Raw genomic sequence first — 243,793 nt, 5'->3', positions numbered from 1 at the left:
ATCTAAAGTCCAAACATATTATGCCTCATTTTAATTCAATGGTTAGTGTAATAGTGTTGTCTTATTGAAGTTCTATCCTTCAGTGTGTACTGTACTGATAAGTGTATGAGTATGATCTCAGGTATTAGTATGAAGACATGTCTGATGAAGGGAAATAAGACGTCTGTTTCTCAAAGAATTTATTGGACTAATGTGACAATCATTCATCCAGCTGTTACAATTTCTGGCTGTGATCTAACACAGTGATTTCCTATAATCATCAGCTCCATCTAGTGGTCATAATCGGGTATTTTTCCTGAAATACCTCAATTAGTGCAATACTGCATTATGGTCACTAGATGGAGCCAAGGAAATCAGAGTATGAAATAAAATACGGACAATATTCATCACAGCTGGGTGAATGCCGCTCATAACCGTTCAACTATTATTTTTAAACAGGCCTCTAAGTGTTTGTGAAATCTTCCACCACAAAATGTACTCAGCCAATGAGAAGGAATGACTCCATTTTTATTTTTCTACTGCTATCAATGGCCAACACTTCATCCATATCTTTGGTAATCTCTGATCTCCTTAGGAACTGTTTCTTACATGATGAAGATCAGCCATGGAGTATATCTGAGGTGTATATCAGGGTGTGCTTCTTCCCCACATGAGAGCTGTGATGTCCAGCAACATTCATATACAAGACATTTCCCGCACTCAAGGCACAAATACACCTCAAGGGTTGTGTGGGATCCCTGATGTACAGGAAGACAGGACTTCAGTGAGGAACATTTCCCTCACTCAGGACAGGAATACGGCTTCTCCCCCGTGTGAGATGTCTGATGTCTGGAAAGATGGGACTTCCGTGAGAAACATTTCCCGCACTCAGGACAGGAATACGGCTTCTCTCCTGTGTGAGATGTCTGATGTCTGTCAAGATGGGACTTCCGTAAGAAACATTTCCCGCACTCAGGACAGGAATGCGGCTTCTCCCCTGTGTGAGATCTCTGATGTGTGTTAAGATTGAACTTCTGTGTAAAACATTTCCCGCACTCAGCACAGGAATACGGCTTCTCCCCCGTGTGAGATCTCTGATGTGAGTAAAGATGGGACTTCAGTGAAAAACATTTCCCACACTCAAGACAGGAATATGGCTTCTCCCCCGTGTGAGATCTCTGATGTGAGTAAAGATTGGACTTCTGTGTAAAACATTTCCCGCACTCAGGACAGGAATACGGCATCTCCCCTGTGTGAGATCTCTGATGTGTGTAAAGACTGGACTTCACTGAAAAACATTTCCCGCACTCAGGACAGGAATACGGCTTTTCTCCCGTGTGAGATCTCCGATGTGTGGAAAGATGGGACTTCACTGAAAAACATTTCCCACACTCAGGACAGGAATGCGGCTTCTCCCCAGTGTGAGATCTTTTATGCACATCAAGATTGGATTTAAAAGGGAAACTTTTCCCACACTCAGCACAGAAATACGAATTCTCTCCTGTGTGAGATTTCTGATGTGTATGAAGATAGGACTTCATTGTAAAACATTTCCCGCACTCAGGACAGGAATACGGTTTTTCTTCTGTGTGAGATATTTTATGCACATTAAGTTCGGATTTAGAATGGAAACACTTCCCGCACTCAGCACAGGAATATGGCTTCTCCCCTGTGTGAGATTTCCAATGTCTGTAAAGACTGGACTTACATGAAAAACATTTCCCGCACTCAGTACAGGAATACGGCTTCTCCCCTGTGTGAGATCTTTTATGCGCATTAAGATTGGATTTAAAACGGAAACACTTCCCGCACTCAGGACAGGGAAACCTCTTCTCTGTTGGAAGGACGGCACCGTCCCTCACAGTCTGAGGTTCCTCAGGATAAGAGGAATACGATGGTCCGACACCGTCCCGCACAGTCTGAGGATCCTCAGGATAAGAGGAATACGATGGTCCGGCACCGTCCCTCACAGTCTGAGGTTCCTCAGGATAAGAGGAATACGATGGTCCGGCACCGTCCCTCACAGTCTGAGGTTCCTCAGGATAAGAGGAAAACGATGGTCCGGCACCGTCCCGCACAGTCTGAGGTTCCTCAGGATAAGAGGAATACGATGGTCCGGCACCGTCCCGCACAGTCTGAGGTTCCTCAGGATAAGAGGAATACGATGGTTCGGCACCGTCCCGCACAGTCTGAGGTTCCTCAGGATAAGAGGAATACGATGGTCCGGCACCGTCTCGCACAGTCTGAGGTTCCTCAGGATAAGAGGAATACGATGGTCCATCTACACTGTGTGGTGCCGGATGGACATTTGAGGTAGTCGGGTTTTCTCCTGGACTATACTGTGTTATGTCCTCATCTTCTACTTTACAGTCTGGAGACAAAGTGAGACAATCCTCTGAGGTTTTCCTCATCTCCCGTCCATCTACTAAAATAGAAATAAAAAGATTATTACTAGACATGAGCTGATTGGTTCCCCTAAACCAGGACTCCACCCACATCAGGCAGCTTTGTCTCTGAGGATCTTACAATTCCCCCATCCAGGTAACTAGTAAATGAGTCCTCTGATCTCCTACCAGATCATTTCTTTATTAATGGACCTTAGTCAGAGAGTGAGGAAACAACGAGAACTGTCTTTTATAGGAGTGACAGTGATTTTTTTTTTTTCCGTATGAAAATAGGTTTATTTTGCATAAAACCAGTAAAAAAGTACTCACATTGTCTCTGTACATATACACTTGGGAGGTGTGGACTATGAAGGAAGTTCCATCATTTATCTAACATCATCATCTAACACAAAACTTATATTTTTCCCTATACCTATGGCGACTCATTTTGCCCTTTTATTAGGGGAATCCCCATAGTACCAGGTTGGGATGGCCTGTGAGTACAATCTTATATTTGAATCAAGGGATAGATGTGTTTCCTGAGGAGTGACAGTGATGAGGGGATTATAGGACGAGTGTCCCCTCCCCCTCTATCACTCATTGCCATCTTCCCAACACAAGAAGTCCTGCACTTCCTTATTTAGTCCATGATTTAGTCATGAATAACAGCAGGGCTGAGCCCCACCAGAGGTCAGAGAGTGAGGATGGGGGGGAGAACAACCAAGATGAAGACTGGACTGACCCTGAAGACCCCCATCGTTGGGTTATTGACTCCTCCCTCATTATCACTTTCTGTTTAAGGTTCCAAAGTTTGAGGATGTTATCACATTATTATCACCATGTAAAAGTCTGTGCTCCAATCACATCATCAGATATAAAATGAGTGTAACAAAAGAGAATACATATTATGGCCTGGATTCAGGTAACATTTACGCTGACGTACCTTGAGATATGCCGCGTAAGTGCACAGATGCGCCGTCGTATCTATGCGCCTGATTCTTAATGCAAGATACGCCTGAAATGTGGCTTCATCCGACCGACGCAAGTCTCCTACGCCATTGTATCTTTGGCGCATATTTACACTGGCCGCGTTGAATATGTAAATGACCAAGATACGTCGATTCACGGACGTACTTGCGTAAGGCGTACGTCCGGCGTAAAGTTACGCCTCATAAAGCAGGTGTAAGTCATGTTAGGGTATGGACCAGGAAACAGCCGTTGGATTTTACGTTGTTTACGTAGTAGTACGTGAATGGGGCTGGGCGTAGGTTACGTTCACGTCGTAGGCATTGAGCCGTCGTATCTTAGGGAGTATATTTGACGTGATTCTGAGCATGCTCGCGCATGCGCCGTTCGTTCGGCCCATCATTTGCATGGGGTCACGCTTCATTTAAATGGATCACGCCCACCTTCCACCTACTTTGAATTAGGCGGGCTTACGCCGACAAATTTACGTTACGCCGGCGCAACGTTGGGAGCGAGTGCTTTGTGAATACTGTTCTTGCCTCTCTGTGTTACGTCGGCGTAGCGCATATGAGATGCGCTACGCCGGCAGAAAGATGCGCCGCTCTACGAGAATCCGGCCCTATGTGTATATATAGCAGTGGGTAGAGGGGAGAGAGCAGAAGTCAGGACTATGTAATGTACAACATATTGTATAAGATACAACAGATAGGACTATATAGTATCAGAATGATGTAATGTACAACATAGACTAGAGTATATAGTGCAGGGGTCAGGAGTATGTAATGTACAACATAGAGTATATAGTGCAGGGGTCAGGACTCATAATATTGGTATTCAGTAATCAGTGGAAGATTAAATGTTTACATGAGACAAGTTGCAGAGATCCCACACCGCTGCCTCCCATCTCCTGAGACTGCACTCAGTGACTTGGGTCTGAGACTATACAGACATATCCCTCCACCCGACACAGCCAGCAGACAACAGAGCAAGTAATCCTGGGAGAATTGTTCTGTCAGAGATCTTGCTAGACCTGGGCATGAGGTAGAAGACCCAAAACACATACCCCAGGTGCCTAGATCTAGTAACATCTATGGTGAAAATGAACATTTTGCTCCCAGCTGAACCCCAGAATCTCCATAAATCCAGTCTAGAGACATAAATTGTGTCTGCAGCACAGAGAAGGAAGATTATCCGAGAGAAATACAGGAATACAGGACGGGGAACACAGCTCAGGAAAGTGACCAGGGGATTACAGGCTGATATCACCCAGTCCCCATCCTAGTCTGCACCAATCAGTGAGCAGTATGGGTGGAGGAATGGATTTAGTGTTAATGACCCACCTGTGTTGATCTCTGTAGGAGTGTCCTCCTCTATAAATGTCCCCGTTATTCCATCCTCCTCCATAGACTGCTGATCATCCCTCACATACGTCTCTTCTTCTTCTGATTTCACCTCAAATTCTATATCGATTGGATCTCCACTCTAAACCAAGAGAATGAGAGAGAATATCATCTGTAAGATATAAACTTCATTGTTGTGACATCACATAGAAAATCCACACATTGTCTCTATAAGTGTGTTTTATAATCTCCGTCCCACCAACCTTGTAACAGTGGGGGATGGTGTGACCTTCCTGTGTGGAATCCCGGGAATACAGAGGACGGGGACATCTCTCTGGTGGGTTCCTGGTATTAGACGATTCCATCATTATGTCTTTATAGAGATCCTTGTGTCCATCATAAAGCTCCTTCATCATTCCATACTCCTCATCCTCCAATTGAAACTCTTCTTTCACATCAATATTATCATCCCCGAGGTTTCCACTCTGAATATATAATAAAACATTCATTGTAACAAACATGCTGTGTATAAATCAGAACTACCAATAATTGTCACTCATCTACCTGATGATGGTGGGGGATGGTGTGACCTTCCTGTGTGGAATCCCGGGAATACAGAGGACGGGGACATCTCTCTGGTGGGTTCTCATACACACAATGATACAGTCACCATCCAGACACACCCCTTGTCTGTTACTGGATAATGTCCCAGAATTCCCGGCACCGCTCACCTTTCCTGTCAGCAGCTCCATCATCTTCTTGGTGACTTCTAGAATCTTCTCCATGTTGTGTCTCTCAGGTTTTAGGGAGTCACATGGAGGCACTGTGATGGTCATATGATCACCTGACTTCACAAGAGGAAATCTCTGTATTGAGGAACCAATAGGAATATCATGTTAGAATCCCAGAATCCTCCTCACCTCTCCGGTCAGGTCTGTGTTTTATTAATAGAGATAAGAGTGATGTCATGTGACCTCCCAGAATCCTCCTCACCTCTCCGGTCAGGTCTGTGTATTATTAATAGAGATAAGAGTGATGTCATGTGACCTCCCAGAATCCTCCTCACCTCTCTGGTCAGGTCTGTATTATTAATAGAGATAAGAGTGATGTCATGTGACCTCCCAGAATCCTCCTCACCTCTCCGATCAGGTCTGTGTTTTATTAATAGAGATAAGAGTGATGTCATGTGACTTCCCAGAATCTCCTCACCTCTCCGGTCATGTCTGTGTTTTATTAATAGAGATAAGAGTGATGTCATGTGACCTCCCAGAATCCTCCTCACCTCTCTGGTCAGGTCTGTATTATTAATAGAGATAAGAGTGATGTCATGTGACCTCCCAGAATCCTCCTCACCTCTCCGATCAGGTCTGTGTTTTATTAATAGAGATAAGAGTGATGTCATGTGACCTCCCAGAATCCTCCTCACCTCTCCGGTCAGCAGGTAGATGATCTCCAGGGTGAGGTTTAGTATCTTCTTAGTCATGTGACTCCGGTCCTCCTCCATCCTCATTGATGAGGTCATATGCAGGTTTCTCTGTAGACGGATAGCGGAGAATACACTGTTTAGCTTCTGACCAGCTGATTTGTAAGAGCCAATAATATCCTTATAAAAGGAAAACTCAGTTCCCCAGAGAACTTTTCCCTTCCAGAATGTTCCGGCACTGAGGCGTCTGTGAATCCCGGGCTGTTCTGTAACACGACATACAGCTGGAAGGAATCCTCCAAGTCTGTCATGTAGGATTTATTGATCTTATTGTCACCATGAAATCACATCGCAATCATTTAGAGAATTTCATACAATTCACTTTCTATAGAGAATGGGACACTTTTCTACAGATCTATACATCAGTAAAAGGGGGAGGGGGAGAGAAGAGGGACAGAGAGGGGAGAAGAGGGACACAGGGGGGACAGGGAGAGAAGAGGGACACGAGGGGGAGGGGGAGAGAAGAGGGACAGAGGGGGAGAGAAGAGGGACAGAGAGGGGAGAAGAGGGACGGGGGGAGGGGTGAGAAGAGGGACAGAGGGTGGACAGGGAGAGAAGAGGGACAGAGGGTGGACAGGGAGAGAAGAGGGACAGAGGGTGGACAGGGAGAGAAGAGGGACAGAGGGTGGACAGGGAGAGAAGAGGGACAGAGGGTGGACAGGGAGAGAAGAGGGACAGAGGTTGGACAGGGAGAGAAGAGGGACAGAGGTTGGACAGGGAGAGAAGAGGGACAGAGGTTGGACAGGGAGAGAAGAGGGACAGAGGGGGGACAGGGAGAGAAGAGGGACAGAGGGGGGACAGGGAGAGAAGAGGGACAGAGGTTGGACAGGGAGAGAAGAGGGACAGAGGTTGGACAGGGAGAGAAGAGGGACAGAGGTTGGACAGGGAGAGAAGAGGGACAGAGGTTGGACAGGGAGAGAAGAGGGACAGAGGGGGTACAGGGAGAGAAGAGGGACAGAGGGGGGGACAGGGAGAGAAGAGGGACAGAGGGGGGGACAGGGAGAGAAGAGGGACAGAGGGTGGACAGGGAGAGAAGAGGGACAGAGGGTGGACAGGGAGAGAAGAGGGACAGAGGGTGGACAGGGAGAGAAGAGGGACAGAGGTTGGACAGGGAGAGAAGAGGGACAGAGGTTGGACAGGGAGAGAAGAGGGACAGAGGTTGGACAGGGAGAGAAGAGGGACAGAGGGGGGAGAGAAGAGGGACAGAGGTTGGACAGGGAGAGAAGAGGGACAGAGGTTGGACAGGGAGAGAAGAGGGACAGAGGTTGGACAGGGAGAGAAGAGGGACAGAGGTTGGACAGGGAGAGAAGAGGGACAGAGGTTGGACAGGGAGAGAAGAGGGACAGAGGTTGGACAGGGAGAGAAGAGGGACAGAGGTTGGACAGGGAGAGAAGAGGGACAGAGGGTGGACAGGGAGAGAAGAGGGACAGAGGGTGGACAGGGAGAGAAGAGGGACAGAGGGGGTACAGGGAGAGAAGAGGGACAGAGGGGGGGACAGGGAGAGAAGAGGGACAGAGGGTGGACAGGGAGAGAAGAGGGACAGAGGGTGGACAGGGAGAGAAGAGGGACAGAGGGTGGACAGGGAGAGAAGAGGGACAGAGGTTGGACAGGGAGAGAAGAGGGACAGAGGTTGGACAGGGAGAGAAGAGGGACAGAGGTTGGACAGGGAGAGAAGAGGGACAGAGGTTGGACAGGGAGAGAAGAGGGACAGAGGGGGGACAGGGAGAGAAGAGGGACAGAGGGGGGACAGGGAGAGAAGAGGGACAGAGGTTGGACAGGGAGAGAAGAGGGACAGAGGGGGGACAGGGAGAGAAGAGGGACAGAGGTTGGACAGGGAGAGAAGAGGGACAGAGGTTGGACAGGGAGAGAAGAGGGACAGAGGTTGGACAGGGAGAGAAGAGGGACAGAGGTTGGACAGGGAGAGAAGAGGGACAGAGGTTGGACAGGGAGAGAAGAGTGACAGAGGGTGGACAGGGAGAGAAGAAGGACAGAGGGGGGACAGGGAGAGAAGAGGGACAGAGGGGAGACAAGGAGAGAAGAGGGACAGAGGGGGGACAGGGAGTTACCAAGGAAAAGAACAATTAGCATCAGATTTAGTCTCTTTATTTTTTAATCTGACTAAGACGTTGGAGAAAAATTCTGCCTTGCATTGGCATATCCAATCAATGGAAAGATATATTTGTAAACATATCAACCCGATCGGGTTGAGGATTCAAATCTTTCCAATATTGGATAACATTAGCAAGGAGCTTAAAATTAGCTGGGAAAACCAATTAAATGAATGTTCCAAAAATGTATTGCAACTATTACAGAGTGGGCCAGATTCAGGAAGCTGTTGCGCGGCGCAATAGCTGTTTTGCTCCCACGTAGCGAATGCCCCAGATTCAGGAACATCGCTACGCGGACTGCAGCCTAGGATATGACAAACATAAGCCTCCTTATGCCTTCATATCTCAGGCTGCATTCTTGCGTTGGCCACTAGGGGGCGCGGCCATTGTGATCGGCGTATAGTATGCAAATTGCATACTACCACCGATTCACAAAAGTTGCGCGGGCCCTGCGCACGCAAGGTACGGAGTTTCCGTACGGCGACTTTAGCGCAAGGTTGCTCCTGCTATAGCAGGGGCAACCAATGCTAAAGTATAGCCGCCCTTCCCGCTCGTGAAATTTAAATTTCACGTCGTTTACGTAAGTGATTCGTGAATGGCGCTGGACGCCATTCACGTTCACTTAGAAGCAAATGACGTCCTTGCGACGTCATTTGCCGCAATGCACGTCGGGAAAGTTTCCCGACGGAGCATGCGCTGTTCGCTCGGCGCGGGAGCGCGCCTAATTTAAATGATTCCCGCCCCCGGCGGGATCATTTACATTAGGCAGCCTTACGCCCGGCTATTTAGCATATCGCCCGCGCAATTTACGGAGCTACTGCTCCGTGAATCGCGGGCATTTCAAAATATTTGCGTGGGCGCAGAGCAAAACTCGTTGCCCTTTGCCCACGCAAATATTGCACGGATCTACCTGAATCTGGCCCAATGAATATAAACAACAACTTAAAGTTCTAGACAAAGAGATTGAATCATTATATGCCCGTCTCACACCCTTAAAAACCTTGGATGAATATGCTGGAAAAGAGAAAAAATTGAAAGAACATCTAGAGAACTTCAACAGACAAATCCTTATTAAAAAGGAGAAAAAATACTGGAGGGACAAAAATGCTTTTTGTGAGGGCAGGGCCTATAAATGAAATCAGGGCAATAAAAATTCAAAAATAATAACACTAGAAAAACAAACAATCAAGTCAAAGATGTAAGAACTAATGATTATCTGTCTGATACATCATCTAATTCCTCTTTATCGGTCTCTTCCAATACAGGTCGAATTTCTGCAAAAAGAAAAGGCCCCTTTTCCAAGTAGGGCACAGAAGGGGAGGTTCAACAAATAAGTAAAAGATCGATTACTGATTCTCAGGTACCCTTCTCGCAGGGTGATAAAGGTGGAGGTTCCACAAGAAGGGTGTCCAATGGGAGCATTAGAGGCTCCCCATCCAACAGAGGTAAACTTTTTCCTCGCAAAAAGACTGGAGCTATTCCAAAGATTCCACATACTCCTTTGGATGATTTTTTGGAAAGAAGGGGGTGCCCTTGGTATCCCCGTTTCCTCAGAATCAGATAACAACAGAACCTCCGGCCAAGATAGTACAGGAGGAGGATGGAATAACATCATAAATCTGTCCTCACATATCCTAACACCAGTAGAACATGAGGTTCTTTCTTTTGGCCTCTCCTTCTGCCCCAATACCAGTATTGATTCTTTCAAAGCGATTAAAGATATAAACCTATTCGCTCGAAGACTTTTTTTTTATAAAAGTCTTTACGTCAAACATACCAACCAGGAAATTGAGTTGGCTCCTAACCTAAAAACAGCAGATTTCAAAGCCCTAAGAGACCTAAACCTCCTCCTATAGGAAAATGCCTCCTTAGATGGAGCATGGGAGGAGGAGGTTTTGGGAGAGACCGATGTTGAGGAAGGTGAGGTAGGTGCAGTTAAAATAAAAGATTTCAAACGGAAATCAAATAAATTTCCTGCACTAAATCAAAATCCTGCAATCTCACTTTTTGTCAAACAAATATCTAGAGAACTAGAAGTTTTAAAAACTAATAATAATCGCTGCAATTTGAATGCGGAACAGCAACACGAATTGAAAACCCTAAAAAACAACTCCGAGGTAACAATAAAGGCACCGGACAAAGGCGGCAATGTTGTTCTGATGAACAACATTGACTACGAGAAAATGTGCCTCAAAATTCTTAACAAACAATGCCATCGAAAAATCTCTTCGGAAACTGTCGATAGATTCAACAGTGAATTCTACCAGCTTGTGGATGATTTTTATGGTAATGGCATTATCATCAAAGATGTATGGGATTTCATTCGAACCCAACATCCACGGCAACCGACGATGTATGCATTGCCCAAGGTGCATAAAAACCTCCAGGACCCACCGGGAAGGCCTATTATATCGGGCAATGGATCCATCTCGGAAGGGGTGAGTCAAGTGATTGACCAATATCTCAGACCCCATGTCCTGGACCTACCGTCCTACACAAGGGACACGATCTATCTCCAAATGTTGGAGGACTTGACAATCCCCTATGATGCGATCCTAGTAACTATTGACGTGGAGTCATTATACAACGGTATTCCACACATTCTGGGATTGGAGGCCATTGATCGTGTATTAAAACAACAACGACCCACCACTGATTGGAAGTTCAATGGGTTTATTTTGACCATGCTGGATTTCATCCTTCAGCATAACACCTTCCTCTTCCAGAGCTCCCACTACCTCCAGGTACAGGGTGTGGCTATGGGGATGTGCTGTGCACCCTCATATGCTAACCTGTACCTGGGGGAGTGGGAGCGGGAGTTCTTGTTGGGGGAAAATGCGTCTATGTGCGCTGCCAACATCCTCATGTGGCAGCGTTACATAGACGACATTTTCATCGTATGGGATGGCCTAGAAAGCGATCTAATTGAGATGTTACGGTTAATGAATATCAATAGCTTTCATCTATTTTTCACCATGTCATTTAATGACAAAGAGGTCAGCTTCCTGGATATCTGCATTATAAAGGACTCTGATGGTAAAATCAAACAGACAGATATCTCACCGCTCCAGGTGAGCCCCGTGAGCAATCAAGGGTTGTTGAACCACCAAGGTGCTGGCAATGCTAATGATAGCAAATAAATGGACGAGAACTGGACAGCCGCACTCCAAAATCACTTAAAAAAGTTGTCTTTTTATTTTTCAACTGCACAAACAGTCACTGCAAACCAACAAGATACAGTATGGCCGACGCGTTTCGCACTTACAGTCAGTGCTTAGTCATGGCTCATCATTCATCATATCATTCATTTGAGCCATGACTAAGCACTGACTGTAAGTGCGAAACGCGTCGGCCATACTGTATCTTGTTGGTTTGCAGTGACTGTTTGTGCAGTTGAAAAATAAAAAGACAACTTTTTTAAGTGATTTTGGAGTGCGGCTGTCCAGTTCTCGTCCATTTATTTGCTGATGGTAAAATCAGTACTACTTTGTTTAGCAAAGAGATGGCTGGCAACACTCTGCTTCATGCAGAGAGATTCCATCCTGAAGCTTTAAAAAAGTCTATCCCATACAGTAAATTCCTTAGTTTAAGAAGGAATTGCTCAACCGATGCAGATTTCCAGAAAGAAAGTGACTCTTTGACAATACGCCTCCTTGCAAGAGGGTATAGAAAGACCAGCCTCAAAAAGGCTTTCAATAGGGTAAAGATCACCAATAGACGAACTCTGATCTTTAAGTCAAAAACGAAGAAGAAGAAAAGTGAGGGACAAGATACTAGGATCATCATAGGCTATTCAAATGAACATCTCAAAATAAGAAAAGTAATTTAAAAATTTTGGCCCATTCTAACGGATGACCCCATCCTCAGAAATTTGATCGCGGACGAAACCCCAAATCACTTTTAAAAAACCGGGTTCCATTGGTACCATGCTAGTTTAAAGTGAGTACAAGGGCAATTGTAGGAAAGACCCTTGTACAACATATGGTACCTACCCCTGTGGGTCTTGAGCCCAATGTACCGTGATAGGTAGGAGAACCACACTGACACTGCCCAATGGGGAGACTTTCTCCCTGAGACATTTTGCTAATTGCAAAACTCGGGGAGTGGTATATCTCATGCAGTGTCAGTGTGGTTTGTTCTATGTAGGAAAAACCAAACAGGAACTCCATAGGCGGGTTGATAAGCATATACACTCTGGCCCATATTCACAGAGAGCAGGTGCACATTACGCCGCTGTAGCGCAAATCAATGTACGCTACGCCGACGCAGTGCAGAGAGGCAAACCCATGCAAATGAGGCGTGACCCCCTGCAAATGATGGTTTGAGAGCCAGACAAGTACGTTTAATGAACTGCGCATGCGTCGTGGACGCATTCCCGTGCGCATGCTCACAACCACGTCGGAACAACTGCCTAAGATACGCCGGATCACTGTGTACACAATGAACGCAACCTACGCCCATCCAGACACACGTCCAACGTAAAATACGCCGGCTTGTGTTCCCTGCTGCTGGGTTACACTACTTTATGGGGCTTAACTTTACGCCGCACCTCTCGTAGCCTGCGTCAGGCACGCGCAGGTTCGTGAATCGCCGTATTTTCCTCATTTGCATATTTGAATAACTAATCAATGGCAGTGCCACCATGCGTCCAGCGTAAATGTGCGCCCACCCTACGCCGGCGTAGGCAAGTTACGTCGGCGGGATGAAGCCTGTTTTTAGGCGTATCTTACTTTGTGGGTCCGGCGCACAGATACGACGGCGCACATTTGCACTTACCTCGGCGTAACTTGATATACGTCGGCTTAAGTGCTTTGTGAATCCGGGCCTAAATGCGTATCTGCAATTTATATCTCCCTCTTGGTAGACACGTAGCCAGATGCCATGGTTACCACATGCCGGTAGTTAATTTTACTGTATTTGATCGAGTTCACATTCCACTCAGAGGGGGCGACTGGAACAAGGTCCTGCTCCAGCATGAAATGCGCTGGATCAGGTACCTGAGGGCCACAACATCTCCTGGCCTAAACGAGACTGAGAGCTACAGACCCTTTTTGGAGGGTTTTAGCTCTGGGAAAACGGATTGATCGGTTATTCTCCTTTTCCCCTTTTTTTTCTCTCCTCTCCCCCTCCTTGGTGGATTTAGAGACTTCAGATTTCCTGGACTTATCCTCTGATTTGTCCACTCACCCCCCCCCCCCCCCCTATCAAATGGACATCTTTTTGGCCGACCATTTATGTTTTTTTGCCATTCTGATGTTCCATTTTTTTAACAACATCGCCTCCCTTGATTTGTACCCCATGAACAGAGTCAAATAAGGGGAATCCTTTTTAGATTTAATTACAAATTTGGGAGACACATAGATAGGGTTTTTTGTTTTTCCGACTTTTTGTATATCATTATATACTGCATATTTGTTGAAATGTAATATTTTTCTGTTTAAATGCAGACTCTAGCAAGTGAATACTATGAGAGTATATATTATTGTTAGAGCAACTCATGAATATGGTTTGCTCTTTATGTTATTTATCAATCTGTGCCGACAGGTTTTTGGGTGCTGTGCCACTCATATGATGAATCAGCTATGGAAGATGCTTCCCCTGTATGCGCTATCTCCTTCATCTCTCTTCCCATCCGGGGAGACTCCTGAGGCTTATTGCCCAGTTGTCTCCAAACCCATTGGGATGTAATTTACATCCTTAGGGTAACACCCTGGCAGCGGTGGCTTTTTCTTTCCCTTTTTTATTTCCAATTGTCCCGTCATTGCCATCAGGGGTCATTATGAGGATTAGGGTTGTCCCGATACTTTTTTTTCAAGTACTCGCCGATACCGAATACCGATAATTTTTTTTAATCTCATGTGACAGCGGCACACGTGTCAGTAGTTTTTTTTTTTTATCATTAACAATTTGTTTTTAATTTTTTACATTTTTTATTTATAATGCGTTCTTTTTTTTAAGGGGGGGGGGGGGTGGTGGTGGACTGTGTCAGTGTGTTTTTCTTTTATTATTTTCTACAATCATTTTTTTTATTTTTATTTTTTTTCAGCCCTGTTGGGGGGCTTTGGTGAGATATCAGGGGTTTTAACACCTCTGACATCTCCCCTTTGAGACAGAGACTAGGGACACATGTTCCCCAGTCCCTTTCTCAGCAACATCAGCTGCACTGAAAATGAATGGAGTGAAGACAGCCGCTTCTCTTCATTCATAAACTGAAACATTGTAATCACAGTTTACAATGTTTCAGTTATGTGAATAGACAGAGTCAGTGATCATTCGGAGCAGCAAGGAGCCACATTTACCGCCTCCTACCCCGCTCTCCATCCTGACAGTTCCAGGGGGTGGAGGAGGAGCACGGAGGGAGAGAGAAACACGGGGGGGACACAGAGGGATACACAGAGGGAGAGAAACACGGGGGGGACATGGAGGGAGAGAGAAACACGGGGGGGGACAAGGAGGAATACACAGAGGAAGAGAGAATCACGGGGGGGGGACACGGAGGGAGAGAGAAACACAGCGGGGGACATGGAGGGATACACGGAGGGAGAGAGAAACACGGCGGGGGACACACGGAGGGAGAGAGAAACACGGCAGGAGGAGGACACGGAGGAGGACACGGGACAGTCAGCGGTGATCGTGTGTGGGGGAGTTGCAAACACCGATCACCGCTGATTTTAAAGCAGCTGACAGCTGGGGGGGGGGGAGAGAGAGAAGCGGAGAAATTACTTTTAAATCTATACAGCGGTGATCGGTGTTTGTAACTTCCCCATGCACTGATCACCGCTGACAGTACAGATACGGTGAAGCATCGGGAGCATTTGCCCAAGTACAAGTACTCGGGCAAATGCTTGGTATCGGTCCCGATACCGATACTAGTATCGGGACCCAAATTAGAATATTATTTGTGTTTCAGAGAGGTGTGTGCTCTCCGTTTTTTACCCCTCTCTGAATGGTTCCTCCGTTTCCTAGCCCAATGTGATTTTACCATCCATCGCATTGTCGCTCCTCATGCCCCCCCTCTAATAAGCCTTCTGCTAAACCTACTGATTACCCTGGCAATCTCCCCCGGCTCACCACCGGGGGAGTTTTGCCAGGCCTGTAGTGTTGCTGAAGCCCTTCGGCAAGATGGCCGCGGTGGAACTTCCGGTTCCGGGGACGACGTCCGCAGCTTAACATTGCTGAAGCCCTTCAGCAAGATGGCCGCGGCAGAGTTTCCGGGGGTTTCACCTTGGCGGCCAGCCATCCAATGGTGGCGTTGCATCCAAGTCGCGTCTGGATGACGCGGCGCGTTGCCGATTTCAGTGTGTTGTGCATTGCATTGCGCACACACCGGTACCTCGCTGCACCCCATTACAGTGAGGAGTAGGAGGGGTCCACCATCCGGAACGAGGACAGGTGAGTATAAAAGGAACGCCAAGGAGGACGTTTGGCGTCATTCCTTCTCCATTCCTTGGAGACAGAGGAGGCATCCCTTGGTGCTATAGTGGATGCACCTGTGGCCAAATGGGTTCTTTTTGACTACAAACTTGAAAGTCTCAGACATATGGGAGCTTTCCCCTTATTTTTCTTATGGCGAGTTTAAATCTTTAAAACTTATCCAGTTTATCCATACATATATATTATTTTCTCTGGTCTGGTTTATTTATCCATTACTGGGGGCCTCTTTCTTCTTTTTATCTCTCCCGATATAGTGATATGGTGAGGATTCTTTAACGCCATTCATTGAATCTATTGATTCCGTCCCTCTATGGGTTATAGCAGGGATCCTCAAACTACAGCCCTCCAGCTGTTGTGGAACTACACATCCCATGAGGCATTGTAAAACTCTGACATTCACAGACATGACTAGGCATGATGGGAATTGTAGTTCCTGAACAACTGGAGGGCCGTAGTTTGAAGACCCATGCGTTATAGAGATGAGGGGCCAGATTCACATAGGTTAGCGGATCTTTAGATCCGCGTAACCTATCTGATTTAAGATCCGCCGCCGCAAGTTTTTGAGGCAAGTGGTTAATTCACAAAACACTTACCTCAAAACTTAAATAACGTAAATAAACCGAAACGCCACCTAGCGGCCGGCCTGGAATTGCAGCCTAAGATCCGACGGTGTAAGTCACTTACACCTGTCGGATCTTAGGCATATCTATGCGCAACTGATTCTCTGAATCAGTCGCATAGATACGACCGACGGAATTCAGAGATACGACAGTGTATCAGGAGATACGCCGTCGTATCTCTTTGTGAATCTGGCCCGAGGAGTTCATTTTGAGCGCTTTATATAAAGGGGAAGCACCTGCATCTTGTGACATCGGGAGACACATACCCTTATTTCTTGGCACAGGTTTTAAAGGAGAAGTGAGTTTCACTGTTCACATTGTCCATTGAATGTGGGATGGTGATTTTTTTTCTCTGTTGTATATATGTTTAATATTTATCCATATTTTGATCTGTTTTAGATGTCATACTGTTAAATACCTTGATGAAGAATTTTTTCATTCGAAACGCGTCGGTAATCCACCCCAATTTGCCATCAATCTTCTGGTGATGGTATTCTATGACGGACAGTATCTATATCACATTGTTTCATTCAATTCCACTGTATATTTATTATTTTGTATTATTATTTTGTAATAAATTTGTATATTTTTTGTAAATTTCGGAGTTTACTATTTGTTGCCTCTAAAATCCCAAATCTTCTTTGAGGTTTTTTCAATCGTTGAGGGACAGAGGGTGGACAGGGAGAGAAGAGGGACAGAGGGGGGACAGGGAGAGAAGAGGGACAGAGGGTGGACAGGGAGAGAAGAGGGACAGAGGGTGGACAGGGAGAGAAGAGGGACAGAGGGGTGGACAGGGAGAGAAGAGGGACAGAGGGGGGACAGGGAGAGAAGAGGGACAGAGGGTGGACACGGAGAGAAGAGGGACAGAGGGTGGACAGGGAGAGAAGAGGGACAGAGGGTGGACAGGGAGAGAAGAGGGACAGAGGGGGGACAGGGAGATAAGATGGACAGAGGGGGGACAGGGGGAGAAGAGGGACAGAGGGTGGACAGGGAGAGAAGAGGGACAGAGGTTGGACAGGGAGAGAAGAGGGACAGAGGGGGCACAGGGATTAGAAGAGGGACAGAGGGTGGACAAGGAGAGAAGAGGGACAGAGGGTGGACAGGGAGAGAAGAGTGACAGAGGGTGGACAGGGAGAGAAGAGGGACAGAGGGTGGACAGGGAGAGAAGAGGGACAGAGGGGGGACAGGGAGAGAAGAGGGACAGAGGGGGGACAGGGAGAGAAGAGAGACAGAGGGAAGACAGGGAGAGAAGAGAGACAGAGGGAAGACAGGGAGAGAAGAGGGACAGAGGGGGGACAGGGAGAGAAGATGGACAGAGGGGGGACAGGGAGAGAAGATGGACAGAGGGGGGACAGGGAGAGAAGAGGGACAGAGGGGGGACAGGGAGAGAAGAGGGACAGAGGGGGGACAGGGAGAGAAGATGGACAGAGGGGGGACAGGGAGAGAAGATGGACAGAGGGGGGACAGGGAGAGAAGATGGACAGAGGGGGGACAGGGAGAGAAGATGGACAGAGGGGGGACAGGGAGAGAAGAGGGACAGAGGGTGGACAGGGAGAGAAGAGGGACAGAGGGTGGACAGGGAGAGAAGAGGGACAGAGGGGGCACAGGGATTAGAAGAGGGACAGAGGGTGGACAAGGAAGAGAAGAGGGACAGAGGGGGGACAGGAAGAGAAGAGGGACAGTGGGGGGACAGGGAGAGAAGATGGACAGAGGGGGAGGAAGGGGGAGGGGGAGAGAAGAGGGACAGGGGGGGGAGCGAAGAGGGACAGAGGGGGGGAGAGAAGAGGGACAGAGGGGGGGAGAGAAGAGGGACAGAGGGGGGGAGAGAAGAGGGACAGAGGGGGGGAGAGAAGAGGGACAGAGGGGGGGGAGGGGGAGAGAAGAGGGACAGAGGGGGGGGAGGGGGAGAGAAGAGGGACAGAGGGGTGACAGGGGGAGAGAAGATGGACAGAGGGGAAGAGAAGAGGGACAGAGGGTGGACAGGGAGAGAAGAGGGACAGAGGGGGAGGAAGGGGGAGAGAAGAGGGACAGAGGGGGGGGGAGGGGAAGAGAAGAGGGACAGAGGGGGGGGAAGGGGAAGAGAAGAGGGACAGAGGGGGGAGGGGGAAGAGGAAGAGAAGAGGGACAGAGGGGGAGGGGGAAGAGAAGAGGGACAGAGGGGGGAGGGGGAAGAGAAGAGGGACAGAGGGGGGGAGAGAAGAGGGACAGAGGGTGGACAGGGAGTGAAGAGGGACAGAGGGGGGACAGGGAGAGAAGAGGGACAGAGAGGGGACAGTGAAAGAAGAGGGGGAGGGGGAGGGGGAGAGAAGAGGGACAGGGGGGGAGGGGGAGAGAAGAGGGACAGAGGGGGGGAAGGGGGAGAGAAGAGGGACAGGCAGAGAAGATGGACAGAGGGGGGGGAAGGGGGAGAGAAGATGGACAGAGGGGGGGGAAGGGGGAGAGAAGATGGACAGAGGGGGGGGGAAGGGGGAGAGGAGGGACAGAGGGGGGGGGAAGGGGGAGAGAAGAGGGACAGAGGGGGGACAGGGAGAGAAGAGGGACAGAGGGGGGACAGGGAGAGAAGAGGGACAGAGGGGGGACAGGGAGAGAAGAGGGACAGAGGTGGGGAAGGGGGAGAGAAGAGGGACAGAGGGGGGGGGAAGGGGGAGAGAAGAGGGACAGAGGGGGAGAGAAGAGGGACAGAGGGGGGGGAAGGGGAGAGAAGAGGGACAGAGGGGGGGGGGGGAAGGGGGAGAGAAGAGGGACAGAGGGGGGGGGAAGGGGGAGAGAAGAGGGACAGAGGGGGAGAGAAGAGGGACAGAGGGGGGGAAGGGGAGAGAAGAGGGACAGAGGGGGGGGAAGGGGAGAGAAGAGGGACAGAGGGGGGAGAGAAGGGGGACAGAGGGGGGAAGGGGGAGAGAAGAGGGACAGAGGGGGGACAGGGAGAGAGAAGAGGGACAGAGGGGGGGGGAAGGGGGAGAAGAGGGACAGAGGGGGGGGAGGGGAGAAGAGGGACAGAGGGGGGGAGAGAGAAGAGGGACAGAGGGGGAGGGGGAAGGGGGAGAAAAGAGGGACAGAGGGGGGGGGAAGGGGGAGAAAAGAGGGACAGAGGGGGGAAGGGGGAGAGAAGAGGGACAGAGGGGGGAAGGGGGAGAGAAAAGGGACAGAGGGGGGGGGAAGGGGGAGAGAAGAGGGACAGAGGGGGGGGGAAGGGGAGAGAAGAGGGACAGAGGGACGGAGGGGGGAGAGAAGAGGGACAGAGGGGGGAGAGAAGGGGGACAGAAGGGGGAGAGAAGAGGGACAGAGGGGGGGGAGAGAAGGGGGACAGAGGGGGGAGGGGGAGAGAAGAGGGACAGAGGGGGGGAGAGAAGAGGGACAGAGGGGGGGGAGAGAAGAGGGACAGAGGGGGGGGGAGAGAAGAGGGACAGAGGGGGGGGGAGAGAAGAGGGACAGAGGGGGGGGGGGGGAAGAGGGACAGAGGGGGGGGGGAAAGAGGGACAGAGGGGGGCAGAAAAGACGGACAGAGGGGGGACAGGGAGAGAAGAGGGACAGTGGGGGGGACAGGGAGAGAAGATGGACAGAGGGGGAGGAAGGGGGAGGGGGAGAGAAGAGGGACAGGGGGGGAGGGGGAGCGAAGAGGGACAGAGGGGGGGAGCGAAGAGGGACAGAGGGGGGGAGCGAAGAGGGACAGAGGGGGGGAGAAAAGAGGGACAGAGGGGGGGAGAGAAGAGGGACAGAGGGGGGGAGAGAAGAGGGACAGAGGGGGGGAGAGAAGAGGGACAGAGGGGGGGAGAGAAGAGGGACAGAGGGGGGGAGAAAAGAGGGACAGAGGGGGGGAGAAAAGAGGGACAGAGGGGGGGAGAGAAGAGGGACAGAGGGGGGGAGAGAAGAGGGACAGAGGGGGGAGAGAAGAGGGACAGAGGGGGGGAGGGGGAGAGAAGAGGGACAGAGGGGGGGGAGGGGGAGAGAAGAGGGACAGAGGGGGGGAAGGGGGAGAGAAGAGGGACAGAGGGGTGACAGGGGGAGAGAAGATGGACAGAGGGGAAGAGAAGAGGGACAGAGGGTGGACAGGGAGAGAAGAGGGACAGAGGGGGAGGAAGGGGGAGAGAAGAGGGACAGGGGGGGGGGGAGGGGAAGAGAAGAGGGACAGAGGGGGGGGAAGGGGAAGAGAAGAGGGACAGAGGGGGAGGGGGAAGAGGAAGAGAAGAGGGACAGAGGGGGGAGGGGGAAGAGAAGAGGGACAGAGGGGGGGAGAGAAGAGGGACAGAGGGTGGACAGGGAGAGAACAGGGACAGAGGGGGAGGAAGGGGGACAGAGGGTGGACAGGGAGAGAAGAGGGACAGAGAGGGGACAGGGAGAGAAGAGGGGGAGGGGGAGAGAAGAGGGACAGGGGGGAGGGGGAGAGAAGAGGGACAGAGGGGGGGAGAGAAGAGGGACAGAGGGGGGAAGGGGGAGAGAAGAGGGACAGGCAGAGAAGATGGACAGAGGGGGGGGAAGGGGGAGAGAAGATGGACAGAGGGGGGGGGAAGGGGGAGAGAAGAGGGACAGAGGGGGAGAGAAGAGGGACAGAGGGGGGAGGGGGAGAGAAGAGGGACAGAGGGGGGGGAAGGGGGAGAGAAGAGGGACAGAGGGGGGGGAAGGGGGAGAGAAGAGGGACAGAGGGGGGGAGGGGGAGAGAAGAGGGACAGAGGGTGGACAGGGAGAGAAGAGGGACAGAGGGTGGACAGGGAGAGAAGAGGGACAGAGGGTGGACAGGGAGAGAAGAGGGACAGAGGGTGGACAGGGAGAGAAGATGGACAGAGGGTGGACAGGGAGAGAAGATGGACAGAGGGGGGACAGGGAGAGAAGATGGACAGAGGGGGGACAGGGAGAGAAGAGGGACAGAGGGTGGACAGGGAGAGAAGAGGGACAGAGGGTGGACAGGAGAGAAGAGGGACAGAGGGGGGACAGGGAGAGAAGATGGACAGAGGGGGGACAGGGAGAGAAGATGGACAGAGGGTGGGGACAGGGAGAGAAGAGGGACAGAGGTTGGACAGGGAGAGAAGAGGGACAGAGGTTGGACAGGGAGAGAAGAGGGACAGAGGTTGGACAGGGAGAGAAGAGGGACAGAGGTTGGACAGGGAGAGAAGAGGGACAGAGGGGGGACAGGGAGAGAAGATGGACAGAGGGGGGACAGGGAGAGAAGAGGGACAGAGGGTGGACAGGGAGAGAAGAGGGACAGAGGGGGGACAGGGAGAGAAGATGGACAGAGGGGGGACAGGGAGAGAAGATGGACAGAGGGGGGACAGGGAGAGAAGAGGGACAGAGGGTGAACAGGAGAGAAGAGGGACAGAGGGTGGACAGGGAGAGAAGAGGGACAGAGGGGGCACAGGGATTAGAAGAGGGACAGAGGGTGGACAAGGAAGAGAAGAGGGACAGAGGGGGGACAGGAAGAGAAGAGGGACAGTGGGGGGACAGGGAGAGAAGATGGACAGAGGGGGAGGAAGGGGGAGGGGGAGAGAAGAGGGACAGGGGGGGAGGGGGAGCGAAGAGGGACAGAGGGGAGGAGCGAAGAGGGACAGAGGGGGGGAGAGAAGAGGGACAGAGGGGGGGAGAGAAGAGGGACAGAGGGGGGAGGGGAGAGAAGAGGGACAGAGGGGGGGAGGGGGAGAGAAGAGGGACAGAGGGGGGGAGGGGGAGAGAAGAGGGACAGAGGGTGGACAGGGAGAGAAGAGGGACAGAGGGGGAGGAAGGGGGAGAGAAGAGGGACAGAGGGGGGGGAGGGGAAGAGAAGAGGGACAGAGGGGGGGGAGGGGAAGAGAAGAGGGACAGAGGGGGGGGAAGGGGAAGAGAAGAGGGACAGAGGGGGGAGGGGGAAGAGGAAGAGAAGAGGGACAGAGGGGGGAGGGGGAAGAGAAGAGGGACAGAGGGGGGAGAGAAGAGGGACAGAGGGTGGACAGGGAGTGAAGAGGGACAGAGGGGGGACAGGGAGAGAAGAGGGATAGAGAGGGGACAGGGAGAGAAGAGGGGGAGGGGGAGAGAAGAGGGACAGGGGGGGAGAGAAGAGGGACAGAGGGGGGGAAGGGGGAGAGAAGAGGGACAGGCAGAGAAGATGGACAGAGGGGGGGGAAGGGGGAGAGAAGATGGACAGAGGGGGGGGAAGGGGGAGAGAAGATGGACAGAGGGGGGGGGGGAAGGGGGAGAGGAGGGACAGAGGGGGGGGGGAGGGGGAGAGAAGAGGGACAGAGGGGGGACAGGGAGAGAAGAGGGACAGAGGGGGGACAGGGAGAGAAGAGGGACAGAGGGGGGGAAGGGGGAGAGAAGAGGGACAGAGGGGGGGGGAAGGGGGAGAGAAGAGGGACAGAGGGGGGGGAAGGGGGAGAGAAGAGGGACAGAGGGGGAGAGAAGAGGGACAGAGGGGGGGAAGGGGAGAGAAGAGGGACAGAGGGGGGGGGGAAGGGGGAGAGAAGAGGGACAGAGGGGGGGGAAGGGGGAGAGAAGAGGGACAGAGGGGGAGAGAAGAGGGACAGAGGGGGGAAGGGGAGAGAAGAGGGACAGAGGGGGGGGGGGAGAGAAGAGGGACAGAGGGGGGAGAGAAGGGGGACAGAGGGGGGAAGGGGGAGAGAAGAGGGACAGAGGGGGGACAGGGAGAGAGAAGAGGGACAGAGGGGGGGGGAGGGGGAGAAAGAGGGACAGAGGGGGGGGGAGAGAGAAGAGGGACAGAGGGGGGGGGGGAGAGAGAAGAGGGACAGAGGGGGGGGGGAGAGAGAAGAGGGACAGAGGGGGAGGGGGAAGGGGGAGAAAAGAGGGACAGAGGGGGGGGAAGGGGGAGAAAAGAGGGACAGAGGGGGGGAAGGGGGAGAGAAGAGGGACAGAGGGGGGAAGGGGGAGAGAAAAGGGACAGAGGGGGGGGGAAGGGGGAGAGAAGAGGGACAGAGGGGGGGAAGGGGAGAGAAGAGGGACAGAGGGACGGAGGGGGGAGAGAAGAGGGACAGAGGGGGGAGAGAAGGGGGACAGAGGGGGGAGAGAAGGGGGACAGAGGGGGGAGAGAAGGGGGACAGAGGGGGGAGGGGGAGAGAAGAGGGACAGAGGGGGGAGGGGGAGAGAAGAGGAACAGAGGGGGGGGAGAGAAGAGGGACAGAGGGGGGGGAGAGAAGAGGGACAGAGGGGGGGAGAGAAGAGGGACAGAGGGGGGGAGAGAAGAGGGACAGAGGGGGGGGAGAGAAGAGGGACAGAGGGGGGGGAGAGAAGAGGGACAGAGGGGGGGGAGAGAAGAGGGACAGAGGGGGGGGGAGAGAAGAGGGACAGAGGGGGGGGGGGGAAGAGGGACAGAGGGGGGGGGGAAAGAGGGACAGAGGGGGGCAGAAAAGACGGACAGAGGGGGGGACAGGGAGAGAAGAGGGACAGTGGGGGGACAGGGAGAGAAGATGGACAGAGGGGGAGGAAGGGGGAGGGGGAGAGAAGAGGGACAGGGGGGGGAGGGGGAGCGAAGAGGGACAGAGGGGGGGAGCGAAGAGGGACAGAGGGGGGGGAGAAAAGAGGGACAGAGGGGGGGAGAAAAGAGGGACAGAGGGGGGGAGAAAAGAGGGACAGAGGGGGGGAGAAAAGAGGGACAGAGGGGGGGAGAGAAGAGGGACAGAGGGGGGAGAGAAGAGGGACAGAGGGGGAGAGAAGAGGGACAGAGGGGGGGGAGGGGGAGAGAAGAGGGACAGAGGGGGGGAAGGGGGAGAGAAGAGGGACAGAGGGGTGACAGGGGGAGAGAAGATGGACAGAGGGGAAGAGAAGAGGGACAGAGGGTGGACAGGGAGAGAAGAGGGACAGAGGGGGAGGAAGGGGGAGAGAAGAGGGACAGAGGGGGGGGGGAGGGGAACAGAAGAGGGACAGCGGGGGGGGAGGGGAAGAGAAGAGGGACAGAGGGGGGGGGAAGGGGAAGAGAAGAGGGACAGAGGGGGGAGGGGGAAGAGGAAGAGAAGAGGGACAGAGGGGGGAGGGGGAAGAGAAGAGGGACAGAGGGGGGGAGAGAAGAGGGACAGAGGGTGGACATGGAGAGAACAGGGACAGAGGGGGAGGAAGGGGGAGAGAAGAGGGACAGAGGGTGGACAGGGAGTGAAGAGGGACAGAGGGGGGACAGGGAGAGAAGAGGGACAGAGGGGGGACAGGGAGAGAAGAGGGACAGAGAGGGGACAGGGAGAGAAGAGGGGGAGGGGGAGGGGGAGGGGGAGAGAAGAGGGACAGGGGGGAGGGGGAGAGAAGAGGGACAGAGGGGGGGAGAGAAGAGGGACAGAGGGGGGGAAGGGGGAGAGAAGAGGGACAGGCAGAGAAGATGGACAGAGGGGGGGGGAAGGGGGAGAGAAGATGGACAGAGGGGGGGGAAGGGGGAGAGAAGAGGGACAGAGGGGGAGAGAAGAGGGACAGAGGGGGGAAGGGGAGAGAAGAGGGACAGAGGGGGGGAGGGGGAGAGAAGAGGGACAGAGGGGGGGGGAAGGGGGAGAGAAGAGGGACAGAGGGGGGGGAGGGGGAGAGAAGAGGGACAGAGGGGGGGGAAGGGGGAGAGAAGAGGGACAGAGGGGGGACAGGGAGAGAAGAGGGACAGAGGGGGGGGAAGGGGGAGAGAAGAGGGACAGAGGGGGAGAGAAGAGGGACAGAGGGGGGGAAGGGGAGAGAAGAGGGACAGAGGGGGGAAGGGGGAGAGAAGAGGGACAGAGGGGGGACAGGGAGAGAGAAGAGGGACAGAGGGGGGGGAGAGAAGAGGGACAGAGGGGGGAAGGGGGAGAGAAGAGGGACAGAGGGGGGACAGGGAGAGAGAAGAGGGACAGAGGGGGGGGGAAGGGGGAGAAGAGGGACAGAGGGGGGGGGAGAGAGAAGAGGGACAGAGGGGGGAGGGGGAAGGGGGAGAAAAGAGGGACAGAGGGGGGGAGGGGGAGAGAAGAGGGACAGAGGGGGGAAGGGGGAGAGAAGAGGGACAGAGGGGGGGGAAGGGGGAGAGAAGAGGGACAGAGGGACGGAGGGGGGAGAGAAGAGGGACAGAGGGGGGAGGGGGAGAGAAGAGGGACAGAGGGGGGAGAGAAGGGGGACAGAGGGGGGAGGGGGAGAGAAGAGGGACAGAGGGGGGAGGGGGAGAGAAGAGGGACAGAGGGGGGAGGGGGAGAGAAGAGGGACAGAGGGGGGAGGGGGAGAGAAGAGGGACAGAGGGGGGGGGAGAGAAGGGGGACAGAGGGGGGAGGGGGAGAGAAGAGGGACAGAGGGGGGGAGAGAAGAGGGACAGAGGGGGGGGGAGAGAAGAGGGACAGAGGGGGGGGGGAGAAGAGGGACAGAGGGGGGGGAGAGAAGAGGGACAGAGGGGGGGGGGAGAGAAGAGGGGGGGAGAAAAGAGGGACAGAGGGGGGAGAAAAGAGGGACAGAGGGGGGGGGGGAAGAGGGACAGAGGGGGGCAGAAAAGACGGACAGAGGGGGGGCAGAAAAGAGGGACAGAGGAGGGGGGAAAGAAGAGGGGCAGAGGAGGGGGGAAAGAAGAGGGACAGAGGAGGGGGGAAAGAAGAGGGACAGAGGGGGGGAGAGAAGAGGGACAGAGGGGGGGGAGAGAAGAGGGACAGAGGGGGGGGGGAGAGAAGAGGGACAGAGGGGGGGAGAAAAGAGGGACAGAGGGGGGGGGGAAGAGGGACAGAGGGGGGCAGAAAAGACGGACAGAGGGGGGGCAGAAAAGAGGGACAGAGGAGGGGGGAAAGAAGAGGGACAGAGGAGGGGGGAAAGAAGAGGGACAGAGGAGGGGGGAAAGAAGAGGGATAGAGATTGTAGGGAGAGAGAAGAGGGACAGAGGGGTTTCTTTACAGATGAGGGACAGTTGGGGGTTGCTTCACACTTTCATTCCTCTAATGCCACTTCTCTGCTGGAGGTAGAAAAGGACAGAACTCATGTTCCCCTTTCTTATGCACCTTGTACATAATTCACTCCTGAACCCTGCACTCTGTGCGTGATGCCTTCCTAAACCCTGTACATAATGCACTCTAGAACCCTGCACCCTGTACATAATAAACTCTGGAAACCCTGCACCCTGTACATAATGCATTTGGGAAACCCTGCACCCTGTACATAATGCACTCGGGAAACCCTGTACATAATGCACTGTGGAACCCTGCACCCTGTACATAATGCACTGTGGAACCCTGCACCCTGTACATAATGCACTCGGGAAACCCTGTACATAATGCACTCTGGGACCCTGTACATAATGCACTCTGGGACCTTGCACCCTGTACATAATGCACTCTGGGACCCTGTACATAATGCAGTTGGGAAACCCTGCACCCTGTACATAATGCACTCTGGGATCCGGCACCCTGTACATAATGCACTCGGGAAACCCTGCACCCTGTACATAATGCACTCTGGAAACACTGCACCCTGTATTTAATGCACTCTGGAAACCCTGCGCCCTGTGCATAATGCACTCTGGAACCCTGCACCCTGTACATAATGCACTCGGGAAACCCTGCACCCTGTACATAATGCACTCAGGAAACCCTGCGCCCTGTAAAAAATGCACTCCAACACTGCACCTCCCCCCATTATTGGCTGCTGTGAGTCTGCTGTCCAGGAGATAACGCTGTGTAGGACATTATGGGTGACCATCAAAGTATTCAACCACAAATTCAACTAAAATAAAAACTCTGAAATTCAGTAGAATCCAAATCCCATTCCATGTTACCAGAGACTGCTAAGGTGAGAAGTAGAGATGAGCCGTTATCTCCATCTAAATGAACAGATATGGCCATATTTGGTCAATGATGTCACCGCCATCTCTGGCACCTCCTATATATAACTGATGACAGGTCCACAACCATTGAGCAGGGCTAGAAGAAGAGGCCCTTGTCCTCATCAACATGGGGTCAAGGCGCTTTGCCAGGGGAGTCCTCCTGGAGAGGTACCCCCCCCCCCCCACACCGGATGTTAAGGGCATGTGACCTGGTGTGGTTCAGGATGTGAGGGGAGCACACGTTGGTCCTTCCCTTTATCACATGTCAGGATATATACTCAGATTAAGGGTCTGGTATGTTTTTTTCATGATGTACCCCCTTAAAATCCATACTTGTCTCAATGGATCTGGTATGTATTTGGGGGGACACAAATGGCCCGGATTCAGAAAGGAGATACGTCGGCGTATCTCCAGATACGCCGTCGTAACTCTGAATGCGAGTCGTTGCATCTCGGCGCCTGATTCATAGAATCGGATATGCCTCAAAGTTGCCTAGATACGAGCGGCGTAAGTCTCCTACGCCGTCGTATCTTAGGGTGCAATTTTTACGCTGACCGTTAGGGGCGCTTCCCAAGACTTCCGCATTGAATATGCAAATTAGGTAGATACGCCGATTCAGAAACGTACTTACGTCCGCCCGGGGGAATTTTTTTACGTTGTTTACGCAAGGCTTTTTCCGGCGTAAAGTTACCCCTGCTCTATGAGGCGTAGCCAATGTTAAGTATGGACGTCGGGCCAGCGTCGAATTTTGCGCCGTTTACGTCGTTTGCGTAAGTCGTTCGCGAATAGGGCTGTGCATAAGTTACGTTCCCGTCGAAAGCATTGACTATTGCGGCGTAATTTGGAGCACGCGCACTGGGATATGTTCACGGACGGCGCATGCGCCGTTCGTTAGAAACTTAATTTACGTGGGGTCACACATATTTTACATAAAACACGCCCACATCTTCAACATTTGAATTAGGCGGGCTTACGCCGGCCCTTATACGCTACGCCGCAACTTCGGGCGCATAATCTTTCTGAATACCATACGCGCCTCACAAAGTTACGGCGGCGTAGCATATAGGAGATACGTTTTTTCTTTGTGTCAGCGCTTTCTATACATCACAGGAAGGATTAGGACCCCCCAGAATAAAGACACCTCCCAGGATTAGGACCCCCCAGGATAAGGACATCATCTAGCCTAAGAGCATCCCCAAGGATTAGGACACTCCCCAGGACTAGGACACTCCCCAGGATTAGTGCATCCCCAAGAATTAGGACACCCCCCAGGACTAGGACACTCCCCAGGATTAGTGCATCCCCCAGGAATGATAGTTAAAGGAATTGGATAGTTTTAACGTTTCACTTTAAGGCTTTAAAAATCACTTCTCCCAGCCAAACAGAATTTTCTACAACTTTATTTGCATTAGTACATGTTCCCCCAGGACAGCCCCCCCCCCCACCACACACACACTAGCTATGTTATTGTTTGACACCCCCCTTGCCTATTAGCCCAGACAATAAACATTTGTAATTTGACAGATTTGGCTCCCATTGATTTTAATAGGATTTGGATTCAGAATTTCATAGAAGTAAAGTGAACACTCCAACCGAACCCAGGAATTTTCATCTCATCTCCAGTAAGAAGGTGACACATCTACACAATGAGGAGAATGTTCTGTCCTCATAGGTGGGGAAATGTCCTACCCCTGAGGTTTGGGATTGGACGGGAGGACGTACACCTGGAGTGACGTATACAGGCGCTTGAAACGCCGCTCGTTTTTAAAAGTTTCTTTGCTGTAATCTGTCAGATCGCATGTAAGCGCAGTTTTTTCCTTCTATTAAATATTTCCGGTGCTTACTACTTCACGATTGGAGTCCCCTCCTTTGTCTTTGTGTTTCCCCTGCTTTCCTCTTGGACATACCTATTATCTGGATATACTGAGGACCTGGCCATGGATATCTAAGGAGGATTGGTGGAGCCTGTATACGGAGGATCGGGAGTGACACCTATAGTGGAGGCATTTTATTATCTACGCGGAGGTAAGAGTCCCGGGAGCCCAGGGAGGGATTATTACATTCGTCTGGCAACACTCATATTGGATTGCTTTGAGATCACATCAGTTACATTTCTCTGGCAGCTTATATGAACATTAGCACTTGATTATCACCATTAGCTTAGTTTTTCAACCTATTTTTGACATTTATCACGGTTATTTACCTTATCGCGGTGACCCTTATTGCATTGTAATTTATTTTTACTTTGAAGTTTGGACATTTATATTTATTTATATTCTGCACTTGATTTATTGAGCGTTTATTTGCTCTCTTCCACGTCTTCACAGATTGGTATTTTATTTATTTATTTTCCACCGTGTCTGCGTGTTAGGGTGCGCAGAACCCCACTTTATTGCATCTATATATTTTGTGTACTGTAAACACTTTAGGTTTTGCAGCACCTATTGCTTTATATTTTGTTTAGGGTTTTACATCGAGGATCTATATTAGCGCAAAAGCACTGTCACTTTATTTACCCCTGAGGTTGTTAAATACAAAAGCTTGTGATACTAAAGCTTTGATTAAAAAAATAAAATAACAAACATATCATACTTACCTCCACCGTGCAGCTCGTTTTGCACAGAGTGGCCCCGATCCTTCTCTTCTGGGGGCTCTCGCGGCTCCTTCCCGCATTAGATAACTTCCTAGGAGAAGCGCTCTCCTGAGGGGGTTACCTTGCAGGTGCGCTCCCGAGTCATACACTCGATGTCCATAGACGCTGAATGTATGACTCTGCCCCGACCCCGATGCCCACATCATTGGATTTGATTGACAGCAGCTGGAGCCAATTGCTGCACTGATATCAATCTATCCAATCAAAGCCGGTACTTTGTGGAGAGGATGGCAGGGAAGCGCCCAACGAAATTCAGGGCTCAGGTAAGTAAAATGGGGGGCTAGGGGGCCGGGCACTGCAAGGTGTTTTTTCTTCACCTTCATGCATAGGATGTATTAAGGTGGAAAAACACCAAGGTTCACAACCCATTTAATCTAGGTTTCCACACTATATATGTGTGTGTATCACCATCTGCTGGAGATAAAAGACGTCACATCACTATGGAGGAAGAGGACGGACATGACGGGGTTACTGGGTGTAAATAGAAAATAAGATCTTATTACCTCCTCTGCTGTCTCTTCCAGCAATGTCTCCTCTCTATTTCCTCCCGACTCACCTCTCACCTGAAACTTCCTGTCTGACTCTGTACCTGACCTCACTTCCTGTCTTCCATAGAGACTTCCTGTCTGGGTAGAGGTGAGATCACCACCATGTGGAGCTTAGAGGAACTGCAGCCCAGAGAAATATCTCGTAGTGTGAAAAGGGCCTTGTGCTGTGTGTGTATGTACTGTATATCCGTATAGATGGGTCATCTCCACTCCCACCATCCTTTCAGCTGCCAATCAACTTTATTTCTTTTGACTCATGATACATTCACACGTTTTTGGGTGTATATGCTTCCATGTGTTTATATATATATTCTTTACTTGGTAACTTTGGCGCTGTCTTTGTTTTGTTTTCCACTCCCACCAAGGGGGATAGAAATATATTACTGCTCGGGGGAGGGGAGGGGAGACATTTTGGCCCCTTTGATTTGGCAGTAAAATTGATGTGAGATTTAGTCATGTAGAACATCTGTTATATGGATACAAAGAACCCCAGCCGAGAGTAAAGGGTGGAAATGGCTCCTGATCCCCAGATTTGGGCAATTATGTCCCCAATATAAATAGAAAAAAACCTGCGCTATGTGTAACAACTCAAATACCTCCAGAAATAACTTCTACCGGACTGCTGCTGTAACAAAGGTAAGTCTTCCCTTTATCACCTAGAAGAGCATTATGTGTCACAGCGCTGTCCTATTGTGTGTGCCGCCCATCAATTATCACACATACACTAAAATATGTGGAGACATTCATATATAAAGTGCTAGGGGCTCCAATAATATTCTCTGCAGATCTACTGCCTCCACTTTACACCTACTTCTTTATTCTTATAATATTTGCTGCTAAATTAAATAAAGTAAAAATCTGTACAAATTCATGTGATCATACAATATTTTTTGCTCAATATAATGTTCTCTGCAAGTCCACTGCTTCCACTTTGCATCTATTTCAACAAGCTTATTTTGCTAAAAATATCCACCAATCAGTGAAAAGTTGATAAGGTGTGAAAGTTCTCTGTGCTCCAAACTGTGCCAGCTGTAGTGTAGCCACGCCTTCTTCCTCCTCTTACACACGTGATGGTGAGGGCGCCCCCTTAGTAGTGCTTCCCCACTCACCAGAGCAATATGACTCCCAGCTTTACATCCACCAGAGTCACCAACATCCTTCACACTCTCCTCACCTCCGATGGATCCTCCTCGCTCACTCCTGCAAGTCTGCTGCGCTTTCTGTCAGTCTCCCTCCTAGACTCGGCTTCCTCCTCCGACCGCTGTTCCAGCAGGAGCTCCGCCTCTTCATACACACTCAGGAGCTCCGCCTCTTCATACACACTCATAGCTCCGCCTCTTCATACACACTCAGGAGCTCTGCCTCTTCATACACACTCAGGAGCTCTGCCTCTTCATACACACTCAGGAGCTCCGCCTCTTCATATACACTCAGGAGCTCCGCCTCTTCATACACACTCAGGAGCTCCGCCTCTTCATATACACTCAGGAGCTCCGCCTCTTCATACACACACAGGAGCTCCGCCTCTTCATACACACTCAGAGCTCCGCCTCTTCTTACACACTAAGGGCTCCGTCTCTTCATACACACTCAGGAGCTCCACCTCTTCATACACACTCAGGGCTCCGCCTCTTCTTACACACTAAGGGCCCGCCTCTTCATACACACTCAGCAGCTCCGCCTCTTCATACACACTCAAGTGCTCCACCTCTTCATATACACTCAGAACTCTGCCTCTTCATACACACTCAGGAGCTCCGCCTCTTCATACACACTCAGGAGCTCCGCCTCTTCTTACACACTAAGGGCCCGCCTCTTCATACACACTCAGAGCTCCGCCTCTTCTTACACACTAAGGGCCCGCCTCTTCTTACACACTCAGGAGCTCTGCCTCTTCATACACACTCAGGAGCTCCGCCTCTTCTTACACACTAAGGGCCCGCCTCTTCATACACACTCAGGAGCTCCGCCTCTTCATACACACTCAAGTGCTCCACCTCTTCATATACACTCAGAACTCCGCCTCTTCATACACACTCAGAGCTCCGCCTCTTCATACACACTCAGGGCTCCACCTCTTCATACACACTCAGGAGCTCCGCCTCTTCATACACACTCAGGGCTCCGCCTCTTCATACACACTCAGGGCTCCGCCTCTTCATACACACTCAGGGCTTCGCCTCTTCATACACACTCTGGAGCTCCACCTCTTCATACACACTCACAGCTCCGCCTCTTCATACACACTCAGGAGCTCCGCCTCTTTATACACACTCAGGAGCTCCGCCTTTTCATACACACTCAGGAGCTCCGCCTCTTCATACACACTCAGGAGCTCCGCCTCTTCATACACACTCAGGGCTCCACCTCTTTATACACACTCAGGAGCTCCGCCTCTTCATACACACTCAGAGCTCCGCCTCTTCATACACACTCAGGAGCTCCGCCTCTTCATACACACTCAGAGCTCCGCCTCTTCATACACACTCAGGAGCTCCGCCTCTTCATACACACTCATAGCTCCGCCTCTTCATACACACTCAGGGAGGAGAGAAAGGGGAACCCCACTTAATGTAACACTTTTTATTAGAAGGAAATACTAAAATCTGCACTCACTGAGGTGGGAAGCTGCCACATTTAGCATTGATAGTCATACTGCAACTGAAGGTTCATCTTGGCTGAATACCCAATCAGTGCAGCCGTTATCTCCCCCCAAACAGGGCAAATTCACTCCAAACCCAAACAAAACCAAACAAGTGATCTGTTTATTGGTCCCTTATTGGTGACCGATGGGAGAAGGATCCCCTCATATCAGTGATCAGTGAAAGAAGGACATTTTACATTATCATGAAATTGTTGTTATTGAAAGACAGAAATTGATCAATTCACAGTGAACCCCTAAAAACCTTTGGAGGATCCCTGGCTGATAAAGGCCGGACTAGGCAGTAATATATTTCTATCCCCCTTGGTGGGAGTGGAGATGACCCATCTATAAGGATATACAGTACATACACACACACCACAAGGCCGTGGTCACACTACGAGACGTTTCTCTGGGCTGCAATTCCTCTGATCTCCACAAGATGGTGATCTCACTTTTACCCAGGAAGTCTCTATGGAAAACAGACAGGAAGTGATGTCAGGTAGAGAGGGAAAGTTCAGGGTGAGAGGTGAGTCGGGAGGAAGTAGTGAGAAGACATTGCTGGAATCAGTAGCAGAGGAGGTAATAAGATCTTATCTTCTATTTACACCCAGTAACCCCGTCATGTCCGTCCTCTTCCTCCATAGTCACTGTGACGTCTTTTTTCTCCAGCAGATGATGATACACACATATATAGTGTGGAGACCTAGATTAACCCCTTCAGGGTCAGAACATTTCCCCACTTACAGGGCCGGAACATTCTCCATTTTGGAGATGTGTCACCTTTCCCACCAATCACCTTCTCACCTCATCAGTCTATATCAGGGGTCTCCAAACTTTCTAAACAAAGGGCCAGTTTAGACTTTAGAGGGGCCAGTGGGAGTAGAAAATGTCCAGTGGAAGTGAACAATGTCCCATCATTGGTGTCAGTGGGAGGAATTGTGCCCCATTGTTCGTATCAATAAAATGAATAATGCCCCATTGTTTATATCAATAGAAGGAATGGTGCCCTATTGTTGGTGTCAGTGGGATGAATTATTCCCCATTGTTAGTGTCAGTGGATGGAATAGCGCCGCAAGGGCCAGATAAAGGTAGGCAAAGGACCTCATGCAGCCCCCGGGCCACAGTTTGGAGACCGCTGGTCTATACTAAACAGATTATACCACTTGTATTAGTGGGGGAGTGTCAGTGTATATCATTGGAAGAAATCACATCCAGGTACATGTGAATGGACAAGTTGGTGACAAGATACACAGCGGGTCCAACCAAAAAGTTCAGTGAGACCTATCTAGTAATAGAAGATCCATCCATTGTGGTGAGTGTCATCCATGTGGGGTCACCTGGAAGTGGTCACGTGTTTATCTGTTACTAATGGCACAGCACCTGTTCACTTACCTCTTGTTTTTCAAGCAACTAATATTTGAAGGGGACTTTTTAATACATTGGACATTAGTTGTGTTTTCTGTTATTATTCTTTTTTTTGTTTTTGTTTATAACTGTTTAATAATCTCGATTTTAATTTATACACATTAACTGGAGATCATATGACCATCACATTGCCTCCACCTCCCTCCCTGATAGAATAGAGAAATACAAAGAAGATTCTAGAAGTCACCAGAGAGATGATGGAGGAGAGGTGAGCGGTGCCGGGAATTCTGGGACATTATCCAGTAACAGACAAGGGATGTGTCTGGATGGTGACTGTATCATTGTGTGTGTCAGGTTCCTATAAGGTGTCAGGATGTCACTGTCTATTTCTCCATGGAGGAGTATTTAGAAGGACACAAGGATCTCTACAAGGACGTCATGATGGACAATCAGCCGCTCCTCACATCACCGGGTAAGAGGAGACTTTATTGTAAAGGAGAGAGCAGTACGGAGGCTCCACCTAGATCCCCCATCATCTGATAAACACATATAGCTAGATTCAGTAAGAGTGATACGCCGACCTAACTTAGAATCTGCGCCGACCTAAGTTTAAGTGTATTCTCAAACAGAGATACGCTTAAACATATCTAAGATACGACGGCTTGCGCCGTCCTATCTTAGGTTGCAATATTGAGGCTGGCCGCTAGGTGGCGCTTCCATTGCGGTCGGCGTAGAATATGTAAATCAGTAGATACGCCTATTCACGAACGTACGCCCGGCCGCCGCAGTACATTTACGCCGTTTACGTAACGCATTACAGGCCTAAAGTTATTCCATCAAATAGATGGAATAGTAATGTTAAGTATGGCCGGCGTTCCCGCGTCGAAATTCGAAATTTTTACATCGTTTGCGTAAGTCGTCCGTGAATAAGGATTTACGTTGTTTACGTCCACGTCGAAATCAATAGGCCCGTGCGCCGCAATGCACACTGGGAAATGTAGGCGCATGCGCAGTTGAAAAAACCGTCAATCATGTCGGGTCAAGCCTCATTAGCATAAAACACGCCCCCTTAGACAAATTTGAATTAGGCGCCCTTACGCCCGCCCGCTTTAGGCTACGCCACCGTAACTTAGCAGGCAAGTACATTGTGAATCATGTACTTGCCTCGCTAACTTACGGCGGCGTAGCTTAAATGCCTTAAGCTACGCCGCCTTAAAGTTGCGGCAATGTATGTGAATCTAGCTAATAGAAACAATGTATTCACTCAGTGTGTGTTTCCTACAGATGGATCCAGTAATGGGAACCCACCAGAGAGATGTCCCCGTCCTCTGTATTCCCGGGATTCCACACAGGAAGGTCACACCATCCCCCACCATCATCAGGTAGATGAGGAACAATCACTGATAGTATCATTAGGATCTGTACATTATCTGCATTGTTACCATTGATGTCATTTTTATTCTATATTCAGAGTGGAAACCTGAGAGATTCTAAGGTTGAGGTTAAAGAAGAGATAAAAGAGGAGGATGGGGTGATGGAGGAGTCAGAGTCTCTAAAAGAACACAAAGATTTGTACCAGGACACCATGGTGGAGTCATCCAGCTACAGAAACCCACCAGAGAGATGTCCCCGTCCTGTGTATTCCCGGGATTCCACACAGGAAGGTCACACCATCCCTCACTGTTACAAGGTTGGTGGAATGGATCATCTTTAATATGGACTCCTAGAGATGATGTGTGGATTTTTTATGATGTCACAATAATAAATCCTATTGTTTACGGATGATATTCTCTCTCATTCTCTTGGTTTAGAGTGGAGATCCAATCGATAGAGAATTTGAGGTGAAATCAGAAGAAGAAGAGACGTATGTGAGGGATGATCAGCAGTCTATGGAGGAGGATGGAATAACGGGGACATTTATAGAGGAGGACACTCCTACAGAGATCAGCACAGGTGGGTCATTAACACTAAATCCATTCCTCCACCCATACTGCTCACTGATTGGTCCAGAGTAGGGTGGGGACTGGGTGATATCAGCCTGTAATCCCCTGGTCACTCTCCTGAGCTGTGTTCCCCGTCCTGTATTTCTCTCGGATAATCTTCCTTCTCTGTGCTGCAGACACAATTTATGTCTCTAGACTGGATTTATGGAGATTCTGGGGTTCAGCTGGCAGCAAAAGGTTCATTTTCACCATAGATGTTACTACACCTAGGCACCTGGGTTATGTGCTTTGGGTCTTCTTCCCCATACCCGGGTCTAGCATGATCTCTGACAGAACAATTCTCCCAGGATTACTTGTTCTGTTGTCTGCTGTCTGTGCCGGATGGAGGGATATGTCTGTGTAGTCTCAGACCCAAGTCACTTAGCTGGATTCACGTAGGGTGGCGTATGTTTCAGCCGGCGTAGCGTATCGTATCGTATTTACGATACGCCGCCGTAAGTTAGAGAGGCAAGTGCTGTATTCACAAAGCACTTGCGTCCTAAGTTATGGCAGCGTAGCGTAAATGTGCCGGCCTAAGCGCACCTAATTCAAATGAGGAACAGGGGGGCGTGTTTTATGTTAATGAATCGTGACCCGACGTGATTGACGTTTTTAACGAATGGCGCATGCGCCGTCCATGGACATATCCCAGTGTGCATTGCTCCAAAGTACGCCGCAAGGACTTATTGGTTTCGACGTGAACGTAAATTACGTCTAGCCCCATTCACGGACGACTTACACAAACGACGTAAAATTTTCAAAATTCGACGCGGGAACGACGTCCATACTTAACATTGACTAGGCCAGCTTTTTGTTGGACTAACTTTACGCCTAAAAACGCATTACGTAAACGGCGTATCTTTACTGCGACGGGCAAGCGTACGTTCGTGAATAGGCGTATCTCGCTGATTTACGCATTCTTAGCTGGATTCAGAAAGCTTTACGCCGGCATATCAGTAGATACGCCGACGTAACTCTGAATCTACGCCGGCTAAGATACAAGCGGTGTAAGTCTCCTACGCCGTCGTATCTTAGGGTGCAATATTTACGCTGGCCGCTAGGTAGCACTTCCGTTGAGTTCGGCGTAGAATATGCAAATGACTAGATACGCCGATTCAGAAACGTACGTGCGCCCGGCGCATTTTTTTTACGTCGTTTACGTACGGCTTTTTCCGGCATAAAGTTAGTCGAACAAATCGTTGGACTAGTCAATGTTAAGTATGGCCGTCGTTCCCGCGTCGAAATTTGAAATTTTTACGTCGTTTGCGTAAGTCATCCGTGAATGGGGCTGGACGTAATTTACGTTCACGTCGAAACCAATACGTCCTTGCGGCGTACTTTGGAGCAATGCACACTGGGATATGTACACGGACGGCGCATGCGCCGTTCGTAAAAAACGTCAATCACGTCGGGTCACCAATCATTTACAAAAAACACGCCCCCCTCATCCTCATTTGAGTGAGAGACTTGTAAAGCGCAACACATGCGAACTGAATCGCCTCTGGGCGCTGTATCCATTTCATGGGTAAGGAACCCCTTGACCTCAGAAGAGATGGGTTTTAATCTTTCTCCTGAAGGCCAAGTGGTCCGACTCCAGTCGGATGGTGGTTGGTAGTGCATTCCACTGGCGGGGTCATTTGAATTAGGCGCGCTTACACCGGCCCCATATACGCTACGCCGCCGTAACTTAGGAGGCAAGTACTTTGTGAATACAGCACTTGCCTCTCTGACGGACGACGGCGTAGCGTAAATACGATACGATACGCTACGCCGCCTCAAAGATGCGCCCGGCTACCTGAATCTAGCTATTAAGGCGTAAATCGGCATTCACGCCCCTAGCGGCCGGCGGAACTAGACAGCTAAGATACGACGGCGCAGGCCGTCGTATCTTAGCTACATTTAAGTGTATCTCAATTTGAGAATACACTTAAATGTACGACGGCGCAGATTCCGAGTTACGACGGCGTATCTACTGATACGCCGGCTTAACTCTTTCTGAATCTAGCTAAGAGTGCAATCTCAGGAGATGGGAGGCAGCGGTGTGGGATCTCTGCAACTTGTCTCATGTAAACATTTAATCTTCCACTGATTACTGAACACCAATATTATGAGTCCTGACCCTTACACTGTATCATTTATATTGTACATTACATACTCCTGACCCAGGGCTTGACAAATTTGTTTTGAATCTGGGACCCAGCTAAAAAAATTAGGAGCCAGTTTGTGTGCAGCGATATGTAACGCAAGCAAAATTTCCCCAACGTGTGCGTTTACGTTTGTACGTGCGTATTTGTGCATGTCTCCCCTGTGGTCCACTGAATGTGATGCAGATCGCACTGTATTACATGCAGCCTGAACTGGGAATAGGAAGTGACGTCATACACATTGCTTCCGGTTCAGGAACTAGATCTACCCTGCAGGACTCGCTATGCCGGTCCCAGGCCTGTGAAGCCCGGGAGGAGACATAGTGCGGGGGTGGGAGGGGGCTTTACACAATGCAGCGGAAGGCATGTGGATCATCCCCAATAAAACACAGGCCTGAAGCAGAAAGGCAGCACCACAGCCTGTCTGTCACCTGACCACCATATGCATGTAAAGCCGAACAAAGAAAAAAAAATCCGCTCAGGTCGGAGCCACTGTACTAACAATACAATAATACAGCAAACTCCCCCGCTGAACTATTGTGTTTGGACAGGGGACCGGTCCCCCCACCAGAACACACCAGTCAGCGCTGATCAGGAGTCGGTCAGCTGCTGGTTTTCCATTTTTGTCGGCTTCTGATGGACCAGCTGCCATATGCACAGGCTTAATGTCGGTGGGTTATCATTGAACCGTCCAAGGTCATCTGGCATTCGGTCCGTGTGTATGGGGCTTGATGGTGTGATAGGCAGCGGCTCACTAGGGAAGGACAGCGCAGCAAAGTGGAGGTGATAGGAGATCCAGTGGACCTGATCGGACAGCCCGTGTGAAAGGGGCCTTCGGCTGTGTGACGGATGTGGCATGGCAGGGAGACAGTGCAAACTGAAAATTAATTTTAATGGATATTTTTTTTATTGAAAACAGTTTCCATCTTTGTGGGGGAGGGGGTGTAAGTGGTACTGAAGCCATTCCAATCAGCTACCCCACACTCCCCGTCCACTCACCATCATGGAAAGGGCGCCCGCAACACCTCTTGTCAGGAACTGAGAGCAGGCAGGGGAAGCCCTCAGGGACGTCGGTGACTGCATGTCACAGCCCAAGCCACCAGAAGAGGGTGCTAGTTCCCCTGCCAGTGTAAAGAATGTAAGGAAATTCCCTCGGGCAACAGAGCGAGCGGTGCATCTTGCCCCAGCAGGCCGCATGACATCTTAGCCCACGCTCCCGTGCAGGGGGGGCGTCATGGGGACTAGACACCTGCCCCAGTCTAGCCCAGGCACCAGGCTGCTAATTCTAGGTGCCATTGCGACCTAGGGGTTTGTCGAGCCCTTTCCTAACCCCTGTACTATATACTCTATGGTGTACCTTACATACTCCTGACCCCTGCACTATATACTTATGGTGTACCTTACATATTTCTGACCCCTACACTGTATACTCTATATGGTGTACCTTACATATTTCTGACCCCTACACAGTATAATCTATGTTGTATATTACATACTTCTGACCCCTGCACTATATATACTTTGAGCAGGGCTCAAAATTTCAAGTCCTGAGCTACTAGCCAGGCCTTAAGAGTTACTCGCCACCAGTTGCCCCACCCAACCCCTACCCTGCCCTGCCCCTAATTCCGCCCCTAAACACGCCCTCATAAATTATCTCATGAAATTTCACTGTTAAATGATTTATGTAGAATTAATTTAGAAAAATAAATATCAAACAACAACTTGATCAGTGCCCATCAATGCAGCCTATCAGTGCAGCTTATCAGTGGCCATCAATGCAGCCTCACCAGTGGCCATCAATGCAGCCTCACCAGTGGCCATCAATGCAGCCTCACCAGTGGCCATCAATGCAGCCTCACCAGTGCCCAGCAAGGCAGCCCTATCAGGTGCCCAGCAAGGCAGCCCTATCAGTGCCCAGCAATGCAGCCCTATCAGTGCCCAGCAAGGCAGCTCTATCAGTGCCCAGCAAGGCAGCCCTATCAGGTGCCCAGCAATGCAGTCTTATCAGTGCCCAGCAATGCAGCCCTTTCAGTGCCCAGCAATGCAGCCCTTTCAGTGCCCAGCAATGCAGTCCTATCAGTGCCCAGCAATGCAGTCCTATCAGTGCCCAGCAATGCAGCCCTATCAGTGCCCAGCAATGCAGCCACAATGCATTGGATTTTGAGGCATTGGTATGATAGATTTGGGGGGGGGGGGGAATTGGAGGCATAAGTATGATTCAGACCTATGCCTCAAATTAACCCCCCCTTTCTTCCCAATTCAACACCTCCATGTGTTGCTTTCAATCACAGTACACCGACATACTGTAGTTACCGCCAGGGGGTCAGACGTCACCTAAACACTGAGGGCGGAACCGAGAGGGTTTAAGCCAGCCCACTTAGGACTTCCTTGATGACATGCACCGCCTCACTCCTTAGATGTGCAGCTCCTTCTGAAATGCCCCTCTCTGCAAGCCTGTGCGAGGGGCGGGAACGAACGGCAGGGGGGAGTGGAAAGGGGCGGTCCAGGCGGCCGACAGCTCCTTCTGAAATGCTCCTATCTGCAAGCCTGTGCGAAGGGGGGAGACGAGTGGCAGGGGGGGGTGGAGAGGGGCGGTCCAGGGCGGCTGACTGCTCCTACTGAAATGCTCCCATCTGCGAGCCTGTGTGAGGGGCGGGGACGAGCGTCGGGGGGGGGTGGGGCGGTCCAGGGCGGCTGACTGCTCCTACTGAAATGCTTCTATCTGCGAGCATGTGCGAGGGGCCGGGACGAGCGGCAGGGGGGGGTGGAGAGGGGCGGTCCAGGGTGGCTGACAGCTCCTCCTAAAATGCTCCTATCTGCAAGCCTGTGCAAGGGGCGGGGACGAGCGGCAGGGGGGTGGAGAGGGGCGGTTCAGGACAGCCGACAGCTCCTCCTGAAATGGCCCTCACTAGTCTGCGAGCCTGTGCGCGATGGGGGAGGCACTGGCTATACATTTTCGGGAAAGCACAGCCTTGACCATACTCGCACTACTCACAATTTCACTCGCCAAATGCGAGCAGGCGAGATGAAATTTTGAGGGCTGCTCTATGGTGTACATTACATCATTCTGATACTATATAGTCCTATCTGTTGTATCTTATACAATATGTTGTAGATTACATAGTCCTGACTTCTGCTTTCTCCCCTCTACCCACTGCTATATATACACATAATATGTATTCTCTATTGTTACACCCATTTTCTACCAGCTGGACATTTTATATCTGATGATGTGATTGGAGCACAGACTTTTACATGGTGATAATAATGTGATAACATCCTCAAACTTTGGAACCTTAAACAGAAAGTGATAATGAGGGAGGAGTCAATAACCCAATGATGGAGGTCTTCAGGAACAGTCCAGTCTTCATCTTGGTTGTTCTCCCCCATCCTCACTCTCTGACCTCTGGTGGGGCTCAGCCCCGCTGTTATTCATGACTGAATCATGGACTAAATAGGGAAGTGCAGGACTTCTTGTGTTGGAAAGATGACAATGAGTGATAGGGGGAGGGGACACTCATCCTATAATTGTAAAATGGGGGTATTCCTGCGCTATTATGGGTAAATAGAGTTGCTCAAGGGTGCCGCAAACACCGTAAGGGTCAAACACTACCCACAAAAGAATAAAAAAAAATCAAATAGTGGTGTTGCGCTCCCTCATGAAATAAAGTATAAACCTAGATATATGAATGCAGAGAGAATAAATTATATAAAATTATATAAATAAATATATAAAGTGCTGCTGTGCTGCAAACAAGTGACTACAGGTGCAATGATATAAAGTGCAATGATAATAAATATTCAAAAATTGATAATAATTAGAATAAAAAACAATGGCCCAGATTCAAGAAGCAATTGCGCCCGTGTAACCATAGGTTACATGGCGCAATTGCTGACTTGCTCCGGTGTAACGAGTGCTCCTGATTCAGGAACCTCGTTACACCGGCTGCAGCCTAAAATCTGCGCGGCATAAGGCTCTTATGCCTCGCAGATTTTAGGCTGCATTCTTGCGGGGGCCGCTAGGGGGTGCTCCCATTGTGTATCAGCGTGTAGTATGCAAATTGCATACTACCACTGATTCACAAGCTTGCGCGGGCCCCGCGCAAGCCAGGTACGGAGTTTCTGTACGGCTATTTTAGCGCAAGGCTGCCCCTTCTAATAGTAGGGGCAGCCAATGCTAAAGTATAGCCGGCCTTCCCGCGCCGTGAAATTTGAATTTCACGGCGTTTGCGTAAGTGAAACGTGAGTTGCGCTGGACGCCATTCACGTTCACTTTAGAAGCAAATGACGTCCTTGCGACGTCATTTGCCGCAATGCACGTCGGGAAAGTTTCCCGACCGAGCATGCGCTGTATGCTCGGCGCGGGAGCGCGCCTAATTTAAATGATTCCCGCCCCCGGCGGGATCATTTAAATTACGCGCCCTTACGCCGGGCATTTTTGAGGAGCGCCCACACAAATTACGTGGCTACTGCTTCGTGAATGAAGCGTAGCGCAAATAATTTGCGGGGGCGCAGGGCAAAAACGGGACGCTGCGCCTCTGTAAGAAGTGCGCAGCGGTACCTGAATCTGGCCCAATGCGTGTAAAGTTAGAAACAAATGGAAATGAAGTCCATTGTGAGTGTAGCAAAAAGTGCTAAAGTGCTGGCCAATCTCAGAAGGGGAAAATCAATTCCTCTGGATCCAGGGTGCAGAGTGTAGTGTTGCTGGTGCTCTGTAACAGTGACTTCTGTGAGAGGTGGCTCTTCGGTGTAAGTAACACCCGTGGGTGTACTACCTTCTTACCTTACTGCTGTAAGGAAAGCAGCATTGAAAGATATGGTGGAATGCTAGGTCATTCAAAGTGGGGGAGGGGATTCCTTCCTTGTACAGCGTTTCCAGTAATGTGTGGATGCGGGGGCCACTCGGGGGCTCGAGTATGGATGGAGAAATAAGAGAATAAAGAGCCTCTTGGTGTAGTAAGTTTGGCGTTTTAAAATTCACAATTTATTTAGATAAAAAAGGTACTCACATTTCAAATGATGTAAAGTGCATTGCATAAAAACGAGCAGCGAGCTCGGGACATTGTTGCGTCACTTCCGGTGTCCGTATGCCTGCGTTCTACGCATTACATCACTCTCACGTGACTTCAACGGCGATCACCACTATTTGATTTTTTTGTGACTCATCCTATAATCCCCTCATCACTGTCACTCCTATAAAAGTCAGTTCTCGTTGTTTCCTCACTCTCTGACTAAGGTCCATGAATAAAGAAATGATCTGGTAGGAGGTCAGAGGACCCATTTACTAGTTACCTTGAGGGGGGAATTGTAAGATCCTCAGAGACAAAGATGCCTGATGTGGGCGGAGTCCTGGTTTAGGGGAACCAATCGGCTCATGTCTAGTAATCATCTTTGTATTTCTATTTTAGTAGATGGACGGGAGATGAGGAAAACCTCAGAGGATTGTCTCACTTTGTCTCCAGACTGTAAAGTAGAAGATGAGGACATCACACAGTATAGTCCAGGAGAAAACCTGACTACCTCAAATGTCCATCCGGCATCACACAGTGTAGATGGACCATCGTATTCCTCTTATCCTGAGGAACCTCAGACTGTGCGAGACGGTGCCGGACCATCGTATTCCTCTTATCCTGAGGAACCTCAGACTGTGCGGGACGGTGCCGGACCATCGTATTCCTCTTATCCTGAGGAGCCTCAGACTGTGAGGGACGGTGCCGGACCATCGTATTCCTCTTATCCTGAGGAACCTCAGACTGTGAGGGACGGTGCCGTCCTTCCAACAGAGAAGAGGTTTTCCTGTACTGAGTGCGGGAAGTGTTTCCATTCTAAATACCATCTTAATGTGCATAAAAGATCTCACACAGGGGAGAAGCCCTTTTCCTGTCCTGAGTGTGGGAAATGTTTTTCACAGACATCCAATCTTTACAAACATCAGAGATCTCACACGGGAGAGAAGTATTCCTGTCCTGAGTGCGGGAAATGTTTTTCACAGAAGTCCAGTCTATACACACATCAGAAATCTCACACGGGGCAGCAACCGTATTGCTGTCCTGAGTGCGGAAAATCTTTTTCACAGATGTCCCATCTTTACAAACATCAGAGATCTCACACAGGGGAGAAGCCGTATGTCTGTCCAGAGTGCGGAAAATGTTTTTCACAGAAGTCTAGTCTTTACACACATCAGAGATCTCACACAGGGCAGCAGCCGTATTGCTGTCCAGAGTGCGGGAAATCTTTTTCACAGAAGTCCCATCTTTATGCACATGAGAGATCTCACACGGGGGAGAAGCCGTATGCCTGTCCTGAGTGTGGGAAAAGTTTTTCACAGAAGCATCATCTTACCACCCATCAGAGATTGCACACGGGGGAAAAGCCGCACTCTTGCCCTGAGTGTGGAAAATGTTTTTCACAACAGTCCCAACTTTCCACACATCAGCGATCTCACACTGGGGAGAAGCCGTATTCCTGTCCTGAGTGTGGGAAATGTTTTTCAGACAAGTCCATTCTTTGCACACATCAGAGATCTCATACGGGAGAGAAGATGTATTCCTGTCCTGAGTGTGGGAAAGGTTTTTCACAGAAGTCCCATCTTTACAGACATCAGAGATTTCACACGGGGGAGAAGCCGTATTCCTGTCCTGAGTGCGGGAAATGTTTTTCACAAAAGTCAAATCTTTACACACATCAGAGATCTCACAGGGTGAGAAGCCGTGTTCCTGTCCTGAGTGAGTGAAATGTTTTTCAGACCGATCCAGTCTTTACAAACATCAGAGATCTCACACGGGACAGAAGCAATATTCCTGTGTTGAGTGTGGGAAATGTTTTTCAGATAAGTCCAGTCTTTACACACATCAGAGATCTCATACGGGGAAGAAGCCGTATTTCTGTGCTGAGTGTAAGTAATGATTTTCAGATAAGTCTTATCTTTACACACATCAGAGATCTCACACGGGGGAGAAGCCGTATTCCTGTCCTGAGTGAGGGAATAGTTCCTCACTGAAGTCCTGACTTCCTGTACATCAGGGATCCCACAAAACCCTTGAGGTGTATTAGTGAGTGCGGGAAATGTCTTGTATATGAATGTTGCTGGACATCACAGCTCTCATGTGGGGAAGAAGCACACCCTGATATACACCTCAGATATACTCCATGGCTGATCTTTATCATGTAAGAAACAGTTCATAAGGAGATCAGAGATCACCAAAGACATGGATGAAGTGTTGTACCGTGTTGGCCATTGATAGCAGTAGAAAAATAAAAATGGAGTCATTCCCTCTCATTGGCTACATTTTGTGGTGTAAGATTTCACAAACATTTAGAAGTCTGATTTTTATATAAATAGTTGAATGAATGTGAGCGGCATTCACCCAGCTGTGAAGAATATTGGATGTATTTTATTTCATACACTGATTTCCTTGGCTCCATCTAGTGGCCATAATGCAGTATTGTCATATGATATTACACAAAAAATATCTCATTATGGCCACTAGATGGAGCTGATAATCATAGGATATCACTGTGTTGCATTATGAGCAGAATGTGTAATGATTGGATGAATGATTGTCATATTTTCTAATGAATTAGACCCCTTGGTTTCCTCTGTCAGACATGGTTTCATAATCATACACTTCTGAGTTCAGTACACACTGAAGGATATTAGTTAATCAAAGCAACAATATTAACCAATTGCTGACCCACCACAGTAAAAATACAATGGACATACACAGGTATGGGATGTCCTTTTATGTCATGGTTTTGTTCCAGGTCCGCACGCATGCACACCCAGCAACCCCAACTGTCATTGGCTGCAGGAGAAGTTTGTCAGCAGATCCCGGCCAATGATTTTTCCTGGGACCCTGCTGATCATCTGCAGCCAATGACAACAACTGCTCCTGTGTTTTATTTTTGTAAACACAGGAGGCTATCTTGCACTCTCTTCTCTTCCCGAGTCCTTTTCGGTTCAGCAAAAACACCACACTGTGAGTATAATCAGCACGCTGTGCACCCACACACCTTAGATTGGCACATTTAACCCCTTCATTGCCCTTATTAATCCTTTGATCACGCCTTTCACCCAACTAGTGCCATTAGTACAGTGTCAGTATACAGTATTTTTCACTAATCACTGTATATTAACGTCACTTGTTACATCAGATAGAGCATGGGTCAGCTAGCATTAGATTGTCCTCACACTATCACACTCACACTATAGGATCCTGATCACAACCATTACTAGTATAGTGTCTGTATGGATCAATATATTTATCATAACTATATTAGTCTCCCCCCTTAGTATAGTGTCCCTAAAAATGCAGCATTAGCGGGATCAGCCCCGACACCTGCCAGCACCAGTGTTTAGCCCTCCCCCAACAAGTGCAGTGTCAGTAGATCACCGGCACCTCTGATACATTGCACACATAACCTCAGTGTTAGTAGAATTAGGCCTGATCTCTTCTAGCACTAGCAGGTAAGTTTTATTTGTAGCGGTTCAAGCAGACGCCGACAACCAGGAGCTCTTTTTCCTGTGAGTCGCATTAGGTACCTGTAAATTTAGGCCGGGATTCATGAACGACTTACGCCAACGTATCTTCTTATACCCAGCGTAAGTCCATGGATGCGCGGTCGTATCTATGCGCCATATTCTTGAAACCAGATACGCCTGAATTCTGGCTCCATCCGACCGACGTAAGTCTACGCCGTCGTATCTTGGGCGCATATTTACGCTGGCCGCAAGAGGCGCTTCCATTGTTTTACGCGTCGAATATGTAAATGAGCAAGATACGCCGATTCACGAACGTACTTACGCCCGTCGCTGTAATATACGCCATTTACATAAGGCGTACGTCCGGCGTAAGTTTACCCCTCATAAAGCAGGGGTAAGTCATGTTAAGGTATGGGCGCGGGAACAGCGTCGTATTTTACGTCGTTTACGTAAGTCGTACGTGAATGGGGCTGGGCGTAGGTTACGTTCACGTCGTACGCATTGAGCCGTCGTATCTTAGGGAGTATATGTGACGTGATTCTGAGCATGCGCCGTTCGTACATCCATTCATTTACATGGGGTCATGAATCATTTTAATACAACACGCCCACTACCTGCCTACTTTGAATTAGGCGGGCTTACGCCCGCCCATTTACGCTACGCCGCCATAACTTAGGGAGCAAGTGCTTTATGAATACTGGCCTTGCCTCTCTATGTTATGTCGGCATAGCGCATATGAGATGCGCTACGCCCGCTCAAAGATACGCCGAGCTACGTGAATCCCGGCCTATGTGCCCAAAATTTCCCAACAAAGGTAGTCTAGTGAAGAGGCCTACATGATTCTGAGTATGACAGCTGAGAGGGAAGGAGGAGTCCTCACTGACAGAATCAGGTTCCGAATGCGAACCTGTGGAGAGCAGCGGCACCCTGACAGGGTGCTCAGTGGATGGAGGAGAGGTCTCTGCTAAGGTCACGCATACGCGACCCTGGGTAGCTGATGTGCTAGGAACACTTGATTTGTCTTATATGCAGCAGGATGGCAGTACTAGTGCCGCACTACCTTTTGGTGAGCTGGCAGGCATCAGCAGTCTAGTACATCCATCTAGTACTTTTACATACCAGGACAGAAGTATTTCATGGTGACCTGGCGAGTCCCACAAATGCAGTCCAAGCTGGTGAGGTGGCTAGCACTAGTAGCAACCTGCAACCACCCAGAATTTAAATGCAGGCCCATAGAGTTCATAGTGTCCTTCCAGATATGATTGCAAGTCTTGATTGGCAGCTCACAGATTGTGCAGCACCCATACTTCCCCCATTTACTGGCCAACCCGGAATTCAGGTGGAAACAGCAAATATAACAACTCCCCTAAAAATATTTGTAGGTGTTTTTCACAAAACATCTGTATCGATCGATTGTGAGCCAAAGCAATTTATACAAACACAATAGTACATTGCAACCAACCCAAATTCAACTCTTGCCAGAAAATTTGCATGGCAACCTATCAAGGTTTTTAAATGTAAAGATCCTGGGCCTAACTCTGAATATGGGCGTTACAAAAAAGATTGAATAGCGGTCCACTGACATGATTCATCATATGCCTCTGATGTCTGTTTTATTGGCCAGGCATTGACATGAGACGAAAATGCATTTTAGTGATAATACCCTCTGTTTTCCTCAGGGTGACCCTGAATATGATCAGTTTTACAAAATGTGGTCCCTCATAAACTACTTCTCTCAAAAAATCACAGATGTGTATACGCCCCAACAAAACATCTGCGTAGATGAGTCCCTGATTACATTTTCTAGCCACCTTGCAAACAAACAGTATCTCCCCAGCAAGCGTGCCAGATCTGTGGTCAAAATGTATAAGCTCCATGATAGGGCCACAGGCTATACATGTAATTTTAGAAGTTACGAGGGAAATGGTAGTCATGTGGAACCCCCCGGATTCCCAGACTACATGGGGAGCAGTGACAAGATAGTGTGGGACTTGGTGTCACCCTTTTTCCCTACGGGGTACCTTTTGTACTTGGACATGTAAATTAATACCATGTTTTAGACTCTTATTCAACTGTGGAATTGGTTGCTGTGATTTTATGCGACCCAATCACCGGGGGTTCATACAAATGCTTGTAAACACCAAACTTTGACAGGGGGAGAAATCCAGCTTGCAGACTGGTGAATTACTCACAGTGAAGTAAAAGGAATAATGGGATGTTTTTGTCCTATCTTCCATTCATCTAGACACGATAGTCCAAATTTGTATGGCACCAAGACCATGAACCCAGCCTGTCTTGAAGCCCCCAATTCTGATACCCAAGAATTTTGCAATGAATTATCGGACCATTTTGTGAACAAAATTGAAAGGATCTGTGTAAGCATTCTGCAAAACAGTATCCCCCTCAGCAGTCCCCAGCCCAATCACCACAGGAATCAGGCCCAAGTAACAATGTTTACTCTAAAACCCGTCTCCCTGGATGCCACTAAAAATATTATCTGCACTCTGTGAAATAGCACAGCGCCTAACGATATTATCCCCACCAAACTGCTGAAGGAATGTGACGATATTTTGGCACCACCCATCAAGCAGCTGATTAACCAGTCATTCAGGGAAGGCATAGTGCCCTCCCTGTTGAAACAAGGGATAATCAAACCCATCTTAAAGAAACCCACCCTTGACCCCAAAGACCCTGAACATCGTCGTCCCATAACAGGCCTGAACGTTTTCTCCAAGGTAATGGAGAAAGTGGTGGTACAACAGCTGCAACAGCATTTAGACACCCATAACTTGCTTGATCCTTATCAATCGGGTTTCCGTCCAGGGTACGGGACGGAAACAGCATTGCTCAAAATATGGGATGATGCTCTTGAGGCCGCAGACAAAGGAGAACCTTGTCTTCTAGTACTGTTGGACCTTAGCGCAGCTTTTGATATGGTTGACCACAAACTATTGCTAATTCGGCTAGCTGAAGTAGCCAAGATCGCGGAATGTGACTTACCCTGGTTCTCCTCCTTTTTGGAAAACCGATCACAAGTAGTGAAACTGGGACCATTCACTTCTGAAAAACGCACGGTGTCATGCGGAGTCCCTCAAGGATCCCCTCTGTTGCCGGTGCTGTTTAATATCTATCTTCGCCCTCTTTTTGAAATTAACAGCAGCCAAAAGCTGCTCTACCATTCCTATGCGGATGACACACAATTGTATTTTCGTATCTGCAACAAAAAGGATCACCATCTCAATCTAGAGAAATGTCTCTCTTTGATAGAGAACTGGATGACAAAGAGTTATCTTAAACTCAACGGCTCAAAAAAAAAACTTCTCCTGTTTCACGCCAATCGGAAGAATCAACTGGCAACAACCTGGACACCTCCGCCCATTCTGGGAAAAATCATCACCCCTAGCACCAAAGTCAAAAGTCTCGGGGTCTTCTTTGACACCCACATGACAAAGGATGCACAAATAGGGTCAGTAGTCAGCGGATCACACCATCTGCTACGCTTATTACGCAGACTAATCCCATGTATTCCTAAAGAAGACATAGCAGTCGTGGTGGGAACAATTGTTAACTCCAGGCTGGACTATGCAAATGCCCTCTATCTCGGACTCCCAAAGTACCAAATCACGCGCCTGCAGGTCGTTCAGAACATGGCCGCGCGTCTGGTGACTGGAAAAAAACCATGGGAATCAATCTCCCCTTCACTGAGAAGCCTTCACTGGCTACCAGTGAAAGACAGAATCACTTTCAAAGCACTCTGTCTGACGCATAAATGTATTTGGGGAAATGCCCCCCAATATCTATGCGAAAAAATAAAAGCCTACAACCCCAATCGCGCTCTGCGATCCTCCAACCAAAATTTACTCCAAATCCCCAAAACCAGATACAAGTCCAAAGGAGAAAGAAGATTTGCTGTCCAAGGCCCTCGACTTTGGAACACTTTGCCAACCTCCATTCAGTTGGAGGAGAACCACTTGGCCTTTAGGAGAAAGATCAAAACCCACCTCTTCTGAGCTCAAGGGAGAAGTGCTCATACAAGCGCCCAGAGGCGATTCAGTTCGCATGTGTAGCGCTATATACATTTTTCACTCACTCACCTGGTGTTGTTGAAAAGCCCCTCTGTGTCCATGACTACAACCTTAACATGGGATGGGTGGACTTCAATGACCAGATGGTGGGGCCATACTTAATTTCCTGTAAGACCAGATGCTGATACCAGAAAGTGTCAGTATATTTATTCCTATTGGCAGAGTTCAATGCTTATGTACAATACAAAGCGTCAGGAAAAAGTGGATCCTTCCTAAAATTTCAGGAAGCGATCATCACGACCCTTTTTTATCCATAAGGTGCTGATGCCCAAACTCCCAAAAATATATTGGCCGGGATTCACATACATCGGGGCATATTTATGCCGCCGTAGCGTATCTTTTTTACACTACGCCGGCGCAGCACGGAGAGGCATGCACTGTATTCAGAAAGCCATTACTCACCAAGATGCGCCAGCGTAACGTATTTTCAAAGGCTTAGGCCAGTATAAGTGGGCGTGACCCCATTCAAATGATGGTCCGAGCGTGTCGCAGTGGTTTACGTCGGGCGTATCTTAAACGGCGCATGCGCCGTGACGTGGACGTATGGCCCGCACCCCTCTGCGCATGCTCACAACTACGCCCGACGTAACCCCTAAGATACGCCGGCCCACCGCCTACGCCCAGTGCATAAATACGCCCAGACATGCGCCCGTCGAGCGCAAAAGTACACCAGCAGCTTTTGGTGTAGGTACTTTTGATTTCTGAGCCATGTCTGCTCCAGTGACTGGGAAGGAGAGGAGGAAAAATTATTTTACACCGGAGGAGAAGGCAATCGTGATCAATTCCATCTCCAGGTACGACGTGTACCTCCATGGGGCACAGAGTGGCATGACCAGCAAGGTCAGGAAGGGGGAGATCCTTCAGGAGATCACCATGCAGGTCAATGCCCTTGGCCATGAGCTTAGGACCTCAAGGGACATTGACAAAAAGATCAACGACCTGCGTCGTCTAGTCCAAAACAAGCTGGCCACGATGAGGAGGCACGCCAGGGGCACGGGAGGTGGACCAGCCAGTAAGATCAGGCTCACTCCTGATGAGGAGGTGATTGCCCGGTGTCTGCAGAGGGAGCAGATGGAGGGCCTGCAGGGCTATGACTCCGTTGATCAGGCCTTGAGGACAGGTAAGTGTGTTTTTTCTCCTATCCGGTGTGTAGCATGTGAGGGGGTGGAAGGGAACATGTGACAAGTGTGTGGGTCCACCAACATGTGAATGCTTTGTGTCATCCACAGATGTGCTGGAGGGAGCTGGGTCGTCGTCCGCTGCTGGGCGACCCACGCTATCCCAGGAGGAGTGTTCCCACACCTCTCCTCTAGAGGAAGTTGAGGAGGAGCACGGTGCTCTTGAGGAAGGTGTATATCTCGTGGAGAACATCATCCCTGGACCCTCCCAAACCTCCTCCCCCATCAGGGAAAGCCCCTCATCCTGCTCCCCCATCAGGGAAAGCCCCTCAAGGGCCTCCCCATCAGGGCAAGCTCCCCAGGGTCCACCCCCATCAGGGCAAGCTCCTCAAGGGCCTCCCCGTACAGCCGGCCCTAAGCCTCTCCTGCCCCCAGGAAGGCTACGCGCAAGACCAGGGGTGTTCCTGATGCCTTCGAGGAAAATCTTGCGAGGGACCAGGCCCGGCAGACCCGCCATATGGGTGCTATAGCGGGTGACCTGTGTGGCAGAGATTCTGGCCTCCTCGGCCCAGACCCAGGCTGCCTGCACATTGGCTGTCCAGCAGGCTGATCAGAGTACCTCCATCTCCGACAGCCTGCAGGATGCACTGCTATAGTGACCTGCCTTGGGGAGCTGCAGGCCACAACATCAGGCCTTGTGGCAGAGGTCAGGAGCCATGCAGTGGCTGTACGGGCCAACACTGCTGCCATCGAGGCGGAGGGGAGGCAGACGAGGCGCCACAAGCGGCACACCGCCACCTGTCAGCTGCAGATGCAGGTGCAGACTAATGCGGTCCTCACCCGCATTGCCCTGGCATTGGAGGGCAGGCAGCCAGCCAGGGAGAGACCATGGGATGATCCTCCTCCAGATGCCCCACCCCCCCACCTGAAGCTCCCCCCAGGCAACTGAGGAGCAGGAGCCGTGGCGCCATGCCTGGCCCACGACAGGGAAAATGAGTGCCTTTTTTTTTTGCTCAGGTTATGAGCTTTTTTATTTGTTATTTTTGCTCGGGTTATGAGCTGTTTTATTTTGTAGTGAATGCACACAGTGAGGAGTTCAGGCTACAGTGTGACTGGTGTGTGAATGTGGGGGTGACATACCTGCCAGCAAGGCGTGTCACCCTGGGTCGTCGGGGAGAGGTTATCCCCACGACCGTATGAATGGACAGCGACACCATTGGGGCCTTGGCATGGCGTTACTGCTCCCAAGTCCTGTATGGTGGACTTGGGCTAATCCAATGTGAAGTGGATGTGGTGTGTGTGAGCACAGGACCCCAGATGGCAAGCCCCCCTTTTTTTAATTTTTTAGGAAAAGATGATGTTACACCGAGTAAATAGATACCTAACTTGTCACGCTTTAATATTGCGCACACTCATGGAATGGCGCCAAACTTCGGGACTTAAAAATCTCCATAGGCGACGCTTGAATTTTTTTTTACAGGTTACCAGTTCAGAGTTACAGAGGAGGTCTAGTGCTAAAATTATTGCTCTCGCTCTAACGCACGCGTCAATACCTCACATGTGTGGTTTGAACGGTGTTTACATATGTGGGCGGGACTTACATGCGTGTTCGCTTCTGAGTGCAAGCTATTAGGGACAGGGGCGTTTTAATTTTTTTGGGTTCATTATTTTTTTTTTTTACATAATATTTTTATTTTTGTCCCTTTTTTTTGGATCACTTTTATTCCTATTACAAGGAATGTAAACATCCCTTGTAATAGGACTAGTGTGTGACAGGTCCTCTTTATGGAGGGAGGCGGGGTCAATAAGACCCCACAATCTGTCCTCCAGGCTGGAAAGCATGAGATGGGAAAAAAAAACACTGATCTCATCCTTTCAGCCGCGATCATGTTCGTTCAGCACAGTGGTGTAGTGGATAGTACTTTCACCTAGCAGCAAAAAGGGTCGCTGGTTCGAATCCCGTCCGTGACACCATCTGCATGGAGTTTGCATGTTCTCCCTGTGCCTGCGTGGGTTTCCTCCCACAATATAAAAACATCCTGTAAATCGGATCCTGTCTAAATAAGCCCTAATATGCAGTAGTATATTTAGGTTTTGTGCTGCCCTAGGCCTGACTAAACTTCTGCACCTCCTAATAGAAAAAGAACCCACACTTCCTGTCAAGGCCACACCCTGTTTTTTAGGACACACCCAGAAATTTTCAGGGGACACACACACTAGTTCTGGGGGGGAGGGGGGGCACTGGATTCCCTTAATTTGCATAGTTTTTCTCTCACTTCCTGTTTGGCTATGGGGCAGGAAGTGAAGGCAAATCTCCCCAATTGGACAGGGATGGTACAAAATAAACTGACAGGGCCTATAACCCTCCCTCCCTCCAAAATGAAAGAAAAAAAGTGTTGATTATAGTTCTACTTTAAGCACAAATTTCGGATAATTTTATTGAGAGGACTAAGAAAATATAACCATGCCAATAGGCCAGGATACAGCGTTGCTAATATGTATGAATGTGTGTTAGGGCCACCCACAAACACCACCCAATGTTAAATAATAAAATTTGCAGATACAGTAAGTATTATCTGCTCATTTTTTGGGGATGTCTGCACCCCTGATAGGGTGAAGACACCTCACAAATGTTGTAACTTTCTACTTCAAATTCATTCACTTCCTGTCACATAGCCAAACAGGAAGTGAGGGTAAAACCTTACTAATATCTTTTCTTGGGGACACAGAGATCAATCTAAATAGTTTCCCATTATGTAAATTGCACTCTAGCATTTTGCTGTGTACATCCCAAATTATTAGGGATCTTGGACTTTGGAGTCCATTTACTAAAGGCAAATCCACTTTGCACTACAAGTGGACAAGCAAGGAAGGAGAAAAAAAAAACTTTGCTTCTACAGGATTGGATGTTAAAACCATCAGTGCTTCCTCTCTGATTTTCAGCAACTACGCTTCCACTGCAGAGTGGCTTTTCCTTTACTAAACCCCAAACTAAATAATCATTTGAGGTGTACACAGCAGAGCAATTTGCTTAATGGGGACACTAGTTAGATTGACCTGTGTCCCCAAGAAAAGACATTGGTAGGGTTTTAACCTCACTTCCTGTTCAGCTGTGTGACAGGAAGTGAAGCCAATTTTAAGATAAGGGACACAAAGCCCAACCTAAAAAACACAAGCAGGGGTTCTAACACTCACTTGGCTTCCCTCAAACACCCACAATTAGAATAGGATTGCCTTGCGCTAGATTTAAGCACAGTGCTGTAAATCAGCACTTCAAGCCTGTCCACCAACCCCCCCCCCCCACCCCAACAGGCCATGTTTGCAGGTTTTCCTTCATCTTGCACATGTGCTTTAAAAGACAGTCTGGACAGCAATTCTTGATAAGATAAATCCACAAAACATGTCCTGTCGGGGGTACTTGACTGAGGCTGAGGCCCACTGCATGAAAATAGAAATAATACTTACCGCGCTGTATTTTTCCTTTCCTGGTGAATAAACATGACAGCAAACTTTTCATGCATACACACCAGGAAAAGAGCTTCCAGACAAAAATCACAACTGAATGTTGTAACCAATCAGCCCTAATTCAGCTGCAGCTGTCAAAATCTGTAGCATGAAAAACAAACTTCAAAATTTGAAAGTAATTTTATTGGTCAACAAAACAAGGAAAGAAAAAAAAAAAAATAAACAAAAATAAATAAATATAAAAAAAAAATAAACAGGTTAATTTGAGACAGTAAACAGCATATGGTTTATTGGAAATAACACAATAGAGCCACAGACACAGGTTTGAAATATTAGTCACAACATCTTGAGAAATTTTTTGCAAAATAATGCAGTACAAATATATCAAAGTGAGTGAACAGCGTAAAAAAAAAACATACATTGACAAAAATAAAACCTTGATCAAAAACATATCTTTTTGCAAAGACATTCTTGCCAGCCCCCACACACACACAACCTGCCCTCTTTCAGGGCAGCTGACAAATGCTCTACACGCTTTATATAACATAGGCTTGTGTGTGTTAATGACACAATTGTAAACACATGGACAAAGTTCAGTCTCTACATTGGGTGCGATTGTAAGTGGGTACACCTGTTTACTATCTCCTTAAATTACTAAGCCAAAAAACACGTTCTATGAGACACAAAAAGCAACATCAAAAATTCTAAGTCCCTGGGCATGCTCAGTTCACCAGAAATGCAGAGGCAGAAGCATGAACAAAGCTGCAATCGCGGCTGAAAGCATGAGAGCTGTGTTTATTTTTTTCCCCGATCGCATGCTTTCCAGCCTGAAGGACAGATGTGAGGTCTTATTGAATTATTACATAAAAAAATAATTAAAACGCCCCTGTCCCTAGTAGCTTGCATTCAGAAGAGAACACGCATGCGAGTCCCGCCCACATACAGTACAGACCAAAAGTTTGGACACACCTTCTCATTCAAAGAGTTTTCTTTATTTTCATGACTATGAAAATTGTAGATTCACACTGAAGGCATCAAAACTATGAATTAACACATGTGGAATTATACAGAACAAAAAAGTGTGAAACAACTGAAAATATATTATATAAGGGCAGCACAGTGGTGCAGTGAGTAGCACTTTCGCCTGGCAGCAAAAGGGTCGCTGGTTCGAATCCCGACCGCGACACCATCTGCCTGGAGTTTGCATGTTCTCCCTGTGCATGCGTGGGTTTCCTCCGGGTACTCCGGTTTCCTCCCACACTCCAAAGACATGCTGATAGGTAAATTGGATCTTGTCCAAATTGGCCCAGCATATATATGTATATCTGTGTGTATGACTGTGTGTCCCAAGCGTGTCACGATCCTACGGGGTAAAATGACCGCACCAGCCAAGCAGACTCTGGCTGGAAAAAGCGCCCAGAGGCGATTCAGTTCGCATGAGTTGCGCTATACAAGTCATTCATTCATTCATTCAATGAGGTGTGTCCAAACTTTTGGTCTGTACTGTATGTAAACGCAGTTCAAACCACACATTTGAGGTATTGACGCGTGCGTTAGAGCGAAAGCAATACTTTTAGCACTAGACCTCCTCTGTAACTCTAACCTGGTAACCTGTAAAAAAAAACAAGCGTCACCTATGGAGATTTCAAAGTCCAGAAGTTTGGTGCCATTCCATGAGTGTGTGCAATATTAAAGCGTGACAAGTTAGGTATCTATTTACTCGGTGTAACATCATTGTGATGCATTTGCCTATATGTCTCAGTTTAATGCTCCCTGCTAACTTAATGCTGTGGGTTAGAGGTAACAGGTGTTCATGTGTGATTCATCTCTCTCTGTGAACACTGTTCATATGTTAAATAAGGCTAGCTTTTGAAAGGCCTTTAATTGTGTGATAACGCTGTTTAACCTCTTTCCCACCGGGCTAATTTTTCAGATTCGGTGTTTACGACACTAAAACAGTTTTTTTTGCTATATAATTACTTAAAACCCCCAAACATTATATATATTTTTTTTCTAACACCTTAGAGAATAAAATGGCAGTCACTGCAAAACTTTTTGTCACACCGTATTTGCGCAGCGGTCTTACAAGCGCACTTTTTTTGGATAAAAATCACTTTTTTGAATTAAAAAATAAGACAACAATAAATTTTGCCCAATTTTTTATATATTGTGAAAGATAATGTTACGCCGAGTAAAATGATACCCAACATGTCACGCTTAAAAATTGCGCCCGCTCGTGGCATGGCATCAAACTTTTACCCTTAAAAATCTCGATAGGCGACGTTTAAAAAATTCTACAGGTTGCATTTTTTGAGTTGCAGAGTAGGTCTAGGGCTAGAATTATTGCTCTCGCTCTAACGATCGCGGCGATACCTCACTTGTGTGGTTTGAATACCGTTTTCATATGCGGGCGCTACTCGCGTATGCGTTCGCTTCTGCGCGTGAGCTCGTCGGGATGGGGCGCTTTAAAAAATTTTTTTTGGGTTTTCTTATTAATTTTATTTTATTTTTATAATTTTTTACACTGAAATTAAAAAAAAAATAAAATTGATCACTTTTATTCCTATTACAAGGAATGTAAACATCCCTTGTAATAGAAAAAAGCATGACAGGTCCTCTTAAATATGAGATCTGGGGTCAAAAAGACCTCAGATCTCATATTTAGACTTAAATGCAAAAAAAAAAAAAATGTCATTTTTTAAAATGACAAAAAAAAAATGTTTCTTTAAGAGGCTGGGCGGGACTGACGTTTTGACGTCACTTCCGCCCAGCAGAGCTATGAGGACGGGTGAAGGAGATTTCTCCTTCAGTCCCGTCCCCGCTCAGCTGCCGGACACATCCGATCCCCTCCGCCGCTACCGACGGCTCCGGTAAGCGGCGGAGGGCGCGGGAGAGCGGCGGGAGGGGGGGGCCCCTCTCCCGCCACCGATAACGGCGATCTCGCGGCGAATCCGCCGCGGAGACCGCCATTATCGTGTACACCACCGCCCCCTGAAAAGATGAATATCTCGGTTCTGGCAGCAGCTGCTGCCGTTACCGAGATATTCAACTTTAAAAACAGGACGTCTTTTTGACATGGGGCGGTGGTCAAGTGGTTAAAAACCTTTTGATACTCAGAGGTGTTAATAGGTGTCAAGCTGCATGCAGGGACGAAATGTCTGCCTAGGAAACTTAGTGTGTGAAGGTGGTTTGTTGTTTAAGGAATATGCAGTGATTAGACATGATAATTGTCGGTCGGTGCCGACCTGTCTAGAATGTTTTAGTAATTAGCCTTAGTGTGTGATTAGGGGGGGGTGGAGATTTCATTGTTGCTTGAATGTCTTGGACTGTATAAAAAGCTGAGAAGAAAACCATTAAACTGTGTTGTTCCAGCAGTAAGCTTGTCTCATGTGTGGCTTTCTGGGCGATCCCAGGGATATTCCTCCTCGTGGAATATTGGGGTGATTTTCGTTATGGGAAGAAGGGAATCTTTGACGGGGATATCATTCTACTACCGTCACAATTGGTTGGCAGCAGCGGGATTTTCCCTTCTACTCTCCTTTACACCCGGATTCCAAGCAGACACTGGAAGAACTACTGGAAGTTTGTGGAAGGATTGCTAGCAACAAAACCAAGCGGGTCATCATAGCAGAATCAATGGAGCTAGACCAGGAGGACGGGATTGCAGCAACGCCAGCAGTACAAGAGATGGAGACACCAGTGATTCAGGAGGAGGAATCGCCAGCCAACAAGCTAATGAGAGAGAAGCTAGCATGGTTCGGTCCGAACCCAACGGCAGATGTGGTGCTGAGAGTGATGGAGCTACAGGAGGCTAAAGAAATAAGGGACGCAGAACTACAGTTAAAACTGGCAGCAGTCCGACAAGCAGCCGCACATTCTCCAAACAGTGAGTACAGCACAGCAGACACAAGGAAGATTCCGTTTAGCGCTTTTAAAGCTTTTGATGAAAAGGACTGTGAAATTGATAACTACCTGGCAGATTTTGAGAGACAATGTAACCTGCACCGAATAGCTAGAAGAGAGTGGGTTGCAATATTGTCAGGCAAACTGTCAGGCAAAGCTTCTGATGCTTTCCGGACCGTGCCAGATCAGGATATCCATAGCTACGCCCGGGTTAAAGAAGTGCTCCTGGCTCGTTATGCAGTAACCCCAGAGTCCCACCGACAGAAGTTCAGGGAACTCACGCAAAACCATGGAAGACTCTTAAGTGGAATGGGCATGCCAGTTATCCCTGTCGGCCTCTAACTGGGTTAACAGCAGCCAGGCCACCACCGCAGAGGACATTTTGCAACTAATGCTCCTGGAGCAATTTTACAATCACATCCAGACGGATGTCAAAGATTGGGTGAGAGATCGCAGGCCCATGACTCTACCAGAGGCCGCGAAGTTGGCGGATGAATATGCAGATACTCGCAAGACAAACCAGGTCACACCACGGGTACAACCTCCACGACCAACGGTGCCCTCACACCCACCAGCCGCTAGATACCAACCTCCTAACAGACCGGTGACATCTAGCCCTCGCTATCCACACCAGGAGGACAACGAACAACGCTGCTTCCGGTGCAAACAGCTGGGTCACTTCAAGCAGAATTGCCCCATGAACGACAACACCAGGTCAAATTGGTCTCAACCTGGGTACCGCCCACCAGCAGCATCCCATTGTGTAGACTCGGCTTGGGATCTCCAGGAGCTGGGTCCGGAAGAACCATTGGACACCATTTACGAAGTCCTCACGGTACAATCTGGTATTACGGACAACAGGGAACACCATTGTCAGCCGGTCATGGGCGACAGCCATGAGCCGGAGGGGCCCTGGAGGGAGCTGGGCAGAAAGAGGCACCGCCGGCCACCCTCCAAGGAGAAGAGGTCCTGGAAGCCGTATAACAAGATGACCTGGGAGGAGAAGAAGCGACTGGAGGAGAGGGAGTCGCAGCGGGCGTCCCAGATGCGGGCCGAGATGTTCGCCAAGGGCCCACCGGTGGCCCCTTACACCACCACCCAGTTCCTGATGATGAAGGACCACGTGGAGAGCCTGCAGGACATGAGCAAGCAGGATCTGATCCGTGAGTACATAGAGCTGGAGGAGTGCATAAGCCGCATGGAGGAGGAGAACAACCACCTGAGGTCACAGCAGGCTGACCCCCCCAGGCTCCATGAGCTGGAGATGGAGCTGGAGAAGCTCAAAGAGGAGAACTGGCGGCTGCGGAGGGAGCAGAGGGTGGCTGACCCTATGGGGCACTGATCCCCCCCCCCCAAACTCTGAGCACCGGTGCTACAGCATTTCAACAAATATAACTTTTTCTTTTTATGAATCTCCTGTGATTGTCACCTAGACGGTGGCGCACAGACCCATTCGCCGTCTTCACACTGACTTCTGGTGACTCTGCAGATCACACACAGACTTGGGGACTGACCGGCGTGTGATCTGACGACCCGGGAGCAGTTGCCAAGGGAGGTCAGTTACGCCAAACGGAGTTAACCTCGGACTAAAAGCTCTGAACCCGTCAACCCTACTGGACCAGGAAAGGTCCAACCGGGTTTGCCGGAGCAGGGAGAAAACGGGGGGCCATTGTGATGCATTTGCCTATATGTCTCAGTTTAATGCTCCCTGCTAACTTAATGCTGTGGGTTAGAGGTAACAGGTGTTTCATGTGTGATTCATCTCTCTCTGTGAACACTGTTCATATGTTAAATAAGGCTAGCTTTTGAAAGGCCTTTAATTGTGTGATAACGCTGTTTAAAAACCTTTTGATACTCAGAGGTGTTAATAGGTGTCAAGCTGCATGCAGGGACGAAATGTCTGCCTAGGAAACTTAGTGTGTGAAGGTGGTTTGTTGTTTAAGGAATATGCAGTGATTAGACATGATAATTGTCGGTCGGTGCCAACCTGTCTAGAATGTTTTAGTAATTAGCCTTAGTGTGTGATTAGGGGGGGTGGAGATTTCATTGTTGCTTGAATGTCTTGGACTGTATAAAAAGCTGAGAAGAAAACCATTAAATTGTGTTGTTCCAGCAGTAAGCTTGTCTCATGTGTGGCTTTCTGGGCGATCCCAGGGATATTCCTCCTCGTGGAATATTGGGGTGATTTTCGTTATGGGAAGAAGGGAATCTTTGACGGGGATATCATTCTACTACCGTCACAATCATCTTTCACATTATCACCAAAAATTGGGCTAACTTTATTGTTTTGTTATTTTTTAACCACTTGCTGGTCAATGACCAGGCCACTTTTTGCGATTCGGCACTGCGTCGCTTTAACTGACAATTGCGCGGTCATGCGACTAGGCTCCCAAACAAAATTGACGTCCTTTTTTTCCCACAAATAGAGCTTTCTTTTGGTGGTATTTGATCACCTTTTTATTTTTTGCGCTACAAACAAAAATAGAGCGACAATTTAAACAAAAAAAGAATATTTTTTACTTTTTGCTATAATAAATATCCCCAAAAATCAATAAAAAATAAAAATTTGCCTCAGTTTAGGCCGATACGTATTCTTCTACATATTTTTGGTTAAAAAAAAAATCGCAAAATGCGCAAAAGTTATAGTGTCTACAAAATAGGGCTTAGTTTTATGGCATTTCTCTTAAATGTTTTTTTTACTAGTAATGGCGGTGATCAGCGATTTCTATCCGTACTGCGACATTATGGCGAACACATTTTTGGGACCATTGGCATTTTTATAGAGTGCTCTAAAAATGCATTGATTACTATAAAAATGACATTGGCAGGGAAGGGGTTAACACTAGGGGCGAGGAAGGGGTTAATTATGTTCCCTGTGTTTGTTCTAACTGAAGGGGGGTGAAACTGACTAGGGGAAATGACAGATCGCTAGGACGATCAGGCATTTGTGCCCCTGATAGGACCGGGAGCTGTGTGTTTACACACACAATTCCCGATTCTCGCTCTGGGACCAGGGCAAGCGGGGACGCTGATGAAGGGGAGCTCCACACCAAATTTTTTTAAAAAAGGGCGTGGGTTCCCATGCAGTAGCACATCAGGCCCTTCGGCTTGGTCTGGATCATAAGGGGTTAACCTACGCTGAAAAAAACAGCGTGGGGTTCCCCCAAAATCCAGACCAAACCCTTACCCAAGCACACAGTCTGGCCGGACAGGAATGGGGGTGGGGACGAGCGAGCGCCCCCCCTCCTGAGCCGTACCAGACCACATGCCCTCAACATGGGGGAGTGTGTGCTTTGGGGCAGGGGGGCACTCTTGTCCCCATGTCGATAGGGACAAGGGCCTCTTCCCGACAACCCTTGCCATTGGTTGTCGGGGTATGCGTGCGGGGGCTTATCAGAATCTGGGAGCCCCCTTCAATAAGGGAACAGAGAAGAAAGCGGAAAGAAGCCCTAGGCTCCGCGAAGGAGACAGGCAGAAGAGGGAACAGAGAAGAAAGCGAAAGAAGCCCTGGCCCCCGGCAGAAAACGGCAAAGCCCGGATGCCCCCCCGAATCAAAAAGAGCTTAAAGGGGTGGGGGGCCCCAGCGGAAGGCAGCGGAGAAGCCCGGATGAGTGGCGCCCCCTCCCGCAGAAAACTACAAAGCCTGGGGCCCCGGCGGAACAGAGAAGACCGGGCCTACACCCCCCCTTGTAAAAGAGCTTAAAGAAGAAAGGGGGGGCCTCGGCAGAAGACTAATAAATTATTTTAAAAATCTGTGTGGTGTTTTCTTTAACTTTACATTTTCCCCCAGGTGAATGGGTAGGGGTACAATGTACCCCATACTCATTCACATGGGGGGGCAGTGCCCCCCTGCCCCAAAGCACACAGTCCCCCATGTTGAGGGCATGCGGTCTGGTATGGCTCAGGAGGGGGGGCTGCTCACTCGTCCCCACCCCCATTCCTGTCCGGCCAGACTGCGTGCTTGGATAAGGGTTTGGTCTGGATCTTGGGGGAACCCCACGCTGTTTTTTCAGCATAGGTTAACCCCTTATAATCCAGACCAAGCCGAAGAGCCTGATGTGCCACTGCAGGGCAACCCACGCTGGTTTTTTGTTTGAAATTTGGCGCAGAGTTCCCCTTCATGGTCAGCGTGAGCTGAAAACAGTTCGGCCTTTCACGTGCGCCATCTCAACCCGCGCAAATACAGCTACGCCGCTTGGAATTTACCAAGATTTTCCTGGCATAGTGAGACGGCGTACGTGGAAGCACGTATTTGCCGCGCACGCATGCACAGTATGCAAATAAACCTCCCTGAGTATTTAGGCGTACTTGCCGCATGTTGCGATGTTTTCAGAAAAATCACTTTCACTTTCAATTCGGCCCGGGAAACTTAAACAAACACGTCACAACACTTCCCCACTTCACCTCAACTCCCTCCCCTAATAAACCCCCTGCCCAAACCCCTTCTATTTACATTTCTAAATGCCGTACGCCAGCTCTATAGAGGCGCACCATGCGCCCTCTCCTGGGCGCACTAGGCATTATAGTAAATAAAGAAATACACTGCTCTGTCGGCGTATTTCTTTAGTAAATGTCAAAATGGCTGTTACTCCTGCCTTTGCTCCATGATTCATGGCGCAAAGGCTTGGTAAATCAGCCCCAATGTCCCAGAAAAACATAGAATGTTGTTGAACGATCTAAGGAGGTGGGGGACTGATGTGGCGTATATTCAGGGGACACATTTTAGGGCAGGACATTTACCATTCCTCCAGAATAGATTCTTTATCACGCAATGAATCAGGAAGCAAAATCTAAAGGGGTATCGATTCTGATCTCCAACCGAGTAGCTTGGACACTGCTAGACAAACGCTTGGACCCTAAGGGTAGGTTTCTCTTTTTGAAGGGAAGATTCGGAGGGGTCAAAGTAACTCTGGCCACTCTGAATGCCAGGGCTTGACAAATCCCGTTTGCCATGGCGACTAGAAATAGCGTCCTGGCAAGTGGGGTCTTGGCTTGGAAGGTGGGAAAAAAAATAAAAAAATGTTGTTACATAGGACCGGCGATCCGAGGACTAGGCCGAAGCCGTGACCTCGCCTAAAACATCCTGCTGCGGCTTCGGCCTAGTCGGCAGAGCGCCTTTTCCCCAGGATCACGGCGCGACTAGGCCCCCACCTCCCCGCGGCGCGATCGCGCTGGGCCCATGACGGCCGGTAATTAAGGCCGCGGCTTTGCGGCCTTGTGAAGTCCCCAGCTCTTCCTTCTGTGAGCTGGCGCCATCTGGTGGTGGCCGTTGGCATTACAAGTTAAGCATTACAAGTTAAACAGCAATTCTAATGTCATTTTTCACTATTTTCACTGCCATCTTTTTCCCTCTAATTAGAACCCCCAAACATTATATATATTTTTTATCCTAACACCCTAGAGAATAAAATGGCGATCGTTGCAATACTTTCTGTCACGCCGTATTTGCGCAGCGGTCTTACAAGTGCACTTTTTTGGGAAAAAATTACACTTTTTTAAATGAAAAAATAAGACAACAGTCAAGTTATCCCAATTTTTTTTATATTGTGAAAGATAATGTTACGCCGAGTAAATTCATACCCAACATGTCACGCTTCAAAATTGCGTCCGCTCGTGGAATGCCGACAAACTTTTACCCTTTAAAATCTCCATAGGCGACATTTAAAAAAATCTACAGGTTGCATGTTTTGAGTTACAGAGGAGGTCTAGGGCTAGAATTATTGCTCTCGCTCTACCAATTGCGGCGATACCTCACGTGTGGTTTGAACACCGTTTACATATGCGGGCGCTACTCATGTATGTGTTCGCTTCTGCGCACAAGCTCGTCGGAACGGGGTGCGTTTTCTGGCTACTAACTTTTTTAGCTGGCTCTTAGATTCCAAGCAAATTTGTCAAACCCTGCTATATGCACCAAATACTCACCAAGGCGTATTTATTAAAAAAAACTCACAGAATTGGTTGACTTTGCGGAGGGCAAGCTAATTTTGGGGGGAGACTTTAATGTCACTCTGGACCCCGGAGTGGATGTGTCCTCAGGGACAACATCAATTCCAGGGAACATTAGGAAAGGTATACTACGGAAATTACAAGAGGTGCAGTTAGTGAATGTCTGGAGGATATTACATCCAGAGGAAAGAGATTACACCTTCTTTTCCAACCCACATCAGGTATATTCCCGCATAGATTTTCTCCTGCTCCTTCATTATTTGATTACCTCAGTCTCGGAAGCAGAAATTGGAAATATAACGTGGTCAGATCATGCTCCAGTCAGTGTGTGTGTCTCTCCCTCTCCAGTGCGGTTTTCTCCCAGGACAGATGTTGGCGTCTAAATGAGAGTCTCCTGCAAAATCCTGAAATCAGGGAAGATGTCGCTAAAGAAATCGCAGCATACTTCCAAGTTAATGATACGCCTGGGAGTGACCCGGGGATGATGTGGGAGGCACACAAGACTGTGATCAGGGGGATCGTGATCAAGCATGGATCTATCTTGAAAAAGAAACGCGACAAACAGGTTGGGGAACTACTGGAAGGTATCCAGAAGCTGGAAATACAGCATAAGAAAATACAACGACCCAGTAGTGGTAGGGAGCTAGGACAGCTAAGGAGACAGCTTACAGAGATCATGCGCTTTAAAGCAAAAGCAACAATACAAAGAGGTAAGAAAGCCAATTATGAAGTAGGAGATAAGTGTAGTAAGTTGCTGGCAGGAACACTCAGGGAAAAGAGCAGCTCAACATATATACCACAAATTAAAGGGAAGGATGGTCATCTAGTGCGAAAACCAAGAGAGATAGCCCAGACATTTGGGGAATATTATTCCTCTCTATACAATCTTGCGATAGATGGGGAAACTCAGCTAGGGGTGAAGGAATATCTGTCCGCTTCAGGACTATCTAGACTGCCATCTCCAGCCCGGAATAGCTTAGACACCTATCTCCATTGAGGAGGTAGATGCAACCCTAAAAAATATTAAATCAGGGAAGGCCCCAGGTCCTGATGGATTCACTATAAGGTATTACAGGGAATTTGCTACACTGTTAAATGGTCATATAGCAAGACTCTTTGATGCACTTGGGAGCACGGCTGTGCTGCCCCCGGATGCACTTCTTGCACACATCACAGTGATACCAAAAGAGGGAAAGGACCCGGGAGACTGTGGCAGTTATAGGCCAATCTCATTGTTAAACGTAGACTCAAAACTCTTTTAGAAAATAATGGCGACTCGGCTCCAACCCTGGCTGGCGCAGTTAGTGAACCTGGACCAGGTAGGGTTTATTCCAGGGAGAGAAGCCAGAGATAACGGAAAATTGTTATTCTTACCTTCGGTAATTTTCCTTTCCTGGCCTGTCCTCACTTCAGCACATCATGGGTTAATCCCTCCTTCGGTCCACCAGTACCACCTTCTTTTAGCTAATAAGTAGGGGGCCCCTCCTCCCCAGTCCCTGTTCCACTAATTTGGCGGACGACAGACTATAGGGAGGGAAAGGCTGTGCTGACGTGAGGACAGGCCAGGAAAGGAAAATTACCGAAGGTAAGAATAACAATTTTCCGTTTTCCTGGCCAGTCCTCCCGTCAGCACATCATGGGATTTAATTTAGCACCCTAGGGCGGGAAAATGTATATAAGACTCGGACGACAACTATAAATGCTGCTTAAGTAAATATATTTATTTATTTATTTCATTTTGCCTGAAAAGGTGCCGATACCACGGCATTTCCGAAACTAGGCGCCTTAGATGACGTCACGTCCAAACTGTAATGCCTAGCGAAGGTCTTGCAGGAACTCCAACTAGCCGTCCTGCATATTTCTTTAACTGGAATTTTGGCAAATGCTGCCCAAGAGGCTGCCACCCCTCTAGTAGAATGAGCTCTAGTTGCCTGCGGAGGCGTCAGCCCTTGTTTCTCGTACGTGAGCTTTATTACTTTGGTGATCCAGGTTGAGATTATTCTTGTTGAAGCCGTTTGTCCTTTTTTAGGCCTGGATGGTAAGATGAAAAGGGAATCTGTTTTGCGCACTTGTTGAGACCGGTGCAGGTAAATTGAGAAAAGGTTGACCAAGTCCAGAGGTCTGAGGTCCAGTTCTTCTTCCTGCCTAGGAGGTAATGTAAAGCTAGGTAGCGCTGCCTCCCAATTAAGGTGACATTTTGAAACTACCTTGGGTGTTGCTATTGGTGAAGGCCTCAGAATTACTTTGTCTGGAAAAATGATGCAGTACGGTTCCTTACTGGACAGAGCCGCTAGCTCAGAAACCCTCCTTGCCGATGTTACGGCGGCAAGAAAAACCAGCTTAAGTGTTAGAAACCAGAATGGACAAGATTCTGCCGGTACAAAAGGATGTAGAAGCAGCGCTTTTAGCACTGTGCCTAAGTCCCAGGCCGGGAATAGAACCTTTCTTGGAGGATTTATTTTCATGGTTGCCTTTAAGAATTGTTTTACTAGTGGTTCGTCTGCCCATCTATATCCTGTAAAACACGACAAGGCTGATATTTGTACTTTCAATGTACTATAAGCCAAGCCTTTGTTTAGAGCAGATTGCAAAAAGTCCAGTACTTGTGCCACATTCGGATCCGCTGAGGATACATTTTGTTGCAGCGCAAAGGTTGTAAACTTTGCCCAAACCCTGTTGTAGGTGACGTTGGTCGAGGCCTTCCTAGACTTTAACAGTGTTGAAATTACTTCCTTTGAAATGCCTTGTGCTTGGAGTCTGGTTGATTCAGCAGCCAGGCGGTCAGATGCAACCTGTTCGGGTTGGGGTGTACCCATTGGCGCTGCCATAGGAGGTCCCTCCTTAGCGGTAGACGTATTGGGGGAGCCGACACCATGTGTAGGAGTAGAGGGAACCATGGCCTCTGCGGTCAAAAGGGAAGAATTATTATTGTATGGACCTTCTCCTTCGCAATCTTTAACAACGTCCTCATTACTAGCGGCACCGGCGGAAAAATGTAAACTAGGGGAAAATCCCATGAAATGGAGAAGGCATCCTATCCTGGGCCAAGGCTTTGTTGCAACGGAACCTGGACACAAATTGAGGTGTCTTTGCATTGACTCGAGTCGCCATCAGATCCACTGAGGGTGTCCCCCACTCGGAAAAGATTGGTTCTAGGAACTTCTCGTTCAAGGCCCATTCGTTCTTGTCGGGAAGTCCCGACTCAGATGATCTGCGATGGAATTCTGGCTGCCCGGAATATAAGCCGCTGTTAGGGCTTCCAGATGTGTTTCGGCCCAAGCAAATATTTTGGTTGCCACCTGCAGAAGTGGCAAGCTCTTGGTTCCACCCTGTCTGGCTACATATGCCACTGCTGTCTTGTTGTCTAACATTAGTTTGACTCGAGCTCCCTGTATCAGCTTCTGATCCGAAAGCCCGCAGGGCCATGTATGCTGCTTGCAGCTCTAAAAGGTTGGAGTGTCGGGATTCTGTTTTGCTCCAAAGTCCTTGCACCTGCCTGCCAAGGCAGTGAGCACCCCAGCCCCGGAGACTGGCATGCGAAGTTATCAGAACCCAGTCCCCGGGGCTGAGGGGCATGCCCCGCGACAGGTTCTCTGATGACTTCCACCATGCTAAGTTCTGTCGAATCCGGCTTGGTATGAGGATCCTCTGGTGAAGAGAGGTACCGTTCCATTGGTTCAAGAAGGTTGCCTGGAAGGCGCTCTTGTGTGGAACCTTGCCCAAGGAATGGTTGGGCTTGCTGCAGTAAACATCCCGAGTAGGGTCATACAATCTCTCGCCGTTAGCAATGATGATCTCATCACGCTGCCAACGCAGGCTACCAACTCTGCCTTCTTTCGTTCGGGTAGAAGGACCAGGCCTCTGTTTGTATTGAAAATCAGTCCCAGATATTCCATCTGTTGTGAGGGAATTAAGTGGCTCTTTTGCTTTTTTTTTTTTTTTTTCATTTTTTTTTTTTTACCCTTTTTAAAGGAGATTATCTGTGGACTTTTCAGCTGCAAATGACTGATCTTGATTTCTGCTGCAAACGATTAGCCTTTGACTCTTTATCACCAGCTGATGTTTGCTTGCACTCAGACTGCTCATCTAGCTAGATATTCCATGTAAGTTGATCCCTTGATTACACTTAATAATCTAGTTACCTATGTTCTTAACTTTATGAAGTATATTAAATCTATTCAAACACTTTTTCCTTCTTAGATGAATCGAGGCTCCTCAGTGCCCATGTTTCTGTCTTATTTAATTCTCCTGTATTTACCTTGATTTTATTACGCTTCAAGGTATGGTTGTTTTACATATATTAACCCTATTGACTCTATTATGGATTGGTTTAATTATTTGTAACAGATCATATTTTAATAACACATCTTCTAACATAGATTCTTTTTCCTCTGTATTTTTAAGTTCTGTCAGTTGAACTTGGATTTCAATATCCACCCTGAGGGGGTTTTCCTTGACTGGCTGTGCATGAAGCTAGGGTAGGTTTTATATCTCCTACCTATGGAATTTTGCTGCCAGCCCCCTCTCATGGGCTGAACAGCATGGGCTGTTACTTGGCTGTGGATATATACGCATTTGTTCCTATGAACTTTGGTTTCTTTTGCCCCGCCAGAGATCCCAGCCAAACTTCTGTTTGTATTTTATATGCATGACATGTACTGTTGAATATATATAATCAAAGTTCTTTAAGAGTTTATATTGTATGCATATGTTAAAATTGTTTTTTCATCTCTTTAGAGCAATCTAGAGAGACGATCTTGTCCTAATTCCCCTGAAGAAGCCAAGAGGCGAAACTAGTAGGGTCGACCTGATCGAAAAAAATATTTTTAGACCTTGCTCCCACAAAATAACTTATGCACTATTTGTATTTTGAATTATTATATTCTGTAAAAATTGAATAAACCTTTTTGATATATTTTTATATATATATACATACTTTGTCTGGTTTCCTTCTTCGCACCGCAATAATCCCCTCAACCCTTCCAAACAATTCCCCTCCTTTGAATCTATTTTGGGATGAGGTGCTATATCTTCTTTAGGACTCTCGATCACATACCCCCCAATCTGGCTCTTTTGCTTGTTGATGATCCAGCCAAATCTTGATAGGATTTCTAGAACCATCTCGCGTTGATACGTCAGTTCTTCGCTGGAACGTGCTACTACCAGGATGTCGTCTAGGTAGTGCATTAGACCCGATTTTCCCCCTGTAGCTCGACTAATAGCTTCTTCTAGGGTCTTTCTGAACAGCACCTTGCCGTTAAACGGAATATTGCAGAGACTCAATTTTGAGGTGCTGTCTGCTCCCCAATGCCGCAACCAAAGAGCCCTCTTTGCCGTCACTGCAAAAGCCATGATTTTTGCAAGCAACTTTGTCAGGTCCATAGAGGCTTCTGCTATGAAATTGGCGGCAAGATCGAATTCCTCCATTGTCTGTATGAGTGCTTCTGACCCTGTATCCGCTTTAAGGGCTGCCTGGGTTCTCGTGGTCCAGACCTTGAGTGCCCTGGAGACTGAGGTTAGGGCAATAGCCGGACGGCACGCTGCACCTGCGGCTGAGTACACCTTTTTTAGGTCTGTGTCTGCACGTCTGTCCATTGGGTCTCTGAAGGTTGTGGAATCCTGCAATGGCAGCGCGACCTGTCTGGCCAGGCGCTGTAAGGCCGCATCTATGCCCAACGGTGAGTCCCAAAGGTCTGCCTCTGGAGTTTTAAAAGGGTACAATCTTGAGAAACGATTTTGTACGTTTGCCCTCTTTTCCCATTCTTCCTCGAACCATTCTCGGATTTCTGGCAAGAGGGGGAAAGTAACCCCTTGTCTTTTACGGCTAGGAAAAAATCTTTAAATTTTTTCAGGTGGCTGAACATCTTGATCCCAGTCAATGGCCTCTCTTATGGCTGCGACAAATGATTCAATATATTGAAAATCAAATAAATATTCTGAGGGCTCTTCAGAGTCCGATGAGCCTAGTGATAGTGCCTCCTGGGCAGGTGATTCGTCGCGCCCAGGCTGATTGGCGCTACTAACTTTGGGTCTTGATCTAGGTGTTTTGGTAGCTGAGGCTGACTGAATACCCTCTGCCACTGCCTCTTGAATATAGTCTCTAATTCTTCTTGCTTCTGCTTCTCTGTCTGTAGCCATGTCTTTAATGCAGCCGGCGCAAAGAAGCTCGCCAGGTTCGGATGGAGCCGAACATGCCCAACAAAGACCGTCGTCTGGGCGGGGCCTTGACCCACTTGGCTCTGCTACAGTCGCAGAGTGACTGGGTTTGCGTGCTGGGCTGGAATGGGACTTATGCGTTGCCCGAGAGCCAGACGCCTGCGGAGATTTTGAGCGGTGGCGGGACTTTTTTCTCCGTTCATGTCTTATCTTAGGGCTTCTGCTCCTAAAAAGACAACCAAGAAAAACTACCTTTAGCTCTTGGTATGCACTCTTTTATACTGTGGCCCCCGTTGACCCCTCCTACCTGTCCGGTGACCTTGGTGCATTCTGGGGCTGTGGTGAGCTCATGCTGTGTAAGAAGCAGGATACGCACATCAGATGGTGAGGCAATCAATTGTAGAGTCCAATTTAATATCATCTATTTATTATAAATATATATTATAAATATCTCCCTTTCTCCCTTTTTTTTATTTTTATATATATATATTTTTTTTTTTTTTATCATATATATACACGCATATACACACATATATACACACACACACCTATATACATATATATCTATTTATTTTAACACCACTGCACCTTTAAATAGACATTCATTCTAGTCTTTACCTTTAAATGCACAAAAAAGAGATCAGGGTGGCAGCAGATAATTAGGAAGAGTTGCTGAAAGTCCTGTCAGAGCAGTGAAAAAAAAACCACCATATTTGAAAACAGCCCAGCGCTGACAGTGCTGACACAATCTCTCTCAACTCCTCATTCCCTTGCTGGAGGCTTACCTCACGCTTCCTCTCCAAGAGCAGTGGCAGTCCGCACTGAGCTTGCTGCCATTGAGAGCCTATATAGTCGCTCCGGGGCCCGCCCACGGCGCGCCTCCGGCACCGCCCCCTGTGACGTCATCGCCACCTGACAGAAGGTGGAGGAAGGAGGGGCGGCGCGCTCCTACGGAGCTCAGATTCGAGCAAGGAAAGGAGCCACAACATGTCCAGCAGACGGACAGAGACACACCACAGCCCAGTGAAACAGTAAGCTATTATAAGCTATAAAGCCCGCGGCTCATGCACCTGAGCGTCCAGTGTCATAAAGGGGCATACCTTTATTACTTCTGGACCTTCCAACCCGAGGAGAGGCTCAACCTGGGTGGGATTGGTTCGGCAGGTGGGTAAAAATTCTCTTCATTTTGTAGTTTCTGGAAGTCTTCTGGTGGTCTGGTCGTCCGACCAAAAAAAAGGAACAAGGACTGGGGAGGAGGGGCCCCCTACTTATTAGCTAAAAGAAGGGGGTACTGGTGGACCGAAGGAGGGATTAACCCATGATGTGCTGACGGGAGGACTGGCCAGGAAAACACAATTAAGATCATTAACTTGATTCACTATGCTGAGACGAAAGAAATTCCATTTGTGTGTTCCTGAATACCGATGCCGAAAAGGCTTTTGATATGGTAAGTTGGCGGTTCCTGGAGGGGGTGCTGAGACAGGTGGGGCTGGGGGAACACATGATCAGGTGGATGAGTGTTTACATGACCCCACGTGCCTCAGTAAGAGTGAACGGAGTATTATCATGCCCATTCAAGATATCAAACAGTACAAGACAGGGATGCCCTCTCTCGCCCTTGTTGTTTGCTCTCTCACTGGAGCCCCTTAAATGTAATCCGTCAAAATCTGGACATTCAGGGAATACGGATGGGAGAGCAAACACACATGGTGGCAGCATGACCTGCTCTTCTCCCTGACTAACCCACATATCTCACTCCCCAATCTGGTAAGTGAAATTGATTCATACGGAAGGATATCTAACCTAAAAATTAACAGTACTAAATCCGAGGCAATGGAGGTGGCAGTACCCGTTACTATGGGGGATACCATACGACGGAACTTCAGATTTAAATGGGTGAAAGCCCTGAAATATCTGGGCACACAGATTCCATCAAATTTAAAGAATATTTTTGGGCTTAATTTTCCATCTCTGTATGAATCAATACGAAAATTACTAGACAAGTGGCAACATGGATTGCATTCATGGTTTGGCCGGAGTAGTGTAGTGAAGATGAGCATTCTGCAAAAAATACTATAACTCTTCCAGACACTGCCAATTACTATCCCAGCATCCTTTTTCCGCCAGGTAGGTAGTTTGTTTATGAAATTTATATGGGCGGGGAAACGGCCTAGAATAAAGAGAGATCTGCTGAGAATGCCGAAGGGAGTAGGAGGGATAGCAGTACCGAGCAACACACCTGACAAGGTTGGTGGACTGGTGTAGACACAGGGAGATGAAACGCTGGGTGGATATGGAACAACAGGTGAGCCCAATACCACTATCTAGAGCACTGTGGTGCTATGCAGCACTACCTATCCATCTTAAGAAACACCCTACAATAGGACCCACGTTACAAATTTCAGCAAGGATATGTGGGAATCAGAAATTCTCATCAAGTCACTCACCATTGTTACCCATATTAGGAAACCCTAATTTTATTCCAGGTCTGGAAAGGGGAAAATTCGATAAACTTAGAGAAAAGGGCCTCCATCAGGTGTCACACTTTATGCAGTCGGGATCCTGGCCATCCATGGGCGACCTGACAAAGGTAGGGGCTATTTTTGAGCTCCCATTTTGGCAGGCAACCCAGGTAAGCCACTTTGTGAGATCGCTGGGGCCGGTTGGGGAATTGCAAAGGCATATGACAGTGTTTGAATTATACTGTAGTGAGGAGGAACCACTATTGCGAGTGTTATCCAAGATGTACGGCATGTTGAATACACCCCCGGAAGATTACGTGATGTCAGGAATTAGCAAATGGGAAGAAGCGTTGAGGAGGAATTTTACTTCAATCCAAGGCAAACAGATTATCCTGCTGACATTTAACTCCTCGATCTGTACAAAAACCCAAGAAGCTAGTTACAAAATTCTCACACAATGGTATTACACTCCAGTAAGGCTCAATAAAATTGCAAAAGAAAACTTGGATAGGTGTTGGAGATGTGGGAGAGAGCTGGGAACACTCCTGCACATATTTTGGTCCTGTGAAAAAATGAGACACTATTGGGAGGAGGTGTGGAGAGCAGAGCTTTTTTTCTCAGAAAATAGGTGCAGGAACTCAACCACGACCCGTTCAGATTTCACAAACAGTAGAAGGGTCTTAAAGGGGCATTAAATACCAGAATTGCATTACATACAGAGTGCAGAGTTCAGAGGGTTACAAAGCTGTCACTTGTAAACACAGAAACCAGACTTCTGTGTTTACAAGTGATTGTGGTGAGCAGGCACCAAAGGGTCTGAGCCAAAGGTGGTGGAACTGAGTTCCCCCTGAAAAAAAGCCCTGGTGGAGAGTATCCCAAAAATTTACAGTATACCAGATACCAAATGACCCTGCCTTTTTCCTGCTTCATTGTTCTCAGATCCCGGCTCGGAAATACAGGGAATCAGTGGTGTGCCATTTGATCAATGCGGCAAAGGCAGGAGTCACCCTACGATGGAGGGACTCTAGACCTCCCTCCATAGCAGGATGGCTTAATAGGACTCAGGAGATTGAGGCAATGGAGGACCTGGTCTTATCGGCACAAAACAGGAGGAAACAATACAACGAAACTTGGTCAGGGGGGAAAGTATTTATTAACTCAGAGGAAGGAAAGAGAATGTTGGAAGATAGATAAGAGGGGAAGGGAAAGTCTTGCCGAAAATATGTATCTGTATATAAGGGAATATATAAGATCGTAAGTCCTACATCTCGAGGGGTAGGGAAGGTTTTTTTTTTTTTTAGGGGGGGGGGTTTGCTTTGGGGAGAAGATGATAAAGAAAGAAGGAGAGAGGGATATAGAAAACACAGATTTGGGGTCCAATTATGCTGCTTTGATGAGTAGAATAAGGAAGGGCAGAAGTAGATGTCTAGTTGGATGTGTTAAATCTGTGTATCTGTTGAACGTTGAATTCTATGGAATATGTATTCTGTTTTGTATGTTTCTCTTTTTTGATAAAGTAAAAATATAAGATATGGAAAATACATGTACATTCCTTCTGTGTGAATGAGGGAAAAATGGAGTTTATTTGCTGGTCGAATAATTTCCATTGATTTAAACTAGAAAATACTACATTTGCCACTAGCTGAAGATAATTGCTATTAAACTTAGCGCCATCTAAAGCCCAAACATAGGTTTTGTCATTTTAATTCAATGGTTAGTCTAATAGTGTTTTCTTATTGAAGTTCTATCCTTCAGTGTGTACTGTACTGATAAGTGTATGAGTATAATCTCAGGTATTAGTATGAAGACATGTCTGATGAAGGGAAATAAGACGTCTGTTTTTCAAAGAATTTATTGGACTAATGTGACAATCATTCATCCAGCTGTTACAATTTCTGGCTGTGATCTAACACAGTGATTTCCTATGATCATCAGCTCCATCTAGTGGCCATAATCAGGTATTTTTCCTGAAATACCTCAATTAGTGCAATACTGCATTATGGTCACTAGATGGAGTCAAGGAAATCAGAGTATGAAATAAAATACATCCAATATTCATCACAGCTGGGTGAATGCCGGTCATAACCGTTCAATTTTTTTTTTTATTTTTTAAACAGACCTCTAAGTGTCTGTGAAATCTTCCACCACAAAATGTACTCAGCCAATGAGAGGTAATGACTCCATTTTTATTTTTCTACTGCTATCAATGGCCAACACGGTACAACACTTCATCCATGTCTTTTGTGATCTCTGATCTCCTTATGAACTGTTTCTTACATGATGAAGATCAGCCATGGAGTATATCTGAGGTGTATATCAGGGTGTGCTTCTTCTCCACATGAGACCTGTGATGTCCAGCAACATTCATATACAAGACATTTCCCGCACTCAAGACACTAATACACCTCGAGGGTTGTGTGGGATCCCTGATGTACAGGAAGACAGGACTTCAGTGAGGAACATTTCCCTCACTCAGGACAGGAATATGGCTTCTCCCCTGTGTGAGATCTCTGATGTTTGTAAAGACTGGACTTTGCTGAAAAATATTTCCCGCACTCAGAACAGGAATATAGCTTCTCTCCTGTGTGAGATCTCTGATGTGTGTCACAATTGGACTTCGCTGAAAAACATTTCCTGCACTCAGGACAGGAATATGGCTTTTCCCCCGTGTGAGATCTCTGATGTTTGACAAGGTCTGATTTTTGTGTAAAACATTTCCTGCACTCAGGACAGGAATACGGCTTCTCCCCTGTGTGAGATCTCTGATGTTTGGAAAGACTGGACTTCACTGAAAAACATTTCCCACACTCAGGACAGGAATACGGCTTCTGCCCCGTGTGAGATCTCTGATGTGTGTTATGACTGGACTTATCTGAAAAACATTTCCCACACTCAGGACAGGAATAAGGCTTTTCTCCTGTGTGAGATCTCTGATGTGTGGAAAGACTGTACTTTGCTGAAAAACATTTCCCGCACTCAGGACAGGAATACGGCTTTTCCCCTGTGTGAGATCTCTGATGTGTGGAAAGACTGTACTTCGCTGAAAAACAATTCCCGCACTCAGGACAGGAATATGGCTTCTCCCCCGTGTGAGATCTCTGATGTGTGGAAAGACTGAACTTCGCTGAAAAACATTTCCCGCACTCAGGACAGGAATACGGCTTCTCTCCCGTGTGAGATCTCTGATGTGAGGAAAGACTGGACTTATCTGAAAAACATTTCCCACACTCAGGACAGGAATACGGCTTCTCCCCCGTGTGAGATCTCTGATGTCTGGAAAGATAGGACTTCTTTGAAAAACATTTACCGCACTCAGGACAGGAATACGGCTTCTCCCCCGTGTGAGATCTCTGATGTGTGTAAAGACTGGACTTCACTGAAAAACATTTTCCGCACTCAGGATAGGAATACAGCTTCTCTCCTGTATGAGATCTTTTATGCTCATTCAGCCTGGATTTAGAACGGAAACCCTTCCCGCACTCAGTACAGGAAAGCCTCTTCGCTGTTGGAAGGATGGCACCATCCTGCACAGTCTGAGGTTCCACAGGATAAGAGGAATACGATTGTCCGGCACCGTCCCTCACAGTCTGAGGTTCCTCAGGATAAGAGGAATACAATGGTCCGGCACCGCCCCTCACAGTCTGAGGTTCCTCAGGATAAGAGGAATACGATGGTCCATCTACACTGTGTGGTGCCGGATGGACATTTGAGGTAGTCGGGTTTTCTCCTGGACTATACTGTGTGATGTCCTCATCTTCTACTTTACAGTCTGGAGACAAAGTGAGACAATCCTCTGAGGTTTTCCTCATCTCCCGTCCATCTACTAAAATAGGAATACAAAGATTATTACTAGACATAAGCAGATTGGTTCCCCTAAACCAGGACTCCGCCCACATCAGGCAGCTTTGTCTCTGAGGATCTTACAATTCCCCCCTCAAGGTAACTAGTAAATGGGTCCTCTGTAGGGCGGCAACTAATGATTATTTTCAGAATTAATTAGTTGGCCAATTATTGTTTTGATTAATTGGATAAAAACCTAAAAAAAAGGTTTGGTGTATAATTGAATTATTATTCTTGAATATCTATATAGAGCAGTAAATATAAATATCCAGATATATAGTTGGATATTTAATCCACTCTGAGAATAACAGACAGATATATGTATTATTAGAGGGTGAATCTGCTACATATCACAATCAGAGATCAATAGGGGTGCAACGGATCAAAAATTCACGGTTCGGATCGTTCCTCGGATCACAGTCATGGATCGGATCATTTATCACTTTTTTTGTAGCTTGTCGTTTTCCTTTTTTATTTTTGTATAATTTTCTTATTTTTAATATTATTTTTTATTCTTTACTTTTATTAAATTAATAAAATAAGTAATTTAATATTTTTTTCTTATTTTTTTACACTTAACTTTATTGCGATCACACAGGAGAAAACAATTCCCTGTGTGATAGCAATTGGAAGTGACAGGTTCTCTTTATTGACCCTGTCACCTCCAAAAACAGGAGTTCATTGGTGGCAGGGACAGGAGCCAGACTCGGCAGCCGGGGGGGAGGAGGGGGGGACAGAGTCCCGAAGACAGAGCCAGCCGAGGGATGTATGGGGGGGGGAGAGGGGAGGACGGATGGCTGCACACATGTTCTGCTAGAAAGCAAAGCAACTCACCGCCCGTTTGTTAAAACTGTCTCCATGCTGCTCGCACACAGCCCCGCCTCCTCCTAACCCCACGCTGTGATAAACTTAACACATCCCAGCATTAGACCCGCATTCTGTCTATCACAGCGTGGTTGAGAGCAGGCGGGGCTGTGTGCGAGCAGAGCGGAGACAATTTCAATGTGTGTTTTACCTGCAATCCCGCGGCATGCTGTGGATCACGTACGTGCAGATCCGAAGTCATTGATCCGTACGGATCAATGACGATCCATTGCACCATTAGAGTTCAACATTAATAAAATATAAAAAAGAGGTAAAACGCTATTTTGCAGATTATCAGACAGGAGTGTAATATAATATGATGGATGACAGACTCCCTTGTCATAGACAGGTAGGTGGGTAAAAGCTCCCTGCACCTGATGCACAAGCTCCCTAGCACCAAAGTCAAAAGTCTCTGAGTCACTTTTGTCTCTGACATGACAAGGGGTGCACAAATAAGCTCAGTAGTCAGCGGATCCCATCATCTTCTGCGTCTGCTACATAGACTCATTCCCTTTATCCCAAAGAAGACATAGCTGTCATGGTGGGAACAATAATCAACTCCAGACTCGACTATGCAAACGCCCTTTACCTCGAATTACCAAAGTACCAAATTGCTCGTCTACAAGTTGTCCAAAAAACGGCGGCACGACTTGTAACAGGTAAAAAACCCTGGGAATCAATTTCCCCCTCCCTTAGATCCCTTCACTGGTTGTCCGTGAAAGACAGAATTACATTTAAAGCACTCTGCCTGACGCACAAATGTGTACAAGGAAGTGCCCCCAATGTCTATGTGAAAAATTAAAATGTCACAACCCCAATCGCATTCTTTGTTCTACTAACCAAAACCTACTCCAGATACCCAAGGCCAAAAACAAGTCCAAAGGAGAACGAAGATTTTCAGTCCAAGGACCCAGACTATGGAACGCTTTACCAACCAGCATTCGAACGGAAGTGAATCACCAGGCCTTCAGGGGAAAACTCAAAACCCATTTATTCTGGCAAGGCAAAATACAGTAGGAAATGGATACCAAGCGCCCTGAGGCGATTTAGTTTGCATGTGTTGCGCTATACAAGTTTCTCACTCACTGATGTCACTTATGCTGGCCGTACACAAACTCATTTTTCTTTCACAAAAAAAGATTCATCCAATTTTCTAACCATTAGTGGGTCAAATCGGCGTTCATTTTCCACCACAGTGACGGGAAAATTGGAAGGAGCAGAACAGAAAACTTTTCTCCATAGAACAAATTCTCACATGGTGGGTGTGGTTTTTACTCAGAAGTTACATTCATTTTATAATTGAATGGTAAAAGAAAGTGGAATTTTCTATCTACACTCGTCCATTCATCGAATGTACAAATCATTTTCATACAAATATTTGTGTGAATATTCTCATCCAATAATAGATCCGTGTATGACCAGCATAGGACATTTATAGCAGCAGCATGATTTTATTTCATCATCTCTTATGATGGAGATAAAAAATATTCCTTTATAGTACAAAAACATCAGATAATCACTACTATAAGGGATTCATTTATACTGTGAGATAGTGAAAGTAATATATCTTATATCATATATATAATAATAAATATACCCAGAAGTAGGATATATGGGGATTTTACCTGGGAGTCACACATGAAGATATATGGAGGTTAGAGGGGGGAGGGGGGACTTTTATATTAAAGTAATACTGAAAGCTGAGACTTTTGTCATGGACATAATAATTTTATATATAATGCACAATACTAGTAAACTTTTACTTTATGTAATAGTAATGCCTTCTATTCCCTCCAGTCTATCAGCCTCCACCTTCTCTGGGTTCAGATGCTGATCTTCCCTGTGCAGAGACCTTAAAGTCATTGTAAATGTTGGATTCCTTGTCATACTTACCTGCTCTGTGTAATGGTTTTGAACATCTCTGATTTAACTCTTCTGGACCCCTCCTCCCCCAGCACTTCTGGCTCCTCTTGCCTTCAGAGTTCCCCTATAGGAAGCCACAAAGTATAGTATAGAGTTCCCCTATAGGAAGGTACAATGTATAGTATAGAGTTCTCCTATAGGAAGCCACAAAGTATAGTATAGAGTTCCCCTATAGGAAGGTACAAAGTATAGTATAGAGTTCCCCTATAGGAAGGTACAAAGTATAGTATAGAGTTCCCCTATAGGAAGGTAAAGGTCTGCCTTTAGAATCACTTGCTTCCAGCTCTTGCCCAGGACTACATGTCCCATGAGACATTGCTCCTCACACATTCAAGTTCTCAGACATTTCCTGACATGTATGGATGGTGTACTGAGCTGTATTTTCTGATATGTAGAGAAATAATGCATTCTGTATGCAAGCTAATTAATCGACTGACCAACTAATCGATTTATGAAAATATTTGACAACTTTTTTTCATAATTGATTATAATCGATTTCAGCCCTACATCTCTGAATTTCTTTTTTTTTTTTCCAAAAGTTTTTATTTATGCTTTTCCAGTAACTGTTACAGTACATTCAATCACATAGCAAGGATAAGTGCGGACGCAGCCGCCATAAAGTGTGCATGACAGAAATAGGTAACCGAGACAAACGTCAGCATTACATGAACTATTAAACCGTAGTCAACAGTAAACAACAGTAAATGCTGGCGTAGCCCTCCGATCAGGCTTCAGAATTGGGTGCTGTCTACGCCCTTTCAACGTCCTGCATTAGCTGAGAAATGCAGTACCAGAGTAAATAAAACTCATAACCCTGGCTAGGTGTCTGTCAGCACTGCTAGCAAACTACAAACAGAGAAAGACCCTCATATTCCCACATTCCTAAGGCTGGTACCTTCAAAGCCGAACAGCGGCTCAAGGGAATGGAGACTAACATCAAGTGGACACTGGTCCTGATATCCGGCTTCATGGGGTTAGGGAGGGGGAGAATTTGGGACAAGAGAGGGTGACCCGCCACAGCTCAGTGAGGGTGCAGGAGATTGGGATTAATGGTCAGCACCGTCAGGGCCTGATACTTTTGTAGTCAGTCGAAGTGAAGTGAATCCAACAGGCCCAAGTCTCTGAGAACTTCGCAGGGGTATCGTTTGCCTGATGGATTAGTTCCTCCATTTCCATTGTCTTTTGGAGACCCTGAAACCAATCTGCTACAGACGGAGGGTGTGGGGATAGCCAGTTGAGAGGTATACACATCCGGGCCACATTCACCATATGCATGGCTCGGGACCGGTAGTATCCCCTCGGGGGCGACTGGGCGTGGTGAAGGAGGAATTGAGCGGGCGCATATTCCAGATTTTCGGTAGTTATTTGGGCTATGTATTTGTGGACTGTCGTCCAGTAGCTTTGGATTTTGGGACAGGTCCACCATATGTGGAGAAAGGAGCCCATCTCCAGATGACCTCTCCAGCATATTTTCGGAAGTGCGGGGTTAATGCGATGCAATTTAAGGGGGGGTTTTGTACCATCTGAACAGGAGCTTGTATGCATTCTCTTGTGTCTGGACGTTCACCGAACCTTTGTGAGCAAGCCTGTAAATGTTCTCCCATTCCGACTCCGTGAGATCGAGCCCTAGGTCTCGTTCCCACTGTTGGTTGGCCCAGTGAATTTTGGACGAGTGTGTACAGAACAGGAGGCTGTATATGATCGAGATAAGGTGTCTCTGTGGTTCCCTACTATCGCAAAGCTTTTCAAATGGGGAGGTGGGCCTGGACCAGTTTGAGCCGGGGGCTGATCTAGCAAAGAAGTGGCGGATTTGAACGTAGGTCCAGAATGGAAATACGTCCCTGTCAATTTTGGTAGCAAGCTCAGTCTGTAGCATGAGTCTCCCGGAGATAAAGAATTGGCCCGCCCGTACAGTCGGGTGGGGCCAATCCTCAGCCAAAAAGGCAGGGTGCATTCCTGGGGCGAAGCCTGGGTTCAGTCTGAGGGGCGTCATAGGGCCGCACAAATCGGAAATTTTATGTTTGATACAAGCCTCCCGAAAGGCAGTCAGGGAGGAGTGTATTAAGGGATGGTCCTTGCATTCTTTCGGAATGTTGCGATGAGCAATCCATGGGAGGTGGGAAAGCGGGAGGGGAGAGAACTCTTGTTCGAACCCCACCCACTTCTTTTGTTCCCCGTGAGCTGTCCAGTCTACTATTCTAGTCAGGCCACATGCCAAGTTGTAGTAGTGTAAGTCGGGTAATCCCAGACCCCCCTTATGTTTAGGAGCCGTAAGCCGAGCATAGCTCAGACGTGGGCGTGTATCATGCCATATAAAATTTGTGCACGCTTTCTTGTAGGAAGAAAGGAATGCCGGGGGGAGTTTGATGGGGATCATCTGCATGGTGTATAGAATCCGTGGGAGAACATTCATCTTGACCACAGCGATTCTGCCTAGCCAGGACAATAGTTTCTGGGACCACCGTTTCAGATCAGTCAGTATGGTTTGGAGCAAAGGGGCATAGTTCAGTGAGTAAATGTCCGCCAGGGATACCGGAAGTTGGATCCCCAAATAAGTGATGGCACGGCTATTCCAATGAAATGGGAAATTCATTCGGCATAAGTTACATGTAGTCGTGGGCAGTGAAACATTCAGGGCCGATGATTTAGAAAAGTTAATTTGAAAATTGGACAAGATTTTGAAGTCTTCAAAGTTTTTCATCAAGTTAGGGATAGTCGTGAGAGGATCTGTCAAAAAAAGAAGAACGTCATCCGCGAACGCCGCAATTTTGTATGTATGATTCTTTATGTCAATTCCCTTGATCGCCGGGTTATGTCTAATTTGTCTCAAGAAAGGCTCTAGGGTCAGGATAAAAATCAAAGGGGAAAGGGGACACCCCTGACGAGTCCCATTTGCTATGGAGAAGGCATCTGACAGGCAGCCATTCACATGGACTCTCGCAGTAGGGCCCGCGTAAAGCGCGGATATGCAATTCAACAAGGACAGTGGGAGGCCTATGGCCTTCAGGGTTGCCTGCATAAAGTCCCATGCCACCCTGTCAAATGCCTTCTCCGCGTCGAGTTATAGGAAAAACCCTGGGGATTTATTGGAGATGGGCCTGTAGTTGGTCACTACCGAGGGGTCTTTGTCAGGTTTAGGCAGCACTACAATGTGGGCCGCCAGAAGGTCTCTGGGAGGCGCGGTGCCCTTGGCGAAAGAATTGAAAGCTGCGATAAAAAATGGTGTGAGGATTTTAGTATATGTTTTGTAATACCCTGCCGTTAGGCCATCAGGACCCAGGCTTTTGCCAGCCTTCATTTGTTTCAGGGCCAGCCCAACCTCCTCACTATTGAGTGGCCTGTCAAGCTCACTTTTGGCAGCTTCTGACAGCTTGGTGGGGCCTAATTTGCGTAAGAAATCTTCTATCAGACCCCGTCTCGTGGCTTGCGCAGTCGGTGAAGTAGGGGTTGGTAAATTGTAAAGGTTATTGTATTATGTAACAAAGTGCCTGGCAATGTCAGGGGAGGAGAGCATTTTACGGCCCTGTTCGTCAATCAGTGAGTGAACGGTCGTCGTGGCTTTCTTAGATTGCAAGGCTCTTGCAAGCAGTTTGCTCGCCTTGTTGCCATACTGGTAAAATGTTTTCTTGGCTAAAATGAAGTTACGCCTAATCTTCTTGCCTATAACCTCTAGAAGATCAGCCCTTGCTTGACACAAATCCTGCAGCGTTGTGATAGCCAGCGTGCGCTTGTGGGCACTTTCCATTCCTCTAATCCTCTCTGAGAGATCAGCAATTTGTCTTTGCTTTTCTTTGTTGCGTTTAGCGGCAGCTGCGATCAAAATGCTCCGGACCACACACTTGTGGGCTTCCCAATTAATAACGGGAGCCGTATCTTCAGATCTGTTTTCCCGAAAAAAAATTCTAAACTTGATTCTACTTCTTTAGCAAGAATCGGGTCTGTGAGTAATGAGGGGTCTAGTCTCCATACCCGTGAACGAGGACGAGATTCAGGGAGCGACAGCGTGGCCGACACGGGGCTATGGTCCGACAAAAACATGGGATCGATAGAGGCGTATTTTAACAAGGGCAAATCTTCCTGGGTAACGAACAGGTAGTCAAGGTGGGAGTATCGGTCGTGAGGTGAAGAATAGAAGGTGTAGTCCCTACCTGTAGGATTCAAGGTGCACCACGTGTCATGTAAGAGGAGGTTCTGAAGGAGCTTCTTAATTCTTCTCAAGGCTACGTATGGTAGGGAGGAGGTGCCCGTGGTACATCTCTGAATTTCTTACCAGATCATTTCTTTATTCATGGACCTTAGTCAGAGAGTGTGGAAACAACGAGAACTGTCTTTTATAGGAGTGACAGTGATGAGGGGATTATAGGACGAGTGTCCCCACCCCCTCTATCACTCATTGTCATCTTTCCAACACAAGAAGTCCTGCACTTCCTTATTTAGTCCATGATTTAGTCATGAATAACAGCAGGGATGAGCCCCACCAGAGGTCAGAGAGTGAGGAATGGGGGAGAACAACCAAGATAAAGACTGGACTGATCTTGAAGACCACCATCATTGGGTTATTGACTCCTCCCTCACTATTATCAACATGTAAAAGTCTGTGTTTCAATCAGATTATCAGATATAAAATGTCCAGACTCATCCCCTTCATCCCGGAAGAGGATACATTGGTAGTAGTCGGTACAATCATCAACTCTAGACTCGACTACACAAACTCCCTCCACTTAGGACTACCAAAATACCAGATCTTGCGCCTACAAGTTGTTCAGAGCACAGGAGCCAGGTTGGTAACAGGAAAGAAACCCTGGGAATCCATCACCCCATCCCTGAGGGCCCTTCACTGGCTAACAGTAAAGGATCAGGTCACATTCAATACCCTCTGCCTCACCCACAAATGCACACAAGGAAAGGCTCCTCAATACTTATGCGAGAAAATAAAACACTACTCCCCTCATCGCACTCTCCGATCATCTAACCAAAACCTCCTCTATATCCCCAAGTCCAATTACAAATCAAAGGGAGAACGAAGATTTGCAGCCTAAGGACCACGGCTATGGAACGCTCTACCAACGGACATCCGCATGAAAGAAAACCATCGGGCCTTCAGGAAAAACTTAAGACCCACCTATTCTGAAGGATAAGGAAGCCAACGGATGGAATAAGCCCCTTGAGGCGATCTAGTTCGCATGTGTAGTGCTATACAAGTTATTCACTCACTCACTCACTCACTCACTCCAACTGGTAGAAAATGGGAGCAAAAGAGAATTCAGATTATGTGTATATATAGCAGTGGGTGGAGGAGAGAGCGCAGAAGTCAGGAGTATGTAATGTACAATATAAATTATACAGGGTAATGGTCAGGACTCGTAATATTGGTATTCAGTAATCAGTGGAAGCTTAAATGTTTACATGAGACAAGTTGCAGAGATCCCACACCGCTGCCTCCCATCTCCTGAGACTGCACTCAGTGACTTGGGTCTAATGCCACGTACACACAATCATTTTTCCAGCATGAAAAAAAATGTTTTCAGCATGTCCAAAAAACAACGTTTTTCGAACTTCATAATTAAAAATTACGTTGCCCACACACCATCGTTTTAAAAAAATGATGAACAAAGCGCGGTGACGTACAACACGTACAACGGCACTCTAAAGGGGAAGTTCTATTCGCCTTTGGGCTGCTTTAGCTGATTCCTTGTTAGTAAAAGACGATTTGTGCTTTTCCGTCTGTGACAGCGTGATGAATGTGCTTACTCCATTATGAACAGTAGTTTTACCAGAACGAGCGCTCCCGTCTCATAACTTGCTTCTGAGCATGCGCGGGTTTAAAATGTCGTTTTAGCCCACACACGATAATTTTTTACAACCTGAAAATGACATTGTTTAAAACGACGTTAAAAAATGCAGCATGTTCGAATTTTTTATTGTCGTTTTTCAGAACCTGAAAAATGATGTGTAGCCCACACACTATCATTTTAAATTACATTTTTCAAAAACAAAATTTTTTTAATGCTGAAAAATTATCGTGTGTACGCATCATGAGACTATACAGACATATCCCTCCACCCGGCACAGCCAGCAGACAACAGTACAGGTAACCCTGGGAGAATTGTTCTGTCAGAGATCTTACCGTACTCGGTATGAGGCAGAAAACCAAAGTATATACCCCAGGTACTTGGGTCTAGTAAACGCCTATGGTGAAAATGAACATTTTGCTGCCAGCTGAACCCCAGAATCTCCATAAATCCAGTCTAGAGACATAAATTGTGTCTGCAGCACAGAGAAGGAAGATTATCCGAGAGAAATACAGGAATACAGGACGGGGAACACAGCTCAGGAAAGTGACCAGGGGATTACAGGCTGATATCACCCAGTCCCCGCCCTACTCTGGACCAATCAGTGAGCAGTATGGGTGGAGAAATGTATTTAGTGTTAATGACCCACCTGTGCTGATCTCTGTAGGAGTGTCCTCCTCTATAAATGTCCCCGTTATTCCATCCTCCTCCATAGACTGCTGATCATCCCTCACATACGTCTCTTCTTCTTCTGATTTCACCTCAAATTCTATATCGATTGGATCTCCACTCTAAACCAAGAAAACGAAAGTGATTATCATCCGTAAACAATAGGAATTATTATTGTGACATCACATAAATTCACACATCTCTAGGAGTCCATGTTCTAGATGCTCCGTCCCACCAACCTTGTAACAGTGGGGGATGGTGTGACCTTCCTGTGTGGAATCCTTAGAATACAGAGGACATCTCTCTGGTGGGTTCCTGGTATTAGGTGGCTCCATCATATCCTTGTGTCCTTCTGATAACTCCTCCATCACTCCATACTCCTCATCCTCCTCTTTATACTCTTCTTTAATAACAATATTATCATCCCCGAGATTTCCACTCTGATGGTGGTGGGGGATGGTGTGACCTTCCTGTGTGTAATCCCGGGAATACAGAGGACGGGGACATCTCTCTGGTGGGTTTCTGTAGCTGGATGACTCCACCATGGTGTCCTGGTACAGATCTTTGTGTTCTTTTAGAGACTCTGACTCCTCCATCACCCCATCCTCCTCTTTTATCTCTTCTTTAACCTCAACTTTAGGATCTCTCAGGTTTCCACTCTGAATATAGAATAACAATGATATCAATGGTAACAATGCAGATAATGTACAGATCCTAATCATACTATCAGTGATTGTTCCTCATCTACCTGATGATGGTGGGGGATGGTGTGACCTTCCTGTGTGGAATCCCGGGAATACAGAGGACGGGGACATCTCTCTGGTGGGTTCCCATTACTGGATCCATCTGTAGGAAACACACACACTGACTGAATACATTGTTTCTATGTGTTTATCAGATGATGGGGGATCTAGGTGGAGCCTCCGTACTGCTCTCTCCTTTACAATAAAGTCTCCTCTTACCCGGTGATGTGAGGGGCGGCTGATTCTCCATCATGACGTCCTTGTAGAGATCCTTGTGTCCTTCTAAATACTCCCACTCCTCCATGGAGAAATAGACAGTGACATCCTGACACCTTATAGGAACCTGACACACACAATGATACAGTCACCATCCAGACACATCCCTTGTCTGTTACTGGATAATGTCCCAGAATTCCCGGCACCGCTCACCTCTCCTCCATCATCTCTCTGGTGAAATGTGTATATAGACTGCGCTGCCAAAAATGAAATCAAGATTATTAAACAATTTGTCACATGTAAAAATGTTAAAAAGAAATTAATGACACCAGAAAATATAACGAATGTCCTATGTATCAAAAAGTCCCCTTCAAATATCAGTTGAACAGGTTCTGGTGCCATTAGTAACAGATAAACACGTGACCACTTCCAGGGGACCCCACATGGATGACACTCACCACAATGGATGGATCTTCTATTACTAGATAGGTCTCACTGCACTTTTTGGTTGGACCCGCTGTGTATCTTGTCACCAACTTGTCCATTCATATCTACCTGGATGTGATTTCTTCCAATGCCTTACACTGCCACTCCCCCCACTAATAAAAGTGGTATAATCTGTTTAGTATAGACCAACGGTATCCAAACTGTGGCCCGGGGGCTGCATGTGGCCCTTTGCTTCCCTTTATCTGGCCCTTGGGGCACTATTCCATCCACTGACACTAACAATGGGGAATTATTCATACCACTGACACCAATGATAGGGCACCATACCTTCTATTGAAATCAACAATGGGGCACTATTCATTTTATTGATATGAATAATAGGGACACAGTTCCTCCTACTGACACCAACGATGAGGCATTGTTTACTTCCACTGGCCACTCTAAAGTCTAAACTGGCCCTTTGTTTAGAAAGTTTGGGGACCCCTGATATAGACTGATGAGGTGAGAAGGTGATTGGTGGGAAAGGTGACACATCTCCAAAATGGAGTGTTTTCCGGCCCTGTAAGTGGAGAAATGTTCTGACCCTGAAGGGGTTAATCTAGGTTTCCACACTATATATGTGTGTACCATCATCTGCTGGAGATAAAAGACATCACAGGGACTATGGAGGAAGAGGACGGACATGACGGGGTTACTGGGTGTAAATAGAAAATAAGATCTTATTACCTCCTCTGCTGCCACTTCCAGCAACCTCTCCTCTCTACTTCCTCCCGACTCACCTCTCACCCGAAACTTCCTGTCTGTCTTCGTAGCGATCTCCTGTCTGGGTAGAAGTGAGATCACCACCTTGTGGCTCTCAGAGGAATTGCAGTCCTGAGAAATATATTGAAGTGATCTTGTGCTGTGTGTATGTACTGTATATCCTTATAGATGGGTCATCTCCACTCCCACCAAGGGGGATAGAAATATATTACTGACTAGTCCGGCCTTTATCATCCAGGGATCCTCCAAAGAATTCTAGGGGTTCCCTCAGAATTGATAAATTTCTGTCTTTCAGTAACAACAATTTCATGATAATGTAAAAATGTCCTTCTTTCACTGATCACTGATATGAGGGGATCCTTCTCCCATCGGTCACCAATAAGGGACCAATAAACAGATCACTTGTTTGGTTTTGTTTTGTTTGGGTTTGGACTGAATTTGCCCTGTTTGGAGTGAGATAACGGCTGCACTGAATGGGTATTCAGCCAAGATGAACCTTCAGTTGCATGACTATGGTATCCCATATTTTACCCTTTACTGCTAAGACCCCACCATTTCTACTCCCACTTAACTTTTAATAAATAATGAGACCACCACTGTAAACTTGGAGTAAAAACTGGCCGTAGCAGCCTCCTTTATTTTAAATAACTTAAAATATTAAATAATAAATAACATATAAACCACATATTCCTGAGAAAAACAGTTCTATCCATCGTAGTGCTGGACTTTGCAGCGCCACTAAACACTATCTTGTAACCATTTTAACTTTATAACATTTTGGCACTGCGGTACCTAACCTCTGGTCATAGGCCTCAAGCCGACAAGCTGGCTCAGAGACGACCACTAGGGATGAGCTTGGTGTTCGACCCGAACGTATGTTCGACTCGAACATTGTCTGTTCGTACGTTCGACGAATTTCGAACAAATTGGGTCGTTCGCACCAAATTCGAGTGACGCGCATCGGCCCATAATTCACTGTGGCATTGCGCGCTGATGATTGGTCAAGCATGCACCATGACCCTGCATGCTTGGCCAATCACAGTGCGCAAAAAACGAAGGGTGGCTTTGGCCAATTATGGCTCAGGGGGTTTAGTACACGCCCCACACTATAGAAGGCCGCGTGTATTGTTTTCCGGCTTTGTTAAAGAGAAGTCAGTCAGACAGTTAGAGAGAGAGAGAGATAGAGAGAGACACAGTGTCTTTTCTACCAGATAGATAGATATATAGAGCAGGCAGGCTAGTCATTTAAGTTAAATTTACAGTGTGTAGAGGATATACATACATCCTAGCGTTGTACATATATTTATACACTGTATAGCTTAGCTAGATCAGCTATTCCTATTGTTAGGCAGTAGATTGTGCTAGCTGCAGTGCTCTAACGTGTTGTATTGCCTGCATAGTGTTTAGTTTACACCTAAACATAGTACTCAGTGTTAGTGGACGTGTGCTATTTAATTGCACATACATGCAGTTGCTGTTACTACACGTGTGCTATATAATTGCACATAAACGCATTAGCTGTTACTGCATGTGTGCTATTTATTTGCACATAAACGCAGTCGCTTTTACTGCACATGGGCTATTTAATTGCACATAAACGCAGTCGCTCTTACTGCACGTGGGCTATTTAATTGCACATAAACGCAGTCGCTCTTACTGCACGTGTGCTGTTTTTTTGCCCATAAACGCAGTCGCTCTTACTGCATGTTTGCTGTGTTTTTGCCCATAAACGCAGTCGCTATTACTGCACGTTTGCTATTTTTTTGCCCATAAATGCATTAGCTGCTACTGCACATGGGCTATTTAATTGCAAATAAACGCAGTTGCTGTTACTGCACGTGGTCTATTTAATTGCACATCAACGCAGTCGTTCTTACTGCACGTGTGCTGTTTTTTTGCCCATAAACGCGGTCGCTCTTACTGCACGTGGGCTATTTAATTGCACATAAACGCAGTCGCTCTTACTGCACTGTGCTGTTTTTTTGCCCATAAACGCAGTCGCTCTTACTGCACGTTTGCTGTGTTTTTGCCTATAAACGCAGTCACTCTTACTGCACGTTTGCTGTGTTTTTGACCATAAACGCAGTCGCTCTTACTGCATGTTTGCTGTTTTTTTGCCCATAAACGCATTAGCTGCTACTGCATGTGGGCTATTTAATTGAAAATAAACGCAGTTGCTGTTACTGCACGTGGGCTATTTAATTGCACATAAACGCAGTCGTTCTTACTGCACGTGTGCTGTTTTTTGCCCATAAACGCAGTCACTCTTACTGCACGTTTGCTGTGTTTTTTCCCATAAACGCAGTGGCTCTTACTGCACGTTTGCTGTGTTTTTGCCCATAAACACAGTTGCTCTTACTGCACGTTTGCTTTTTTTTGCCCATAAATGCAGTCGCTCTTACTGCACGTTTGCTGTGTTTTTGCTCATAAACGCATTAGCTGGTACTGCACGTGGGCTATTTAATTGCAAATAAACGCAGTCGCTGTTAGTGCACGTGTGCTATTTAATTGCACATAAACGCATTAGCTGTTACTGCACGTGTGCTATTTATTTGCACATAAACGCAGTTGCTGTTACTGCACGTGGGCTATTTAATTGCACATAAACGCAGTCGCTCTTACTGCACGTGTGCTGTTTTTTTTGCCCATAAACGCATTCGCTCTTACTGCACGTTTGCTGTTTTTTTGCCCATAAACACAGTCGCTCTTACTGTACGTTTGCTGTGTTTTTGCCCATAAACGCATTAGCTGTTACTGCACGTGGGCCATTTAATTGCACATAAACGCAGTCGCTCTTACTGCACATGTGCTGTTTTTTGCCCATAAACACAGTCGCTCTTACTGCACGTTTCCTGTGTTTTTGCCCATAAACGCAGTCGCTCTTACTGCACATTTGCTGTTTTTTTGCCCAGAAACGCAGTCGCTCTTACTGCATGTGTGCTGTTTTTTTTGCCCATAAACGCATGCGCTCTTACTGCACGTTTGCTGTTTTTTTGCCCATAAACGCAGACGCTCTTACTGCACGTTTGCTGTGTTTTTGCCCATAAACGCATTAGCTGTTACTGCACGTGGGCTATTTAATTGCACATAAACGCAGTCGCTCTTACTGCACGTGTGCTGTTTTTTGCCCATAAACACAGTCGCTCTTACTGCACGTTTTCTGTGTTTTTGCCCATAATAGCAGTCGCTCTTACTGCACGTTTGCTGTTTTTTTGCCCATAAACGCAGTTGCTGTTAGTACACGTGTGCTATTTAATTGCACATAAACGCATTAGCTGTTACTGCACGTGTGCTATTTATTTGCACATAAACGCAGTTGCAGTTACTGCACGTGGGCTATTTAATTGCACATAAACGCAGTCGCTCTTACTGCACGTGTACTGTTTATTTCTGATTTTGTCCTGTGCAGGCTATTAAAATGTCTGGAAGGACAACAAAGAGAGGCAGAGAGTCACGAGGGCAAGCAGGCTCTGCATCTAGAGGCAACGCTGGTGGTGGACACGGTGCATCCTCTTCAGGACGTGGCCGTCTGACACGCTCATCCTTCTTTTCGGGAGCTGGCCGTGTTGAGCCTCAACATGCAGAGAAATTAGTAGAGTGGATGACCAAGCCGTCCTCATCCTCTCTCACCCAGGCTGAGCTTAGTTTGTCTGGCAAAGCAGCTGCCAAGGCGTCCTATTCCCTCTGCACAATGGCATCACACAATCCTTCCCTAGTCCCAACATATACTCCTGAGGAGTCCCCCGAACTGTTTCAACACAGTGTAGGATACATGCTACATGAAGATGCGCAGCGTTTTGAAGGCTCCGGTGACGAAACACAGATAGAGGAAGGCATTGATGTGAGCCCAGAGAGAGCGGGTGCCCCGAGAGGGACAGCAATCTGGCAGTCATGTTCCCCCAGCTGCATCATACTGCCAGGTTTTCGACAGTGATGAGGAGGGAGGGGATGATGAGGTCACTGAATCTACGTGGGTGCCTGATGGGAGAGAGGAAGAGGAAGAGGAGGAGGAAGAGGCACAGGCACATCTCCAAAGAGGCAGGATGCCCTCCAGGGGACAGCTTAAGGGCAGCACACCAACTGCATTACATCGCAGAGCTACGCCTGTGCAGGGCGCTGCTGTGTCTCAATGGTACTGCAAAAGTTCTTTGGTGTGGGCCTTTTTTGAGACATGTGCATCAGATCGCACCATTGCTATTTGCAACATATGTCTCAAGCGTATCTCGCGTGGCCAAAACATCACCCGCTTGGGCACCACATGCTTGACCAGACATATGTCGACCTGCCATGCAGTTTGTTGGCAAGCATACCTGAAAGACCCACACCAAAGAACAAAGCGGACCTCCCCTTGCCCCTCATCAGCTGAGAGCTCCAACCCCACTAGACCCTCAGTTCTCTCTGAAGCCTGCCCTGATAGGACTGAAGGTGTAGAAATAGGTGTGTCACAACCTAGTAGTACATGCGGGAAATCTACTGATGGTAGCAGACAAATTTCCCTGCCCCAGCTGCTGCAGTGCCGAAATAAGTACTCTCCCAGCCATCCACATGCCCAGCGGTTGAATGCTAGCTTAGCGAAATTGCTAGCACTTCAACTGCTACCTTTTCAGTTGGTAGATTCTGCCCCCTTCCGTGAGTTTGTGGAATGTGCGGTACCTCCGTGGCAAGTACCCAAACACCACATTTTCTCACGGAAGTCGATTCCCGCTCTCTACCGGCATGTGGAAGGCAATGTCCATGCCTCGCCGGACAGGGCAGTCAGTGGTAAGGTGCATCTTACCGCTGACTCATGGTCCACCAGGCATGGACAGGGACGTTACCTCTCTTTTACGGCGCATTGGGTGACTCTGCTGGCAGCTGGGAAGGACGCAGGGCAAGGTACAGTAGTGTTGGAGGTTGTTCCGCCACCACGCCTCCAAAACACTACTACTGGTTGTGACACACCTCTCTCCTCCACCCCCTCCTCTTCTTCTTCCTGTGCTGATGTTTCCTCTGAACCAGCCGTGCTCCATAGGCATACGAGGGGCTACGCAGGAATGCAGGCCAAGAGATGCCATGCGGTGCTAGAGCTGGTGTGCTTGGGAGACAGGAGCCACACTGGGGGCAGAGGTTCTGTCAGCTCTACAGGGGCAGGCTCAGAGGTGGTTGACGCCACGCAGCTTAAGCCAGGAATGGTGGTTAGCGACAATGGCACCAACCTCCTCTCTGCCTGCGACAGGGAAAACTGACCCATGTGCCCTGTTTTGCTCATGTTCTCAATTTGGTGGTGCAGCGGTTCTTGGGCAGGTACCCAGGCTTACAGGATGTCCTGAAGCAGGCCAGGAAAGTCTGTGTGCATTTCCGAATGTCATACAATGCCACTGCTCGGCTGACAGACCTCCAAAGGGAATACAACCTGCCCACGAACCGCCTAATCTGTGACATGCCCACCAGATGGAACTCTACATTGGCCATGCTGCAGAGGGCCATCAATGAGTACCTGTGCCAATATGGCAGCAGAACTGGGTCAGGGGAGCTTGTTTTTTTCCCCCACGCCAGTGGGCCTTGATCAGGGATGCATGCACTGTCCTGTCACCATTTGAGGAGGCCATGAGGATGGTGAGCAGTGACAGTGCATGCATCAGTGAGACTGTGAGACCTCAGTGAGACCACTTATTCACCTGTTGGAGCACACGCTACATGGAATAATGGACAGGGCCCTTGAGGCAGAACAGAGGGAGGAAGAGGAGGACTTCCTTACCTCTCAAGACCCCCTTTATCCAGACAGTGGTCCTGCATGCCCGCCTAGCACACAGGAAGAGGACGAGGTGGCGGAGGAGGATTGTATCAGCAGCATGGAGGTGGAGCCTAGCACTCAGCAGCAGCAGTCTACAAGGGATCACTTAGAGTCCCAAGGAACCCGTGGACTTTTACGTGGCTGGGATGAGGTGGCTGCAGATCCTGTCGTCCTCAGTTACCTAGAGGACTGTGCCCCGAATGCCTCAGCAAACCTACACTGCATGGCCTCCCTGATCCTGCAAAGCCTGTGTAAGGATCCTTTTGTTCGTGGTATCAAGGAGAGGGATCATTACTGGCTGGCAACTCTCCTTGATCCACGTTACAAGAGTAAGGTTGCGGAGCTTATCTTGCCGTCGCAGAGGGAGAAGAAGATGAAACATCTTCGGGAGGCCTTGCAGAAGGGTCTGTGCAACGCGTTCCCAGAACCTGGGGGATTACCAAATCCTGTTCCTGGACAACGTGTTGCTGAGGCTTCGGTGAGTCACAGAAGGAGCGATGGAGAAGGTGGCGTCTGACCAATGCGTTCAGACAATTTTTTAGTCCACAGCCCCAAGGTATGACCGGTTCCAGCAACCATCGCCAGCGTTTGGTTTACATGGTGCGTGAATACCTAGGGGCAAGATCAGACTTGGACACCTTCCCCACCGAAAATCCTTTGGCTTACTGGGTATTGAGGATGGATCACTGGCCAGAGCTTGCACAGTACGCAATTGAGCTACTGGCTTGTCCTGCATCCAGCGTTCTTTCAGAACGCACATTCAGTGCTGCTGGAGGCTTTGTGACCGATCACAGGGTGCGCCTCTCCACCGACTCCGTCGATCGACTGACCTTCATAAAAATTAATCAGGCTTGGATCAACACCAGCTACCAAGCACCTGATGCAGATGTAACTGAATAATTTTTTTGAAATGACAAATTCCTTGGAGACTGCCTATGCTGATGCTGAGTGACTGTCCTGTTATGCTGCTGACTGAATATTTTTGTTTCTGGGCTCCGCCACCAGTGCCTAAGGCCCAATTTTTCTGCCCCTGTTTAACAGGGGCGTCTAATAACAATTGTTGATGCAATACTTTGCATGTGGCTCTTTGCTGCGCTCCAATTACAGTATCTGAGGGGTTGCAGTGTTGTGTTGTGCCTAAGGCCCTATTTTTATGTCCCTGTTTAACAGGGGCGTCTAATAACAATTGTTGATGCAATACTTTGCATGTGGCTCTTTGCTGCGCTCCAATTACAGTATCTGAGGGGTTGCAGTGTTGTGTTGTGCCTAAGGCCCAATTTTTATGTCCCTGTTTAACAGGGGCGTCTAATAACAATTTTTGATGCAATACTTTGCATGTGGCTCTTTGCTGGGCTCCAATTACAGTATCTGTGAGGGGTTGCAGTGTTGTGACACTGCCACCAGTGCCTAAGGCCCAATTTTTCTGCCCCTGTTCTAGTACTTTTCTTTGTTTGATTCTTTTCTAATTTGAGTTCATTCTAGCTTTCTCCTACATTATCATAGTGTCATGTTTATTTTCCTGTACTAAATACTCATCATTGTCAATGTAAACATTCATTTGTTCTTTGTTCTTTTAGGCAGCATTGATATAATAAGAAGCCACACATTGTTGAGTATCCAACAATATTTATTGTATCACACTTAAAATGTGTCATTTTCATTTTTTTTAAAAAAAATCTTAATATAAATTGTTTCATTTATTTTTTTAAGAACTATATTTTTGCTTTTAAATACTTGTCTACATCTATTTTTTTTTTAAACCCTCCCCAGAACATCAATCAGATTATTCAGGTTTTGATCCACCTTTCGGTTGTTCTTTATAACCTTCTCTAAGGCGAGGTTTGTGTCCTCTATTTCTGCCCTGCAGGACATTATCTCCCCAATGAGCACCTGGGCACTGTAGGTGTCTAAGCCGCCCCCAACAGTTCGAACAACTCCTGAAATTTGGAAAAAAACATGTATTAAAATTATGCAGGCCTACATGTATTACCTGAAGCTGTGCTGTATGACACTGACCTGATGTGGTGGCATTTTGCACTTCCTGCACATCCGGCGAGGGTGGGGCTTGGTCATCTCCACTGCTGCAGCTTGATTGCGGCCTATGAGATTGTAAAAAAAGGGATAGATGAATGAAAAAGATTAGAGGCCTGAAAGAGGAATGTCAATCATTCTTTTTAAAAAGTGTGGTACAATTGTCTGTTTTTACAATCCTTCTAAGCTTAACACAGGATTTTATCCATTACCAAAGCTGCTGCATTTCTCTATCTTTGGCCAAGTTTCCTACATGGAAAAACAACAAGTATACACTGGATCACCTCTGTGTGACACCCTAACTAGGTTGTTCTTGTGGCCAACACTCAGTGCCGATCCTGACCTCCCTGGGGCCCGAAGCAAAATGACATGGCACATTAAAAATGAGAAGCGGAGGGCGCTGACGGCAGTGACATGTCACATTAAAGAAAGTTGAGAAGTGGGGGGAGGGGGTGTTCTGCTGTCGGAAATGACATCTTACATTAAATTGAGAAGCAAGGGGTGCTGACTTCTTGCCTCTTCTCCCATGCAGCCAGCGAGTTGAGAAGCAGGGTGAGGGGGCGAAAATGACTTCTTACCAGGCAGGGCCTCTAGTTATTTGGGGGGCCCTTCGCAGCTTTGCGGGCCCTAAGCGGCTTGCATAGTGAGCCTATAGGGCGGATCGGCCATGCCAACCATTGTGCTACTGAATCCATATGTGTAATCAACTGCTGTGCTGAGCATACTTTCCTTTTACTGTATATTGACTTAAGTTGGATTATTTAAATCTAGTTAATAACACATCTACATTAAATAAAAAATTGGTCTTCATATATAGAATGAACAACCAATTATTATGCCCACAAACATGAACCTTGAGATATCTATTCTTGAACTGTATATATACACAACCTGAAAGAAAAAGCACATGCCGCAAAATAATACAAAACAAATAATCAGAGTACACTTTTAAATAACTTACATCTTCTGACGACTCTTTGAATTCTCTCAAGCTGCTCCGGCTCTCTTTTGAGGGCTGACCACCTCTTCCTCAACTGCTCCCTTGACCTCTGCACCTTAAATTTCTGATGGAGAGTCCTCTGAACATTCTCTATTATCTTGGCCTTGACCTTCTTGGGGTTCTTGTAAGGCCCTTTTAGACAGTCATAGTCCTTCTTTTTAAGGATGGCAACCATCTCCACCATTTCAAAGCCATGTTGGTGGCTTTGTACCTCCTCTTGCTCCTGGTGGGTACCTGGCCTCTCTCCTTACTTGTGGTTGCAGCTTCCTGTCTCTCCTGAGTGTCCTCCATCATGTCTTCAGTGAAGTGCATTGATCGACCGAAAAGGGGCGTGGCAATTACTAGCACGATCATCATGGGCGGAGAGACGTGCGGAGCTTCTTGCATGCGTAGTGTATAAGGGATATTGCATGAGTAAGAATGTCGTTCGCAGTCGGTAGAAAACATCGGGAAAACAATCGTGCAGTACGACGATACGAAACTTGATTTTTGGACTTTATAATCAGTGGATGAGTTTGTGGGTTAGATATAGGGAGAAAGCTAAGGCTTGACTGACATTAGCTTTTTTTGCTTAATTTTGACTTGCAGAAATAATGGAAGCCTTCAGAGAACAAGAATTTGTTCAAAGGGGGCCCCGGATGGCAACCCCCCTTTTTTCTAGAATTTTTCTTTCCCAAAAAAAATTTTTATTGAGCCAAGATCTGGCATTGTAATGCCCCCCCACCCCTAAAATAATCAACATATTGTTGCCACACAGCACGTGCACTTTGGGGGGCCAAGCCTGCATGGACAGTCTCACGGGCCACCACCACTGGAACATCAATGGCCTCATCACCAGGCACAAGTGTCATGTAGTTTGTTGAGGGTCTCTTTAGGAAATTGTGCAATATGCAGCAGCAAAGTCCGACATGGTTCAGATTCTTCTTAACAAACCTACAGTCCTTATCTTGTTTGCACCGCCTGTATACTGCTGTTCAAAGTATATAGAGCCAAAGGGTCTTGTCAGGGCCGATCCTCCCTCCAAAGGGTCTTGTCAGGGCCGATCCTCCCTATAGGCTCACTATGCAAGCCGCTTAGGGCCCCGCAAAGCTGCAAAGGGACCCCAAAGTACTAGAGGCCCCGCCTGGTGAGAAGTCATTTTCGCCCCCTCACCCCGCTTCTAAACTCGCTGGCTGAGTCATTTCCGACAGCAGAACACCCCCCCCCCCGCTTCTCAACTTTCTTTAATGTGACATTTCACTGTCGTCAGCGCCCCCTGCTTCTCATTTTTAATGTGCCATGTCATTTTTCTTAGGGCCCCAGGGAGGTCAGGATCGGCACTGGGTCTTGTAATGTTACCTGGGGGGAGTGGTGGCGGGGAAACTCATGCTATTTTTTTCCATGATTTTTATCGCAAGCAGGCAAGCAGTATTAAATTACTTTTTTTCTAAGAGTAATCTCATGTTGTGCAGGGACATTTCTAAACACGTGCCACTACTATAGACACCCAGCAGGTACCATATTTAAAGGAATTTTTGATTTTTTTTTCACTTTAAGCATCATTAATATCGCTGCTCCAGAAAAAACTACAGTTTTTAAAAGTTTTTTTTCCATTGATACATGTTCCCTGGGGCAAGACCCGGGTTCTCAAAGACGTTTTCCAACAATAACTTGAATATTGGGCTTTAAAATTAGCACTTTTGAATTTGAACGTTCGAGTCCCATAGACTTCAATGGGGTTCTAAATGTTTGCGCGAACGGTCGGTCTGTTCGAACGTTCTGGTGCGAACTGAACCCGGGTATGTTCTGCTCATCCCTAACGGGGAGCAAGACGCAGCAGCAGAAGAGGACTCAGCCGAGGAGGTTATCGAAGAGGATGGAGTAGGAGGAGGTGGCAGCAGGCCTGCCTGCAAGTCGTGGTGGTGTCACCAACTCCTCTGCAGAGCCACGAATTACATGCTTGGCAGCCGTCAGCAGGTTTAAGCAATGTGCAGTGTAAGTGATATACCTGCCCTGACCGTGCTTTGCAGACCAGGTATCAGTGGTCAGATGGACCCTTGCCCCAACACTGTGTGCCAGGGATGCCATGACTTCCTTTTGCACAATAGAGTACAGGTTGGGGATTGCCTTTTGTGAAAATACATTTCGGCCGGGTACCTTCCACTGCGGTGTCCCAATAGCTACAAAATTTTTGAAGGCCTCAGACTCCACCAGCTTGTATGGTAAAAGCTGGCGGGCTAAGAGTTCCGACAAGCCAGCTGTCAGACGCCGGGCAAGGGGGTGACTCTGTGACATTGGCTTCTTATGCTCAAACATGTCCTTGACAGACACCTAACTGTGGGCAGATGAGCAGGAACTGCTCAAGGTGAGAGACTGAGTGGCGGGTGGTTGAGAGGGGGCAAGGAGGACAACAGTGGTTGACGTGACTGAAGATGCTGCACCAGGAGGAGGATGGTGGCTTTGAGCTTGTGTGCTGCTTGTACACATCATCATGTGTTGATCCCATAGGCGTTTGTGATGTGCGATCATGTGCCTTCGCAAAGCAGTTGTACCTTGGTGGGTGTTGTATTTCCCACGACTCAGTTTCTTTTGGCACAGGTTGCAAATGGCATCACTGTTATCAGAGGCAGACACACCAAAAAAATGCCACACTGCTGAGCTTTGCAATGACGGCATTCTGGTGGTGGCAACAGCATGCGTTGATTGGCGTGCTGTCTGGCTGACCCCAGGTGCCGATACATGCTGTCTGACTGTGCCACTAGCTCCTTGCGACGACCTCCCCCTGCTTCCAACTCGTCTCCTCCTCCTCTCTGTCTCCCCATCTGAACTTTCCCCTTCTTCTTCTTCTCTTCAAGCGGGCACCCACGTGACATCGTCATCATCAACCGCTTCACCTGTATCTGACAACTCAGCAAAGGAAGCAGCAGTGGGTACATCATCAACACACCATACGTCCATGTGTGTAATGCTGCCTGACTGAGTCATATCCCTTTTATCTACATCCTCTGGCAATAATGGTTGCGCATCACTCATTTCTTCCAACTGATGTGTAAATAACTCCTCTGACAGATCAAGTGAAGCAGCTGTGATGCTAGTGTTGGTGGTGGCGGCAGATGGGCGAGTGGTAACTTGAGAGGTGCCCGAAGCTGAGTGGGAGGAGGTAGAAGATTGGGTGTCCTGTATTAGCCAGTCAACTATGTCCTCAGAACTTTTCGAGTTCAGGGTACATATCCTCTGAACACTTGACATTATTCTAGGGCCAAAGGGAATCACAGCACCACGCCCACGACGGCCCCTGCGGGGTGGCCTGCCTCTGCCTGTCATTTTTTTTAGATTAGTTTAGTTGTACTATGCGTGCAAGCTACTGTGCCAACACAATATAGATGAGATGTGGCACTGGCAGGCAGGTGGGCAGAGTTTACCCTGTGAGGCAAAGATACCCTGGCAGACAAAAGACTACTATTTAGTATTGCAGTGAATTTTGTTTTTATATCTTATCAACTGTGCCAACACAATATAGATGAGATGTGGCACTGGCAGGCAGGTGGGCAGAGTTTACCCTGTGAGCCTGGGCCCCTTACATTACACAGCACCCCGCAGCTCTGGGCCCCTCTACATAGCACCCAGCATCACTGGTCCCCTTTATATTACACAGCAGCTTGCACCACTGGGCCCCTTACATTACACAGCACCCCACAGCTCTGGGCCCCTCTACATAGCACCCAGCACCACTGGACCCCTTTATATTACACAGCAGCTTGCACCACTGGGCCCCTCACATTACACAGAACCCCACAGCTCTGGGCCCCTTTACATAGCACCCTGCACCACTGGACCCCTTTATATTACACAGCACCCTGCACCTCTAATCTAACTAAACTATACAGTGTATAAATATATGTACAACTCCTGGTGATGTATACAGGGAGTGCAGAATTATTAGGCAAGTTGTATTTTTGAGGATTAATTTTATTATTGAACAACAACCATGTTCTCAATGAACCCAAAAAACTCATTAATATCAAAGCTGAATATTTTTGGAAGTAGTTTTTAGTTTGTTTTTAGTTTTAGCTATTTTAGGGGGATATCTGTGTGTGCAGGTGACTATTACTGTGCATAATTATTAGGCAACTTAACAAAAAAAAAATATATACCCATTTCAATTATTTATTTTTACCAGTGAAACCAATATAACATCTCAACATTCACAAATATACATTTCTGACATTCAAAAACAAAACAAAAACAAATCAGTGACCAATATAGCCACCTTTCTTTGCAAGGACACTCAAAAGCCTGCCATCCATGGATTCTGTCAGTGTTTTGATCTGTTCACCATCAACATTGCGTGCAGCAGCAACCACAGCCTCCCAGACACTGTTCAGAGAGGTGTACTGTTTTCCCTCCTTGTAAATCTCACATTTGATGATGGACCACAGGTTCTCAATGGGGTTCAGATCAGGTGAACAAGGAGGCCATGTCATTAGTTTTTCTTCTTTTATACCCTTTCTTGCCAGCCACGCTGTGGAGTACTTGGACGCGTGTGATGGAGCATTGTCCTGCATGAAAATCATGTTTTTCTTGAAGGATGCAGACTTCTTCCTATACCACTGCTTGAAGAAGGTGTCTTCCAGAAACTGGCAGTAGGACTGGGAGTTGAGCTTGACTCCATCCTCAACCCGAAAAGGCCCCACAAGCTCATCTTTGATGATACCAGCCCAAACCAGTACTCCACCTCCACCTTGCTGGCGTCTGAGTCGGACTGGAGCTCTCTGCCCTTTACCAATCCAGCCACGGGCCCATCCATCTGGCCCATCAAGACTCACTCTCATTTCATCAGTCCATAAAACCTTAGAAAAATCAGTTTTGAGATATTTCTTGGCCCAGTCTTGACGTTTCAACTTGTGTGTCTTGTTCAGTGGTGGTCGTCTTTCAGCCTTTCTTACCTTGGCCATGTCTCTGAGTATTGCACACCTTGTGCTTTTGGGCACTCCAGTGATGTTGCAGCTCTGAAATATGGCCAAACTGGTGGCAAGTGGCATCTTGGCAGCTGCACGCTTGACTTTTCTCAGTTCATGGGCAGTTATTTTGCGCCTTGGTTTTTCCACACGCTTCTTGCGACCCTGTTGACTATTTTGAATGAAACGCTTGATTGTTCGATGATCACGCTTCAGAAGCTTTGCAATTTTAAGAGTGCTGCATCCCTCTGCAAGATATCTCACTATTTTTGACTTTTCTGAGCCTGTCAAGTCCTTCTTTTGACCCATTTTGCCAAAGGAAAGGAAGTTGACTAATAATTATGCACACCTGATATAGGGTGTTGATGTCATTAGACCACACACCTTCTCATTACAGAGATGCACATCACCTTATATGCTTAATTGGTAGTAGGCTTTCGAGCCTATACAGCTTGGAGTAAGACACCATGCATAAAGAGGATGATGTGGTCAAAATACTCATTTGCCTAATAATTCTGCACTCCCTGTATATATCCTCTACACACTGTAACATTAACTGACTAGCCTGCCTGCTCTATCTAACTCCAAAAAATTACACTCTCTCTCTCTCTCTCTCTCTGTAAACCACGCAGCACAGATTACAGAGGGAAAAAAAAGCAGACTGATTGATTAGCCCTAACAAGTGCTGTGTGGGGTGCTGTTCTAACAGCAGAGATCAGATGAGTCTTTCAGGACTGGAGTACACTGCCCTAGCTAGCGCTTTCCCTATGAAATCTGCAGCAGCAACACTGTCCCTCCTCTCACTAAGAATGCAAGTTCAGAATGAATCTAAAATGGATGCTGCCCGAGAGGTGGGAGGGTCAGGGAGGGAGGGTATGCTGCTGATTGGATGGAATGTGTCTGCTGACTGTGAGGTAGAGGGTCAAAGTTTGCTCAATGTTAATTAATAGGAGGCGGATCGAAAATCGCATATGTTCGCCCGCGGCGGCGAACGCGAACAAGCAAAAATGACTGCGAACTATTCGCCGGCGAACAGTTCTGTACATCTCTACTTAACAATCACCACCATTTTATTCTCCAGGGCCTCTGCTATCAGATAATATATGTTTTGGGGTTTTATCTAATCTTCAGGCCTAAAATAATGCAAAAACATCTCTGACAGTGAAAGGGTTAATGTGAGCTAGATGGGATCACTCTGCTGTGCTCACACATTAGAGCTCCCCCTAGCTGCAGCCTGGTAATAACATTGCTAGGAGGTCTATTCATTTATCTGCTCCATACTTCCCATCTTTATGTAAACGTCTCCTGACATTAAGGGGTCTATTCATAAAATATGTGCATAGCAATTCCCCCGGGGAAAGTCCATGTACATTCCTTCTGTGTGACTGGGGGAAAGATGAATGTTATTAGGATATTTGCTGTGCTGGTCGAACGGTTTCCATTTATTTAAAATGGAAATTATTGCATTTGGCAACTAGATGGAGATAATTTCTATGCTACTTAGCGCCATCTAATGGCCAAATGTGGTATTTTCTGTTTTACGTCAATGGTCGGTATTAAAACCACAGGGGCAGATTTTTGCCACTAGATGGAGCCGATGATCCAATATGTGTCATGATTGGAGGAACGTGTGTCACATTCATTCTACAATTTGTTTTATAATAGATCCCTAAATGTCTGTGAAATCTTCCACCACAAAATGTACTCAGCCAATGAGAGGTAATGACTCCATTTTTATTTTTCTCCTGCTATCAATGGCCAACACGGTACAACACTTCATCCATGTCTTTGGTGATCTCTGATCTCCTTATGAACTGTTTCTTACATGATGAAGATCAGTCATGGAGTATATCTGAGGTGTATGGGTGAAACTCGAAAAATTTGAATATCGTGCAAAAGTTCATTTATTTCACTAATACAACTTAAGAGGTGAAAGTAATATATGAGAGAGACTCATTACATGCAAAGCAAGATGGTTCAAGCCGTGATTTGTCATCATTGTGATGATTGTGGCTTCCAGCTCATGAAAACCCCAAATTCACAATCTCAGAAAATTTTAATATTGTGAAAAGGTGGAATATTCTCGGCGTAAAGTGTCCTCCTCTAATCAGATAATTAAGACATAACACCTGCAAAGGGTTCCTGAGCCTTTAAATGGTCTCTCAGTCTGGTTCAGTAGGAATCACAATCATTGGAAAGATTGCTGACCTGACAGTTGTGCAGAAAACCATCATTGACACCCTCCATAAGGAGGGAAAGCCTCAAAGAAGATAATTGCAAAAGAAGTTGGATGTCCCCAAAGTGCTGTATCAAAGCAAATTAATAGAAAGTTCTGTGGAAGAGAAAAGTGTGGAAGAAAAAGGTGCACAAGCAGCAGGGATGAGCGCAGCCTGGAGAGGATTGTCAGGAAAAGGCCATTCAGAAGTGTTGGACCTTCACAAGGAGTGGACTGAGGCTGGAGTCAGAGCATCAAGAGGCACCACACACAGACGGGTCCTGGACATGGGCTTCAAATGTCGTATTCCCTTTGTCAGCCCACCCCTGACCAACAAACATCAGAAGAGTCTTACCTGGGCTAAAGAAAAACACACCTGGTCTGGTGCTCAGGGGTCCAAAGTCCTCTTTTCTGATGAGAGTAAATTCTGTATCTCATTTGGAAACCAAGGAGCCGGAGTCTGGAGGAAGAATGGAGGAAACCAAGGAGCCGGAGTATGGAGGAAACCAAGGAGCCGGAGTATGGAGGAAGAATGGAGGAAACCAAGGTGCCGGAGTATGGAGGAAGAATGGAGGAAACCAAGGAGCCGGAGTCTGGAGGAAGAATGGAGGAAACCAAGGAGCCGGAGTATGGAGGAAGAATGGAGGAAACCAAGGAGCCGGAGTATGGAGGAAGAATGGAGGAAACCAAGGAGCCGGAGTATGGAGGAAGACAGGAGGAAACCAAGGAGCCAGAGTCTGGAGGAAGAATGGAGGAAACCAAGGAGCCGGAGTATGGAGGAAGACTGGAGGAAACCAAGGAGCCAGAGTCTGGAGGAAGAATGGAGGAAACCAAGGAGCCAGAGTCTGGAGGAAGAATGGAGGAAACCAAGGAGCCGGAGTATGGAGGAAACCAAGGAGCCGGAGTATGGAGGAAGACTGGAGGAAACCAAGGAGCCGGAGTATGGAGGAAACCAAGGAGCCAGAGTCTGGAGGAAACCAAGGAGCCAGAGTCTGGAAGGAAGAATGGAGGAAACCAAGGAGCCGGAGTCTGGAGGAAGAATGAAGAGGCACACACTGCAAGATGCTTGAAGTCCAGTGTGAAGTTTCCAGTCTGTGATGATTCGGGGCACCGTGTCATCTGCTGGTGTTGATCCTCTGTGCTTCATTAAGTCACCGCAGCCGTCTACCAGGAGATTTTGGAGCACTTCATGCTTCCTTCCGCAGACGAGCTCTATGGGGATGCCGACTTTATTTTCCAGCAGGACTTGGCACCTCCCCCACACTGCCAAAAGCACCAAAACCTGGTCACATGACTGTGGGATTACTGTGCTTGATTGGCCAGCAAACTCGCCTGACCTGAACCCCATAGAGAATCTATGATAGAGAATCTATGGGGCATTGCCAAGAGAAAGATGAGAGACATGAGACCCAACAATGCAGAAGAGCTGAAGGCCGCTATTGAAGAATCCTGGTCTTCCATCATACCTCAGCAGTGCCACAGGCTGATCTCTTCCATGCCACACCGCATTGAGGGGCCGTAACCAAGTACTGAGGGGCCCAGACCAAGTACATATGCATGCTTATTGTGAGAAAAACAATCAGCGCCACAATACTAATAAATTACTCCTATAATGACGTGAGAAAAAAAACAACAAAAATAATCCTATGAGTGTCCCCACAGCTGCTGTACACTTATGCCTCATTTCCACTGGCGTTTTTACAGCCACGTTTCTGAGCGTTTTTTACAGCTTAAAAACGCCTGTCCATGTTATTCTATGGCATCATGCCCACATAGGCGTTTTTGAGCTGCAAATGGCCTAGGCGTTTTTGAGCTGTAAAAAAAACGCAGGACCAGGGCGTTCTGAAGCTCCTAAAACACAGCTGTAAAAACGCGCACAAACGCGCACCGCAGCGCTTTTGAGCTCCAGGGATTTCATCAAAAATCTCATTGGTCACTGTAGCCTCTGTAAACACAGGGAATTCCTGTCTGGACATTTCAATTTTACCCAGGAATGCTTTGCAAAGCCGTGTGCTTGTGAAGAGAGAGAGAGCAGAGACAAGATGTCAAATGTGAATGCTGTGTCCCAGGCTGCCCTGATAGCAGCTGTTCAGGCTCACCAAGAATTGTGGGATGTGTCCCATGCTCTGCATGGGGATCATGTGAGAAATATTAGGAAAATGTATTCTTACCTGAAATTTTCTTTTCCTGTAGTCCGTAGGCGGCACACAATGGGTTAAGCTTTCCATCTAACCCCTAAAGGAAGAAAACTTAAACAAGCAGTGAGACAAGTTAAATCAATTAATCAATTAATCAAGCACAGCAAGTCCACCTGTCCTGAAGCTATAAACCTCCCCCAAGAACACACACAGACGTATCTTATGCAGCAATAGAGTAATTTTAATGGGAGGGAAAACCTGTGCCGCCTACGGACTACAGGAAAAGAAAATTTCAGGTAAGAATACATTTTCCTATTCCTGGGCGTCCTACGGCGGCACACAATGGGATTTGCAAAGCAGTGCAAGAAAGAAAGGGAGGGACATCAATGGTTTATGGCACCTTGAAGCACTCTCGAGCCAAAGGCCGATCCCTCGGACGAAACTACATCGATTCTGTAGTGTTTTATGAACGTGTTCGGTGAAGCCCACGTAGCTGCCTTACAGATCTGGTCCATTGGAACATGATACCTCTCAGCCCAGGACGTAGCTGTAGACCTTGTGGAGTGAGCTCTTAAGAGAAGAGGGGATGCTTTGTCTTCTAGAAAATAACAGTGCTTGATGGTATCCCTTATCCATCTTGCTAGCGATGACTTACTCGCTTTTTCCCCTTGTTTGGCCCTTGGAACTGTAGGAACAGTGCCTCGGACTGTCTGAACCCCGAGGTTCTCTGTAAGTAGGTAGAGATGGTTCTTTTTACGTCCAAGAGGTGTAGGTCATCCTCAGAAACATCTTCAAACACAGGCAACACAATTTCCTGATTAATATTCGTGGACGTGGAGACTTTGGGAAGGAAACCCGGCATAGTCCTTAGAATAACTGCATCCGATAGAAACCTGAGATAGGGTTCTTTGGATGAGAGGGCCTGAAGCTCACTTATTCTTCTGGCGGATGTAATTGTTACCAGAAAGATACATTTGAAAGTGAGGAACCTTAAGGATGAACTCTCCAGAGGCTCGAAGGGAGGTGATGTTAGCCTTTTTAGCACTAAAGGTAAGCTCCAAGCTGGTAATGGCTTATGGAAGGATGGTCGTAATTTAATAATTGCTCTGAAAAACCTGCTGACGAGAGGTGTTTTTGAAAATATTCCGTTCAGGCAGGAGTTAATGGCGGTCAACTGGACCCTCAGAGTGTTCGGCTTCAGACCCTTTTGGAAGCCCTCTTGTAAGAACTGCAAGAGAGATGCCACTTGCTCAGGAGAAGATGAATTCCTGGTGCACCAGGCCGAGTAGAGGGTCCACACTCTACTGTAGACTTTTAAGGTAGCAGGCTTCCTAGAGGCTAGAAGGGTAGCAATAACCTCCTGAGATAGGCCTTGAGCCGTCAAGGCTTTGAGTTCAAATTCCATGCCGCCAGCTGGAGTTTCTCGAGGTCTGGGTGGAGCATCTCCGATTGGAGAAGAAGGTCCTTCTGGATGCGTAACTTCCAGACCTGATCCTTTGCCATATTCAAGGCTAGCGGGAACCATGCCCCCTGGGCCAAAATGGCAGGATTGCTATTGCTCTCACCTCCTCGTCCCGAATTTTCTGCAGCACTTTCGGGATCAGTGGAATCGGGGGAAAGATATAGACGAAAAACTTCCTCCAGCTTATCGACAGAGCGTCTATCGCTAGCGGATTCCCCACTCTGGATAGGGAGCAGAACTGGGGAAACTTCCTGTTCTGAGAGTTGGCCATCGCATCCAAATCTGGCAGACCCCACCTGGAGGTGATCTTCCTGAAGACCAGAGGGTTCAGCTCCCAGTCTCCCGGGCCGATCGGATTCCTGCTGAGCCAATCCGCTCTCACATTGTCCACTCCTCTGATGTGGATGGCCGTTAGAGAAAGGAGGTTTTCCTCCGCCCAGAGCATGATGCAGGCACACTCCTTCTGCATGGAAGGGCTTTGTGTTCCCCCCTGTTTGTTCAGGTAGAATACTGCAGCTAAGTTGTCTGATTGTACCTGAACCGGCTTGTGGAGAACTTTGGATTTGAAATGGACGAGCGCTTTCCTGATTGCCGTGAGCTCTTTCAAGTTCGAAGACATTAGAAGCTCCCTTTGCGACCAGGCTTCTTGTACCCAATGATCCTCCACATGGGCACCCCAGGCTAAGCCTGAGGCATCCGAGGTGAGGACCGTCTGAGACGGAGCCTTGAGGGATCTGCCCTGCAGGAAATGTTGTGGGTGCATCCACCAACGGAGATCCTGCTTCACTGCCAGAGAAATGTTGATAGTTCTCTGCAAAGAGTCTGGGCTCTTGTCCCATTGGGTCAAAATGCAGTCCTGTAGCACTCTGAAATGAGCCCTGGCCCAAGGAACAGCTTCCAAGGATGATGTCATCATTCCCAGTACTCTCATTGCCTTCCTCACTGAGCAGTGATCGATTTGCAAGAGATCTTGTACCGCCTGTTGAAGATTGGTAGCCCTCTGATCTGAAAGGAACAACTTCATTTGAAGGGTGTCTATTGTGAACCCGAGGTAGGGAATGACTGGAGTAGGGTTCAGAGAAGACTTTTTTACGTTTACTATGAAACCGTGGGCGTCCAGCATTTGTAGAGTCTTGTGAAGATGTTGTTTCAACATGGCCTCTGAGGGAGCTCTGACTAGCCAGTCGTCTAGATAGGGTGTCACACATATCCCCTGTAGCCGCAGGGCTGCAGTCAGGACCACCACCACTTTCGTAAAAACTCGAGGTGCCGAGGTAATGCCAAATGGCAGGCATGTGAACTGAAAATGGAGAATCTGGAGATTGAAGAGGAGAACGACCCGTAGATATTTCCTGTGTGCCCTGAGAATAGGGACGTGCAGGTATGCGTCCTGAAGGTCGACTGACGCTAGGAAGTCTCCTTCTTCTATGTTCGCAATGGCAGACCGAATTGATTCCATTCTGCATTTGCATTTGACAAAAACTGATTTAGGTAAGACAGGTCTATTACTAGCCTCCCTCCTCCTGAGGCTTAGGGTACTGGAAATATTGGGGAGTAGAGACCTTGGAATCTTTCTTGATCTGGAACCTTTTCTAGAGCGTGCTTTCTTATGAAATCTTCCACCAACTCTAGAACTACTGGATTGGAGGGCTTGTTGAGCATGAACCTCTGTGGTGGAAAAGACCCCAGCTCTAGAGAGTACCCTCTTGAGACGATGTCCGTTACCCAGGAGTCCGACAACGTCTTTTGCCAGATCTGAGAAAAAAAAAACCTCAGCCTGCCTCCCACTGGAGGAGAGGCGCTGATGGTGTCAGGCTTCTTTGGGCTTATTGAAAGGCTGCTTCTTGGCTGTCGCTGAATCTTGCCTTTTTTTATAGTAGGACCTTCTGCCCCGAAAGGAATAGTTCCTTTTTGGGGAGTATCTGGAACTCCCGTAAACCGGCTTACTCGACCTTTTCCTCTCTAAGGGAATGGCAGCATCTTTCTCCTCATTGTAAGATTTGAGAAAATCTTTCAGATGAGGGCCAAACATGGATGAAGGATGGAAAGGCATGTTAACAAAACTGACTTTGATCATATGTCACCCGACCATTCCCTTATCCAAAGCGCCCTCCTGGTCGCCTTGGACAAGGCGAGGGATCTGGACGAAAATTTTAGAACATCCACAGGAGCATCACATAAAAACTCTGCGGCCGACTTCATCATGTCAACTCCTTTCAACAAAGAGTCTCAAGACACCCCTTCCTCAGCCAGATCCTTAGGGCTCTGGTTACCGGAACTGAGGAAGCCGCAATTTTTGAGGTGGAAGCCGCCGCTAGGTAATTCTTTTTAGCCAAGCTATCTGCCTTGCGCTCTAAAGGGTTGGACAATCTGGAGGATTCTTCTGAGGGAAACAGAGACTTTTTAACCATCCGGGCAGCCGCCAGATCCAGCTTAGGTGGATTTTCCCACTCAGATGAAAATTCCAGCCTATAAGAGGATTTAAAGCGGGCCCCCGCATCAGATTTTCTGTCAGGATTGGCCCAGACCTTTTTGAACCAGTCACTCAGAATGGGATGAGAAGGGAATCTCATATCTGGGATCTGAGGAAAATAATATAGCTGATCCTTCTTTAGTCTAGCCGATACATCTTTGGAAGATTCTATAGTATTCATTACCGCAGACAGTAACTTGGGAATCTTATCTTTGGGTAACAAGTACAAGTGGTCATCCAAATCATCAAAAACAACTTCCGGATTGGATGAGGAGGCACTACGTTCCCCAGATGAGGAGTTAGATGCAGCAGGGGATATATCTCTGGTACTTCCTTTTTGGGCACCAGAGAGTCTTTAATTTCTTTGAATGTGTTACACATTTCTCCCTTAAACCATGACAGGAAAGAACTAGCATTATCAGATTGATTCAAACAAGATGCGTTGTTCACATGTGTTGCATAAGTTGCCACTTAAATAACATGCTGCTGCAGATTTTAAGTATAAAATAAGTAAAAAAATAAGGACCATGCCTCCTACCTCTGACCGGCCAAGGGATCTGCTGCCTTGGCTGAGTGCAGCCATTTGCAGATCCCGCCGGTCAGAAATAAGCCAGGGACCCGGACCGGAAGTGACGCGGCAGAGCACTGGGATCTCCGGACCCCAGCCGCCTATACTGTACACCATATTCATGCAAGCTGACGGTCAGCAATCGCTATCCAAAAACGAGTACTTAATTCGCCATCGGCGCTTACCATTTCCTCCGGTCCTAGACGCGAATTCCGGAACTCCCGGAAGTGCGTCATAGGTCTGCGCGGTCCTCTGCGGCGACTTCCGGCCTATGGAGCGCAAACATCCCCGGTATCCATTCAGCCGCTGAGCGGGGAATACATGGCGGCCTCCTCAGGAAAACAACGTCCTTCATTGCCGGACCAGGGGATGTGGGGGTGCAGGCCGAGGGACCGAGGATAGCACCCGGTATACAGCCGCCCCTAAGCTCAGCAACCCAGAAGCACCGGGTGTGAGCACTTGCCTCACGTCTTCTTCATCTGTGGTAAGAAGAAAGAAAAAAATACGTCTGTGTGTGTTCTTGGGGGAGGTTTATAGCTTCAGGACAGGTGGACTTGCTGTGCTTGATTAATTGATTTAACTTGTCTCACTGCTTGTTTAAGTTTTCTTCCTTTAGGGGTTTGATGGAAAGCTTAACCCATTGTGTGCCGCCGTAGGACGCCCAGGAAAACTTTATGGAAAGGCATATGTGCAGCAATTTACCCCGGCTGGGAACACACTGAAGATGCCAGTGAAAGAAAAAAAATCAGTAAGTTCATTTTACTTTGATGCAAGTTTATAACCACTTGCCATCCTTGTCAATTCTGACCTTTTTTACCTACCTGAAAAGCATCTTTTTTTGGGATAGAATTACATAGAAACCCCAAAAATTTTTTTTTAGCCAAGACCTTATAGAATACAATGGTGGTCACTGTAACTTATCTCACACGTAGCTATCATGTCACCCATCCAAATTGCACATGCTCGTGAAATGGAGTTATTGCGCTTCATTTTTTTAGATCTTGCACAAATGTTGGCAGCAATACCTCACATGTGTGGTCCGAACACCATTTTCATATGTGGGTGGGACTTGCGTATGCTTTCGCTTCTGCGTGCCGGCACACGGGGACAGGTTGGCAATTCGCAGTGGTGAGTCAGTAGAAGTCAGTCGAAGCCCCGGAGGGGTAATATCCCCTCTCGCCGCAAGTAGCAGAACAGCTGCTATGATCATTTGGGCACTAAAAGACGGTATCTGAATGATGCCTGTAGCTGTACCCATCATTCAAATATCCGCGCACATCATTCGGAAATCCCTGTCCAAGGTCAGTCAGATATCCCCACACCCCTTTTACAGAGATGTACCTTGGGTGGCAAGTGGTTAATGTAAATAAAGATTGCATCTAAAACCCATTTTTTTTTTTATGTAGTTAAAAAATTACAAAAGAGATGGAAGTCCCTGCATGATCGTGTCCGTAGGGACCTGACTGAAGAGGATAAGACGTGCAGAAGTGGAGCACCAGCTCGGAAAAAAAAACAGCATGTTTACTTCAGAGAACTCGCTTTCTTACGCGAAAACATGCAAAACAGCACCAGACCGTAAGTTTAATTATTTTTCGAAATATACTTGACTATGTACAATATTTTATGTCACTGTCTTTGCCCAGCAGTCTTTCATATTTTTTTTTATGAAAAGCCAAAAATGATGTTACGCCATGAGAATCGTGATCTATCTTCTAAGCCAGGGATGTCAAACTGGCCGCCCTCCAGCTGTTCCAAAACTTCAAGTCCCATCATGCCTCTGCCTGTGAGAGTCATGCTTGTAACTGTTAGCCTTGCAATGCCTCATGGGACTTGTAGTTTTGCAACAGCTGGAGGGCCGCCAGTTTGACACCCCTGTTCTAAGCCAAAGAAATGTGATTCTCCTATTCAGCAAAATCATGCAGCTCTAATGGACATTGCTTTTCAGGCGGTATTCTATATGTCTATTGATTACTTACATTTTGTATTGTCTGCAGCACAACCTCAAATGTATCCCCTGTGGCTGCAGGAAATTCTAACACAGAACCCAACAGTCCCACAGATGAGAACCCACAGTCACCTCAGTCACCAAATGCTGATGTACCTGAATGTCTAGATGAGGTAACTGCTTATGTCTGCCTATCTGCCTGTCTATTGGCTAGATTCAGGAAAGAGATAAGACGGTTTATCTCCAGGTAAGCCGTCGTATCTCTACGTCTGAGCCCTCCTATCTATGCGACTGATTCATAGAATCTGTTTCGCATAGATTTCTCTTAGATCCGACTTGCGTAAGTCTCTTACGCTGTCGTATCTTATTTTAATATGACGTTAGGTGGTGTTCCCGTCGAAAATATGCAAATGAGCGTATACACCGATTCCCAAACGTGCGCCCGGGCAGCGTATCTGTTTACGTCATTTTAGTTAGGCTTACACCTGGCCTAAAGTTATCCCTGCTATATGATGCGCAGTCAATGTAAAGTATGGACGTCGGGATAGACGTCGTTTGCGTAAGTCGATTTAGAATGGGGCTGGGCGTATGTTACGTTCACGTCGCTTTCAGTGACAATTTGCAACGTGATTTGGAGCATGCGCACTTGAAAACTTTCAACGCAGGCGCATGCGCAATACGTTCTGAGTGGGATCGCGCGTCATTTAAATAATAGACGCCCCCTACCCGCCCAATTTGAATTACGATGGACCATTGACGGTACATCGCCACAACTTTACAGGTAAGTGCTCGGTGAATAAAGCACTTGACTGTAAAAATTGCGGCGGCATAGTGTAAACAGCATACGCTACTTCTGCACAAAAAAGAGGCGATTCTACCTGAATCTAGCTCCATCTCTTTGTCTGTCTGTCCATGTACATGTTAATTATACTTTTTTTTCATTTTTCAGGATTCGTTCCCAACGGATGTAGCACCTGGTAGTCGGGTGGCTACTGAAACAAGGGGTCGGGGTGGTCTCCGTGGCCGTGGACGTCAGCCGAGGGGCGGCTGTGATGACCCGTTGCTGACACTGCTGCAGCAAGTGCGGGAGGAAAGGCGCAGTGTAGATGTATTTCTGGATCCTAACAATCCACGCACAATATTTTGTCGCAGTCTGTATCCTATCCTGGAGGACATTGGGGGAGACCAGGAGAAGATTTGTATGAGTTTCTTGTCTTCCATTGCAAATCAATTTCGTGCAGCTAAATTAAGTGGTGGGCCCACAATAACATGCAATTCAACTTTTTCTCTTGCTACGCCAACGGCCCCTGGCACCTCAGCAGTGCAACCATCCCCCTATTATCCCACTCCTCCCAATCCCACACGACCTACACCATCTTATTCTCAAATGTCCCATTCATATGATGATTTCACCCCAGCCACCTCCTCCCATTTCCCTTCCCCGTACTCTGCACCCCGCTACCAACCAGAATCGTGGAATGAGCGCCAGCCCCAATTAATATCCTGTCCCAAATCCCCACATGCCCATGGAGATCAAGTCTCCACCTCCACTTATCACCAGCTTGGATAAAATCTATTTTATTTACTTTTAATAAATATTTCTTTCTCCTGTAAAAAAAATTGTTCAATTGTCTTTTTTTATGATGCAAAAAAAGCACTCCTTTTCCCTCTGCCTTCAGATGGGTGTATACTAGCCCTTTTTAGGCTTAGCATACACCCGCCAGAAGGCAGAGGGCAAAGGACTGAAAATGGGCTACCATACGCTTGCCAAGATGCAGAGGGCAAAGGACTCCTGTGCCCTCTGCCTTCAGACGGGAGTAAGCTTGGCCTTTGCCCTCTGCCTTAAGGCAAGCGTATGCTAAGGACTCAAAAAAGGATAGCATACGCTTGTCAGCCGGAAAAATGGACATATGAAAAGATATTTTTGTTAGACAAATGCTTATTTTCAAAAAACACAAGAAAGTTATACTGTATACATCTTTATTCAAAATGTATCTCTATCTGTATAGAAGTTAGCTGTATCGGAATCCATGTGTATTCAAATTTTGTCTTTCACACAAAATCATTCTGCCATGACACCTCTCCTTCTGGGGATTCAAAAAATGCAGCAAACTGGTTGCGAATGGTCATGACCCGTGCCGTTGAGCGTAGGTCCATAAATTGCACCCTCTGTGATTGGTGACTGGGCTCCGGATCAATGTTGCTGCTGTCATTGTCCCTAAGGTAATTATGGAGAACACAGCAAGCCAGAACAACTTTAATGGCGTTCTCCACATCAAGATGTATGCTTGTTAGCAAAACGCGCCATTTGGCTGTGCACACCCCGAATGCACATTCCACAACACAGCGTGCACGGCTGAGTCTGTAATTGTATATTTTTTGCTGTCGGTTGAGACCATAGCCGCTGTATGGCCTCATGAGGTTTTCTGCCAAACCAAAGGCCTCGTCTGCCACCATAACTAGAGGCCAACTGGGTTCCTCAGTGCAGGGTAGAGGCCTGCTTTCTGGGATGTTCAGTTGTCCCGCATGGATACGGCGTCCAAAGGCCGACTCGCGGAAGATACGGGCGTCACCTTGGCTGCCATAAGCTCCCACATCCACCAAAAGAAACTTAAGGTGTGCATCTGATAATGCGAGCAGGACCACGGAAAAATATTTTTTGTAATTGTAATATGATGATCCTGAGTGCGGAGGCTTCCTCACCCTGATGTGTTTCCCATCAAGGGCACCAATGCAATTTGGGAACTGTGTTTTCTCCCAAAACGTGTCAACAACAGATTCCCAGATCTCCTCTGTGGGCTCTGGCATGACAACGTTATGCAATTCCTCCCATATTGCCACACATGTTTCCTTCACTACTCTGGAAACTGTTGTTACGCCAAAAAGAAAATAATGGTGTAATGTTGCATAACTGTCCAGTAGCAAGGAACCTAAGATAAAAAAAAAAATGGACATATTGAAAAAAAATAAGTCCTAAATCTAACCTAACCCTAACCCCTATACAATAACCCTATCCCTAAACTCTAACCCCTAATCCTAACCCAATCTGGTGCTACAACTAGGCGGATTAGGCAGCCACCTATAGCGCAACTCTGGCTGCTGTGTATACACAGCGCTCCGTCGTGGTGATGTCACAGCCTTGTGTATGTATAGAGCTGAGCCGGGTGTCAGTAGGGGGATAGACGAGTGCGAGGAGGAGTGCAGAGACGGCGCTGTTCAGTCAGTCACTGGAGAATGCAGATTGTTAGTGGAGCCGCTCTGCAATAGAAGTGTATGGGAGCAATCTGTGCTCCTCTCCTTCCTAGGCACAATACACAGAGCAGCCTACAACTGAAGTGTCTTCCGCCCAGCTCCTGACACTCATCCTGGGCACTGACTAGCTGGGGGGGGGGAGCCACAGATCCCGTGTATAAGGATACACACAGTTCCTGGGTCTGTAAACCCGCTGTGCCCATTGTGAGGGATTCCCACCATCCCTGTGGTGAGTTCTGAGGTTTGGACACCCGCTGTGCCCATTGTGCGGGGTTCCCACCATCCCTATGCTCAGTTATGGGGTCTGTACACCTGCTGTGCCCATAATGAGGAGTTCCCAATGATAAGCTGCACTGATGGAGGTTGCACTCTATATAGCCAGCCTAGAGCACACAATAGTCAGGGGCGCCGTACTGATGCCCCCACCACCTCCAGGCTCAGTGACTGCCCCCCCCCGCCAAAAAAAATGGTAGCAATCAAAAATAGGTGGGGTATACATGGGCAGGAAAAAGAGGATGGGGTCAGGGGTGGAGCCAAAGGGGGGCGCAAAATGAGGTTTCGCCTAAGGTGTCAAAAATCCTTGCACCAGCCCTGCCCCTAACCCCTATCCCAGAACCATAACCTCTATCCAAGAACCCTAACCCAGAACCCTATCACCTAACACTATCGCCTAACCCTAACCCATATGTGTTTTGCACTTACCTGAGTGTCACTAAGAGCCGTTCCTCCGGTGAAACCGAGTTGTGCATTGCAGTGTCCATCCTGGTCAGCCTCGGTCTGAGCCTCTCCAACAGGTCGTCGAATCGTGCCACTGACATTCTTGTGAAATTAATACATTTGTTTGGGTAGATACGCAATTCCGAATACAGATTGTGAAAATAGCCCGTTGACACCCGATGGGAGACCATGGGATGCACCCAATACTGATGCCGTCTCCTGCTTCTCTCCTCCTCCTGTCGCCTCCGCAAGGCAATCAGAATGATCGCCTCATCTACTTTCTGCAGGACGGGATCCATATTTCTCCTCAAATTAGACAAGATGCCAAAAATTTCTAACAACTGAAATATGCTGTCTCCTCTCTCACTATCTCCAAACAAAATGGCACAGACACATGCTCTGTTATGTTTTCTGATGCATTGTGGGAAATTTGGGAGTGTATATAGCCTAGAGATGTTTTTTTTTCAAAAAAACGCTGTCTAACGCTAGCGTTAAAAAACGCTAATGCAAAAACGCGGTAAATATCGTGTTTTTAACGCTGATTTTTCCAGGAATACCTAGCTTTTTTTACAGCTCAAGTTTAAAACGCCAGTGGAAATGAAGCCTTATAGTGACACACCACACCTACTACAATATTCATTCTGTGAAAATAGTGCAGCGCTGCATATCTATAAATCTTATATAAACAAATAATTATACATTCCATAAAACTATTTATGAAAAAAGAAAATAAATAAATGATAAAAAAACAGTTCATATGTATCTTTCATGTCCTTCCCCCCCGGGATATAGAAGTGGAATTGATTATTAAGTGAATGGAGGAAGGTGGTTGTAACGGAATGACCCGGGACAAACAGAGACTTTGTAAGGATGAGGGGTACTCCTGTACCGGCGTCACCAAGGAGTCTTATGTCTAGGGTCACCTTATGTCCAATAGGGTGACTGAGAAATGATATCCTAAATTACAGGACAGGGGACATCACTGATAGTTCATATTGCAGGATCTTGAGATATTGCAAGTTGTTGGTTGTGACCCAACCAGTCAATAGTGACTCATTTCTATGATTAGCCCTGGCTAGTGACATGCTAATTGAGTCTGCTTCTGAAAGACCTCATTGTGTGATGCTGCTTTGTGTGAATTCTATTGATATAAGATGTGTAATGGAACTTGCCAAGCTGTATGCGGAGACAGAACGTCTGTCTAGGGATGTGGATTGAGAAGAGATCATTGTGTGATGGTGTTTTGTTTGAGTTCTGTTAATGAAGGAATGTGCAGAGATTAGATCATGATAATTATAGCCCGGCGCCGAGATGTCTAGAATGTTTAGCAATTAGCCATCTGAAGGTGTATTGAAGCCCCCCAGGGTGTGGGTGGAGAGTTTGATTGTTCATGTGCCTGGAAAACTGTATAAAAGCTGAGAGTGAACCATTAAAGTCTTCTTCATTTTGGAACAAGTACAGAGCTGCGTGTCTCGTCTTGATTCTGGGGAATTGGGATGGATCGGGTCCTGTTGGTTGGAGTGTCGATAAGCTGTCGTGGGGTGATGGAAGGTCGTAAACCGTAGTGACCGTTACAATTGGTGGCTAGCAGCAGTGGTGTTTGGAGACAATTTATATGTTGATTCCCCACACAGAGGTGCAGTCTGGAGACTGTAGGAATTACTACCATTGGTAAAGTGGACGGATCGTGATCGGACACGAGGAGTGATCTGTCTATGAGTTTTATACTCACCCTTGAGGTGAGCATGCATTTTAGCAGGTGGGGGTGCACACTGAATATTGGATCCATTTAAATAGGATTTTTCACAGCGGTGACAGCTTTGGAAACCTCCATATGAACTGTTTTTTTATCATTTTTTTTTTTTTCATAAATAGTTTTATGGAATGTATAATTATTTGTTTCTATAAGATTTATAGATACGCAGCGCTGCACTATTTTCACACAATTAATACGCAGCTTCTACTTTTCAGAGGTGCGATATTGTTCTCTGTACAATCCGTGTTTTATTGATTGCATGGAATATTGGAATTTTTTGAGATTGTGGATTTGGGGTTTTCATGAGCTGGAAGCCACAATCATCACAATGATGACAAATCACGGCTTGAACCCTCTTGCTTTGCATGTAATGAGTCTCTCTCATATATTAGTCTTGCCTTTTAAGTTGCATTAGTGAAATAAATGAACTTTTGCACCATATTCGAATTTTTCGAGTTTCACAGGGTGTGCTTCTTCCCCACATGTCCAGCAACATTCACATACAAGACATTTCCCACACTCACTAATACACCTCGAGGGGTTGTGTGGGACCCCTGATGTACAGGAAGACAGGACCTCAGTGAGGAACAATTCCCTCACTCAGGACAGGAATACGGCTTCTCCCTCGTGTGAGTTCTCTGATGTCTGTAAAGATGGGACTTCTCTGAAAAACATTTCCCGCACGCAGGACAAGAATGCGGCTTCTCCCCTGTGTGAGATCTCTGATGTTTGGAAAGACTGGACTTCACTGAAAAACATTTCCCACACTCAGAACAGGAAAAAGGCTTCTCCCCCGTGTGAGATCTCTGATGTGTGGAAAGATTGGACTTCACTGAAAAACATTTCCCGCACTCAGGGCAGGAAAAGGGGTTCTCTCCCGTGTGAGATCTCTGATGTTTGGAAAGACTGGACTTCACTGAAAAACATTTCCCGCACTCAGAACAGGAAAAAGGCTTCTCCCCCGTGTGAGATCTCTGATGTGTTGAAAAACTGGACTTATCCGAAAAACATTTCCCACACTCAGAACAGTAAAAAGGCCACTCCCCCGTGTGTATTCTCTGATGTGTGGAAAGCTTGGACTTCATTGAAAAACATTTTCCGCACTCAGAACAGGAAAAAGGCTTCTCCCCCGTGTGAGATCTCTGATGTGTGAAAAAACTGGACTTCTCTGAAAAACATTTCCCGCACTCAGAACAGGAAAAAGGCTTCTCCCCCGTGTGAGATCTCTGATGTGTGGAAAAACTGGACTTCTCTGAAAAACATTTTCCGCACTCAGAACAGGAAAAAGGCTTCTCCCCCGTGTGAGATCTCTGATGTGTGGAAAAACTGGACTTCTCTGAAAAACATTTCCCGCACTCAGAACAGAAAAAAGGCTTCTCCCCGGTGTGTATTCTCTGATGTGTGGAAAGATTGTACTTCTTTAAAAAACATTTCCCGCACTCAGAACAGCAAAAAGGCTTCTCCCCCGTGTGTATTCTCTGATGTGTGGAAAGATTGGACTTCTCTGAAAAACATTTCCCGCACTCAGAACAGGAAAAAGGCTTCTCCCCCGTGTGAGATCTCTGATGTGTGGAAAGATTGGACTTCATTGAAAAACATTTCCCGCACTCAGAACAGGAATACGGCTTCTCACCTGTGTGAGATTTTTTATGCTTATAAAGACTGCTTTTGAAACTGAAACACTTCCCGCACTCAGCACAGAAAAACTTTTTATCTGTTGGAAGGACGGCACCGTCCCGCACAGTCTGAGGTTCCTCAGGATAAGAGGAATACGATGGTCCGGCACCGTCCCGCACAGTCCGAGGTTCCTCAGGATAAGAGGAATACGATGGTCCGGCACAGTCCCGCACAGTCTGAGGTTCCTCAGGATAAGAGGAATACGATGGTCCATCTACACTGTGTGGTGCCGGATGGACATTTAAGGTAGTCGGGTTTTCTCCTGGACTATACTGTGTGATGTCCTCATCTTCTACTTTACAGTCTGGAGACAAAGTGAGACAATCCTCTGAGGTTTTCCTCATCTCCCGTCCATCTACTAAAATAGAAATACAAAGATTATTACTAGACATGAGCTGATTGGTTCCCCTAAACCAGGACTCCGCCCACATCAGGCAGCTTTGTCTCTGAGGATCTTACAATTCCCCCCTCAAGGTAACTAGTAAATGGCTCCTCTGATCTCCTACCAGATAATTTCTTTATTCATGGACCCAAGGGCGGATCCAGAGTCTAGTCTCGGGAGGGGCACTGCCAGAAAATAAGGTGTTGCTTACAGAACTCAATTAGGTGTCCGGTGTGCCCGCTGCAATGTTGCAGTACCGCTAAAAAATCAATGATCGCCGCCATTACTAGTAAAAAATATTTAAATATAAATGCCATAAATCTATCCCACAGTTTGTAGACGATTGTCAGGGACTGCAGACATGATACAAGAGATGGTCAGAGACTGCAGACATGGTACAAGAGATGGTCAGAGACTGCAGACATGGTACAAGAGATGGTCAGAGACTGCAGACATGGTACAAGAGATGGTCAGAGACTGCAGACATGGTACAAGAGTTGGTCAGAGACTGTAGACATGGTACAAGAGATGGTCAGAGACTGCAGACATGGTACAAGAGATGGTCAGAGACTGCAGACATGGTACAAGAGATGGTCAGAGACTGCAGACATGGTACAAGAGATGGTCAGAGACTGCAGACATGGTACAAGAGATGGTCAGAGACTGCAGACATGGTACAAGAGATGGTCAAAGACTGCAGACATGGTACAAGGGATGGTCAGACTGCAGACATGGCACAAGAGATGGTCAGAGAATGCAGACATGATACAGGAGATGGTCAGAGACTGCAGATGTGGTACAAGGGATGGTCAGAGACTGTAGACATGGTACAAGAGATGGTCAGAGACTGCAGACATGGTACAAGAGATGGTCAGAGACTGCAGACATGGTACAAGGGATGGTCAGAGACTGCAGACATGGTACAAGGGATTGTCAGAGACTGCAGACATGGTACAAAAGATGGTCAGAGACTGCAGACATGGTACACAAGATGGTCAGAGACTGCAGACATGGTACAAGGGATGGTCAGAGACTGCAGACATGGTACAAGAGATGGTCAGAGACTGCAGACATGGTACAAGGGATGGTCAGAGACTGCAGACATGGTACAAGGGATGGTCAGAGACTGCAGACGTGGTACAAGTGGTGGTCATGGTACAAGAGATGGTCAGAGACCGAAGACATGGTACAATAGATCAATGCAGCCTCATCAGTGCCCATCATTGCAGCCTCACTGTACATAAGAATGCAGCCCCACTGTATATATGAACGCAGCCCCACTTTTGTATATAAATTTAGTCCCACTTTTGTATATAAATTCAGTCCCACTTTTGTATATAAGTGCAGTCCCACTTTTGTATATAAATGTAGTCCCACTTTTGTATATAAATTCAGTCCCACTTTTGTATATAAATTCATTCACACTGTATATATAAATTCAGTCCCACTTTTGTATATAAATGCAGTCCCAGTTTTTTTATATAAATTCAGTCCCACTTTTGTATATGAATGCAGCCCCACTTTTGTATATAAATGCAGTCCCACTTGTGTACATAAATGCAGTCCCACTTTTGTCTATGAATGCAGCCCCACTTTTGTCTATGAATGCAGTCCCACTTTTGTCTATGAATGCAGTCCCACAAATTGCAGGTTGCCAACCTGCCATCCGAGAGCATCAGTGTTGTAAATGAGGCCGGCGGTAGAGGAAGCAAGAGACTTTTCAGAAAGTGCACCACACCTGCAGGATATAATAGACGTCTATGGCAAAGTGCAGCTAACCGGTGGGAAAACCACAGGTACACTGCACCGCAATAGACCGCAGACCATCAGTGTGAAAGCAGCCTTAGGCCCTTTTCACGATTGGTCCAACCCAATCGGACCCTCTAATCACCTCTATGGAGGGGCAGGTGATTAGAGGGTCCATTTACCTCCAATCCGATCTGCTAAAAAAACGGAAGTGGATCTGCCCCCTTCTATCTGATTGGATCGGAGGGCCCATAGAGTAGATTGGGCTGTGTCTGCTTTGCATATGCAGACTGGACACAGACCTGTCATCTGCCCACTCCGCTCATTGTGGCCCGCGACTGGTTACTAAGTCGCTTAAGTGGCCCTCGGCCTTCAAAAGGTTGGGCACCCCTGTGATAAAGCATCAGTGGAGAGGAGACACCTTTTTCCCATATTAATTCTTACAGGAGAGAATTTCCCTTCCTAGGGGTAGATTTCCTCTCACTTCCTGTTGTCTCCCTCCGTTTGTAAGTAGGAGTCGTTTGTAAATCAGATGTTTGAAAGTAGGGGAAAATTGGGCCTTAGGTGTTGGTGGTACCAGAACACTGTAAGCCCTCACCGCTACTCTTGGTGGGTGCAGTGTGAAATATTAGATCAAAAATTTTAATTAACAGGGGCGTGTAAACAGGGGCAGAAAAATTTAGCCTTAGGCAGTGGTGGTGGTGCCCTGAAACAAAAATATTCTTAGAAGCTATCAACATGAAGATTGAGGAGAATAGGATAGTCACTCAGCATAATAGGATAGTCACTCAGCATAGGCAGTCTTCAAGGGATCCCACATCCATAGAAAAATCAATTGGTTACATCAGCATCAGGTGCTTGGTAGCTGGTGATCCAAGACTGATTCATTTTTATGAAAGTGAGCCGATCAACAGAGTCTGTGAACAGGCCCACTCTGTGATCGTTTACAAAGCCTCCAGCAGCACTGAATGTGCGTTCAGAAAGAACGCTGGATGCAGGACAGGCCAGTAGCTCAATTGCATATTGTGCAAGCTCTCGCCAGTGGTCCATCCTCAAGACCCAGTAACCCAGAGGATTTTCTGTTGGAAAGGTCTCGAAGTCTGATCTTGCCCCTAGATATTCCTGCAACATGTAATGCAGACGCTGGCGACGGTTGCTGGAACCGATCAGACCTTGGGGCTGCGGACTGAAGAATTGTCTGAAGGCATCGGTCAGACGGCCACCTTCTTCACTGCTCTTTCTGTGATTGAACGAAGCCTCAGCAACACGTTGTCCAGCACCAGGAGATTGTAACCTCCCAGGCTCTGGAAACGCATTGGACAAACCTTTCTGCAAGGCCTCCCAAAGATGTTTCATTCTCTGCTCCCTCTGTGAAGGGTGGATAAGTTCTGGGAAAGTTCCTAAAAACAGGGCACATGGGTCAAGTGTCTATGTCGGAGGGCGGAGAGGAGGTTGGTGCCTACAACCATTCCTGGCTAAAGCTGTCGTGGCATCAACCACCTCTGAGCCTGCCCCTGCAGAGCTGACAGAATCTCTGCCCCAGTGTGGCCCTGTCCCCTAAGAAGACCAACTTAAGCACCGCATGGCATCTTTTTGCCTCAGTGCTTGCGTAGCCCCTTGAACGTCTATGGAGCATCGCTGGTTCAGGAGGACAAATCTGCAGAGGAAGAGGCCATAGAGGAAGAAGAGGAGGGGGTGGAGGAGAGAGCCACCACTAGCATTTTGGAGGTGTGGTGGCAGAACAAGCTCCAACAATACTGCACCCTGTCCTGCATCCTTCCCAGCTGCCAGCAGAGTTACCCAGTGCATTGTGAAAGAAAGGTAACGTCGCTATCCATGCCTGCTGGACCATGAGTCAGCGGTAATATGCACCTTACAGCTGATCGCCCCCTCCCAAACGAGGCCAAGACATTGCCTTCCACATGCTGGTAGAGAACCGGAATGGTCTTCCGTGAAAAGAAATGGCGTTTGGGAACCTGCCACTAAGGTACCGCACATTGCACAAATTCACAAAAGGGGGCAGAGTCTACCAGCTGAAAAGGCAGCAGTTGCAGTGCAGATGCAGTAGCCAAGCTAGCATTCAGACGCTGAGCATGTGGATGGCTGGGACCAAATTTATTTTTACGATTTAGCAACAGGGGTAGGGAACGTGCATGCGGCCTTATATAGTGTGGGGCGTGGACTTAGTCCCCCTAAACCATGATTGGCCAAAGGCACCCTGCCTTTGGCCAATTATGGCTCTCTTTGCTGACGGTGCTGGGATTGGCCAAAGTATGCGGGTCATAGTGCATGCTTTGGCCAATCATCACACAGCAATGCACTGCGATCTCGCAGTGCATTATGGTGCATGACGCGGCGCTCGAATTTGGCACGAAAGTCCCATAATGTTTGTTTTTCGATGAACGGGCGAACAGCCAATGTTCGAGTGGAACTCATGTTCGACCCGAACATAGAGCTCATCCCTACTAATGAGAAACCGGGAGCTCAGGGAGAGAAGATCTGCAGTGAGAGACTGTGTGAGAACTATTCTGTGTTACCAAGAGTTATGTAGAACTAGCGTTAGTGACTGTAACAATATTTTTTACCATAGGAGACAGCGGTCCTACCTATACAGAAGTGGTGTCCGACTGGAGGCCTTCCACTGTATAGCAGTCTACCTATAGAAGTCTCGGAGTCTGCCAATTGTCATTGCATCTACTCAAATGTGTCTTTGCCCTAAACCGGCTCTCCAACTGTTCTTGTTCAGAGATAATAAAGAGTATGTAATGTACAACATAGAGTATATCGTACAGGGGTCAGGAGTATATAATGTACAACATAGAGTATATAGTGCAGGGGTCAGGAGTATATAATGTACAACATAGAGTATATAGTGCAGGGGTCAGGAGTATGTAATGTACAACAGAGTATACAGTGCAGGAGTTAGGACTCATGATATTGGTATTCAGTGGTCGATGAAATGTTTACTGGAGATAAGTTGCAGAGATCCCACACCACTGCCTCCTATCTCCTGAGACTCAGTGACTTGGGTCTGAGACTATACAGACATATCCCTCCACCCGGCACAGACAGCAAATAACAGAGCAAGTAACCCCGGGAGAATTGTTCTGTCAGAGATCTCACTAGACCCGGGCATGGGGCAGAAGACCCAAGGTACATACCCCAGGTGTCTAAGTCAAGCAAACCCTATGGTGAAAATCAACATTTTGCTGCCAGCTGAACCCCAGAATCTCCATAAATCCAGTCTAGAGACATAAATTGTGTCTGCAGCACAGAGAAGGAAGATTATCCGAGAGAAATACAGGAATACAGGACGGGGAACACAGCTCAGGAAAGTGACCAGGGGATTAAAGGCTGATATCACCCAGTCCCCGCCCTACTCTGGACCAATCAGTGAGAAGTATGAGTGGAAAATGGATTTAGTGTTAATGACCCACCTGTGCTGATCTCTGTAGGAGTGTCCTCCTCTATAAATGTCCCCGTTATTCCATCCTCCTCCATAGACTGCTGATCATCCCTCACATACGTCTCTTCTTCTTCTGATTTCACCTCAAATTCTATATCGATTGGATCTCCACTCTAAACCAAGAGAATGAGAGAGAATATCATCTGTAAGATATAAACTTACATACAAAATCCACACATCATCTCCACCAGTCCATGTTCTAGATGCTCCGCCCCACTGACCTTGTAACAGTGGGGGATGGTGTGACCTTCCTGTGTGGAATCCCGGGAATACAGAGGATGGGGACATCTCTCTGGGGGGTTCCTGGTATTAGGAGGCTCCATCATATCCTTGTGTCCTTCTGAAAACTCCTTCATCACTCCATACTCCTCATCCTCCTCTTTATACTCTTCTTTTACATCAATATTATCATCCCCGAGGTTTCCACTCTGAATATATAATAAAACATTCATTGTAACAAACATGTTTGTGTATAAATCATAACCACCAATAATTGTTCCTCATCTACCTGATGATGGTGGGGGGTGGTGTGATCTTCCTCCATCACCCCATCCTCATCATCCTCCTCTTTTAGCTCTTCTTTCACCTCAACTTTAGAATCTCTCAGGTTTCCACTCTGAATATAGAATAAAAATGACATTAATGATAACAATGCAGATAATGTACAGATCCTAATGATACTATCAGTGATTGTTCCTCATCTACCTGATGATGGTGATGGATGGTGTGACCTTCCTGTGTGGAATCCCGGGAATACAGAGGACGGGGACATCTCTCTGGTGGGTTCCCATTACTGGATCCATCTGTAGGAAACACACACACTGACTGAATACATTGTTTCTATGTGTTTATCAGATGATGGGGGATCTAGGTGGAGCCTCCGTACTGCTCTCTCCTTTACAATAAAGTCTCCTCTTACCCGGTGATGTGAGGGGCGGCTGATTGTCCATCATGACGTCCTTGTAGAGATCCTTGTGTCCTTCTAAATACTCCCACTCCTCCATGGAGAAATAGACAGTGACATCCTGACACCTTATAGGAACCTGACACACACGATGATACAGTCACCATCCAGACACATCCCTTGTGTTGAACCTTCACAGACATCAGGAATATTTATTTCCTCCTCCATAAAGATTATAAAATCAAAAACACGTATCATAAGTCCACCTCTAAAAAAAAAAAAAAAAACCCAACCCGTATTATCGTATAATCTGTTAGTATAAACTGAAATGAAGAGAATGTTCCGGCCTTGTAAGTGGGGGAATGTTCTGACCCTGAAGGGGTTAATCTAGGTCTCCACACTATATATGTGTGTATCATCTGCTGGAGATAAAAGACGTCACAGTAACTATGGAAGAAGAGGACGGACATGACGGGGGGGGGGGGGGGGGGGGGTTACTGGGTGTAAATAGAAAATAAGATCTTATTACCTCCTCTGCTGCTTCTTCCAGCAATGTCTTCTCTCTACTTCCTCCCGACTCACCTCTCACCCAGAACTTCCTGTCTGTTCCTGACATCATTTTCTGTCTCCCATAGAGACTTCTTCTCTCTATGGTAGAAGTGAGATCACCATCTTATGGATTTCAGAGTAACTGCAGCCCAGAGAAACGTCTCATAGTCTGAACACGGCCTTGTGCTGTGTGTATGTACTGTACAGAGGCGGCTCTCTAATTAGGCAAGTTAGGTGGTCGCCTACAGGGGCCTTGCGGCCACCTAATTTGCCTACCATATGTGTGGGAGAAAATGTCCCCTGGTTGGTGACCCCGGGCTGGACTGGCTGTAGGAAATTCCGGGGCCGAATGTCCTAACAAGGACTGCCTTCCCCTGAGCTTCCCTTTCACTCACTGCCCCGCCCACCACACACTCTGCCAATCAGATGTTACATCACAACAGGGCTCTGCAGCCCTGTATCCAATGAGGGTGCTGCTGACATCTCCCTTCTCACCCACCGTGTGTGCCTGGCACTCTGTACTGTGTATGCAGCGAGTGCTTAGAGGAGCATGAAGATGCCGGGAGGAGACCAGAGATGACAGGGGTGGTATGCCTAGGACTGGAAACAGGTGAATGTCTGCATAGTCTCTGACCATCTCCTGTATCATGTCTCCACAGTCTCTGACCATTTCCTGTGTCATGTCCGCAGTCTCTGACCATCTTCTGTGTCATGTCTGCACAGTCTCTGACCATCTCCTGTATCATGTCCTCAGTCTCTAACCACCTCTTGTATCATGTCCTCAGGCTCTAACCATCTCCTGTATCATGTCCTCAGTCTCTAACCATCTCCTGTATCATGTCCTCAGTCTCTAACCATCTCCTGTATCATGTCCTCAGTCTCTAACCATCTCCTGTATCATGTCCTCAGTCTCTAACCATCTCCTGTATCATGTCCTCAGTCTCTAACCATCTCCTGTATCATGTCTTCAGCCTCTAACCATCTTTTGTATCATGTCTGCAGCCTCTAACCATCTCTTGTATCATGTTTGCAATCTCTTACTTAAACACACTGCTAATAGTATTACAAAATTTCGATTCGGTGTACCTCTAGCAGACATGATACAAGAGATCAATGCAGCCTCGCCAGTGGCTGTGGGATCCAGCCTACCTGTTCCCATAAGATGCAGCCTCGCCAGTGCCTGTCAGATGCAGCCTGCCTGTGCCTGGATCAGAGCGGCGATCTCCCTGTGTCATGGAGCTGGATTTGAATTGTCTGGGCCGCAGTAACAATATCCCGCCTCTGGCTCCCCCAAGGTAGCACTTGAAACACTACGGTTACCAGCACACTTGGGCTTGGTATTTCCTAACTTCTTCCTATATTACTTGGCATCCCAGCTGGTGCTCATCCATGATTGGCTGTGCCCAGTTCCGGCCAATGCCTGTACCTCCACGGAGGGGGCCATCGCATCTTCCCTGGAAACCCTACATAATATAATCTACAGAGGCCGGGTCCCTGATCGCCCCGGCACCTCTCTACTTGCCACTTCCCTTTCCTCTATATTGTCACGAAAGTATCCAAACACACCTGGCTAAAATCTCCCAACAACCCCCTGTGGTTTAACCCTAATCTGCAGGAATTGTACTCCCTTCCTGATCCCAATCGCTGGTACTCCAAGGGGGTCAAATATTTATGTCACCTGTACAACGCTCAGGGCTTTAAATCTTTTTCTCAGCTACGTTTAGACTTTGATCTACCAAGATCGTACCTATTTTATTATTACCAGCTCAGGCACGCTATCCGTGCCCAGTTTGGCTCCCTGGACGATCCCACTGACCTGCCCCTGTTGGAAAAACTGCTCAGACAGCCAGACCCCACTAAACTTGTCTCCACCTACTATGCAGCCCTAATGACTGACTTTAACCCCAGGTATCACAAAGCTCAGGTAAAGTGGACCTCTCTGGACCTTTCCCTGGTAGACGAGGACTGGTCAGAATTTGGTGATACATATAAAACTAAAAATCAGTTATTGCTTCCCGGCACCGCATCATACAGGTCAAAAATTTTCATCAAACCCACCTCACTCCGGCTAGGTTACAAAAGATGGGTCTCCTGGCCTCGGTTGCCTGTTTCCATGGCTGTGGCCAGGAGGCCGATTTCGTACACTGCTTCTGGTCATGCCCGATACTCCAGGACTTCTGGGAGGAAGTGGGTGCTTTCATCTCATCGGCGCTAGGCCTCCCAAACATAATCCACAACAAGAACTGCCTATTTTGGCAAATTACACCTATCATCACATGCCAAGAGACTGCTCCGCATACTCTATTTCTATGTTAAAAAAGCTATTTTACTGTCCTGGAAGGGCGCACAGACCTCTCTGAAGTCCCTCTGGTTAAAACGTATTAATGATTCTATCCCACTGTATAAACTTACTTTTGAACTCCAGAAACGGAGCAAAACCTTTCACAAAATTTGGGGTAGATGGTTGGCTTGTCCGCTAACCCTCTCCCAGCACTGATTGTGACTCTTGATTGACCATTGATGGGTCCTGCCCCAGGGATCTATGCCCTGGTAACATATCTGAACCTTTTACCATTGTGCCTACTTTATATCTTTGCACTGATATCTGTTTATTCTTCTATGTTTGAGCATATTGCCTACTGTTTATGACCAGATTGTTTGGAGGTATTGTTGTTGTTTTTTGTGTGTTTATTTCTGCTTGTTGGTTTGTCTTAAATCCAATAAAAATATCTTAAAAAAAAAAAAAACAATGTCCCGCCTCCAGTGGTCACTTCACACTGATTCAATGTCCCGGCATTGGATCAGTGTGCCGTCTATCACAGGAGGCGGGACATTGTTACTGCGGCCTGGGTAATTCAGCTCCCTGACACAGGGAGATCACCACTCTGCAAGGAGAGGAGGAGGGAGGGCAGGTCAGGACCTTGAGCCTTCAGGATGACACCCCGCAATGGGAAGACCCCCAGAGGCACGGCCACCGCGTATGCGCAATTATCTGCACTTTTCTTTCTTTCGGCAATATGCTAAAAACACCATTTTGGGACGATATGGTTCAGCCGATTAAATTTCGGTGCATCCCTAATTATAAATACACCTCTTAATAAAACCCCTATCCCGTATTATTGTATAATCTGTTATTATAAATTGAAAAGCTGAATTAGATGGAAAAAAAAAACACATTTTCAAAATGAAGAGAATGTTCCCGGCCCCGTAAGTGGGGGAATGTTCTGACCCTGAAGGGGTTAATGTACAACTCCACACTATATATGTGTACATACCTCCCAACTTTCTGAGATAAGAATGAGGGACTTCTATTACCAAAAGTATGTACCGGTAGGCATAGGACACACCCCCTGACACACCCATTAATGAAGAAACATAAAAAAAAATTGGTTAAAAATTTAGAAATTGGATGGAAGGTTTAGCACCGAGAAACACCTTTTGATAGATAAATAGTGCATTTTATATACATGTATATAGATCAGACCAACATGAGGGACACATGAGGAGGAAAGAGGGACTTTGTTGTGAATGCGGGACAGTCCCTCCAAATCAGGGACAGTTGGGAGGTATATGTGTGTATTATCATCTGCTGGAGATAAAAGACGTCACAGTGACTATGGAGGAAGAGGACGGACATGACGGGGTTACTGGGTGTAAATAGAAGATAAGATCTTATTACCTCCTCTTAGCTGCCGATTCCAGTGATGTCTCCTCACTACTTCCTCCCGACTGACCTCTCACCCGAAACTTCCTGTCTTCCATAAAGACTTCTTCTCTCTATGGTAGAAGTGAGACGATCACCACCTTGTGGATTTCAGAGGAACTGCAGCCACGAGAACCATCTCGTAGTGTGAACACAGCCTTGTGCTCTGTGTATGTATTGTATATCCTTATAGATGGGTCATCTCCACTCCCACCAAGGGGGAGAGAAATATATTACTGACTAGTCCAGACTTTATCAGCCAGGGATCCTCCAAAGGTTTCTAGGGGTTCCTTGAGCAATGGACAATTTCTGTCTCTCAGTAACAACTAACATCAAATATCTGTAAGGGGGGGCAGTCTTCACACTGATGACATATAAGAGAGTCATTCTCCCATTGGTCACCAATGTAAGGGATCAATGCACTGACCACTGATATAAGGAGAAATTCCATCCAAACCGTGAGATTGGTCAGAGACTAATTGGTATCATTCTGGGCATTGCCAGACTAGGTCTTGGTGACAGAGTGAAGGGTGATGCTGCTCATACTATATGTAACCCTCATCTACAATCTACATCATGGACATCTTCTTCAGCTTCTTAATAAATAGGATAGAAATCTTCACAATCCTATAGAAGAGGTTGGGGGTCCTGAGTAGTCATAGAAAGACCCAGCACCCCAATAGTAGGAGAAGAGGTGGTCTGGTGACATGGAGAAGAAGACTCCGGTCAGTCTCTTGATCTCCATCATTGGAAACATGGTAAGACAACAAATACAGCGGGATGGTGGAGGAGATGTTGGTGTTGGTGTGGAAATGGACAGTACACGGGATGATGACACTGAAAGAACAATACGGCTTCATTCTACGATATGTCAAGGAGAGAACCGTACAGGAGAGACTTTTCTCTCTAATTAATGTCAGTAGAAGACCCTGACCTCTGTATATAATATACTCCTGACCACTGTATATGATATACTCCTGACCTCTGTATAGAGTATACTCCTGACCACCGCACTCTAGGCCCATTATTCAGAGTTACCTTTAACCTGATGACCTGTGAAGGCTTTTAACCACTTCCTACCCGGCCTATAGCAAAATGATGGCCGGGAAGTGGTTCAGTTATCCTGACTGGGCGTCATATGATGTCCAGCAGGATAAGCCTCGATTGCGTGCCCTATGGGGGCACGCAGCGTGACAATCGCTATTGTTGTGTGTCAGTCTGACACACCGCAACACCGATCTCGATAAAGAGTTTCTGATAGGGGCTCTTTACCACGTGATCAGCTGTTTCCAATCACGGCTGATCACAGCGTAAACAGGAAGAGACATTTATCGACATTTCCTCACTCGCATCTGACAGACGAGAGTAGAGGAGAGCCGCCACCAGCCGCCACTGCATACCAGTATAGATCCTAACACATTACCCAGTCCATACCAGTATAGATCCTAACACATTACCCAGTCCATACTAGTATAGATCCAAACACATTACCCAGTCCATACCAGTATAGATCCCAACACATTACCCAGTCCATACCAGCATAGATATCCAACATGATATTTTTCCCTGTTGAGATCTGATGTGTTTTCAAAGTGTTCCTTCCATTTTTTTGAGCAGTGTATATACATTGTAAGCACCTATAAGAGCCCACTTGGCATTCTGGCAGGAGTCGGTGCGAAGTCATTTTGCTGGTTAAACAAAAGGTTTGTTTTCCTGGAGTCCATGTCCGAAGTCCATTCCTGATTTTCCAGAACTCAAAAAGCTATTTTGCTGCAACATTTCTCTGGTGCATTTGCCGGGAAACCAGGTGTGGCAGGTGGCATTCCACCAGACCCACGGTGACTGGCCTGCTGGAGACAGCCTCTTGAGTTGTCGCATTGTCTCTGGCGACCCGCCAGACCAATTGTCTGGGAGACCACGCTACATTTCAATTGTCTGCTCCAAGACCACCCTGTCTCAAATCGGACTTGGGAACCAAACAATTGGAGCTCCAACGTCAGGTACAGGTGAGATCTCTGCTTTTTGATTTGGGATATCTGTCAGGTGGGGCCTCTCAACGATATTTGAGGGAAGGAGAGCCTGATCATCTCTCGAGGAAAACCCATTGGAAGGTTGTGCTTCTCGGGCAGAACTCAGTCAGTAACAATTGGGTGGTAGAGGTTGGTATGAATTGTGTCTGTATGAGACATTGCTCAGCAACGAAGTGAGTGTGGACCCCCCGTGTAAGCGTATTTCTCACTCGGGAGACCGCGTCAGTCGCTGATAGGGGAAAGTGTTGTCTAGTAACCCTATTTGTGTCGAGAATTCAGACTCCTCACCGGATTCTCAAAACCTTACCCAACCCTCTGTGTCTGTAGGCTACATAATGGGTGGAAACCAGTCATTAGTTTTGTCCCCTTACAGTGTTTGACCGCAAATTTTAGGAAGGGTTTCTGCAAAGGCTGCAAACTGAAACTCAGTCCTAAAAGATTAGATGTATTGTGTGAAAAAGATTGGCCCTGCTATGGGCCAAAGGGAACATTTGACCAAGAGATTATAGACCGGCTGCAAGAACGCGCTGGGTCAGAATCACAGAAGCAGGAAGTCGGTGCTGGGTCATTTCTCTGGTGAAATAAAAGGTTTGTTTTCCTGGAGTCCATGTCCGGAGTCCATTCCTGGTTTCCCAGAACTCAAAGAGCCGTTTTGCTGTAACATTTATCTGGTGCATTGGCCGGGAAACCAGGTGTGACTGCTATGACAGGTGACAACGCCACCAGCAATTGTTGTCATTCCACCTGTGAGGTTGGTGGTTCAACTGGACCCGGGCTTCAGGACTTCTGGATGTATGGAGACTCTCTGATGCATCAGTTAGTCAAGACACACGCAGGGATATGGTGAATCAAAAACTACAATTTTATTCCTTGTGCGCACTGCACTTATTCAAAACATACAAGAAAAGGAACACCCTTGGTTCAGTCAATCATAGTAAAGTAATTCGCTTATACAAGTAATACAGTACGTCACAATTATACAACATTCCTGAGCGTGTAACCAGCTAAGACTTGTTCTACTGCATGCCCTATCTTGTTATGCAAGATGTATTTGTTCTATTGCACGTACACAATAACATTTTGCAAGGCTGTTTCTAGCTTCTGTGTAATTAATCCTAACGGTTGTGGGTTAAAGGATACATCTCTACAAGCATTGATATTATGGGGGAACTCTAGCAAGCCTTACAATGCATTGATATTATGGGTGAACTCTAGCAAGCCTTACAATCCCTCCTTTGATCGTGTAGGCACTAGCCTATGCCGATCACTCATTATACGATTTCTGCTCTATGGTCAACATTTCCATGCTGACATTCTCACCCCTTTTCACACGGGGGTTAGTCATTTTCCTGGGATTGCAATAAGGAGAACACAACATGTAACAATTAGTGACAAGAAAAATATTTTGCAACTTGGGTCAATGTGGAGTTGGTAAGTCGTCTGGGACCGAAACGGGGGTGCAAATTGGGGCCAGTTTTTGACAACGTTCGAGGTAGTTGCACTGTGACCTGTTCCATTTCTTGGCCTGAGTCCTCCAGTTGTGCGGCTTGTTGATCCCTCCTTTTCTGCTCTTCTGTCGGTGCCTCTGGAGTTGGAAGTGAAAGGTGGGTCTTCTTTTTCCAGGATGCATGGATCCATTGTGGTCCCCGGGAAGTAAGCACAGCAGTTCTGGAGACTTTATCTACTTTGTGTGGGCCGGTGTAAATGGGTCCTATATGTCTTCTCACTGCAAGTTGTTTTATTAGGACTTTGTCTCCGGTATGACCCAGTGGATCAGATCTGTGGAAAGAGGAGGAAAGGTGACAGCCACTGCTTCATAATTTTTGCTAAATGTACTTACCAGATTTCTCACATACTCTTCCTGTAGGGAGTAAAGGTTAGGATCCACTTGGGGATCTTCATTTTCCATAAACCATTTCCTCTTTTGTACTGGCCTATCCATTAAAATTTCATAAGGAGAAAGTCCATTTCTTGAACTAGGGGTGTTTCTGATTTGGTAAAGTATCGAGGGGAAGTGTACTAGGCAATCTTTTAAAGTTCCTTGCGTGGCTTTCCTATTTGCAATGGACATCCCCACCTAGGGATGATTCCCTGCGTGAGTATGCGCACTACTGTCTGTGTCTTCTCTTGTGGTTTTGAATGCTTCCACCCATCGTGAGAATACATCCACGATGACCAAAAGGTATTCTTGCTCTGTCCCTTTCTTTGGCATGTGGGTGAAATATATTTGCAGATGAGTGAAAGCTCATCTGGACGGTCGGACTTTTCCACGGGCAAGCCTCCGTCGGAATTTCGACCGTATGTACGCGGCATAAAAAGTTATGCCGCGTACACACGGTCGGACTTTTCCACGGGAAAGCCTCCATAGGAATGTCGACCGTATGTACGCGGCATTAGGAGCAAAATCGATCCTCCGCCCCTAATGCCCCCATGCTTTGGCATATATACTCTTTTTTTAACTGTGGTGGTGAAATCACCTCCTACAGCACTGGAGTCACGGCTTTATATATCGTGGGAGCAAACGCTGTTGCTGTCAAGATAAATAAGTCCGCGCAACAGCTGAATGGCGTACCTGAAAACAGTAAAGTAAATTACATACCTGAAAAGCAAGCATGAAAAAACATAATAACAATAAAACTTTGCAGAATAGAATACAGTAAAAAAGAGCAGAACAATAGAGAGAGAATAGAGAGGGAGAGAACAATAAAACTACAACTATTTTTTTATTTGTTTATTTTTACTTTTTTTTTTAACACTTTTTTTTGTAACTGTAACTGTTCAACTTTTCGGTTCCATGTTTGGGTCTCTCAAAATGCGATGGCATCTTGGGAGACCCTGTGTAAGTGTGCCTAGCCTGTGCAATGTTTTACCCTATGCTAATACTTCACTAGTGTGTGGAAGCGTTCAAAACATTCACCAATACAAAGAATAGGATCGTCAGGACAGCGGGGACAAAAATAACGGGTGTCACGCCTAGATCCGCGCTTGCTACAGACATGACATCTTCTTTGGGGGGCTCGTTGGGTAGGGGTACTCCTGAGGACATAAGAAAAATGCCTCAGCTTACTGCATTTGGTAGGGGATGGTGAGGTGCAGAACCGCCTGGATACAGGAGTTCTAAGATGATCTCATCCTGGAAATCAAGGAAGGATCCATTCCATCCTGAAGCTTTGTATAAGACATAAGCATTCAGTAAAGTCAATTGAAATAAATATAGAGACACTTTTTTGTACCAGCGTCTCGCCTTACGGGCAATATGATACAGCGCCATCAACTGGTCGTTGAGGTCCACCCCTCCCATATTGGACACAGAGGGGTTTCTCCACAAGACCAGCCGCCGTACGAATTTGTACTGTCGTGTCTGCGTGAAGGGTGGTAAGAACGAAAACATTCTTATTGTCCCGCCACTTCACAGTGAGCAAATTATTACACCTGCAGCAGGCTCTCGCCCCCAGCCTAAGAGGGGAATCTACAAGCCGCTGGGGAAAGCCCCGGCGATTAGGTCGCACGGTGCCACATGCTCCAATCTGATGATCAAACAAGTGACTAAAAAGTGGCACGCTGGTGTAATAATTGTCCACGTATAAGTGGTACCCCTTTCTGAATAAGGGTGACACCAAGTCCCACACGATCTTGCCAGCGCTCCCCATGTAATCTGGGAATCCCTCCGGCTCTACCTCACTATCTTTGCGCTCATAAACCCCAAAGCTCCATGTGTAGCCTGTTGCCCTGTCACAAAGCTTATAGAGCTTGACCCTGTATCTGGCACGCTTGCTGGGAAGGTACTGCTTGAAAGACAAGCGGCCAGAAAATGTAATCAGGGACTCATCAACGCAGACAACTTGCTGGGGATTAAACAAGGCTGTATAACGTTCGTTGAAATGGTTTATGAGGGGCCGAATTTTGTAGAGCCGGTCAAATTCAGGGTCTCCACGCGGACGATAAAGTGCATTGTCACTGAAATGCAAGAACCGCAGGATCGCCTTGTATCGTTTCCTGGCCATGTGAGCAGAGAATATGGGCATATGGTGATGTGGACTTGTGGACCAATACATCCCCAACTTCGGAAATTGGTGTATGCCCATGTTGAGGGTAAGGCCCAGAAAGGTCTTAAATTCGGAAACCGTAAGTGGTTTCCACTCTCTGACAAGGACAGAACGGTGATTAGCGGCGATGTAAGTACCAGCATATAAATTACTCTGGTCCACAATAGATCTATAGAGATCTTTAGCGAATAAAAATCAAGTGACATAAAATCAGCTGTATCCACCTGAATACCAGTGAATGGGGGAAGTATGGGTTCTGCAGAAGTGGTGGGGACCCAATCAGGATAGGCGAATTCTGCAGGAAGGGCACTATGGGCACGACGGGCCTGTCTCTGTCTTCTTCTTGGTGGCAGCGGGACACTACTTGTGCTTGCCACCTCGCCAGCTTGAACTGCACTTATGGGACTCGCCACGTCACCACATGATACTGCAGTGCTGGATGAACGACCAGGGTGTACTAGGCCGCTGGTGCTTGCCAGTTCACCAGAAGGAATAGCGGCGCTAGTACTTCTCTGCTCCATACAAGGGTTCTGCAGTTCTTGCTGCTCAACAACATCAGAACGGGGTCGGGCATGCCTGGCCTTAGCAGGGACCACAACTTCGTCATCAGAGTGTTATCTGGCATGGAGCCGCTGTTGTAAACAGGATCGTATTCTGAGCCAGAATCTAACAGGTGCGTGACCTCCTCTTCACTATCTGTCATGCTCATGAACAAGAAGGCCTCTTCATCAGTGTACGTACGCTTTTCCATTTTGGGCTCTAAATTTAGTGGTACACTAGTGATGATTCACAGGTAAAAAAAGCACCTGACTGTTAGCAAATGAAGAAAACTATTCCCAAAAAAAACTGTTAGCAATCGCAGGGATCAGGCCTGTCTCTGCGAACACTGCAGTTATGTGTGTTGTGTTTTGGAAGTGACAGTGATCGATCGATACTGCACTTGGGTGGGTTGGGCTGGGCTGGGCTGGGCTGGGCGGAGGGGCAAAACGCACGTGCTAGCAGGTATCTGGGCTGATTCCGCTAACAATGCGTTTTTGGGTACCCTAAACTGCTGGGTACGCTAGTATAGATCTGATCAGATCAGGTATCAATCCGTTCAGATACTATACCACTAAGGGGGGTGGATGCTTTGCGCGTGGGTGTAAGCGTTACTGGTACCAACCTAACGCTGCCTGGGGCGGCACAGACCCTGACTGACGCTAAAATGTAATTGATATCACCCGCCGGGCGATCAGGGGGTAAACCTTTATTGGGTTATATACGGCGGGTGCCCTGATGCTATAAACAGCAAACTAACTAACCAGCGTCACCCGTAACACCTATACGTGATCACTGGTGAAAGGGTTAACTAGGGGCTAATCAGAGGGTTAAAACCTTTATTAGGTAATTTATGGGGGTACCTGACGCTTTCTAAAAACCTGGCGGCGAACCTAAATAACTAACTGGCTAACCTGCGTCACCAGTGACACTTATACAGTGATCACTGGTCAAAGGGGCAATCAGGGGTTAAAACCTTTATTTAGAACATTTATGGGGGTACCTAACGCTATAGAAACCTGGCGGCGAACCTCAAAAAATAACTAGCTACCAAGCGGCAACAGTGACACCAATGCAGCGATCAGAAAACCGATCGCTTAGTGACACTGGCAATAGGGGGTGAAAGGGTTAAAGCGGGAGTTCTCCCATAAATGTTTTTTTTAACTTCGATTCCCTTAGATTGATGCTCGTTGTGTCTAGGGGAATCGGCTAGTTTAAAACCCGAGCAGTACTTACCGTTGTAGAGGGCGATCTTCTCCGCCACTTCCGGGTATGGGTCTTCGGGACTGGGCGTTCCTTCTTGATTGACAGTCTTCCGACAGGCTTCCGACGGTCGCATCCATCGCGTCACGAGTAGCCGAAAGAAGCCGAACGTTGGTGCGGCTCTATACTGCGCCTGCGCACCGACGTTCGGCTACTTTCGGAAAATCATGACGCGATGGATGCGACCGTCGGAAGCCTGTCGGAAGCCTGTCAATCAAGAAGGAACGCCCAGTCCCGCAGCCCATACCCGGAAGTGGCGGAGAAGATCACTCTCTAAAAAGGTAAGTACAGGTTCGATTTTAAAACAACTAGCCGATTCCCCTATACACAACGAGCATCACTCTAATGGTAAAAACAGCATTTTAGCGGTGAACCTCCGCTTTAACTAGGGCGGTGATCAAGGGGTTAAACCTTTATTAGGGGGGGTAGGGGGCTACCCTGAACCTAAAGGGGCCTAAGGCCCCATACACACGATAGAATCCATCCGCTGAAAAATCCCAGCGAATGGGTTTCAGCAGGTAGATCCTATGGTGTGTACACTCCAGCGGATCTGTTTCCGCAGATATTTTTCCCCTGGGATGGATTCCAGCAGATCAAATATTTGCTGACATGCTAAACAAATCATTCCGCTGGAATCCATCCCATCGGATGGATCCGCTGGTCTGTATGAACTCACCGGATCCATCCGTCCGAAGGGATCCCCCGCATGCGTCGTAATGATTCGACGCATGCGTGGAATTCCTTATATGACAGCGTTGCGCACGTCGCCGCATCATAATCGCGGCGACGGCGCGACACGTCATCGCCAGAGGATTTCGGCGCGGATTTCAATGCGATGGTGAGTACACTCCATCGCATGGAAATCCGCTGAAATCCTCGAGAGGATTTATCCGCGGAAACGGTCCGCTGGACCGTATTCGCGGATAAATCCTCTCGTGTCTATGGGGCCTAACACTAACTGCCCTGCAACTTTTTACTGTCACAAATGACACTAAATGCAGTGATCAGTAAATAAATGATCACTGCAAACAGTGACACTGTGACTGGGGGCTGGGGGGGGGGGGTGATAGGAGGGTGATCTGGGGGTGACTGGGGAGTTTGTGTACTTGTGTGTACTGGTGTTAGTGTGCTGTTAGGTGCAACTTACTGTGAGATGTCTTCTCTCCTCTGAGTCGGACGAAAAGACCGCCAGAGAGATGACATCACTTCCTCCTGCCTGTGTTTACATTACACAGGCAGAGGAAGTCCACCGGAGGAAGGGGATTGGCTGGGAGCGATCGCGAGGGGGGGCCAGAAACGAACAGCCGCCCCCTCATCCCGGATCGCTCCTACAGCCACGGGAACCGCTGCATGTACCGGGGGGGGGTCCCGATCGGGCCCCCGACCCACGTCAAGGCAGGCACGTACAGGTACATGGATGTGCCTGTCCGTGCCATTCTGCCAATGTATATGTACATGCGGCGGTCCTTAAGTGGTTAATAAGCGTTTAAAGTGTTATGTTCCTTTAAGATGCGATGTTTGCAAAAACCTTTGTGGGTTTTTTTTTTGCAAAATGCCAAATGGCAATATTTTGCACGGAGATACCCTAATATGTGGCTGTGAATGTGCAAGAATCATTTTTTTTTCAAAATAAACTTCCTGTTAGGACATATACCTATTTGGCATCCTGCCAACTATTTTTATAATGGGGGGGTGTTTGTGTGGGGGTGGGTGGTGGGCCATTCCTGTGGCTTGCACTAGGGCAATTTTGAACTTCGCATCCTTCTTCTCCCATCTGCTCTGACCCTAGCATGTTCAAATCAGTGCTCTGCCATTTCCAACCCATCTCTTTCCAAAAAACAGGACACTACATACCGTATTTATCGGGGTATTGCGCGCTCCGGCGTATAGCGCGCACCCCTAAAGTGGACCCGACATTCCTGTAAAAAAAACATTTTAGTACTTACAGTTTTGGTGTCTTGCGCGGCGTCCATCGGTGGCCTCGTCGGGTCCGGCATCCGTCTGCGGCTTCGGCGTCCTCCCCGCTCGATCCCCGCTGTCCCGCTCGACCACTCTCGCGCTCACGTCCTGTACGTCCAGGACGTGAGCGCAAGAGGAGCCGAGCCTGCCCGACTATACACGAGTGTACTGCGCTCGGTATATGCCGGCGCAGTGTTCAAACTCGGCCCGGGAAAACGGGTATCGGCGTATATCGCGCACCCACGATTTTGCCCTGATTTTCAGGGCAAAAAAGTGCGCGGTATACGCCGATAAATACGGTATATATACAATGTTTACCTAGCAATATAAACAATACAAATTAAAAGTGCACAAGGTTCTCCTAATATTCCGGCATGCCAAACCAACCGGGTCACACAGAATATTTCTCATTCCCAAAACTCCTCTTTTCCTTTGCAAGTATGAAAGGAGGGGTGATTTCCTCACAGAGAACCCCGAGGGTGGGGAGCTTCTGTGGAGGAGCTCCTCTTCACTCACACTCAACATTTTTCTAATGCTTTATTTTTGTATTAGCCAATGGACTCCAGACACTGATTACTTATTAGCCACTGATAACAAAATTCAATGACAATAACCGTTTGCCATTGCGGCCACTCTTAGGTTAAAAGCGGGGTTCACTTATCTTTTTGGTCTGGGGTGTCCATTGACCCTCACTGTCAGCATTTGTAAGTTTTCACATTGACTTATAGAACACATTGGCTCATAGTGGTACAAGACTTTCCTGTATCTTCATATAATGACAAATCATAATCACTTCATTCACTTCAAATAAATATCACCCTTGGCTTCTAGACAACCCCATACAACCCCATACAAACAAACACTCACCCAGAGTTATTTTTTTTTTACCACTACTTCTTAGAACAGTTAAATTGTTGAGGTCTAACAAAAAATCACAGATCCTACATAAAAACGGATCGGTCTCAGACCCTCTTCATGAGTCCATACATTTTTAAACCGTGCCCAGTTTTCTATCTGCAGGCTATGGCTGCGGGGAGGAAGGTTTTTACTTCCTTAAACAAATAACCTCTACCAATCCTATATTTCTACTTATAATATCTTTAATCACTTAATTAAAACTTTCTTAAAACTTTTAAAACCCAGGGTCTTTACTATGTGCTTCCAAAGCACCATATATATGTGTATATATATATATATATATATATATATATATATATATATATATGCGTGACACAGTCTATGACCAACAAAGTTATACAGATGGTCGCAGATTAGCCCCTTCTAGGGTAGACTTGTCCCTGACCAGGTTGAACCTTAAATCATCTTTTAACAGACGATTTACTAAAAATGTATGTCTTCTACTTCTAGCTGATGCATGTACCTTTAAGGGCTCGTACACACGGGCAAACATGTCCGATGAAAACGGTCCGCCGGACCGTTTTCAGGGGACATGTCCGCCCGGAGATTTCTGTATGATGGCTATACACACCATCATACAGAAATCCGCGCGTACACGATACGCAGTGACGAGGCCGCGCCGTCACCGCGACGATGACGCGGCGACGTGCGCGGCCCTGGAAGTTCAATGCTTCCACGCATGCTTTGAAGTGATTCGACGCATGCGAGGGATGGCGGCCGCTCGGACATGTACGGTAAGTCTGTACAGACGACCGAACATGTCCGACGGACAGGTTTCCAGCTGACATGTTTCTTAGCATGGTAAGAAATTTTTGTCCGCTGGGAAACGGTCTGCTGGACAAATGTCCGCTGGAAAATGGTACGCTAGGCCCTACACACGACCGAACTTGTCCGCTGAAAAGAGCCCGCAGACCAGTTTCAGCGGACATGTTCGGTCGTGTGAACGGGGCCTAAGATGCAGTAGGGGGTGTAACTTGTAAGACAGACCCCCCTTTCTGCCCCCCTCAATGATCCCGTGTCAGTGTCTATACTCACTACTCCAGGAATATCCCCACGAAATACCGATCCTTGAATGATACCCACCCTGCACACTTGATATTAAATATGTGTGACTTCCGTAATAAGGCGATTAAGTTCGCATGTGTTGCGCCATATAAGTTTTCATTCATTCATTCATTCAATAACAAAACAGTACACCCACAACACATTCAGAACATCTTCAGAACATCTATGAGACATTAATAATGTTCTTATACTCTAAAATATGTCTGATTCCTGTAAGAGCAAACTAACGGTCCACTCACACTCTGGCACTTACCAGGCACCAACAATATTCTTATACCTCTATACAAGATTATACTTATACTTCTATACAAGATTATACTTATCCCTCTATGCGATAGAAAAATAAGCAAAAGCAAACTGAGATATGTATTCTGTGTATACACCTTTACATTTAAGTTTCCCTTAATAGCCACCTAGGACCTAGGGGGATATAAAAACATATAAACAATAAACCAGTTAAGCAGTAATCACATTTAGATGTCATATATACATGTATATACTTTCAATCATATAACAACCTTTAAGAACATATAAACAATGGCCAATCAAGAAAGAAATTGCGATTATATAACCTCTTAAGCCCCATACACACTATCAGTTTTCCTGCAGGTTTTTCTCTTCAGGTTTACCAAAACCATGTAGTGCAAGGGCCTGCCTGATTGCATACGAATTGAAACTCGTGAGGTTTGACCTCATATTAGATAGTTTTGGTAAACCCGAAGACAAAAACCTGCAGGAAAACTGATAGTGTGTATGGGGCTTTAGAGTTTCCATACATCCGTCCTTTATTGTGGGAGACAACAATAGCGCTCTCACACCCTACTCTAGTCCGGCCATCCAAGCGGGACAATATCTATCTTAAACTAAGTCCGGCCATCCAAGCGGGACAATATCTTTTATCTTTATTCTGGCCAACCTAGCGGGAAATATCTCGAATCCACACAACCCTTACATCTACCACAGGGAAGGCCAACCTAGCGTCCCCTGGGCATAAAATAAGAAAAAAATTATTAAATTAAAATATGAGTGCGATCAATCGCTGACAGAGTAAGTGAATATTCTTTGCAAATAAAATCTTTACAAAGATCTTTAAATACCTGCAAGACGACCGCCGCACACATGGTATGTCCACACACACTTTATTTTCTATTTGTTCATAATCAAATCATACAAGATGGGAACGCCCTTGTCCCAGTCAATCATATCTAAGTTATTAGGTTATACAAGTAATATTCGTCACAATTATATAACAGTCTGTGTTCCGGGTGCCTGACTGATCTTGGTTCCTACTGCAGCTTATCTAATGTTATGCTCTTTGACTAGGACATAATAACATAATAATATTTCCAAGGTTCCTGGCATCTCCTAGAAGCTCAAGGATACATTTTCATACAAGCATTAATCACTAAGGGGGAACTCTAACAAGCCTTATAATGCATTATTAGTATAGGGGAACTATAGTCTATCAATGCATTGATATCTATGGTGGAACTCTAACTGCCTTTCATCAGTCCACCCTCTACATTGTACACACCCTGGGACATCACCCATGTGCAAAGCTGGAGATCATCTTTCCAGAATCTTTCCACTGATGGTGCACCCATCCCAGATTATAATGACACGTGTACTGGTGGTCCAATCAGAACACTCCAGGCCCCAGCAGAGCACACCCCAGATGAAATCTCCACTCATCAATTACTAGCCGGATTCTCTATATTACCTCCTCTATGTACAAAACTACCTCAAACCCCTCCCGTTCTGATTATCCAATAGAAATTGGAGGAATTGTTTCTTCTTCCTAAAATTCAGACCTAGAGAGGAATAGAAAAGATCTAACAAACACCACAAAGTCTTTTTATAGAGATTTATTACATCCAATCCAAAACTATTTTACACATATTTATTCCATGCAATATGAAGAGATTTTTATATCAATAATCCATTAAATCTCCATTTTTATTCCCATCAATAATCAATCAGGAATCCATACCACTAATCATCAGATCAATAGGAAGGTTTCCAATAACCAGCAATCACGGTTTGATCCTCCAACATAACCAGTACCCAGAATTATAAATCTATCACATGAAATGGATCTTATTGATTGGTTGATGTCATTTATTGATCTATTGATTCCCTTATATGATAGAATAGATTGATTTCTCCATGTATTGCTAGAGAATGATTGCTTTGCCCTTGGATGGCAATCAACATCCTTAATAATTACAGTGCCACATCCTGAATAATTTGTATAGGGGATATGTGGAAAAAGAAAAATGGACTTTGTAGGCACTGGTTAAAAAAGTAAAAAATATTTTTAATAAATGAGAAAAAACATACAGTTTCAAGACAAGATGCTAGTGCATCAATAAATACATCATAATAACAATGGGTGATCTATAGAATGCGCCCTAACAAAGCCGCCCACCGTTGCGCCTGTGGAGGAGTGGATAATGCCTAGCTGCTGTTTAGAAGATAATAAGTGAACAAAAAAAGTGTAAGATGATGAAACTCTCTAAAGAGTGTCAACAAATTAAAACAGCGCTATCAAATAACTGTGCATATTTGACTATATAAAATACATTACTACAACCCATATGTAATGATATACAGTGATAATAAACAAAATATATCCAGTTTAAGAAATAAACACTAAACTGTGACTGTAATAATGAACACCCGTGATTGACTTAAACATGAAGTGAACGCACTAAAAGTGCAAGAGACAGTCTTTAAAATAATTTAGAACGTGGCCAAACAAAGCAAAGTTCATGTGTATAAGGATCCTGCGATCTTCAAATATTTCCAAAAACTTCCACCACACCCGACAGTGCTCAGTGACTCCTCCCCCATCAAATGGACACTCACCGGATAGGTTTGCCTCACACTCTCGTGTTTTGGCACAAAAAACCTTATCAGATGTAGTTGTTCCCGTCAGTATAGATGTAATCCAAATATGACATCCAATCAGTTCCACATATATGTCAGAGAGAGACAAAAGAAGTGCAAATAGTGTGATACCATCAAAGGTTTAATAGCACACCAAAATAAAACTTCAAACAGTGCACTCACAAACAAAATCTTGTAAAACAGCAGAATATCACATCAAGAAACTCCTTCAAACGTCAAAATGGTGAGTAGCGGTCACGGCGGACCCCCGAACAGCGAGAAAAAGTGAAACCAATTCTCCTACTCACGGTGCCATGGACTTCTGTCAGATGCAGCTGCACATCCACTTAAATAAAAAACTTCACACACACTCTGCATCCAAAAACGCAGCATTCACTGGGGTATTGCCATACAGTGTAATTTTACCAGTGAATGCTGCGTTTTTGGATGCAGAGTGTGTGTGAAGTTTTTTATTTAAGTGGATGTGCAGCTGCATCTGACAGAAGTCCATGGCACCGTGAGTAGGAGAATTGGTTTCACTTTTTCTCGCTGATCGGGGGTCCGCCGTGACCGCTACTCACCATTTTGACGTTTGAAGGAGTTTCTTGATGTGATATTCTGCTGTTTTACAAGATTTTGTTTGTGAGTGCACTGTTTGAAGTTTTATTTTGGTGTGCTATTAAACCTTTGATGGTATCACACTATTTGCACTTCTTTTGTCTCTCTCTGACATATATGTGGAACTGATTGGATGTCATATTTGGATTACATCTATACTGACGGGAACAACTACATCTGATAAGGTTTTTTGTGCCAAAACACGAGAGTGTGAGGCAAACCTATCCGGTGAGTGTCCATTTGATGGGGGAGGAGTCACTGAGCACTGTCGGGTGTGGTGGAAGTTTTTGGAAATATTTGAAGATCGCAGGATCCTTATACACATGAACTTTGCTTTGTTTGGCCACGTTCTAAATTATTTTAAAGACTGTCTCTTGCACTTTTAGTGCGTTCACTTCACGTTTAAGTCAATCACGGGTGTTCATTATTACAGTCACAGTTTAGTGTTTATTTCTTAAACTGGATATATTTTGTTTATTATCACTGTATATCATTACATATGGGTTGTAGTAATGTATTTTATATAGTCAAATATGCACAGTTATTTGATAGCGCTGTTTTAATTTGTTGACACTCTTTAGAGAGTTTCATCATCTTACACTTTTTTTGTTCAATAAATACATCATATTAAAAAATGTTGTAAGAATATGAAACCAGGTAGAAAGACACCAGGTAGTGATTGCTGTTGTTGTTGTCACTGATAAGGACTAGTCCAGCCTGGGTCCACACTCTTCAAATCTTGACATACATTCAGAGAGTTCCAAGGATTGCTCTACTAGTTTCGCGGGACGTGGCCGCTTCTTCGGGAGCTTTGGAACTATAATGTAGAAAATATCAAATAATAAACTGAAATAATATTGAAAACCAAATGCTAAACAGAAACTTTCCCTTCCGGGAGACTGATACAGTAGGTGAACCCGATTTTGTGTCAATCTCGCTCTCTTTCTCAGCGAGATTGAGCACCTACGAGCCCCATCGCGGGAGCCAGCGCCGAGCTGGCTTGCCGCGATGGATACAGAGCCGTCATAGAAGCGACGGGAGATCCGACTTGGATTCCCGCCAATTCTACACGTGTGCGGCGTTTGTTATGAATCCTGAAGGGGAAGTCCCCGCCGGATTTTAAATAAAAATCCGGCATGGGTCCCCCCCTCAGGAGCATACCGGGCCCTTAGGTCTGTTATGGGTTGTAAGGAGAGCCCCCCTACGCCGAAAAAACCGGCGTAGGGGGTCCCCCTACAATCCATACCAGACCCGTATCCAAAGCACGCTACCCGGCCAGCCAGGAAGGGAGTGGGGACGAGCGAGCGCCCCCCCCTCCTGAGCCGTACCAGGCTGCATGCCCTCAACATGGGGGGGTTGGGTGCTCTGGGGCAGGGGGGCGCACTGCGGCCCCCCCCCACCTCAGAGCACCCTGTCCCCATGTTGATGAGGACAGGGCCCCTTCCCGACAACCCTGGCCGTTGGTTGTCGGGGTATGCGGGCGGGAGGCTTATCGGAATCTGGGAGCCCCCTTTAATAAGGGGGCCCCCAGATACCGGCCCCCCACCCTAAGTGAATGAGTATGGGGTACATCGTACCCCTACCCATTCACCTGCAAGAAAAGTGGTAAAAACACAAATAAACCACACAGTGTATTAAAATATTTTATTTTTCTGCTCCGGAGGCCGCCCCCTGTCTTCTTTATTAGCTCTTTTACCAGGGGGGGCTTCTTCTTTGACGTCTTCGGGTGGGTGGGGGCCGCCGTCTGGTTCTCTTCCACCGCCGGGGGGGGTGGCTTTTAAAAAAGCCCCCACCCCCCCGGCGGGTTTCCTCCGGCGTCTTCGGCGGGGCTCTTCTTCTTCCGCTATCCCGACGGGTCTTCTCAACTCTCCGGGGTTCTCCTTCTGTCTTCGCCGCTCTCCGTTGTTGACTCGGCGCACCCCGGTTCTTCGTCTCGCTGTCCGGTGTCTTCTTCCGTGATGTACGTCTTCTCCTTCCGTGCTGTGATGAGTTCTTCTTCCGTGCTGTGACGTCATGTTCTTCACTTCTCTCCTTCTCCCGATGTTGCCACGCCGGTCCTCCTCGCTGAAATGACGGATGCGCGCCTTGCATCGGACCTATATAGGCCTCACAGTCCCATCATGCTCTGTACCTACCCATGTGATACCTACCCACGTGGTAGGTATCACATGGGTAGGTACAGAGCATGATGGGACTGTGAGGCCTATATAGGTCCGATGCAAGGCGCGCATCCGTCATTTCAGCGAGGAGGACCGGCGTGGCAACATCGGGAGAAGGAGAGAAGTGAAGAACATGACGTCACAGCACGGAAGAAGAACTCATCACAGCACGGAAGGAGAAGACGTACATCACGGAAGAAGACACCGGACAGCGAGACGAAGAACCGGGGTGCGCCGAGTCAACAACGGAGAGCGGCGAAGACAGAAGGAGAACCCCGGAGAGTTGAGAAGACCCGTCGGGATAGCGGAAGAAGAAGAGCCCCGCCGAAGACGCCGGAGGAAACCCGCCGGGGGGGTGGGGGCTTTTTTAAAAGCCACCCCCCCCCGGCGGTGGAAGAGAACCAGACGGCGGCCCCCACCCACCCGAAGACGTCAAAGAAGAAGCCCCCCCTGGTAAAAGAGCTAATAAAGAAGACAGGGGGCGGCCTCCGGAGCAGAAAAATAAAATATTTTAATACACTGTGTGGTTTATTTGTGTTTTTACCACTTTTCTTGCAGGTGAATGGGTAGGGGTACGATGTACCCCATACTCATTCACTTAGGGTGGGGGGCCGGTATCTGGGGGCCCCCTTATTAAAGGGGGCTCCCAGATTCCGATAAGCCTCCCGCCCGCATACCCCGACAACCAACGGCCAGGGTTGTCGGGAAGGGGCCCTGTCCTCATCAACATGGGGACAGGGTGCTCTGAGGTGGGGGGGGGGCCGCAGTGCGCCCCCCTGCCCCAGAGCACCCAACCCCCCCATGTTGAGGGCATGCAGCCTGGTACGGCTCAGGAGGGGGGGGGGCGCTCGCTCGTCCCCACTCCCTTCCTGGCTGGCCGGGTAGCGTGCTTTGGATACGGGTCTGGTATGGATTGTAGGGGGCCCCCTACGCCGTTTTTTTCGGCGTAGGGGGGCTCTCCTTACAACCCATAACAGACCTAAGGGCCCGGTATGCTCCTGAGGGGGGGACCCATGCCGGATTTTTATTTAAAATCCGGCGGGGACTTCCCCCTCAGGATTCATAACAAACGCCGCACACGTGTAGAATTGGCGGGAATCCAAGTCGGATCTCCCGTCGCTTCTATGACGCGCTTGCTGGGATGTGCTGTCACTATTCCAGTGAGTGTGAGATGTCGGCGAGATCTCGGCACCCTGTCGCCGAGTATCAGCGCGACGCTGTCGTGCTAAAAGCACAATATCACAAACACCTACTGTATAGCATATAGATTTACTTGAAATATACTCACCAATTCAATGGTGTTTTGGATAAGATGCTGCGACAATGCTGCACTCCTCACAGGTGGGATAGCCACCACCCTACTAGACCCAGCCGGGTCAGTGAAGATGGACTAATAACAAGGCCAGAGATCACGTGGTGCCTTGATGGTTCACTTCACATGCAAGGGGGTATAACAGGTAACTAGAAAAAGCATATATAGTTTGGATTGATAACCACAAAATAATAAATTGAGGGGAGGGGGTACCCTAATTGCAACTACAATGTTTAGAATTACTATTGAAAAATTCAAAGTGTATGATGAGAGTATGGTGATTTAGCATTGAAAACCAACCACTATTTAGAAAGATACTTATCACAGATAAGTTGGTGTTAATGGAGAATTATTGGGGGAATAGGTTACTGAGCACAAGAAAACATAAGGATATAGTGAAGTCATATGTTAATAAGGCTCTAAATTTACCTAAATGACAGACTATTGAACCATAAATAAATATATGTATGGAGGGTAACAGCTGCAGCTGATAAGATGCTTAAATTACATGTTAGGCAGAAAGATTAAATTGGTATAGCAGATTTATATAACAATGTAGTACAGAAAGAAAAAATGTCAGGACTATAAATGTTACCTGATCAAGATTACTATGCAAGTTAGTCGCTGTATAAACATGGACTAACAGAAGAATCTGTGCTGTAGCCTTGAAGTTCCAAAAGACCTAATGAATAGCCATAGGAGAGGGACATCAGATTAGCCCCCAATAAAATGCCAGGAAACCCCCCCCCCAAAAAAAGGGAACCATATTGAGGTCTGAATGACCTATTGTTAAAAGTTTGCTTACCTATTTGAGGTGCATAGAGGGGGACGCCTAGCCACTGTATGCGGTGTGGCACTCTCCGCATCGACCTGGAGAGTGCACACCCGCCTGGCTTGTATTTATACCCCGCTCGCGGCATGTCAGACTGGCGTCTGATGTCACGCGAGCCGGCCGAACAGGTCCATCGCGCATGCGCCGGTTGGCCCTAGCGCTCCTGGGACTTGTAGGAAGTCACAGGGCGCTGGAGAGCGAGGTGGACGAAGAAATGAGATGGAATACAGTCCGTTTGCTATTGGCGGAGGGCCGCCACCTGACTCCACACAGGGAGGATAGGGGAGGGATCATCCACACAATGGCTTGGGTGGCCACTTGAATGCGATACTAAACCAAGAGCTAAAACTTATCCATAGCGATGAAAATGGTGGGAGTGACGGTGCTCCCCCCGGAGGAGTACAGCTGCAGCAGCATCTACAAGAATAAACTTTTATATGTGCAAATCAGAACCTCGCCATAGCGGGATCACATGAAAAGAAAAGCAATTTAATTAATAATAAAATACAATGGAATATAACAAAATTTGTACATACAGCAGTATAGTGCAAATTCACATATTTACTACACTGTTAATTTTGAGATATATAGTTATCAAAAACGATTCATCTCAGAGTTTAAAATAAATTTCTTCTATTATTGGCGAATAACGTTGTCCAATCCAATACAGAGACATCCTTATTGTACTGTAAAATTTAGATATTAATTTTAATATATATATTTTTTATGTTTATATATATTTTTTAAACCACCAAAAATTAAACAGAAGAAGGTAATTCAGAGCTTATCTGAGAGGGATAATGAGCATTGTGTTGAATTATGGTGACCTTCAAATCTTTGCAAACACTAACAATACAAACTGACCACTAGCATAGTGTGGTGACTAGTATCAAATTTATAGATTTACTAGAGGAACTCTCAATACGGGGTTCCATGTTACATGATCACGAGAGGATCCACACATGCATGTGTGTATACACACAGACTCCTATAGAACACATATATAGATAAACTAACCTGTTTATAAAAATGGTTTATATGACAGTACCTCATTTATACCTGGGGGGCATGTTGCTCCCAAACGCTCGATCCACAAGGTTTCCCTCTGGAGGATACGCTTATCCCAATTACCACCTCTTAAATCTTCAGGAATAACCTCAAGAATGATAAACTTGACCAAGGATACGTCAAATTTATGGTACAGGCCCAAATGTCTACTCACCGGTGTAATCATTTTACCGGATTGTGAATAGTAAATATGGTCATATATGCGTTTTTGAATTCTCTTATAGTTTTGCCGACGTAGAAAGCTCCACATCGGCAAAGCATGAGATACACTACTCCCTTTGTGGTGCACAAGGCCTAAAGTTCGCCATTTGGTAGCTCAAATTTTGTACCAGGTTGTACCCATGGACAATACGTGCATTGTCCACATCTAGTTAGACCTTGAACAAACCCAGTTTTATCCTGTTTGGGTTTGTATTCACTTGCGGTAAGTTTGTTTCCTATAGAAGGGCACCTACGGAATACAATTTCTGGTCTATCTCTTACATATTTGCCTAGGGTAAAATCCTCACTTAGGAGGTACCAGTGTCCCTCCAAACAGTTTCGAAGTAGTCCATGCTGTGCAGTGTATTTCGTGATAAATTTAGTTGTTTGTAAATGATCGGTAACTTTGGATTGTGAGTACAGTAAAGATGTTCTATTTCTCTGATAAGCTTTATTGTATGCTTTTCTTAGAAGACTTTTACTGTAACCACATAGTAAAAGTCTATTACGAAGTTCCCTGGCCTGGTTTTTAAAATCTGCATCATAGGTGCAGTTCCTGTGCAGACGAATATATTGCGCATAGGGGATGCTATGTACCAATAGGGGGTGCGCACTATCGGCATGCAACAATGTGTTGCCTGCCGTGTTTTTCCAGTACAATTTTGTGCTGATGTTATCATTACAATCTCGGAAAACCAAGACATCCAAAAAGGGTATTGAATTAGGTTGCCAGTTATATGTAAATTTTACATTAAAATTGTTAGTGTTAAGTTTGAGTAGAAAATCATTTAAAGATGATGGGGTCCCTGTCCAGATGACAAATATGTCGTCAATATATCTGTACCAGCATAGTGTCTGGCACAGATATTGTTGGTATTCTTCATTAGCCCAAAACTCACGCTCCCACCCCCCCAGGTATAAATTGGCGTATGCAAGTGCCCATGGCAACACCTTGTACCTGGAGGTAGTGGGAGCCATGAAATGAAAAATAATTGTGTTTAAGGATAAATGACAAAATTGTAATGATAAGCATTTGGAATTTCCATTGTCTATGGTCTTGTTCCATTAGAAAGGATTTTACCATTTTTATACCTGTGTTGTGTGACATGCTTGAATATAAAGCTTCCACATCTATGGTGACAAATATAGCATGTGGTGGAATGGTAAGCCCATCTAGTTTTTTTAAGAGATCAAGTGTATCTTTAACATATGAAGGCAGTCTCATAACATGTGGCATCAAAAAGAAGTCAACAAATCTGCAAACTAGTCCTTATCAGTGACAACAACAACAGCAATCACTACCTGGTGTCTTTCTACCTGGTTTCATATTCTTACAACATTTTTTAATATGATGTATTTATTGATGCACTAGCATCTTGTCTTGAAACTGTATGTTTTTTCTCATTTATTAAAAATATTTTTTACTTTTTCAACCAGTGCCTACAAAGTCCATTTCTCCATGTATTGATCACCCTCTCCATAGATCGTTTCACCTTTTCTAACACAATACAAATCCTAAATGTTATAAATCTCAGTCATGTCCATGAATTGTACCTGACTCAGATCTTTATAATACGATATACTGGACTTTTACATCAATCACTATTTTTATATCGTCTTCTTACACCTGCCCTGATGAAGTAATACTTTGACACCATGAAACAACCTTTTAAGGAAAACATTTCTCCGATGTGGGGGTGGGGGGGGGGGTCGATGCTGCAGGGGGGACATTAGTTCTGTAGATCAGTATGACATCCATGGCAGTGGAGGGGTTAAAGTGTCATCTACGGGATGTTTTTGAGTACCAATGTTTTTCATCATTTCAATGACACATACAATTATAAGGAAGGACGTGTTGGGTATCTATTTACTCAGCACAACCTCATATTTTATATTTTACCAAAACAATTGGGTATAATATTGTATCTGTGAGATCTAAAATTACAATTAATGTATTTTTCACTGAAATGTATCCTTTATATCCTTCAATGACCACTATGCTCACAAGTGTATGAGTATATCCTCAGGTATTAGTATGAAGACATGTCTGATGAAAAAAACTAAGAGGTCTACTTGTAGAACATGCATGGGATGAATATGGGAAACGTTCATTCAGCCATGAAAAATTAGCACTGTATTTTAACCACTTCTCTACTTTGGGTGTTTTTCAGATTTGGCGTTTACAAGACTAAAACATATTTTTTTGCTAGAAAATTACTTAAAACCCACAAACATTATATATATTTTTTTTCTAATACCCTAGAGAATAAAATGGCGATCATTGCAATACTTTTTGTCACACCATATTTGCGCAGCGGTCCTACAAGCGCACTTTTTTTGGAAAAAAAACACTTTTTTGAATTAAAAAATAAGACCGCAATAAATTTGGCCCAATTTTTTTATATATTGTGAAAGATAATGTTACGCCGAGTAAAATGGTACCCAACATGTCACGCTTACAAATTGCGCCCGCTCGTGGCATGGCGTCAAACTTTTACCCTTAAAAATCTCGATAGGCGACGTTTAAAAAATTCTATAGGTTGCATTTTTTGAGTTACAGAGTAGGCCTAGGGCTATAATTATTGCTCTCGCTCTAACGATCGCGGCGATACCTCACTTGTGTCGTTTGAACACCGTTTTCATATGCGGGCGCTACTCACGTATGCGTTCGCTTCTGCACACGAGCTCGTCGGGACGGGGCGCTTTAAAAAATTATTTTTTTTTTCTTATTTTTTTTTATTTATTTTATTATTTTTTACACTGGAAAAAAAAAAAAAAATTATCACTTTTATTCCTATTACAAGGAATGTAAACATCCCTTGTAATAGAAAAAAAGCATGACAGGTCCTCTTAAATATGAGATCTGGGGTCAAAAAGACCTCAGATCTTATATTTAGACTAAAATGCAAAAAAAAAAAAAAATTGGAAAATGTCATTTTTTCAAATGACAAAAAAAAAAATTGTTTCTTTAAGAGGCTGGGCGGGACTGACGTTTTGACGTCACTTCCGCCCAGCCGAGCTATGGGGACGGGCGAAGGAGATTTTTCCTTCAGTCTCGTCCCCGCTCAGCTCCCGAACGGTCGCGATCTCCTCCGCCGCTACCGACGGCTCCGGTAAGCGGCGGAGGGCGGCGGGAGGGGGGGGGGCCCTCTCCCGCCACCGATAACGGCGATCTCGCGGCGCATCTGCCGCGGAGACCGCCGTTATCGTTACCAGAACCGCTGACAGTAGAGATAGATACCTCGGTTGTGGCAGCAGCTGCTGCCGTTACCGAGATATGTATCTTTAAAGTGCCGCCGTATATAGTCGTACAGCGGTCTGGAAGTGGTTAATAACACAATGATTTCCTATGATGGTGAGGTCCATCTAGTGACCATAATATGGTATTATTTCCTGAAATACCTCCGTCAGTAAAAATAGTGCAATACGACTTTAAAGCTACTAGAGTAATTCAATGATCATATGAAATAAAACATGGCCAGAAATTGTAACAGCTGGGAAAATGCTGCTCAAATTCATCCAACTAAGTTTTAAAAAACAGACCTCTAATGACGCGTACACACGATCAAAAATTCCGACAGCAAAAGTCGGATGTGAGCTTTTGGAAGGAAATTTCGACCGTGTGTATGCTCCATCAGAAAAAAATCGGAAAATCCGATTGTCTGTAGCAATTCCAACTCACAAGATTCTGAAGCATACTCAGAACCATTAAACTTAATTTTCTCGGCTCGTCGTAGTGTTGTACGTCACCGCGTTCTTGACGGTCGAAAGTTCAGAGAACTTTTGTGTGACCGTGTGTATGCAAGCCAAGCTTGAGCGGAATTCCGTCAGAAAAAACATCCAAGGTTTTTCCAATGGAAAATCTGATCATGTATACGTGGCATTAGTGTTTGTGAAATCTTATGCCACAAAATGTACTCAGCCAATGAGAGGTAATGACTCCATTTATATGTTTATACTGCTATCAATGGCCAACACAGTACAACACTTCATCCATGTCTTTGGTGATCTCTGATCTCCTTATGAACTGTTTCTTACATGATGAAGATCAGCCATGGAGTATATCTGAGGTGTATATCAGGGTGTGCTTCTTCCCCACATGAGAGCTGTGATGTCCAGCAACATTCATATACAAGACATTTCCCGCACTCAATGCACAAATACACCTCAAGGGTTGTGTGGGATCCCTGATGTACAGGAAGGCAGGACTTCAGTGAGGAACAATTCCCTCACTCAGGACAGGAATACGGCTTCTCCCCCGTGTGAGATCTCTGACGTTTGTAAAGATTGGACTTCTCTGAAAAACATTTTCCGCACTCAGGGTAGCAATACAGCTTATCCCCTGTGTGAGATCTCCGATGGTTATAAAGATTGCATTTCATTGAAAAACATTTCCCGCACTCACAGCAAGAATATGTGTGAGACCTTTGATGGTTGACGAGGTGTGCTTTTGATACAAACCATTTATCGCACTCAGAACAGGAAAGCGACTTCTCCCCCGTGTGAGATCTCTGATGTCTGTAAATAAGGGTCTTCTGTGAAAAACATTTCCTGCACTCATGACAGGAATATAGCTACTCCCCTGTGTGAGATCTCTGATGTCTCGTAAGATGGTACTTTCTTGGAAAACATTTTCCACACTCAGGACAGGAATACGGCTTCTCCCCTGTGTGAGATCTCTGATGTCTGTAAAGACTGGACTTCGCTGAAAAACATTTCCCGCACTCAGGACAAGAATACGGCTTCTCCCCTGTGTGAGATCTCTGATGTGTGTAAAGACTGGACTTCTCTGAAAAACATTTCCCGCACTCAGGACAGGAATAAGGCTTCTCCCCCGTGTGAGATCTTTGATGTGTGTAAAGTTTGGACTTCTCTGAAAAACATTTCCCACACTCAGGACAGAAATATGGCTTCTCCCCTGTGTGAGATCTCTGATGTGTGTAAAGACCGGACTTCTCTGAAAAACATTTCCCGCACTCAGAACAGGAAAGCGACTTCTCCCCCGTGTGAGATCTCTGATGTCTGTAAATAAGGGTCTTCTGTGAAAAACATTTCCTGCACTCATGACAGGAATATAGCTACTCCCCTGTGTGAGATCTCTGATGTCTCGTAAGATGGTACTTTCTTGGAAAACATTTTCCACACTCAGGACAGGAATACGGCTTCTCCCCTGTGTGAGATCTCTGATGTCTGTAAAGACTGGACTTCGCTGAAAAACATTTCCCGCACTCAGGACAAGAATACGGCTTCTCCCCTGTGTGAGATCTCTGATGTGTGTAAAGACTGGACTTCTCTGAAAAACATTTCCCGCACTCAGGACAGGAATAAGGCTTCTCCCCCGTGTGAGATCTTTGATGTGTGTAAAGTTTGGACTTCTCTGAAAAACATTTCCCACACTCAGGACAGAAATATGGCTTCTCCCCTGTGTGAGATCTCTGATGTGTGTAAAGACCGGACTTCTCTGAAAAACATTTCCCGCACTCAGAACAGGAATAAGGCTTCTCCCCCGTGTGAGATTTTTGATGTCTAACAAGGTCTGATTTTTTTAAACAACATTTCCCACATTCAGAACAGGAAAATGGCTTCTCCCCTGTGTGCACTCTCTGATGTCTAGGAAGACTGGACTTTACTAAAAACAATTTCCCGCACTCAGGACAGGAATATGGCTTTTCTCCTGTGTGAGATCTTTGATGTGTTACAAGTTCTGATTTTTTTACAAAACACTTCCCACACTCAGCACAGAAATACGGCTTCTCCCCTGTGTGAGATCTTATATGGACTTTAAGATTGTATTTAGAATAATAACACTTCTCGCACTCAGTACATGAAAAGCTCTTCTCTGTTGGAAGAATGGCACTGTGCCTCACAGTCTGAGGTTCCTCAGGATAAGAGGAATACGATGGTCCGGCACCGTCCCTCACAGTCTGAGGTTCCTCAGGATAAGAGGAATACGATGGTCCATCTACACTGTGTGGTGCCGGATGGACATTTGAGGTAGTCGGGTTTTCTCCTGGACTATACTGTGTGATGTCCTCATCTTCTACTTTACAGTCTGGAGACAAAGTGAGACAATCCTCGGAGGTTTTCCTCATCTCCCGTCCATCTACTAAAATAGAGATAAAAAGATTATTACTAGACATGAGCAGATTGGTTCCCCTAAACCAGGACTCCGCCCACATCAGGCAGCTTTGTCTCTGAGGATCTTGCAATTCGCCCCTCAAGGTAACTAGTAAATGGGTCCTCTGATCTCCTACCAGATCATTTCTTTATTCATGGACCTTGGTCAGAGAGTGAGGAAACAACGAGAACTGTCTTTTATAGGAGTGACAGTGATGAGGGGATTATGGGACGAGTGTCCCCACCCCGCCCCCCTCTATCACTCATTGCCATCTTCCCAACACAAGAAGTCCTGCGCTTCCTTATTTCCTGACGACTCCATGTCAGCACAGCTGGGTGAGGCCCCGCCCACCCCCACATAATCAGGACTTAACTATACATTTTTCACTCACCTCGGCCTTAATGTTCTCCTTTCCTCCTCTGTGCAGGATGTGGGTGTGCTCCGCTACCTGGCTGGTCTAAAGGGCTGGCCATCCGGTGATGCGTGTGGATTAAGCTGGGCGAAGTCCCTGGTGTCTCATCTAAATGACCATAATCCAGGGAGCCCCGCTGCTGGTCCTCTGGGGAAGGCTTTGTCTGGGGTTCGCAAGGTCCATAAAGTGGACAGCGGTAATGGCAGAGTGCTCCCCTATGCATGCGCACCTGCGCTGTGCCAGTGTCGACGGTCGGATGATGGAGGTTGAGTGAGTTAAATGCTTTGTATCCAAATGTATGCTGCATTACTGGGGAACTCCTCCACTGGGGGTACTCTGCATAACAGGTACACAAAGTAACATTTTGTCTGTTCACACAGGGCACTAATCTTTTGGTGGCTTCTCGTGTTTGCTTTACTGTCATGCCATTATGCCAAACCACCTCCAAAGACCAGCATTGTTAAAGAAGGTAGAGGTGTCACCTGTGTTGTCTACTAGAATCAGCCATGGCTTGTTGAAGATATGGGATATCCTTCTGTTTTTCTATGTGACCTTTGGATTTCCTCAAGCGTGTTTATGATGTCTACATTTCCCTTGGTTTGTGTACACTGCAGGAGATGACTGTAAGTTTGTTACAAATTCCTACCTTTTTGTTGCTGTTCTGAACAAACTTTTCATCATGTCCTGATTCCTTACATGACTGATGCCGTGTACACACGATCATTTTTCGGCATTAAAAAAACGTCGTTTTTCAAAAACGTCATTTAAAATTATCGTGTGTGGGCTTCACATAATTTTTCAGGTTCTGAAAATTCGAACATGCTGCATTTTTTAACGTTGTTTTAAACTATGTTGTTTTTCGGGTTGAAAAAAAATGATCGTGTGTGGGCTAAAACTACGTAAAAAACCCGTGCATGCTCAGAAGCAAGTTATGAGACGGGAGCGCTCGTTCTGGTAAAACTACCATTCATAATGGAGTAAGCACATTCATCACGCTGTAACAGACAGAAAAGCGCGAATCATCTTTTACTAACACAAAATCAACTAAAGCAGCCCAGAGGCGAATGGAACTTCCCCTTTTATAGTGCCGGCGTACGTGTTGTACGTCACCGCGCTTTGCTAGATAATTTTTTAAAAACGATGGTGTGTGGGCAATGTCGTTTTAATGATGAAGTTGGAAAAACGGCATTTTTTGGACATGCTGAAAAACAACGTTTTTTTCATGCTGAAAAATGATCGTGTGTACGCGGCATAAGTTTCAGCTAATTAACCTCCACCTGGTTATCAGAGCTGTAGATGGAAGCTTATGTCTCCCTCTAGCTGTTTGGGTTTGTTACTAAGCAATCTGTTTACTGCAGTTAACCTTTTCTCCCTTGTCCAGGGTCGCACTGGAATGAATGAGGCTGTGCAATTCAGCTTTCTCTCCCGCTGGTGGTCAGTCTCGATTCCTGTCGTGATTTTCGGAGACATCTGTGCAAGTCTCTGTGCGGATGTCAATATAGGTCGCGACCCGAAATCGCAAAGGTAGTACGAAACTGCCTTTTTGAAGTTGGTATGGAGCCACAGATGCAGCGTTGCACTGATTAGGGCGGTACGATTGCAGCCTATTTTACATGCAATTTTGACTGGTCGGGTCGCAAGTCGAAAATGCACCAGTTTGATCTGGGGCTATGGTGCTGAATGGTGCGCAAACCCTGTGGAGAGGTTATCCGTTAGTGTTTACCAATCTCAGAACGAACATGCTTCAGGACCTTCAATAAGACATGGATGAACATGAAGGAGCAGTCTCATAGCTTCCCAAGCAAACATCCCTCCTCAGGCTCTATAAGAAGAATACACGGATGGGCATTACAGTATGTATACCACTGGCTTAAACAGCCAGGGATGAGGGTGACACCTAAAAGGTTTACAAAGACAAATCTCCTGCGCTCCGGTATTTTTAGGGAAGATGTTTGAAGAAAAGGTGAAACTCAATAGCAACTCAATAAAAAGGTATCTTCTAAAGTCTTGCAGCCCTCCTCTGAATCGTTGGAATTCATAAAACTAAAGGAAACAAAAGACCCTTGGTGAGGAAGTACTGCAGACCTTTTAGCTCTGAGGAAAGGGGTTCTCCCCTGAAACGCGTCAGCCCTAGCCACGGTCACGGATCGAAACAATATCGTGCTATGCCGATGGTGTTGGTTCTTTGCTGCATTGTGATTCAAGGCCTGTTTTTAACACTCCTTTTGTGAGTATTATGATTTGTTGTTATTTATTTAATAAAATCCACCAATCAGTATCACACTAGGTCGGTGCGCCCTCCGTTTTTCCTCTTTTGTTACCTAAAAGGTTTCACACCCAATAAACAAATTGCCAATACACTCTAAAAGGGGTGTTTTCGGCTCACCCTGTGAAAGGGTTCTCTGCTCTGACAATGAGAAGCTGCCTAACCATACCAGATGAAGCAGCCCATTTTCCAAACTTCCGGATGGACATGACTGCATACATTCTGCTCTGTTCAAGCAACCAAGGATAAGGATGACGACACCTAACAGGTGTCACATTTATTATACATGTGGTCAATACACTCTAAAAGAGTGTTTTCCACTCACCATGTGAAGTCTCCAAGCCTTCCCAAGCAAACAATCCGCTTCAGATCCTTCCAAAGAGAAACGGACTAATATGATTGCAGGGATGTTGCCTAGGTCAAGCAACCTAGGCTAAAGATGATGATGACACCTAACCAGTTGTCACAATTAAGCAGATGGTCAAGACGCTCTAAAGGAATGACCAGATTCATCTTGTGCGGAGACCGTCTGTTTGGCAATGTCCAGCCTCCTTTCAGGGCCTTATCAGGCCAATCAATTCTCTCCTAAACAGAAAGATGAGGACGATCCGTGTCCAGATTGGTAAGGTTGGTTAAATACCTTTTATATAGAAGTCAAGCTTTGGAAGTATTTTAAGTACTTTCAGAAGACAGCTGTATGTGGAATGGATCAAGTGCTTGTTCGTCAAGATTGGAGTATATGGTCGGGGCGTGGCTTGCGCGCGAGAGGAATGGCAGCTTCAGCCTAGAGCTCTCTATAGCCGGCCAGACAAACGCAGCGCAAGGACGGGCTTCACGCTCCATCGGGGACCCACACTGCTAGCCACAGCTTAGCGGACACTGCTGGAGCGATGTCCCGCAAAAGAAAGGAGGACAGGAACCTCCAAAAACTGACAGCCTTTTCGTTCATGCCTGACGGGGGAACAGGCAAGATGGCGCCGCCGGAGCTGCCGCGCGGCGCTCCACTGCCTATAAAGACCTTCCGAGCGGGGATCCGCAAGATGCTGAAGGGGAATCATCGTCTCCCCCCCTCACCCACTCTCCCCTGCTGTCTCCAACACCGCAAAGCCCTGCAAAAGCAGGGATGCGCCTGGATTCGGATCCACAGACCGGGACCGCAGTGAGTACAGCTCTGCACAACGCACACACCATCTCCTCCCTGCAATCATCTATTGCGGCATTTCCCACCTCAGGACAACCTGTCCTAGATACCACGATGAAAGACATGCTTATGACCCTGCAGTCCTCCCTCATGTCTAATTTTTCATCCCTGATACATAAGTTCACAGCAGACATGAGACATCTAGTTGACAGGGTGCATTACATTGAAGACAAGATGGAGGAATGCACAGACACAGTGAATAGCCTGGTAGATGAGTGCTTGTCACAGAAGGAGGACATGGCCTGGATCAAATCAAAGATGGCCGACCTTGAGGACCAATCACGCCGCAATAACATCAAAATTCGCAGAGTACCTGAGTCGGTTACCCCTGCAGACCTCCACAAATACGCCAGCGCCATGTTTTCCACCCTGCTACCGGAGCTGTCCCCTATAGAGCTCACCATTGACCGAATCCACAGGAACGCCAAACCACGCCATCTGGAAGAAGCGATACCCAGGGACGTGCTTCTCCGCGTTCATTTTTTCCAAGCAAAGGAACAAATCCTCGCCAGAGCGCGAGCACTCATTAATCTCCCTGCGCCATACGCAGATAACCAACTGTTCGCCGACTTGCCCCAACATACCCTACAACTGCGAAGGCAGCTGAAGACGGTGACAAAAGCCCTTGCCAACCATAAGATCGTTTATAAATGGCGCCATCCTGCCACCATTCTTGTCACTCACAACAGCATCCCCCACACCATCTCCACGATTGAAGGAGGGATGAAGCTCCTCCATTCCTGGGGCATCATCCCAGAAACCCAGCAGGTTAACCACGCTCCTGCAGAAAAATCCAATCCATTTAACGCGGGATCCCAACGTGGTGCTCATAAGGCACACTGACCAGCATATGCCTGTCTGAATTTACATCGAAATGATACCCTAGGCCCGGTCCCGCCTATTGCTCGTTCCTCTACAGAGCCTGAACTTTCCCCCAAGTTCTATCAGCACAATCCTGCTGTTATACTGTGCTAATTTGTTTGCACTCACGTTTCTTTTCGCTTTTTTTTTATCTGTTTCTCTTGTTTGACTGCTTTTTGTTTCTCAGTTTTTCTGCACTACTACAGAACCTACGAAAGGACTCCACATGCCAACCAGAGCATCCTGAACACCTTGACACCCTGGTACCCGTATACTACGTACTGATCTACAGGAGGTCGCAACACAACCGGGGGAGCCACACTTCTCCTTGAGGATACCGCTACATTGCCACTACTAACCGTGAGTTACTGAACTGCACCTGTCTCACTCTCACCTACCAACATGTCCCTCTCGGACCTTTCCCTGAATGCGAAGGGACTGAACCACCCAGCCAAGCGCTCGTCCATGTGGAAATCTGCAGTGGTGCATAACTGCGACATTTTATGTGTACAGGAGACCCACTTTGCCCAGGATCTTTCCCCCATATGCAAGCATAGACTCTTTCCCCAGGTATTCTCCACCTCCTATAAGAAGAAGCAGAGAGGGGTCCTGATAGCTATTCGCAATACTGTGACTTTCGAACTCCAGAGCTGTACGAATGATCCTGAAAGCAGATTCCTTATTTTACTATGCAAACTCAACAATGTCCAATATACCCTGGTGTCACTGTATGCCCCAAACCAACATCAGATGTCATTTTTCAAGAAACTCCTGAAAACTGTAAAAGGCCTCCGACAGGGCCATCTATTATTCTGCGGGGACTTTAATCTGGTTCCAGATTATGGACTAGACTCCACAGCTGGAGCTAAACGACGTGTGTCACCATTAGCTAACTTTCTATCTTCCAATGACTTGTTTGATGTGTGGAGGTGTTGTCACGCAAGCGAACGAGATTATACATTCCTATCGCCACGTTACAACACCTACTCACGGATAGATTTGTTCCTCTCTGACAAGGACTTACTGCACAGAATATCCGCGTTGGCGATACACACTGCCACCTGGTCGGACCATGCTTCTATCAGCATCACTATTGATGCCCACTCGCAAATTCCCAAATCCTATCTTTGGAGGGTTAATAATTCTATCCTCCGCAATACTACCTCTGCAAACTCTATCCAAAAACATATGACAGAATATTTTTACTTGAATTCCCAATCAACGCCCAACCCGGTGGTTGTGTGGAGAGCCCACAAAGCCGTTGTTAGGGGTATCCTAATACAACTGAGTGCTAGAGCCAAGAAATACAGGTCACGAAGGATAGACTAGCTCACTGCCGATATCGATGCCACTGAAACCCAACACAAATCCCATCCCTCTCCCTCCCTTCAAACCAAAATCTTGAAACTATGCCAGGAGCTGCGTGCTCTCCTACTGGAATTCCATGAAAAAGCCTATACTAAACTCAAAGCCTCCACATACGCCACAGGTAACAAGGCAGGTAGACTAATGGCCCTAAAAATTAGAGGGCACAGGCTCAAATCTAAAATCCCTTTCCTTTATCACCCCCACACTAAAAGTAAACTACTCAAACCTCATGAGATAGCCAATGCCTTCAGCGCATACTACGCTGACTTGTATAACATTCCTAGAGATGTCCATATTATGCAACCTTCCCAGGCTGCCATAGACAAATTTTTAGCACATGTCCATCTTCCCTCACTGTCACCATCGCAGTTAACCTTTCTTAACGCTCCTTTTACGGTCGATGAAATTACACAAACTATTCAACGTCTCCCCACCTCCAAATCTCCAGGACCTGACGGGTTCACTGGGGAATACTACCAAAAGTTCCATCACATCCTTATGCAAAGTTTTCAACTCTGCCGCATCCTCTTCCTCCTTCCCCCAGGATATGCTGAATGCAATAATAGTCACCCTTTCTAAACCCGGAAAAGACCCAACATCGCCCCAGAATTTTCGCCCCATATCTCTACTTAACGTAGACGTCAAAATCTATGCGAAAGTGATTGCCAACAGACTAGTCAATATCCTTCCCTCTCTTATCCATATGTACCAATCAGGCTTTACGAAGGGCCGACAAGCCTCCGACGCTACGAGGAGGATGATTGACATTATCCACCAAGTTGGTTGCTCCGGTACCCCCTCTGTTCTCCTGTCTCTAGACGTTGAAAAAGCGTTTGACAGGGTGCATTGGGGGTACCTCTCCTCAGCACTATTAAAATTCGGGTTCTCGGGTCTGATCCATAACGCCATTATGGCCCTATACTCCACCCCCTCTGCACAGGTATATTCAGCTGACTCTCTATCATCCCCATTTCTCATCTCTAACGGCACCAGGCAAGGATGTCCCCTCTCCCCCCTGATATTTAACCTGGCGATGGAACCTCTAGCACAACACATACGCTCTAATACTAACATCACAGGAATATCTATGGGAGACCAGGAACACAAAATCAGCCTTTTTGCGGATGATGTGATATTAATGCTATCTGATCCCACTACATCCCTCTCGGCGGTTCAGGAGACGCTAGCCTGGTTCAGCAGAATTTCCTATTACAAAATTAACAAATCCAAATCTCATATTTTAAACTTAGGTGTTAACTCTCTAACAAGCATATTATTGCAGCAACAGTTCCCACATTCCTGGGCGGACCAAACAATAACCTATCTTGGAGTTCAGTTGACCAAAACTACTAATCTGCTCTTCAAACATAACTACACTATATTGCGTGATAAATTACAAGAGGATCTGCGCAGGCTCGCATCTCAGGAATTTCCCTGGTTAGGCCGCCTAGCGGCGTTTAAAATGTTTCATCTTCCCCAGATATTATACTTATTCAGAACTATCCCTATTGTCATCCCCCTTTATTATTTTAAATCTCTACAATCAAAACTCTCCTCATTCATCCCGCAAGGTAAAAAAGCCAGATGCGCGCAATCCAGACTGATCAAACACCGAAAAGCCGGTGGTAACGGATATGTGGACTTCAGGGACTACTACATGGCCTCGGTGCTTACCCAGGCCAGGGAGTGGTTCTCGCCTTCCCCGCACACCATTTGGGGGCGAATCGAAGCTACCTATGTACCAAGTGGAGACCTATCCACATGGCTACTCTCCACCTCCCTAGTATCTAAATTGCCATACTTCGTTCCTCCAACCATGCTGGCTACAGTCCGAGTGTGGAACAAATTTGTACACCTCAGTCGCGACCACCCCGATATGGTTAAACTAAAGATCCCCATCCTCACACTGCAGCACAACATTAGCCTGATATCTTACACTAAATGGAGAGAGAAAGGCATCCTACACATTCATAATCTTTTCAGTGGTAACGAATTTAAATCCTTCCCTGACCTGCAAAAGACATATCACCTCCCTGCATCAGACCTTTACCTATACCTAAGAACAAGACACTACCTCCATACCTCACCCTCATGGGAACGCAATATCCCCCGCCGTGCTTGGATTTTCCTTAGTACTCCCAAACCCATGCCAAAGGGAATATCGCTTTTCTACAACATCCTCCAACAGAAAGATGTTTTCTCTAAAACACCTCCCTTGCTCCAATGGGAATCAGATTTGGGCTGCACATTTACAACAAAACAATGGGCTACAGCTTGCAACTCAACTTTTAAAAGGAACATGCTGCTCTACACTCTGGGAAATGTTCATTAAAATCACACAAAGATGGTACTTGACTCCTGACAAGATATCTAAATATAGCATCCCCAGTGACAATAAATGCTGGAGACACTGTGGAGAAAAGGGAGACATGCTCCACATTTTTTGGAGCTGCCCTTCCTTATCTCACCTCTGGGAATCTGTATTCCGGCTATTGTCTGACATATCCCGTCGTACGTAGCCCCGACAGCCAGCTGCTGTCAGGTAACACGTATAAGGCTCTGTAATGACAACACGGTGAGTCCCCGTCCTTCATAGCGGCGCTCACTGTTCCCCCTCAAGCTCCACACGTTCATCCTGATTCCCAGAGCACCGCCAAGACAGCCAGCCAATCCGGGCAGCCTTCCAATCAGAGAGGGCGATCATCACGCGGGCCAATTAGGTGCAGAGACGGGACATCCCATCCAACCAATCACAGCCGATCTGTGATTGGTTGGGGTGGAGCAAGATGGCCGCCGCTCCGGAGCTAGGCCTAAGCTGGGGACTTTCCTACGGCCAAGGCCGCGGAGCGCTCCGCGGATCGCGTGGTGTGCCGATCCGAACGGGGTGAACCGTTCGGATCACGGATCGGTGATGATCCGTTGCACCACTACTTGCCAGCGTGATTACCATTGGTGGACTGCTCTATTTTGAGAGGTTTTGTAATCTTATTGTATTGTTTGGAGTAACAGGCCTCTTAATTCCAGCCTAAGTTTAAGGATAGTGTAGGAGCGTGCAGGGTCAGAAACCGCTTTATTATCAGATTCCAGCGTATACATTTTGGAAAGGACTGCATCCAAGCGAAGGTTGTATTGTTTCTTGGCTTGGGCATATGCTTGAATAATTAACCCTCTCATATAGGCCTTATGGGTGTTCCATAATAAGAAGGTGTCCTCAGTAGAGGCAGCATTCATGTCCCAGTATTCCCAGAGTTCCTGAGAGAGCAATTTAACATTAGTAGGAAAGCTGATAACTTTTGAATTGTAGCACAAAAGGCGGACTGGGGGAGAGGCATCCCTCTCCTCCACATACAAGGAGATAGTGGCATGGTCAGACCATGTGATGTCTGATATGGAGGAGGAGGCCTGTTGCAGTAGCCATTTATCTACTAAAAACATGAGTATATGTGGAATGCCTGGGGAGAAAAATGTATATAGGTAGATTCAGTAAGAGTTAGGCCGACTTATCAGTAGATAAGCCGGCCTAACTCAGAATCTACGCCGACGTATGTTTAAGCGTATGTTCAAACAGAGATACGCTTAAACATATCTAAGATAGGACGGCTTGCGCCGTCCTATCTTAGATTGCAATTTTTCGGATGGCCGCTAGGTGGCGCTTCCATTGCGGTTCGACATAGATTATGTAAATGAGTTTGTACGCCGATTCACGAACGTATGCCCGGCCGCCGCAGTCGATTTACGCCGTTTCAGTAAGGCCTTAGGAGGCCTAAAGTTATTCCACCTATGAGGTGGAATAACAATGTTAAAGTATGGCCGCCGTTCCCGCCGCGAGATTCAAAATTTTAACGTCGTTTGCGTAAGTCGTCCGCGAATCGGGATTTACGTCGTTTGTGTCCACGTCGAAATCAATAGGCCCGTGCGGCGTACGTAACCGCAATGCACTCTGGGAAATGTAGTCGCCCGGCGCATGCGCAGTGACAAAAAAACGTCAAAAACGTGAGGTCAAGCCTCATTACCATTAAACACGCCCCCCCAACCCATTTGAATTAGGCGCCCGTACGCCCGCCGCATTTACACTACGCTGCCCTAAGTAAGGAGGCAAGTACTTTGTGAATCATGTACTTGCCTCTCTTACTTAAGGCGGCGTAGTGTAAACACGCTAGGCTACGCCGACCTAGGTTTGCGCGCCCCTACCTGAATCTACCCAAGTGTCTCTTTCAGCAGCATGTAGACATCAAAGAGGTCCTCAGAGTGGAGTAGAGGGAAAAGAGTAGGTGGCGATCTTCTAGCGGGCTTGGAGGAGTCTATCGCCGGTTTCACTGCTAAGTTAAAGTCCCCGCACAAAAACAGACGGCCGTATCTAATTTTGTCTATTTTGTGAAGTAACTTGCGAAGGTGTTTAAGGATAAGAATATGAGCTTCACAGGATCATACATCATAGTGCAAAATACATTTATAGCCAGCATTATATGCAAAACACAAAATTGTAGAAGGACTAGTTATAAACATTATATAAAGTGTGGTTATACAATATAGAAACCAAAATGGCGATTATGGATTTGTTTGTGCATACCGTATTACCGTGTGCTTATCTCAAGTACTATGAGGAAAACACATACCAAGGGATATGGGTCAGCATGGTACTGTCGTTCTGCTTGTGTGACTTGCTAATAAGACACCCTATAAAAAGGGACATTAAGCTCTATTCAGAGCATACTGTGACTGCCTTATGTGTGTTCTCCGTAATTATGTAATATAATTGCGTAACAAATAAACATGATTTGGAACTCTCTCAGTCTGAAGGTAATTTCATAGGTTTCCTGTAGAATAAGGAACTTGAGATTAAATCTCCAGAGGAATTAGTTGGTGAGTGTTTGGGGTATACCCATTCTCCAGGGTTCATGGTTGGGTATTTATTAGGGTTGTCCCGATACCACTTTTTTAGGACCGAGTACAAGTACCGATACTTTTTTTCAAGTACTCGCCGATACCGAATACTGATACTTTTTTTTTAAATATGTCCCCACACAGATGCAGCCATGTCCCCCCATATGCAGCCATGTCCCCCCCATATGCAGCCATGTCCCCCCCATATGCAGCCATGTCCCCACACAGATGCCGCCATGTCCCCCCACAGATGCCGCCATGTCCCCCCACAGATGCCGCCATGTCCCCACACAAGCAGCCATGTCCCCCCCATATAAGCAGCCATGTCCCCCCATATAAGCAGCCATGTCCCCCATATAAGCAGCCATGTCCCCCCATATGCAGCCATGTCCCCCATATAAGCAGCCATGTCCCCCCATATAAGCAGCCATGTCCCCCCATATAAGCAGCCATGTCCCCCCATATAAGCAGCCATGTCCCCCCATATAAGCAGCCATGTCCCCCCATAAGCAGCCATGTCCCCCCATATAAGCAGCCATGTCCCCCCATATAAGCAGCCATGTCCCCCCATATAAGCAGCCATGTCCCCCCATAAGCAGCCACGTCCCCCCATAAGCAGCCATGTCCCCCCATAAGCAGCCACGTCCCCCCCCCCCTTACCTGCATGCTGCCGCGCCGCTAATACGAGCGGGGAACATTACAGCTTTCATTTGAATAGCTGTAATGATTTGCGCCGCGCTGCGTATAGACACTCCCCCTTGCTCGGGATTGGACAGATCACCCGAGCAAGGGGGAGTGTCTATACGCGGCGCGGCGGGAACATTACAGCTATTCAAATGAAAGCTGTAATGTTCCCCGCTCGTATTAACCAGGCGGCCGGCGGGATGCGGTGTAGCGACAGCGGCGGGGGGTCTGAGTATTCTATTTAGGCATCGGCGGTATTTGCGGGAGTACAAGTACTCCCACAAATACTCGGTATCGGGACAACCCTAGTATTTATGTCACAGGTCAGAACGATCCATCTGCCTTAGGTGGTCTAACACAGAGTCTTTGAGACAAAAGGATAGAGAGTTCTTAATTTCCGTGAGCAACCCTCATTTCTTGAGATAGGAAGAAGTTCTGAACAGCAGCAGCACTCCAAAAAATTATTTGCCTTTTATTAAAAAAATAGGATCAAAAATACATGTCACAGCAGAACGGACAGAAGAGTTGACGCGTTTCACACTATCAAACAGTGCTTAGTCATAGCTAGTGATTAAGCACTGTTTGATAATGTGAAAGGCGTCAGCTCTTCTGTCCGTTCTGCTGTGGCATGTATTTTTGATCCTATTTTTTTTTAATAAAAGGCAAATCATTTTTTGGAGTGCGGCTGTCCAGAACTTCTTCCTATCTCATTACTATATGCATTACCAACACCTGTGGCTTCTAAACTGGAGGAGGGGCTTTACTTTTGTCTGACCTACCTGGAGCGGTGATATCCTTTTCCCTACTTGATTCCTGGACTTTGCACACCCTTATTTCTTACAAGGGCCAGATGTAAAGAAAATATGTGAAAAATCCCTGTGGCTATATCTTGGAAGGGCATGAAAGTGGGGCTCCTGTACACAGAGAATATCAGCCTGGGGGTAGAGGCTTCCTTTCACATTAAGGCATGATTTGCTGGGTGGTTCAAGCTTCTGGTATTCAGAGAGGCTATTTTAAACCCCATGTAAGGAAGGCAGGTAAGTGGTCGGAGGTAGTCGCAGCTCTAGGCTCAGTGGTAGGTATTTCTTGCCGCAGGAGGGAAGGACATGACCACTGTGAGGGCTTGGAGGCAGGAACTTGGTGCCAAGAAGAAGCAGTAGTAGACGCTTTAGGCCCCGTACACACGAGGAGACATGTCCGATGAAAACGGTCCGCGGACCGTTTTCATCGGACATGTCTCCTGGGAGCTTTTGGTCTGATGTGTGTACACACCATCAGACCAAAATCCCCGCAGACAGAGAACGCGGTGATGTAGAAAACACCAACGTTCTCAAACACGGAAGTGCAATGCTTCCACGCATGCGTCAAATCAATTCGACGCATGCGCGGGATTTCGGGACGCTGGTTACACGTCATAACCAGCGGACATGTCCGATTAGGTGTACTAACCATCGGACATGTTTCCAGCGGACAAGTTTCTTAGCTTGCTAAGAAACTTTTGTCCGCTGGAAACCTGTCCGCTAGGCCGTACACACGGTCGGACATGTCCGCGGAAACTGGTCCGCGGACCAGCTTCCGCGGACATGTTCGACCGTGTGTACGCGGCCTTCGAGTATTGAGTATAGAGTGCATCTTCATGTGCCGTGGAATTAGAGCTAATGTAGACAAAAGATAAACCGAGATGGCCAATGGTCTCAGGAGAGAAGGTGAAACCAACTGTAAGAACTAAACAAAACAGTAACAAAAATAAAAAGATTCTGGGAAGAACCGTGTGCAGGTAAACTGATAAACTGTAAGGGGGACAGAGAGAAAGAGACAACAGTCTCCCAGCTGGGGAATTATATAGCTGTGGTTCCCAAAGGGGCAATTAGGACTCACTTTATCAGACCACTTGCCAGTCCGATGTCATTGTATAAGGGCCTCCGGGGGCCAGGAAGGGGTGTGCCTTCTTCTTAGTCCCATCTCCTGAGCAGTTAAAGCCCGCTTTCCAATGACATGACGGTTGAAATTCCTCTATTGTGCTTGATGACCAAGGTACATGAGTAGCACCAGTGGTGGGTGATGTTGTTCCTCAGAGCCTTGGTGACCATGGCCCCATTCTTACGTCTCTGCAACCTGGAGAACTTCTCCGGGAGGTGTTCTGCCCAGCAGAAATCAGACATAATCTTTTTGTCCTGAAAGAGTTGAATCCTCAACAACACATCACAGGGGATAGATTGGGGCACGTGAGCAGGTTTCAGAATTCTGTGGATCCTTTCAAGGTCCTCTGGCATCAAGGAGGGAGCCACAGACTTGAACAAGTCTTGCACATAGTGGGCTACTTGGGCTTGTTGGTCTGATTCTGGGATCCTCTGGATTTTATTATTGTTCCTTCGGGATCTCGCCTCCGCTACTTTTGCCTTAAGCCACTGGATGTCATCGCTGTGTGCGCTGTGGGCATCAACAAGTGTGTTAAAGTAGGAGCCATTTTCTCCCATTTAACTGCTAGCCGACCATCCTCCCCAGTTACACTGGTTGGCACGGCTGCGCAAATCGCCGTAGGTATACAACACTCCTTGAAGATGATCTAGCAGTCGCACGCACACCCGCAGCATGTCCCCAGAGCCGATGCACTTGTCCGGCAGGCACGATGACCACCGGGCACCCGCGATCGCTCATGACAGAGCAGGAACATAGATCTGTATGTATGTAAACACACTGATCCACGTCCTGTCAGAGGAGAGGAGACAGATCGTGTGTTCCTAGTATATGGGAACACTGATCGGTCTCCTCCCCTAGTCAGTCCCATCCCCCAAGGTTAGAGCACCCCTAGGGAACACAGTTAACCCCTTGATCGCCCTCCTGGTGTTAACCCTGCCAGTGACATTTATACAGTAATCAGTGGCTATTTTTAGCTTTGATCGCTGTATAAATGTCAATGGTCCCAAAAAAGTGTTCAAAAGTGTCCGATCTTTCCGCCACAATGTTACAGTCCTCATAAAAATGACTGATCACTGCCATTAGTAGTAAAATAATAATAATAATAAAAATGCCATAAATCTATCCCCTATTTTGTAGACGTTAGAACTTTTGCGCAAACTAATCAATATACGCTTATTGCTTATTTTTAACAAAAATATGTAGAAGAATACGTACCGGCCTAAACTGATGAATATTTTTTTATATATATTTATTATAGTAAAAAAGTACAAAATATTGTGATTTTTTCCTAATTGTTGCTCTTTTTTTGTCAATTGTCAGTAAAAGCAACGCTGTGCTGTTTCGCGAAAAATGACCTGGTCAGGAAGGGGGAAAATTCATCCGGGGCTGAGGAGGTTAATCTTCAATTTGAACTACCCTTTCATCCACTTCACGGAGTTCCCCTTTAAAACTGTCGGCCTGCAGGGATACTCTAAGTGACAGAAGCATATCTATTAATGTGGTGTCAAGACACAGTGGCCTGAGATGGGGAAGGGTGCTTTGGGATCCGGGCGATCAGGGGGAAGGGGAGAATCCGCCTGCATTGTGCCTACCTCCATGTCATTTAGGAAAGCCTGGTCGTCTTCTGACTGTATGAGGGGCTGGGCTGCAGGTGGAGGGAGTTGAAGCTCCAGAGCCTGAAGAAGGGTTTAGATTGTGTTGTCCGGCCTCTCGACACCATGATGCCTGCCCCTGGAGGGACCCTGGCCGCCAGATTGCCAATGCCAAAGCCTCGGAGGTAGAGGGGAAAAAAATCCCTCAAGTTTTTTTTTGGACGGGGGTAGGGTTGCCACCTCATCCCTTTAAAACAGAACACATATGAATTACACAGGTTCTGTGGCTGATTAAGGTGGTAATTGAACTCAAGTGGAGCCTTATCTAAATTAAATTAGCCTCAGAACCTGTGTAATTCATATGTGTTCTGTTTTAAAGGGATGAGGTGGCAACCCTAGACGGGGGCCTTCTTTCATTTCCTGGGCATGCCATTGGGTCCTGGATGCAATCCAAAGGTGTCTGGTGGATGCAGAAGCGGCAGTAAGTCCATCAGATTTGTGATTTCCCCAGCTGTGGAACTAACACAGTCACCACACCCCCATCACTGGGTTATTGACTCCTCCCTCATTATCACTTTCTGTTTAGGGTTCCAAAGTTTGAGGATGTTATCACATTATTATCACCATGTAAAAGTCTGTGCTCCAATCAAATCATCAGATATAAATTGTCCAGCTGGTAGGAAATGGGTGTAACAAAAGTGAATACATATTATGTGTATATATAGCAGTGGGTAGAGGGGAAAGAGCAGAAGTCGGGACTATGTAATGAACAACTTATTATATGGGATACAAAAGTTAGGACTATAAAATCTCAGAAGTGCAGGGGTCAGGAGTATGTAATGTACAATATAAATTATACAGTGTAAGGGTCAGGACTCATAATATTGGTATTCAGTAATCAGTGGAAGCTTAAATGTTTACATGAGACAAGTTGCAGAGATCCCACACCGCTGCCTCCCATCTCCTGAGACTGCAGTCAGTGACTTGGGTCTGAGACTATACAGATATATCCCTCCACCCGACACAGCCAGCAGACAACAGAGCAAGTACCCCTGGGAGAATTGTTCTGTCAGAGATCATGCTAGACCTGGGTATGATCAAAACGAAACCTTTGCTATCAGCTGAACCCCAGAATCTCCATAAATCCAGTCTAGAGACATAAATTGTGTCTGCAGCACAGAGAAGGAAGATTATCCGAGAGAAATACAGGAATACAGGACGGGGAACACAGCTCAGGAAAGTGACCAGGGGATTACAGGCTGATATCACCCAGTCCCCGCCCTACTCTGGACCAATCAGTGAGCAGTATGGGTGGAGGAATGTATTTAGTGTTAATGACCCACCTGTGCTGATCTCTGTAGGAGTGTCCTCCTCTATAAATGTCCCCGTTATTCCATCCTCCTCCATAGACTGCTGATCATCCCTCACATACGTCTCTTCTTCTTCTGATTTCACCTCAAATTCTATATCAATTGGATCTCCATTCTAAACCAAGAGAATGAGAGAGAATATCATCTGTAAGATATAAACTTTATTATTGTGACATCACATAAAAAAATCCAAACATTATTTGCACAAATCCATGTTCTAGATGCTCTATTCTACCAACCTTGTAACAGTGGGGGATGGTGTGACCTTCCTGTGTGGAATCCCGGGAATACAGAGGACGGGGACATCTCTCTGGTGGGTTCCTGATATTAGGTGGCTCCATCATATCCTTGTGTCCTTCTGATAACTCCTCCATCACTCCATACTCCTCATCCTCCTCTTTATACTCTTCTTTAATATCAATATTATCATCCTCGAGGTTTCCACTCTGAATATATAATAAAACATTCATTGTATCAAACATGCTGTGTATAAATCAGAACTACCAATAATTGTCACTCATCTACCTGATGATGGTGGGGGATGGTGTACAGATCTTTGTGTTCGTTTTGAAACTCTGACTCCTCCATCACCCCATCCTCATCATCCTCCTCTTTTATCTCTTCTTTAACTTCAACTTTAGAATCTCTCAGGTTTCCACTCTGAATATAGAATAAAAATGACATCAATGGTAACAATGCAGATAATGATAATGTACAGATCCTAATGATACTATCAGTGATTTTTCCTCATCTACCTGATGATGATGAGGGATGGTGTGACCTTCCTGTGTGGAATCCCTGGAATACAGAGGACGGGGACATCTCTCTGGTTGGTTCCTGGTATTAGGTGGCTCCATCATATCCTTGTGTCTTTCTGATAACTCCTCCATCACTCCATACTCCTCATCCTCCTCTTTATACTCTTCTTTAACATCAATATTATCATCCCCGAGGTTTCCACTCTGAATATATAATAAAACACACACTGTAACAAACATGATTTTTTTTAAAGAATCACAAGAGATTGTTCCTCATCTACCTGATGATGGTGGGGGATGGTGTGACCTTCCTGTGGGGAATCCCGGGAATACAGAGGACGGGGACATCTCTCTGGTGGGTTCCCATTACTGGATCCATCTGTAGGAAACACACACACTGGGGTAGATTCAGGAACAATTTCCGCCGGTGTAGACTGAGATGCGCGGCGTAAATGCCAATTTGCGCCGGCGTATCTCCGCGCCGTATTCAGCAAACAACATTACGCCGTAACGTAGATTTTTTTTTTTCGTTTGGACCTTTCCACGCCGGTGCGGCGTGGGCGCCCATTTACGCTGGTCTGAACTAGCGCGGCCCTGGTTTTTCTATTTTAAATATGCAAATGAGGGAGTTGGTCCGATTCAGCAAATTACGAATTGCCGGCGCAGGCTACTCCCGGTGCGTGTAACTCTGGTTTGCAGCGGAAAGTTACCCTTTATAAAGCAGGGGTAACTTTACACCACACTTGCACAGGTCATTTGGAGAGCAGATAAAACCACATCGCTACAGACGAACTGAGCTGCAAGTACACTTGCTGGACAACACCTGTGTGCCATCATGCCAGGGGCAGCCGTGGTCCTTGCACTTCTGCGTCGACGGGCACGTAGGAGGGAACAGGAGATAATCTTCCGCACACGCATTAATGTTTTTGGCATGGGGGACGCAGAGGTGTATCGCACCTACAGGTTCAGCCGTGAAGCCATACTGGAAATCACCAGATTCCTGCAGGATGACCTCACAAGCCCCACACTCCGCACACATGCAGTGCAGCCACTGGTGAAGGTATTAGCCACACTTCATTTCTTGGCCACTGGTTCTTTTCAAAGGACAAGTGCACTGTCGGCTGGGATGTCACAACCCACCGTGAGCAGGTGTGTTCACCAGGTGATACCAGCAATATTGAGACACATGTCCCACCTCTTCATAAAACCCTCCCAGGAGGTCCAGCGGATGAAGACAATGCAAGATTTTTATGCAATTGATAGATTTCCTGGCACAGTGGGTGCAATTGATTGTACACATGTGGCACTTCAGCCCCCCCGTGACATCGAGCACATTTATTGTAATCGAAAGCACTGGCATTCGATTAATGTGCAGATTATAGTAGATGCCCAAGGACTAATATGGCACGTCCGTGCCAAACACCCCGGCTCGTGCCATGATAGCTTTATTTATCGTCATAGCAACATCCCAGATGAATTTGACCAGAACGTCTACGGGGACAGCTGGCTGGTTGGTGAGTGACATGGGTGTCAGGTATGACTGTCCCCCCCCATGATATAGACATCACGAGGGGCACATGCATGAGTAACATCCTCCTGTCTTTTCCCTTACAGGTGATGCAGCATATGCACTTGGACCACATATGATGACCCCATTCCGGAACCCCCAAACCCCAGGAGAGAAGAGATACAACCTAGCCCATGCACGGACCCGTGGAGTTGTGGAGCGAACATTTGGTCTGCTGAAATCTCGTTTTCGCTGCCTGGATAAGTCTGGGGGGACCCTGTTATATTCCCCTGAATTTGTTTGCAAAATTATCGGGGCTTGTTGCATTCTCCATAACTTTGCAGTGAGAAGGGGCCTGGAGATTGAGCTACGTGAGGACCTGACCCCCCAACCACATAATCCCCCCCTGCCAGAGGCTAACCCGTCTGCTGAAGGAAGAGCAGTCAGGAGTCGCCTCGTCGAACGTTATTTTTCACGATTAAATTAATGTTAATGGATGCATGCACATCACTGTGGTCCCTAACACATACACCCCACATTCACACAGAATTGGATTAGACCGAAGTACCACCCATGGTACTAGGGAGCAGCAACGCCGCGCCAAGGCTCCAATTATGTTGCTGTCCATTCATACATCTTTATGAATAAATCATGCACTAACTCCCGTGTGCATATAAAATAATAAATAATTCTCATAACTTGAGAAAATAAAAATAAATTTTTGCAATACATGAGTAAAATGGAAAAAATATTCTCATAACCTGAGTAGAAAAATAAAATTTTTTAAATAACATGACTATAAAAAAAAAAAAAACCTGAGTATAATTAAATTTAACCAAAATCAACGGCCCTGGGCTCTTTCTTGGCCCTCGGCTCCTGGGGCGCAGTTGCCTGCGGCGAGCCGGGGCTGGTGGGGCAGGGGGTGGTGGGGCAGGGGGTGGTGGTGGTGGTACCTCCCCCAGTCTCTCCCTAGCTGCATCCCTGCCCTCCATTGCCACGGCTAACCTATTAAGGTAGATATTAGTTGCAGCCTGCATCCGCAGCCGGCGGGTCACATTGCTGCGCTGCTGGCGCCGTGTCAGCCTCCCCTCCTCTCTTACTGCACCTGCCAGGCTGCGGACCTCTGCCACCAGCTCGCTTGTGGTGGCCTGAAGCTCACCCAGAGACGTGAGAAGGGCTGCCCCGTTACCCACCACGTCCTGGAGGCTGTCGTTTATTAGTAAACTCTGGCCAGCCTGCTGAGTAATGGCCTCCCTCATTGCCAGAGTGCAGGCAGCCTGGCTCTCTGCAGAGGACTCCAGGCTAGCAGCCACCCGTGAGAGATCCCCCGCAAGAGACCCCATATAGCGGGTCTGTTTAGTTTGGTCCCTTGCCAGAGACACCTCCAGCTCGTCATGGACTCTCCTCCTTTTTTGACGAGCCATCCTTGGGGCAGGAGTAGATTGAGGACGGCTGGAGGGGCTTGGGTCCTGTGAGGGCCCGGCCTGGGAGGGGCTTGGGTCCTGTGAGGGCCCGGCCTGGGAGGAGCTTGGGTCCTGTGAGGGCCCAGCCTGGGAGGGGCTTGGGTCCTGTGAGGGCCCGGCCTGGGAGGGGCTTGGGTCCCTAGGTGGGGAATCCCTGATAGGGCTAGAGAGCCCTGAGGGGGTAAATGTCATGAGGGGGGAGGTGGGGGAGGGGTCAGGAATGGGGGTCTCCAAAAATAAAATAAACGTTTCCTCCTCCTCTTCTACAGGCTGCTCCTCCACCACTTCCTCCACCACAGAGGTAGGGGCAGTCTCCACCCTGGATGTGGTGGGTCGGTCGGCAGCCGATGATGGCCCAGCTCCATCCTGCACATCTGTGGAGGACACAAAACATTCAGATGTTGGTGGAACCACACAATTGTCACTTGTTCCCTCCCCCCCACACACACATGCAACACACCAGAAAGAAGAGAAAACACACTTACCTGTCCTCAAGGGCTGCTCTCCAGAATCAAACCCATCCAGGCCCTCCACCACCGAACGATCTAGGAACCTGGCCACCACAAGGTCCTCTGATGTCAATGTAATTTTTTTTGCTGGCCCACCACCTGTTCCCCTGGCATGTTTACGCATTGCCACCAACTTGTCTTTAACCAGTTTGCGCAAATCATTAATTTTTTTTCTGATATGTTTGGGCTGCCTCTCCGCAACCCCCAAAGCATTGACCTGGTTAGTAATGATGGCAAAAATTCGCTCTTTATCAGATTTGCCAGTGTGCCCACTCTGTGGCCCATAGAGGCGGTCCCCATGTTGGGAGAGCCCCTCAATAATTACTGCCCTCTCCTCAGGGCTAAAGTTGGTCATCCGGACACCTGTTGCTTCTTCAGCAGACATAATAATGCACAGACAATAGCAAGAGCAATAGCAAATTACCTAGCAGTTGATAAAATTGCTTGGGAACATTTGCACCTGTAGGGCGGAACTCTGGTCCGATTTATGGCCTGGGCGTAGGCAGTGGGCCGGCGTAGCGCAGGTGTCACGCCGGGGGGCAGTTCTGAGCATGGGCAGATTGGGGCATTTGCCCCAGGGAGCACACTGCGCATGCGCGGCCGACTCTGCGCCCCGCCGTGACCCCTGCGCCACGCTCCCCGCTTCATTAGCATAGGGAGCCACCCATTTTATTCTACCCCGCCTTACGCCGCGCTACGCCACCTTACGCCGTGTAAAATCCGCCACGCCGGGGCAAGAGACAGGAAAAAAGTTTCCTGAATCACTAGCATGCCTCTCTGCGCTGCTCCGGCGCAGTGTAAAAAAGATGCACTGCGCCGGACCAAAGATCCGCTGATGTTCCTGAATCTGGCCCAGTGACTGAATATATTTAGCTGGATTCAGGTAGAGCAGCGTATGTTTAAGCCGGCGTAACGCATCCCATTTGCACTACGCCGACGTAAAATAGTGAGGCAAGTACAGTATTCACAAAGCACTCTCTCCGTAAGTTACGCCGGCGTAGCGCAAATGGGTTGGCGTAACCCAGCCTAATTCAAAGTAGGCATATAGTGGGTGGGCTACATTTAAATTACCGTGACCCCATGTAAATGAGGGCCGTTCGTACGGCGCATGCTCAGAATCACGTCGCAAATACTCCCTACGTAACGACGTTGGCTCAATGCTTTCGACGTTAACGTCAATGCTTTCGCCCAGCCCCATTCACGTACGCTTACGCAAACAACATAAAATACGACGGCTGTTCTGTCGTCCATACTTTGCATGGGCTGCGCCATCTTTTTGGTGGTTTATCTTTACGCCGGCGTATGTCTTACGTAAACAGTGTATCTTACTGCGAGGGGCATACATACATCGTGAATCGGCGTATCTTGCTCATTTACATATTCGACGCGTAAATCCACGTAACGCCCCTAACAGCCAACGTAAATATGCACATAAGATACGACGGCGTAGGAGACTTACGTCAGTTGTATCTTGGCCAAATTTAGGCGTATCTGGTTTCCAGAATACGCTTAAATATACAACAGTGCGCATTCAGACTTACGACGGCGTATCTACTGATACACCGTTGTAAGTCTTTCTGAATCCGGCTAATAGTTTCTATGTGTTTATCAGATGATGGGGGATCTAGGTGGAGCCTCCGTACTGCTCTCTCCTGTACAATAAAGTCTCCTCTTACCCGGTGATGTGAGGGGCGGCTGATTGTCCATCATGACGTCCTTGTAGAGATCCTTGTGTCCTTCTAAATACTCCCACTCCTCCATGGAGAAATAGACAGTGACGTCCTGACACCTTATAGGAACCTGACACACACAATGATACAGTCACCATCCAGACACATCCCTTGTCTGTTACTGGATAATATCCCAGAATTCCCAGCACCGCTCACCTCTCCTCCATCATCTCTCTGGTGACTTCTAGAATCTTCTTTGTATTTCTCTATTCTATCAGGGAGGGAGGGGGAGGCAATGTGATGGTCATATGATCTCCAGTAAATGTGTATATAGACTGCGCTGCCAAAAATATAAATAAAGATTATTAAACAGTTTGTCACATTTAAAAATAAAGAAATGAATGACACCAGAAAACACAACTAATGTCCAAAGAATCAAAAAGTCCCCTTCAAATATTAGTTGCTTGAAAAACAAGAGGTAGGTGAACAGGTGCTGTGCCATTAGTAACAGATAAACATGTGACCACTTCCAGGGGACCCCACATGGATGACACTCACCACAATGGATGGACCTTCTATTACTAGATAGGTCTCACTGTGCATTTTGGTTGGACCCGCTGTGTATCTTGTCACCAACTTGTCCATTCACATGTACCTGGATGTGATTTCTTCCAATGCCAAACACTGCCACTCCCCCCACTAATAGAAGTGGTATAATCTTTTTAGTATAGACCAGCAGTCTCCAAACTGTGGCCCGGGGTCTGATGCGGCACTTTGCTTGCCTTTATATGGCCCTTGTAGCACTATTCCATCCACTGACACTAACAATGGGGAATTATTCATCCCACTGACATTAACGATAAGGAACCATTCCTTCCATTGATATGAACGATGGTGCACAGTTCCTCCTACTGACACCAACGATGGGGCATTGTTTACTTCCGCTGGACATTTTCTACTCCCACTGGCCCCTCTAAAGTCTAAACTGGCCCTTTCTTTAGAAAGTTTGGAGACCCCTGATATAGACTGATGAGGTGAGAAGATGATTGGTGGGAAAGGTGACACATCTCCAAAATGGAGCGTGTTCCGGCCCTGTAAGTGGGGAAATGTTCTGACCCTGAAGGGGTTAATCTAGGTCTCCACACTATATATGTGTGTATCATCATCTGCTGGAGATAAAAGACGTCACAGTGACTACGGAGGAAGAGGACGGACATGACGGGGTTACTGGGTGTAAATAGAAGATAAGATCTTATTACCTCCTCTGCTGCCACTTCCAGCAACGTCTTCTCTCTACTTCCTCCCGACTCACCTCTCACCCGAAACTTCCTGTCTGTATTCCATAGAGATCTCCTGGCTGGATATTAGTGACATCACCACCTTGTGGAGATCAGAGGAACTGCAGCCCAGAGAAACGTCTCGTAGTGTGAACACGGCCTTGTGCTGTGGTGCTGTGTGTGTATGTACTGTATATCCTTATAGATGGGTCATCTCCAGGGCCGGACTTACCATTGGGCTTGACTGGGCTCAAGCCCATGGCCCCCCCCAATAGGGGGCCCCGGATGGCAACCCCCCCTTTTTTTTTTAGGGGTCCGGAGGCCCCCAGTGCCCCGGACGGCAACCCCCCCCTTTTTTTTTTTTATAAAAATTTTTTTTTTTTATATATATATATACATCGTACCCCTACCCATTCACCTGGGGGAAAAATGTAAAGTAAAAAAAACACACCACACAGATTTTTAAAACAATTTATTAGTCAGCTCCGGGGCCCCCCCTTTCTTCTTTAAGCTCTTTCACAAGGGGGGGTGTCTTCTCTCCCGGTCTTCTCTCTTCCGCCGGGGCCCTGGCCTTCGCCGATTTCTGCCGGGGGAGGGCGCCATCCCCCGGGGCCCCCCAACCCCTTTAAGCTCTTTTACATTGGGGGGGCCCGCAGGCTTTCTCTGTTTTCTGCCGGGAGAGTGCGCCATCCGCCGGGCTTCTCCGGTGACTTCCGCTGGGGCTCCCCCAACCCCTTTAAGCTCTTTTACATTAGGGGGGGCATCCGGGCTTTGCCGACTTCTGCCGGCCTTCTCCGGTGCCTTCCGCCAACCCCCCGGTCTTTTATCTGCTGTCTTGTTCCCTCTTCTGCCTGTCTCCTCCGCTGAGCCCAAGGCTTTCTTCTCTGTTCCCTCTTCTGCCTGGCTCCTCCGTGGAGCCCAGGGCTTTCTTCTCTGTTCCCTCTTCTGCCTGGCTCCTCCGCGGAGCCCAGGGCTTTCTTTCCGCTTTCTTCTCTGATCCCTCTTCTGCCTGTCTCCTCCGTGGAGCCCAGGGCTTCTTTCCGCTGTCTTCTTCCTTCTTCTCTTCCAGCGATGTTGACACGACGAGGTCTCCGGCTGTAATGCCATCTCAGCGGTGCGCATCGACTTATATAGGCATAGGGCGTGGTCACCGGGTGATGCCACCCTGCGACCCCAACCTTTGTGACATCACATTCCCAGGATCCCCTCATATCAGTGATCAGTGAAAAAAGGACATTTTTACATTATCATGAAATTGTTGTTACTGAAAGACAGAAATGTATCAATTCTGAGGGAACCCCTAGAATCCTTTACAGGAACCCTGGCTGAGAAAGGCTGGACTAGTCAGTAATATATTTCTATTCCCCTTGGTGGGAGTGGAGATGACCCATCTATAAAGATATAGGGCCAGATTCACGTAGATCAGCGGATCTATAGATCCGCTCGATCTACGTGATTTAAGATTCGCTCCCGCAAGTTTGAGAGGCAAGTGGCTAATTCACAAACCACTTACCTCCAAACTTGCAGCAGCGGATCCTAAATCCCCCAGGCGGAATTCAAATTCCGCGGCTAGGGGGAGTGTACTATTTAAATCAGGCGTGTTCCCGCGCCGATTTAAATGCGCATGCGCCGTCCGAGGAATTTCCCGGCGTGCATTGCTCCCACTGACGTCACTAGGACGTCAGTGGTTTCGACGTGAGCGTGACTTGCGACGCGCGTGTTTGTGAATTGGCGTACGCAAACGACGTTAGAAAATTCAAATTCGACGCGGGAACGCCGGCTATACTTAACATTGGCTGCGCCTGATAAAAGCAGGGGTAAGTATACGACGGGAAAGCCGCTACGGAAACGTCGTAAGAAGACTGCGTCGGGTCCGTGTACGTTCGTGAATTTGCGTATCTCGCTGATTTACATATTATTCAAGGTAAATCAGCGGGAACGCCCCCGGCGCCATTTTTAAATTGAAAATAAGATCCGACAGTGTAACACATTGTAACACTGTCGGATCTAAGCCCTATCTATGCGTAACTGATTCTATGAATCAGGCGCATAGATAGGACCAGTGTAAGTCAGAGATACGATGGTGTATCTGTAGATACACCGTCGTATCTCTTTGTGAATCTGGCCCATACAGTACATACACACACACAGCACAAGGCCACTTCAATATATTTCTCAGGACTGCAGTTCCTCTGATTTCCACAAGGTGGTGATCTCACTTATACACAGGAAGTCTCTATGGAAGACAGGAAGTGATGTCAGGTACAGACAGGAAGTTCCGGGTGAGAGGTGAGTCGGGAGGAAGTGGAGAGACGACATTGCTGGAAGTGGCAGCAGAGGAGGTAATAAGATCTTATCTTCTATTTACACCCAGTAACCCCCGTCATGTCCGTCCTCTTCCTCCATAGTCACTGTGACGTCTTTTATCTCCAGGAGATAAATAGTGTGTAAACCTAGACTAATCCCTTCCTTCAGGGTTGGATCACTCTCTATTTTGGAGATGTGTCACCTTTCCCACCAATCACCTTCTCACCTCATCAGTCTATATCAGGGGTCTCCAAACTTTCTAAACAAAGGGCCAGTTTAGACTTTAGAGGGGCCAGTGGGAGTAGAAAATGTCCAGTGGAAGTAAACAATGTCTCATCGTTGGTGTCAGTAGGAGGAACTGTGTCCCTATCATTCATATCAATGAAATGAATAGTGCCCCATTGTTGATATCAATAGAAGGAATGGTGCCCTATCGTTGATGTCAGTGGGATAAATAATACCCCATAGTTAGTGTCAGTGGATGGAATAGTACCACAAGGGCCAGATAAAGGCAAGCAAAGAGCCGCATGCAGCCCCAAGGCCTCAGTTTGGATACCGCTCATCTATACTATACAGATTATACCACTTTTATTAGCGGGGGAGTGGCAGAGTATATCATTGGAAGAAATCACATCCAGGTACATATGAATGGACAAGTTGGTGACAAGATACACAGCGGGTCCAACCAAAATGCACAGTGAGACCTATCTAGTAATAGAAGATCCATCCATTGTGGTGAGTGTCATCCATGTGGGGTCACCTGGAAGTGGTCACGTGTTTATCTGTTACTAATGGCACAGCACCTGATCACCTACCTCTTGTTTTACAAGCAACTGATATTTGAAGGGGACTTTTTGATTTTTTGGACATTAGTTGTGTTTTCTGTTGTCATTCATTTCTTTATTCTTTATATGTGACAAACTGTTTAATGATCTTTATTTATATTTTTGGCAGCGCAGTCTATATACACATTTACTGGAGATCATATGATAATCACATTGCCTCCACCTCCTCCCTGATAGAATAGAGAAATACAAAGAAGATCCTAGAAGTCACCAGAGAGATGATGGAGGAGAGGTGAGCGGTGCCGGGAATTCTGGGACATTATCCAGTAACAGACAAGGGGTGTGTCTGGATGGTGACTGTATCATTGTGTGTGTCAGGTTCCTATAAGGTGTCAGGATGTCACTGTCTATTTCTCCATGGAGGAGTGGGAGTATTTAGAAGGACACAAGGATCTCTACAAGGACGTCATGATGGACAATCAGCCGCCCCTCACATCACCGGGTAAGAGGAGACTTTATTGTAAAGGAGAGAGCAGTACGGCGGCTCCACCTAGATCCCCCATCATCTGATAAACACATAGAAACAATGTATTCAGTCAGTGTGTGTGTTTCCTACAGATGGATCCAGTAATGGGAACCCACCAGAGAGATGTCCCCGTCCTCAGGATTCCCAGGATTCCACACAGGAAGGTCACACCATCCCCCACCATCATCAGGTAGATGAGGAACAATCACTGATAGTATTATTAGGATCTGTACATTATCTGCATTGTTACCATTGATGTCATTTTTATTCTATATTCAGAGTGGAAACCTGAGATATTCTAAAGTTGAGGTGAAAGAAGAAGAAGAAGAAGAGACTTATATGAGCGATGATCAGGAGGATGGAATATTGAGGCTAATTCTAGAGGACGGTACTCTTACAGAGATCAGCACAGGTGGGTCATTAACACTAAATACATTCCTCCACCCATACTGCTCACTGATTGGTCCAGAGTAGGGTGGGGACTGGGTGATATCAGCCTGTAATCCCCTGGTCACTTTCCTGAGCTGTGTTCCCCGTCCTGTATTCCTCTTGGATAATCTTCCTTCTCTGTACTGCAGACACAATTTATGTATCTAGACTGGATTTATGGAGATTCTGGGGATCACCTGGCAGAAAATGTTCAATTTAACCATAGATGTTACTAGATCTCGGCACCTTTGGCATGTGATTTGGGTCTTCTGCCCCATACCCGGGTCTAGCATGATCTCTGACAGAACAATTCTCCCAGGATTACTTGTTCTGTTATTTGCTGGCTGTGCTGGGTGGAGGGATATGTCTGTATAATCTCAGACCCAAGTCACTGAGCGCAGTCTCAGGAGATGGGAGGCAGCGGTGTGGGATCTCTGCAACTTGTCTCATGTAAATATTTAATCCACCACTGATTACTGAATACCAATAATATGAGTCCTGACCCTTACACTGTATAATTTATATTGTACATCAATTACTCCTGACCCCTACACTATATACTCTATATTGTACATTACATCATTCTGATATTATAAAATCCTAACTATTGTATCCTGTAAAGGTATAATAAGTTGTTATTACCTCTTTTGCACCTATTTTTTGGACATTTTATATCTTTTGATATGATTGGAGCACAGACTTTACATGTTGATAATAATGTGATAACATCCTCAAACTTTGGAACCTTAAACAGAAAGTGATAATGAGGGAAGAGTCAATAACCCAATGATGGTGGTCCTTAGGATCAGTCCAGTCTTCATCTTGGTTGTTCTCCCCCCATCCTCACTCTCTGACCTCTGGTGGGGCTCAGCCCCACTGTTATTCATGACTAAATCATGGACTAAATAGGGAAGTGCAGGACTTCTTGTGTTGGGAAAATGGCAATGAGTGATAGAGGGGGTGGGGAAACTCGTCCTATAATCCCCTCATCATTGTCACTCCTATAAATGAGAGTTGTCATTGTTTCCTCACTCTCTGACTAAGGTCCATGAATAAAGAAATGATCTGGTAGGAGATCAGAGATGCAGGGCTGAAACCACTAATCAATTCTGAAAATCGTTGTCAACTATTTTCAGAATCGATTAGTTGGTCAGTCGATTAATTGGCCTGCATACAGAATGTATTATTTCTTTACATATCAGAAAATACAACTCAGTACACCATCCATACATGTCAGTAAATGCCTGAGAACTTGAATGTGTGAGAAGCAATGCCTCATGGGACATTTAGTCATGGGCAAGAGAAGGAAGCAAATGATTCTAAAGGGAGAGGTTTTTTATTTTCCTATAGGGGAAATCTATACTATATTTTGGGGCTTCCTATAGGGGCACTTTGAAGGCAGGGGGAGTCAGAAGTGGGGGAGTCCAGAAGAGGAGAATCCACTGTTATTCATGACTAAATCATGGACTAAATAAGGAAGTGCAGGACTTCTTGTGTTGGGAAGATGACAATGAGTGATAGAGGGGGAGGGGACACTCGTCCTATAATCCCCTCATCACTGTCACTCCTATAAAAGACAGTTCTCGTTGTTTCCTCACTCTCTGACTAAGGTCCATGAATAAAGAAATGATCTGGTAGGAGATCAGAGGAGCCAATTACAAGTTACCTTGAGGAGGAATTGTAAGATCCTCAGAGACAAAGCTGCCTGATGTGGGCGGAGTCCTGGTTTAGGGGAACCAATCAGCTCATGTCTAGTAATAATCTTTGTATTTCTATTTTAGTAGATGGACGGGAGATGAGGGAAACCTCAGAGGATTGTCTCACTTTGTCTCCTGACTGTAAAGTAGAAGATGAGGACATCACACAGTATAGTCCAGGAGAAAACCCGACTACCTCAAATGTCCATCCGGCACCACACAGTGTAGATGGACCATCGTATTCCTCTTATCCTGAGGAACCTCAGACTGTAAGGGACGGTGCCGGACCATCGTATTCCTCTTATCCTGAGGAACTTCAGACTGTGCGGGACGGTGCCGTCCTTCCAACTGATAAGAGCTTTTCATGTGATGAGTGTGGGAAGTGTTTCAATTTTGAATCCGGTCTTAACGTGCATAAAATAACTCACACAAGTGAGAAGCCATATTCCTGTCCTGAGTGCGGGGAATGTTTTTCAGTGAGGTCCTATCTTTACATACATCAGAGATCTCACACGGGGGAGACTCCGTATTCTTGTCCTGAGTGTGGGAAATGTTTTTCACGGAAATCCAATCTTTACATACATCAGAGATCTCACACAGGTGAAAAGCCGTATTCCTGTACTGAGTGTGGCAAATGTTTTTCAAAGAAGTCCTATCTTTACATACATCAGAGATCTCACACAGGTGAAAAGCCGTATTCCTGTACTGTGTGCAGGAAATGTTTTTCAGCGAAGTCCAGTCTTTTCACACATCAGAGATCTCACACGGGGGAGAAGCCGTATTCCTGCCCTGAGTGTGGGAAATGTTTCTCAGACAATTCCAGTTTCAACAGACATCAGAGATCTCACAGGGGGGAAAAGCCATATTCCTGTTCTGAGTGCGGGAAATGTTTTTCACGGAAGTCCGGTCTTTCCACACATCTAAAATCTCACACGGGGGAGAAGCCGTATTCCTGTCCTGAGTGTGGAAAATGTTTTTCAGACAATTCCAGTTTTAACAGACATCAAAGAACTCACAGGAGGGAAAAAACATATTCCTGTCCTGAATGCGGGGAATGTTTTTCATGGAAGTCAAGTCTTTACAGACATCAGAGATCTCACATACCGCAGAAGCCATATTGTTGTCCTGAGTGCGGGAAATGTTTTTCATTGAAGTCCAGTCTTTACAGACATCAGAGATCTCACACACTGCAGAAGCTGTTATCCTGTCCTGAGTGAGGGAAATGTCTTGTATATGAATGTTGCTGGACATCACAGGTCTCATGTGGGGAAGAAGCACACCCTGATATACACCTCAGATATACTCCATGGCTGATCTTCATCAGGTGGAATGGAAGGAGCCATACTATCCCACTCCATTTACAAGACTATATGGGGTCCCTAGCCCTATGATAGACTCCCATGTAACTGGCTGGTGATTTTTGGATGCTTGTATATAGAGACTGAGATGGTGTCTGTTGCAGAAAATATACGCCTCTGGTGGACGAATATTTTCTGTTCTATGTGAAGTCCCGGTGATTTTAGACATTTTGCAGACAAATCTATCGGCCAATTGTACTCCCTTTGAGTGCTTATTGTGTTATATGTGAATCTCTGTCGGTCGGTGATATCCTGGCCTGTTGTTCATGCATGGCTCTGACGGACCATTTTCTCTTCTCGTTTGTTGAGTTACTCCTGCGGTTCGGGTGGAACATTTACACTTGGGACTTAAGCCGCAGTTTTGGAAGTTTCAAGCCCTTTTAGGCCCTGAAGAAGATCTGCACTGTGTGCGTTTGAAACGCGTTGGTCGCTCTCGGTTGACAGTTTTGGGCTCCCCTTTCAGATGTTTTCACGTCTGCCCCAACCCATGTGTTTGTTTTTATCATCTTCAATTTTTGTTATTTGTCTTGTGTATATATATATATATATATATATATATTAATAAATGTGTAACTTTTTTACAGTTACCGTTTATTGTCCATTTAAAATCCCAACTTGAGGGACTTGTTTTTTACTCTATAAATCTGAGGTTCTTTTAGGAATGTCGGGGCTTTTATAACTTGGGTGCTCCGTACAAGCGCATGCTGAGCAGACAAATCTCGCTCCAGTGTCCGCTCCATTAAAGGAAACGTCCACCTTTTATAAAATATAATAAATGCACATTTTCTGCAGATAAAAAAAATATATTTTCCTATTTTCTTTTAGTATCCTGGAAAGCATTGCAGCCATGATGTGCTGATGTCTGGTGCTATGCAGGACTCCTGTAGACTGTCCGTGTAATCAGTCTGTCTGTACATTATACAGGAAGGCAGTTACAGTGACAGGAAGAGCCAATCATTACAAATTACAAGCCAACATCGGCAAAGGACAGAACTCTGTGAATGAATGGCACGGCCACGCTCTTTTCATAAAGTGACAGCCGGTACGGGGAACTTCTCACCGCACTGCTGTCACATAGTGGACTCGGGTTTGCTGAGCCGCTGAAGGAACATGTAACATCTTTCTGAAGGTGAACTTTTCCTTTAGCCCTTTCACTGCCGGAGCATGTTTAAAAAATAATTTTAGGCCTAAAGATTACATAAAACCCCCAAAACATTATATGTTTTCTGAAAGGAGACACCCTAGAGAATAAAATTATGGTAGTTCCAAATTTTTATGTCGGACAATATTCCTGCATCAGTCTAGGAGCCCAAAGACTAAATAAATTACCATTTTTTTGGTAGAATATATAAGTCAAGGTTGCACCGAGTAAATAGATACCCAACATGTCAAACCTTAAATTTGTGTGCACCTGTGAAATGGTGACAGACTTCAGTACCCTATATTTTCTACAGGCGATGCTTTAAAAGCCCCTATAGGTCATCAGTTTAGTGTTACGGAGAAGGTCTGGTGATAGAATTATTTTGTTCCAGTGTGTGTGGCGATAGGTAACATGTGTATTGCAATCAATGTTTTCAGGCTTAGGCACCCCAGTGTATGAGTTTACGTTTGTATATGTGGGGGTCGGGGCATCAATTTTTTGGGGGTTTTATGTGTTAGGGTGTAACTTTTTAATTTTGTACAAGTAAAAAAATGTACCTAATTTTTTTATTCACATGTCAATTATCCCACTAATCTTTGTAATTCATGACCAGCTGACTGTGACAGCTACTTTGACCCCCCATTTATCACCGTCTCCTTGCTATGTCCCCCAAGTATTGTGTAAGTGGCACAGATAATAATTTACAATGTTATAAAATTATGACATTGCTCTGTATTTATATTCTGTATGTTTTTTTTTTAGTTAGGCTGATTTTGGTGCAGTATGTAGCAGATAAATGAATAGACCTCCTAGCATAATAGGTCCTGAAGAAGTTTGATGTGAAACACGTCAACCTCTTGGACAATTCAGCAAATTTAAATTAGTCATTATGAATATATATGGCCTAATGTTTGATGGATTTGTTCCCATGTGGTTTTAATGCATCATTTTAATATTTGTAAGAAAGATTTATATTATGTAATTTTTATGTTTGGCCTTTTTTGGTATCAATAAAGTCCGACATACAAGGTTCTTTTTGAAATTATATATATGGTACATTTATAGTAGCTAAATCTTCCTCTTTTTTAGATGTAAAAAAAACGTGGAATGAATGTGACTGGCCTTTACCCAGCTGTGATGAATATTGGATGCATTTTATTTCATACACTGATTTCATTGGCTCCATCTAGTGGTCATAATGCGTTATTGTGATATTTTTACTGATGGAGGTATGTCAGGAAAAATACCCCATTATGGTCACTAGATGGAGCTGATCATCATAGGATATCACTTTGCTACATTTATGGCCATTATTTGTAACGGCTGATGAATTCTTATCACATTAGTCCAGTGCTTCTCAAATAGTGGGGCGCGCCCCCCTGGGGGGGCCGCGAGGCTCCGTAAAGGGGGGCTTGTTTGACCTCGGCAAATACTGCATACTGCAGAGAGAGGGAGCAGCGTGGCGCGATCACGTGAGATTGTCCCAGCGCAGCCCCAGTAGCAGCCCGACGCGGAGGACCACGTGACCCTTTCGAGGAGAACAGACCCGATTGGATAGACATAATGCTCTATCCTGATTGGCCAAACCCGCCCGTGTGACTCTTTGTAGACACGAAGTGTAGCAGACCCCAAATATGACGAGGCGTATGTAGCGCTTGGCTTCACTGTGACTACGGTGGGAGACGAGGAAAGACCGGTGTGCTTACTATGTCTAAAAATGTTGGCAGCGGACAGCATGAAGCCAAATAAGGATACGGTGTTATGCAGAGGTGTACTTATAACAATTTTATAGACAAATGATACTATTTACAGTCGCGCGGGGGGGGGGGGTGCGAAATGTTTTCTTCTTCCTAGGGGTGGCATGACAGAAAATAATTGAGAAGCACTGCATTAGTCCAATGAATTTTCGAGAAGTAGACCCCTTTGTTTTTTCTTCATCAGACATGTCTTCATACAGAACACACTGAAGAATATAAGATAATCAAAGCATCAATATTAAACCAACCATTGATATAAACCTGAAAATTTGCATTTGGCCATTGGATGCCGTCAAGTATCATAGAAGTTATCTCCATCTAATGAACAAATGTAACATTGTTTATTTTCATTCCATAGAAAACTTTCAACCAGCTCAGCAGATCTCTTCATTCCTTCAATCCCCCCATTCACACAGAAGGAATGTCCATGCATTGTCACCGGGCAGATTGCTATGTAAATTATTTATGTGTATGTAATGGGGGTTACTTTTCATGTTTTAATATAAATTTATCATCATTTTTTTTTATTTATTTTTTATTGTTTTAATATTTTTTTTTCTTATTTAGCTATATTGCTATCACAAGGAGTTAACAAACTCCCACGTGATATCATTGGGCAGGTGAGAGGTCCTCTTTATGAAACATGGGTCGGTGTATTAGACCTCCAATGTCTCCTCTACCCTCCAATGCACAGATGGCGCTCGGTTAGATACTTCCTTGGTGGTATCATCCTGGGAATGACGGCTCAGAAAGGGAAAACACTTAGCTGAGGACTGCCAGCCTCATTCAGTGCAGAGGAGATCGGGGGATGGGCGGTCACCAGTCTCCTCCCTCTTGGCCTCCTGAAACTGTTGGATGTGGTCTTAGGGTACCAGGACAAGTGGGAGAGCCCAGGAACCACACCGGGGGGGTCATGGTCGGGGGTCGGGCCGTCTGCAGTGTAAATGGGATCAGGCATCTATACAGCCTCCCAGATCACTCTTATCACACACGGCCGTTTTTCATGACGAGAAAAATGCCATTTTTTAATTGGTCGTGAAAAACAGTCGTGTGTAGGCTCCAGAAAGGAAAAATGGGCGTTAAAAATGTATAACCACGTCTTGAAAAACGGTCGTGTGTATGCTTTAACAAGGGGGAAAAAACGTGCATGCTCAGAAGCAAGTTATGAGATGGGAGCGCTTGTTCTGGTAAAACTAGCGTTTGTAATGAAGATAGCACATTCATCATGCTGTAACAGACTGAAAAGCGCAAATCATCTCTCACCAAACTTTTACTAACACGCGGTAACACAAAATCAACAAAAGCAGCCTAAAGGGTGGCGCCATCAGAATGGAACTTTCCCTTTATAGTGCCGTTGTACGTCACAGCGCTTTGCTAGAGGATTTTTTTTCACGAACGTGTGCATGCAAGGCAGGCTTGAGAGGAATCACATCGAGAAAAACGTTGTTTTTTCCATGACATGAATAACGGACGTGTGAACGCGGCATAACTGTGCAGCTGGGAGCCGGCTGAAGAAAACAAGCGCTGCTACTGCCGCCATCAGCTTGTGATTAACCCTTCACTCTCTGGGTGTACTATGTACCTCCAAAGAGCTCAACTGGTTAAATAACATATCTGGGGGTCCTAATCATGGGGTGGTGTACTAATCCTGGGGGGGTCCTAATCCTGCCTGTGAAGGGACATCTCTGTGATGCACAGAAAGTGCTGCAGCTGTGCTGACATTTACAAAAGGAAAAGTGTTTTGAAATTTTACCAAAACAGCACACTGACCCCCCCCTGAGGTTCTTCTATGTATTTGGGGGGCCTTTGGAGGGTCTGTGTCCTGTTTAAGAAAATAATTTGGCAATGAAATGTCCACAGATTGTGGAAACTTCACACTGGACCTCATGCAACTTGGATTCTGTGCCTCTCCACTCCTCCTCCAGACTCTGGGACTGTGATTTCCAAATGAAAAATGTTCCACACCCCGTGATGATTTGGGGAGCCGTGTCATCTGCTGGTGTTGGTCTTCTGTGTTTTATCAAGTCCAAAGTCAGCCCAGCCCTCTACCAGGAAATTCTAGAGCACTTCATGCTTCCCTCTGCTGACCAGCTTTATAGAGATGCTGATTTCATTTTCCAGCAGGACTTGGCACCTCCCACACTGCCAAAACTACCAATACCTGGTCACATGATCATGGGATCACTGTGCTTAATTGGTCAGCAAACTCACCTGACTTAAACCCCATAGAGAATCTGTTGGGTATTGTCAGGAGGAAGATGAGAGACACCAGACCCAACAATGCAGACAAGGTGAAGGCTGCTATCAAAGCAACCTGGACTTCCATAACACCTCAGCAGTGCCACAGGCTGATCACCTCCATGCCACGCTGCATTCCAGCCTTTCTCACCAAGGGATCCTCCAAAGATTTCTAGGGGTTCCCTGAGAATATAACAATTTTTGTGTCTCAGTAAAAACTGACATTAATGATCTGTAAGGGGGAAGTCTTCCCACTGATGAAGACGATGTGAGAATTTCCTTCTCCCACTGACCACTGATATAAGGGGGCACGTCTCCCTTTGATCACCAATGTACAGTAAAGCTGACTGATGGTCCGTTGCGCCTACACACCATTGGTTAAAAAAACAATCGGGTCAGAACGCAGTGACGTTAAACACAACGACTTGCTGAAAAAAATGAAGTTCAATGCTTCCAAGCATGCGTCGACTTGATTCTGAGCATGCGTGGATTTTTAACCGATGGTAGTGCCTACTAACGATTGGTTTTGAACTATCGGTTAGGAATCAATCGGTTAAATTTAAAACAAGTTGGCTTTTTTTTTAACCGATGGATAACTAACCGATGGTGCCCACACACGAACGGTTTGGTCCGATGAAAACGGTCCATCAGACCGTTCTCATCGGTTTAACCTATCGTGTGTACGCGGCCGAAGAGGCCAGTACACTGATATGGGATTCTTCTTCAACTGGTAACCAATAAAAAGGCCACTACACCAACCACTAGAGATGAGCTCCAGGTTTGGACTGACCCCAGATTCCGAATTTAGCTTATTTTCAGGCATGGCCAATGGTGGAAATTGCCAAATGCCAAATTACGATGTTCAGGGAAACATTACAAAACCTGCCTACATTGGTGGAATCATTTGTCACAGAGACCAGCAGTACCCTTCTGGAACATTCTGGTGAAGACTAGGCATGAGCTTTGTGTTCGAGTCGAACGTTTGTTCGAGTCGAACATCGTCTGTTCGTACGTTCGAAGAAATTCGAACAAAACGGGTCGTTCGCGCCAAATTCGAGTGATGCGCAACGGCCCATAATTCACTGCGGCATTGCGCGCTGATGATTGGCCAAGCATGCACTATGACCCGCATGCTTGGCCAATCACAGCGTGCAAAAACGGAGAGCCATAATTGGCCAAAGCCAGGGTGGCTTTGACCAATTATGGCTCAGGGGGTTTAGTACACGCCCCACACTACATAAGGCCGCCTGTAGTGTCTTGCGGCGTTGTTAAAGAAAAGAACAGTCAGTCAGTTAGAGAGAGAGACAGAGTGGCCCGGATTCAGAAAGCACTTACGCCGATGTATCTCGATATACGCCGCGCAAGTGTAAATATGTGCCGTCGTATCTGTGCCCCGTACCCAGAAAACAAGATACGCTGGAAAATAGGCTTATTCTGACCGATGTAAATTTCTTACGCCGGCGTATCGTAGGCGCATATTTACGCTGGACGCATCTGCCGCTCCCATTGATTTCCTATTCAAATATGCAAATTAGTGAGATACGCCGATTCAGAAACGTACGTTTGGCCGACGGTGCGCGTAAGTGCAATGTCCGGCGTAAAGTTACCCCTCATAAAGCAGGGGTAACTTTGCACCAGACTTGCACAGGTCAGCTGGAGAGCAGCTACAGCAGCAGCGTGACAGACGTGCTGAGCAACAACACTTGCAGGACAACACATCTGTATGCCAACATGCCAGGGGCAGCCGTGGTCATAGCACTTACCGCGTCTACGGGCACAGGAGAGGATATTCCGCACGCGCATTGACGTCTTTGGCATGGGTGAATCTGAGGTGTATCGCATCTTCAGATTCAGCCCTGATGCCATCCTGGAATTAGCCACAACCCTGCATGATGACATCACCAGCAAGACACACCGTGTACATGCAGTGCAGCCACTGGTCAAGGTACTGGCAACACTGCATTTCCTTGCAAGTGGATCTTTTCAAAGAACAAGTGGAGTAGTGGCTGGGATGTCACAATCCACCATGAGCAGATGTGTGCACCAGGTTGTCCCCGCAATCCTCAGATGCTTGTCCCACCACTTCATCAAACCCACCCATGAACATCTGCGGCAGAAGGCAATGGCAGATTTCTTCAGAATTGCCAGATTCCCACGCACCGTGGGGGCCATTAATTGCACACATGTGGCACTACGGCCCCCCCCCCCCCGTGCCACAGAGCACATATACTGCAATCGTAAGCATTGGCATTCCATAAACGTACAGGTGATAGCCGATGCCCAATGCCTCATATGGCATGTCCGTGCCAAACACCCAGGGGCCAGACACGACAGCTACATATACCTTCAAAGCATGTGTACAGGGACAGCTGGCTGGTTGGTGAGTGACATGGGTGTCAGGCATGACTGTCTGACCCCATGATGCAAACATCAAGAGGGGCACATGCACGACTAACATCCTCCTGTCTTTTCCCTTCCAGGTGACGCGGCATATGCACTTGGGACCCATCTCATGACTCCATACCGGAATCTCCAAACCAGAGGAGAAATTGAACTACAATGCTGCACACATACGTACCCGTGCAGTGGTGGAACGCACATTTGGCCCCCCAAAGTCCCGTTTCTGATGCCTGGATAAGTCCGGGGGGACCCTGTTGTATTCCCCAAACTTTGTGTGCCAGATCATCGGTGCATGTTGCATTTTGCACAACTACGCCATGAGAAAGGGCCTGGAGATTGACATACGTGATGACCTGACCCCCGAACCACACAGTCACTGTAACGGTCACCACCGTTTACGACCTTCCATCAACCCACGACAGCTTATCCGACACACAGACAAACCAGCAGGCACGATCCATATCCATTCCCCAGAAAATGAGACTGACCGCTCTATTCTCTGCTTCAAAATGTATGAACACTTTTAATGGTTAGCTCTCAAGTTTATATACAGTTTTCAAGGCATGTTTCAGTGATCACAGGAACAATCAAACTCTCCACCCACCCATCACACCCTGAGGGGGGGGGGCTTTAATACACCTTCAGATGGCTAATTGCTAAACATTCCAGACTTCTCGGCGCCGGTCTATAATTAACATGACCTAAGAAGTCACATTCCTTCATTAACATGACCTAAGAAGTCACATTCCTTCATTAACAGAATTCAAACAAAACACCATCGCACAATGAATTCCCCTCAATCCACATCTTTAGACAGACGGTCTGTCACCGACAGAAAGATATTCACCTCTGAGCATCAATAGGCTTTAAACAGTGTTATCACACAATAAAAGGCCTTTCAAGAGCCAGCCTCATTTAACATGTCAACAGTCTACACAGAGAGATGAGTCATAGAATATTCTTTGCAGACATTAAGGAATATATTGTAGATTACTGTCCATGCTAAAACAATCCAACATATGTCCCTTATCTCCTGGCTCAATCTGTGCCCAAAAGTGACTCCTGTTACAGTCACCCCCTGCCCGAGGCTACCCCGTCTGCTGAGGGAACAGCAGTCAGGAGTTGTCTCGTGGAACGCATCTTTGCACGTTAAACTTACACATTCATCATGGCACACGGACAATGCACGCATGCACACCACTGTGGTCCCTAGCTCACACACACCACATCCACATCACATTGGATTAGCCCAAGTCCATGCAGGACTTGGGAGCAGCAACGCCGCGCCGGTCATGGGGATAACTTCTCCCCAACGACCCAGGGTGACACTCCTTACTGGCAGGAGTTTCATCCCCACATTCACACACCAGTCACACTGTAGCCTGCACTACTCCCCGTGTGCAGTGAAAATAATAAAAACACTCATCACCTGAGTATACAAATAAATCCAAAAACTCTGCACTTGAGCATAAAAGAAAATGCAAGAATCATCTGCCCTGTCGTGGGCTACGCCTGGTGCCTAGGCTCCTGGGCCGCAGTTGCCTGGGGGGAGCCTCAGGTGGGGGGGTGGGGGTTTGTGGGGCGTCTGGTAGTGGAACATCCCCCGGTCTCTCCCTGGCTGCCCTCCAATGCCAGGGCTATGCGGTGCAGGAAAATATTGGTCGCAGCCTGCATCCGCAGCTGGCGGGTGGTGGTGCTGTGCAGGTGGCGCTTTGTCTGCCTCCCCTCCTCTTGTACGGCAGCTGCCAGGCTCAGGACCTCAGTCACCAGGCCTGATGTGGTGGCATGCAGCTCCCCCAGACAGGTCACAATTGCTGTGCCGTTTCCCACCACATCCTGCAGGCTGTCAGTGATGGCGGAATTCTGTTCAGCCTGCTGGGTGAGGGCCTGCTGCACAGCTAGGGTACAGGCAGCCTGGCTCTGGGCCGAGGAGGCCAGGCTGTCTGCCACACGGTGCAGATCACCCACTAGGGAACCCATATGGTGGGTCTGCCTGGCCTGGTCCCTCGCCAGATGATCTTCCAATTCCTCCGGATCACTCCTGGTTTTTCTTGTAGCCCTCCTGGGGGCAGGAGAGGCTTGGGGCTGGCTGTAGGGGGTGGCCCTTAAGGGGCTATCCCTGATGGGGGTGGAGGTTTGGGAGGGTCCAGGTATGGGGGTCTCCTCCACAAGGTATAAAGCATCCTCAATACCAACGTGCTCCTCCTCTACTTCCTCAAGAGGTGAGGTAGGGGCACTCTCCACCACGGATGGCGTGGGTCGCACATCAGCCGACGACGGCCCAGCTCCCTCCTGCACATCTGTGGATGACACAAAACATTCACATGTTGGTGGACCCACACACTTGTCACATGTTCCCTTGCCCCCCCACACATGCTACACACCACAAAGAAGATAAAACACACTTACCTGTTCTCAAGGGCTGATCAACTGAATCAAAGCCCTCCAGGCCCTCAACCATCTCCCTCTCCAGGCACCTGGCAATGACCAGATCATCAGCAGTCAGGGAGATCTTAGCGGCTGGTCCACCTCCTGTGCCACTGGCATGCCTCCTGATCACCGCCAGCTTCTCTTTTACCAGACGCCACAGATCGTTGATTTTTTTTAATATATGCTTGGGTTTCCTAGCCGCCACGCCAAGGGCATTCACCTGCGTGGTGATCTCCAACAAAATTTGATCTTTTTGGACCTTGCTGGTCGTGCCACTCTGTGCCCCATAGAGGCACGCATGCCATATTTGGAGAGGGCATCAATAATTATAGCCTTCTCCTCAGGGCTGAAGTTTTTCATCTTGCGGTCCGTAGTAGTCCCTGGTGCAGCCATACCTCAAGAGACAAAAGTACTAGCAGTAAAAAAAATGCTTGTGTACTTTTGCACTTGACGGGCGCATGTCTGGGCGTATTTATGCACTGGGCGTAGGCAGTGGGCCGGCGTATCTTAGGGGTTACGCCGGGCGTAGTTGTGAGCATGCGCAGAGGGGCGTGGGACATACGTTGACGTCACGGCGCATGCGCCGTTCGTTCAGCCCTTCATTTGCATGGGGTCACGCTTCATTTAAATGGATCACGCCCACTTCCTTCCTACTTTGACTTAGGCCGGCTTACGCCGACGAAGTTACGTTACGCCAGCGCATCGTTGGGAGCATTTGCTTTCTGAATACCATGCTTGCCTCTCTGACTTGTGTTGGTGTAGCGTAAAAGAGATACGCTACGCCTGCCTAAAAATGCACCAATGTATCTGAATCCGGGCCAGTGTCTTTTCTACCAGATAGATAGATAGATAGAGCAGGCAGGCTAGTCAGTTTAGTTAAATTTACAGTGTGTAGAGGATATATATACATCCTAGGAGTTGTACATATATTTATACACTGTGGCCCAGATTCTCATAGGACTTAAGACGGTGCAGCGCCATGTACCCGTCGTAAGTCCTAATCTGAGCCGTCGTATCTATGCGACTGATTCTTAAAATCAGTGGCCCAGATTCAGGTAGATTGGCGTATCTATGCGGCGGCGTAACGTATCCGATTTACGTTACGCCGCTGCAAGTTTTTCAGGCAAGTGCTTTATTCACAAAGCATGACTGCCAGATTGCTGTCCCTCTCGGGCACCCCCTCTCTCTGGGCTCACATTACTGCCTTCCTCTATCTGTGTTCCATCATCAGAGCCTTCAAAACGCTGCACATCTTCATGCAGCATGTACCCAACACTGTGTTGAAACAGTTCAGGAGACTCCTCAGGAGGACATGGTTGGACTAGGGAAGGAGTGAGTGATGCCATTGTGCGGAGGGAAGAGGACGCCTTGGCAGATGCTTTGGCAGACAACCTAAGCTCAGCCTGGGTGAGAGAGGATGAGGAGGATGAGGACGGCACGGTCATCAACTCTACTAATTGCTCTGCATGTTGAGGCTCAATACGGCCAGCTCCCGAAAAGAAGGACGAGCGTGTCAAACGGCCACGTGCTGAAGAGGATGCACCGTGTCCACCACCAGCGTTGCCTCTAGATGCAGAGCCTGCTTGCCCTCATGACTCTCTGCCTCTCTTTGTTGTCCTTCCAGACATTGTAATGCCTGCACAGGACAAAATCAGTACACACACCTCGTACCTTTAGGTACAAACTGGAGAGGACAAGTGCAGTAACAGCAACTATGTTTAGGTGCAAATAAACAGCACACTTGCAGTAACAGCAACTCCGTTTAGGTGCAAATGAACAATAGGCCGGCGTACAACGAAAAGTTCGGCCGACCTAGTTGCGCGCATGCGCACAAGGAAGTGATCTGACTTAGACATCACTGCGCATGCTCCGTTGAAGATAAGCCGGGCGTAAGCCACTGCACCACGTTCAGACAATCGTTTGCATAAGTTTACACCCACTTACACTTACACCGGCTTACGCCTTCAAATTTAGGTTCGGCCGGCGCAAATTGGAGAGCAAGTGCTTTGTAAATCATCTATTTTGCTCTCCGACTTATGCCGGCGTAGCGCATATACGTTGCGTTACGCCGGCACAAAAATGTGCCCATCTACCTGAATCTAGCTAAATGTGTGGATTTTCTATGTGATGTCACAATAATAAAGCTTATATCTTACAGTTAATATTCTCTCTCATTTTCTTGGTTTAGAGTGGAGATCCAATCGATATAAAATGTGAGGTTAAAGCAAAAGAAGAAGAGACGTATGTGAGGGATGATCAGCAGTCTATGGAGGAGGATGGAATAACGGGGACATTTATAGAGGAGGACACTCCTACAGAGATCAGCACAGGTGGGTCATTAACACTAAATCATTCCTCCACCCATACTGCTCACTGATTGGTCCAGAGTAGGGCGGGGACTGGGTGATATTTCGGTCTTTTTTTAGTTGTTGCACAAAAAATAAAAATCTCAGAGGTGATCAAATACCACGAAAAGAAAGCTCTATTTGTGGGAACAAAATGATAAAAATTTCATTTGGGTACAGTGTAGCATGACTGCGCAATTGTCATTCAAATTGCGACAGTGCTGAAAGCTGAAAATTGGCTTGGGTGGGAAGGTGCGTAAGTGCATGGTATGGAAGTGGTTAAAGGTGAATGAGAGTTCTGGGATCATACTTACTTCTATTAAAAGGGATGTTATCATTCCTTGTAATAGTTATAAAAGTGACAAAGAAAGAGACAGTGTAAAAATAAAAAGTAAAATTAATAATAATAAAAAAAAGAAAGTGCCCCATGCCTCCGTGCTCACACACAGAAGCGAATGCATGCGTAAGTCACACCCGCATATGTAAAATTGTTTTGCTGACAGAGCCATATCCGAATGACGATACAGCATGGTCAGCTTATTCTGGGAGGGTGTACAATGACATCCTCTCAGACGGAGCAATCACATGTCAACAAACTGGCATCATATCCATTTCAGCTCCTCCCCTCTCCTCACACTGATGTGAGGAGAGGAGGGAGCCGGTATAGCAGCACTTGTGGGCTGGATCTGAAGTGCTGATCTGTGCCCATTCCTGCTCATCTGTGCCCATTCCTGCTCATCTGTGCCCATTCATGTTCATCTGTGCCCATTCATGCTCATCCATGGCTCGTTCACGCCTCATCCATGGCTCGTTCAGGCCTCATCCATGGCTCGTTCACGCCTCATCCGTGGCTTGTTCACGCCACATCCATGGCTCGTTCACACCTCATCCATGGCTTGTTCACGCCTCATCCATGGCTTGTTCACGCCACATCCATGGCTCGTTCACGCCTCATCCATGGTACATTCATGCCTCATCTATGCCCACCCATGCCTCATTCATGCTTATCCATGCCTCATTCATGCCCCATTCATGCTCATTCATGCCACATCAGTCCTCATCCATGCAACATCAGTGATCAATCATGCCAGATCCATTCCACATTCATGCCACTACAGTGAATCACAAACATGTAATAGGTAGTCAAATTAGATTTGAAATGTATGCCCCAAGAACACCTGATGGTGCTCCTTGGATGTTGGGCCTCTGTATGTGGTCGGGCTGTGGAAAATGATCACACATGTGGTATAGCTATACTCAGGAGGAGTAGCAGAATGTATTTGGGGTGTAATTTTTGCTTTGTACATGCTATGTGTTAGAATATGTTATATATGGACAACTTTGTGTAAAAAAGAATGTATTTTTCATTTTCATTCCACATTTTTTTTAAAACACTTGTAGAAAAAAATGACATATTCAAAAGACTCATTATGCCTCATAGAATATATGTTGGGGTGTTTACTTTCCAAAATTGGGTATTTTGTTGGGTGTTTCCACAGTCCTGGTGCTCCAGGGCCTTCAAAAGTGTAATAGGTAGTCATGAGATTAGATGTGTAATTTATGTCCCTAGAACACCTGACGGTGCTCCTTGGATTTTGGGCCTCTGTATGTGGTGAAGTAGAATAACAAAGTATCGAACCAGGCAGGACTTCAGCAATGCAGGTTTATTAACAGCTGGTAACATACAGGTTTATGTTCAAAGTATTACAAGATACAGGTCTAATTTATACAGTTTCTTACAATGCAAGCATATTACATATTGGTATTTTTCTTTATCGTACATCACAGGACACAGAGCGGCATATTCATTACTATACGGGTTATATGGAGTACCTTCAGGTGATGGACACTGGCAATCTCAAACAGGAAGTTCCCTCCCTATATAACCCCCTCCCATAGGAGGAGTACCCCAGTGTCTTAGGTGTTGGTCATGGAATAGCTTTGCCTCCACATCCTTGGGATCAAGGCAGGCTAACCGGATCTGTCCAAGGTGCCTCAGAGCCAAAGTGGACAGTACCCGGGCCCCAAATCGTGGGGTTTTGCCTATAATGCTTCTCTTAGAGGGCTGGACCCTGGGCCCAGGTCTTGGTCTTGGAGCCAAAAGTAACCTGTTTGCCAGGGTGCTGTATAGGTCCAGGACAGAGGTTCCTTCCAGGACCCCAGAGCCTGAAGGTCTAGTACGCTACCCACGGAGATGGGGGAAGATTGGACCACTTGCTATGCAATTGTCCTGTGGCATGGAGCAGGTAAGAAGGGGGCCTGCGGGACTTGGTTCGACGGCAGGCTCCCTAGGGGAAACCTTTGGGGGAATTTGCCTGAGTATGCTCCTGCATTGGCAGTCTGAGGCCACTATGTCTGTGTAAGACAGGATGGTCTGTGTGTTTCACCCCAAATACTAGGTCTCCCTGGGCTATGTTGTAGGTATCTATGCTGCGCGCCAGGTTAAGGGAAGGGGGGCTGTTTGCCTAGCTCTGCCCAGAACTAAGGAAGGGTCTTGGACCTGCTGTGTGTTCCTACCTGGCTGGGTGCCGTGCGGTGCTCGCTCTGGGTCCCATCAACGCTGTCAGGGAGCATTCTCAGGCAGCTTGGTTTTCCAGCATGGATCCCCTCCCCAACGACGCGCGAGCGAGCGCGTGCACGAGTTTTACAAACTTTTTTCCTGCCATTACGAGGGGAGGGGGCGACCACACGTTACGTTAGGAGGAAGGGGCGTTCCTTCCTCTGTATGTTAGTTGGCTCAGTCTGATACTGAGCTCTGGGAAGGAGGACACAGAGCGGCAGCGCTGCGGCTGAAGCACAGTGGCACCCGGTGGCGCAAGGGAGTATTGCAGTTCTGGAGCTCCAGAACTAGCTATTTATTTTCTAGCCTAAATATCCTGTTAAAGGCAGCAATTAGATACTAGCCATTTTTTCTTGTGGGGGCCAGTATTGTTTGAAAAAAAAAAAAGAAGAAGATTTAAAGAGATAAATCAAAAAAAAAAAAGTTTTAAACATACTGGGCTCCCCACCGGTTTTTGGGCATTAGTAATAACTGCTATTTCCCTAAGCCATATATTTGTCTTCTCCTAGCTACAACAGTCAGTTGTAAGCGGAGTACCTAGGTATTGTACTATGGCTCCCAAGGGCTCGGGATCAAGGGGTACAAAAGGTACCAAGAAACAAAAGGGTTCCCCCTCAGATTCTGAGGATACGAGTCAGGCTATGCCAGTACTCTCCCCACCTGTTAATCCAATAGTGGTCGCCTTGGATGAGCCAGTAGGGGGGTCTGGTGCTGAGGCTGGCCCAGATCCGCCCACCCCTGTGTTTGTCACAGAGGAAATGCTAGCCGTCTCCCTGGGGGGGCTAGAGAAAAGATTGGCAGCTATGATCACCAATTCTATTCCAGGCAAGAAGCGGACTAGATCCCCTTCGCCTAAGTGTGTATCCTCAGATGCTGAAGTTCTCTCTCCGGAGGAATTAGAATTTCAGGAGGACCAATTGGACCAGAACTTAGAAGGTTCAGAGATTGAGGAATCTACTGTTGAGGAACCGTTCTCAACCTCCCAAGTGGAGAGTTTGTGGGTCCAGTCTTTGACAGACATGGTCCGCTCGGCTTTTAAGTTGCCCTTACCAGAGCCTCGGATTCCGGCAGTTTCTTCTTTGGGCTCTTTAAAAGCGCCCTTGAGCAACGCAGTTTTTCCGGTCCATCCTCTGTTAGAGGAATTGATCTTCCAGGATTGGGTACGGCCGGACAAAATTGTTCTGCCGCCTAAGAGATTTTCTGTTATCTACCCTATGGAAGCGAAGTTTTCTAAGAAGTGGGCGCTCCCAGCTGTGGACGCAGCCATCTCATGTGTAAATAAGTCATTAACTTGCCCGGTGGAAAACATACAAATGTTTAAAGACCCGGTCGATAAACGTTTAGAAACACTTTTAAAGGCTTCCTTTGCTACGGTAGGAGCAGTGGTACAGCCAGCAGTGGCTGCTATCGGGGTCTGTCAGGCTTTAAAGGACCAGACAAAACAGATGCTTAGGGACATTCCTGCCCAGCAGGCAGAATAATTATCTGATATTCCCAGAGCTCTGTGCTTTGCGGTGGATGCTATAAAAGACTCCATCCAGCAGGCGTCTCGTTTGTCACTTTTTCTGGTGCATATGAGAAGGCTCTTATGGTTAAAGAACTGGGCGGCTGAGCCCCCATGCAAGAAGCTACTGGCAGGTTTTCCCTTCCATGGAGGACGACTCTTCGGAGAAGATCTGGATAAATACATTCAGACTATATCAAGTGGCAAAAGTACCCTTCTACCAGTCAAAAATAAGTTTCGGGGTCCTGCATTTAAAAGGCAGCTCTCCCCTGTTCCGGGGGCCCTCAAATTCCAGGCAGTATCGACGGCCTCCTGCGCGATCAAACTTTAACAATAAGTCGCAGGGACAGGCCCCTGGGGGCAAGAGGCCATGGTATCGCAAGCCAGCAAAGCCAGCTCCTAAGTCTGCGTTATGAGTGGGGGGAAGGCTTCGTCTCTTTGCAGAGGTTTGGGAGGCCAGCATCCCCGACAAATGGGTCCGGTCATCTGTGGCCACAGGCTACAGATTAGAATTTCAAAAGTTTCCACCACCTCATTTTCAGGAATCAAGGGTACCGAACGATCCAACAAAAAAGGCCTCGTTGCTGGCGGCATTGGATCGTCTGCTTTGCCAGGGCGTGATAGTAGAGGTACCAGCCCAAGAGCAAGGGCTAGGTTTCTACCCCAATCTGTTTGTCATACCAAAGCCCAACGGCGATGTCAGACCGATTTTGGACCTAAAGGGTTTAAACGTTTACCTAAAGGTTCGGTCATTCCGGATGGAATCCGTTCGGTCAGCAGCTGGAAGGACGACTTTCTGGCCTCTATAGACATAAAGGATGCTTACCTTCATGTACCAATCTTTCAGCCACATCAAAGATTTCTAAGTTTCAAGGTGGCTCAGCGTCACTTCCAATTTGTGGCGCTCCCTTTCGGGCTGGCTGCGGCCCCCCAGGTATTCACGAAGGTCCTAGCGCCAATTCTAGCCAATCTAAGGATCCAAGGGGTCACGGTCCTAGCATACTTGGACGACCTCTTAATCATAGATCACTCGCCTCCTTGCCTGGAGTGAGCAGTGGCCCTCGTGGTTCAGTACCTCGAGAGGTTCGGTTGGGTCCTAAACCGAGAAAAATCTGCATTCCAACCCACAAAACAGTTGGAATATCTCGGCATGAGGTTAGACACAGCTCAGCAAAAGGCTATCAAGGCTATCAAGGAATTGATTCAGTTGGTTCTAAGCAAAAGAGAACCAACTATTCGCCTATGTATGCGGTTACTAGGCAAGCTAGTGGCCACTTTCGAGGCGGTACCATACGCACAGAGCCACACTCGCGTCCTACAGGCAGCCATTCTGGAAGCATGGAGCAAGAGGGCACATGCCTTGGAGTTTCTTTTGACGCTATCATCAAGAGTCCGGCAAGGTCTGTGCTGGTGGTTAAACCCTCAGAATCTTCTGAAGGGAAAGTCTTTCAGCCCCGAAGCCTGGAAGGTAGTGACCACAGACGCCAGCCTGAAAGGCTGGAGAGCAGTCTTGGGTGATTACACTGGCCAAGGTACTTGGGCAGAGGCGGAGAAGCAGCTGCCCATCAATGTCTTAGAGCTCAGAGCTGCTCGGCTAGCCCTCTGGGCATGGACATCCAAATTGCAGGGGTCCCCGGTGAGAATACAATCAGACAATGCCAAGAGTCAAGCCGCTGAGCGAGAGGTGAGCTTGATTTTTCTGTGGGCAGAGGCTCATGTACCCTGCATATCAGCGATATTCATTCCCGGAGTGGACAACCTGCAGGCGGACTTCCTAAGTCGCCAAACTCTGTCGCCAGGGGAATGGTCTCTTAATCCCCAGGTCTTTCAGACAATCTGCCAGAGATGGGGAGTGGCAGACGTGGATATCATGGCATCAAGATTCAACAAGAAGATAGATAGGTTCATGTCCCGGACAAGGGACCCTATGGCCTGCGGAACCGATGCGTTGGTTTGCCCTTGGCATCAGTTCAAACTTCTATATGCCTTTCCCCCGCTACAGTTACTACCCCGCCTGTTGCGCAGGATCAGAGTGGAGCACAGGCCAGTCATCCTGGTAGCTCCAGCTTGGCCCCGGAGGGCGTGGTACTCACTAGTCCTGAAGATGGCAGTGGGAGACCCTTGGACTCTTCCTCTACGACCAGACCTACTCTCACAAGGCCCGATCCTCCACCCTGCATTACGGCATCTAAATTTGACGGCCTGGCGGCTGAATCCCTGATTCTCAAGGGTAAAGGTCTGTCTAGGCAGGTAATCTCTACCCTGATTAAGGCTAAAAAGCCGGTCTCCAGAGTAATTTATTACAGGGTTTGGAGGGCCTACGTAGGCTGGTGTGAGTCCAAGAGTTGGTATTCCCGCAAGTATACCATTGATAGAGTGTTTTCTCCAGCTAGGAGTGGATAAAGGCCTGGCATTAAGCACAATCAAGGGACAGATTTCAGCTTTGTCAGTGTGGTTTTAGAGGCCGCTGGCCACCCACTCGCTGGTTAAGACCTTCATTCAGGGGGTCTTACGTATTAATCCTCTGGTCAAGTCACCACTCTGTCCGTGGGACTTAAATCTTGTTCTGTCAGCTCTACAGAAACAACCTTTTGAGCCGTTGGCTGAAATTCCTTTGGTTTTACTGACAAGGAAGTTGGTATTTCTGGTCGCTATAGTTTCGGCCAGGAGAGTGTCAGAATTGGCTGCCTTATCTTGTAAGGAGCCATATCTCATTCTGCATAAGGACAGGGCGGTTCTCTGGCCTCATCCTTCCTTCCTACCAAAGGTTATATCCAGTTTTCATCTAAACCAGGATTTGGTACTACCATCCTTCTTTCCGAAACCTACTTCTAGAAAGGAAGGGTTGCTGCATACCTTGGATATTGTCAGGGCCATGAAGGCCTATCTCAAGGCTACAGAGAAGATTCGGAAAACAGATGTGTTGTTCATTTTGCCGGATGGGCCCAAGAAGGGGCAGGCAGCTGCAAAGTCCCCCATCTCGAGATGGATTAAACAGTTAATCACTCAGGCCTACGGCTTGAAGGGGTTGCCTCCTCTGTTGTCAATAAAGGCTCATTCTACCAGGGCCATGGGCGCCTCCTGGGCAGCACACCATCAGATCTCTATGGCTCAAGTATGCAAGGCAGCAACCTGGTCATCAGTCCATATGTTTACAAAGTTTTACCGGTTGGACGTAAGAAGGAATGCAGAGACAGCAGAGACAGCCTTTGGGCAGGCAGTGCTGCAGGCTGCGATTTAAGACCCTCAGAATCGGGGGCACCCTTGATTTAAATTTAAGTTTGAATTAAAATTTATTTTCTTGACTAAGTTGGATTTATTATTATTTGAGTGTACCTCTAAATCCTTTTGTCTTGGAAGATGTCTCCCTCCCCTCATTAAAGCATTGCTTTCGGACATCCCGTATAGTAATGAATATGCCGCTCTGTGTCCCGTGATGTACGAGAAAGAAAAAGGGATTTTTAATACAGCTTACCTGTAAAATCCTTTTCTTGGAGTACATCACGGGACACAGAGCTCCCACCCCTCTTATGGGGAACATTTTGGGAGGCAGACTGCTTGCTACAAAACTGAGGTACTCCTCCTATGGGAGGGGGTTATATAGGGAGGGGACTTCCTGTTTGAGATTGCCAGTGTCCATCACCTGAAGGTACTCCATATAACCCGTATAGTAATGAATATGCCGCTCTGTGTCCCGTGATGTACTCCAAGAAAAGGATTTTACAGGTAAGCTGTATTAAAAATCCCTTTTTATCCTCTAGCCAAATTGAAACATTTGGGAACTGTTCTCGCCTTAAACCAGAATGGGTCTTTTCTGCCAATTCTTGAAAACCCGTTACCTGATGGGGACCAGTCGGACAACCATTTCGACCGAGTTTGTTAGGGAAATTCATAGGGCCGAAACAACTAATCGATTAATCGACGACTAATCTATTATGAAATTAATCGATTACAATTTTCATAATCGATTAATCGGCCAGTAACATAATGGGGTTAAAAAAACTAAAATTAGCCCTTTATAGTACACAAAAGCAAATCGCTACTGTAAATATTACTTTCACTGTCCCACAGTAAAAAAATTAACCCCTTACAGTAGTTATTTGCTCTTTTTGTACTTGTTTTTGTTTTTTTAACCTCATTATGTTACTAAACATCTCAGGCCTGGGTCACACCTCTGTTTTTTGGTGCTTTTTGCAGAAACACACTACAGTTCATTTACATGTTTTCCTATGGGACACGTTCACATGCATGATTCTTTTCCGGGTGCTGCGTATTTGGAAAGGGCAGGGACTTTTTAATGCAAAATGGTGCTATTTTATTTTTATTTTTTGGTTCAATATACTTCAATGGAGAAGCTGCAGAAAAGCATGTAATGTGTTTTTGCGGCAATTTGTGTTTTGTAATCTGCCCAACAACAAATTGGCCCAAAAAAAATGTAAAAATGCATTTTTTTTTTTTTAAAGGCTATTATCCGATTAATCGAGTAATCGAAACAATAAATCGGCCAACTAATCGATTATGAAAATAATCGTTAGTTGCAGCCCTAGAAATTCACCTGAGACCACACTCTGGAACAAGTTAAGAAGTTTTCCCTATTTGATTCGTACGGGGAGACAAGTTATGGACAGATATTTGCCTATTGGTTCTGACCGTCTGCCACCTGTGCAATAGGGCTGCATAGACAGACAGCCTGATGGACGCCTATCTGAACAGATAATTGCCCACCGGTTCTGATCTCTATGACCCGTGCAATAGGGCAGCATACATAGAGGTCAGCCTTATGAGCTCCTATCTGACTTGTCTAACTAACAATTGTAAAACTTGCATTTTTATACCTTTACAAGCCTTTTCTTAGCCATCTCTCCTAGATATGATTGGTTGCTAAGATCTACGTCAATGTAACACCTGTCCTACAACCAGACAAACCTAATTATCCCCAGAATTCCTATATGTTCATTAAAGTGATTTATAACTGGTTTTGTCCAATTAAAAACACCTGTGTAGAGACAGTCTGGCACCCAGCTGTGTTAGATCAAACCCTCCTAGTCCTGATAAGGCTCCACCAACAGATTTATGAGAGAGAATGAACTTTCAATAACACCAACTTATCTGTTACATATAACAGTTTTAATGAGGGCACAAGCAGACCTTTTTTTGAGAGCACTACTATATATTAATATGAATAATAATTATATTATCAATAAAACATATGAAAATCAATATAAATAACATGAAATACATTGGCTAATATGAGATTCTACAACAGTGGCCAGGCTGTGAAATAGTCTCACACATGTGGTACCACCAAACTTGGGAGGAGTAGCAGAATGTGTTTTGGGGCGTATTTTCAAGTATGCATTCTGACGTGGAGATTTCTCTATACGCTATGTGTAATCCTTGTCTCCTGCGATAATAAGCGCCTTTTCAGCCTTTTGGTATAATGTAAGCGCTGCGCAAACTGTTGGCGCTATATAAATCCTGTATAATAATTAATAATAAGAGTGTATCTTAGAGCAACCCTGTTTCCTGAGTAAAAACAGACATAACCACCGTCCTCACATCTGTATTATCCCAGTAAGACAAAGTAAGCCACATGGCTGGCCTAAGAATTCATGAACACTGCCAGTGACAAAGGGAGAACCTACACAGCTCCCGGTTCTTTCAATGGGAGAAATGACTGATCGTATGTTCATACAAAATATGAACAGCGATCTGTCATTTCCCCTAGTCAGTCCCATCTCCCCTTCAGTTAGAACCCCTTCACTGCCAGTGACATTTTTACAGTAATCGGTGCATTTTTATAGCACTGATTGCTGTAAAAATGCCAATTGTCCCAAAAATGTGTCGAAAGTGTCCGATATGTCCGCCATAATGTTGCAGTCCTGCTAAAAATCACAGATCACCAACATTATTAGTAAAAAAAATATAAAAAAAATACAATAATTCTATCCCCTCCAAACCAATCAATAATATACGCTTATTGCAATTTTTTTATTTTTTTCCAAAAATATGTAGAAGAATATATATCGGCCTAAACTGAGAAACTATTTTAAAAAAAAAATTATTTGGGGATATTTATTATAGCAAAAGAGATAGATATTGTGTTTTTTTTTTTCAAAATTGTCGCTGTTCTTTTATTTATAGCACTAAAAAAAAAACGCAGGGGTGATCAAATACCACCAAAAGAAAGCTCTATTTGTGGGAAAAAAGGATGCAAATTTTGTTTGTGTGCAATGTCGCACGAAGGCGCAATTGTCAGTTAAAGCGACGCAGTGCCAAATTGTAAAAAGTGCTCTGGAAAGGAAGGGGGTAAAATCTTCCGGGGCTGAAGCGGTTAAAACAGGACATGTTAGGTATATATTTACTCAGCATAATTTCATCTTTCACATTATACAAATAAATTGCAAGAACTATTGTGTCTTGTTTCTTTTTAATTCATTAAAGTATATTTTTTCAAAAATAAAAGCGTTTTAAAAACCGCTGTGCACATACAGTGTTACATAAAATATTTCAACAATCACCATTTTATTCTCTAGGGTCTCTGCTAAAAAAATTTTTTTTGGGGGTTCTAAGTAATTTTATAACAAAAAATACTAATTTAAACTTGTAAACAAAAAGTTCTAGAAATAGCCTGGTCAGCAAGTGGTTTATCAGTCCTAACCCTTACACTGTATTATTGTACATTACATACTCCTGACCCCTGCACTATATACTCTATGTTGTACATTACATCATTCTGATACTATATAGTCCTATCTGTTGTATCTTATACAATATGTTGTACATTACATAGTCCTGACTTCTGCTCTCTCCCCTCTACCCACTGCTACATATACACATAATATTTATTCTCTTTTATTACACCCATTTTCTACCAGCTGGACATATTTATATCTGATGATTTGATTGGAGCACAGACCTTTACATGTTGATAATAATGTGATAACATCCTCAAACTTTGGAACCTTAAACAGAAAGTGATAACCCAATGATGGGGGTCTTCAGGATCAGTCCAGTCTTCATCTTGGTTGTTCTCCCCCCATCCTCACTCTCTGACCTCTGGTGGGGCTCAGCCCCGCTGTTATTCATGACTAAATCATGGACTAAATAAGGAAGTGCAGGACTTCTTGTGTTGGAAAGATGGCAATGAGTGATAGAGGGGGTGGGGACACTCGTCCTATAATCTCCTCATCACTGCCACTCCTATAAAAGACAGATCTTGTTGTTTCCTCACTCTCTGACTAAGGTCCATGAATAAAATAAATAAACTGATAGGAGATCAGAGGACCCATTTACTAGTTACCTTGAGGGGGGAATTGTAAGATCCTCAGAGACAAAGCTGCCTGATGTGGGCGGAGTCCTGGCTTAGGGGAACCAATCAGCTCATGTCTAGTAATAATCTTTTTATTTCTATTTTAGTAGATGGACGGGAGATGAGGAAAACCTCGGAGGATTGTCTCACTTTGTCTCCAGACTGTAAAGTAGAAGATGAGGACATCACACAGTATAGTCCAGGAGAAAACCCGACTACCTCAAATGTCCATCCGGCACCTCGCAGTGTAAATGGACCATCGTATTCCTCTTATCCTGAGGAACCTCAGACTGTGAGGGACGGTGCCGGACCATCGTATTCCTCTTATCCTGAGGAACCTCAGACTGTGCGGGATGGTTCCGGACAATCGTATTCCTCTTATCCTGAGGAACCTCAGACTGTGCGGGACAGTGCCGGACCATCGTATTCCTCTTTTCCTGAGGAACCTCAGACAGTGAGGGACAGTGCCGTCCTTCCAACAGAGAAAAGGTTTTCCTGTACAGAGTGTGGGAAGTGTTTTTCAATGAAGTTCCATCTTTACAGACATCAGCAGACACACTGAGGGGAGAAGCCGTATTCTTGTCTTGAGTGTGGGAAATGTTTTTCACAAAATTCCCATCTTCAAATACATTATACAGCTCTGCACACAGGGGAGAAGCCATATTATTGTCCTGAATGTGGGAAAAGTTTTTCACAGAAGTCCCATCTTTACACACATCAGAGATCTCACACAGGGGAGAAGCCGTATTCCTGTCCTGAGTGTGGGAAATGTTTTGTAATGAAATCACATCTTGCCACACATCAAAGGCTTCACACAGGGGAAAAACCATACTCCTGTTCTGAGTGTGGGAAATGTTTTTCAGACCAATCCTTTTATCACAGACAGAGATTTCACATGGAGGAGAAGCGATATTCCTCTCCTGAGTGTGGGAAATGTTTTTCACAGAAGTCCCATCTTTACACACATCAGAGATCTCACACGGGGGAGAAGCCGTATTCCTGTCCTCAGTGCGGGAAATGTTTTTCAGTAAAGTCCAGTCTTTCCACACATCAGAGATCTCACACAGGAGAGAAGCCATATTCCTGTCCTGTGTACGGGAAAAGTTTTTCATAGAAGTCCAATCTTTCCACACGCCAGAGATCTCACACGGGGGAAAAGCCGTATTCCTGTCCTGAGTGCGGGAAATGTTTTTCACTGAAGTTCAATCTTCACAAACATCAGAGATCTCACACAGGGGAGAAGCCACTTTCCTGTCCTGAGTGAGGGAATTGTTCCTCACTGAAGTCCTGTCTTCCTGTACATCAGAGGTCCCACACAACCCTCACGGTGTATTAGTGCCTTGAGTGTGGGAAATGTCTTGTATATGAATGTTGCTGGACATCACAGCTCTCATGTGGGGAAGAAGCACACCCTGATATACACCTCAGATATACTCCATGGCTGATCTTCATCATGTAAGAAACAGTTCATAAGGAGATCAGAGATCACCAAAGACATGGATGTTGGCCATTGATAGCAGTAGAAAAATAAAAATGGAGTCATTACCTCTCATCCATTTTTGTTGCTTTTGTACATATTTAGTGGTCTATTAAAAAAATAGTTAAATGAATGTTGCTCGCATTCCTCCAGTTGTGTGAAATATTGGTCTTTTTTTTGTATTTCCCAAAAACATTTTATTAGAAAAGAGGTGAGGTTAGATGGGCCTAGGAATACACAAAGGGGCAGTGAATACAACCATCAGTAACATCCGATTGTAGAAACAATATTCAATATAATAAAGTCATGTAAAATCTGTTGATATTCAAAGACTGTGATGGGGAGAGCATCATTGTCTCTATGACCAACATTTCAAATCTCATCATGGAAATGACACCAAGTAATAATTGTAGGAAGTGTGTACTGAGATGTAGTCTTGGAACAAAAGAGAGGCGGCAGATCAATCTCCAGAATCTGAAGCATCGGTCATATTTTATTTCATACAATGATTTCCTATTACCATTGGTACCATCTAGTGGCAATACTGTGGCATTGCTCTAATTTTTGGGATGAAGGTATTTCAGAAAAAAATACTTATTACTGGGGAAGATCCACGAAGAAGTTACGACGGCGTATCTATTGATACGCCGCGTAACTTCTAGTTTGCTCCGGCGTATATATTTGTTTTGTATCCACAAAACAAGAAACACGCCTAAGGCCCCATACACACGATAGAATTTATCCGCAGATACGGTTCAGCGGACCGTATCCGCGGATAAATCCTCTCTAAGATTTCAGAGGATTTCAATGCGATGGCGTGTACACACCATCGCATTGAAATCCGCGCTGAAATCCTCTGCCGATGACGTGTCGCGCCGTCGCCGCTATTATGACGCGGCGACGGGCGCGACACTGTCATATAAGGAATTCCACGCATGCGTCTATTCATTACGGCGCGTGCGGGGAATCCCTTTGGACGGATGGATCCGGTAAGTCTGTACAGACGAGCGGATCCATCCGTTGGAATGGATTCCAGCAGATAGATATTCTGTGCATGTCGACAAATATTTATCTGCTGGAAATCCATTCCAGGGGAGATTTATCTGCGGATAGATATCCGACGGAGTGTACACACCATAGGATCTATCCGCAGAAACCCATTTGATGGGATTTATCTGCGGATAGATTCTATGGTGTGTATGGGGCCTAAAGCTGGGCTAAATCCGACTGGTGTACGTCTTAGTACGCCGTCGGATCTAAGGTGCATATTTACGCTGGCCGCTAGGTGGCGTTTCTGTTGATTTCCGCGGCGAGTATGCAAATTAGCTAGATACAGCGATCCACGAACGTACGTCCGGCCGGCGCATTTTTTTACGTTGTTTCCGTAAGGCTTTTTTCGGCGTATAGTTACCCCTGCTATATGAGGCGTATCCTATATTAAGTATGGCCGTTGTTCCCGCGTTGAAATTTGAAAATTTTACGTCGTTTGCGTAAGTCGTTCGCGAATAGGGCTTTGCGTAGAATGACATTCACGTTGTAAGCATTAGCTTGTTGCGGGTTAATTTCGAGCATGCGCACTAGGATACCCCCACGGACGGCGCATGCGCCGTTAAAATAAAATCATTTACGTCAGGTCAAGACGTATTAACATAAAACACGCCCCATCTAATACATTTGAATTGCGCGCCCTTACGCCGCCAAAGTTACACTACGCCACTGTAACTTACGGCGCAAATTCTTTCAGGATACAGAAAATACGCTGTAAGTTACGGCACGGTAGTGTACGGCACAGAAAGAAGCGCCGCGCTTCGTGGATCTGGCCCACAGTCTCTAGATGGAGCTGATGATCATAGGAAATCACATCAATTCAATTAAACCACAAATTTATGACAGCTGGGCAAATGCTTTTCCAACACATTTTCTATTTGTAGTCCCCTTAGTTTCCACTGTCAGACATGTCTTCTTACTAAAACCTGAGATCATACTCATGTACCGATCAGTACAGTACACACTGAAGAACATAAGTTAAAGAGTATGTAATCCCAACATGTCATATTCCTGATTTGTTACTGCTGTCCCATGTACTGGTATGAAGAAGTCTCCTGTTCTCTTTGTATTGCCTCCTTTGTATAAAAACCCATGGTGATGCTGCCACACACTTTATTAAAAACTGACCACACTAGGCATGCACATGGTCAGTGTGCAGGCTGTACTGATAACTCCTCCAATGATTAGACTTCTGCTGACATGTCTCATTCACTAGGAGGACCAATGTGCTGCTGTTTCTCCTCCCCAGCTCTGTATGCAGCCGAGAACTTATAAAAAAAGGGGGGAAAAACATATGTAAATATTTGTATTTGCAGGTGTGTGCAGAGCAACTTTAACCACTTAAGCCCCGGACCAATATGCAGCCTAAAGACCCAAGGTGTTTTTACAGTTCGGGACTGCGTCGCTTTAACAGACAATTGCGCGGTCGTGCGACGTGGCTCCCAAACAAAATTGGCGTCCTTTTTTCCCCACAAATAGAGCTTTCTTTTGGTGGTATTTGATCACATCTGCGGTTTTTAGTTTTTGCGCTATAAACAAAAATAGAGCGACAATTTTGAAAAAAAAGCAATATTTTTTACTTTTTGCTGTAATAAATATCCCCCAAAAACATATATAAAAACATTTTTTTTCCTCAGTTTAGGCCGATACGTATTCTTCTACATATTTTTAGTAAAAAAAATCGCAATAAGCGTTTATCGATTGGTTTGCGCAAAATTTATAGTGTTTACAAAATAGGGGATAGTTTTATTGCATTTTTTTTTTTTTATTTTTTTTTTACTATTAATGGCGGCGATCAGCAATTTTTTTCGTGACTGCGACATTATGGCGGACACTTCGGACAATTTTGACACATTTTTGGGACCATTGTCATTTTCACAGCAAAAAATGCATTTAAATTGCATTCTTTATTGTGAAAATGACAGTTGCAGTTTGGGAGTTAACCACAGGTGGCGCTGTAGGAGTTAGGGTGCACCTAGTATGTGTTTACAACTGTTTGGGGGTGTGGCTGTAGGAATGACGTTATCGATCGTGTCTTCCCTATAAAGGGAATGACGCGATCGATGCGCCGCCATAGTGAAGGACGGGGAAGCCGTGTTTACACACGGCTCTCCCCGTTCTTCAGCTCCGGGGAGCGATCGCGACGGAGCGGCTATAAACCAATAGCCGCGCCGTGGTCCCGGATCGCTCCCCGAGCGGACCCGACCTCCGCATGTAGCGGGGGGGGGTCCCGATCGGACCCCCCACCCGCTAATAGGCGAGGACGTACGTGTACGCCCATGTGCCTGTACGTGCCATATTGTGGACGTATATGTACATGCGGGGGTCGGGAACTGGTTAAAAAAAAAATGTTATTTACATTTTTTTTAACTTGTTTTATTTATTCCTCCTTATTTAGCTGTATTGCGATCACAAGGAGATAACAAACCCCCATGTGATATCATTGGGAAGGTGACAGGTTCTCTTTATGAGACATTGGGGTGTATTAGACCTCCAATGTCTCCTCTACCCTCCAATGCACAGATGGCGCTCACTTAGATGCTTCCTTGGTGGTATCATTCGGGGAATGACGGCTCAGAAATGGGAAACACTCAGAGCTGAGGACTGCCGGCTTCATTCAGTGCAGAGGAGATCGGGGGATGGATGGTCACCAGTCTCCTCCCTCTTGGCTTCCTTCCTGGATGTGGTATCAGGCTCCCAAGACAAGTGGCAAAGCCCAGGAACCACACAGGGGGGTCATGGGGGGACCGGGCTGCTTTCAGTGTAAATGGGATGAGGCAGCTATACAACCCCCCGAATCACTCTTACTGTGAAGCTTGGAGCCGGCTGAAGAAAACAAGCACTGCTACTGCCGCCATCAGCTTGTCTACTATCTACCTCCAAAGATATGAAATGGTTAAATAAAATGTCTGGGGGGGTCCTAATCCTGCCTGTGAAGGGACATCTCTGTGATGTACAGAAAGTGCTGCAGCTGAGCTGACATTTACTAAGGAGAAATTGCCAAAATAGCACACAGACCACCCCCGAGGTTCTTCTGTGTATTTGGGGACCTTTGGAGGGTCTGTGTGCTGCTTACAGAAGCCGGGAATGAAATGTAATTTTTTGGCAAGCTAAACGGATTTACTTTTTCTTTGTAAAAGTCACTTTTTCTGTAGCCCGTCACCTCTGACTGTACTCTTCGCTGGTTCTCTTCCTACTTATCCAACTACACCTTAAGGCCAGGTTCACACCTATGCGAATTGAGTGCGGATTAAACCGCATCCAATTTGCAGAACATTTTAAAATACATTGTTTTCAATGAGGCTGGTTCACATATGTGCGATGCATTCGCACTGCGCATTGCCGCCAAACCGTGTGCGTCTTTTAGGCATTGCGGTGCGGCTCAGGTGCGAATTCAAGCCCATTATCTTCTATGGGTACTGTGATGCAATTGCCTATATATACTTCAGTTTAACCACTTCCAGACCTGCGCACGACGATGTACGTCCTATTTTTAAAGACGGATATCTCGGTAACGGCAGCAGCTGCTGTCACAACCGAGGTATCCATCTTTAGGGTGCGCGGTCTGGAATCCGATAATGGCGGTCTCCGCGGCGGATTCACCGCGAGATCGCCGTTATCGGTGGCGGGAGAGGGGCCCCCCCCCCTCCCGCCGCTCTCCCGTGCCCTCCGCCGCTTACCGGAGCCGTCGGTAGCGGCGGAGGCGATCGGATGCTGTCGGCTGGTGAGCGGGGACGGGACTGAAGGAAAAATCTCCTTCGCCCGTCCCCATAGCTCGGCTGGGCGGAAGTGACGTCAAAACGTCAGTCCCGCCCAGCCTCTTAAAGAGACAAATTTTTTTTTTGGTCATTTGAAAAAATGACATTTTTTATTTTTTTTCTATTTTTTGCATTTAAGCCCAAATATGAGATCTGAGGTCTTTTTGACCCCAGATCTCATATTTAAGAGGACCTGTCATGCTTTTTTCTATTACAAGGGATGTTTACATTCCTTGTAATAGGAATAAAAGTGATAATTTTTTTTTTTTTTTTTTTCAGTGTTAAAAATTCTAAAATAAATAAAAATAAATGCGAAAAGCAAAAAAACATTTTTTTAAAGCGCCCCGTCCCGACGAGCTCGCGCGTAGAAGCGAACGCATACGCGAGTAGCGCCGACATATGAAAACGGTATTCAAACCACACAAGTGAGGTATCGCCGCGATCGTTAGAGCGAGAGCAATAATTTTAGCCTTAGGCCTACTCTGTAACTCAAAAAATGCAACCTGTAGAATTTTTTAAACGTCGCCTATCAAGATTTTTAAGGGTAAAAGTTTGACGCCATGCCACGAGCGGGCGCAATTTTTAAGCGTGACATGTTGGGCATCATTTTACTCGGCGTAACATTATCTTTCAAAATATATAAAACAATTGGGCCAAATTTATTGTTGTCTTATTTTTTAATTCAAAAAAGTGAATTTTTTCCAAAAAAGTGCGCTTGTAAGACCGCTGCGCAAATACGGTGTGACAAAAAGTATTGGAATGACCACTATTTTATTCTCTAGGGTGTTAGAAAAAAAATATATAATGTTTGGGGGTTTTAAGTAATTTTCTAGCAGAAAAAAATGTTTTAGTCTTGCAAACACCGAATCTGAAAAACACCTAAGGTCTGGAAGTGGTTAATTCTCCCTGCTAATTTAATGCTGTGTTAGAGGTAACAGGTGTTTTCATGTGTGACTCTCAAGTGTGTGAAGGTGGTTTGTTGTTATGCTGTTTAAGGAATGTGCAGTGATTAGACATGATAATTATCGGTCGGTGCCGACCTGTCTAGAATGTTTTAGTAATTAGCCTTAGTGTGTGATTAGGGGGGGTGGAGAGCTCATTGTTGCTTTAATGTCTTGGACTGTATAAAAAGCTGAGAAGAAAAACATTAAAGTGTGTTGTTCCAGCAGTAAGCTTGTCTCATGTGTGGCTTTCTGGGCGACTCCAGGAATATTCCTCCTCGTGGAATATTGGGGTGATTTTCGTTATGGGAAGAAGGGAACGTTGACGGGGATATCATTGTAATACCGTCACAAATGGTTAGCAGCAGCGGGATTTTCCCTTCTATTCCCCTTTACACCCGGATTCCAAGCAGACACTGGAAGAACTACTGGAAGTTCGTGGAAGGATTGCTAGCAACAAAACCAAGCGGGTCATCATAGCAGAATTAATGGAGATAGACCAGGAGGACGGGATTGCAGCAACGCCAGCAGTACAAGAGATGGAGGCACCAGTGATTCAGGAAGAGGAATCACCAGCCAACAAGCTAATGAGAGAGAAGCTAGCATGGTTCGGTCCGAACCCAACAGCGGATGTGGTGCTTGTGACGGTATTACAATGATATCCCCGTCAACGTTCCCTTCTTCCCATAACGAAAATCACCCCAATATTCCACGAGGAGGAATATTCCTGGAGTCGCCCAGAAAGCCACACATGAGACAAGCTTACTGCTGGAACAACACAGACTTTAATGGTTTTCTTCCCAGCTTTTTATACAGTCCAAGACATTGAAGCAACAATGAAATCTCCACCCCCCCTAATCACACACTAAGGCTAATTACTAAAACAATCTAGACAGGTCGACACCGACTGATAATCATCATGTCTAATCACTGCACATTCCTTAAACAGCATAACAACAAACCACCTTCACACCCTTGAGTTTCTTAGGCAGACGTTTCGTCTGCATCCAGTTTGACACCTAGTAACACCTCTGAGCATCACTAGGTTGTAGACAGCGTTGTCACACAATTAAAGGCCTTTCAAAAGCTAGCCTTATTTAACATATGAACAGTCTTTACAGAGAGAGATGAATCACACATGAAAACACCTGTTACCTGTAACCCACAGCATTAAATTAGCAGGGAGAATTAAACTGGAGCATATATAGGCAATTGCATCACAGTGCTGAAAGTGATGGATCTGTTAGCGAAGGTGTGATAGACGTGAAACTAAAATTAAAATTTTATGTTATGATTAGAAATATTAAAGTGTATTTCGGTAATATTTCTTTAGTATACTGCTTATTTTCCTTGATGAAGATTTTGTCATATCAGGAATGAAATGAAGAGATAGGTGTTTTAAAGTTATAAGTACATCTTGGAACTTAAGGTTGACCATACAAAGACATGTTATTAAGAACAGATGTAATCCTCCCTTCTACTACCATTTCCTCTTTACTACACATTCCAAGCCTTTCCTGGATGTTTCATATTGGAGAAGCAATTGTGGATTTGTGGAAGTTCTACCCCTCCCCCTTTCCTGCTTTCTGAGTTGACAAGGAACTTTCCTATGCTTGAATGACACGTATGGATTTTTCAGGAAGAGCTGAAATGAACTTGTGAGGAGAAACCACCCTTCTATATGAATTGACCAATAAAAGACTCACAAGGGTGATGGGGAGGGATTCATGGGTGTGTACATATGTTGTGATATTCTCTGTGTTTTAAATAAAGAACCAGCGGGGTTTGTTTTTCCTGTTGGGATTGGAGACAAGAGAGGTGAGATGTGTTCTGTTCATAGATTGCATTCATCCGGCAGAAATGTTTACCCCTGAGTTTGTCAGCAAATTAATTAATGAGTCCTCATCAAAGGAGGCTAAACAAATAAGAGATGCAGAACTACAGTTAAAACTGGCAGCAGTCCGACAAGCAGCCACACATTCTCCAAACAGTGAGTACAGCACAGCAGACACAATGAAGATTCCGTTTAGCGCTTTTAATGAAAAGGACTGTGAAATTGATAACTACCTGGAAGACTTTGAGCGACAATGTAACCTGCACCGAATAGCTAGAGGAGAGCGGGTTGCAATATTGTCAGGCAAACTGTCAGGCAAAGCTTCTGATGCTTTCCGGACCGTGCCAGATCAAGATATCCATAGCTACGCCAGGGTTAAAGAAGTGCTCCTGGCTCGTTATGCAGTAACCCCAGAGTCCCACCGACAGAAGTTCAGGGACTCACGCAAAACCACGAAAGACTCTTACGCGGAATGGGCATGCCAGTTATCCCTGTCGGCCTCTAACTGGGTTAACAGCAGCCAGGCCACCACAGCAGAAGACATTTTGCAACTAATGCTCCTGGAGCAATTTTACAATCACATCCAGACAGACGTCAAAGACTGGGTGAGAGATCGCAGGCCCATGACTCTACCAGAGGCCGCTAAGTTGGCAGATGAATATGCGGAAACTCGCAAGACGAACCAGGTCACACCACAGGTACAACCTTCACGACCAACGGTGCCCTCACACCCACCAGCCGCTAGATACCAACCTCCTAACAGACCGGTGACATCTAGCCCTCGCTATCCACGCCAGGAGGACAACGAACAACGCTGCTTCCGGTGCAGCTGGGTCACTTCAAGCAGAATTGCCCCATGAACGACAACACCAGGTCAAATTGGTCTCAACCTGGGTACCGCCCACCAGCAGCAGCCCATTGTGTAGACTCGGCTTGGGATCTCCAGGAGTTGGGTCAGGAAGAACCATTGGACACCCTTTACGAAGTCCTCACGGTACAATCTGTTATTACGGACAACAGGGAACACCATTGTCAGCTGGTCATGGGCGACAGCCATGAGCCGGAGGGGCCTTGGAGGGAGCTGGGCAGAAAGAGGCACCGCCGGCTACCCCCCAAGAAGAAGAGGTCCTGGAAGCCGTATAACAAGCTGACCTGGGAGGAGAAGAAGCGACTGGAGGAGAGGGAGTCGCAGCGGGCGTCCCAGATGTGGGCTGAGATGTTCGGCAAGGGCCCAACGGTGGCCCCTTACACCACCACCCAGTTCCTGATGATGAAGGACCACGTGGAGAGCCTGCAGGACATGAGCAAGCAGGATCTGATCCGTGAGTACATAGAGCTGGAGGAGTGCATAAGCCGCATGGAGGAGGAGAACAACCACCTGAGGTCACAGCGGACTGACCCCCCCAGGCTCCATGAACTGGAGATGGAGCTGGAGAAGCTCAAAGAGGAGAACCGGCGGCTGCGGAGGGAGCAGAGGGTGGCTGACCCTATGGGGCACTGATCCCCCCCCCCCCCCGGACTCTGAGCACCAGTGCTACAGAATTTCAACAAATATAACATTTTCTTTTTATGAATCTCCTGTGATTGTCACTTCAGAGCCATAACCTGCCCCTCCCATAGCGGGACACCTATATGGCGGCGCACTGACCCATTCGCCGTCTTCACACTGACTTCTGGTGACTCTGCAGATCGCACAAAGACTTGGGGACTGACCGGCGTGTGATCTGACGACCCGGTGGCATACCTGAGTCGGGAGCAGTTGCCAAGGGAGGTCAGTTACGCCAAACTGAGTTAACCTCGGACTAAAAGCTCTGAACCCGTCAACCCTACTGGACCAGGGAAGGTCCAACCGGGTTTGCCGGAGCAGGGAGAAAAAGGGGGGCAATTGTGATGCAATTGCCTATATATACTTAAGTTTAATTCTCCCTGCTAATTTAATGCTGTGTTAGAGGTAACAGGTGTTTTCATGTGTGACTCATCTCTCTGTGTAACAGACTGTTCATATGTTAAATAAGGCTGGCTTTTGAAAGGCCTTTAATTGTGTGATAACACTGTCTACAGCCTAGTGATGCTCAGAGGTGTTAATAGGTGTCAAGCTGCATGCAGGGACGAAACGTCTGCCTAGGAAACTCAAGTGTGTGAAGGTGGTTTGTTGTTATGCTGTTTAAGGAATGTGCAGTGATTAGACATGATAATTATCGGTCGGTGCCGACCTGTCTAGAATGTTTTAGTAATTAGCCTTATGCCGCGTACAGACGGTCGTTTTATGCGATGTAAAAAAACGACGTTTTTAAAAACGTCAATTTAATTGACCATGTGTGGGAGAAAACGTCGTTTTATGTCTTCTGAAAAACGACCAAAAAAAATTGAAGCATGCTTCAATTTTATGTGTCGTTTTTCAAAACGTTGTTTTTTACTTCACAGAAATTGACCGTGAGTAGCAAAAAACAACGTTTCAAACAACGTTTTTACACCCGCGCATGCCCAGAAGCTAGTTATGAAGCGAGCTTCAATGGAAAAACGTGGTGAACGTAACCTCGCTTTGCTAGAGCACTGTGAAAAAACGTCGTTTTTTACTTCACAGAAAACGTTGTTTTTTTACATCGCATAAAACGACCGTCTGTACGCGGCATTAGTGTGTGATTGGGGGGGTGGAGAACTCATTGTTGCTTTAATGTCTTGGACTGTATAAAAAGCTGAGAAGAAAACCATTAAAGTGTGTTGTTCCAGCAGTAAGCTTGTCTCATGTGTGGCTTTCTGGGCGACTCCAGGAATATTCCTCCTCGTGGAATATTGGGGTGATTTTCGTTATGGGAAGAAGGGAACATTGACGGGGATATCATTGTAATACCGTCACAGGTACGCAGCTGAATTCGCAGATGTGTTCAGTTCTCTTCAGGAATTTTTCCCATTCAGCTCAATACACTTCTCCCCCACTCTCCTCTCACCCGTAACTTCTCCCAGGTCTCCAAATTCGCATCTAAAATGTTGCTAATCTGCTGAACACTTCTCTTATCTCTCTGCAGAGATAAGAGAGCTGAAATTCGCACCGCACTAGTGTGATTCCGGCCTTAGTGTTACTTACACTACTTTCTCCTTCCTCTGCTGGGGTCCCCCAAGGTTCTGTTCTCGGATCTCTCCTATTCTCGATCTACACCTCCTCCTTGAGGCAGCTGATAGTCTGACGACACCCATATTTATCCCTCTTCCCCTCAGCTCACTCTATCAGTTGTCTCATGTATCACAAATTTACTGACAGACATATCAGCCTTAATGTCACACCACTTCCTCAAACTCGATCTATCCAAAACCAAGCTCATAATATTTCCTCCCCTACATGCTCCTTCCCTGACTTCCCCATTAAAATCAATGGCTCAGCTATCAACCCATCCCCACATGCCAGGGTGCTAGGTGTAATCCTGGACTCTTAACTCTACTTTTGGCCCCATATACAATCACTTTCTAAAGCTTGCCGCCGCAACATCTCCAAAATATTCCTCTTTCTAACCAATGACACCACAAAGCTGCTAAGCCTCTCCCTGGTCATCTCTCATCTTGGCTACTGCAACTCCCTCCTCATTGGCTTACCTTTACATAGGCCATCCCCCAGTCCATCATGAATGCTGCTGCCAGACTCATCCACCTTACAAACCGCTCAGTGTCTGCTACCCCTTTCTGCCAATCCCTCCATTGGCTTCCACCCACCCTATGAGTTAAATTAAAAACAATGACAATAAGTTACAAAGCCATCCACAACTTGGGCCCCAGCTACATCTCTAAATACCAATTAAATTGTTCTCTTTGTTCTTCCCAAGACCTCCTGCTCTGGTTCCCTTGCCACCTCCTTCTATGCTCGCTTCCAGGACTTCTCCTGAGCCTCTCACATCCTCTGGAACTCACTAACCCAATATGTCCAACTATCTCCTACTCTATCCACTTTTAGGCGATCCCTGAAAACTTTTCTCTTCAGAGAAGTCTATCCTGCCTCCACCTAACAACTGTACATTTATTTTCTCCATCAGCCCATCCCCCACAGTTATCACCTTTTGTATCACTTGACCCTCCCTCTTAGATTGTAAGCTCTCAGTATCAGGGCCCTCTGACTCCTCCTGTATTGAATTGTATTGTAACTGTACTGTCTGCCCTCACATTGTAAAGAGCTGTTGGCGCCATATAAATCCTAAATAATAATAATAATAATATATGACTGCCTAGTCCAGTCTTTCTCAGCCAGGGTTCCTCCAAAGGTTTCTAGGGGCTCCTTGTCACTTCCTTGGGCTGTATATGGAAGTGTCACCTACCAGACATTTCTGGATACTGAAGATTGTCATCATTGCACCGACACACACAATTTATTTCATTTAACATACCGTATTTGCCGGTGTATAAGGCGACCTGGCGTATAAGACGACCCCCTAATTTGACAGTTTTTTAAGATTTTTTTGCCTGTACTCACCATATAAGACGGCCCCCTTTCGAGGCTTCTGACGCTTCATATTTTTTCCTTCTGGAGCCATATTCTTCTTCCTTCTTAGCCAATCACAGTGAGCGATGTATTCTATTAATGAATACAAAGCCTGCTTGGATTGGCAGAGGCTGTAACATCATCAGCCCACGCCTCTTTGACTCTCAAAGCCAATCCGAGCAGGCTTGTAGCCTGTATGTAGCCTGCTCAGATTGGCAGAGATTGTTACTCCAAGGCTCTGTATTCATTTGAATACCACGCTCACCGGGATTGGCTAAGCTACATACAGTATTACTGCACATCCAGCAGGCATCCGAGCAGCTGACCCGGCATATAAGACGACCCCTGATTTTTGGCCAGTTTTTTTGAGTGTAAAAGGTAGTCTTATACGCCAGCAAATACAGTATTTTTTTATTATAATTTTAACAAGAGTAGAAAGTAATAAAATAGTAAAAGTAGAAATCCGATTGGTCAGGAAAATGACGTGTCTGGAATGCGGCGGCGGAGTCATTATTATTTTGTGTACAATACAATACACAACGTGATACATTATTATAACAAAGTATTGTAGAAAAGATCACACCATAGAAAATGGGGGAAAGGAGAAAATAAACCCGGATATGAAGGTGACATTTGTGTACGAGGAACACCTTAACAATTACCACCATTTTATTCTCCAGGGCCTCTGCTTTCAGAAAATATATGTTTGGGGGTTTTATCTAATCTTCAGGCCCAAAATCTGCATTTTACCATATGTGCAAAAAGAATGGAAAACCAGCTCTGGCAGTGAAAGGGTTAATGTGAGCTAGATGGGATCACTCTGCTGTGGTCACACTCTAATCATTAGAGCTCCCCCTAGCTGCAGCCTGGTAATAACATTGCTAGGAGGTCTATTCATTTATCTGCTACATACTTCCCATCTTTATATAAACGTCTCCTGACATTTAGGGGTCTCATAAATAATTGTACAGCAATTTTCCGGGTGAAAATACATGTACATTCCTTCTGTGTGAATGAGGGGAAATGGAGTTTAATTGGCTATTTGCTGGTCGAATAATTTCCATTGATTTAAAATAGAAAATACTACATTTGCCACTAGCTGGAGATAATTACATATTATTCCTCATTTTAATTCAATGGTTAGTGTAATAGTGTTGTCTTATTTAAGTTCTATCCTTCAGTGTGTACTGTACTGATAAGTGTATGAGTATGATCTCAGGTATTAGTATGAAGACATGTCTGATGAAGGGAAATAAGACGTCCGTTTTTCAAAGAATTTATTGGACTAATGTGACAATCATTCATTCAGCTGTTACAATTTCAGGCTGTGATATAACACAGTGATTTCCTATGATCATCAGCTCCATCTAGTGGCCATAATTGGGTATTTTTCCTGAAATACCTCAATTAGTGCAATACTGCATTATGTTTACTAGATGGAGTCAAGGAAATCAGAGTATGAAATAAAATACGGCCAATATTCATCACAGCTGGGTGAATGCTGATCATAAACGTTTTTTTTTTTTATAAACAGACCTCTAATGCCGCGTACAGACGGTCGTTTTTTGCGATGGAAAAAAAACGACGTTTTATGTGATGTAAAAAACGACGTTTTTGAAACTTCATTTTCAAAAACGACGTAGCATACAGACCATCGTTTTTTCACAATGCTCTAGCAAAGCGAGGTTACGTTTCACCACTTTTTTCCATTGAAGCTCACTTCATAACTAACTTCTGGGCATGCGCGGGTTTAAAAACGTCGTTTTATACGTCGTTTTTTGCTACACACGGTCAATTTCTGTGAAACAAAAACGACGTTTTGAAAAACGACACAAAAAATTCGAGCATATTCGAATTTTTTTTTGGTCGTTTTTTTGAAGACATAAAACAACGTTTTGCCCACACACGATCATTTTAAATGACGTTTTTTAAAACGTCGTTTTTTTCATTAAAAAAAACGACCGTCTGTACGCGGCATTATGCCGCATACACACCATCACTTTATGTGATGAAAAAAAACGACATTTTCTGTGAAGTAAAAAACGACGTTTTTGAAATTTCAATTTTCAAAGACGAAGTTGCCTACACACCATCGTTTCTCTCACAATGTTCTAGCAAAGCGAGGTTACGTTCACCACGTTTTTCCATTGAAGCTTGCTTCATAAGTAGCTTCTGGGCATGCGCGGATGAAAAAACGTCGTTTTAAACGACGTTTTTGCTACACGGTCAATTTCTGTGAAGTAAAAGTTGACGTTTTGAAAAACGACACATAAAATTGAAGCATGCTTCAATTTTTTTTGGTCGTTTTTTAGAAGACATAAAACGATGTTTTCCCCCACACACGGTCAATTAAAGTGACTTTTTAAAAACGTCATTTTTTTTCATCACATAAAGTGATGGTGTGTACGCGGCATTAGTGTTTGTGAAATCTTACACCACAAAATGTACTCAGCCTATGAAAGGTAATGACTCCATTTTTATTTTTCTACTGCTATCAATGGGCAACACGGTACAACACTTCATCCATGTCTTTGGTGATCTCTGATCTCCTTATGAAGTGTTTCTTACATGATGAAGATCAGCCATGGAGTATATCTGAGGTGTATATCAGGGTGTGCTTCTTCCCCACATGAGAGCTCTGATGTCCAGCAACATTCATATACAAGACATTTCCCACACTCAAGGCACTAATACACCTCAAGGGTTGTGTGGGATCCCTGATGTACAGGAAGACAGGACTTCAGTGAGGAACAATTCCCTCACTCAGGACAGGAATACGGCTTCTCCCCCGTGTGAGATCTCTGATGTGAGTAAAGATTGGACTTCCGTGAAAAACATTTCCCACACTCAGGACAGGAATACGGCTTCTCTCCCGTGTGAGATATCTGATGTGAGTAAAGATGGGACTTCCGTGAAAAACATTTTAGGCACTCAGGACAGGAATATGGCTTCTCTCCTGTGTGAGATCTCTGATGTGCGCAAAGATGGGACTTCTGTGAAAAACATTTCCCGCACTCAGGACAAAAATATGGCTTCTCCCCTGTGTGAGATCTCTGATGTGTGGAAAGACTGGACTTCACTGAAAAACATTTCCCGCACTCAGGACAGGAATGCGGATTCTGCCCTGTGTGAGACATCTGATGTGTGGAAAGACTGGACGTCTTTGAAAAACATTTCCCGCACTCAGGACAGGAATACGGCTTCTCTCCCGTGTGAGATCTCTGATGCGAGTAAAGATTTGACTTCCGTGAAAAACGTTTCCCACACTCAGGACAAAAATATGGCTTCTCCCCTGTGTGAGATAACTGATGTGTGGAAAGACTGGACTTCACTGAAAAACATTTCCCGCACTCAGGACAGGAATGCGGCTTCTGCCCTGTGTGAGATCTCTGATGTGTGGAAAGATGGGACTTTTGTGAAAAACATTTCCCGCACTCAGGACAGGAATACGGCTTCTCTCCTGTGTGAGATCTCTGATGAGAGTAAAGATGGGACTTCCGTGAAAAACATTTCCCGCACTCAGGACAAAAATATGGCTTCTCCCCTGTGTGAGATCTCTGATGTGTGGAAAGACTGGACGTCTGTGAAAAACATTTCCCGCACTCAGGACAGAAATATGGCTTCTCCCCCGTGTGAGATCTTTTATGCCTATTAAGTTTAGAATTAGATGAGAAACACTTCCCGCACTCAGTACAGGAAAAGCTCTTCTCTGTTGGAAGGACGGCACCGTCCCTCACAGTCTGAGGTTCCTCAGGATAAGAGGAATACGATGGTCCGGCACCGTCCCGCACAGTCTGAGGTTCCTCAGGATAAGAGGAATACGATGGTCCATCTACACTGTGTGGTGCTGGATGGACATTTGAGGTAGTCGGGTTTTCTCCTGGACTATACTGTGCGATGTCCTCATCTTCTACTTTACAGTCTGGAGACAAAGTGAGACAATCCTCTGAGGTTTTCCTCATCTCCCGTCCATCTACCAAAATAGAAATACAAAGATTATTACTAGACATGAGCTGATTGGTTCCCCTAAACCAGGACTCAGCCCACATCAGGCAGCTTTGTCTCTGAGGATCTTACAATTCCCCCCTCAAAATGACTAGTAAATGGCTCCTCTGTAGTGTGGCAACTAATGATTATTTTCAGAATTGATTAGTTGGCCAATTATTGTTTCGATTAATTAAAATAAAAATAAAAAATAAAAAAGTTTGGTGTATAATGGAGTTAATATTCTTGTCAGAGACAGGACGTCTGGGGGATAATTAACTCACCTGAATGTCATCATCTAAAATAATGTGTATGAAGCCCCATTGTGTGATGTTTTGGGGGTGGAGGGTTTCATTGTCCCTATAACATGCCTGTAACTGCATAAAAAGCTGAGAGTGTACCATTAAAGTTCATTCATTGATTTTGGAACCAGTAACAGAGCGTATGTCTCGTTATTTGTGAGGAAAATCCAATGGGTCCTGTCGGCTGGATTGTGGATTGTCGGATAAGCTGTCGTGGGCGATGGAATGGGAATATCGTAAACGGTGGTGACCGTTACAGCAGTAAATATAAATCTCCAGATATAAGGTTGGATATTTAATCCACTCTGAGAATAACAGACATATAGATGTATTAATAAAGGGTGAATCTGCTACATATCACAATCAGAGATCAACATTAATAAAATATAAAAAGGAGGTAAAACGCTGTTTTGCAGATGATCAGACAGGAGTGTAATATGATATGATGGGTGACAGACTCCCTTGTCATAGACAGGTAGGTGGGTACAAGCTCCCTGCACCTGATGTCACTTATGCTGGCCGTACACTGGTGGTGTATGTAGTTTTTACTCAGAAGTTACATTCATTTCATAATTGAATGGTAAAAGAAAGTGGAATTTTCTATCTACACTCGTCCATTCATCGAATGTACAAATCATTTTCATACAAATATTTGTGTGAATATTCTCATCCAATAATAGATCCGTGTATGACCAGCATAGGACATTTATAGCAGCAGCATGATTTTATTTCATCATCTGTTATGATGGGGATAAAAAATATTCCTTTATAGTACAAAAACATCCGATAATCACTACTATAAGGGATTCATTTATACTGAGAAATAGTGAAAGTAATATATCTTATATCATATATATAATAATAAATATACCCAGAAGTAGGATATATGGGGATTTTACCTGGGAGTCACACATGAAGATATATAGAGGTTAGAGGGGGAAACTTACCTGCTCTGTGTAATTGGTTTGCACAGAGCAGGCCTGATCCTCCTCTTCTGGACCACCCCAACTTAGTGCTCCTCCTGCCTTTAGAGTTCCCCTATAGCAAACTGCAAAGTATAGTATATAGTTCTCCTATAGGAAGGTACAAAGTATAGTATAGAGTTCCCATATAGGAAGGTACAAAATATAGTATAGAGTTCCCCTATAGGAAGGTACAAAGTATAGTATAGAGATCCCCTATAGGAAGGTACAAAGTATAGTATTGAGTTCCCCTATAGGAAGATACAAAGTATAGTATAGAGTTCCCCTATAGGAAGGTACAAAGTATAGTATAGAGTTCCCCTATAGGAAGGTACAAAGTATAGTATAGAGTTCCCCTATAGGAAGGTACAAAATATAGTATAGAGTTCCCCTATAGGAAGGTACAAAATATAGTATAGAGTTCCCCAGTCTCTCTGCCCCCCCCTTATTCTAAGGGCATCATCATTGATTCTTGTCCATTTCCTTTCCAGTATCTTATGTTACAACACTTCTGATGAATGGCTGTAATGCCAGGAAACGCGTTGAGTACCACTAGATGCCCTAAGTTACCTGTACATACTATGTTTGTTTTTTAAACCCATTTATCTTATGTACAATTATTATGTGAATTCCCATTTGTATTGCATGCTATGTAGCAGCATATTTAGTGTAAGTCATGTGACTACCTATTTATTTGATACAATATTTTTCTACAATGTAACAATAAATCATGTCTTGTAAATGTTATGTTTCTGTCCATAGAGTATATAGTGCAGGGGTCAGGAGTATGTAATGTATAACATAGAGTATATAGTGTAAGGCTCAGCCCTCAAATTTTCTACTCACATTTTGCTAGTGGAAAATGATGGTTGGCAAGCGTGGGCTGCCTCAGAGAGGGGAGTGGGGCGAGCACCACCGACAGGTTGGGGTTGAACGGGAGCCATTTTCCCAGGCCAGGGGAAGAGAGGAGAGGAAGAGTCGAGCTGGCCAATCATCAGACAGCGGGGATTGCCCACTGTAACAGCTTTCATTTGAATTGCTGGGTCCCTGGTGCCCCTCACCTTCACATACAGCCCCGACTCCTCAGCCAGCACCGCTCACATCACACAGTCCCGCCTCCTCGCCCAACGCATTTGATAAACAGAACATCGGTCCAATGCAAGGAGGCGGGACTGTGTGACGTGAGGAGGGGGGGGGACTGTGCGACGTGAGGAGGGAATACTGTGCGACGTGAGTGACACCGGGAACGCAGCAATTCAAATGAAAGCTGTTCCAATGGGCAATCCCCTCTCTCTGACGATCAGCCAGCTCGACTCTTCCTCTGCACAGGTGAGGCTGTATTGATGCCCACAGGTGAGGCTGTACTGACGGGCACTGGTCATGCTGTGCTGAGGGGCACTGATAAAGTTGTTGTTAATATTTATTTTTGTAACTTAATTCTGCATAAAACATTTACGTGTAATTTCATGAGATAATTTATAAGGGTATGTTTAGGGGCGGGGACTTGTTGGGTTGGGTGGGGCAACTGGTGGTGAGAACCCCTTAAGGTCTGGCTAGTAGCTCAGGACTTAGAATGCTGAGCCCTGGTGTAAGGGTCAGGAGTATGTAATGTACAATATAAATTAGATAGTGCAGGGGTTAGGACTCATATTATTGGTATTTAGTAATCAGTGGTGGATGAAATGTTTACTGGAGACAAGTTGTAGAGGTCCCACACCGCTGCCTCCCATCTCCTGAGACTGCACTCAGTGACTTGGGTCTGAGACTATACAGACATATCCCTCCACCCGGCACAGCCAGCAGACAACAGAGCAAGTAATCCTGGGAGAATTGTTCTGTCAGAGATCATGCTAGACCTGGGCATGGGGTAGAAGACCCAAAACACATACCCCAGGATCCTAGATCTAGTAACATCTATGGTAAAAATGTAAAATTTTCTGCCAGCTGAACCCCAGAATCTCCATAAATCCAGTCTAGAGACATAAATTGTGTCTGCAGCACAGAGAAGGAAGATTATCCGAGAGAAATACAGGAATACAGGACGGGGGACACAGCTCAGGAAAGTGACCAGGGGATAACATGCTGATATCACCCTTATCTGCATGATAGGCTCAACCATCACCCCTCTATAGGCTAGCTCCCTATCCCTCCTATCCCACTCCTTTCCACACTTGGACTAGCCGACCGCCAGCCAAATAATAAGTGAACTTAGGGGACCATTTAAAGCGGTCCTCCACCCTAAAGTGGAGTCCCGCTGATCGGAACCCTCCCCCCCTCCGGTGTCACATTTGACACCTTTCAGGGGGGAGGGGGGTGCAGACACCTGTCTAAAGACAGGTATTTGCACCCACTTCCGGCCACACGATACGGGCGAAAGACGGGCATTCCGTCACATCCCGTCTGTCGCCCGTTGTGTGCTGGGAACACTCGGCTCCCAGCACACAGCGTGTGAGCCAATCGGCGGGCGCAGCGCGACTCGCGCATGCGCCGTAGGGAACCGGGCAGTGAAGCCGCAGCGCTTCACTTCCTGGTTCCCTGAGCGTGGATGGCGGGGGGAGCAGCAGAGTGACGAGCGATCGCTCGTGCTCTGCTGCGATCGGCGCGGGACTCCAGGACAGGTAAGTGTCCTAATATTAAAAGTCAGCAGCTGCAGTATTTGTAGCTGCTGACTTTTAATATTTTGTTCCCATGGCACATCCGCTTTAAGACCCCACTCTATCAGATTATATCCTAATGATTTGAATTCTTGACTGACCATGGGCTAATGCAATGCGTCCGGACTGTGTTCAGTGTTGTTTTGTATTGTTATATGTTTCTCCTGTTTGTTGATATGTTTATGGTAATTAATTTATTGTCTGATTGCAGTTTTTAAGAACACTGCACTATTTCTAGTCTGAACTTCTTGATAAAGTAAATATACATTTTGTAAATGGAATAAATTCAACTATTTTTTGATAATTTCTAGTTTGATCAAATTTTTGCTGCTAAAAGTAACCCCTTACCCGGGAATTCTCTATAACCGGGTATCAACCCTTTTCCCTGATATCACCCAGTCCCCGTCCTACTCTGGACCAATCAGTGAGCAGTATGGGTGGAGGAATGGATTTAGTGTTAATGACCCACCTGTGCTGATCTCTGTAGGAGTGTCCTCCTCTATAAATGTCCCCGTTATTCCATCCTCCTCCATAGACTGCTGATCATCCCTCACATACGTCTCTTCTTCTTCTGATTTCACCTCAAATTCTATATCAATTGGATCTCCACTCTAAACCAAGAGAATGAGAGAGAATATCATCTGTAAGATATAAGCTTTATTATTGTGACATCACATAGAAAATCCACACATTGTCTATATAAGTGTGTTTTATAATCTCCGTCCCACCAACCTTGTAACAGTGGGGGATGGTGTGACCTTCCTGTGTGGAATCCCGGGAATACAGAGGACGGGGACATCTCTCTGGTGGGTTCCTGGTATTAGGTGGCTCCATCATATCCTTGTGTCCTTCTGATAACTCCTCCATCACTCCATACTCCTCATCCTCCTCTTTATACTCTTCTTTAATATCAATATTATCATCCCCGAGGTTTCCACTCTGAATATATAATAAAACATTCATTGTAACAAACACGCTGTGTATAAATCAGAACTACCAACAATTGTCACTCATCTACCTGATGATGGTGGGGGATGGTGTGATCTTCCTGTGTGGAATCCCGGGAATACAGAGGACGGGGACATCTCTCTGGTGGGTTTCTGTAGCTGGATGACTCCACCATGGTGTCCTGGTACAGATCTTTGTGTTCTTTTAGAGACTCTGACTCCTCCATCACCCCATCCTCATCATCCTCATCTTTTATCTCTTCTTTAACTTCAACTTTAGAATCTCTCAGGTTTCCACTCTGAATATAGAATAAAAATGACATCAATGGTAACAATGCAGATAATGTACAGATCCTAATGATGCTATCAGTGATTGTTCCTCATCTACCTGATGATGGTGGGGGATGGTGAGACCTTCCTGTGTGGAATCCCGGGAATACAGAGGACGGGGACATCTCTCTGGTGGGTTCCCATTACTGGATCCATCTGTAGGAAACACACACACTGACTGAATACATTGGGCCAGATTCACGATGGACTTACGACGGCGTATCTTCACGTACGCCGTCGTAAGTCCAAATGCGAGCCGTCGTATCTATGCGCCTGATTCTTAGAATCAGTTACGCATAGATTTGGCCAAGATACGAGCGGCATAAGTCTCCTATGCCGTCGTATCTTGGGTGCAATATTTACGCTGGCCGCAAGGGGCGCTTCCGTAGATTTACACTTTGATTAGGTAGATACGCCGATTCACAAACGTACTTGCACCCGCTACGCCGTTTACGTTAGGCTTACGTCCGGTGTAAAGTTACCCCTGCTATATGAGGCACAGCCAATGCAAAGTGGACGTCGGCACAAGCGTATCTTCTTACGTCGTTTACGTAAGTCGTACGTGAATGGGGCTGTGCGCAGGTTACGTTCACCTCACAGTCATTGAGCCGGCGTAACTTAGGGAAAAAATTTGATGTGATACTGAGCATGCGCGCGCATGTGCCGTTCTATAAGCGCGTCATTTACGTGGGGTCATGATTGATTTACATAAAACACGCCCACCTCTTCCACATTTGAATTAGGCAGGCTTACGCCGGCCAATTTATGCTACGCCGACGCAACTTACGGAGCAAGGGCTTTGTGAATACTGCACTTGCCCGTCTAAGTTGCGGAGGCGTAGCATAAATAGGATATGCTACGCCGGAACAAAGATACGTGCTCCTAAGTGAATCTGGCCCATTGTTTCTTTGTGTTTATCAGATGATGGGGTATCTATGTGGAGCCTCCGTACTGCTCTCTCCTTTACAATAAAGTCTCCTCTTACCCGGTGATGTGAGGGGCGGCTGATTGTCCATCATGACGTCCTTGTAGAGATTCTTGTGTCCTTCTAAATCCTCCCACTCCTCCATGGAGAAATAGACAGTGACATCCTGACACCTTATAGGAACCTGACACACACAATGATACAGTCACCATCCAGACACATCCCTTGTCTGTTACTGGATAATGTCCCAGAATTCCCGGCACCGCTCACCTCTCCTCCATCATCTCTCTGGTGACTTCTAGAATCTTCTTTGTGTTTCTCTATTCTATCAGGGAGGGAGGTGGAGGCAATGTGATGGTCATATGATCTCCAGTAAATGTGTATATAGACTGCGCTGTTAAAAATATAAATAAAGATTATTAAACAGTTTGCCACATATAAAAAATAAAGAATTAATTAATTAATGACACCAGAAAATACAACTAATGTCCAATGTATCAAAAAGTCCCCTTCAAATATTAGTTGCTTGAAAAACAAGAGGTAGGTGAACAGGTGCTGTGCCATTAGTAACAGATCAACACGTGACCACTTCCAGGTGACCCCACATGGATGACACTCACCACAATGGATGAATCTTCTATTACTAGATAGGTCTCACTGCACTTTTTGGTTGGACCCGCTGTGTATCTTGTCACCAACTTGTCCATTCATATCTACCTGGATATGATTTCTTCCAATGCCATACACTGCCACTCCCCCGCTAATAAAAGTGGTATAATCCATTTAGTGTAGACCAGTGGTCTCCAAACTGTGGCCCGGGGGGCTGCATGCGGCACTTTGCTTGCCTTTATCTAGCCCTTGGGGTACTATTCCATCCACTGACACTATTGCCGCTGTAGGATTGGGGGATCTGATTCCAATGGTAGGTGCGTTTTCCAGTGAGTACGCCAGTCCAGAACTGAGTTTTTAAGAACCTGGTAGCCCACTTTTATTTAAAAGCACACAAGTTCACAAATACATTAGCAGCCCTCGCAGGGGGGGGTTCTACCATTCCTGTATCTTGCAAACTCAACAGCCGAACACAGCGTCTGATTCGCACACAGCGACTTATCCGCACACAGTGACTTATTTGCACACAGCGTTTGAGCTTCTTGGATGCACACAGCATCAATCTTCTTTTCTCACACAGAGACACCAGCCGACATCTGCCTCCTGCAGATATGCATGCTCTAGCTGCAACCCATGCAGCCTCTCTCTCCTCTCAGAGAGATGGGAGCTCACCTGGCTCCCAGGAACAGACTTCCTGTCTGTGGGGTGGGGCTCTGAGCCATGGCAGGTCAGAACTAAAAAACCCAGGACACAGCTGTGCAATTAGTGTGTCTTTCTCTCCAAAATCTGGCGTAAACCAGCAGTCTTTCACATAGCACAGAGTCCCACCCTTACACCGCGTACACACGGTCTTTTTCGGCATGAAAAAAAACAACTATTTTTAAAACGTCATTTAAAATGATTGTGTGTGAGCTTCACATCGTTTTTCGGCTTCTCAAAATCTCGTTTTTCGTGTTGTAAAAAAACCCGCGCATGCCCAGAAGCAAGTTATGAGACGGGAGCGCTCGTTCTGGTAAAACTACCATTCATAATGGAGATCGCACATTCATCACGCTGTAACAGACAAAAAAGCGCGAATCGTCTTTTACTAACAAGGAATCAGCTAAAAGCAGGCCAAAGGCGAATAAAACTTCCCCTTTAGAGTGCCGTCGTACGTGTTGTACATCACCGCGCTTTGTTCATCATTTTTCTAAAACGATGGTGTGTGGGCAACATCATTTTTAATGATGAAGTTGGAAAAACGTTTTTTGGACATGCTAAAAAATGAAATTTTTTTCATGCCGAAAAACGACCGTGTGTACGTGGCATAACAATGGGGAAGTATTCATCCCACTGACACCAATGATAGGGCACCATTCATTTCATTGATATGAACAATGGGGTACAGTTCCTCCCACTGACACCAATGATGGGGCACAATTCCTCCTACTGACACCAACGTTGGATCCAGGAGGGGGCAACAGGGCAATTGCCCCCCCCGAGACAATCATGTCACATTGGCTGCCGCTGCCGAGTCTCTCACTCTCTCATCACCAGGGCCGGACTGGCCCAGCCCGGTAGGCTGCCTGTCCTGAGGCTGCTTTGAGCTGTAGCTGACTGCAGCGCTCCTCCTCTCTCCTGCGTGTATGACACCGGGCATCTCTCGCTGTGTGTGAGAGCTGGGTCTGTGTTTGGCTGTGCTGCCTGTGCTAGACCTGCTCGTGTGATAGTAGATGGAGATGGAACACTGATTGAATTAGTGTTTTGTCTATCACCCGTCTAGGGGGGACCTTGCTAGAGCATACTGCCCTGCCGAACACAGACCTACAGCTCCTGTTTGTTCCACGACACACGTCAGGAGAGGAGATACCTGCTGTGTGTGATCGAGGCAATGCCATGGTGAGTGCCATGCACAGTGGGGCTTCATTCATATACAAAAGTGGGGCTGCATTCATATACAAAGTGGGGCTGCATTTATATACAAAGTGGGGCTGCATTTATATACAAAGTGGGGCTGCATTCATATACAAAGTGGGACTGCATTCATATACAAAGTGGGGCTGCATTCATATACAAAGTGGGGCTGAATTAATATACAAAAGTGGGACTGCATTCATAGACAAAAGTGGGACTGCATTCATATACAAAAGTGGGACTGCATTCATAGACAAAAGTGGGACTGCATTCATAGACAAAGTGGGACTGCATTCATAGACAAAGTGGGGCTGCATTTTATATACAAAAGTGGGGCTGCATTAATATACAAAAGTGGGGCTGCATTAATATACAAGTGGGGCTGCATTCATATACAAAGTGGGGCTGCATTCATATACAAAGTGGGGCTGCATTAATATACTAAGTGGGGCCGCATTAATATACTAAGTGGGGCCGCATTAATATACAAAGTGGGGCTGCATTAATATACAAAAGTGGGGCTGCATTAATATACTAAGTGGGGCCGCATTAATATACAAAGTGGGGCTGCATTAATATACAAAAGTGGGACTGCATTCATAGACAAAAGTGGGACTGCATTCATAGACAAAAGTGGGACTGCATTCATATACAAAAGTGGGACTGAATTTATATACAAAAGTGGGACTGCATTTATATACAAAAGTGGGACTGAATTTATATACAAAAGTGGAACTGAATTTATATACAAAAGTGGGGCTGCATTTATATACAAAAGTGGGGCTGCATTCATACACAAAAGTGGGGCTGCATTCATATACAAAAGTGGGACTGCATTTAAATACAAAAGTGAGACTGCATTTATATACAAAAGTGGGACTGCATTTATATATACAGTGGGACTGCATTTATATACAAAAGTGGGACTGCATTTATATACAAAAGTGGGGCTGTATTTATATACAAAAGTGGGGCTGCATTCATATACAAAAGTGGAACTGAATTTATATACAAAAGTGGGGCTGCATTTATATACAAAAGTGGGGCTGCATTCATATACAAAAGTGGAACTGAATTTATATACAAAAGTGGGGCTGCATTTATATACAAAAGTGGGGCTGTGTTCATATATACAGTGGGGCTGCATTCATAAGTACAGTGAGGCTGCAATGATGGGCACTGATGAGGCTGCATTGATCTCTTGTACCATTTATTCAGTCTCTGACCATCTCTTGTACTATGTCTTCAGTCTCTGACCATCCCTTGTACCATGACCATCCCTTGTACCACGTCTGCAGTCTCTGACCATCTATTGTACCATGTCTGCAGTCTCTGACCATCTCTTGTACCATGTCTGCAGTCTCTGACCATCTCTTGTACCACGTCTGCAGTCTCTGACCATCTCTTGTACCATGTCTGCAGTCTCTGATCATCTCTTGTACCATTTCTGCAGTCTCTGACCATCTCTTGTACCATGTCTGCAGCCTCTCTCCATCTCTTGTACCATGTCTACAGTCTCTGACCATCTTGTGTAATATGTCTGCAGTCTCTGACCATCCCCTGTACCACGTCTGCAGTCTCTGACTATCTCCTGTATCATGTCTGCATTCTCTGACCATCTCTGCAGTCCCTGACAATCGTCTACAAACTATGGGATATATTTATGGCATTTATATTTAAATATTTTTTACTAGTAATGGCGGCGATCATTGATTTTTTAATGGGTACTGCAACATTGCAGGGGACACACCAGACACCTAATTGAGTTCTGTAAGCAACACCTTATTTTCTGACAGTGACCCTCCCGAGACTAGACTCTGGATCCGCCCTTGACTGACACCAACGATGGGGCATTGTTTACTTTAAATGGACATTTTCTACTCCCACTGGCCCCTCTAAAGTCTAAACTGGCCCTTTGTTTATAAAGTTTGGAGACCCCTGATATAGACTGATGAGGTGAGAAGGTGATTGGTGGGAAAGGTGACACATCTCCAAAATGGAGAGTGTTTTCCGGCCCTGTAAGTGGAGAAATGTTCTGACCACAAAGGGGTCTAGGTCTCCACATTATATATATGTGTATCATCATCTGCTGGAGATAAAAGACGTCACAGTGACTATGGAGGAAGAGGACGGACATGACGGGGTTACTGGGTGTAAATAGAAAATAAGATCTTATTACCTCCTCTGCTTCCAACGTCTTCTCTCTATTCCTCTTGACTCACCTCTCACCCGGAACTTCCTGTCTGTACCTGACATCACTTCCTGTCTTCCTTAGAGACGTCCTGGGTAAAAGTGAGATCACCATCTTGTGGAAATCAGAGGAACTGCAGCCCAGAGAAAGATCTCATAGTGTGAACACGGTCCTTGTGCTGTGTGTGTATGTACTGTATATCCTTACAGATGGGTCATCTCCACTCCCACCAAGGGGAGAGAAATATATTACTGACTAGTCCAGACTTTATCAGCCAGGGATCCTTCAAAGGTGTTTAGGGGTTCCCTGTGAATTGATAAATTTCTGTCTTTCAGTAACAACAATTTCATGATAATGTAAAAATGTCCTTCTTTCACTGATCACTGATATAAGTGGATCCTTCTCCCATCGGTCACCAATAAGGGACCAATAAACAGATCACTTGTTTGAACTGAAAAGTGGTGATATCTGCGCTGCGTAACAAAGTGGGGTTGAAAAAGTCTCTAAATGGTGATCCCAAAATCCGGCACAAGTGTTGAAAGGTTGAAAACTTCAGTGTACAAAACACCTCCTGTGATGTCTAGCAGCTTACCTCACAGCTGTTAAACTGACAGCCCAACATATAAAAGAAAAATCTCTGAAAGGTGATCCCAAATGCCGACACAAGTGTTGGAAAGGTAAGGACTTCAGTGTGCAAACACCTCATGCGATGTCCAGCAGCTTACCTCACAGCTGTTGCACTGACAGCCTAACGATCCTCATATATACACAGCAGACAATGGGATGAGCCTAAGTACGGCCAGGGGACCCAATCCCAGGTGGTGGCATATGAAAAAATGGCAAAGGAATATATAGTGTAACTCTGTTGGCCAATAGTAGGTACAGATAAATCGCACACTAATGCACTCACTCAAAGTGATAGGATGATGGACGTATCTCCACGAGCGCCGAGCTCGCAAAACTTCCTGTGTGTCCCCTCTAATCTCTCCTTGCCTCAAAGTTACAGCGGATGTTACTCAGAGAATGGCAATGCAAATGGAGGAAAGAAAAAAGAAAGGCACATCGCATAATCCCGTAAATCAGGAACACATTTATTGGTAAGAACACATAAAAACACTCACAATTGCAACACATCTGCGATCAGTCAGATGTTGCTTAGATTTAGTGCTCCAATCCAGACGCGTATCGTCACGTCACGTGACTTCATCAGGGGATCACCACTTTTCAGTTGACACATTTATTCTTATTAGGATAGATTTTCAGGTGTCTGCAGCAGTGCCCCCTAGCTCAGTTTATTGACAGTGCAGGAGTTCTTTTTGTTTATACAGATCACTTGTTTGGTTTTGTTTTGTTTGGGTTTGGACTGAATTTGCCCTGTTTGGGGTGAGATAATGGCCACACTGAATGGGTATTCAGCCAAGATGAACCTTCAGTTGCAGTATGACTACCAATGCTAAATGTGGCAGCTTCCCACTTCAGTGAGTGCAGATTTTAGTATTTCCTTTTAATAAAAGGCATTACACAATGTAGGGCTCCCCTTTCTCTCCTCCCTGAGTGTGTATGAAGAGGCGGAGATCCTGAGTGTGTATGAAGAGGCGGAGCTCCTCAGTGTGTATGAAGAGGCGGAGATCCTGAGTGTGTATGAAGAGGCGGAGCTCCTGAGTGTGTATGAAAAGGCAGACCTCCTGAGTGTGTATTAAGAGGCGGAGCCCTGAGTATGTATGAAGAGGCGAAGCTCCTGAGTGTATATGAAGAGGCGAAGCTCCTGAGTGTGTATGAAGAGGCGGAGCTCCTGAGTGTGTATGAAGAGGCGGAGCTCCTGAGTGTGTATGAAGAGGCGGAGCTCCTGACTGTGTATGAAGAGGCGGAGCTCCTGAGTGTGTATGAAGAGGAGGAGCCTCGAGTGTGTATGAAGAGGCGGAGCCCTGAGTATGTATGAAGAGGCGGAGCTCCTGAGTGTGTATGAAGAGGCGGAGCTCCTGAGTGTGTATGAAGAGGCG

General features: G+C 46.5%; 3 protein-coding genes and 3 long non-coding RNA genes across 7 annotated transcripts; 2 read left to right on the top strand and 4 right to left on the bottom strand.

The window, feature by feature from the left end:
* Positions 1-953: 953 nt before the first annotated feature.
* LOC120935225 (zinc finger protein 850-like) lies at positions 954-161,830 on the bottom strand (the record flags this gene model as incomplete). Its single annotated transcript, XM_040347391.1, is given in 7 exon segments — positions 954-1,538; positions 4,219-4,226; positions 76,458-77,473; positions 120,117-121,215; positions 157,153-157,880; positions 157,947-158,733; positions 161,791-161,830. Coding segments are annotated over 7 exon segments (4,263 nt in total), but the record flags the coding sequence as incomplete, so codon positions are not given.
* LOC120935826 lies at positions 69,337-70,243 on the top strand. Its single transcript, XR_005748521.1, has 3 exons — positions 69,337-69,463; positions 69,561-69,838; positions 70,098-70,243. It is a non-coding gene; the product is annotated as an uncharacterized LOC120935826 (long non-coding RNA).
* Positions 115,743-118,427, bottom strand: LOC120935825 (protein ALP1-like). 2 transcript variants are annotated; one of them, XM_040347885.1, is made up of 2 exons: positions 117,731-118,427; positions 115,743-116,706 (listed from the first exon to the last, which is right to left on the bottom strand). In XM_040347885.1, the coding sequence occupies exon 2, from the start codon at positions 116,582-116,584 to the stop codon at positions 115,829-115,831; it is 756 nt and encodes a 251-aa protein (XP_040203819.1). In that variant the 5' UTR covers positions 116,585-116,706; positions 117,731-118,427; the 3' UTR covers positions 115,743-115,828. Both variants share the same exon structure in this region, with proteins under 2 accessions (XP_040203819.1, XP_040203820.1).
* LOC120935827 lies at positions 134,805-154,962 on the bottom strand. The gene is made up of 2 exons (XR_005748522.1): positions 151,530-154,962; positions 134,805-135,737 (listed from the first exon to the last, which is right to left on the bottom strand). It is a non-coding gene; the product is annotated as an uncharacterized LOC120935827 (long non-coding RNA).
* A 24,635-nt stretch (positions 161,831-186,465) lies between the features above and the next one.
* On the top strand, positions 186,466-188,551 carry LOC120935246. Its single transcript, XR_005748373.1, has 3 exons — positions 186,466-186,493; positions 186,583-186,715; positions 188,514-188,551. It is a non-coding gene; the product is annotated as an uncharacterized LOC120935246 (long non-coding RNA).
* A 41,219-nt stretch (positions 188,552-229,770) lies between these two features.
* On the bottom strand, positions 229,771-233,188 carry LOC120935224 (gastrula zinc finger protein XlCGF17.1-like; the record flags this gene model as incomplete). The annotated part of the gene is made up of 2 exons (XM_040347390.1): positions 233,091-233,188; positions 229,771-230,743 (listed from the first exon to the last, which is right to left on the bottom strand). Coding segments are annotated over exons 1-2 (1,071 nt in total), but the record flags the coding sequence as incomplete, so codon positions are not given.
* Positions 233,189-243,793: the final 10,605 nt, after the last annotated feature.

Source organism: Rana temporaria, chromosome 4 (assembly GCF_905171775.1).
Source record: "Rana temporaria chromosome 4, aRanTem1.1, whole genome shotgun sequence".
NCBI lineage: Eukaryota > Metazoa > Chordata > Amphibia > Anura > Ranidae > Rana > Rana temporaria.
Note: the sequence above shows the minus strand (reverse complement) of the source record. Positions and strands in the feature narration are given on the sequence as shown.

Bases quoted from the DNA above. Each gene is read 5' to 3' on its own strand.
- LOC120935825 (XM_040347885.1), bottom strand. From the start codon at position 116,584: ATGCCAGAGCCCACAGAGGAGATCTGGGAATCTGTTGTTGACACGTTT.